Genomic DNA, 288358 nt, shown 5'->3' with positions numbered 1-288358 from the left:
ACAATTTTAACATTTGTGTGGGAGAAATTAAGACCCCAATAAGCCATTGGTGAGGGGGTAGCCCCTTGTTGACTACATTAAGTACTCTGCCCTTTTATCCTTCTCTTCCCTGTCTCCAGGACAAAATGGTGTCTTGTAATACCATCGAAATACATTGGGTTACTGAAGCACTTGGTGTAACCCTTCAGCTGTGTGAACTAGCAGTTTCTAAAGTCTGAGTGACAAACAGTTTCTAAAGTCTGAGTGACACAGTTTCAAGCCTGTGATCACATGGACTGAGTGGGGTGAAATTGTTCTTTTTCCTTTCTTTCCTCCCCATACCCTACCTCACCGCACCCCTCTGAACTGCATGCGTTAACATTGAGGCTGAATTCAGGGAACAAAATAAAATTGGGAACTTCCCGTGGCTCAAACTTGAAGATCGTCTTCCTCTTTCCACTTTTGCCTGTGAGATTACTTTCCCGACTTAGCTGAGAAAATAGAATGCCCAGAACAGTTCCCTCTCTTCCAAAAAAAAAACACTCGACAGAACCCAAAGTGCAATGAAATATCGCTTTCTATTTAAAAAAAATAGTTGGTAGTGCTTTAATGTCACCAGTTACTTTTCTGCACAGATGTGTTGTCCAAACATACAGCAATGAAGAATGTCCCCAGTCGCCAAGATGCTCAGAGAATATATAGCCATCAACTAAGCAGGAAAGCTGTAGTATCCCATGATGTACAGCATCCCTCATACCATCTCTGGGAGTGCTTTTCACCCTAGGCACCAGTGAAGCCATTGTTTTTCTCCACCCTGAGCATTGATGCCACATTAAGCTGCACAGTTCTGCTGGCATTTTGGTAACACTTTTTTTCATTTGTTTCCCCACTGCCAATTAATGCCCTGGCTCAGCTTAGGGAGTGAGAGAATCTATACCCAGACTGTCATCAACATTACAAATCATCAAGGGAGGTGCATTTTGGTGGTGTAGCATTGGGTGCTTCATTGCAAACCACGCCCCTTCAGTCGGTCTAATGTTCCATGGCCGTGACTCACCCTCTGGTACCAAGTGTCCAATATTCACATGAGCTTGGACAGGTAATGCTGCCAGGCTCTTTACAGAAAGTAAGTCCGTGCCAACAAGTTAGTAGCAGAAGTACATCGCAGTCCAGCTCTGCGCCCCCCCCCCCTCTCGCTCGACATTCTTCAATGCAGCAAGAATACAACAGATGTTCTGCTCCCTAACCCACCCATCACCGGCCTAAATGGAGATCAAAGCTGGGACATATCCCGTCTGTTTCCACTGGAAATTAGCAAAAGTAGATTTAAAATGTCCTTTCTCAAAGAGCGATGAAAGAAAAATGGTCAGGCTGATTTATCCAGGCAAAAATCTTGGATGCTGTGATGGGCGATTTGGGTAGAGGGACATGCTGGGAGGGATTAAATGGCCTTTTTCTTATCCTTCTACTCACAATTTCAACCTTGCACGTGTGGGTGGCCAGTTGGCCACAAGCCTGTGACAGTGACTCCCACTACAGCTGTGGCAGTATGGGGTTGAGACAAGACGCTGAATACTTCTCCACCAGGAGGATGGCAGGAAAGAGGGGGGGAAAAAATGGGGCCACAAAATCACCTTGGTCACTTGCACAACTCCGCCTGGGCAGCTACAGAGGGATATAAGCAACTCACCCAACCACTCCACGAGGCAATACGCACCAAAACCAAAAAAAAGCAGGGACTTGATAAAAGAATGTAAGAAATAGGAGCAGGAATAGGTCATACGGCCTCTTGAGCCTGCTCCATCATTCAATAAGCTCATGGCTGATGTAACTCGGCTCCACTTTCCAGCCCTGTCCCTTGATTCCGTTAGTGTCCAAAGAAGCATTGCTACTTTTCTCTCATCCTGAAGTCATGGACTCCTGCCTGGGATACAGTTCCCATGGCTGTACCTCATTCAAGCCAGGTGAGCTTGGACAGTATTTCCACGATACTGGACCGAGGGGAAAAGGGGGTGACAACCCAGCCAAGCCCAACCTGCCTCCCCCATCCAGTGTCCAGACACGGGCACTTTGCAGAAGAGGTGACGGGGCAGCCAGCAGGAGCAAGAAACTTCAGCTGATTTTTCCACTCCTTGTACGCACACCCGCAAATCCAGCCCCACTAGCTCAGCACAAACCCGTGATCCACCATGGGGCGGGCCTTCTTGGTCCATACAACTCAAATATCATTCAGGTTGGCGCCTTTACCAATCTCTTAAAAATACACGAACCATCAGTTTACAGATCTAATCGAATTTTCAAAAAAGCCACACAAGTCAATCTCGTGCACAAAGCATTAAGCACAGACTGTCTAAAAGGTATACTGCAGTTCGAAGTGCGAAATATTTAGGAAAATAAACAAATAACCTTTAGAAACTCAATGTAAGTGCTCTAAAAACACATTTTATACAACGCCCTCCCCCCACCCTACACTCCCTCCCTCCCCCAAACAATGCACAGATCGGAGCAGCGCTGCATGGACCAGATTTTAGCCATGGGCTCCTACAGTCCCAACGACCCGAGCTTGTTCTGCCACAGAATACATCGACGACAATTTCATTCTGCGGCTTGTAAAAGACAACTCAAATCGGCACCCAAAATAACGACGTCAGATTCTTTTAAAAATCATCCCATGAACATTTTTTTTAAAAAAGTGTATATGTAAAAAGGCATCATCACCACCAATAAAACCTTACATCACACCCTGTAGTGACTGCACTATGCATTCCATACACCATGCAGCAGTTAGTCAACCCAAGTAGCTGCTGGAAAAAAATATGGTCTGCAGGAAAGCAGGGTCTGTGCAAACTTCCCAAATCAGTTAATCGGCTGCAACCTTTGAAGTGATATTTGTAACAGCTTAATCTCAGACTGTCCCTTTCCAGTCCAGATATGGAGCATCCTAGAAGGTACTGAGTCACTCATGTGTTTCACCAATAACGAGATATTTTCCAAATGTTTTGTGTGAAGTGAATGGGTTTGAAATGCTGATCATTTCAGTGCTGGTCATCTTTATAACATCCCTCCCCCCCCACCCCTCAATTCAACTGGTCCATTAGAGGAAGCACGGTATACACCACCTAAGTGATGGTTAAGAGGTGCCGTTGGGAGTTCTCCCAATCACACAACTCTGTAAATGCGTTACTTGGTGTGGTGCCAAGCCATATAGGCCAGAAGGACCCAGTGCAAAGTTGCTCTGAGGTATCCGGTGTGCTGCTACAATGGGTCTCCTGGGATAGAGCGGGAATAAAATAAATCAGCCGGGGCTCCTTGCTCCCAATCGCTGTTCAGTAACCTTTGTTGGAAAGTGGACAAGGGCAGCATCAGACTCCGCACGATGCTCCCCACAGTCGAACAGCCCACCAACACTCATTATCAAGGCACATACATGATAACAGCTTCTCAGGGCAAGGGTATGGGGCGCACAGTTGGCACTAGGTGAACAGTGCCGCAGGATGAGGCATCGCTTTCAGGAAGTGGGGCAAAAAAAAAGTTGACAACCGCCTTTCACTAGATCATCATAGAAACAGACACCCCGACATTCTCAAGCTAGGTCTCGGAGTCGCACTGACCTTCTTTGCATGAAGTCGTTGTAAGACACATTTGCCCTCAATATTGCCTTGTTTTAAAATGAACTTATTTTGAATTGCGAAGCATCAGTGGGTTGTTTATCCACAAGTTGCTTTTTTTTTAAAAAAACTACATCTAAATGGCGATTAAAGTGTCACAGAATCGCGTGGTTACTAAATCAAGTTAAGCGAAAGATGTCAGATTTACCCCTGGGTGTTGGGAAGTTCTAAAAAAAATCAACCAATGCGCTGAGATTTGCCAATAGATCCACTGACGGTGGAAATCCAGGCCACGAAACATCTCGCGTGCAAATTTACAGCAAATCAGAACCAGCCGACAATAGTCAAGCCTCTCCACTTCACCCACACGGGGCTGCGACCAGAGTACCTTCGAGGCTGCTCTCACTTTGGAAGGACAGGAAGGGGTTAGTTTGGGAGGAATGCCACTCAAAAAAGTTCCCTTAATCTCAAACCCTATAGACTGGCCGCAAAGTCCGCCGTTCCCTCAGTGCACATCGACACGGCTCTGCAGTCTCATTCAGAGGATGCCGGTCCCAGGCACCAGCACCGAGGGAACGGGCTCCACCTCCACTTTGGGCCTCCTCAGCGCCGCCAGCATCTCCCTCCGATCAGCGTCTTGGCTTTCAGTCTCCGCCTCGCTGAAGGAGCTCTTGATGATCAGCGGCGAGGCAGTCAGCAGCCCGTGCCACTCCCTCTCTTCCTTGACGCCCTCCTGCATCCCCTCAAGGCTCAGGAAAGTTGCCGTCTGTTTCTCCACTCCCTCTGGGTCCTCTTTGATGCCTTGCTCCGTGGCTTCAATGTGCTGAATGGCCTTAAAGGAAAAGACATGTTCAGGTGACTGGGCCATGGCACACAAATAAATCACTTAAATATTGAGCGGATTCTTCCCCCACCCCCCCCCCTCCCCAAAATATGCTACATATGTCACCTTCAATAACCCCCTTTAAAACATGGGTCCAGTCCCATCGCCCACCCCCAAGGCTTGCTGAGTAAATGCAATGCCTGCTGTTGACAAGCAGGGCCCCTGGTCTGTGCTGATCTCAGTCGGGCAGTGCTGGGGCACCACAGCTGGCCTCTGTCCTAATGTTAGGAGAGAGGGAAAAATATATTACCCGCTTCCTGTACAAGAGTGGCCTGACGCCCTCTGACCCCCATACCTGTGTGTGACCTCCTGACCCCCATACCTGTGCGAGTGACCTCCTGACCCCCATACCTGTGCGAGTGACCTCCTGACCCCCATACCTGTGTATGACCCTCTGACTCCCCATGAACCCTGCCCCCCAGCCTCCATGACCCTCTGGCCACCTCCATAACCCTCTGGCTCCCGTACCTGTGTGAGTGACCTCCTGACCCCCGTACCCGTGTAGGCCTCCCACCCCCATGACCCTCTGACCTCCCATGACCCTCTGACCCCCCCAACCTGTGTGTGACCTCCTGACCCCCGTACCCGTATAGGCCCCCCACCCCCATGAGCCTCTGACCCTCTGACCCCCCCATACCTGTACAATGGTGTCCAAGTTCTGTTTCGACGTGGACACTGAGCTGATGACAGAGCTTGGTGCCATGGTTACCACGTTGACCTGTAGTGCGCTTGGAGGCAGTGGCGCTGGCACTATGACTGTCGGGTGGTGAGTTGGGGCTGGGGGACTGTGTGCGATGGAAAGCTAACAGGGAGGGAAACAAATTAAAAAATAAAATCAGAAGAAACATCACAGGCTATAAAAACACATTCAACTGTGCACAAATGGCAAGGGAGGGTGAGACAGGTGGACATTGAGGCAGAGAGAAGGAGAGAGATAAACAGAGACAGAGAGAGAGAGACAGAGAGAGAGAGGGGGAGAGAGGGGCAGAGAGGGGAGGGGTGGGGAGGGGGAAGAGGGAGAGAAGGAGAGAGGGAGGGCGGGCGAGGGAGGGCGGGCGAGGGAGGGAGGGCGGGCGAGGGAGGGCGGGTGAGGGAGGGCGGGCGAGGGAGGGAGGGCGAGACAGAGGGCGAGACAGAGGGCGAGACAGAGGGCAAGAGAGACAGAGAGAGAGACGGAGAGAGAGAGACATAGAGAGAGACCGAGATAGAGATAGAGACGGATATAGAGAGAGACGGAGAGAGAGAGAGAGAGAGAGACGGAGAGAGAGAGACGAAGAGAGAGAGAGAGAGACGGAGAGAGAGAGAGAGAGACGGAGAGAGAGACGGAGAGAGAGAGATAGAGACGGAGAGAGAGGGAGACGGAGAGAGAGACGGAGAGAGAGACGGAGAGAGAGACGGAGAGAGAGGGAGACGGAGAGAGAGAGAGAGACGGAGAGAGAGAGATAGAGACGGAGAGAGAGAGGGAGACGGAGAGAGAGAGAGACGGCGAGAGAGAGACGGAGAGAGAGACGGAGAGACGGAGAGAGAGATAGAGACAGAGAGAGAGAGAGAGACAGAGAGAGAGAGACGGAGAGAGAGAGAGACGGAGAGAGAGAGAGAGAGTTTCTGCTGCATTGGACTCAAATATAAGAGTTATTTTTAAACCGATCAGTGGTGGAGACGTGTGGAGGAAGCAGACAGGTGAGGGGTCACAGGCAGGGTGAGGGGTCACAGGCAGGGTGAGGGGTCACAGGCAGCCAAAACATTCGACACAACATGAATAAGTCAACAGGGGTCTAAAGGAGCCACAAGGATCTCAGTGGGGAAATGTACTGCCTAGTGTGAGACTGAGGATCACAGGAACAGGAGGAGGCCATACAGACCCTCGCGCCTGTTCCGCCATTCAATTAGATCACGGCTGATCTGTATCCTAACTCCATCTACACGCCTTGGCTCCGTAACCCTTAATATCCTCGCCTAACAAAAATCTAACAATTGCAAATGTGAAATTTACAATTGACCCCCGGCCTCAACAGCTTTGCGGGGGAGAGTTCCAGATTTCCACCACCCTGTGTGTGAAGAAGTGCTTCCTGACCTCACCCCTGAACGGCCTGGCGCCAATTTTAAGGTTCTGCCCCCTTGTTCTGGATTCCCCCCACCAGAGGAAATAGTTTTTCTTTATCTACCCGATCAAAATCAGGAAGCTCAGCTCAGAAACTGTGCTCAGATCGGGCAGCTGCAGCAGCAAGGCTGCCCGGCGACACGTCAGCGGGCCCGGCGGGAGCTACAGGTGCAAAACGAGCCGGCAGAGTTGGGGGAAGACAAGGTCAGAGCAGCAGCAGGAGGGGGCAGGAGAGCTCCAGGCCTGAGCGGAGGAAGGAGCCGGGCCACGAGGCTGGGCGGGCAGCAGATCACAGGACAAGGCAGCAGCTGGGACCACATTCAGTTACCAGAGAGAATCTAAAAGAATTACTCGAGTTACAGAGCAGAACGGGCAAGAGACCTCGGATCGGGTCACCAGCCTGTCCCTGCTGCTCGGCCGGGGGCGGGGGCTGGGGGGGGGGGGGGGAAACATCCCAGAACATAATTCTCCCAATACATTCGAGAAACGCTGCCTTATTACACACATGCTCAATTCCATAGGTGCTGGGGAGGCCTCGATGTCATCACTAGCTTTCTAACTGAAGGTTTTATTGTGACATTAACAGGCCTGGCTGCAGCCTGGCATAAACTCACTATGCTCCGTACCACACTGGGTCTCCCCTGCCTCTCCCACTCCGACCCCCGCCACTCGCCAACCCTCCCCCCACCTTGCAGGACCCCCCCCCCCCCCCTGTTAAATATTGAACTTTCAAATCAGTTTTAAATAGAATTTTACAACACAGAAACAGGCCATTCGGCCCCACTGGTCCGTGCCGGTGTTTATGCTCCACACGAGCCTCCTCCCACCCTAATTCATCTTACCCTATTCCTTTCTCCCTCATGTGTTCATCTAGCTTTCCCTTAAGGTATCGATGCTATTCACCTCAACCACTCCCTGTGGTAGCGAGTTCCACACTCTCACCACTCTCTGGGTAAAGAAGTTTCCCCTGAATTGCCTATTGGATTTATTAGTGACTATCTTATATTTATGGCCCCTAGTTCTGGTCTCCCCCACAAGTGGAAACATCTTCTCTACGTCGACCCTATCAAACCCTTCATAATCTTGAAGACCTCTATCAGGTCACCTCTCAGCCTTCTCTTTCCCGATAGGTACAGGAAACTTCGCGATATCTGGCACCGACGGGACCGAGCTGCTGCCGATCTATCAAAACGTCCGGATGGACCAGCGCTAATGTTGAAGGATACGGAGGTTTTCATCTCCGTATCTGACAACAAACACTGTTGCTTAGCAACAGCTTGTAAACACTCGGCCCGTACCTTGGAAGCGTCTCTGAAGCTGTTGCTAAGCTACAGAGACGCTTTCCAGAGCCTGACTGTTAAAAAAAAAAAAAATGCTAGAAGAAAAAAAAACTAACCAAAATGGCTGCTGATTTCTGCCGTTAGATCGAGGTTTCCGGACATGCAACCTCCGGATAAACCAAAGTTTCCTGTATAACCTCTCAGCTTTGGTATCATCCTTGTAAATCTTTTTTGCACCTTCTCCAGTGCTTCTATATCCTTTTTATAATATGGAGACTAGAACTGCGCACAGCACTCCAAGTGTGGTCCGATACAAGTTTAACACAACCTCTCTGCTTTTCAATTCTATCCCTCTAGAAATGAACCCCAGTGCTTTGTTTTTTTTCAATGGCTTTATTAGCCTGTGTCACTACTTTTAGTGACTGGTGGATCTGTATCCCCACCAGATCCCTCTACCCCATTTAGAAACTTATTTTCCAAGAAGTATCTGACCTCCTTATTCTTCCTATCAAAATGCACCAGCTCTATTTACCAATTGCTACTGATAAATTGCCAGAGTTTGTTCGGGTGGAGAATCGGTGGAAACCAATTTGTTCTTGAATTTGGAGGGGGGGAAAAAAACGATAATTGTCTTCTTCCGAAAATTAGAGGTGGACCTGTGCGTGGATTGTATCCATGACCTCAAGCGCACACACACACTGCAGGCTGTGTGGGCCTGGAGATCATTGATGCGATGCGCCTGGGTCTCTGGGCCTGATTTTCAGCAGGAAACGCAACGAAGGCTGTGCAATTTGCTGTAACCGCCGTGAGGACTGTAGCCTTTATAGTGCAGCAAACCTGCTTGGGAGCAAAAGCAGAAGTGCGCCGACAGAGTGAAGACTTGAGGGCATCAATCAAAGGCTGACCAAAGGTCACGCACCGAGGCACTGGTTGCTAAAAGCAAGATCGCAGCTGTTCCTCTGTGCAAGATCTCCAACAGTTTTTATGATTCCCACCTCCAGATAGCAGTGATAAATTGGCAAAAAGGAGCCAGAAGGGGAGATGAGGAGCTTTTTTTTTTTTTAAACGCAGCGAGTTGTTGTGATCTGGAATGCGCTGCCTGAAAGGGCGGTGGAAGCAGATTCAACAGTAACTTTCGAAAGGGGAATTGGATAAATGCTGGAAAAGGAAAAATTTGCAGGGTTATGGAGGTTAGGCCACAGCTGGAATACTGTGTGCAGTTCTGGTCGCCACACTATAGGAAGGATGTGATTGCATTGGAGAGGGTGCAGAGGAGATTCACCCGGATGTTGCCTGGGCTGGAGCGCTTCAGCTATGAAGAGAGACTGGGCAGGCTGGGGTTGTTTTCCTTGGAGCAGAGAAGGCTGAGGGGGGACCTGATTGAGGTGTACAAAATTATGAGGGGCATAGATAGGGTAGATAGAAAGGAACTTTTCCCCTTAGTAGAGGGGTCAATAACCAGGGGGCATAGTTTCAAGGTAAGGGGCAGGAGGTTTGGAGGGGATTTGAGGAAAAACTTTTTCACCCAGAGGGTGGTTGGAATCTGGAATTCACTGCCTGAAAGGGTGGCAGAGGCAGGAACCCTCACAACATTCAAGAAGCATTTAGATGAGCACTTGAAACGCCATAGCATACAAGGCTACGGACCAAGTGCTGGAAAATGGGATTAGAATAGACAGGGCTTGATGGCCGGCGCGGACACGATGGGCCGAAGGGCCTCTTTCTGTGCTGTATAACTCTATAACGCTAGGAAGAGCTGGGGGGAGTGGGACTAATTGGATCGCTCTTTCAAAGAGCCATCACAGGCACGATGGGCCGAATGGCCTCCTTCTGTGCTGTATGATTCTCTGATCATAGTGGCAGATAAGTGACAGGAGCCACAATAAACAGGAGTTCTTCAATTTTACTTTTAATTTTAATAAAACTATCTAGGGGTTAAGAGAGAGCCTGACCGTAAGCTCCAGAAAATGAACTGTGCATATAATGGTGGATTTCCATTCAGCTTGGCTGTATGTTTTTTTTTTTAAGTTTCCCCCACACCCCCCCCCACTTATTTTCTTGAATTTGTAAATGTACAACATAAATTTCAACTGATTTTTCTCTCTGAATTTACCCGGGTATTTTGGGGTCCAACTTATTCTCAACCCCCCAACCACATTTTCTCCTGTATTTTTAAAAAGAAAAAAGACTTGCATTTCTATAGCGCCTTTCACAACCACCGGGCGTCCCAAAGCGCTTTACAGCCAATGAAGTATTTTTTGAAGTGTAGTCACATAAGAAATAGGAGCAGGAGTCGGCCATTCGGCCCCTCGAGCCTGCTCCGCCATTCAATATGATCATGGCTGATCTGATCATCGACCTCAACTTCACTTTCCCACCCGCTCCCCATAACCCTCGACTCCCCTGCAGTTCAAATATCTGTTTATCTCCGCCGTGAATATATTCACTGACTCCGTCTCCACAGCTCTCTGGGGTAGAGAATTCCAAAGATTCACAACCCTCTGAGAGAAGAAATTCCTCCTCATCTCCGTTTTAAATGGGCGACCTCTTATTCTGAGACTATGCCCCCTAGTTCTAGATTCCCCCATGAGGGGAAACATCCTCTCAGCATCTACCCTGTCAAACCCCTTCAGAATCTTATATGTTTCAATGAGATCACCTCTCATTCTTCTAAACTCCAATGAGTATAGGCCCAACCTGCTCAACCTTTCCACATAAGACAACCCCTTCATCTCCGGAATCAAACATAGTGAATCGTCTCTGAACTGATTCCAATGCAAGTACTGTATATCCTTCCTTAAATAAGGAGACCAAAACCGTGCGCAGTACTCCAGGTGTGGTCTCACCAACGCCCTGTACAGTTGTAGCAAGACTTCCCTACTTTTATACTCCATCCCCCTTTGCAATAAAGGCCAACATTCCATTTGCCTTCCTAATTACTTGCTGTACCTGCATGCCAACTTTTTGTGTTTCATGTAGGAGGACCCCCAGATCCCTCTGTACCGCAGCATTCTCCATTTAAATAATAATTTGCTTTTCAATTCTCCCTACCAACGTGGATAACCTCACACTTTCCCACATTATACTCCATCTGCCAAATGTTTGCCCACTCACTTAACCTGTCTAGATCCCTTTGCAGGCTCTTTGTGTCCTCCTCACAGCTTACTGTCCCACCTAGCTTTGTATCATCAACAAATTTGGCAACAGTGCACTCGGTCCCTTCATCCAAGTCATTGTTGTAATGTAGGAAACGTGGCAGCCAATTTGCGCACAGCAAGCTCCCACAAATAGCACTGTGATGAGGACCAGATAATCTGCTTTTTAAGTGATGTTGATTGAGGGATAAATATTGGGCGGAACACCAGGGATAACTCCCCTGCTCTTCTTCGAAATAGTGCCGTGGGAGCTTTTCTGTCCACCTGAGAGAGCAGACGGGGCCTCGGTTTAACATCTCATCCGAAAGACGGCACCTCCGACAGTGCAGCACTCCCTCAGCACTGCACTGGAGTGTCAGACTAGCTTTTTGTGCTCAAGTCTCTGGAGTGGGACTCGAACCCACAACCTTCTGACTCAGTGGCGAGCGCGCTGCCCCCTGGGCCACGCTGGACACTAAAGCGAAAACCTGAAAAGCCCCCCCCCCCCCCCCCGGAAGCTTTAAATTAGCCTTAAAGCCTGACATCAAAGGTCACGGTGCATGACCTTTCTAAATAAGCCAATGAGGAGACGCTGGGTTGCCCCAGTGTCATCAAGCAAAAAGCAAACAAAAAATGGGCCCGCACAACTAATAAAAATAACAAAGAAAACTTATAAACTTATAAGTTAAATGGATACTGAGTCTTTGAGTATATTCAAGGCTGAGATCGATAGATTTTTGGACTCTAGGGGAATCGAGGGATATGGGGATCGGGCGGGACAGTGGAGTTGAGGTCGATGATCAGCCATGATCTTATTGAATGGCGGAACAGGCTCGAGGGGCCGTATGGCCGACTCCTGCTCCTAATTCTTATGTTCTAAGACACTGCATGCTCCCTCTCAGGGGCCATCCCGGCACAGACAAGACCGCAGAAGAGAGGCGGGTAGCCAGAGTGACCACCCTAGGGGCCGCGTCCAACCTGGACCTGTGGATGACCACCATAGCCAGGCCCAGGAGCTGACCCGGGGGGGGGGTCCTCCGAATTGCCCCTCCGCACCGGGTGGCCGCAGATCAGGAGCGCGGGGGCTGAAGTGGAGCCGGAAGTTGAGGAGCAGCCTCCTTCGGATAGCGGAAACGGGGCGTGTGCCCTCTCGCGGCGAACGGAAATGTTGAACGCGGCCTCGTCCAGGCTGCGGCCGTTGCAGGCGGCCTGGGGGGTGGTGCTGGAGCGCGAGGCTGTACCTGTGCTGTGTTGATGGTCCTCTGCTGCTCCTCTACCAGCTGCCTCCGGCGTTCCAGCACCTTATCGTGCTCCTGCTGGAGTTGGGCTTGGTGCAGGATCTCCTTCAGCTTCCCGGGCTGCAGCTGCGATTCCAGGGTTTTCACCTGAAAAAAGAACAAGCCAGGAGGGCGATTGGTCAGCATTCGACCCGAGGTCAGAGAACCATGCAGCACAGAAGGAGGCCATTCAGCCCATCATGCCTGTGCCGGCTCTCTGCAAGAGCGATCCGATTAATCCCATTCCCCCCTGCTCTTTCCCCTAGAGCCCTGCTAATGTTTCCCCTTCTAGTATGCACCAGAGTTTCAATGATTGCAAGATTTGAGTGACGAATGAGTTACATGGACAGACTGGAGAAGCTGGGGTCGTTCTCCTTCGAGCAGAGAAGGTTGAGAGGAGATTTGATAGAGGTGTTCAAAATCATGAGGGGTCTGGACAGAGTAGATAGAGAGAAACTGTTCCCATTGGCGGAAGGGTCGAGAACCAGAGGTCCCAGATTTAAGGTGTGTGGTAAACCACTGTTATAGTTATCACTGTATATTGTTCTCACTGTTCTCACTGTCACATCACTACACGAGGTCGCCTCTTGTCGCACTGTTATACCTGGGCTGACCACCTCCGACTCCGCCCATTACCTGCCCAGGTATAAAGGTAGCTGACTGGCTAGTATTCCTCCCTGTTGGATCGGATCACCCACGAGGGTGGGCTCTGTTATTTAGCCAATAAAAACCTTCAGTTACGTTCTTAACTCGTCGCCTTTTATTGGACTAATTGATAGGCATATCAAGGTGATCGGCAGAAGAACCAAAGGCGACATGAGAAAAACTTTTTTACGCAGCGCGTGGTTAGGATCTGGAATGCACTGCCTGAAAGGGTGGTGGAGGCAGATTCAATCGTGGCTTTCAAAAGGGAGTTGGATAAGTACCTGAAGGAAAAAAAATGTGCAGGACTACGGGGAAAGGGCGGGGGAGTGGGACTGGCTGAAGTGCTCTTGCAGCGAGCTGGCCCTCAACCCTGGAATCATTCTTGTAAATCTTTTCTGCATCCTCTCTAAGGCCTTCACATCCTTCTTAAAGTGCGGTGCCCAGAATTGGACACAATATTCCAGTTGAGGCCGAACCAATGTTTTATATAAAGGTTCATCATAACTTCCTTGCTTTTGTATTCTATGCCTCTATTTATGAAGCCCAGGATCCCGTATGCTTTTTTAACCGCTTTCTCAACCTGCCCTGCCACCTTCAACAATTTGTGCACATACACCCCCAGGTCTCTCTGTTCATGCACCCTCTTTAGGACTGTATCCTTTAGTTTATATTTCCTCTCCTCGTTTTTCCTACAAAAATGTATCACATCACACTTTTCTGCATTAAATTTCATCTGCCACGTGTCCGCCCATTCCACCAGCCTGTCTGTGTCTTCCTGAAGTCGCTCACTCTCCTCCTCACTGTTCACTATACTTCCAAGTTTTGTGTCATCTGCAGATTTTGAAATTGTGCCCTGTACACCCAAGTCCAAATCATTAATATATATCAAGAAAAGCAGTGGTCCTAGAACCGACCCCTGGAGGACCCCACTGTATACCTTCCCCCAGTCCAAAAAACAAACCATTCACCACTACTCTCTGTTTCCTGTCAGTTAGCCAGTTTTGTATCCATGCTGCCACTGTCCCTTTTATTCCATGGGCTTCAACTTTGCTGGCACTTCATCAAACGCCTTTTGGAAGTCCATGTACACCACATCCACCGCATTGCCCTCATCAACCCTCTCTGTTACCTCGTCAAAAAACTCAATCAAGTTGGTTTAACACGATTTGCCTTTAACAGGCCCGAGAGCAGAGCAGCCCAGCGCACGGGATCGTAAACCGCAGGCGGATTGTGGATGAACACACGGAAAAGACGGCCCTGGGGCCAAAGAGACGGACCTTTTCTTCCAGTGTGAGACGCATCAGACGCTCCTTCTCCAGATATTGCCTCAGCTCAGCCAGCTCCTCATCCGCAGAATCCGGAGAACCGATCCCTTCATCGGATTCATCGCCTCGCTTCCGCTTCGGGGAGGAGTCGGTGTATTCCTGGGGGAGAGAGGGGGAAACACAGGTGTCCATGGCTAACTTAGCAAGACCAATGATACAATACAGACACTGTAATACAGGCCGTGTCAAGTAGCAGGGCTCCAAGGGTTAAATCATGAGCATAGAGTACACAAATGGGGATGTTCGCTGATGACTGCACAGCGTTCAGTGCCATTCGCAACTCCTCAGATAATGAAGCAGTCCATGCCCGCATGCAACAAGACCTGGACGATGTTCAGGCTTGGGCTGATAAGTGGCACACAAGTGCCAGGCAATGACTATCTCCAACAAGTGAGAGTCTAACCACCTCCCCTTGACATTCAACTGCATTACCATCGCCGAATCCCCCACCATCAACATCCTGGGGGGATCACCATTGACCAGAAACTTAACTGGACCAGCCACATAAATACTGTGGCAACAAGAGCAGGTCAGAGGCTGGGTATTCTGCGGCGAGTATCTCGCCTTCTGACTCCCCGAAGCCTTTCCACCATCTACAAGGCACAAGTCAGGAGTGTGATGGAATACTCTCCACTTGCCTGGATGAGTGCAGCTCCAACAACACTCAAGAAGCTCGACACCATCCAGGATAAAGCAGCCCGCTTGATTGGCACCCCATCCACCACCTTAAACATTCACTCCCTCCACCACCGGCGCACCGTGGCTGCAGTGTGTACCATCTACAAGATGCACTGCAGCAGCTCGGCAAGGCTTCTTCGACAGCACCTCCCAAACCCATGACCTCTTCCACCTAGAAGGACAAGGGCAGCAGGCGCATGGGAACACCGCCACCTCCAAGCCCCCCTCCAAGTCACACACCATCCTGACTTGGAAATATATCGACCGTTCCTTCATCGTCGCTGGGTCAAAATCCTGGAACTCCCTCCCTAACACCACACGGACTGCAGCGGTTCAAGAAGGCAGCTCACCACCACCTTCTCGAGGGCAATTAGGGATAGGCAATAAATGCGGTCTTGCCAGCGACGCCCACATCCCATGAACTAAGAAGAAAAATCAGGCTTGTATTCCTTGTGATACAGAAAGTTAAGGGGAGATCTGACTGAGGTTTTTAGGATTTCGAAAGCAATTGATAGGGTCAATGGAGAGAAACTTTTTCCCGCTGGTGGGAGAGTCTAGGACAAGGGGGGAGAGTCTAGGACAAGGGGGGAGAGTCTAGGACAAGGGGGGAGAGTCTAGGACAAGGGGGGAGAGTCTAGGACAAGGGGGGAGAGAGTCTAGGACAAGGGGGGAGAGAGTCTAGGACAAGGGGGGAGAGTCTAGGACAAGGGGGGAGAGTCTAGGACAAGGGGGGAGAGTCTAGGACAAGGGGGGAGAGTCTAGGACAAGGGGGGAGAGTCTAGGACAAGGGGGCGTAACCTTAAAATTTGAGACAGGCCGTTCAGGAGAGAAGTTAGGAAACACTTCTTCACACACAGGGTGGTAGAAGTGTGGAACTCTCTCCCACTGCTGGGGATCAATTAAATAGTTTTAAATCCGAGATCAATAGATTTTTGCTCACCAGGAATGTTAAGGGATATAGATCCAAGGCGGGTGGATGGAGTTGGGATACAGATCAGCCATGATCTCATTGACCGGCGGAACAGGCTCGAGGGGCCGAACGGCCTCCCCCCATTCCTATATTCTACAGACTCTTTTTCTTTTTTTAAAAATCATCCACGGTGAGGAATGTAAGCATTGAGAGAATGAAGCTCGTCCCGTTTCACGCAGTCAGTGTCCACAGCAAGGAGTCCCTGGTCAGGTGTTGCAGGGGCCCGACGGGGAGTAAAGCTGCCTATACCCTGCCCCGACACCGTGCCCCGACCCCATTCAACCCACAAACCGGCAGGTGAGTGACTTAAACCGCACAAGCGGATTTAAAAGCAGGAGCGGTATGGCCGGTCAGAGTTAGCAGAGGTCCGCTCGCTCTTGCACCTCTTTCCAGAGGAGATCCGCGAACGCTGCAGTTGGGACATTGATTCACGTTCCCACACCAACCGCTCCTGCGACCTGTTGGAGCGCGATCGGCAGTTAGTCCAGAGTCCCCAAGGGGGGGGGGCGCCAACGGGGCGCAAAGCCCCTAGTGCCAGGACGCGGCGCCGCCAATGCCTCCCGCAAAATTTAGCGGCGGCAGTAGCCGGTAGTGCCCCGTGGCGCTGCGCCTCCAGCGACGACGTCATCGCCATGCGCAGCACCCCGCCCGCAGACTTCGTTCGTGCCCCCTGACCTACCACCGGACGCTATATCCGACAGGGTCAGGGGGCATTCTCGTGGCCGGGGCGGCGATAATTAAAGGGCAGGCGCCGGGCGGCCATATTTTTCCAGGCCCCCTGCCAGCACCTGCCTCCTCCTCCGGTACCGGCCGCGACCCGTAGCGCCGCGATATTCCATGGGAACGCCGCATGAGTTCGGGGGAGCGCTTCCAGTAGTGCCCCGCCTCCTGCTTGGGACGCTACCATTGAATTTCGGGCGCGGGGCGCCAACTTTTCCGGGGCGTGAGCCAATTTTCTCCCCCACACAGCGTTTATTCTATATAGAGCATTGAATCAGTGGGTTGGGCCTACTCACAGGCCAACCTTCAGACTTAACAGCTCAAGTATTCAGCTTCTGCCACCAAGGTGGTATAAGATTATGAAGGGGTTCGATAGGGTAGACGTAGAGAAGATGTTTCCACTTGTGGTGGAGACCAGAACTAGGGACCATAAATATAAGACAGTCACTAATAAATCCAATAGGGAATTCAGGAGAAACTTCTTTACCCGGAGAGCGGTGAGACTGTGGAACTCGCTACCACAGGGAGTGGTTGAGGTGAATAGCATCGACGCATTTAAAGAGAAGATAGATTAGTGCATGAGGGAGAAGGGAATAGAAGGATATGTTGATAGGGTGAGATGAAGCGGGGTGGGAGGAGGCTCATGTGGAGCATAAACACCGGCATAGACCAGTTGGGCTGAATGGCCTGATTCTGTAAAATTCTGTGTGAAACCTGTACAAGAGCGCAGCGGCTTTAAGGGAACAGGGCTTTAGGAGCACAGGACTTATTCACCTATCTGGGGGCTTCTGCTTAACAGCCTCCCTGTCAATTCTGCCCGCTTGTTGTTTGAACACTGGTCAGCAGTCCCCAGAGTGACAGCTGAGCAAACAGCTGGTGCAGCAGCTGCAACTCCTACCCCAGCGAGTCAGTCAGCGCACACAGACACACAGACAGAGACACGCACACGCACAGACACAGGCACAGACACGCTCAGACACACAGACAGAGACACACACAGACAGAGACAGAGACACACACAGACAGAGACAGAGACACACACAGACAGAGACAGAGACACACACAGACAGAGACAGAGACATACACAGACAGAGACAGAGACACACACAGACAGAGACAGAGACACACACACGCACAGACACAGGCACAGACACGCTCAGACACACACGCATGGACACAGACAGAGACATGCAGACACACAGGCACACACACAGTCACGCAGAGACACAGCATTTTTGGGTGACGGAGGATAATCTAATCGGTGCTTCTTTATGTAACTGCTTCCCCCCCCAATTCATCGGTTTGCTCAAGATTAGCATCTTCTCAGAAAAGGACAATGAAGAAAAAAAGCAGATGGCACCAATCCAGAGCCCCGCCCCTTACACAGAACAACAGATGGTGAGTGGGTCCTGTAAACCGCTGAGCTTCACACACACACACCGCTGACACACACACACACCGCTGACACACACACACACCGCTGACACACACACACACCGCTGACACACACACACACCGCTGACACACACACACACCGCTGACACACACACACACCGCTGACACACACACACACCGCTGACACACACACACACCGCTGACACACACACACACCGCTGACACACACACACACCGCTGACACACACACACACCGCTGACACACACACACACCGCTGACACACACACACACACACACCGCTGACACACACACACACTGATGCGCCATCAATTACTCAAAAGACTGAAGTTGAGCGAGTAACAATCAAGCTTTTATTAACTAAAGAATGAAGGTCTTGTCTCGAGTGGTCGACCCGTCCAGAATACTAAGGGACTGGGAGGTAGTCACTTATATACCTGGAATAGTGGGAGGAGTCAGCCGAGGCATGTCCAGACCTGTACCTAGTGGAATACACATACAGACACAGACAGGTATGACAGTGGTTTACCACATTCACCCCTTGTTTAAAAATGAGTCCGGCGGGGTGAAGTGTATTTAAAAGTTCGTGTATTGGAGTCTCTCCGGAGGTCTTGTCTGCCGCTGTGATCGACGTGGCGACGGCAGGGGTGGTGGAGCTTCCGGCGTCGCGTCCCGTGTAGGCTGGGGCCCTGGAGTGTAGTCCTCGTGGGTGACGGTCCAAGGCGAGCCGGCTGCTGGGGTTGGATATCGGGTCGTGGGGGGGGGTGGTAATGGGTAGTGGGTTACAGCGGTCCCCGAGGGTGCGAGGTCTCGTATGGAGACTGTGTCCTCCCGCCCGTCCGGGTACGCAATGTAAGCGTACTGGGGGTTGGCGTGGAGGAGGTCGACCCTCTCGACCAGGGGGTCCGTTTTATTGGCCCTCACGTGTCTTCTCAGTAGTACCGGCCCTGGGGACGTCAGCCATGGCGGTAACGATGTCCCCGATGTGGACTTCCTTGGGAAGACAAACATTTTCTCGTGAGGGGTGGCATTGGTGGCAGTGCAGAGAAGTGACCGAATCGAGTGGAGCGCATCGGGGAGCACCTCCTGCCAGCGGGAGGTCGGAAGGCCCCTAGACTTTAAGGCTAGTAGGGCAGCCTTCCAAACAGTTGCATTCTCTCTTTCCACCTGTCCGTTCCCCCGGGGGTTGTAACTGGTGGTCCTGCTTGTGGCTATACCCCTAGCGAGCAGGTACTGGCGGAGTTCGTCGCTCATAAACGATGAGCCCCGGTCGCTATGGATATAGCTGGGGAAACCGAACAGGGTGAAGAGGCTGTTCAGACATTTAATGACCGTGGCACTGGTCATGTCCGGGCAGGGGATAGCGAACGGGAACCGGGAGTACTCGTCAATGATGTTGAGGAAGTACACATTGCGGTCGGAGGAGGGGAGAGGCCCTTTAAAATCGACGCTCAGGCGTTCGAAAGGGCGAGTGGCTTTTATCAGGTGGGCTCTGTCTGGTCTATAAAAGTGCGGTTTGCACTCAGCGCAGACTTGGCAGTTCTTGGTCATGGTCCTGACCTCCTCAATGGAGTAAGGCAGGTTGCGGGCCTTGATGAAGTGGAAGAACCTGGTGACCCCCGGGTGGCAGAGGTCATTGTGGAGGGCCCTCAGCCTATCGATCTGCGCGCTGGCGCAGGTGCCACGCGATAGGGCATCTGGGGGTTCATTGAGCTTCCCAGGCCGGTACAAGATCTCGTAATTGTAGGTGGAAAGTTCGATTCTCCACCTCAAGATCTTGTCATTTTTGATTTTGCCCCTCTGCTTGTTGTTGAACATAAAAGCAACTGAACGCTGGTCAGTGAGCAGGGTAAATCGTTTTCCGGCCAGGTAGTGCCTCCAATGACGCACAGCCTCCACGATAGCCTGGGCCTCCTTCTCGACCGCGGAGTGTCTGGTCTCCGGGCCCTGGAGGGTTCGTGAGAAGAATGCCACAGGTCTCCCCGCCTGATTAAGGGTGGCGGCCAGAGCGAAGTCGGACGCATCGCTTTCCACCTGGAAGGGGATGGATTCGTCCACTGTGTGCATGGTGGCTTTGGCAATGTCTTCCTTGATACGGTGGAAGGCTAAGCGGGCCTCTGCCGTCACGGGAAAAGAGGTGGACTTGATCAGCGGACGGGCTTTGTCTGCATAGTAGGGGACCCACTGAGCGTAGTAGGAAAAAAACCCTAGGCACCTCTTCAGAGCTTTTAGGCAGTGGGGCAGTGGGAGTTCCATAAGGGGACGCATCCGGTCCGGGTCGGGACCGATGACCCCGTGTTCTACAACACAGCCAAGGATGGCGAGGCGGTCTGTGCGGAATATGCACTTCTCCTTGTTATATGTCAGGTTCAGGAGTTGGGCGGTGCGGAGGAATTTCTCGAGGTTTGCGTCATGGTCCTGCAAGTCATGGCCGCAGATGGTCACATTATCTAGGTAAGGGAAAGTGGCCTGCAGCTCGTTTTGATCGACCATCCGGTCCATCTCCCTTTGGAAGACGGAGACCCCGTTGGTAACGCCGAAGGGAACCCTAAGGAAGTGATAGAGGCGGCCGTTTGCCTCAAAAGCAGTATACTGGCGGTCTTCAGGGCTGATGGGGAGCTGGTGGTACGCTGATTTCAGGTCAATGGTCGAAAAGACGCGGTACTGCGCGATCTGGTTGACCATGTCAGCTATGCGGGGGAGTGGGTAGGCGTCCAGCAGGGTGTAGCGGTTTATTGTTTGGCTGTAGTCGATGACCAGGCGTTGTTTCTCGCCGGTCTTAACGACCACAACCTGGGCTCGCCAGGGGCTGGAGCTGCCCTCAATAATCCCCTCCTTCAGGAGCCGTTCCACTTCGGTTTTGATGAAAACCCTGTCCCCGGCACTGTATCGCCTGCTCTTTGTGGCGATGGGCTTACAGTCGGGGGTGAGGTTAGCAAACAGTGGGGGGGGTGGGACTCTGAGTGTGGAGAGGTTGCATCTAGTGCGCGGCGGGCAATTTGGAGGCTGCTGGCTGCGGACTGTGAGTGGGGGGAGGGGGCCACCGTACGCCATCGTAACGCTTTTGAGGTGGCACTGGAAATCCAACCCCAGTAGAACGGCAGCGCAGAGGTCGGGCAGGACCAGGAGTTTAAAATTATTGAACACAGTCCCATCTACTACTAGTGTCACCACGCAGTAGCCGCCAATGTCCGCTGACTGGGACTCGGAGGCCATAGAAATCCGCTGGTGCGCAGGCAGGACTGGGAGAGAGCAACGCCGCACCGTGTCGGGGTGGATGAAGCTCTCTGTGCTCCCGGAGTCAAAAAGGCAGTTTATTGCATGGCCGTTTACCTTAACGTCCATTTTGGACCGAGCTAGCTGGTGCGGTCTCGTTTGGTCCAGCGTCACAGAGGCCAGCGTAGGGGTCGGTGTGTCGCTGCGAGTATCAGATGGGGGGGGGTTGGCGGTCTGCTGCGTCCCGGCTGGTGTCCAAGATGGCGGCGCCCATGATTCCCATGTGGCTGGAGTCGTCCAAGATGGCTGCTGCTGCGGTGGTTCGCACATGGCTGGGGAGGCCCAAGATGGTGGCTCGCACAGCCCACACGCGGCGCTGCTGGCGTTCGGGGTGGCTTTGGCCTTGCAGACGCTGGCGTAGTGTCCCTTTTTCCCGCAGCCCGAGCAGGTTGCATTCTTCGCCGGGCAGCGCGCTCTGGGGTGTTTGGCCTGGCCACAGAAGTAGCATTTCTGGCCTTGGGATACTGCTGTCTGGCTTTGGGACACTGCTGCGGTAGTTGGGCCGTTGTTGGGCTGTGGCTGGGGTGGCACGGTGCTATGGGGCTGTCCTACCGTGTCCCAGGTTGTCGTTCCCCGCGGCGTCCACGGTGCAGAGGAGTAGGCATCCATGCCCCGGAAGGCTGCGTCCAGCGTTAGTGCGATGTCGGAGGCTTTGTCGAGGGTGAGGTCACTCTGCTCCAGCAGTCGCTGTCGGGTGTAGTTGGACCTGTGGCCCGCTACGAAGGCATCCCGGATCAGTTCCTCCGTGTACTTAGTGGGCGTTACCGCCTTACACCCACAGGCCCGGCCAAGCACGGACAGTGCTTGGAGGTATTCCTCAGTCGATTCCCCAGGTTGTTGCTTGCGACTCCCCAGAAGGTGCCTAGCGTATACTTCGTTCACAGGGCGCGTGTACTGGGTCTTGAGGAGCTGGAGGGCGGCTGTGTACGAGGTCGCGTCCCGGATGACTGAGTACACTCGGTGGTTCACCTTGGAGATCAGGACAGACAGTTTGTCCGCATCCGTTTCGACCGCAGTGGAGGCAGTCAGGAATGTCTCGAAGCACGTGAGCCAGTGAGCAAACTTGGTGGAAGCGTCCGCTTCCCGACTGTCCAGGTCCAGGCATGCTGGTGTGAGGATCTTCTCCATTATAAAAAATTTAGTTAATAAAATTGATGCGCCATCAATTACTCAAAAGACTGAAGTTGAGCGAGTAACAATCAGGCTTTTATTAACTAAAGAATGAAGGTCTTGTCTCGAGTGGTCGACCCGTCCAGAATACTAAGGGACTGGGAGGTAGTCACTTATATACCTGGAATAGTGGGAGGAGTCAGCCGAGGCATGTCCAGACCTGTACCTAGTGGAATACACATACAGACACAGACAGGTATGACAGTGGTTTACCACACACACCACTGACACACACACACCGCTGACACACACACACACACCGCTGACACACACACACACCACTGACACACACACACACACCGCTGACACACACACACACACACCGCTGACACACACACACACCACTGACACACACACACCGCTGACACACACACACACACCGCTGACACACACACACACCGCTGACACACACACACACCACTGACACACACACACACACCGCTGACACACACACACACCACTGACACACACACACACCGCTGACATACTCACACACACACACACACTGCTGACACACACTGCTGACACACACCGCTGACACACACGCACACCGCTGACACACACACACACTGCTGACACACACCGCTGACACACACCGCTGACACACACACACACCGCTGACACACACACACACCGCTGACACACACACACACTGCTGACACACACACACACTGCTGACACACACCGCTGACACACACACACACCGCTGACACACACACACACCGCTGACACACACACACCGCTGACACACACACACACACACACCGCTGACACACACACACACACACACCGCTGACACACACACACACACACCGCTGACACACACACACACACACACCGCTGACACACACACACACACACACCGCTGACACACACACACACACACCGCTGACACACACACACACCGCTGACACACACACACACCGCTGACACACACACACACCGCTGACACACACACACACACACCGCTGACACACACACACACCGCTGACACACACACACACACACACCGCTGACACACACACACACCGCTGACACACACACACACCGCTGACACACACACACACACACCGCTGACACACACACACACACACACACACACACACACACACACACACACCGCTGACACACACACACACACACACACACACACACCGCTCACACACACACACACACACCACACACACACCTGATACAGGCAATACTGTGAAATATCACCTGTGATGTATGACATACAGAAACAGGCCATTCAGCCCAGCTGGTCCGTGCCGGTGTTTATGCTCCACACCAGCCTCCTCCCGCTCTACTTCATCTCCCCCTATCAGCATAGCCTTCTATTCCTTTCTCCCTCATGTGCTTCCTTCAGGCCTGAGAGGTTCTAACTATCAGGAAAGACTGAACAGGCTGGGGCCCTTTTCTCTAGAAAAAAAAAGAGAAGGCTGAGGGGTGACCTGATCGAGGTCTTTACGATTACGAGGGGGTTTGATAGGGCAGACTTAGAGAAGATGGTTCCACTTGTGGGGGAGACCAGAACTAGGGGCCATCAATATAAGGTCGTCACTAATAAATCCAATATGGAATTCAGCAGAAACCTCTTTACCCAGAGAGTGATGAGAATGTGGAACTCGCTACCACAAGGAGTGGTGGAGGCGGATAGTATAGATACATTTAAGGGGAAGCTAGATTAGTGCACGAGGGAGAAAGGAATAGAAGGTTATGCTGATGGGCTGAGATGATGAGGGATGGGAGGAGGCTGGTGTGGAGCATGGACACCGGCACAGACCAGTTGGGCCGAATGGCCTGTTTCTGCGCTGTACACTCTAGGGGATTTAATGTTTTTATCTAGCTTCCCCTTAAATGCATCTATGGTAAAATGGTCAGATCTGCAGTCAGTCCTCACACTGAAAACTGCTTCCAGCTCGTGGCTGTACCTGCAGGTAGTAACATCGCAATTCACTGAAATCACCTGGAAAAACATGGGCACATGCAAGAGAGTGATCTGTGCAGCGTGATTTCAGTCACTTATCAAGTGGCTGGGGTCCAATTGTTCACCATACAGTGCCCCCCCCCCGCCCCCCCCACAGCCAAGGGACGACCGAGTTCGAGTTGTGAGTTCGAACAGTGAGGGGCACCTGTCTAATTGAACCTTGGGCAGGTCATTGGGGGGGGGGGCGCAGAAAATCACAGCCGACCCCAATCCCGTCTTCAACACTGTCCAGTTCACAGGAGCAGGAACCTTTTCCCAACACCACTGGACCCGTCAGCCAGAGGCCTGGACGAATAATCCAGGGAACGTGAGTTCTCATCAGTTTGTGAATTGGAATTCCGTTTAGAAAGCTGGCATCAGTAAAAGTGACCACGAAACTATCGGATTGTCGTTAAAAACCCAGCTGGTTCACTGATGTGCTTTAGGGTAGGAAATCTACCGTCCTCACCCGGTCTGGCCCACACCAATGTGGTTGACGCTTAATTGCCCTCGGAAGTGGCCCAGCAAGCCAGTCTGTTGGATCAAAACACTTGCCCCGCAGTGGATCTAGAAGGAGGCCCCGCCACCACTGTCACAGGGCAACTAGGGGATGGGCAATAAATGCCGGCCTTGCCAGCAACGCCCATATCCCGAGAATCCCGAGTGTGCTCAAAGCTGCGTTCCCATCGAGAGGGAGAGCGCACGCGGGACCGTGGAAATCCAGGGCGGGTTAGAGCAGTGGCATTTATCTTGAAGGTGAAACTGGGAGGTCCTACAGGTAAGTGAGCAAGAGAGCCCCCGACCTTTTGGGCAACCTTGGACAACTCAAATCAGAGATATGCGAGCTGGAAAGTTACGGCAGTGGAGAAGGAGCAGCTCAGAGGGATTTCTGGGCCTATATAATAATCAATCGATACAACAACAACAACTTGTGTTTATACGGCGCCTTTAACATAGGAAATCGTCCCACGGCGCTTCACAGGAGCGATTATCAAACACAATTTGAAACCGAGCCACGTAACGAGATATTAGGGCCGAAGCTAGGGAAGTCTTGCTACAACTGTACAGGGCGTTGGTGAGACCACACCTGGAGTACTGTGTACAGTTTTAGTCTCCTTATTTAAGGAGGGATATACTTGCATTGGAGGCAGTTCAGAGAAGGTTCACGAGGATGATTCCTGGGATGAAGGGGTTGTCTTATGAAGAAAGGTTGAGCAGGTTGGGCCTATACTCATTGGAGTTTAGAAGAATGAGAGATGATCTTATTGAAACATATAAGATTCTGAGGGGGCTCGACAGGGTAGAAGCTGAGAGGATGTTTCCCCTCGTGGGGGAATCTAGAACTAGGGGGCATAGTGTCAGAATAAAGGGTCGCCATTTAAGACGGAGATGAGGAGGAATTTCTTCTCTCAGAGGGTCGTGAGTCTGTGGAATTCTCTGCCCGAGAGAGCTGGGGAGACGGAGTCAGTAAATATATTCACGGCGGAGATAGACAGATATTTGAGCAACAGGGGAGTCGAGGGTTATGGGGAGAGAGCGGGAAAGTGGAGTTGAGGCCAAAATCGGATCAGCCACGATCTCATTAAATGGCGGAGCAGGCTCGAGGGGCCGAATGGCCGACTCCTGTTCCTATTTCTTATGTCCAAAAGCTTGGTCAAAGAGCGTCTTAAAGGAGGAGAGAGGTAGAGAGGGGTTTATGGAGGGAATTCCAGAGCTTAGGGCCTAGGCAGCTGAAGGCACGGCCGCCAATGGTGGAGCGATAAAAATCAGGAATGCTCAAGAGCCCAGAATTGGAGGAGCGCAGAGATCTCGGGGGGGGGGTTGTGGGGCTGGAGGAGGTTACAGATATAGGGAGGAGCGAGGCCATGGAGGGATTTGAAAACAAGGATGAGAATTTTGAAATCGAGGCGTTGCTTAACCGGTCAAGTGGAGGGATCAACCAAAGGCAGCAGGCTGGTGTCAGAGAGCAGGAAGTGACCACACCAGGGGGAAGAGGCCAAGGTGAAGGGAGTGGCACACCTACCTTGCACAGAATGTACAGCACAGAAACAGGCCAATCAGCCCACCAGGTCCATGCTCCACACGAGCCTCCTCCCACCCCTATTCATCTCACCCCATCAACATACCCTTCTATTGCGGGATCCTGGGCTTCACAAATAGGGGTATAGAGTATAAAGGTGTGGAAATTATGATGAACTTGTATAAAACACTGGTTCGGCCTCAACTGGAGTATGGTGTCTAATTCTGGGCACCGCACTTTAGGAAGGACGTGAAGGCCTTAGAGAGGGTGCAGAAAAGATTTATGAGAATAGTTCCAGGGATGAGAGACTTCAGTTACGTGGATAGATTAGAGAAGCTGGGGTCGTTCTCCTTCGAGCAGAGAAGGTTGAGAGGAGATTTGATAGAGGTGTTCAAAATCATGATGGGTCCAGGCTGTCCCATTGGCGGAAGGGTCGAGAACCAGAGGACACAGATTTAAGGTGATTGGAAAGAGAACCAAAGGCAACGTGAGGAAAAAAAAATTTATGTAGCGATTGGTTAGGATCTGGAATGCACTGCCTGAAAGGGTGGTGGAGGCAGATTCAGTCGTGGCTTTCAAAAGGGAGATGGATAAGTACCTGAAGGAAAATAATTTGTAGGGCTACGGGGAAAGGGCGGGGGAGTGGGACTGGCTGAAGTGCTCTTGCAGAGAGCCGGCACGGGCTCGACGGGCCCAATGGCCTCCTTCCGTGCTGTGACCATTCTATGATTCTATTCCTTTCTCCCTCGTGTGTTTATCTAGCTTCCTCTTAAATGCATCGATACTATTCGCCTCAACCACTCCCTGTGGTAGCGAGTTCCACATTCTCACCACTCTCTGGGTAAAGAAGTGTCTCCTGAATTCCCTACTGGATTTATTAGTGACTCTCTCATATTTACGGCCCCTAGTTTCGGTCTTCCCCTTGTAGATGCAGGTTATGGGAGCTGGAAGGGCCAAAACGTTAGTACAGGTACATGGAACAGTTACACCTCACCCATTTCAACTTAATACTCGGAGCAAATAGTCTGAGCACAGGAAGTGCATTCTATAAAGGTATATATGTTGCAGGCTCCATGTCAACCTGCTGCCCCGCTCACCTGCACCAGTCGCTTTAGATGTGCGTTCTGCTGCATCAGCCGGGTCTTGTCCTCCTCCAAAGCAAAGATGTACTCAGCTGTTTGTTGCAGGATCGCTGCCTGTCAGGAGAGAGGTTTAAAAATATTTCTATTCCTAACAGGTACCTTAGTGTACAACAACTTGCATTTATATAGCGCCTTTAACGTAGTAAAAACATCCCAAGGCGCTTCACAGGAGCGTTCGCTGACTGTATTTGACACCATGCCACGTACGGAGCTATTACGACAGGTCTTGGACACAGACCTGGGTTTTAAGGGGCGTCTTAAAGGAGGAGAGGGGCGGAGAGAGGTTCAGGGAGGGAATTCCAGAGCTCAGGGCCTCGGCAGCTGAAGGCATGGCCGCCAATGGTGGAGCGAAGGAAATCGGGGATGGGCAAGAGGCCAGAGTTGGAGGAGCGCACTGCCATGGAGAGGCATGGCAAATACAAGAACCACGTACCCCGCTCCTCGCACAGGACAGAGACGAGGAATAATTCTCCCGTGCCACTCCTCAGGATGACTTGTGAGCTGGTTTAGGAATGGGATCAATGAAGCCAACAGTGGGAGAGACTAAGACACTCTTTGCTGGGACACAGGCCTCTGAGGCTAGTCAGCATCAGCATGCCAATTGAGCTGGGTCTGCACCTGTCCCACTGTCCAGCTGGAGTCAGTGGACAGCAGGCAGGAGTAGGAACCCAATTCTTCCCCCACTCCCTCACACCGGGGCACCTCGATCAGTGATAAAAAGAAAGATTTACATTTCTATAGCGCCTTTCACGACCAATGAAGGACTTTTTGAAGTGTAGTCACTGTTGTGCTGTAGAAAACATGGCAGCCAATGTGTGCACGAACAACAATGTGATAATGACCGGATAATCTGTTTGTGATGTTGATTGAGGGATAAATGTTGGCCCAGGACACCGGGGAGAACTCCCCTGCTCTTCTTCGAAATAGTGCCGTGGGAACTTTTACGTCCACCTGAGGGCAGAAGGCACCTCGGTTTAACGTCTCATCCGAAAGACGGCACCTCCGACAGTGCAGCACTCCCTCAGCACCGCACTGGGAGCGTCAGCCGAGATTTTTGTGCTCAAGTCTCTGGAGTGGGACTTGAACCCACAACCTTCTGTGCACAGTTTTGGTCTCCTTATCTGAGAAAGGACATACTTGCCTTAGAGGCGGTGCAGCGAAGGTTCACTAGATTGATTCCTGGGATGAGAGGGTTGTCCTATGAAGAGAGATTGTGTAGAATGGGCCGATACTCTCTGGAGTTTAGAAGAATGAGAGGTGGTCTCATTGAAACACACAAGATTCTGAGGGGGATTGACAGGGTAGATGCTGAGAGGTTGTTTCCCCTGGCTGGAGAGTCTAGAACCAGGGGTCACAGTCTCAGGATAAGGGGTAGGCCATTTAAGACTGAGATGAGGAGGAATTTCTTCACTCGGAGGGTTGTGAATCTTTGGAATTCTCTACCCCAGAGGGCTGTGGAGGCTCAGTCATGGTTTATATTCAAGGCTGAGCGATAGATTTTTGGACTCTAGGGGGAACAAGGGATTTGGAGATCGGGCGGGAAAGTGGAGTTGAGGTTGAAGATCAGCCATGATCTTATTGAATGGTGGAGCAGGCTCGAAGGACCTGCTCCTGTTCCTAAGTCTTATTCTATGTTCTTATGTTCTGACTCAGGAGGCAAGGCTGTCACCCACTGAGCCACAGCCGACACCGTATTGCTCACCAGGCTGGGATTGGAGATCAGACCTGGGAGCTTTCTGGTCCGCATGGCTCCGCAGTACACCAGGACAGAGCCTTGCACCCACGGAGCCAGCCGGGGGGGGAGCGAGAAAATCACGAGCATGAAAAAAAAACACCCAAAAGTCTTAACTTCAACGAAACGACACACACTCGAAACAAGTTCTGGAAAAGTGGTCAAGAGTCTTAAAAAGGACCCTCCAATTTAAAACAGGAAAAAGCCTTTGTTTGGCGGGCGACAGGACACATGGCGAGTACAAAGGCTGGAAGGAAGGAAGGAAGCAGTCCAATCCTCAAGGTGCTAACAAACCTTGCTGAGCTTCTCGCCATCCGTGTGAGGCAGCAACACTTTCAGGGACTGAAAGCCGGCGTTGATGCTCTGCATGCGTCGGCGCTCGTTACTGTTGGCGATTTCCCGGCGGATCCGCCGGTCGTGATCCCGCTGGCTCTCCGGGGTCAACGGAATGTTGGAGAGGCTGTATTTTCAAAACAAACAACAACAAAAAAGAGACAACACACGCTTGTGACAGGAGGCTGGAGACGAGACGAGCCTTGCTCGTAATTTCATTTCAATCTTTCGCCCTCATCACAAAAACTTACCAGGGAAGCAGCAGAGGGAATTAATCCTTCCCGTGTTCCTTTCACCTCCACTACCCCACCCCGCCTCAATCTACAGGCTTTCAAAAGCAAATCGTGGCACCACCCAACGTCCATCCACCTCTATCTAAAATAACAACAGAAAACGCTGGAGAAACTCAGCAGGCCAGGCAACATCCGTGGAGAGAAAAACAGCCAACGTTTCAGGTCGAAACCCTTCCAGAATTCGACCTGAAATGTTAACTCTGTTTCTCTCTCCACGGATGTTGCCTGGCCTGCTGAGTTTCTCCAGCGTTTTCTGTTGTTATTTCGGATTTCCAGCATCCGCAGTATTTTGCTATCATCTCTCTATCTAGCTAGTCCTCTCTCCTACTTTTTCCAATCTCGGTGATGGCCCCACACCGTAGGCCCACGCATGGCCCCTCATCTGGGTTTCTCAATAAAGCCTCCATGAGAAGGGATTAATCTTCCATCCCGTTCTGTCCTTTTATCTAGGCACTCGGTAGCCAGTTCCCAGCCTGGCCAGATTAGCTCGTTAAATACAACATCCGCCTGCATTTACATAGCGCCTTTAATGCAGTACAATGTCCCCAGGTGCTTCACAGGAGCGATTATCAAACAAAACTTGACACCAAGCCACATAAGGAGATATTAGGGCAGGTGACCAAAGGCTTGGTCAAAGAGGTAGGTTTTAAAGAGCGTCTTAAAGGTGGAGAGAGGTAGAGAGGTTTAAGGAGGGAACATATTGAAAATGGAGGCAAGTGCAGCATTTGTATGAAGAAATTAATTTCTCTTGCACTGGTACAAGTCACGGCACCCTCTACATAGAAGGCTGGTTAACAAAATTGAGGCTCATCGAATAGTTGGGTCAGTGACAGCTTGGATAAGGAATTGGCTTAAGGACAGAAAACAGCAAGTTGTGGTAAATGGCTGTTTTTCAGACTGGAGGATGGTAGACAGTGGTGTTCCCCAAGGGTCAGTGCTGGGGCCACTGCTTTTTTTGATCATTATATATATATATATAAAATGGGGCAGAAATTCCTCCCCAAACGCGTGAGTACGGAAGGGGTACTCACACGTCTGGCCAGAGGAAATGCCGGTTTTCAGCATGCACAGCGCATGCGCTGAAAACCGGCATTTCCTCTCCTCCAGCCCAAGAGTTGAAGAGGCTAGCGCGTGCGCTGTAGGGGGCAGCGCGTGCGTCTTGGATTTCCTCTGTTTTGGGGGATTTGCGCATGTGTAAAGGCCTCCGGTCTTTACGCTTGTAAAAAGCACACGTAAGTATTTATTTTTACAGGTAAGTGGTGTTTTAGTGTAATTTAGAATTTTTTTTTCCACAGGTTTATTATTTTAAAGAATCTACAATAAGGGAAGTTTAGTTTTAGACCCTTTTTATTAAAAATTTATTTTTTTCAAAAAAAAAAATTGTTTAAATTATTTTTTTAAACTTATTTATACTTAATTTAATTAATGATTGGGATGTTTTTTTAATTTTTATTTAAAGTTTAAATAGTGTTTTGGGCCCCCGTAGTTTTCATGAGTTTGACAGTTCTTACTCTCAAACTCATGAATGAACCTTCCCCTCCCCTGATTGGTTGTACAGTGCTCACCTGATCCCAGCCGGCACATCGCACTAACTACGCCGCTGGGTCAGGTAAGCACTGCGCGCTGACATCTGAACCGGGCCTGTGACAGGAAATGCAAGCAGGCCCGGGCTTCGGATGTCAGCGCGCAGGGTGAGTGCAGATCGGGGGCTTGCACCCGCGGGAAGCCCCCGACCCGAGTTTTTGGCCCATTATATATATATATATATGGACCTGGATATTGTGGGGATGATACCAATCGACTTCAACAGTACATGGAAAGTCTAGCAGAATGGGCAGACAAGTGGCAGATAGAATTTAATACAGAGAAGTGTGAGGTGATGCATTTTGGCAGAAGGAACAGGGAGAGGCAATATACACTTAATGGCACAGTTTTAAAGAGTGTGCAGGGGCAGAGTTAATGTGCATAGGTCCCTGAAGGTGGCAGACATATTGAGAGAGTGGTTAGCAAAGCATATGGGATCTTGGGCTTCATAAATAGAGGTATTGAGGACAAAAGTAGAGAAGTTATGCTGAACCTTTATAAAGCGCTGGTTAGGCCACAACTGGAGTATTGCATCTAGTTCTGGCCACCACACTTTAGGAAGGATGTGAAGGCCCTTGAGAGGGTGCAGAGGAGATTTACCAGAATGGTTCCGGGGATGGTGGATCTTAGCTATAAGGACAGGTTGGAGAAGCTGGATTTGTTTTCGTTAGAGCAAAGGAGGTTGAGGGGTGATTTGATAGAGGTGTACAAGATTATGTCGAGTTTGGATAGGCTAGACGGGGAAAGGCTGTTCCCACTAGTTGATGGTACAAGGACTAGGGGACACAGATTTAAGGTTTTGGGCAAGAGATACAGGGGGGACGCGAGGAAAAACTTTTTTACGCAGCGAGTGGTGAGGACCTGGAACTCGCTGCCGACGGAAGTGGCGGAAGTGGAGACACTCAATGTTTTCAAGGGGAGACTGGATAGGCACTTGAGGGAAATAAACTTGCAGGGCTATGGGAATAGAGCGGGGGAATGGGGCTGACTGGATTGCTCTACAGAGAGCTGGCACGGACTCGATGGGCCGAATGGCCCCCTTCTGTGTCTCTATGAATGTGTTAATGACAGTAGCACCTACATGGATAAAAGAACGTCACATGTGACTGAACGTTCCAGAGCTTAGGGCCAAGGCAGCAATAGTATGTGAAACAGCAGAGGGATCAGATCACTGAATATGAAATCCCAAACAATTACCAACATTTTGAGTAATGATGTTCTTCCTAACATTGGTGTTAAATTTTACTTTCACCAGTTTAACTGTAGATAGATTTTTGGACTCTAGGGGAATCACGGGATATGGGGATCGGGTGGGGAAGTGGAGTTGAGGTCGAAGATCAGCCATGACCTTATTGAATGGCGGAGCAGGCTCGAAGGGCCTACTTGTGCTCCTATCCTGTGCTCCTCGGTCCCTGGCTTAATTTAAATTTTCATTTAGAGGTCAGCCCTGGCTCAGTGGGCAGCACTCTCGCCTCTGAGTCAGAAGGTTGTGGGTTCGAGTCCCTCTCCAGAGACTTGAGCATGAAAATCCAGGCTGACACTCCAGTGCAGAGCTGAGGGAGCGCTGCACTGTCGGAGGTGCCGTCTTTTGGATGAGACGTTAAACCAAGGCCTCGTCTGCTCTCTCAGGTGATGCAAAGGATCCTATGGCACTATTTTGAAGAAGAGCAGGGGAGTTCTCCCCAGTGTCCTGGGGCCAATATTTATCCCTCAACCAACATCACAAAAACAGATTATCTGGTCATTATCACCTTGCTGTTTGTGGGAGCTTGCTGTGCGCAAATTGGCACATGACTGCACTTCAAAAAGTGCTTCATTGCCTGTAAAGCGCTTTGGGATGTCCTGAGGTCGTGAAAGGTGCTATACAAATACAAGTCTTTCTTTCTTTCTTAAATGAATATTCGGAGTTTTCTACTTGATAAAGCTCGGTGATTATAGAGCTGGTCTCACTAACCTTTCATAGGGTCGTTGAGTCATAATGGCACAGAAGGAGGCCATTCGGCCCATCGAGTCCGTGCCGGCTCTCTGTAGAGCAATACAGTCAGTCCCATTCCCCCGCTCTATCCCCGTAGCCCTGCAAGTTTATTTTCCTCAAATATCTATCCAGCCTCCCCTTGAAAACATTGAGTGGCTCCGCTTCCACCACTTCCATCGGCAGCGAGTTCCAGGTCCTCACCACTTTCCTTATAGTTCATCCTCTCTGTACTTGGGATCAGTGTTGCTGCTCTCCTCTGCACCTTTACCAGTATGAGGTGGTGTGGTGACCGGAATGGACTATAGGGTTCGCAAGAACCTAAGAATTAGGAGCAGGAGTCGGCCATACGGCCCCTCGAGCCTGCTCCGCCATTCAATAAGGTCATGGCTGATCTTTGACCTCAACTCCACTTTCCCGCCCCATCTCCATATCCCTTGATTCCCCTGGAGTCCAAAAATCTATCAATCTCAGCCTTGAATATACTCAAAGACTCAGCATCCACAGCCCTCTGGGGTAGAGAATTCCAAAGATTCACAACCCTCTGAGTGAAGAAATTCCTCCTCATCTCGGTCTTAAATGGCCGACCCCTTATCCCAAGTTGTTTTGCTCAGCACTTTGTAAAGGGAGAAATAATTGGTCTTTCTTCACAAGGAACTGGAAAATAATTGCTGGGATAGAAAGGACTTCATACATGACAAGAGTTACAATAGTTCCTTCCTCCTGGAGTTCCCTCGACCCAGGGTCTACACTCTAGCTACCAATCCCCACCCCGCCCCGCCCCGCCCCACCACACTACACCACCAGTTAGACTGCACTTCTGGCAAATGAGCCACATCCTGCAGGATCTCAGTAAGGTATAATGGCTAATCTGTCTCAAATGCTTGTATCACTGTACTTACAATTACTTAGAAAATCAGATTCTATCTTGTGAGAGATGAAGAGAGGTGGGAGGAAGCTCGGGTGGAGCATAAACACCAGCATGGGCCGAATGGGGTGGTGGGGGTCTGGAACTCACTGCCTGAAAGGGTGGTAGAGGCAGAAACCCTCACCACATTTTAAAAGTACTTGGATATGCGCTTGAAGTGCCGAAACCTACAGGACTACGGACCAAGTGCTGGAAAGTGGGATTGGGCTGGAGAGCTCTTTGTCGGCCGGCACAGACACGATGGGCCGAATGGCCCCCTTCTGTGCCGCAAATTTCTACGATTCTATGGCCTGTTTCTGCGCTGTACATTCGATGTAATCTGGAGGGAGCACTTTGAGGTTTCGAACGCCAGGGTGAAGTATTGGTGGTTGCAGATCTGTCACTGTGGGTGGGAGCAACTTAAGAGGATGAATTAAGAGTAACACACTAGAAGCAGCTCACACATTATTAAAGTGTGCTGGTTTATGTCCGATTTTCGATCATGCTCTGGTACCAATATTTTTTTTTAAATAGGTCCAGTGACAACACTGCCTCTGAACGAGGCCCCCTCCCCTCTCTCACTGCACATCTGATGTAAAAACGAAACCAACATATGGACCAGTCCAAGTTGTTTATCAGCGAGCTCGGCTCACAGCGTCTCTCCCCCCCTCCCCGAGGCTGGCTCCGCGCCACAATTCATTTTGGAGACAGTCCAACATTCGGGGGAAAGCTGCCAAAGTCTCGAGCGGCTAACAGAACATCCGCCCCCAGGAGATCCCAGCAAACAAACCAACAGCTGTTAGCAGAGACTGGCCGGCTGGCCGGTGCCAGTAGTGGACTGCTCGCTGCAGCACGGCCAAAGGTAGAGGCCCCGAAATACACTTGCACAAATCCTTTCTTTCTGCGTTTGTCGAGCACAGCGACGAAATTTCAAACAGAATCAATGTGTAAAATTATGAGGGGGCCTAGATAGGGTGGATAGGAAGGACCTATTTCCCTTAGCAGAGAGGTCAATAACCAGGGGGCATGGATTTAAAGTAATTGGTAGAAGGATTAGAGGGGATTTGAGGAGAACTTTTTTCACCCAGAGGGTGGTGGGGGTCTGGAACTCACTGCCTGAAAGGGTGGTAGAGGCAGAAACCCTCATCACATTTAAACAGTACTTGGATATGCACTTGAAGTGCCGTAACCCACAGGGCTACGGACCAGGAGCTGGAAAGTGGGATTAGACTGGAAAGCTCTTTGTCAGCCAGCGCGGACACCAACAGCCAAATGGCCTCCTTCTGTGTCGTAAATTTCTATAATTCTATGAAATATTATTCACTCTTCTCTCGAGAGCACCGACCCACGTTGAGATTCGCTCCATAGACTCGGGCTGTCCGCTCGAACCTCACACAAGTGAATCGCAACATAGGAACCGGAGGAGGCCATTCAGCCCCTTGAGTCTGCTCCACCATTCTGTTAGATCATGGCTGATCTGCACCTCGCCTGCCTTGACTCCACAGCCCTCGATACCCTTACCCAACAAAAACATATATGGCTCTCGGTCTCGAAAGCTCCAATTGTCCCCCAGCATCTTCTGGGGCGGGGAGAGAATTCCAGATTTCCACTACCCTTTGTGTGAAAATGTGCTTCCTGATTTCACCTCTCTGACAAAAGGCCATCGACCTGAAACGTTAGCTCTGTTCCTCTCTCCGCAGATGCCGTCTGACCTGCTGAGTGTTTCCAGCATTTTCTGTTTTTATTTCAGATTTCCAGCATCCGCAGTATTTTGCTTCTGTACTTCCCGATTTCACTCCTGAATATCCTGGCTCTAATTTAAGATTATATCCCCTCGTCCTGGATTCCCCCACCAGAGGAACTGGTTGCTCTGTATCGACCCTATCGATTCCGTTTGTCATTTTAAACGCCTCAATCAGATCACCCCTCAATCTACTAAACTCAAGGGAATACAAGCCAAGTTTAGGCAACCGGTCCTAATTTAACACTTTAAGCCTCAGTGTCATTCTGTGAATCTGCCCTGCACCCCTTCAAGGCCAATATATCCTTCCTGAGGTGCGGGGCCCAGAACTGAAGGCAGTACTCCAGATGGGGTCTGAGCGAGGCTGTAAACAAGAAGTGTGGACGGGCTATTTGAATGCGCAGTCGTCACATTGCCAATATACTTCTGAGCCACAAAAAAGTAAGATTTCTATATCGCCTTTCATGACCTCAGGATGTCCCAAAGCGCTTTACAGCCAATGAAGTACTTTTTGAAGTGTAGTCACTGTAGTAATGTGGGAAACCCGCCAGCCAATATGCGCACAGCAAGCTCCCACAAACAGCAATGTGATAATGACCACATAATCTGTTTTAGTGATGTTGATTGAGGGATAAATATTGGCCAGGACACCAGGTTTAATTCTTCGAAATAAGATCCTTTACGTCCACCTGAGAGAACAGACATGGCCGTGGTTTAATATCTCATCCGAAAGACGGCACCTCCAACAGCGCAGCACTCCCTCAGCACTCCACTGGAGTGTCAGCCAAGATTTTTATGCTCAAGTCCCTGGAGTGGGACTATGAACCCACAACCTTCTGACTCAGGGGCGAGAGTGCTGCCCACTGAGCCACAGCTGACATAGATCAGAAGGGTTCCAGATTCAACCCACAGTCTATTGAGTTCTTTAGGCGACACTAGGGGAGTAACAATGGACCTCAATACCTCCTAATTGGCAGGGTTGGAATGGGAAACATCAGCCAAGGTGCCTGCTCTTGATGTTATGCGGCCACCACAGGGGAACATCACACTTGACTATGATAACCCCTATGGCTGAATACTCTGCTGACAATGTCTAGATTTATGTGTGGGAATAGTCTCTTAAACAGGAGTATTGTTAGAGCTACTAAGACCCACAGGACCACCCTCCAGAATGAGTCACCACCCTTGGGGGAGGGGGGGATTAAAATGGGGAAATTCCCTAAGGTGCAGCTACAGCATAATCCCTTTCAATTCTTTATAATGCGATTGCAACAACTTTTCCGTTTACATGTGGAAAATATCCAAATACGCAGATTTGGGGGCAGTTTAAGGTAATTGGTAAAAAGAACCAGAGAAGAAAATGAGGAAAATGCTTTTGGTTGTTGCGATCTGGAACGCGCTGCCCGAAAGGGCGGTGGGAGCAGATCCAATAGTAACTTTCATAAGGGAGTTGGATAAATACGTGAAGGGGAAAATTTGCAGGGCTACAGGGAAAGAGCTGGGGGAGTGGGACTAATTCGACAGCTCTTTCAGAGAGCCGGCACAGGCACGACTGGCCTCTTTCTGTGCTGTCTCGTTCTATGAAATTGGTGCAAGAACAAAAATACAATAAACTTTTAAAAAGTGGTGAAGGTGGCGAGCGTTATATTACGAGAATGTTGCCTGTCGGTGCTATCGACTCTTGCGGCAGACTATATACTGGGGGCCAGGGGGGTGGCCAGGGGGGTTCCAGTGTAAACTTGTGAAGCTAACGCACGCACACCACACAGGTTTGATAGATGTGTTTAAAATCATGATGGGTTCAGACAGGGTAAATGAAGAGAAACAGCACAAAATTGCAGGAATGTGGGAAAGAGTGAGGGAATGGGACTAACGGGGTCAGCCATGGTTGGTGGGTCGCACTCTCTCGCCTCGGAGTCAGAAGTTTGTGGGTTCAAGTCCCACTCCAGGGACTTGAGCACATAAAGCTAGGCTGACACTCCCAGTGAGGTGCTGAGGGAGTGCTGCACTGTCGGAGGAGCTGTCTTTCGGATGAGACATTAAACCGAGGCCCCGTCTGCTCTCTCAGGTGGACGCAAAAGATCCCATGGCACTATTTCAAAGCGAAGAGCAGGGGAGTTCTCCCCGGTGTCCTGGTCAACATTTATCCATCAATCAACATAACAAAAACAGATTATCCAGTCATTATCACATTGCTGTTTGTGGGAGCTTGCTGCGCGCAAATTGGCTGCTGCGTTTCCCACATTACAACAGTGACTACACTTCAAAAAGTACTTAAATAAAAACAGAAAATGCTGGAAATACTCAGCAGGTCAGGCAGCATCTGTAGAGAGAGAGAAACAGAGTTAACGTTTCAGGTCGATGAAGGGTCGACCTGGAGCGTTAACGCTGTCTCTCTCCCCACAGGCGCTGCCTGACCTGCGGAGTATTCCCAGCATTTTCTGTTTTCATTTCAGATTTCCAGCACCTGCGGTATTTTGCTTCAAAAGTACTTAATTGGCTGCAAAGCGCCTCGGGAAGTCCGGTGGTCGTGAAAGGCGCCATAGAAAGGCAAGTCTGCCTTTTTAACTGGATTGCTCTGTGAAAGGGCCAACACAGACTCGATGGGCCGAATGGCCTCCTCCTGTGCTGGCCTGCGCTATGGTTCTACCAGTGTAAACAGTACCAAGTGTTCCGAAGCGCACACACAGACACAGTTCACGCCCCCCTTGCATTGCTGCCCATCACAATCAGACTACAACTGGAACAGCCAATCGGATTCGCCAACAGTCTAGTCAATTTCAGCCCCATTCATAAATTTCACTCGGTGTCCCCCCTCCAAAACTTCTTCAATGAGTTCCTGTGCCTCGGAGACTGTTGGAAATATGATTGTATTCGATGAATTCCTGTTAACAGATTTTTTTTTGGAAAAAGAAAACCATTTTGCTTCTTTCGTCTCTAACATTCTTCCAATATTTTTCAAAAATTGCTACTCATAATAAATGCATTAAAAATCTTAGGGTCTAGTTTAAGTGCGATGGGAGGGATTTTTTGGGGGGGGGGAAAACACCATTTTATTGGACAAAGTAGTCAAGTTTCTAAAAATCCTCTCTAAGTATGTGCTGAAAAATAATAGTCTGGTAATTGTCTACAATGTTTCGCGTAAGAACTATTTGATTGTTATGATCTTAAAATGAAACGCTCAGTTGCATTTTAAAACTTCTTCCCTCTCAAAATTAAAATGCGAGTTCTGGGGGGGAAGTTTAATAAGAATTATGTTTAAGTTTAAAGGTGCCCGGACTGGGGGCGCTTTGGCTCCGCCCTGGCAAAGCCTTGGAGCGCCTCGGCGACTTAGAAACAGTGGCACGGAGATTCGGAATGGAAACATTGGGGGCGGTGGGAAGAGAAGCCAGAAATCCATTTTTTAAAAATAAAAGCGTATTCAACCCGAACTCCACCGTGCACAACACATTCCGCGCAGAGCAAGGACCCAGCAAAACACGAACACATCTTTTCCACCTCTCCCCGCGGGGGGGGGGGGGGGGGGGGTTGAACGGGAAGGTGAAAGAGAAATTGCAACAAGAAGGATATTTTAGACAAGATTTTTTTTTAAATGCCTCCTTGCATAGGCTTGCACGCAGTTCGCACTATCGGAGCAACAGTGGGGCTTTGCTTCCCCACATCAAACCCCTTACAAAAAGCAATTTTATTTTCCGAATTGCATAGGAAAAGGGGGGGGGGGGGTGAATGCAACTTTTGCTTCCTTTAGCAATCAGCACGCATTTGCAAAAAAAAAAGTGGGAGGGTCCATATTACAAAACAAATAAGACACACACACAGAGGGGCGGCCATGATCTGCTAGTCAAGAAGAGGAGGGGAAAGGGGGGGGGGGGGGGTGAAATGAATAGGATTTAAAAAGAAATCGCAAGCCGGGCAGGAGGGGGATTGCCCGATTGGAACGTTGCTACATTATTCAAGGTTCCAAACTTTGCAACAATCGCCGGGGAGATTCCAAAATGGAACGTTTGGTGATCCGAGCCCCACGTGGCCCGACTGTGTTTGCAATTTGCATCTGCTCCCTCCCATTGCTGCAAGGATCCCCTCTCCCAGCCTCTCTCTCTGTTGCCATAAAGGAGAGAGGGGGGGGAATCTTGTTGCATTTTCGCTTTAGAAAGCATTACCCCCCCCCCCCCCCCGATCTGCGACTATCTCTACCCAATTCCACGTGTGGATGGCGTTTAAATGCCCCCCTCTCTGTCTGTTTCTCCATTGATACATTGTCTCTGAAATAAACAAACTGATACACACCTACACAAGCCTCCAATCACTTCCTTCTCTGCTTTGCGGAATTCTTGCAGTGTTTTTTGCCCCGCGTAATAAGCCATCGATCCTTTTTTTGCTTTCGCCCCCAAGTTTTCAAAAGCTGTTGTTGGCAGACTCGTTTTTTATATATATATATCAATTTCTTTTTAAATCCAAGAGGGGGAGGGGGGGAGAGGTTTGGAGTTATAGTAAAAACATTCAGCAATGGCGGGAAACAGCTGGGACCTCGTGGTCAGCTGGAGCCGCAGCACCGCTTTCTGCCTCCGCACGGCTGGCGGCCGCTGGGTCCTAGCGCCCGCCGCACACTCCCGCCCACCCTCTGACTCCGCTCCCTGGCTGCTGCTTTCTACCGTCACTTGCAGGGGAACGCCGCGCTGCATTCATGCAAACACCCCTACCCCCCAAAATATTGGGGCTGCTGGAAATCTGATATACACACTCAACATCTCTGCACAGAGCAGAAACAGAGTTAAAGTCTTTCGTCAGAACGGGAAAATAGTTAGAGATGCAACAGGTTTTAAGCATTAAGCACAGAGGCAGGGAGAGGGGAGGATGAAAGGAACAAAAGGATTACATAGGATACACAGCACAGAAACAGGCCACTCGGCCCAACAAGTCCATGCCGGCGTTTATGCTCCACTCGAACTTCCTCCTGTCTTTCCTCATCTAAATCTATCAGCATAACCCTCTATTCTCTTCTCCCTCATATGCTTGTCCAGCCTCCCCTTAAATGCGCCTATACTACTCGCTTCAACCACTCCCTGTGGTAGCGAGTTCCACATTCTCACCACTCTTTTTGGGTAAAGAAGTTTCTTCTGAATTCCCTAGGGAAAGTCCGTGATAGGGTGAAAGGCAGGGGGGATCCCTCTGGTCTTCCTCTCCACCCCTGGAGGTGGGGTTTAGTTCCACAGGTTACGGTCGCCCTCCACTCCTGCACCCTTGTGCTGTTCGGGTGAGCCTGGATTAAGAGTGGCAGCGGCCTATTCAAGCTTGGAGGGTTTTGCAGCAAAGTTTCTCGCCCGGCCTCCTGATCCTTTGCTCATCTGACGGCCGCATGCAACATTCAGTGGGAGTCGCTGAACGGTGATCAGTAATGAGAACCCTGACTGATTTTCCCTCCCTAGCTCTGAGGTGTGGGGCCCAGTTGTAATGCTGTCCTTGCAGAGCTCAGCTACCGTGGCTCAGAGCAGGAGTCACCTTGGGACCTTCTAATCTGTATGGTTTAGCGCTGCACTGCACAATGCCTTTTGGGGACAATGGATGAGCCTGGCTTGGCTTTTAACTAAACAGGGCCATATCCTTCCCTCTTTCTGCAGATGAATAATAACTTTAATATCAATAATAACTTTCAAATGGGAATTTGATTAATGTGCATAGGTCCCTGAAGGTGGCGGGACATATTGAGAGAGTGGTTAACAAAGCATATGGGATCTTGGGTTTCATAAATAGAGGTATTGAGTACAAAAGTAGAGAAGTTATGCTGAACCTTTATAAAGTGCTGGTTAGGCCACAACTGGAGTATTGCATCCAGTTCTGGTCACCACACTTTAGGAAGGATGTGAAGGCCCTTGAGAGGGTGCAGAGGAGATTTACCAGAATGGTTCCGTGGATGGGGGATCTTAGCTACAAGGACAGGTTGGAGAAGCTGGATTTGTTTTCATTAGAGCAAAGGAGGTTGCGGGGTGATTTGATAGAGGTGTACAAGATTATGACGGGTTTGGATAGGCTAGACGGGGAAAGGCTGTTCCCACTAGTTGATGGTACAAGGACCAGGGGACACAGATTTAAGGTTTTGGGCGAGGAAAAACTTTTTTACACAGCGAGTGGTGAGGACCTGGAACTCGCTGCCGACGGAAGTGGTGGAAGCGGAGACTGGATAGGCACTTGAGGGAAATAAACTTGCAGGGTTACGGGGATAGAGCGGGGGAATGGGACTGACTGGATTGCTCTACAGAGAGCCGGCACGGACTCGATGGGCCAAATGGCCTGCTTCTGTGCTCCATCATTCTATGAAAAGGTATGATAATACAAGGCAAAAGGAGATGGTAATGGGACAAGTAAAGAACCAAAAGATGGGTCTAGACTGCGCTGTATTAATAACTGCTTTATTGATAAGGCAGTCTGCTGCGGCTCAAACAGATCATAAAGGTGGTGCACCAACATCAAGGAGTTATAGTTAATTCAGAAAGTGTCGCTCATTGGGAGAAACAATCACTCATTTTATTTGTGGGTTAAAATTGCAACCTGTTTTGAGTGATGTCCCTCTTGTTTAATATCACATTCCAGCCATCACCGGCATCCTTCTTCTTCTTCTTAGGCAGTCCCTCGGAACCGAGAATGAGTTGCTTCCACACTAGAAATGAGTTCTCAGGTGACTGATGAGTCCAGTGAGGGACCTACAGGCTGGATTTTCATTCAGGAGTCGGGTAGGAGGCGGGACTACAACTTTCGAGGTTGTAGACCCGCCTCCATCGAGATGTGGCCAATCCACACGATTTTAACTTGATTGACCTTGTTGAGTCCGCCCAGCGGGCTCAGCAGGCCAATTAAGGGCCACCCGGCAACAGGTGATGTCACAGACTGAAATTTCATCTGTCAAGAGGTTTTAACAGAAGAAATATCAACGTTTCACAGCTGTTTGAAGCTGTCAAAACACTGACAGTCTTACTTCTAACATGAGTCCTTCTCCACAGACTCAGTTAGAAATCTCTCCTGCACAGAAAGCTGAAGGCTGTCACTTTTGACAGTTTGCAGCCATTCTGCTTTCTGTGCCGGTGAGATGAGGGATTCCCGAGACCTAAAGGAAGGAAGGCTGTAAAGGTAAGTACAGGTAATTTAAACTTCTTTACACATTTTAGACACACCAAACACACTTACCTTTGCACGCATGCACCCATCACTCACCTGAACACTGACATCTCGACCCCTCCCAGCTCTTCAGCCTGACGGCCCACCTCGCAAACTTGGTGTGGTTTGGAGCCATCGGGAATCACACATTTCAAGATTCAAAATAGGGATTAGGCTAAAAACTGCCTGTTAACAGGTAGTTAATTGGCACTAATCCCCTGCCTGTCTCGGGTAGGCGGGTCCCAGTGCGGGGCGGGTACCCGCCTCCTTTGAAACTGGCATAGAAGCGGGTTGGGTGCGGGGTGGTGTCAGGACCCCCGAATTCGGGATTTTAAACCCCCGCACGCCTCCAATCCCGCCTCCACGGCCCAATGAAAATCCTGCCCACAGTCTCTGTCACAGGTGGGGCAGACGGTGGTTGAAGGGGCGGGTAAGTGGGGTGCTTTGGTTGACGTGCGCTGTTTGCGCTTGGCTTCCGCTTGCTCCCGGTTAAGAGACTCGAGCTGTTTGCCGCCTTCCCGGATGCTTCTCCTCCACTTCATCTCCCACCAGCATCCACCAGGTTGGCAGCGGTCTGGGAATCCGGACAAAGCCGTGTTTGTCTTGCACGAGCAGTTGTGCGCGGCCGAAACAGACGCTTCAGGTCCATGCAGCGGCCCTTCCAACTGCAGCTCCAGCGCACAGCGTGTTCCCGTCACTGAGCCGCTTCCACCTGTTGGCGTTCGGGAGCCAACAGAGCTTGCGCTATCGCAGCCTCTTCAGCCAAATTGTTGGTGATGTTAATGCACAGAATATCCACAAACTGGTGTCTGCAGGGTTTTAAAGAGGATCTAGCTGGGGAACTGGTGTAGTGGGTGAGACCCCAGGAAAAAAAAGAAAGACTTGCATTTCTATAGCGCCTTTCATGACCTCAGGATGTCCCAAAGTGCTTTACAACCAATGAAGTATTTTTGAAGTGTAGTCACTGTTGTAATGTAGGAAACACAGCAGCCAATTTGCGCACAGCAAGCTCCCACAAACAGCAATGTGATCATGACCAGATAATCTGTTTTATTGATGTTGATTGAGGGATAAATATTGGCCCCAGGACACCGGGGAGAAACTCCCCTGCTCTTCTTCAAAATAGTGCCGCAGGATCTTTTACGTCCACCTGAGCGAGCTAGCTGGGTTCAAATCCAGGCCTGACTACCAGGTTCCTCTGGCTGTGGGACTGCTGTGTGAGTTTAGACAGTCCCACTCCAGTTCCCAGTCAGCCTGAGCCTGCAGAACAAAACTCTCCCTAATTTGGCTCCAGTTGATAATCTCATTCAGAGGGGGCTCAGGATGGCTCGTGTGGAGAAAGGAGGTGGAATACCATATTGGTGCAGTAAGGAGGCTGAGGCTGGGGCTAAGGTATATTGTTGAGTAGAGGGAGCTTTACCTCTGTCTGTGCTACATCTGACCTAGGAGTGATTGCACTAGAGGGGGTGCAGAGGAGATTTACGAGGATGTTGCCAGGACTGGAGAATTTTAGCTATGAGGAAAGATTGGATAGACTGGGGTTGTTTTCTTTGGAACAGAGGAGGCTGAGGGGAGATTTAATTGAGGTGTATAAAATTATGAGGGGCCTAGATAGAGTGGAAAGGAAGGACCTATTTCCCTTAGCAGAGAGGTCAGTAACCAGGGGGCATAGATTTAAAATAATTGGTAGAAGGATTAGAGGGGAGTTGAGGGGAACTTTTTTCACCCAGAGGGTGGTGGGGGTCTGGAACTCACTGCCTGAAAGGGTGGTGGGGGCAGAAACCCTCATCACATTTAAACAGTACTTGGATGTGCACTTGAAGTGCCGAAACCTACAGGGCTACGGACCAAGAGCTGGAAAGTGGGATTAGGCTGGATAGCTCTTTGTCAGCCGGCACAGACAAGATGCCCCGAATAAACTCCTTCTGTGCCATAAGTTTATATAATTCTATGAAATCTTATTCACTCTTCTCTCGAGAGCACCGACCCACATTGGGATTCGTTTCATAGACTCAGGCTGTCCCCTTGAACCTCACACAAGTGAATCGCAACATAGGAGGAGGCCATTCAGCCCCTCGAGTCTGCTCCACCATTCTGTTAGATCATGGCTGATCTGCACCTCACCTGCCTTGGCTCCACATCCCTCGGATACCCTTACCCAACAAAAACATATATGGCTCTTGGTCTCAAAAGCTCCAATTGTCCCCCAGCATCTTCTGGGGGGAGAGAATTCCAGACTTCCACTACCCTTTGTGTGAAAATGTGCTTCCTGATTTCACCTCTGACAAAAGGCCATCGACCTGAAACGTTAACTCTGTTCCTCTCTCCACAGATGCTGTCTGACCTGCTGAGTGTTTCCAGCGTTTTCTGTTTTTATTTCAGATTTCCTGCATCTGCAGTATTTTGCTTTAGTGCTTCCTAATTTCACTCCTGAATGGGCCTCAGCCGCCTTGCTCCTCATACCTACGTAGTTTGCTTTGTTTAGATTTAAGATCCTAGATTCGGATTTAACTAAATCACTTTGAAACTCAATATAAAATTCCAACATATTATGATCACTCTTCCCTAAAGGCCCCTTTACTACAAGATTATTAATTAACCCTTTCTCATTGCACAATACTAGATCTACAATAGCCTGTTCCCTAGTTGGTTCCTCAACATACTGATCTAGAAAACTATCTTGCATACATTCCATGAATTCGTCCTCCACACTATTACTGCAAATTTGGTTTGCCCAGACTATATGTAGATTACTGTTTTACCCTTGTTACATGCGCCTCTAATTTCCTGATTTATACTCTGCCCTACATCACAACTACTGTTTGGGGGCCTGTAAACAACTCCCACCAATGTTTTCTGCCCCTTACTGTTTCTTAGCTCCAACCTAACTGATTCTACTTCTTGATTTTCTGAGCTAGGATCCTTTCTCTCCCATCCTTTATTATCAGGCTACCCCTCCTCCTTTTCCATTTGCCTATCTCTTCTAAAAGTTAAGTATCCTTGAATATTTAGTTCCCAACCTTGGTCACTTTGCAACCACGTCTCCATAATGGCTATTAGATCAAACCTATTAATTTCTATCTGCATTATTAATTAATCTATTTTGTTGCAAATGGCTTCGCGCATTCAGATATAGTGCCTTTAGCTTTTGTATTTTCTATTTTTCCCTGATGTCACCCTAGTCACTGATGCCCTATGACCTTTGTTACTCTTTCTGTCCCTTCCTGACCCACTCTGCTTATTTTTACCCAAAACTCTATTCTGCTCTAGAGCCTTGACATTTCTCTCGCTGCTTTTAAATTTACTCTTTCCTGAATCCTCCCACCCCCCTTCATTAGTTTAAAGCCCTGTCTACTGCCCTAGTTATTCAATTCATCAGGACACTGGTTCCAGCCTGGTTTAAGTGGAGCCCGTCCCAACGAAACAGCTCCCTCTTTCCCCGGTACTGGTGCCAGTGGCCCATGAAGCAAGTGATGGGTGAACGGGACTTGATGCGAGTTAGGACATGGGCAGCCGAGTTTTGGATGACCTCAAGGCGGCCAGCCAGGAGAGCTTTGGAATAGTCGAGTCTAGAGGTAACAAAGGTATGGATGAGGGTTTCAGCAGTGGATGAGCTGAGGCAGGGCGGAGACGGGCGATGTTATGGAGGTGGAAATAGGCGGTTTTAGTTATGCTGCGGCTATGTGGTCGGAAGCTCATTTCAGGGTCAAATATGACACCAAGGTTGCGAACAGTCTGGTTCAGCCTCAGACAGATGTTAGGGAGAGGGATGGAGTCGGTGGCTAGGGAACGGAGTTTGTGGCAGGGCTCGAAGACAATGGCTTCGGTCTTCCCAATATTTAATTGGAGAAAATTTCTGCTCATCCAGTGCTGGATGTTTGACAAGCAGTCTGACAATTTAGAGACCGTGGAGGGGTTGAGAGAAGTGGTGGTGAGGTCGAGCTGGGTGTCGTCAGCGTACAGGTGGAAACTGACACTGTGTTTTCGGATGATGTCGCCAATGGGCAGCATGTAGATGAGAAATAGGAGGAGGCCAAGGCTAGATCCTTGGGGGACACCTGAGGTAACGAGCGGGAAGAGAAGCCGTTGCAGGTGATTCTCTGGCTACGATTAGATAGCTAAGAATGGAACCAAGTGAGTGCAGTCCCACCCAGCTGGACGATGGTGGAGAGGTGTTGGAGAAGGATGGAGTGGTCAACCGTGTCAAAGGCTGCAGGCAAGTCAAGAAGGACGAGGAGGAATAGTTTACCTTTGTCACAGTCACAAAGGATGTCATTTGTGACTTTGATGAGAGCCGTTTCGGTACTGTGGCAGGGGCGGAAACCTGATTGGAGGGATTCAAACATGGAGTTGCGGGAAAGATGACCACGGATTTGGGAGGCGACAACACGTTCAAGGACTTTGGAGCGGAAAAGGAGGTTAGAGGTGGGGCGGTAGTTTGCAAGGACGGCGGGGTCAAGGGTTGTTTATTTTCAGCAGTGGGGTGATGACGGCAGATTTGAGGGAGAGGGGGACAGTCCCTGAGGAGGGAGAACCGTTAACAATATCAGCAACATGGGAGCCAGAAAAGGAAGTTGGGTGGTCAGCAGTTTGTTGGGAATAGGGTCGAGGGAGCAGGAAGTGGGTCTCATGGACAAGATGAGTGTGGAGAGGTCAAGATGGGAGGTCGGAGGTAAACTGGAGAAAGAAGTGAGTTCAGGGCTAGGGCAGGGGGGAGCCTGAGAGGAAGTTTGGCCCAGTGGGCTAGGGGAAGGAAGGAAAGTGGCAGAGGCAGCTGAACGGATGGTCTCAATCTTAGAGACAAAGAAGTCCATGAGCTCCTCACACATGTTGTTGGAGGCGAGTGTGGAGGAGACAGGGGAGAGGAGTTTAAGAAGACAGTTAGCAGTGGAAAATATTAGCTGGGGCTTATCTTTGCATTCCAGAATGATTCTGGAACAGTGAACAATTTTGGCAGACGAGAGCAGGGCCCGATAAAGCTTTATGTGGTCCAGCCAGATCTGGCGGTGAATGGCTAAACCAGTTGTCTGCCATATGAATAGGGAATTCAGAAGAAACTTCTTTACCCATGGAGTGGTGAGAATGTGAAACTCGCTATCACAGGGAGTGGTTGAGGTGAATAGTATGGATGCATTTAAGGGGAGGCTGGACAAACATATGAGGGAGAAGGAAATAGAGGGTTATGCTGATAGATTTAGATGAGGAAAGACGGGAGGAGGCTCGAGTGGAGCATAAACGCCGGCATGGACTGGTTGGGCCGAATGGCCTGTTTCTATGCCGTATATCCGATGTAATATGTAATCCATATCCATTCAAGTCAACTAGAAGAAGTAGTCTGTCTTTCTTTTCACACTTTCAGGTAGTGTGTTCCAGATCATAGCAACCCTCTGTGTGAAATAATTTCCTCTATGGTTCTTTTACCAATTATTTTAAATCTATGACCTCTGGTCACCGACCCACTTGCCAGAGGAAACAATTTCTCCCTACTTGCTCTATCGAAACCCCTCATGATTTTGAATACCTCTATTAGGTCTCCCCTTAACCATCTCTGCTCTAAGGAGAACAATGCCAGCTTCTCCAATCTCAACACATAACTGAAGTCTCTCATCCCTGGCATCATCCTGGTCAACCGCCTCTGAAGTCTCTCCAAGGCTTTTATATCCTTCCTAAAGTGTGGTGCCCAGAATTACTGGGCAATACTCCAGCTGAGGTCTAACCAGAGATTTGTAAAGGTTTAGCATGACTATTTTGTTTTTGTATTCAATGCCCCTATTTACAAAGCCAAGCACCCCACATACTTTCTTAACTGCCTTATCAACTTGCCCTGCCACCTTCAAAGATTTGTGAATAGGCACGCCAAGGTCCCTCTGCTCTTGCACCCGTCTGAAAATAGTACTTACAAGGCACAAGTCAGGAGTGTGATGGAATACTCTCCACTTGCCTGGATGAGTGCAGCTCCAACAACACTCAAGAAGCTCGACACCATCCAGGACAAAGCAGCCCGTTTGATTGGCACCCCATCCACCACCTTCAACATTCACTCCCTCCACCACCGGCGCACCGTGGCTGTAAACATAGAAACATAGAAGATAGGAGCAGGAGTAGGCCATTCGGCCCCTCGAGCCTGTTCCGCCGTAGTGTGTACCATCCACAACATGCACTGCAGCAACTCGTCAAGAACTAGGGGGCATAATCTTAAAATAAGGGGCTGCTCATTCAAAACTGAGATGAGGAGAAACTTCTTCACTCAGAGGGTGGTAGGTTTGTGGAATTTGCTGCCCCAGAAAGCTGTGGAAGCTACATCATTAAATAAATTTAAAACAGAAATAGATAGTTTCCTAGAAGTAAAGGGAATAAAGGGTTACGGGGAGCGGGCAGGAAATTGGACATGAGTCTGGGTTCGGAATGGTCATGGCCCTGTGGGTAGTGGAGCGGGCCCAGGGGCCGTGTAGCCTTGTTCTGCTCCTACTGTGTTCTAATTCTGTTAGATTTCAGGAGATGGTTTTATTCCTGTTCCTGGCTGGGGTGGAGATCGCCTTTACAGAAGGTAAGTACTGTAGAAAATATAGGGACAGAGTGATCTCCTGGAAGAATTTCGATCGCCTAGATGGGTCGGAGAGGAATTTCCCAGATTTTTTTCTCCCAAATTGGCCATTGGGTCTTTATCTGGTTTTTCGCCTCTCCCGGGAGATCACATGGGTTCGGGTGGATGCAGAGTGATAGAAGATTTGAGGTTAGGATCAGATCAGCCATGATCTTATTGAATGGTGGAGCAGGCTCGAGGGGCCGATTGGCCTACTCCTGCTCCTATTTCTTATGTTCTTATGTTCTTATGTTCTTTGGCAGCACCTCCCAAACCCGCGACCACTTCCACCTAGAAGGACAAGGGCAGCAGGCGCATGGGAACACCACCACCTCCAAGTTCCCCTCCAAGTCACACATCATCCTGACTTAGAAGTATATCGGCCGTTCCTTCATCGACGCTGGGTCAAAATCCTGGAACTCCCTCCCTAACAGCACTGCGGGAGCACCTTCACCACACGGACTGCAGCGGTTCAAGATGGCCGCTCACCACCACCTTCTTAAGGGTAACTAGGGATGGGCAATAAATGCTGGCCTTGCCAGCGACACCCACATCTCATAAGTGAACAAAAAAATTTTTAGATTATACTTCCTCCTGCAATAGTATCTTGTGCCTCTCCTGATAATTTCAGTTTCTCATCTCTGGTGAGTCTTTAGCTTTAGTGTCCCTTTTATGACAGAGCACCCAGAACTATACACAGTATTCTAACTGTGGTCTAAGCCTTGCCTTGTGCAAGGTCATCTTTAACTCTTTACTCTTGTTACTCTTTGGCCCCATTTATAAATCCCCAAATGCTCCTGGCCTTTTTTATGGCTTCCCCTATCTGTAATCTCACTTTCTATTTGGGCAGTTGGTTTCAATTCTTGATAACAAAAGAGGTAAAGCCACAGTATTCATAACCCCTGAGGCTGTTCGTGACCCATCACCTTTCACCTGTGGTTCTCGGTCAACAACAACAACAACTTGTATTTATATAGCGCCTTTAACGCAGTAAAACCTCCCGAGACGCTTCACGGGAGTATTATAAGACAAAATTTGACACCGACCCACATAAGAAGAAATTAGGGCAGGTGACCAAAAGCTTGGTCAAAGAGGTAGGTTTTAAGGAGCGTCTTAAAGGAGGAAAGAGAGGTAGAGAGGCGGAGAGGTTTAGGCAGGGAATTCCAGAGCTTAGGCAACAGAAGGCACGGCCACCAATGTTCCTTTTTTCTGGAGCAGACAGACTCAGTATAACTGGAGCAGACATAGAAGATAGGAGCAGGAGTAGGCCATTCGGCCCCTTGAGCCTGCTCCGCCATTCAATGAGATCATGGCTGATCATCCAATTCCTGTACCCTGTCCCTGCCTTATAATCAGGGAAGCTCAAGTGGGCAGAATTAGAGGAGCGCCAATATCTCGGGGGTTGTAGGGCTGGAGGAGGTTACAGAGATGGGGGTGGGGTGAGGCCATGGAGGGATTTGAAAACAAGGATGAGAATTTTGAAATTGAGGCGCTGCTTAACCGGGAGCCAATGTAGGTCAGCGAGCACAGGGAGAGATGGGCGAACGGGACTTGGTGCGAGTTAGGACACGGGCAGCCCAGTTTTGGATGACCTCAAGTTTACGTCGGGTGGAATGTAGGAGGCCACGTTCTTGTTGGAACTTGTTGTTCCAGATTCCCCGAGGGCCTTCAGCTGCGAATATTGATCAAACTTGGATTGGGTATTGTTTCCCCAACATTCTCTAAGGAAAGAAGGCGAGGGAATAACGATAATCGCATTTTTATACAATGCCATTCACATCAAAACGTCGCCAAAATGTGTTTTGCACAATTAATTACTTTTAAGGTGATGTTTCGCTGCCAAACACAGCAGCCATTCTGCACCTACCACCCCCTTTACCAGCCATTCTGCACCTACCACCCCATCACCAGCCATTCTGCACCTACCACCCCCTTTACCAGCCATTCTGCACCTACCACCCCCATCACCAGCCATTCTGCACCTACCACCCCATCACCAGCCATTCTGCACCTACCACCCCATCACCAGCCATTCTGCACCTACCATCCCATCACCAGCCATTCTGCACCTACCATCCCCATCACCAGCCATTCTGCACCTACCACCCCCATCACCAGCCATTCTGCACCTACCACCCCCTTTACCAGCCATTCTGCACCTACCATCCCCATCACCAGCCATTCTGCACCTACCACCCCATCAGCAGCCATTCTGCACCTACCATCCCCATCAGCAGCCATTCTGCACCTACCACCCCATCAGCAGCCATTCTGCACCTACCACCCCATCAGCAGCCATTCTGCACCTACCACCCCCATCACCAGCCATTCTGCACCTACCATCCCCATCACCAGCCATTCTGCACCTACCATCCCATCAGCAGCCATTCTGCACCTACCACCCCATCAGCAGCCATTCTGCACCTACCATCCCCATCACCAGCCATTCTGCACCTACCATCCCCATCACCAGCCATTCTGCACCTACCATCCCCATCACCAGCCATTCTGCACCTACCATCCCCATCACCAGCCATTCTGCACCTACCACCCCATCAGCAGCCATTCTGCACCTACCATCCCCATCACCAGCCATTCTGCACCTACCACCCCCATCACCAGCCATTCTGCACCTACCACCCCCTTTACCAGCCATTCTGCACCTACCACCCCATCACCAGCCATTCTGCACCTACCACCCCATCACCAGCCATTCTGCACCTACCATCCCCATCACCAGCCATTCTGCACCTACCACCCCCTTTACCAGCCATTCTGCACCTACCACCCCCATCACCAGCCATTCTGCACCTACCACCCCATCACCAGCCATTCTGCACCTACCACCCCATCAGCAGCCATTCTGCACCTACCACCCCCATCACCAGCCATTCTGCACCTACCACCCCCATCACCAGCCATTCTGCACCTACCACCCCCTTCAGCAGCCATGAGGTGCGTGAGCAGCGGTGTTGGTGGAGGGAGGGAGGGAGGGAGAGGGTGAATAGTGAAATGAAGGCCCACAGGACACTGGCTGAGCCTCTCCTCTCCGAACCACCTGTGGCTAGTTCTCAATTTCCATTGGACAACACTGGTTAAAGGAATAGGCCAATTGCCAGCAGTTATCTGGGTTATTCCGTATTTTCCTATTCACAGATACCCCACAGTGCAGATAGAGGCCATTTCGGCCCATCGAGCCTGCACCGACACATATCCCACCCTATCCCCGTAACCCCACGTATTTAATCCCCCCTAACACTAAGGGTCAATTTTTTTTTTATCAGAGCCAATCATCCTAACCCGCACATCTTTGGACTGTGGGAGGAAACCGGAGCACCCGGAGGAAACCCACGCAAACACGGGGAGAATGTGCAAACTCCACACAGACAGTCACCCGAGGCCGGATTCGAACCCGGGTCCCTGGCGCTGTGAGGCAACAGTGCTAACCACTATGCCACCGTGCTTCAGTTGCCTTGCTGTTCCGGTGTTCTGCCCCCGTTACTTTTGCCTCCCTGGTTATTTTAAAACAGACAGCATTTTCCCGTAGCACATTAGATGAGCAGGCAGCTGTGGTGTTCTACAGGACCCCAACCCTCGGCTGTCCTTCCCCTGGTCCAATCAGTGGCCTGCGCTGGTGTCAGACGACAAAGGCAGCAGAATGACCACGTCCCAGTGGAACGTCACAGCCGACTGCTCAACTGCGACGTGAAAAGCTGCTTCCAGAGGGAGGCGGTCGTGTCTCATACCACTTTGAGGAAGCTCAGCAAGACATGGAAATGTGAGCAAAGTCTGAAAACGGTGAGTTCTCCTGGTGTCCTGGCCAAATTCCTCCCTCAACCATTCCAACCAGACAACAGATTAACAGGCCGTGTATCTGTTTACGGGCTCTTGCTGTGTATAAAAATGGCTGACACGTTATTCCACAAAGCAGCAAACAATTCAAAGTATTGCATTGGATGTCCAGATGTTTCTGAGAGATGCTGTATAAATGAAAGTCTTATTTTAATTCACTTAAATGAGCTTTGCAATATAACACCATAAACGAGCTCTGAGAACTCTCACAAGAACATAAGACGTAGGAGCAGGAGTTGGCCATTCGACCCCTCGAGCCTGCTCCGCCATTCAATAAGATCATGGCTGATCCAATCTTGGCCTCAACTCCACTTTCCCGCTCCCCACACCCCTCGACTCCCCTGTAGTTCAAATATCTGTCTATCTTCGCCTTGAATATATTCACTGACTCCGTCTCCACAGCTCTCTGGGGTAGAGAATTCCAAAGATTCACGACCCTCTGAGAGAAGAAATTCCTCATCATCTCTGTGTTAAATAGGCGACCCCTTATCCTGAAACTGTGCCCCCTAGTTCTAGATACCCCCACGAGGGGAAACATCCTCTCTGCATCTACCCTGTCAAACCCCCTCAGAATCTTATATGTTTCAATAAGATCACCTCTCATTCTTCTAAACTCCAATGAGTATAGGCCCAACCTGCTCAACCTTTCCTTCATCTCAGGAATCAACCTTCTCTGCACTGCCTCCAATGCAAGTATATCCTTCCTTAAATATGCACTTCAATACCAGCAACAATAACAACTTGCATTTAACCTAGTAAAACGTCCTAAGGCGCTTCACAGGAGCGTTATCAAACAAATTTTGACACGGAAGGATGTTCTTGCCATGGAGGAAGTGCAGCGAAGATTCACCAGGCTGATACCTGGGATGGCAGGAATGACGTATGAGGGGAGATTGGGTCGATTGGGTTTATACTCGCTGGAGTTTAGAAGAATGAGAGGGGATCTCATTGAAACTTATAAAATTCTAACAGGACTAGACAGACTAGATGCAGGAAGGATGTTCCCGATGGTCGGGGAGTCCAGAACCAGGGGTCACAGTCTAAGGATAAGGGGTAAGCCATTTAGGACAGAAATGAGGAAGAATTTCTTCACCCAGAGAGTGGTGAACCTGTGGAATTCTCTACCACAGAAGGCAGTTGAGGCCAACTTATTAAATATATTCAAGAAGGAGTTAGATATATTTCTTAAGGCTAAAGGGATCAAGGGATATGGGGAGAAAGCAGGGACAGGGTGCTGAGTTTGGATGATCAGCCATGATCTCATTGAATGGCGGAGCAGGCTCAAGGGGCCGAATGGCCGACTCCTGCTCCTATCTTCTATGTTTCTATGTGCCACATAAGGAGATATTAGGACAGGTGACCAAAAGCTTGATCAAAGAGGTAGGTTGTAAGGAGCGCCTTAAAGGAGGAGAGAGAGGCGGAGAGGTTTAGGAAGGGAATTCCAGAGCTTAGGGCCCAGGCGGCTGAAGGCACGGCCGCCAACGGAGGAGCGATTAAAATCGGGGACGCACAAGAGGCCAGAATTGGAGGAGCGCAGAGATCATGGGCGGGTTGTGGGGCTGGAGGGGGTTACAGAGATAGGGAGGGGTGAGGCCATGGCGGGGTTTGAAATCAAGGATGAGAATTTTTAAATCGAGAATGACAGCATTTACTCAAAGGAATGGGAGGTGTGCTGAGGAGCCTGTGTATCACCAGCTCACCATGATCTGGGATTGGAGGGAGATCCGTGTGATGCTAATATTTGAAAAAGACAATAAATCAGAAATGGGGAGTTACAGGCCCGTTAGCCTGGCTTTGATTGGAGGCAGGTGTCTGACCAGCTCAACAGAGAAGGGGTTAATAGAGACTCTCAACACGACCTCTGGAAAAGATGGAATGTCTCACCACTTGGTTGATTTTACGAGGAAGTTAGTAGGTTGTAGGCAGCCTGGTTGACATTGAATATCTTTTGAGCAGGTGCCGCACAATAGGTCAGCCATGATCTCATTGAATGGTAGAACAGGCTCGAGGGGCTGAATGGCCTAACTCGTGTTCCGATGTTCCCAATGTGGGATTCAATTTTGAGTTGGATAGGGAATTAGCCGCCTTATCGTTAGCAGAAGTTTGTTATTAATGGTTCTGCGTGGAGACAGGTCAGTAGTGGAGTCCCACAGGGCTCGGTGATGGAGCCATTGCTTTCCACCGTCTGTATCAATGATCAATGGCTAAAGGCGCTGGGGGAACTGTCCGCTGGCTCAGAGATTTGTGCGTTCGGACAAAAATAGATTGCAATAAGATCTAGAGGCAATGGGGAAAGGGTCTGAGGCCATTCAGCCCATTGTGCCTGTGCCGGCTCATTGAAAAAGCTAGCAATTCGACCCACTCCCCCCCCTGCTCTTCCCCCAGAGCCCTGCAAATATTTCCTTTAAGGCTGTTGAGCGGGAGGAGGACCCACCGTCTCAACGTGTGTGAATCTCTGAAGGTCCACGGCCAGCGCTGAAAGGCTATAACAAAAGCAAATGGAGAACTAGAAGATATCGCCAGGGCAGATAAATACAAAACATAACAGGAGGTGCAGCGCTCCAAAAAAATAATTCACTGATTGAAGCATTTAGAGACGTTTCTGGCCTCTTGCGCATCCCCGATTTTCATCGCTCCACCATTGGTGGCCGTGCCTTCAGCTGCCGAGGCCCTAAGCTCTGGAATTCCCACCCTAAACCTCTCCGTCTCTCTCTCCTCCTTTAAAATGCTCCTTAAAACCTACCTCTTTGACCAAGCTTTTGGTCGTCTGCCCTAATCAATGTTCCCTCTAAATATTTTTTGTGCGCGGTACCTTTACATGCGCGGTATCTTACAGGGAGCAGCGTGTGAGCGACCAGCGCGCTATCTGTACACCCCCTCCCTGGCCCAAGACCGCACAAAGTGGAGGAGAAGCATCCGGGAAGGCACCGAAAACCTCGAGTCTCTTCGCCAGGAGCAAGCGGAAGCCAAGCGCAGGCAGCGCAAGGAGCACATGTCAACCCAAGCACCCCGCCCCTTCAACCACTGTCTGCCCCACCTGTGACAGAGACTGTAGGTCCCACATTGGACTCATCAGTCACCTGAGAACTCATTTTTCATGTGGAAGCAAGTCACCCTCGGTTCTGAGGGACTGCCGAAGAAGAAGAAGATCTTTACACGCAGGGGGAGCAACGTGTGAGCGACCAGCGCGGTATCTTCCCGACTGTTGTGCGGCCGCTCGCTCATGCAGCTTAAGAGGGAACTTTGTTCCTAATATCTCCTGATGCGGTTCGGTGTTAAATTTGTTCGATAAACGCTCCTGTGAAGCACCTCGGGACATTTTACTGGGTCAAAGGCGTAGGATAAATATAAGTTGTTTTTGTTTCGATAAAGGGATGAGGTGATCCGTAAAGTGTTCCTGTGGAAAGCACTTGTTATCTGGCAGCGCCACCTTGTGTAAGTTATTTTTCATGTGGAATATTTTCCTCTTGGAGTGGAGCAGTTTGTTCAGTCTGTGCAGCACTCATTACTACAACTGTTAAAGGGGGAAATGATCTTTCTGATGGCCGCAGAGTGCTCAGTGTTGATAAAGAGAGAGGGAGATATTTGTGCACTGGCTTATCAGTATCCGTCCGTCTCCCTCCCGCTCCACCCCTTCCTGCTTTCAGCTTTCAAACCCGCTGGTTAAGAGGCAGGCTCAGGTTCAGCAGCAGCAGACATTTTGTATCGAATCACTTCTTCGGTGTAATCATGGGAGATCCCTCCTCCCCCACTCGTGATGTCACTGAAGAGGGGATTCCACACAAAATGTCTGCTGTCAGCCTGCCTGTTAGAAAGCCCAGGGCAGAGAAACGGGCAACGGCTTAATGAGGCTGAAAACCCAGCCGATAGCCCAGGGGAATGAAAGAAAGAAAGACTTGCATTTCTATAGCACCTTTCACAACCTCAAGACGTCCCAAAGCGCTTTACAACCAATGAAGTACTTTTTTTTGAAGTGTAGCCACTGTTGTAATGTGGGAAACGCGGCAGCCAATTTGTGCACAGCAAGCTCCCACAAACAGCAATGTGATAATGACCAGATCATCTGTTTTTGTTATGTTGGGTTGAGGGATAAATGAGGAGCACTCCGGCCCCAGATTTAGGTCCCGGGGGTTTTGGTGCTGAAAACTTTAAAAAAAACATTTATATTCTGTTTCATACAAATAGATAAGCATTTGTATATTTTTTAAAAATGTGACTGATGAGAGGGTGTCACCCCGAAATGAGAGGGGGTTGGTGGGTCTGAACAAGAGAGGGGAAGAGACACCATGTCTACAGGTATCCGTCTTTATAAGGGGTGGGGCTATACAGCAGTTCACCAGAGTACACTTCCCTTTCAAGCTGACATGGCTCCATGTAATAATAGTGCTCAGAGGCCCACTTTCGGTCATTGTGGAACTCTGACAGGAGTCTGCCTTCTGTGCATCCCCCGATTTCCATCGCTCCACCATTGGCGGCCGTGCCTTTAGCTGCCCGGGCCCTAAACTCTGGAATTCCCTCCCTAAACCTCTCCGCCTCTCTACCTCTCTCCCCTCCTTTAAGTCGCTCCTTAAAACCTACCTCTTTGACCAATCCTCCTGTCCTACTATCCTCCTTATGTGACTCGCTGCCCAATTTGGTCTGCTAACGTTCCTGTGAAGCGCCTTGGAATGTTTTGCTATGTTAAAGGCGCTATATAAATGCAGGTTGTTGTTGAAGTGTGGTTAGAGGCTCGGGATAATTGCACCAGGGCTTATAGATGTGATTTAGTCCACATTTTAAACTCATACATTCATAGAATCATAGACGTTTACAGCACAGAAGGAGGCCATTCGGCCCATCTTGTCCTTGCCGGTCGACAAAGAGCTATCCTCCCTAATCCCACTTCCCAGCTCTTGGTCCGTAGCCCTGTAGGTTACGGCACTTCAAGTGCATATCCAAGTACTTTTTAAATGTGATGAGGGTTTCTGCCTCTACCACCCTTTCAGGCAGTGAGTTCCAGACCCCCACCGCCCTCAACTCCCCTCTAAATCTCCTACCGATTACTTTAAATCTATGCCCCCTGATTATTGACCTCTCTGCTAGGGGAAATAGGTCCTTCCTATCCACTCTATCTAGGCCCCTCATAATTTTATACACCTCAATCAAGTCTCCCCTCAACCTCCTCTGTTCCAAAGGAAACAACCCAGCCTATCCAATCTTTCCTCATAGCTAAAATTCCCCAGCCCAGGCAACATCCTTGTAAATCTCCTTTGTACCCTCTCCAGTGTAATCACATCCTTCCGTAATGTGGTGACCAGAACTGCATGCAGTATTCTAGTTGTGGCCTAACTAGTGTTTTATACTAGTTCAAGCATAACCTCCCTGCTCTTATATTCTATGCCTTGGCTAATAAAGGCAAGTATCTTGTATGCCTTCTTATCCACTTTATCTACCTGTCCTGCTACCTTCAGGGATCTGTGGACATGCACTCCAAGGTCCCTCTGATCTTCTGCACTTCTCAGTGTCCAACCATTTATAGCGTATTCAGTTCTTTTATATTTGTAATATAAATTCCGATGTTCATATCTATAATGGAAGATGCCTTTGTGAACTTGTGACACTATTATTACACCCTCCTGCCAGTGGTGGCACTGCAGTGCCTCAAGTGGGGGGAATGTGTAATTACAGTGTGACAAGTTTACATAGGAAGTTTCTATTATATATGCGGGCAGAGGAATTGTTAACAAAACAATTGACAGGTAGCGTGTGCAGATGTAAGAATTTTAATATATTACTAGATAATCTCCTGTGATATTCCACACAGGGTTAGAGAGTGGGGGCTAGTGGTGTGACTCATGGGGCTGGATTTTCATTGAGGAGGCGGGTAGGAGGCGGGTCTACAACTTTTGGGATTGTAGTCCCGCCTCCATCCAGTTCTAGCCAACCCACGCAATTTAGACTTGATTGACCTTGTTGAGCCCACCCAGCGGGCTCAGCAGGCCAAGTAAGGGCCACCCGGCAACAGGTGATGTCACAGATTGAAATTTCATCTGTTAAGACCTTTTGACAGATGAAATATCAGCGTTTCACAGCTGTTTGAAGCTGTCAAACACTGACAATCTGTACTCCAAGTTAATTCCTTCCTCTCAGGATGATTTAGAGATCTCCCCGGAACAGAAAGCTGAATGCTGCAGATTTTGACAGATTGTGGCCATTCTGCTTTCTGTGCCGGTGAGATGAGGGACTCCCGAGACCTGAAGGAAGGGAGGCTGTAAAGGCAAGTAAAGGTTAGTAGAACTTCTTTAAACAATTTACACAGACCAAACACACTTACCTCTGCACTCATGCACCCATCACTCACCTGAACACCGGACATCTCGACCCCTCCAAGCCCTGCATCCCGACGGTCTGCCTCCTCTAACTTGGCATGGTTTGGAGCTGTCGGGAATCCCACATTTCAACAATGAAAATAGGGATTAGGCTAAAAACTGCCTGTTAACTACCTGTTAACAGGCAGTTAATTGGCACTAATCCCCTTCCCGCCTCGGGGAGGCGGGTCCCAGTGCGGGGTGGGTACCCACTTCCTTTGAAACTGGCATGGAGGTGGGTTGGGGGCGGGATGGGGTCATGCCCCCCGATTTCAGGATTTTAACCCCCCACACGCCTCCAATCCCGACTCCATGGCCCAATGAAAATCCTGCCCATGGTGTCCCACACTGACTATTCACTTTATTTATTAACGACTTAGATGATGGGGTAGCGAGCCACATATCCAAGTTTGCCGCTGACTCAAAGATAGGCAGTGTAGATGGAAGCATAAAATTACAAAGAGATATTAATAGATTAAGCGAATGGGCAAAACTGCGGCAAATGGATTTCAATGTAAGCAAATGTGAGGCCATCCACTTTGGACCTAAAAAGGATCGAACAGGGTCCTTTCCAAATGGTGAAAAGCTAAAACCAGCAGAGGTCCAAAGAGACTTGGGGTCCATGTCGATAGATCATTAAAATGTCATGGACAGGTACAGAAAATAATCAAAAAGGCTAATGGAACACTGGCCTTTATATCTCGAGGACTAGAACACAAGGGGGTAGAAGTTATACTGCAGCTATACAAAACCCTGGTTAGACCACACCTGGAGCACTGTGAGCAGTTCTGGGCACCGCACCTTAGGAAGGATATATTGGCCTTGGAGGGAGTGCAGCGTAGGTTTACCAGAATGATACCCGGACTACAAAGTTTAAATTACGAGGAGAGATTACACAAACTAGGGTTGTATTCCCTAGAATTTAGGGGGTGATTTGATCGAAGTTTTTCAGCTGTTAAGGGGAACTGATAGGGTAGATAGAGAGAAACTATTTCCGCTGGTTGGGGAATCTAGGACTAGGGGGCATAGTCTAAAAATTAGAGCCAGACCTTTCAGGAGTGAAATTAGGAAACACTTCTACACTCCAAGGGTGGTAGAAGTTTGGAACTCTCTTCCGCAAATGGCAATTGATGCTAGATCAATTGTTAATTTTAAATCTGAGATTGATAGATTTTTGATAAGCAAAGGATGAGACCGGGAAATTAATGGTGGGAAATATGGAGATGGCAAAAACACTGAATGAGTATTTTGTATCAGTCTTTACAGTAGAGGACACTAAGAATATCCCAACACTGGACAAAAAGGGGGCTAAAGGGGGGGAGGAGCTAAACACGATCAAAATCACTAAGGAAGTGGTACTTGGTAAAATAATGGGACTCAAGGCGGATAAATCACCTGGACCTGATGGCTTACATCCTAGGGTCTTGAGGGAAGTGGCGGTAGGGATTGTGGATGCATTGGTAATAATTTTCCAAAACTCCCTGGACTCGGCAAAGGTCCCGGCAGACTGGAAAACTGCTAATGTAACACCCTTATTTAAAAAGGGCAGTAGACAGAAGGCTGGAAACTATAGACCGGTTAGCCTAACATCTGTGGTAGGTAAAATGTTGGAGTCCATTATTAAGGAGACAGTAACAGGACATTTGGATAATCATAATTTAATAGGACAAAGTCAGCATGGTTTTATGAAGGGGAAGTCATGTTTGACAAATTTGCTGGAGTTCTTTGAGGAAGTAACATATAGGGTGGATAAAGGGGAACCAGTGGACGTAGTGTATTTAGACTTCCAAAAGGCATTTGACAAGGTGCCACACAAAAGATTATTGCTTAAGATAAAAAATCACGGGATTGGGGGTAATATTCTGGCATGGATAGAGGATTGGCTATCTAACAGAAGGCAGAGAGTTGGGATAAATGGTTCATTCTCAGACTGGCAATCAGTAACTAGTGGTGTTCCGCAGGGGTCAGTGCTGGGTCCCCAACTCTTTACAATCTATATTAACGATTTGGAGGAGGGGACCGAGTGTAACATATCAAAGTTTGCAGATGATGCTAAGATGGGAGGGAAAGTAGTGAGTGAGGAGGACATAAAAAACCTGCAAGGGGACATAGACAGGCTAAGTAAGTGGGCAGAGATTTGGCAGATGGAATACAATACTGGAAAGTGTGAGGTTATGCACTTTGGCAGGAAAAATCGTAGAGCAAGTTATTATCTTAATGGCAAGAAACTGGAAAGTACTGAAGTACAAAGGGATCTGGGGGTCCTGGTGCACGAAACTCAAAAGGTTCGTATGCAGGTGCAGCAAGTGATTAAGAAGGCCAATGGAATGTTGGCTTTCATTGCTAGGGGGATAGAATATAAAAATAGGGAGGTATTGCTTCAGTTGTACAAGGTATTGGTGAGACCGCGCCTGGAATACTGTGTACAGTTTTGGTGTCCATACTTAAGAAAGGACATACTTGCTCTCGAGTCAGTACAAAGAAGGTTCACTCGGTTAATCCCGGGGATGAGGGGATGGACATATGAGGAGAGGTTGAGTAGATTGGGACTCTACTCATTGGAGTTCAGAAGAATGAGAGGCGATCTTATTGAAACATATAAGATTGTGAAGGGGTTGGATCGGGTGGATGCGGGGAGGATGTTCCCGATGATGGGTGAAACCAGAACTAGGGGGCATAGTCTTAGAATAAGGGGCTGCTCTTTCAAAACTGAGATGAGGAGGAACTACTTCACTCAGAGGGTGGTAGGTCCATGGAATATGCTGCCCCAAAAAGCTGTAGAAGCTACATCATTACATAAATTTAAAATAGAAATAGACAGTTTCCTAGAAGTAAAGGGAATTAAGGGTTACGGGGAGCGGGCAGGAATTTGGACATAAGTCTAGGTTCGGATCGGTCATGGCCCTGTGGGTAGCGGAGCGGGCCCAGGGACCGTGTAGCCTGATCCTGCTCCTATTTCTTGTGTCTAATTCTGTTAGATTCAGGAGATGGTTCTGTGATAGTGGATTGGTGGTTAGGATCAGATCAGCCATGATCTTATTGAATGGCGGAGCAGGCTCGAGGGGCCGATTGGCCTACTCCTGCTCCTATTTCTTATGTTCTTATGTTCTTATTAAGGGATATGGGGCAAAGGCGGGTATATGGAGTTAGGTCGCAGATCAGCCATGATCTCATTGAATGGCGGAGCAGGCTCGAGGGGCTGAATGGCCTCCTCCTGTTCCCATGTTCCTATAATTGGACCAGGGTAATTCAATTCCCAGTTTATTTTTATATTTCCGTTATAAATTTCTATGTCCACACTGCACCTGCACCCTCCCGCCAGTGGTGGTGCTGCAGCACCTCATCTGGGGCGAGGGCGTAATTACAGGGCGACAAGCATCTAATGGAAATTTCCATTTAAATGTGGTCATATGAAATTATAATGGAAAAAGTTGACAGGAAGTGAACACAGATGTAAGATTTTTAGTATAGAAGATAGGCACATATAGTTTCACAATTATTACGATTGTATATATTTATCAATATTTACACCGTGCTGCAATTGAGCTGTACATCCTGGGCTCAGGAGGCTCTCACTCCTGATCCCAATCACTGAAAAGTCCACGGAGGTAGACATTGGGTGAGACCAGGATTGGGCTCAACACTGCTGTTCTGCCTGGTGCTCTGTCTGCTTTATAAGGTGGACATGGCACTATTTCAAAGAAGAGCAGGGGGAGTTCTCCCCGGTGTCCTGGCCAATATTTATCCCTCAACCAACATCACTCTGGTTATTATCACATTGCTGTTTGCGGGAACTTGCTGTGCACAAATTGGCTGCAGAATTTTCCGACACTACAACAGTGACTACACTTCAAAAAGTACTTTATTGGCTGTAAAGCATTTTGGGACGTCCTGAGGTCGTGAAAGGCGCTAGAGAAATGCAAGTCTTTCTTTTTCACTCTGTCTGGCGTTCACTGTCTGGCACTTTGTCTGCCCTCACTGTCTGGCACTCTGTCTGACCTCACTGTCTGGCACTCTGTCTGACCTCACTGTCTGGTGCTCACTTTTAAAAAATTCATTTATGGGATGTGGGCGTCACTGGCAAGGCCAGCATTTATTGTCCATTCCTAATTGCCCTTGAGAAGGTGGTGGTGAGCCGCCGCCTTGAACCGCTGCAGTCCGCGTGGTGAAGGTGCTCCCACAGTGCTGTTAGGGAGGGAGTTCCAGGATTTTGATGCAGCCACGATGAAGGATCGGCTGATATACTTCTAAGTCAGGATGGTGTGTGACTTGGAGGGGAACTTGGAGGTGGTGGTGTTCCCATGCGCCTGCTGCCCTTGTCCTTCTAGGTGGAAGAGGTCGCGGGTTTGGGAAGTGCTGCCGAAGAAGCCTTGGCGAGTTGCTGCAGTGCATCTTGTAGATGGTACACACTGCAGCCACGGTACGCTGGTGGTGGAGAGAGTAAATGGTTAAGGTGGTGGATGGGGTGCCAATCAAGCGGGCTGCTTTGTCCTGGATGGTGTCGAGCTTCTTGAATGTTGTTGGAGCTGCACTCATCCAGGCAAGTGGAGAGTGTTCCATCACACTCCTGACTTGTGCCTTGTAGATGGTGGAAAGGCTTTGGGGAGTCAGGAGTTGAGACACTCGCCGCAGAATTCCCAGCCTCTGACCTGCTCTTGTTGCCACAGTATTTATGTGGCTGGTCCAGTTAAGTTTCGGGTCAATGGTGACCCCCAGGATGTTGATAGTGGGTGATTCGGCGATGGTAATGCCATTGAATGTCAAGGGGCGGTGGTTAGACTCTCGCTTGTTGGAGATAGTCATTGCCTGGCACTTGTGTGGCGCGAATGTCATTGTCTGGTGCTCACTGTCTGGTGCTCACTGTCTGGCACTCACTGTCTGGCACTCACTGTCTGGCACTCACTATCTGGTGCTCTGTCTGGAGCTCACTGTCTGGACCTCACCGTCTGTCTGGAGCTCACTGTCTGGCACTCTGTCTGGTGCTCACTGTCTGGTGCTCACTGTCTGGCACTCTGTCTGGCACTCTGTCTGGAGCTCACTGTCTGGACCTCACCGCCTGGTGCTGACTGTCTGGCACTCACTGTCTGGACCTCACTGCCTGGCACTCACTGTCTGGCACTCTGTCTGGTGCTCACTGTCTGGCGCTCACTGTCTGGCGCTCACCGTCTGGTGCTCACTGTCTGGTGCTCACTGTCTGGCGCTTTGTCTGGCACTCTGTCTGGCGCTCTGTCTGGAGCTCACTGTCTGGACCTCACCATCTGGCGCTCTGTCTGGCGCTCTGTCTAGAGCTCACTGTCTGGACCTCACCGCCTGGCGCTCACTGTCTGGCACTCTGTCTGGCGCTCACTGTCTGGAGCGCTGTCTGGCATTCTGTCTGGTGCTCTGTCTGGTGCTCTGTCTGGTGCTCACTGTCTGGTGCTCACTATCTGACGCTCACTGTCTGACGCTCACTGTCTGGAGCTCACTGTCTGGACCTCACCGCCTGGCGCTCACTGTCTGGGGCTCTGTCTGGCACTCTGTCTGTCATTCACCGTTTGACGCTCACCGTCTGGCACTGGCGGGCTTTTCACACCAGTGGAGTTTGTCCTGCAATGTGGGGAATGATACCTCGGAACACAGCCTGGGCTGAAGGAGATTTGCTTTTTTTTTTACAAATGAAATTTCTGGTGTGAGAGATGTGAAATATTCTTTCATCCCCTCCTCGTGGCCAATATTAGTTCAGCTGCAGACAGACAGGAGGCTTTGTGATTCCTGTACGTATGGTTCCCAGATTTTGTGTAAAGTGATTTGACATCCCATTCATGTGGCGAGCTTCCCTTTCATCCACCACTGCCTCCCACTGCGTTCGGAGCCATCTGTCCATTGTCTTGTGATCTCTCTCCCAGCTGCTCCATGTTACTCTCCAGGCAACCAGGCAGGCAGGCTGCATTCACTTTATGACAAAGAGTAATAACAGCCAGGGCTCGATGGGGAGGGGAAGAGAACAGATTGTGCATTTTGTTTTTAAGGGCCCCAGTCAGTAAAAACACTACCCAGTGTTGTATTGCGCCATACGGGACACATGGGTCGTAGGTGCGATGTGATGAGCAGGCTGATCTTAGCAAAGGTAGTGGGAGCAGCACCGCCATTAGTCTGAGTAGCCCTGAGCTAGGGACAGGAAAAAAAACTCCAGTCTGACGAAAGGTCATCGACCTGAAACGCTAGCTCTGTTTCGCTCTCCACAGATGCTGCCTGACCTGCTGAGTAGTTCCAGCATTTTCTGTTTTTATTTCGGGGTTCTTGTTGCTGATTGCTATCCAGTGACTCCGTTAGAAAGTACACATGACAAAGAAAGAACTTGGACTTATTTAGCGCCTTTCACGACCTCAGAACGTCCCAAAGCGCTTTAGTCAATGAGGTACTTTTTTGAAGTGTATTCACTGTTGTAATGTGGGAAACACAGCAGCCAATTTGCGCACAGCAAGCTCCCACAAACAGCAATGTGATAATGAGCAGATAATCTGTTTTAGTGATGTTGATTGAGGGATAAATATAGGCCCAGGACACCGGGGAGAACTCCCCTGCTCGTCTTCAAAATAGTGCCACAGGATCTTTTACGTCCGCCTGAGAGAGCAGACGGGGCCTCGGTTTAACGTCACATCCGAAAGACGGCACCTCCGACAGTGCAAATGTGGGGAGAGAACAGGATCCGGCTCATCCGTGATGACCTCCACGGTCAAATAGCCTGCTGACTGTCGCTCGTCTAGATCGAGGCGGGTGATTGGTGGGGGCACCGTTGGTCGATGTTCTTCCGGGGGTGATGAAAGGATAGTGGGTGGGTAAGAGTTGCTGTGATCGTTGTTGCTGTTGTTGTCGTGGTTGTTGTCGTTACCGGCTGGGGCGACGTCTTTTATGGACACAGTGTCCTCCCTTCCGTCGGCATGCCGGGCATACGCGTATTGGGGGTTGGCGTGGAGTAGGTGCACTGACTCCACGAGAGGGTCCGTCTTGTGGCCCCTCACATGCCTTTGTACAAATACCGGACCTGGGGTGGAGAGCCATGACGGCATGGATACGCCTGAGGTGGATTTCCGGGGAAAGACAAACATTCGTTCATGAGGCGTGGCATTAGTGGCAGTACACAATAGCGACCGTATCGAATGGAGCACATCTGGGAGGACTTCCTGCCAGCGGGAGATAAGGAGGCCCTTGGTCCTTAGAGCTAGAGTGACTGCTTTCCATACTGTCCCGTTCTCTCGCTCCACCTGGCCGTTACCCTGGGGGTTGTAGCTGGTGGTACGGCTCGTGGCGATCCCCCTGGACAACATGTACTGGCGTAGCTCTTCACTCATGAAGGACGCCCCCCTATCCGTATGGATGTAGCTCGGCATACCGAACAGGCAGAACAGGCTGTTGAGGTATTTAATGACCATGGCGCTGGTCATGTCTGGGCAGGGGAAGGCGAATGGGAAACGGGAGTATTCGTCCACAATGTTCAGGAAGTAAACATTGTGGTCGACTGACGGGAGGGGGCCCTTGAAATCTAAGCTGAGCTGCCCAAAGGGCCGTGTAGCTTTGATTAAGTGGGCTCTATCTGGGCGGTAGAACCGAGGCTTGCACTCAGCGCAAGTGCGGCAGTTCCTGGTCAGAGACCGAACTTCCTCAATCGAGTAGGGTAAGTTGCGGGACTTTATGAAGTGGAACAGCCGTGTGACCCCTGGGTGGCAGAGGTCGTTGTGGAGGGTCTGTAGCCGATCCCTGGTGGCGCTAGCACACACCCCTCGTGAGAGGGCGTCGGGGGATTCGTTAAGGGCCCCTGGCCGGTAAATGATGTCATACTTGAAGGTGGAGAGCTCGATCCGCCACCTGAGAATCTTATCATTTTTAACCTTCCCCTTCTGTTTATTATTAAACATAAACGCTACCGACCGCTGGTCGGTAAGTAGGGTGAAGCGTTTGCCGACTAGGTAGTGGCGCCAGTGGCGCACTGCCTCCACGATGGCTTGGGCCTCCTTTTCCATGGAGGAGTGTCTGATCTTGGGCCCTTGGAGGGTCCTCGAGAAGAAAGCTACGGGCCGCCCTGCCTGGTTGAGGGTGGCCGCCAAGGCAAAGTCAGACGCATCACTTTCCACTTGAAAGGGAGTGTTCTCGTCCACTGCCTGTAGCGTGGCCCGTTCAATATCCCGCTTAATGCTTTTGAAGGCGGCGCGGGCCTCAGCAGAGAGCGGAAAAGAGGATGCTTTCAAGAGGGGGCGGGCTTTGTCGGAGTAGTTGGGGACCCATTGGGCATAATAAGAAAATAACCCCAGGCACCTTTTCAGGGCTTTGGGTGTGTTGGGCAGGGGCAGCTCCCGTAGGGGGTGCAATCGGTCGGGGTCTGGTCCAATTTCCCCATTCTCCACCACGCTGCCTAGTATGCAGAGGCGCGTGGTGTTGAAAACGCACTTGTCCTCGTTGTAAGTGAGGTTGAGTTTTTGTGCGGTTTTCAGGAACCTCTCGAGGTTCGAGTCGTGATCCTGCTGGTTGTGACCGCAGATGGTGACGTTGTCGAGGTAGGGGAAGGTTGCCTGCAAGTGGTGGTCATCGACCATGCGGTCCATCTCCCTCTGGAAGACCGAGACCCCATTCGTCACCCCAAAGGGGACTCTGAGGAATTGGTAGAGGCGTCCGTTCGCCTCGAAGGCGGTGTACGGGCGGTCCTCTGGTCTGATAGGGAGCTGGTGGTACGCTGACTTGAGGTCGATGGTGGAGAACACCCGGTATTGGGCAATTTGGTTCACCATTTCTGATATGCGAGGTAGCGGGTAGGCGTCTAGTTGGGTGTACATGTTGATCGTTTGACTATAGTCGATCACCATCCGTTTCTTCTCGCTACCCCTCACCACCACCACTTGGGCGCGCCACGGGCTGTTGCTGCGTTCAATAACGCACTCCCTCAGCAGCCTGTCCACCTCGGTCGCGATAAACCGCCTGTCCTCCCAGCTGTACCTCCTGCTTTTGGTCGCTATTGGCCGGCAGTTGGGAGTAAGGTTCGCGAATAGCGAAGGCGGCTTTACCTTCAGGGTAGCCAGACCGCACACTGTGAGGGGCGGCTGGGACCCACTGTAATTGAGCGTGATGCTTTGGTGGTGGCACTGGAAATCCAGGCCCAAGATCACGCTCGCACATAGACTCTTCATGATTAGTAATTTAAAATTATCGTATACAGTTCCGTTAACGGACAATTGTACCGCACAGTAACCCATAATGGTCGATGTCTGGGTTTTATCAGCCATAGAGATGGTGCCCCGAGCAGGGACCACCGTTAGAGAGTGTTGTTGTGCTAGTTCAGGGTGGATAAAACTCTCCGTGCTTCCACTGTCAATTAAACATTTAACCCCGCACCCGTTTACCTCGATGTCCACCATTGATTTGGATAGCGGGTGCGGTCTGGTCTGGTCCACTGTGACCGATGCCACTGTAGGGCCCTGATCGAGACAAGATGGCGTCCACGCTGTCTGCTCACAAGATGGCGGACCCCACGCGGTCGGGCAAGATGGCGTCCAAGATGGCCGCTCCCACGGCGCACACGCGGCGGTGGCGGGTTTTCCAGCGGGGTTCCCTCTGCACACCTTCCCGAAGTGCCCCTTCTTACCGCACTTAAAGCAGGTGGTGCCTTTCGCCGGGCACAGATTTCTGGTGTGCTTCGGCTGCCCACAGAAGTAGCAGTTGGGGCCCCGACGCGTCGCGGCTGTCGTAGGGCTTCTGGGGGGAGAGCGGGGCCCCGACGGTGTCGGGCTGCCGGGCGGGGAAGATGCCTTCCAAGATGGCGGCGCCCTTGGTGCACACGTGGCGGCGTGGGCGGCGCGGGCTGAAGAGTAGGTGTCCGAGTTTCTCTGGGCCACATCCAGGGATCGCGCTGTGTCCACAGCCTGTTTCAGGTCCAATCCCGTTTTTTCCAGTAGTCCCTGCCGGATGTAAGTGGAGCTGAGGCCTGTGATAAAGGCATCACGAACAAGCTCGTCAGCATACACTGCGGCTTTTACATCTTGGCACTTGCAGTCTTTGCCAAGCGTTTTCAGGGTGACTAGGAACTCATCCAGCGATTCCCCAGGTCGCTGTGTGCGAGTAGCGAGCAGATGCCTAGCGTACACCTCGTTCGTAGGCTGCTGGTAATGCGCCTTTAGGATGTCGCAGGCGGCCGGGTACGTGTCGGCGTCTTGGATGAGGGGGTAAACCCGGTGGCTTACCCAATTCCGCAGGATTCCGAGTTTCATACTTTCAGCGTCCGTAGCGTCTGTGATGGCTGCGGAATTGTCCAGGAAGAATTCCATACACTTAAACCAGTGTCCGAATCGTGCCGATGCGTCCGAAGCATGCGGGTCCAAATCCAAACGTTCGGGTTTCAAGAGTTGATCCATTGCGTTGAAAATTGAGTTAATAAAATTGATGTGCCTCAATGAATCCGAGACTCAACGTTAACGGAGCAAAGCAAGGCTTTTATTAACTCAGAAAGTAATACACAGTGGAGAAGTGTCTCTCATCCAGAGATCTGCTGTACTGCCTGTGAGACACGCTGGGGCCTGCTTAAGTAGGGGCCAGGTATGGGCGGAGCCCTACACACAATACAATACAGGTAAGGAAATGAAACTGAAACTAAACTCCCCTGCTTGTCACAGTCACAGGCACAATCAAACACAGAGAATACAGAGTGCCTGATGAATGGCATATTTCATCACAGCGGGCCTCGTTGGGGAGGTATCGGAGGGAGGCTAGTGCCGGTGCAATCGAACCCGAGCACGAGTCTGATGTTTCTGGAGGTAATGGAAGACAAATTGAAAATAAATGGGCCCGCTGCTTACTGAAGCCTTTCATATCCGGTGGTGAAATACAGATGAAAATTGTTTGTTCTTGCGATGAAAATGATGCCCAGTTCTTCAGTTATTCCACAGCCCTGTCATCAAGAACATTTCTACAGCGCCTTTCACAACCTCAGGACGTCCCAAAGCGCTTTGCAGCCAATGACACCCTCAAAGCCTCCTTGAAAAAGTGCAACATCCCCACCAACACCTGGGAACACCTGGCCCAAGACCGCACAAAGTGGCGGAGAAGCATCCGGGAAGGCGCCAAACACCTCGAGTCTCTTCGCCGGGAGCAAGCGGAAGCCAAGCGCAAACAGCGGAAGGAGCGCACGTCAACCCAAGCACCCCACCCACCCGCCCCTTCAACCACCGTCTGCTCCACCTGTGACAGAGACTGTAGGTCCCGCATTGGACTCATCAGTCACCTGAGAACTGATTTTTAGTGTGGAAGCAAGTCATCCTCGGTTCCGAGGGACTGCCGAAGCAGGGGAAGAAGAGGACAGCCAATGAAGTACTTTTTGAAGTGTAGTCACTGTTGTAGGAAAAGAGAGTTAGCGGAATCTGAGCAGATCCTGAATAACTCAAAAAGCATGCCTGGATCAGGAATGTGGCGTACGAGCAGATCAGAACAGGAAATGCTGCAAATGCACCGTGAGATCCAGAAGTAACTGCAGCCTGTTCAGTAACTTGAGAGGGCGGGCTCGTGCTGCTGCAAGTTTACTGTTGGAGCTATTGTGGGAGTTGCTCTGTGTTGATAGAGTCAGCAAGATTTACTGTTTCTAGCAAGCTGTTTCCTGTCTAGCCCCAGTGGCCTAATGGATAAGGCACTGGCCTCCTAAGCCAGGGATTGTGGGTTCGAGTCCCATCTGGGGTGATGTCAATTTTAAATAACTTTACGGGGGGGGGCGAAATCTATAGATTAAATTTTAATTATATAAGTGACTGTAGCAAGGGTTTGACTGCAAATTAAAGTCTTACTTAGTACCACGATGGGGAGTGAGCAACACAAGGCCACCGTCGGAGACAGCAGGATTCTGTTTTTAGGCTGAGGAACTGTTCAATATTGTGAACTGTTCAAATAACAGGGGCCGCAAGTTAAAAGGGACAATAATCTAAAGTGTCAGCTGGAAGGTTGTGCCCCATACTAAGACTCTGAGCTCATAACCTGGTAATGAATACAACAGTGACAGTGAGGGAGGTGCTGTTAAACCTCAGGTAATGGTTAACCGGGGCTGTTTGCAGGTAATTAAATTGTGCGCCATCCCCCACCCCCCCAGACACAATCAGAAGAAAAAGTGTAGGGCGTTCTGCACATTCTTAACCCATTAACCTTTGTGGGATCTGAGAGAGAGAGCCTCTATTTCAACAGGCAGAATTAAAACAATCAGTTTGAAACCCCTTACTTGCTACAAGTGGGGAGAGAATGCGAGGAATTACCTGATATAAACTGCACTAAAATAACAGAAAGATACATCACATTAGAGACGGTGACACTCTGAGTGTTGGAATTATTTCATGGTAATTATGTGTGAAAGAAGACACCATGCGAAAGATGGCACCCGCTTTAGGAGGGCATCCTCATAGAATCATAGAAATTTACAGCACAGAAGGAGGCCATTCGGCCCATCGTGTCCGCTCTGGTCGACAAAGAGCTATCCAGCCTAATCCCACTTTCCAGCACTTGGTCCGTAGTCCTGTAGGTTACAGCACTTCAGGTGCACATCCAAGAACTTTTTAAATGTGATGAGGGTTTCTGCCTCTACCACCCTTTCAGGCAGTGAGTTCCAGACCCCCACCACCCTTTGGGTGAAAAATATTCTCCTCAACTCCCCTCTAACCCTTCTACCAATTACTTTAAATCTAAGCCCCCTGGTTATTGACCTCTCTGCTAAGGGAAATAGGTCCTTCCTTATCCACTCTATCTAGGCCCCCTCATAATTTTATACACCTCAATTAGGTCTCCCCTCAGCCTCCTCTGTTCCAAAGAAAACAACCCCAGCCTATCCAATCTTTCCTCATAGCTAAAATTCCCCAGCCCAGGCAACATCCTCGTAAATCTCACAGTTGGGATGGTTTTCTTAACCAATCAGAATTTCAGAAAGCATATGGCAACATCTACATGCTGCCCCTTGGCGACATCATCTGAAGACTTGACATCAGGCTCCACAGGTACGCTGACAACACCCAGCCCTACTTCAGCACCACCTCTCTCGACCCCTCCACTGCTTCTGTATTGTCAGACTGCTTGTCCGACATCCAGTCCTGCAACTTCTTCTTATTAAATATTGGGAAGAACAAAGCCATTGTCTTTGGCCCCACCACATACTCTGTTCCCAAGCCACTGATTACATCCCTCTCCCTGGCCATTGTCTCAGGCTGAACGCAACCTCGGCCTCCTATTTGACCCTAAGCTCAGCTTCTGACCCCATATCCTCTTCATCACTAAGACCGCCTACTCGGTAACATCGCCCATCTCCGCCCCTGCCTCAGCCCATCTGCTGCTGAAACCCTATTCCATGCTATTGTTCCCTCCAGACTTGGCTATTCCAATGTCCTCCTGGCTGGCCGCCCATCTTCCACCCTCCATAACCTTCAGCTCATCCGAAACTCTGCTGATGTAACTCATCCCGCACCAAGATCTGTTCATCCATCACCCCTGTGCTCGCTGTCCTACATTGGCTCCCAGTCCGGCAATGCCTCAGTTTTAAAATTCTCATCCTTACATTCAAATCCCTCCATGGCCTCTTTCCCTCCCTATCTCTGTAACCTCCTTCAGCCCCACAACCCCCCCCGAGAACTCTGCATTCCTCCAATTCTGGCCCTTTGTGCATCCCGAAATCCATTCGCTCCACCACTGGCGGCCGTGACTTCAGCTGCCTAGGCCCGAAGCTCTGGAATTCCCTCCCTAAACCTCTCCGCCTCTCTCTCCTCCTTTAAGATGCTACTTAAAAACCACCTCTTGGTCACCTGTCTTAATATCTCCTTCTTTGGCTTGATGTCAAATTCTGTCTGATTACACTGCTGCGCAGCACCTTGGAACATTATATGGTTTTAAAAGCGCTATATAAATGCAGGTTGTTGTTAAAGAAAAACTTGCATTTTTATAGCACCTTTCATGACCACCGGACATCCCAAAGCCAATGAAGTACTATTTAAAATGTAGTCAGTTTGTAATGTAGGAAACGCAGCAGCCAACTTGCGCACAGCAAGCTCCCATAAACAGCTATATGATAATGATCAGATAATCTTTTTTTTAAAGTGATGTTTGATGGAGGGATAAATATTGGCCAGGACATTCGGGGAGAACTCCCTTACTCTTCTTCAAAATAGTGCCATGGGATTTTTTTACATCTACCTGAGAGAGCAGACGGGGCCTCGGTTTAATGTCTCATCTGAAAGACGGCACCTATTGACAGTGTGGCACTCCATCAGTACTGCACTGAAGCGTCAGCCTAGATTTTTGTGTTCAAGTGAGACTTGAACCCACAACCTTCTGACTCAGAGAGGAAGTTACTACCAACTGAGCCGCAGTTGTTGTTCTCGATATAGCCTCTAACCAGCGTGGGTAAAGCTTGGGTGAGCCAGTGTTCCCAGTTCTGCACTGAACCAAATCACCAGGAATAACGAGCATGGAATTGTCACCAGATTCTTCATTTGTGAGATTCCAGTCAAACCTGCTGAGAACGTTAAAGACCTGCAGTCAGATCAGAAGGTCCCATTGTGGAGTCACCTGGAGTCACTGTGGCGGAGCAGGCTCGAAGGGCTGAGTGGCCGACTCCTGTTCCTATGGAGTGACATCTAACTGGAGCTGGTGCAGTTTCCACAGCCCCTCTCCTGAACGGAATGCTGCGTCACCTCGAGAGATCACCATAAATGAGCTTTTTTTTAAAATACAGCTTCACTACTGACACAGACAAAATGGCCAGCACTTGTGTTGCAGTCTGTCTTTATTGGCGTGCTGTGCATAACATCTTTAGTTCACAGAATGGGCCTGAGAGACCCCCGGACCAGTAACACATTGCTACATCACGGAGCTGGGAGAGAGGTGTCTGACAGGATGAATAACAGACTCGTTTTCAATATGGCCAATTCACGGTGGTACTGCATGTCAGAGTATTAACTACAGGGTTAAGTTACGAGGAGAGATTACGCAAACTAGGGATGTAGTCCCTGGAATTTAGAAGGTTAAGGGGAGATTTGATCGAAGTTTTCAAGATTAAGGGGAACAGATAGAGTAGATAGAGAGAAACTATTTCTGCTGGTTGGGGATTCTAGGACTAGGGGGCAGAGTCTAAAAATTAGAGACAGACCTTTCAGGAGTGAAATTAGGAAACACTTCTACACACAAAGGGTGGTAAAAGTTTGGAACTCTCTTCCGCAAACGGCAATTGATGCTAGATCAATTGTTAATTTTAAATCTGAGATTGATAGATTTTTGTTAACCAAAGGTATTAAGGGATATGGGGCAAAGGCGGCTATACGGAGTTAGGTCGCAGATCAGCCATGATCTCATTGAATGGCTCGAGGGGCTAAATGCCTCCTCCTGTTCCTATGTTCCAATATAAGTATTGCAGCACAGTGTCAAGGATCGAGAGGATCGGAAGAAATGACTTGCATTTCTAGAGCGCCTCCGGACGTCCCAAAGTGCTTCACAGCCACAGTACTTTCGAAGTGCAGTCACTAATGTAGTGAATTTACACACAGCAAGGTGCCACAAACAGCAATGGGATAAAGTGACTAGTTAATCTGTTTTAATAATGTTGGTTCAACCAGGGCTATTTCTACCCATGTACATGGGAACCAGGGTCAATTTTCCCTCTAATTTTTTTCATGCGCAGTCCCTTTAACTGACTGCGCGGCCCATTCAAATTTTCGTGCGTGCGCGGTTTCTTCCATGTAAAAGCAGGAGAGCAGCCTACGCGGGATCTCCAGACTGCTGTGTGGGAATGCTGACCGGGGTTTTCCCCGTGTACAGTAACAAGGGTACCAAAGTTGGGTCTGCATTTTCTCCAGTCCCTTATCTCATCAATATTAAGACCGTAACACATCATTTAAAAAAAAGTTCCTCGAAAATCCAGCCTGCTCATTAAAAAATGATCTACAAATAGTAATAAGAAATACACGGAAGAGAATTGTTGATGACAATCCCATGATCTCTGCCACCTAGAAGGACAAGGGCAGCAAGCGCATGGGCATATCACCACCTCCAAGTTCCCCTCCAAGTCACACACCATCCTGACTTGGAAATATATCGGCCGTTCCTTCATCGTTGCTGGATCAAGATCCTGGAACACCCTCCCTAACAGCGCTGTGGGAGTACCTTTGCTACACGGACTGCAGCGGCTCAAGAAGGCAGCTCACCACCACCTTCTCGAGGGCAATTAGGGATGGGCAATAAATGCTGGCCTTGCCAGCGATGCCCACATCTCATGAATGAATAATAAAAAAGGAATGGCAGAATTCAGTTGCTGCGCAGACCCTGCAGAGATGCTGGCCGTACAAGAGGGGTTAAGCGCCATGGGGAGCAGCCATTCGGCTCTCATGGTCCAGATGTAAAGGCATCCAATCTCGTTGTGGACTTTAGGGGTTGCTAACCCTCCCGGATTGGCCTGGAGTCTCCAGGAATTGAAGATTAATCTCCTGGTCACTCGCAGCCAGCAACACCCAGGGGGAAAAAAATCACAGGGGCCTTAAAACACATGTGTGTCTTTTTTCATTTTTTTTGTCCACCTTTGTTTATTGGTGTGATAAATCCATGTAGTGAGACAAGGAACTCGAAGAGGCGAGGTATGAGGATTAAGACGAGTACTTTATTGAACGACTGCGAGACAAACAGGCAGGCCTGCTTCCAGGCATTGCACCTTTGCTGACCTTAGCAGGAAGCTAACCCCTGACCTTAGCAGCAGCATTGGCTACAGCACCACCTGGTGGATAACCTTAATCATAACATCCCAGATTACTATATCCCTCCCCCCTTAAGATTTCAGTATGAATTTCTTAACAAACAACCATTCCTAAGGGTCACATAAGAAGTCTGCACGTTCCATACTTGACGAATCTAACAGGTCAGTATCAATCTCTCTGGTGGCTTGCGAGTCCTTTGTGAACGTCTGACAGTAAAGTCCCTGCTTGTTTGTGGTGAAGCCACCAGCTGCTCCTGAGCAGTGCTCGGAGTATCTAACTCTGCAACGATGGTTTCCTCTTGATGAATGGGTTCCTGTGGAATTGTCTCTGTCCCTGGTGGTGGCACCACAGATGCACTTGGATAACTGGGGGCAACCCTGTCCTCAGCCATTGCATCTGGAATCTTCATTTCAATTTCCCCTTGTCTGGTAAGTATCTGATCTACATGTCTGTGTACTACCCTACCATCACCCAACATGACCTTGTATGATACGGGACCGGTCATTGAGTCTATGAAGCCAGGAATCCACTTGGGTCCATAACTGAAATTCCTGGTAAGGACTGCATCTCCTTCTCCAAAACTTCGGCTCTTTGTTCTTTTGTCATGGTTCTCTTTTTGTTTGTTTTGTCTGTTTTCCATTTTCCTTTTTAGGTCTGGGTGGACAAGGTCAAGAGTGGAGCGTAGTCTACGACCTAATAACATCTCAGCAGGAGAGAGTCCTGTGGTGGATTGAGGTGTTATTCTGTAGCTGAACAGAACCCGTGACACTTTGGCTGCTAAACTCCCTTCTGCACTTTTTTTCATCATCTCTTTAAATGTTTGTACGGCTCTCTCCGCAAGTCCATTTGAGGATGGATGATATGGGGCCGAGGTCACCTGCACTATGCCATTTTTTCTCAAGAACTCTTTTGTCTCTGTACTCACAAAACAAGTGGCATTGTCACTTACCACAATCTCCGGTAGCCCTTGATTACTGAAGCTCCGACGCAGGCAGTCTATAGTAGTAGTGGCGGAAGCAGAATTTACAGGATAAACATCCATCCATTTGGAATGTGCATCAATGATTATGAGGAACATCTTCCCCATGAATGGACCCGCATAATCTAAGTGCAATCTTCTCCATGGTTTATCCGGCCACTCCCAGGGGTGGAGAGGAGCCACTGCTGGTGCCTTCCGGTGTTCCTGACAAGTGCTGCATGTCTTGACTAGATTTTCTATCTCCTCATCTAGCTTTGGCCACCACAAGTAACTCCTAGCCAAGGCTTTCATACACGAGACCCCAGGATGACACTGATGTAGTTGCTCTAGGATAGACTGTTGTGCTGGCTGTGGAATAATAACTCGTGCTCCCCACAACACGCAACCATCCTGCACACTCAGCTCTGTTTTCCTGACACTGTAGGGTGTGAAGTCAGCCCCTTCCGGATGCTGTGGCCACCCCCTCACCACATATTCTCGAACTCTAGACAGTACTGGATCTTTACCTGTCCATGTTCTTACTTGCTCTGCAGTCACAAGTGCTGTGTCAGTGTCCTCCAACATCAAAACTCCGTCCTCTGGAGCTGCACGGATAGATGTGCCTGACAGTGGAAGGCGGCTCAAAGCATCTGCGTTCCCATGGTACTTGCCCACCTTGTAGACGATGACATACTCATATGCCCTCAACGTCACGGCCCACCTCTGGATCCAGGGTGACACCATCTGTGGAACTGCTTTCATTTCATTGAAAAGAGAGATAAGAGGTTTATGATCGGTGCATATGGTGAACTTCCTGCCATATATGTACTTGTGGAACCTCTGTAACCCAAACATTACTGCTAACCCCTCTTTGTCTAACTGGGAATAGTTTTTTTCTGCTGGTGTTAGAGTTCGGGACATAAACCCTATTGGTCTTTCAGTTCCATCTTCCATGCAGTGTGAAAGAACTGCCCCCACCCCGTAAGGTGAAGCGTCACAAGAGAGAATGATGTCGATAGATCCTGTTCGGCTGATTTGGAATTCCTCATAGTAAGGTGCAGACCCTTCTACCTGCCTCGGGAATTCACGGCTGTTATCATCACTGCGGTCTACATCCCACCACACGCTAATGCCAAACTGGCACTGAAGGACCTCTACAGGGCCATCAGCGAACAACAAACTGCACACCCAGACGGAGCTTTTATCGTCGCGGGGGACTTCAATCACATAAACCTAAAATCTGTACTCCCGAAATTCCACCAGAATGTTTCCTGCCCCACAAGAGGGGAGAACACACTGGATCAAGTCTACACGAGCATTGTAGATGCTTATAAGGCCATTCCCTGCCCCCACCTTGGGAAGTCTGACCACCTCTCCCTGTTTCTAGCCCCGGCATACAAACCGCTCATCAAAAGAGTGAAATCATCAGTGAGATCAGTGAAAGTATGGCCAGAGGGGGCAGTCTCGGAGCTTCAGGATTGCTTCGAACGCACTGATTGGAGCATGTTTGCCCATAATGACATCGAGGAATACGCATCCACAGTGCTATTCTACATTAACAGTTGCGTCGCGGTCGTCACGACCCATAAAAATATCAGGACATACCCCAACCACAAACCCTGGATGAACGGGGAGGCCCGCTCGCTGTTGAAAGCACGCGACGCAGCATTTAAATCTGGCGACGCGGCGGCTTACAGTGCAGCTAGGACCAACCTAAAAAAGGGTATCAGGACTGCCAAAAGGAAACAGACACTGCGGATAGAGGATCATTTCCACAACAACTCGGACCCCCGGCGCATGTGGCAAGGTATCCAGTCAATCACTGACTACAAGAGTAAAAACACCAGCCCCCCGGTCAGTGATGCCTCCCTTCTGGAGGAGCTTAACAACTTCTACGCTCGCTTTGACAGGGACAACAGGGAGCCGGCTACCAAAGTCTTGCCACCCCCGGAAGACCAGGTGCTCACTCTGTCGACCTCCGACATAAGGGGTGTTCTACACGGAGTGAACACACGTAAGGCTGCTGGACCTGATAGCATCCCTGGACGGGTACTCAAGGAATGTGCTGATCAGCTGGCTGATGTCTTCACCGCCATCTTCAATCTGTCATTGGCCCAGGCAGTAGTCCCTACATGCTTCAAGACCGCTACCATTATTCCTGTGCCAAAGCAAACGGCTGTGACGTGTCTGAACGACTATCGACCTGTCGCACTCACACCCATCATAATGAAGTGTTTCGAGAGACTGGTCCTGGCTCACATCAAAGCCAGTGTTCCCGCCTCTCTTGACCAACACCAGTTTGCCTATCGTGCAAACAGATCAACGGAGGATGCAATCACAACTGCTCTACACTCTGCACTGAATCACTTAGACGGTAAAGAGACCTACATCAGAATGCTGTTCATAGACTACAGCTCAGCATTCAACACTATCATCCCCAACAAGCTGGCCACCAAACTCCACACTCTTGGCCTGAACACTTCCCTCTGCAACTGGACCCTGGACTTCCTAACAAACAGACCCCAGTCTGTCAAATTAGGTAACCACACCTCCCCCCCCGACCCTGAACACGGAGACCCCACAAGGATGTGTGCTGAGCCCCCTCCTCTACTCCCTCTTCACTCACGACTGTGTGGCTGTTCGTGGTTCCAACACCATCATCAAGTTTGCGGATGATACCACGGTGGTAGGCCAGATCACCAACAACGATGAGTCAGCCTACAGGGAGGAGGTCCAGCATCTCGTGAAGTGGTGCGCCGATAACAACCTGGCCCTCAACATCAAGAAAACCAAAGAAATCATTGTGGACTTCAGGAAGTCTAAAGGCGGAAGTCACACCCCCATCCACATCCATGGGGCTGTGGTGGAAAGGGTGGACAGCTTTAAGTTCCTCGGAGTCCACATCACGGAAGACCTCTCCTGGTCCCTCAATACCTCCTCTCTGGTGAAGAAGGCCCAGCAGCGCCTATATTTCCTAAGGAGGCTGAAGGGATGTAACCTGTCACCCCTGATCCTCTCTAACTTTTACCGCTGTACAATAGAGAGCATCCTGACGAACTGTATCACAGTATGGTATGGCAGCTGTAGCTACTATGACCGGAAAGCCCTGCAGCGGGTAGTCAAAACTGCCCAACGCATTACCGGCACCCGGCTACCGACCATAGAGCACATATACCAGAAACGCTGTTTACGGAGGTCACGGACCATCATCAAAGACCCTACCCACCCCAGCCACAGTCTATTCGCCCTCCTGCCATCTGGGAGACGCTACAGATGCATTCGCACCCGAACGACCAGATTTAGGAACAGCTTCTTTCCCAGGGCTGTCATCCTACTGAACTCCACAAATAAACTCTAAAGCCTGCACATCTGCCAATGCACTTTATTATGTTTATGTTAATGTATTACAAGCCAAATGAATGTTAAATGTTTAAATGTCTTAATCTAAATGTACACTCTCGGGAGCCGCAAGCCTACATTTCGTTGTACTGCACTTGTGCACTAACAATGACAATAAAAGTTGATTATTATTATTATTATTCTCTGCATTGTAGTGAACCAGCACATCTGACGACAGCGTCAGTTTCTTGGACTGTTCAAATGAAACCCCCTGCTCCTCTCCCCACTGCCACTGTGTCTCCTTGCGCAGTAGTTTGTGAAGAGGTGCTAACACAGTTGACAAGTTTGGTAAAAACCTGTTATAATAGTTCAGCAGTCCCAGGTAAGCTTTTAACTCAGCCACATTTGTAGGAGCAGGGGCGTCCTGCAGTGCTTGTACCTTCTCCTTGAGTGGATGGAGCCCGGTGGCGTCCACTCTGTGTCCCAGGAACACTGCCTCATTCCCCAGGAAAGTGCACTTACTCCTCTTGAGCCGGAACCCTGCCCTCTCCAATCTCTGTAGTACCTCTCTCAGAGTGCTCAGATGCTCCTGGTCGGTTCTTCCCGTCACCAGAATGTCATCCAGATAGATGGAAACATGTGGAATCCCTTGCAGTACACCTTCGATTGTCCTCTGGAAGATAGCTGGACTAGATGAGACACCAAACGGTAAGCGGTTATATGTAAACAAGCCCTTGTGTGTATTTATGGTGACATACTTCTTTGATTCGTCATCCAGTGTAATCTGCAAGTAGGCATGACTCATATCCAACTTTGTGAATTTCTTTCCTCCAGCCAGGTTTGCAAAGAGATCCTCTGTTTTGGGAATAGGATACTGCTCTAGTTTGGACACCCGATTGACTGTCAATTTATAGTCTCCACAGAGTCTTACCGAATTGTCCAGTTTTAAAACAGGTACTATGGGAGCTGCCCATTCGAACATTTCACTGGCTCCAGTATGTTCTCTCTCAATAGACGGTCAAGCTCAGCCTCTACCTTTGGCTTCATGGCATAAGGCACAGGTCGTTGTTTAAAAAACCTTGGCGGTGCCTCCTTGTCTACATAAATCTTAGCTGGGGGGCCATTAAATGTGCCAAGTTCCTCCTTGAACACATTCTCATGTTCACTCAACGCTTCTTGCAAAGTCAACTGTTTGCCTGCATCTATTTGATGTACTGCTCCCCAGTTTAATTTAAGTTCTTTTATCCAGCCCCGACCTAACAGGTTTGGTCCAGTACCCGATACTATAACTACAGGTAGCTGTTCCACTGTGTCCCTGTGTTGCACAGTTACCTTAGCTGTACCTAATGTCGCTACTCGTTCACCTGTATATGTTTTAAGATGCAGGGAGCAAGGCTTTAACTCTGGAACTTTTGCACGGTTCCACAATTTTGAGTACTCTGCCTTGTTCATTATGGTCACGCCGCACCCTGTATCCACTTCAAAGTTCACCTTAGAGTCATTTACTGTCAGTTGCAATGTGATAGGAGCCACTTTTGGAATGTTCTCTAACATGCCATACATTATGAACATGTCTTCTTCCTCAGCTTCCCCGCTGATGTGGTGTGCTCCATGTTTTTTCACTTCTCTCCCTTGGTTTTGCTGTCCTCCCCCTTTTGGTTTGGATTCCTCCACAGGTGATTTCGTCCTGCAAGCTCGTTTTATGTGTCCTTGTTTCCCACACTTGTAGCACTTTTCCTCCAGAAACCGGCATTCACTCGCCAGGTGATCGCCCTTGCATCTATAACATGCCTTCACATGCTCACGTTGTGGTTTCTGATGCATGTTCAACTTGTGCACAACAACCTGACCTGCAACTTGCGTAGCATTAGCCCTGTCTGAACCCTGTATTTCTTTTACATCTCGGTTCGCTGTCTCTATGGCTTGAGCAAGTTCCAATGCTTTTTCATAAGTAAGCCCAGTCTCGGATAATAATCTGCGCTGCATTCGGTCGTCCATTATTCCGCAAACTAGCCTATCTCTCAGCATTTCCTTCAGGTTGTTCCCATAATTGCAATCTTGTGCCAATTTACGCAACACCGCTACATAGTCCATTACACTCTCTTCCTCTTTCCTGGCCCTTGAATTAAACTTGAACCGCTGTACAATATCACTAGGCTTAGGGTTGAAATATTCTTTTAGCACAGCCACTAATTCAACAAATGATTTGTCTCCAGGCTTTTCAGGACTGAGCAGGTTCTTCATCAAACTGTAGGTTTGGCTTCCCACTGAACTAAGCAGAATGGCTTTCCTTTTTCCGGCATCATTTATTTCATTTGCTTCGAAAAAATAACCCAACACTTCACAGTATTCCTCCCAAGTTTGTGCTTGAATATCAAAAGCAGAGACCGTTCCTACCGTGGCAGTCATGCTCTCTTCCAACTGGTAGCTAACTGCAGCTTGTGATTTTGTTGTGTAAATGTCCTGGCAGACTTCTCTTATTCAGGGTCCTGTTTTACCTTGTCGCCAATGTGATAAATCCATGTAGTGAGACAAGGAACTCGAAGAGGCGAGGTATGAGGATTAAGACGAGTACTTTATTGAACGACTGCGAGACAACCAGGCAGGCCTGCTTCCAGGCATTGCACCTTTGCTGACCTTAGCAGGAAGCTAACCCCTGACCTTAACAGGAAGCAACCCCTGACCTTAGCAGCAGCATTGGCTACAGCACCACCTGGTGGATAACCTTAATCATAACATCCCAGATTACTATAATTAGTTATAAAAAATATTGGAGATGGGGGGGGGGGGGAGGGCTGATTGACCGAGTGGGGCTGGAGGCCATGTGATGAAACTCCAGGAATACGTCGAACTGTTGGCGACCTTAACTGTGACCTCACTGAAGTAAGGCGGAAAGATGTGGGAGGAGGGGAGTGAGGTGTGGTGAGGAGATGTACAGCTTTGAGGTGCGAGGTAATAGTGAGAGTAGGTGATTGTGCAATGAGGCCCAGTGTCCCTTTATCCCTCACCCAACATCACTAAAAGAGATGATCTGGTTATTATCACATTGCTGTTGGTGGGAGCTTGCTGTGCGCAAATTGGCTGCCGCGTTTCCTACATTACAACAGCGACTACAGTTTAAAAAGTGCTTCATTGGCTGTAAAGCGCTTTGGGACGTCCTGAGGTCGTGAAAGGCGCTATAGAAATGCAAGTCTTTCTTTTCTTTCAACACAGCAAGAATGGAGAGAGGACAGTTCCGAGGGGTCCTGACAGTAGCAGGACTCAGATAAGACAGATCACCGATCAGATAACAAGCTTCCTCTCCTGTTAGGAGGGTGCTGTCCATCATTTTTGCTTTCCACAGCAGCTCAGACACCTTTTCCTTTAACTGGACCTCCTTTATCCAGAATCATACTGTAAAACGGGATGGTTATTTATTTTACGTTGATATAATGTTCTTATACACAGAAGCAAAATCCCCTCTCCTCCTCAGAGTATCCTTGCGAAAATGCTGATAATTATACACGACCCTTTAAGCATTTCTGCCGGAAGGACGAATTGATTATCAGCTGACTGTTTTCCAATTTTCTTGTTGCCATAGCAACTAGCACCATCAGCTAGGTGCGATTGCAATGGCAATCCAGCTGACACGGACTCAGAAGACGATTGCATCCAATGCAAAAGGAAGATTGCCATCAAAGATTAATCTCTGTGTCTGTCCTGCTCAGTGAGGGGCTCCTGATACAATATGGAGGCTGCCCAAAACAGTTCAGGCCTGGTGGAATCAGCACGCCTCCTCATCAGAGGCCTGTCGACTGATTCAATGGAAGAGCCGTGGCACCTTGGTGGGTTTGTCATCATCCTGCTGTTTGGTGGCACCGTGATCTTCGTCACGCTGCTGACGGTGTGCTGCAGCTGGTTGCGGTGCTTGGAGGCCCCGGGTGCCAACTACATCCCGGCTCCGGTGAAAGAAGTGGAGGAAGTGAAAACAAAAGAAAGGAACGACTCGGACAAAGTGGGAATGAAGGAAAATATGTTAGTGCTGTAAATAATAGTACGACAAATTAAGATATCGTTGCAAATACCGAGCCCTCTCATGGTTATTGATCCCTTCCTGATGCACCTTCTCGCAATGGAGAAAAGAAAGACAAGGCTTTTTGAAGGCCACCATTTTATGCTTTGTGCCGTTGAATCTCAGTCTCACACTCAGACTGCGCCAACACATTACCACATTCCTCATGGTCCTCGATTGCACTTTCACGTCACAGTTTTGATTCTCATCACAATTATGTGCAGGATCAGCAATGGACTCGAGTGTCACCTTCTCACAGGTACGACATCACAGCAACAGTGTGACAACACAGCGACAGTGTGACATCACCGCGCCAACGTGACATCACAGTGACAGTATGGCATCGCAGTGACAGCGTGACATCACAAGGACAGCGTGACATCTCAGCAACAGCGTGAAATCACAGCGACAGCATGACATCACAGCGACAGTATGGCATCGCAGTGACAGCGTGACATCACAAGGACAGCGTGACATCACAAGGACAGCGTGACATCACAGCGACAGCGTGACATCGCAGCGACAGCATGACATCACAGCGACAGTGTGACATCACAGCGACAGCATAACATCGCAGTGACAGCGTGACATCACAAGGACAGCATGACATCACAGCAACAGCGTGACATCACAGCGACAGCATGACATCACAGCGACAGTATGGCATCGCAGTGACAGCGTGACATCACAAGGACAGCGTGACATCACAAGGACAGCGTGACATCACAGCGACAGCGTGACATCGCAGCGACAGCATGACATCACAGCGACAGCATAACATCGCAGTGACAGCGTGACATCACAAGGACAGCATGACATCACAGCAACAGCGTGACATCACAGCGACAGCATGACATCACAGCGACAGTATGGCATCGCAGTGACAGCGTGACATCACAAGGACAGCGTGACATCACAAGGACAGCGTGACATCACAAGGACAGCGTGACACCACAGCGACAGCATGACATCACAGCGACAGTATGGCATCGCAGTGACAGCGTGACATCACAAGGACAGCGTGACATCACAAGGACAGCGTGACATCACAAGGACAGCGTGACACCACAGCGACAGCATGGCATCACAGCGACAGTGTGACATCACAGCGACAGCATGACATCGCAGTGACAGCGTGACATCACAAGGACAGCGTGACATCACAGCAACAGCGTGACATCACAGCGACAGCATGACATCACAGCGACAGTGTGACATCAGAGTGACAGCACAGCAACAATGTGACATCACAGCGACAGCGTGACATCACAGCAACAGCATGACATCACAACAGCATGACATCACAGTGACAGCGTGACATCAGATTGACATCACAGCAACAGCATGACAACAGTGACATCACAGCGACAGCGTGACATCAATGACATCACAGCGACAGTGTGACATCACAGCAGCAGCGTGACATCACAGCGACAGCGTGACATCACAGCAACAGCATATTACCGCAACAGTGTGACATCACAGTGACATCACAGCGACAGCATGACATTACAGTGAGAGCGTGACATCACAAATAAGCTTCAAATGCATTTCTTGGGCAATAAAATCTACAAGAGGTGCCTATTAAAAACCATTTTTGTTGCAGCTGAAAATCTACTACAAGTATCACAGATAGATTATGTCAAGGACAGCTGTGTGATAAGAAAAATATCTCCACGCAGGAGTTACCCAGGAACCTGAGTTGCAGAGATTGTTTAGTTGCTCCACTGAAGTGCTGGGGTATTGTTACGTGGGCAGTTCCTGCCCTCTGCTATCTCAACCGAGTGGCAGTCATCATTTATGAGTTCAGGCTTTGACATACGTTTTGTTAGTTCCACAGGCAGCAGCCATCCTCTGGTATCTTGCCCAAGCATTTGTGCGAGCACAGAGAGTTATCAGTAGGCTATTTGACCCGGGGCTGCATCACAGCCACATCTGATCCTTTCTTCCATTGACATCTACAACTCTCTCACAGGAGTCATTGGATAATTCAGGAGTGTGAACCGCGGTTGTTTGTGTTCCTGTCCCTAGCTCAGGGTCACAAAGACCAATTGTTGCATCCTTCAGCTCAGCGAACTTCAGGATCAAACCTGGCACCTGGTCTGTGCAGCTCACTTCTACACTGGACAGCACCCGACACCTGAGCAATCAGGGCTCTCTACTTGTACAGACAGTTATCACAACACCTCGCTGGACCAGGACTTGTTCTCTGTGCGCTGGGCTGGTGATTTAACTACCAGGAATCTCACTGATATGTTTTGAAAGTAATATGGATTATGGTAAATAACACAAGCCTCTGCATTGGAGTGACCAAGTATAATTAATAAAAGTGTTTCTGAGGCAGCAGTGTGTTCTCTGAAGGTTTGCTTTAGTTCAGTGATTGTGAGGTACCCATTCTTTAAGGGTTCGTTATCTCAGGTGGTGTAGGAACACTCAACAATGATATGATTATGGGAGAATCTCACAGTCTGCTCCGGTCTGGATCGGAACTGTGCTTGAGTTAATGGCTGGAGGGGGGTGGGGTGCGGGGGAGGAGGAGGAAGAAACCAAACAAGTTGTTGTGGGAGCTTGCTGTGCGCAAATTGGCTTCTGTGTTTCCTACATTACTACAGTGACCACACTTCAAAAGCACGTCACTGGCTGTAAAGGTCTCTGGGACGCTCTGAGGTTGTGAAAGGCGCTACAGAAATGCTTTTTTAATTATTCTGCTGCTTTGTGAAGATCACGTAAGAACACATGCTTTAACCAGTAACTAAAATACAATAGTACGAGTTTTCAGTATAATTCCTGGACGTGCTACAAATTATTGAGCTATTGGGCTGGTAAAGGCACACTCTGGGTCGTAGGGAATGAAGGCTTGCCCATGGGAGTTGTCTGAGGTGTTGAATCCAAGCGAAATATCCAAAAATGTAACAGGCACATCTCATTAACTTTCCCCAGTCGCCCTTTAAGAGCTGCTCATCCATGCAGTTTCCCTTTCCTTCCCTTGTGCAAGTTCTCAGTGCGAGGCACAATAGGGGTAGGGAAGCTCATCGTGAGTATTTTAATTCAGGTCAATCCCAGGATATCCTGTCTGAACGACCCACCTTGGAATCAGTGAGCCACAGCTCCGTGACAGCCTCCATTTATTTAACCACGTGGGATATCTACCTGTACACAATCCCATATACCTGTACATGGCTCGACATACCTGTACACAGTCCGACATACCTATACACAGTCCGATATAACTGTACACAGTCCAATATACCTGTACACAGTCCAATATACCTGTACACGGCCCGATATACCTGTACACGGCCCGATATACCTGTACACAGCCCGACATAACTGTACACAGTCTGACATACCTGTACACGGCCCGACACAACTGTACACGGCCCGACATACCTGTACACGGCTCGACATGACTGTACACGGCCCGACATAACTGTACACGGCCCGACATACCTGTACACGGCCCGACATACCTGTACACGGCCCAACATACCTGTACATTGTCCGACATACCTGTACATTGCCCGACATGCCTGTACATTGTCTGACATGCCTGTACATTGTCCGACATACCTGTACATTGCCCGACATACCTGTACACTGTCCGACATGCTTGTACATGGCCCGACATACCTGTAAATTGTCCGACATACCTGTACACAGCCTGACATACCTGTACATGGCCTGGCATACCTGTACAGGGCCCGATATACCTGTACACGGCCCGACATACCTGTACACGGCCTGATATACCTATACACAGTCCGATATAACTGTACACGGTCTAATATACCTGTACACGGCCCGATATACCTCTACACAGCCCGACATACCTGTACACGGCCCGACATAACTGTACACGGCCTGACATAACTGTACACGGCCCGACATAACTTTACACGGTCTGACATACCTGTACACGGCCCGACATACCTGTACACGGCCCGATATACCTGTACACGGCCTGACATACCTGTACACGGCCCGACATACCTGTACACGGCCCGACATACCTGTACACTGTCCGACATACCTGTACACTGCCCGACATACCTGTACACTGCCCGACATACCTGTACACTGCCCGACATACCTGTACATTGTCCGACATACCTGTACACTGCCCGACATACCTGTACACTGCCTGACATACCTGTACATTGTCCGACATACCTGTACACTGCCCGACATACCTGTTCATTGCCCGACATACCTGTACATTGCCCGACATACCTGTACATTTTCCGACATACCTGTACACTGCCCGACATACCTGTACACTGCCCGACATACCTGTACATTGTCCGACATACCTGTACATTGTCCGACATACCTGTACACGGCCCGACATACCTGTACACAGCCCGACATACCTGTACACTGCCCGACATGCCTGTACACTGCCTGACATGCCTGTACATGGCCCGACATACCTGTACACGGTCCGACATACCTGTACACAGCCCGACATACCTGTACACAGCAATGTGGCACCCCTCACTCAGCTGTCTGTGAGGAGTGTCCAGGGATGAGGAAAATTGGGGGAAGAGAGCGTCCCTGGTCCACTCATTGCGCAGCTCCTCTAACCGAGCGCTGTGATTGGGCAGTGCTATTGTGAATGGGGAACGATGAATGGTGCGGAGAAACTTCATACCCAACATGAGGTGATGCTGCATCCCAGAAGAGCCGAATTATGGAACCTGGGACCACGTATAAAGTTTAGAACCACATTCCCATTAATTTGCATATCGCTCAAGTTTTGGTCACCTGTCCTAATATCTCCTTAGGTGGCTCGGTGTCAAAGGTTGTCTGATAATCGCTCCCGTGAAGCGTCTTGGGGCGTTTTACTACGTTAAAGGCGCCAGATAAAGGCAAGTTGTTGCTGTTGTTGACACTAATTAGCATTCTGATTCATCCACCAACGAGCCTACTGCGCTAACCCTTTCCAAACAACATTCAAACCAGCGAGTAAAGAATAAGCACCAATAGGATTGAGTTGCTTGAGCTTTGAGGGCCAGATTGCCAGGGCTTGGGGCTTGCAGGCTCCAAACCCCTCTCCCCAATAATAAGGTCACTGGCAAAAGAACCAGGGGCGACATGAGGAGAATGTTTTTTACGCAGCGGGTTGTTGCGATCTGGAATGCTCGGACTGAAAGCAGACGGAAGCAGATTTAACAGTAACTTGAATTTGATAAATACTTGTAAAGGAAAAAATTGCAAGCTATGGGGAAAGAGCATGGGAATGGGTCAAATTCGATAGTGCCTTCAAAGAGTTGGCACAGGCACGATGGGCTGAATGGCCTCCTTCTGTGCTGTGTCGTTCTATGATTCTATGATATTAAAGGAGGAACTCGCCACTATAAAGGTGCTGGGAACTGGTGAATAATTGATACAATGAACAGCCGTCACAGCACTGATTATATGGCTCTCCTGGGGTCCGTCGCTCCCAAAACCACAATCACATCCCTTTGAAAGCTTGGCTCGATGCAAAGCAAAGCTCCCTCTCGTCCATCCCACAAATATGCCTCAGTTCCCAACTTGAGAAGAGAGCACTGGTGTGAATGACTCCACTTCCCACACCAGCCAACCTGAGCCTTCAATCATTGAGAGGGCAACGACTGTGGAATTAGGGTCAGGTTTTACGGTATGGGCCGATGCGCCCCTCCCCCCCCCCCACCCCGAGGCACTGGTAGGAGACTGCCCACACTCACTCCACCAGCAGACAGGAGACTTAACCCCTTCTGCCCTGACTGGGCTGCAGGTCTTGGGGAACTCAGGCCAGTATCTAACTCACTGCAATACCCAAGTGACCCCTCAACTCTGTTTAAAAACCTCAGAGATGCTGTGTGACTCTTTAATCAGAGCTGGGATAATTTACATCTAAATGGTTAGTCCAGCTTTAAGGTAATATGATTCTTAGGTCTCCTGCGAGCTCTTGATCCACTCGACCAAACTGCATTTAGGTAGACGGATGTGTCGGACACTCTCACTGCTGAAAGTGTAGGGACCTTCGCAATCAGGCTCCTCTGCGCTTTCATCCATTGACCCTGGCTGTGACCAGAACTTGCAGGGGCTGCCTTCCTTGAGCATCTGCTCTTTAAATTCCAGACTCCCAGTCCGATAGAACAGTTTGCCAGCTCCCCTGTGTCCGTGTTGTTCCCTGTGGAGAGCAAAGTGCTGCCGTGGGTTTGTACTGTCTGTGTCTATGACGTCGCTTGTCCCCCAGTGATGGTGCGCGCCGCCCCGGGGACACATTGAGCCCAGCTGATCGGAGCTCAGGGCGCGGTTTGAATTGCAGTCTCTCTCCATTGGCCAGAAAACATCATCTTCATCCGGGATTTCTTTACAATCTGAAAGAAATTGAAGATGGAAAGAGTGACGCTTTCATAGAATCACACAGAATTTCCAGCACAGAAACAGGCCATTCGGCCCAACGGGTCCGTGCCGGTGTTTATTCTCCACACCAGCCTCCTCCCACCCCTCTTCATCTCACCCCATCAACACAACCTTCTATTCCTTTCTCCCTCGTGTGTTTATCCCGCTTCTCCTTAAATGCATCGATGCTTTTCTCCTCAACCACTCCCTGTGGTAGCGAGTTCCACATTCTCACCACTCTCTGGGTAAAGAGGTTTCCCCAGAATTCCCTATTGGATTTATTAGTGACTGTCTTATATTTATGGGCCCTAGTTTTGGACTCCCCACAAGTGGAAACATCTTCTCTACATCTACCCTATCGAACCCTTTCATAATCTTAAAGACCTCGATCAGGTCACCCCTCAGTCTTCTCTTTTCTAGAGAAAAGAACCCCAGCCTGTTCAGTCTTTCCTGATAGTTCTCAGTTCTGGTATTATTCTAATAATGGAAACATGTACAATAAAAGAATAAGACCCACCACTAAAAAAACTTCTTGCATAAATGCTGGCATGGACTGGTTGGGCCGAATGGCCAGATTGTGTGGAGGATTCATATATCCAACTGATACCATAGGATTCTGTGGGCTAAAAATTCAGTTGCGAAATTCAGCGGGAGGTTAGCAGCGGCAGTAACCGGTAGCACCCTGTGGCGCTGTGCTGCCGGCGATGATGTCATCGCTGTACGCAGCACCCCGCTCGCGCCCTGCTTGCGCCCCGGCCACAATCTTCGGGAGCGTCCCCTGACTTACCGCTGGACGCTATGTCCGATGGGGTCAGGGGGGCCTACCTGCAGCCAGGGCAGCGCTATTTAAAGATGAGGTATAAGGCGGCCATTTTTGTTGGCACTCCCGATCCCAGGGGGCCCAGCTGGGCCCTGGGTCACGCTGCGCAAGGCCCCTCCCCTTTAAGAAGGGGAGGAAGGCCTGCAATACTGTGGTGCGATGTGCCGCGATATTCCCTCGCAGCGTCCCAGTAGCACTCCGCTTCCCTCTTGGGGTGCTAGCACTCAATTTCCATTGCGGGGGCACTAATTTTTCTGGGGCGCGACTCAATTTTTCGCCCTGTGTGTCTGGCTGAGGGAGGTTAAAAAAATAAACAAGGGTTCTTGCTCCTGATCTCCATTCAGTGATCTTTGGAAGGTGCTTATGTGTGAACACTTAGCAAGGACCAGATTGGGCTGGGCTGTGGGACCCCTACAGTTAAGTAGCCCGCCAACCCTTTTGCTTTGGTTCATTGGACGTCTGACGCCACAGAAACCCAAAGCTTCATAAACAGAGTCAGAGGGCTCGAATTTCCCAGGGTCGTGGAGGTGGGATTGGAGGCGTGTGGGGTGTTAAAATTGCAGAATCGGGGGGCACAAACCCTTCCCGCCCCCAACCCACCTCCATGCCCGTTTCCCAGGAGGCGGGTACCCGACCTGTGCTGGGAGCCGCCTCCCCAAGGCAGGAAGGGGATTAGTGCCAATTATCTGCCTGTTAACAGGTAGTTAACAGGCAGTTTTTGGCCTAATCCCTATTTTTATTGCTGAAGCGTGGGATTCCCGACGGCTCCAAAACCACGCCAAGTTAGCAAGGTGGACCGTCGGGCTGAAGGGCTTGGATGGTTCAAGATGTCTGGTGTTCAGGTGAGTGATGGGTGCATGAGTGCAGAGGTAAGTGTGTTTGGTGTGTGTAAAGTGTTTAAATAAGTTTTACTTATCTTTACTTACTAATGCAGGCTTCCTTCCTTCAGGTCTCGGGAGTCCCTCATCTCACTGGCACAGAAAGCAGAATGGCCGCGAGCTGTCAAAAGTTGCAGCCTCTGCTTTCTGTTCTGGAGAGATTTCTAACTGAGTCTGTGGAGAAGGACTCAAGTTAGAAGTCAGATTGTCAGTGTTTGACAGCTTCACAGAGCTGTCAAATGCTGATATTTCAGCTGTCAAAAGCTCTTGACAGATGAAATGTCAATCCCTGACGTCACCTGTAACCGGGTGTCCCTTAATTGGCCTGCCAAGCCCGCTGGGCGGGCTCAACAAGGTCAATCAAGGGAAAATCGCGTGGGTTGGCCACAAATCAATGGAGGCGGGACTACAACCCAAAAAGTGGGAGTCCCGCCTCCATCACGTCCCCATTGACAAAATCCAGCCCATAGAGTACAAAGGCAAGGAAGTTGTGCTAAAAATCACTGGTTAGGCCTCAGCTGGAGTATTGTGTCCAATTCTGGGCGCCACACTTCATGAAGGACGTCAAGGCAGAGGAGATTTACTAGAATGGTACCAGGGATGGGGGACTTCAGTTATGTGGAGGGACTGGAGAAGCCGGAATTGTTGTCCTTAGAGCAGAGAAGGTTAAGGGGAGATTTAATAGAGGTTTTCAAAATTATGTTTTTTTTTGATAAAGTAGATAGAGAGAAACTGTTTCTACTGGCAGGAGGGTCGGTAACCAGAGGACACAGATTTAAAGTACTTGCCAAAAGATCTAGAGGGGAGATGAGGAGAAACCTTTTTACGCAGCGAGTTGTTGTGATCTGGAATGCACTACCTGATTCAATAGTAACTTTCAAAAGGGAATTGGATAAATACTTGAAAAGGAAAAATTTGCAGGGCTTTGGGAAAAGAGCGGGGAGTGAGACTAATTGGAGAGCTCTTTCAAAGAGCCAGCACAGGCACGATGGGCCGAATGGCCTCCTGCTATGCTGTACGATTCTATGGTTCTTATGATCACTAAGCTTAAGAGTCTCAAAACCAAACTACTGAGCACTCAAGCGAAGCAGAGCTGCTGATTGCCTAATATGGAGTGCCTCTTAGGAAGGACACACCCCTCTTCTCTAAGCAAGTCTTAGAAAGCCTTATGTGTGCACAATGATTCTGCTAGAGTTTAACCAGATTCAAAGTGTGGGGTACAGTAACATAGTGGTTATGTTGCTGGACTAGTGATCCAAACGACATGAGTTCAAATCCCACTATGGCAGCAGCTGCGGAATTTAAATTCAGTTATAACAAATCTCAAATGAAAAGCTAACATTAGTACTGGGTACCGTGAAACTATCCGATTGTTGTAAAAACCCATCTGGTTCACTAATGTCCTTTAGGAAAGGAAATCTGCTGGTCTGGCCTACTTGTGACTCGATACCCACAGCAATGTGGTTGACTTTTAACTGCCCTCTGAAATGGCCTAGCAAGCCACTTAGGGATGGGCAATAAATGTTGGCCATGCCAGCGACACTCACATCCCAGGAATGAAAAAGGAAAGAACGAACTTGTATTTAGACAGTGCTTTCCGCAACCTCAGAATGTCCCGAGGCACCACAGCTATCCAAGTACATTTTGAGGTGTTGTGACTGTTGTAATGTAGGAAATGCAGCAACCAATTTACGCACAGCAAGCTCCCACAAAGAGCAATGAGATAAATGACCAGTTAATCTGTTTTGGTGGTACTGGTTACATAGGAAATGCAGCACAGAAACAGGCCATTCGGCCCCATTCGTCTGTGCTGGTGTTTATTCTGCACGCAAGTCTCCTCCCATTCTATCCACCTCATTTCAGCCTTTCAGCATATCTTTCTATTCCCTTTTCTCTCATGTACTCATCTAGTGTTCCTTTTGCAAGCATCTAAGCTATTTCCTGTGGCAGCGAGTTCCACATTCTAACCAGGGATAAATGTTGGCCAGGACACCAGGAGAACTCCCCTGCTCTTCTTCAAGTGGTGTCATGGGGCGGTTTAGGTCCACCTAAGAGGACAGGCAGTGAGTGCCTTGGATTTACATCTCATCCAAAAGACGGAAACTCCGCCAGTGCAGCATTCCCGCATAGATTATGTGCTCCAGTTTCTGGGGTGGGACTTGAACCCACGACCTACTGGCTCAGAAGGTAAGAGTGCAACAACTGAGGTAAGGCTGATCCCTAAAACACACAGCTTACCAACACAGAGCACGAGAAAGCTTCCCCTCGCTTGTCCAACTGCACCAATTCTATCCATTAAGACACTGGTTTGTAGGGTTATCTGGAGTTGACTGGGAGGAACCCCAGCTCCAGTGATAGGTTTACCTCTATAGCTTCCATCAATGGGATAGGCTGGCTGGTCAATATTTATAAAAAAGAGCAGATGATCAGGTCATTACCACATTGCTGTTTGTGGGAGCTTGCTGTGCGCAAATTGGCTTCCTACATTACAACAGTGACTACACTTCAAGAAGTCCTTCATTGGCCGTAAAGCGCTTTGGGACGTCCTGAGGTCGTGAAAGGCGCGATAGAAATTCTTCAATGATCAACTACAGATTTGTCCACCAGCTCAGTCTGTCACAGAGGATTGACTTGGATCCAATCTCCTACCACCAGGCATGTCACCTTATAGTCAACTCAACTCCAAAGAGATTCTGCTCACCACCTGCAGAAGGAGGATACTCACGAGTTCTGACATTCACTGTCAAGGCTCGTACATGAAGAATGGGCACTTGGGCGAGATAGTGTAACGCCTGCAGAAATGCACTACCTCAGGAGAGGAGTGGAGAAAGCTAGTGAGGGGTGGAAATCATTATAAAATGCCACAAAAATAATAGCCTGGAAATGATGGGTGTAATTTTTACCGTTACTGTCTAGGCAGTAGCCGGGCAAAGCAGATTGGCTGCCCGTTGATGAAAATTGGGTACGTTCTATAACGGGTGAGTAGTCTACCCACCAGGTCACAGCTCAGGCAGCGAAGTTGACCCCCAATGTTTGTATCCAGTTAGTCGAGGACAAGGCTGTGTAGGGACCAATCCCAGAAAATTCATCTCAAAAGACAGAGGAGAGCGTAACCCCAGTACATGTGTTAACCCTGAAGCCAGGCCCCAGAGGTAAAGGAGAATTCACTGCACCAGCCAATTCCCAGGTGCTTTTTATATACATGCACCTGAATGTTTCTTCCTCCTGTCATAATCTGGAGAACCGATGGTGGAGTTCTGGTGGTCTGTGACTGACTTTGGTTTCTCCTTTATCTCAATAGTTGAGATCTCCAGGATCCAGGATAGAGGTGTTCCAGTGGGGGGCTGTCTATATCGGGCGTACTGCAGCACATCTGTGATCCAGCGCACTTCTCGCCAAATATCATCCAATTGCTAAATTGGAAACAAATCGAGTTTGTTACTAAATATAGTTTAAAATAGGGAGGGAGGGAGAGAGTGAGTGAGGGATAGAGGGGAGAGTGAGGGACGGAGATTGAGGGAGGGAGAGGGAGAGCTGGAGATTGAGGGAGGGAGGGGAGAGTGAGGGAGAGGGAGATGGAGGGAGGGAGGGGAGAGTGAGGGAGGGGAGAGTGAGGGAGAGGGAGGGAGGGTGCGGGAGAGAGGGAGGGAGGGGAGAGTGAGGGAGGGAGGGGAGAGTGAGGGAGAGGGAGGGAGGGAGGGCGAGGGAGAGAGGGGAGAGTGAGGGAGAGGGAGGGAGGGAGGGGAGAGTGAGGGAGAGGGAGGGAGGGAGGGCGAGGGAGAGAGGGAGGGAGGGAGAGAATGAATGAGGGATAGAGGGGAGAGTGAGGGAGAGGGAGGGTGGGAGGGTGAGGGAGAGAGGAGGAAGTAAGTGAGGGATAGAGGGGAGATTGAGGGAGAGTGAGGGAAGGAGGGAGGGAGAGTGAGGGAGAGAGGGAGGGAGGGAGAGGAAGAGAGGGAGGGAGAGAGAGGGAGGGTGGGAGAAAGGGAAGGAGCGATAGAGGGGAGAGTGAGGGAGAGAGAATGAGTGAGGAAGAGGGAGGGTGGAAGCAAGGGAGTGAGGGAGGATAGAGGGAGGAAGAGGGAGGGAGGGGGTGGGAGAGAGGGAGGGAGAGGGAGGAAGAGGGAGGGAGGGGGTGGGAGAGAGGGAGGGAGGAAGGGGGAGGGAGGGAGTGGGAGAGAGGGAGGGAGAGGGAGGAAGAGGGAGGGAGGGGTGGGAGAGAGGGAGGGAGGGGGTGGGAGAGAGGGAGGGAGAGGGAGGAAGAGGGAGGGAGGGGGTGGGAGAGAGGGAGGGAGGGGGTGGGAGAGAGGGAAGGAAGAGGAGGGAGAGGAAAGGTGGGAGAGAGGGAGAGGGAAGGAGAGTGAGGGAGAGGGGAGGGAGGGAGGGACGGTCTCGTTACTCTAAGGACAGTTTCAAGCTCCTCTGTTACGCACTACCTTCTCTAGTGATGGACCACGATGTTTAATGAACCGTTTACCTGAATGAGGTCTGTAACCTGACCGTGTTTCTCCTTTGCTTCTACCAGTTCGGTGTTATCTATGGCCTCCCTCAAAGCTTGCTGGGACAGCAGGGAGTCAAGTTCCAATAATATCGAGGTCTGGCAGTACCGTGCGAAGAGCTCCGGCTCGTAGGTGGAGAAATGCACTGCAATAACCAATTGTTGGCGGTTAATAGAATATATTTTTCTTATAAATATTTATGAACATGAAAGGAATCCTTATTTTGTGTGGTGGTGTTTGGAATTCTATAGAGTGGGTATGATCAGATGAGATAAAACACATTTCTGCGTTTAGATTGACCTGTGAGTTTAGCTACAGTTGAGTCTACTGGGGTGTGTTAGTTAAAAATGATAATTAAACAAATTAACAGTGTTTAATTCTGTTTTACATTTACAGTAACACAATAGTCTAAAACCAGGTAAAGGAACACTCCACACTCCACATTCAATAAGAAATAATTGGGATGGCACGGTGAATTCGATGTTAATGAACCAACATTGAGGCTCAATGTAGGACCAAGTTCTAGTTGTTCCTGAAGACTTTGAAACCTGTTGCTGTCTTGTAAAAATGGAGCTTGTAAGTTCTCATGTGAAAGCACCTTTAACATAGTAAAACGTCCCAAGGCGCTTCACAGGAGCGATTATCAAACAAAGTTTGACTCCACATAAGGAGATATTAGGACAGGTGACCAAAAGCTTGGTCACAGAGGTAGGTTTTAAGGAGCATCTTAAAGGAGGAGAGAGAGATCGAGAGGCGGAGAGGTTTAGGAGGGGATTTCCAGAGCTTAGGGCCTCAGCAGCTGAAGGCACGGCTGCCAATGGTGGAGCGAAGGAAATCGGAGATGCGCAAGAGGCTGGAATTGGAGCAGTGCTGAGATCTCGGAGGGTTGTAGGGCTGCAGAAGGTTACAGAGATAGGGTAAAAAAAAGAAAAAAAGACTTAAGAACATAAGAAATAGGAGCAGGAGTCGGCCATTCCGCCCCTCGAGCCTGCTCCGCCATTCAATAAGATCATGGCTGATCTGATCTTGGCCTCAACTCCACTTTCCCGCCCGCTCCCCATAACCCTCGACTCCCCTGTAGCTCAAATGTCTGTCTATCTCCGCCTTGAATATATTCAATGACTCCGCCTCCACAGCTCTCTGGGGAAGAGAATTCCAAAGATTCACGACTCTCTGAGAGAAGAAATTCCTCCTCATCTCCGTTTTAAATGGGCGACCCCTTATTTTGAAACTATGCCCCCTAGTTCTGGATTCCCCCATGAGGGGAAACATCCTCCCTGCATCTACCCTGTCAGCCCCTTCAGATTCATTTCTCCAGCGCCTTTCACGACCTCAGGACGTCCTAAAGTGCTTTACAGCCAATTAAGTACTTTTGAAGTGTACTCGCTGTTGTAATGTGGGAAATGCGGCAGCCAATTTGCACACGGCAAGGCCCCATGAACAGCAATGTGATAATGACCATTTTGATTGAGGGATAAATATTGGCCAGGACACCGAGGATTACGCCCCTGATTTTTTTCGAAATAGTGCCGCGGGATCTTTTACGTCCCCTGAGAGGGCAGACGGGACCTCGGTTTAATGTCTCATCTGAAAGACAGCTCCTCCGACAGTGTAGCACTCCCTCAGCACCGCACTGGGAGTGTCAGCCTAGATTTTTGTGCCCAAGTCCCTGGAGTGGGGCTTGAACCCATAACCTTCTGACTCAGAGGCGAGGGTGCTGCCCACTGAGGAGAATAGAATTCTGTACCTTCGCTGCTAAATTCCTAATCTGAGCTCTGGTGCTGCACTGAGCAGAGGTGTTCATGGTATTAAGACAGGCAGACAAAGAAATAGAATAAAATGCAAAAATAGGAAGAACTGACCAATGTATTTTATAAAATAAAACAGCATCCCTATAATTAACCCTAGAAAAATATGAACAGAGGAACAGGAGGAGGCCATTCAGCCCCTCGAGCCTGTTCCATCATTCAATTAGATTGTGGCTGATCTGTATCTTAACTCCATCTACCCGCCTTGGTTCCATAACCTTTAATATCCTTACCTAACAAAAATCTATCAATCTCAGTGTTGAAATTTTCAATTGACCCCCCGGCCTCAACAGCTTTTTGGGGGAGAGTGTTCCAGATTTCCACTACCCTTTGTGTGAAGAAGTGCTTCCTGACATCACCCCTGAACGGCCTGGCTCTAATTTTATGGTTATTCCCCCTTGTTCTGGACTCCCCGCCCCACCAGAGGAAATAGTTTCTCTCCATCTATCTATATATATAAACGAGTCGTTCTGTCTGTCTGTCTATCCTTCTGTCTGTCTGTCCTCGGGTGTGCGTCTGTCCGGCTATGCGCTCGAAAGTTATAGAGCCTACCTATGCGCGCGTTACCTCCAAAGAAAGCTTTCGGTTCCGGGACGGTCGTAAGCGTATTTACTTTTCGGTCGGACGAAAATTGTTCGCGCCTTATGCAAAAAACCTTCAAAATTAAACTCATTATCTGCTACTTAGCATTGATTGATTGACGTCAAGGTTCGACCAATCCTGTGCCGTCACGATTGACCAATCCTACAGTACGGTCCCCTGATGGTTGGCCAATCGGTGTGTGTGTGTGTGGGCGGGACTAATCGTTTTCATCTCAGGGATGTGGCAGCCATTGTTTCACTGCTTCCAGCTCAAACTACTTTGATCATCCAGCTTTGAAAAAGTTAGTATCTCTTTTAAAAATAACATAAGATTTTACCAAAAACGTTTTATAAGTACTTTCACTTTCATCTTTCAAGGTATTAAAAGGTAGAAATGTTGCCCGGCAGCAGATTGAGAGAGGGACACAGACAGGGCCCAAAAGCCTGGGACTCGATTTAAAATGTTGCCCGGCAGCAGATTCACAGAGGGACAGAGAGAGGCCCCAAAGCCTGGGACTCGATTTAAACCGCCCGGCCCAAAGCAGCCCTGGCAACGCCGGGCTCCCCCCAGCTAGTCTATATATATAAAAGGATATGTCTCTCTGTCTGGCTATACAATCAAAAGTTATAGAGCGTACCTACACATATGTTATATCAAAAGAAAGCTTATCATTAGGGGACTCTTGTAGGCATATTTACTTTTTGGTCGGACAAAAATTGTGCCGACGGTATCCAGAAAACGTTCAAAATTCCGCTCATTATCCGCTCATTTGCATTGAGTGGGGGCGGGTTCATTGTGTGTGCGGGCGGCCATCCTACAGTCGAGTGACAGGACCATTGACCAATCCTACACTTCAATGACCTGACGGTTGACCAATCGCTGTGTCACGGGGGCAGGTTCATTGCGTGTGCGGGCGGGCCATCCTACAGTCGAGTGACAGGACCATTGAGCAATCCTACACTTCAGTGACCTGACGGTTGACCAATCGGTGCATGTGTGGGCGGGCCTTATCATTCTGAACCGAGGTGAGTGTCAGCCATCTTGATTCCTAACTACTAACTATTGATTTATTTTTCCCACTTTCTGTGTGTGTGGAGGGGATTTTATCCAGCACAAATTTGGTACTTAGGAGCCCAACTAGCTCATTATATAATTTGCGTGTAATAAATTAGTCCAGTATGTGATTTATTTCTCGGGGCCATGTCAGTGCGGGGGCCCGGGGCCTAGGCTTCTCCAGCCGCCAGCAGCGCAACTCCAGTCCCAGGCTCCCGGCCTAGACAGGGACCAACACTGGCAGAGGGGAGGGGGTCTGCTGCCTCTGCTCCATTCCCGGGGTCGGTAGGTGGGGAGGCTTCATAAGCAACTGGGGTAGGTCGCAAGCCCCGAATAATTATCTGCCGTGTTAGCAGCTGAGGGGATTTCTTCTGCTGACAGCCCCAGGTTAACGGCAGCCATCTTTGTCAAGGAGGGTGAAAAGTTTCAGGGCGACGCCATTTTGATTCAGTGTGTAACAGAGTGCATGCGCGGCCATCTTAGTACAGGAACATAGAGTGGGTGGGGCTTCAGTGCTCCCAATCGGGTCCTGGAGAGACAATCGAGTGTGTGGGCGGGGCCTAATCTTTCCAACTGAACAGCAAGCGGCGGCCATTGTTGTTTCTGATACAACACACTGACAGGTGAGGACCCCCTTTTTTAATAAAAAGATTGGTGAGGTTGTAAAGTGTATGTTATAGAAAGATTTACCAAAAATGTTTTATAAGTACTTTAAGTTTCATGTTTCAAGGTATTAAAAGGTAGGCTGGGCCATGTCAGTGCAGGGGCCCGAGGCCTAGGCTTCTCCCCTCCCCCTCCCACCCCTTTCTCCCCTCCCCTCCCACCCCCTTTCTCCCCTCCCCTCCCACCCCCTTTCTCCCCTCCCCTCCCACCCCTTTCCCCCCCTCTCCCACCCCCTTTCCCCCCCCTCTCCCACCCCCTTTCCCCCCCTCTCCCACCCCCCTTTCGCCCCCCTCTCCCACCCCCTTTCCCCCACCCCCCTTTCGCCCCCCTCCCACCCCCCCTTTCCCCCACCCCCCCCTTTCCCCCTTCTCTCCTTCCCTCTCTCTCTGTCTCTCTCCCTCTCTCTTTGTCTCTCTCTCCCTCTCTATCTCACTCTCTCTCCCTCTCTCTCTCTCTTTCTCTCTCTCCCTCTCTCACACTCCCAGTCTCTCACACTCCCAGTCTCTCTCTCTCTCATCACTCCCAGTCTCTCTCACACTCCCACTCTCTCTCTCTCTCACACTCACACTCTCTCTCCCTCCCACTCTCACTCTCTCCCCCACTCTCTCTCTCTCCCCCACTCTCTCTCACCCCCTCTCTCTCTCTCCCTCTCTCCCCCACTCTCTCTCTCCCCACTCTCTCTCTCCCCCACTCTCTCTCTCCCCAATCTCTCTCTCTCCCCCACTCTCTCTCTCTCTCCCCCACTCTCTCTCTCTCTCCCCCACTCTCTCTCTCTCTCCCCCACTCTCTCTCTCTCTCCCCACTCTCCCTCTCTCCCCCACTCTCTCTCTCTCCCCCACTCTCTCTCTCTCCCCAATCTCTCTCTCTCCCCCACTCTCTCTCTCTCTCCCCCACTCTCTCTCTCTCTCCCCCACTCTCTCTCTCTCCCCCACTCTCCCTCTCTCCCCCACTCTCTCTCTCCCCCACTCTCTCTCTCTCCCCCAGTCTCTCTCTCTCTCCCCCAGTCTCTCTCTCTCTCCCCCAGTCTCTCTCTCTCTTTCCCCCAGTCTCTCTCTCTCTTTCCCCCAGTCTCTCTCTCTCTCTTTCCCTCAGTCAAATTCAAATTCAAATTCAAATCACTTTATTGGCATGATAAGGTACATCTTATGTTGCCAAAGCATCAAAATACATTTATGGTTGAACACATAAATGCAGTTCTATTCATACAGTGTATAAACAGGTATATCCCTGAGTGTATAAATATACATTCGCATTGTTTATATATACTCTTTTCTTAGTTTACTGGTTGTCCCTCTGTTCATGGCAAGCTATAACATAGTGTGCCGCCAGTGTTACACAGCTTCTCTCCTCCCCCAGTAGGAATGGGAGCTTTTGGTTGTCATTCAGATTTCTGAATTCAGGGCATATTTGTGAGAATTTTTGGTAGAAATTCTCCCTGATGCCCTGATATTTTCCACAGGCTGTGAGGAAGTGCATCTCTGTCTCCACTACTCCCTGACTGCAGTGAGAGCATATCCTGTCTTCTCTTGGCAGCCTGGTCTGCCTGTGTCTGCCTTTTTCGATCGCTAGGCTATGTTCGCTAAGTCTGTACCTTGTCAAGGTTCTTCTCAGTTTGTTATCCTTTACCATGGTCAGGTAATCAGCTATGTTGTATTGTCTGTTTAGGGCCAAGTAGCAATTGAGTTTGCTTTGGGTTTTTGTTGTTTCTGCCCCAATATGTCAGATATTTTTCCTTTTGCTTAGCGACGATTGTGTTGGGTCGAATTCTTTGTGTTACCCTGTCACTGTCCTGGGGCTGGTTATTGTTAGTATTGTTAGTAGTTACTTCACTGAGTCCCAGGACTAGTTGACTGAGGGTATTCTTCTTTATGGTCAGCTCTTGGCATTTCAGGGCGTCGTAGTGATAGCATTGGGGGTTGCTCATTTGTAGGTGATTCCAAAATTTGGTGGCTCTTTTTTGGATAGTGATTATTAATGGATATTGGCCTAGTTCCGCCCTGCATGCATTGTTTACTGTTTTCCTTTGAGTCCGGAGGATACTTTTACAGAATTCTGCATGTAGGATCTCAATTGGGTGTTTGTCCCATTTTGCAAATTCTTGTTGTGTTAGTGGTCCCCATACCTCACTGCCATAGAGCGCAATTGGTTCAATTACTGATTTGAAAATTTTGAGCCAAATGCTAATTGGGATTTCTATTTGGATTGATTTTTTGATGGCATAGAAAGCCCTTCTTGCTTTCTCTTTCAGTTCATTCACAGCCAGTTTGAAGTTTCCCGTAGAACTGATTTTTAAGCCCAAGTATGTGTAGTTAGTGGTTTGTTCAATTTTGGTTGTTCCTACTGTGAAATTTATTTTGGGTCCCTGATGTTTGGATCTTTGCTGGAACACAAGGACTTTGGTTTTTTGGGGATTTATTGTCAGGGCCCAAGTCTGGCAGTACGACTCCAGCAGGTCCAGGTTCTGCTGTAGACCCTCCTTAGTTGGTGACAGCAGAACCAGGTCGTCTGTCTCTCTCTCTTTTCTCCCAGTCGCTCTCTCTCTCTCTTCCAACAACAACATGCCCTCAAAAAAACCCTCGGCACCGCCAGGCACTTCAGCTAGTAGAATCATAAAATGATACAACACAGAAAGGCCATTCGGCCAAGGCGGGTAGATGGAGTTAGGATACAGATCGGCCATGATCTAATTGAATAGCGGAAGAGGTTCGAGGGGCTGAATGGCCTCCTCCTGTTCCTAAGTTCCTATTTTTCCAACTCCTTTGATCACCTCAATTAGATCACCCCTTAATCTTCTATATTCAAGGGATTACAAGCTTAGTTGATGCAATCGGTCATCATTATTTAACCATTATTATTCTGGTGAATCTGCGTTGCTCCCCCTCCAAGGCCAATATAGCCTACCTGAGGTGCGGTGCTCAGGATTGAACGCAGTGTCCTAAATGGGGTCTGCCCAGAGCTCTGTACAGCTGTAACATAACTTCCACCCCTTTGTATTCCAGCCCCTCTTGAGATAAAGAAATAAAGCAGTTCCCTATGGTAGCGTGGACATGATTCAGAGCCCAGGGCTGGAGTTGGTGGGTTGAAGGCATTGTCCAGGATATAGTCTGATTCCACAGGTGAAAGGTCACAATAGCGGTTCACTGCCAAATATAACCCCGCTGCGTAACAAATCCGTGTAAATATATTCCAAAATATACAGCTACCTTATTTAAGAAAATAAGAACATAAGAAATAGGAGCAGGAGTCGGCCACACGGCCCCCTCGAGCCTGCTCCGCCATTCAGTAAGATCATGGCTGATCTTTGACCTCAACTCCACCTTCCCACCCGATCCCCATATCCCTTGATTCCCCTAGAGTCCAAAAATCTATCGATCTCATCATCTGCGCATTCACTGCCCTTTGGGGTAGAGAACTCCAAAGATTCACAACCCTCTGAGTGAAGAAATTTCTCCTCATCTCAGTCTTATCCTGAGACTGTGACCCCTAGTTCTAGACTCTCCAGGATTTACATAAGGATGTTATATGGCAACAAATCTACAAACTAGTTTTGGTGTTTTTCTTCAATTTTTTTGTGAAGATGGTTAATGGTGCTGAATTGAATATTTTCACAATTTCAAGCACTCCAGACCAGATACAAGAAAGAAAGAATTGCATTTATATAGCGCCTTTTACGACCTCAAGACGTTCCAAAGCGCTTCACAGTCAATCACGTACTTTTGAAGTGTCGTCACTGTTGCACTACAACATGGTTAGGTGAAGGTTAAAGCTCCCTCTATTCTACCCTAACAAATATGCCTCACTCCCCAGCCCTGGGAAAGATTCCCTACTTAACGAGGGTGACATTTTACTACTTTTCCGCACCGGCCATCCAGAATTCCTGCACGGAACTTGCAAATTTTTTGCTACAGGCACTAAGAACTGCATTGAAACTGCCAGAAGTCACTTCATATAAAACCTTCACGGTTAGCCGAGAGAGCGAGCCTACAGGCGAGGAGGATCTTGTGTTTGATTTATTGGGTGTTGAGTTAGCTGATCTGAGCTGGGGGGGGGGCGGGGGGGATCTAAGAAATCCAACATTTTTTGGCTTCATGTTAGGCAAGGGTATTAAAGGTTACAGAACCAAGGCGGGTAGATGGAGTTAAGATACAGATCAGTCAATGTCTAATTGAATGGCCGAACAGGCTCGAGGAGCTGAATGGCCTCCTCCACTTCCTATGTTGCATGTGGCTGTGGATCAGTTCCCAATGGCCATACCCACCGAGCTCGAAGATCTGAAGCGGCAGGGTCAGGAACCCTGAGGGATGTCCATCCTGCCCTGGGGCTGAGCACACATCATCCGAGGGAGGTAGCAACAAGAGGAAGGAAACCTCTTCTCCAAACTCCAGCACTTCCTGCGTGTACAGTCGAAAGTCCACCGCCTAAAAACAGAGGGAAAAAAAGCTGCAATTTGTTTTTTGTTCTTTTCTATTTATTTTACGCTCCAGTAGTCTCCTCATCCATCTCGTGCATCGTCCTCCATCCAAGAATTCAGGCTACAATGCTGCTCCGAAGCCTCTGCCTATGTCACTCCAACCCAACCACAAGGGATTGAATGAGAGTGGCCCAGGATAATGTCCTCTTTGGTCAAGTAGCATAATTCGGCACCACTGACTGCAGTTGACCAGAAACTCAACTGGATCAACCACATAAATGCCGTGGCTGCTACAGCAGGTCAGAGGCTGGGTGTTCTGCGGCGAGCGTCTCACCTCCTGACTCCCCAAAGCCTTTCCACCACCTACAAGGCACAAGTCAGGAGTGTGATGGAATACTCTCCACTTACCTGGATGAGTGCAGCTCCAACAACACTCAAGAAGCTCGACACCATCCAGGACAAAGCCGCCCGCTTGCTCGTCACCTCATCAACTAACCTAAACATCCACTCCCTCTACCATCGGCGTACTATGACTGCGGTATGTACTATCCACAGGATTCACTGCAGCAACTTGCCAATGCATCTGCTGCAGTACTGGTCAAATCTGCGATCTGCAACAGCTAGAAGGACAAGGGCAGCAAGCGCATGAGAACATCATCACCTCCAAGTTCTCCTCCAAGTCACACACCATCCTGACTTGGACATATATCACCGATTCTTCATCGTTGCTGGCTCAAAATCCTGGAACTCCCTCCCTAACAGCGCTGCGGGAGCACCTTCACCACACGGACTGCAGCGGCTCAAGAAGGCGGCCCACCACCACCTTCTCAAGGGCAACTAGGGATGGGCAATAAATGCTGGCCTTGCCGGCATGAATGTTAAAAAAAAAAGCGCAGGTTCCCTCTAACCCAACAATAACGCTTTATCTAATTTCAGCAGAGTAAGCCCCTACTGTACCAGTGGGACATTTCCATTCTCCACACCTCGTGAGCACTCTGAATCCGATGGCCAATCTAGTGCTAGCTTGTATTACAATTGTCAGGTTGGGCTAGATTCAACCTCAGTTCTATAGCCACAAGGCGGCGAGGATAAAAAAAAAACTGCAAGTGTCAAAAATCTGATGACAGAAAATTCTGGAAATACGGAGCCGGTCCATTAGAATTTGAAAAGAACATGGGAGCGGGAGGAGGCCATTTAGCTCCTCGAGCCTGCTCCGCCATTCAATTAGATCATGGCTGAGCTGTATCTTAACTCCATCTACCCGCCTTGGTTCCGTAACCCTTAAAACCCTTGCCCAACAAAAATTGATCAAGTTTTGAAATTTTCAATTGACCCCCCCCAGCCTCAGCAGTATTTTTTGGGGGGTGGGGTGGGAAAGAGGGTTCCAGATTTCAAGAGAAAAGGTGGTTTGGATCATTTCGGGTGGAGTCCCTTTATTAGAATGGGATGTTTCGTGCCGGTTCTCAGGAGGAATCTCTACCTGGAAAAAGGTTAAAGGTGTCTTCCTCCTTTCAGACACTGACAGACCTGCTGTGTATTTCCAATAGGGCAGAAATTCGGGTCTCCACGGGTGAGTACGCACAGGGTACTCACCCATAAGGCCCAATGGAAGTGCCGGTTTCCTGCATGCACTGCGCATGCGCGGGAAACCGGCGCTTCCGTTCCCCTGAAAGAAGGGGTTAAGAGGTGGAACGCGTGCGCAGGAGAGGCTGCGCGTGCGCATCGAACTTACGTTTTTTTTGCAGGTTTTCCCGGGAGGGTAAGTCTCCAGAAGTTACACATTTAAAAAGCAGTCGTAAGGTCTGCTTTTTACAAGGTAAGTGGTGAATTAATTAAAATTAAAACATTTTTTCCACAGGTTTATTATTTTTAAATACTTTAAAGAAAGGTAAGTTTATTTTTAGCCCCGTTAGAAAATAAAATTATTTTTTTCAAAAATTTAAATTGTTTAAAATAGTTATTTCATGTAATTTATAGTTTATTTAAAAAATGTGATTAAAAAAAAATTATTTGAAGATGTAGTGATGTTTTGGGGCCGTAGTATTTCTAAGTTTTGACAGCTCTTCCTGTCAAGCTTATGAATGGAGCATTCCCTGCTCCGATTGGCTCCTCATGGCTCACGTGATCCTAGGGGACGCATTGAACTAACTGCGCCCCTGGGATACGCAAACACTGTGCGCCGGCAGCTGGAGCAGGCCCAGGATCGGAATTCCACGGGGGCCCACAGCTCAACGGCCGGCGCGCAAGGTAAGTGCAGGTCGGGGGCTTTCACCCGCGGGAAGCCCTCGACCCGAATTTCTGGGCCATTATGTTCTCGTTCAGAAGGACAGTGTTTGATCTAGCTATGCTACCCAATGCCCTTAGGTTGTCCGCATTGCTGAAGAAAGTTGCTGTTTCAATGTGTAAGTTGTACCCAGTCTGGGTTACCTGGCCGAGGGCCACGTCCAGTTGCTTGAGGAGGCTTTTCACAGCCGTGCGGAGGCCCTCCAGGAAACGACACTGCGAGCTCCCAGTGTTCCCCTCTGTGACCATGGAATCGGTCAGAGACGACACATTTCGTAACCACTCCCACTCCTCCCTGTAATTAGGCAAATGGTATGAGATTTATCACTGGACCCTGTACTGAGACAGACTGTTCATCTCCAGGCACCGTGAAGACAGGCTGGCTAATATAACGCAGCCAATTCGATCGGGTGAGGGAAGTCAGCGCTCTTGTACGGCACCTTTGCATGCCCAGGGATTGAAATTCCTGTGTGCGCTATATTTGGCACATCGCCTAACGCTGGTACATTTTAACGCAGTCATTGACCTGTTTCCTGTACACCTCTTACGGGCAGTGCAGTCCTGAGGGAGTGCGGCACTGCCGGCGGTGCCGTCTTTCAGAGGAGACGTTAAACTGAGGCCCCGTCTGCCCTCTCTGGTGGACATAAAAGATCCCATGGCACTATTTCGAAGAAGAGCAGGGGAGTTATCCCTGATGTCCTGGCCAATATTTATCCCTCAATCAACATCACTAAAAAAAAACAGATTATTTGGTCATTATCACATTGCTGTTTGTGGGAGCTTGCTGTGCGCAAATTGGCTGCTGCGTTTCCTACATTACAACAGTGACTACACTTCAAAAAAGTACTTCATTGGCTGTAAAGTGCTTTGGGATGTCCGGTGGTCGTGAAAGGCGCTGTTTAAATACAAGTCTTTCTTTGGATGAATGAACCAAGATGGGCAGATAAACCGTAATGATCTTGTAAACTGTTCTCAATGTTATCCTTGGATTACTTAAGGTTTGTTAAGGTCTTCTGTTAGCTCACGTATTAATACTTTGTGCAAGCACCTTTGTGCATTGTTTTAATGCTGTCATTAAGCAATTTATCTGCCTGACCCAGACAACCTGCCCCAGACAACCTGCCCCAGACAGCCTGTCCCAGACAACCTGCCCCAGACAGCCTGCCCCCAGACAACCTGCCCCCAGACAACCTGCCCCCAGACAACCTGCCCCAGACAACCTGTCCCAGACAGCCTGCCCCAGACAGCCTGTCCCAGACAGCCTGCCCCAGACAACCTGCCCCCAGTCTCATCTGCATTGCCATGAGGAGAGGTGAAGAGGTCAGTGACTTCCCCAGAGGGCAAAGGGGCAGTTTGTCTGGGCATGTTGTTTGGGGCACGTTGTCTGGTGCAGGTTGTCTGGGGGGCAGGTTGTCTGGGGGGCAGGTTGTCTGTAGGCAGGTTGTCTGGGGGGCAGGTTGTCTGTAGGCAGGTTGTCTGGGGGGCAGGTTGGCTGGGACAGGCTGTCTGGGACAGGCTGTCTGGGACAGGTTGTCTGGGACAGGTTATCTGGGGCAGGTTGTCTGGGGCAGGCTGTCTGGGACAGGCTGTCTGGGGACAGGTTGTCTGGGGCAGGTTGTCTGGGGGCAGGTTGTCTGGGGCAGGTTGTCTGGGGCAGGTTGTCTGGGGCAGGTTGTCTGGGGCAGGTTGTCTGGGGGCAGGTTGTCTGGGGCAGGTTGTCTGGGGCAGGTTGTCTGGGACAGGTTGTCTGGGGCAGGTTGTCTGGGGCAGGTTGTCTGGGGCAGGTTGTCTGGGGGCAGGTTGTCTGGGGCAGGTTGTCTGGGGGCAGGTTGTCTGGGGCAGGTTGTCTGGGGCAGGTTGTCTGGGGCAGGTTGTCTGGGGCAGGTTGTCTGGGGGCAGGTTGTCTGGGGCAGGTTGTCTGGGGCAGGTTGTCTGGGACAGGTTGTCTGGGGCAGGTTGTCTGGGGCAGGTTGTCTGGGGGCAGGTTGTCTGGGGCAGGTTGTCTGGGGCAGGCTGTCTGGGACAGGTTGTCTGGGGGCAGGTTGTCTGGGGGCAGGTTGTCTGGAGCAGGTTGTCTGGGGCAGGCTGTCTGGGACAGGTTGTCTGGAGCAGGTTGTCTGGGGGCAGGTTGTCTGGGGGCAGGTTGTCTGGGGCAGGTTGTCTGGGGCAGGCTGTCTGGGACAGGTTGTCTGGGGCAGGTTGTCTGGGGCAGGTTGTCTGGGACAGGCAGATAAATTGCTTAATGACAGCATTAAAACAATGCACAAAGGTGCTTGCACAAAGTATTAATACGTGAGCTAACAGAAGACCTTAACAAACCTTAAGTAATCCAAGGATAACATTGAGAACAGTTTACAAGATCATTACGGTCTATCTGCCCACCTTGGTTCATTCATCCAAAGAAAGACTTGTATTTAAACAGCGCCTTTCACGACCACCAGACATCCCAAAGCGCTTTACAGCCAATGAAGTACTTTTATGAAGTGTAGTCACTGTTGTAATGTAGGAAACGCAGCAGCCAATTTGTGCACAGCAAGCTCCCACAAACAGCAATGTGATAATGACCAAATAATCTGGTTTTTTTTAGTGATGTTGATTGAGGGATAAATATTGGCCAGGACACCGGGGATAACTCCCCTGCTCTTCTTTGAAATAGTGCCGTGGGATCTTTTATGTCCACCAGAGAGGGCAGACGGGACCTCGGTTTAACGTCTCCTCTGAAAGACGGCTCCTCCGACAGTGCAGCACTCCCTCAGCACTGCGCTGGAGTGTCAGCCTTGCTTTTTGTGCTCAGGTCTCTGGAGTGGGACCTGAGCCCACAACCTCCTGACTCAGAGGCGAGGGTGCTGCCCACTCAGCCACGGCTGACACTTAAAGTGACCCTAAAGTTCCCCCAGTGCAACATCCAATTCTTCCTTCAATGATTCCAGGGATTTTGCCTCCATCACTCTATCTGTGACTCTTCCACATGTTAATCAGTCTGTATGAAGATCTTGCTGATCGCAGCCCTACATTGTCCTTTCACTGGTTTGAAACTGCGGGCTCTTGTTGTGTTCTTGCTATTGAATGTAATAGTAGTCCTCCAGCGTCACCTTCTCCAATCTCTCAGGTGCCTACTTTCTATGCTGAAAAACCTGGGGGCAAAAATTGGGTCACGCCCCCTTTGGGGCGATAACTACTTTTAGCGCCCCGAAAAAGTTAGCACCCCAGCGTCCGAAATTGAATGGTAGCGCCCCAAGCAGGAGGCGGGGCGCTACTGGGTGCGCTCCCCCTCCCTCTTGGGGCGCTCCCATTGAATATCACGTGCAGTAGCGCCACACGCGTCGGCACGTAGCGCCGCGGTACTGTAGGCCTCCCTCCCCTGACGAAAGGGGAGGGGCCTAGCGCAGCGTGCACCGGGGCCCTGCTGGCTCACCAGGGAGCCGGGTGCCGGGAAAAGAGCCCGGAACTCAAGAGGAACGCCGGGCTGCCCGATCGCGGCCGGCATCCTGCAGGAGGAGGCCAGAGGGGGCAGGTGCTGGCAGGCGGGCCAAAAAAACATGGCCGCCCGGCACCTGCCCTTTAATTTGCGCTGCCCCGGCCGCAAACACGCCACCCTGACCCTGTCGGACATATCGTCCGGGGCGCTGCGCATGGCCATGACGTCATCGCCGGATGTGTAGCGCCGCGGGGTGTTACCGGCTACCACCGCCGCTGAATTTCACGGGAGTCATTAGCGGCACCGTGCCCGGGTGCTCGGTGCTTTGTGCCCCGTTAACGCCCTCTTAGGATGCTAAGAGTATTGTGTGCAGTTTTGGTCGCCTTATCTGAGGAAGGATGTTCTTGCCATGGAGGGAGTGCAGCGAAGATTCACCAGACTGATACCTGGGATGGCAGGAATGACGTAGGAGGAGAGATTGGGCCGATTGGGCTTGTATTCGCTGGAGTTTAGAAGAATGAGAGGGGATCTCATTGAAACTTATAAAATTCTAACAGGACTAGACAGACTAGATGCAGGAAGGATGTTCCCGATGGCCGGGGAGTCCAGAACCAGGGGTCACAGTCTAAGGATAAGGGGTAAGCCATTTAGGACAGAGATGAGGAGGAATTTCTTCACCCAGAGAGTGGTGAACCTGTGGAATTCTCTACCACAGAAGACAGTTGAGGCCAATTCATTAAATATATTCAAGAAAGAGTTGGATATATTTCTTAAGGCTAAAGGGATCAAGGGATATGGGGAGAAGGCAGGGACAGGGTACTGAATTTGGATGATCAGCCATAATCGCATTGAACGGCGGAGCAGGCTCGAGGGGCCGAATGGCCTACTCCTGCTCCTATCTTCTATGTTTCTATGTTTCTAACGGGAGGCACAAAGCAACCGAATTTTTCTCCGCTGAAGTTTCTCAACTCAGTGAACACCAGGAGCCGGGGTCTGGCCTCAGGGAGAGTCCCCGTCAGCCAGGAGGAGCCCAAGGTGCTGAGGTAGGGTCACCAACTCTGATTGGTCATATTCCTGGAGGTATTGTTACATGACCCTCCCGGCTCCAACCACCTTGCCCCCCCCACTCTCCCGCCATTGGTCGCCCAACATGTCCATCCGCACAACGCCATGCCTCTCCACACCAATCGGAAAGCAAACTGACTCTTCATTACCCAATTGGACGATTCTTGACTCCCAGTCAAACAGCTTTATTTTTCCCACCTCCCAATATTTTTATAACTAATAAAGTGTTCCAAGAAAATAAAACATTTTAATGCCCCAGTATTTTTTCTCCAGGGTTGCTGGAAGCAGTGTCCAGGAGATTCATCTTTAATTGCTGGAGACTCCAGGACAGCCCTAGGCTGAGGCCCTGGGTGGGAAACACTGTCCCGATAACAGGCACAACTGTCCGATGGGACGCAAGAATACAGGAAACAGGAGCAGGAGTCGGCCATACGGCCCCTCGCGCCTGCTCCGCCATTCAATAAGATCATGGCTGATCTTCGACCTCAACTCCACTTTCCCGCCCTAACCACATGTCCCTTGATTCCCTTAATATCCATAAATCTATCGATCTCAGCCTTGAATATACTCAACGACTGAGCATCCACAGCCCTCTGGGGCAGAGGATTCCAAAGATTCACAATCCTCTGAGTGAAGAAATTCCTCCTCATCTCAGTCTTGGCCGACCCCTTATCCTGAGACTATGACCCCTAGTTCTAGACTCTCCAGCCAGGGGGAAACAACCTCTCAGCATCTTCCCTGTCAAGCCTTCTCAGAACCTTATGGCCTAGAAATTCAGTTGCTTGCGCCACCAGTTTGCGCCCAAAGAGGCCACTCAGAGGCTTTAGCGTCACTGGCCACAACCACCGCGATATTTAGCGGGGCGCTAATGGCGGCGTTAGCCTGTAGCGCTGCGCCGCCACCGATGACGTCATCGGTGTGCGCAGCGCCCCGAGCGCCATATTAGGTCGCAGCCGCCTCTTCCGCGCTGGCCGCAAATAGCGACCGGTACACAGGGGCCTACCTGTGGCGGTAGTGGGGCGAGTTAAGGTGGAGGAGCGGCCGGCCGGTTTTTCGGCGGCCGCCTGCCCGCACCCCCCCCCGCGGCATTGCCGGCTGTTTCCCGAGAGCCCGGCACGTCTCCTTGGTGCCGGGCTCATTTGCCGGCACTCGCGAGCGGGGATCGCGCTGTTGCAGGCACCTCCCCCTTAACAGTGGGAGGAAGGCCTGCAGTACCGCAGCTTGCCGTGCCGCAGCGGGTGGCGCTGCGGCACTTTGCGCGCCGAAATTCAGTTTCAGCGCCCCAAGCGGGGCGCCTAAAGCCTTGTTTAGCGGCCGGCTTCCATTTGGGGCGCTGAAACTGAATATCCCGATGGCGCAAGTGGCTCCGCGCGCAGCGGTAATTCCGGCGCCCAGGCGAACTTGGCGCCCCAAACTGAATTTTTAGCCCTATATGTTTCAATGAGATCACCTCTCATTCTTCTAAACTTCAAAACGTATAGACTCAATCTATGCGATCTCTCCTCATAGGACAACCCTTTCATCCCAGGAATCAGTCTAGTGAACCTTTGTTACACCCTCCCTGAGGCAAGTATACCCTTCCTTAGGTACGGAGACCAATACAGTGCACAGTACTGCAGGAACGGGGGAGTAGCTATTAAAGTGAGAGCACGAGGAACTGACACACCCTGGGGCACCCAAAGGAGGTGGGATCAATACAGGAGGGAAACACAGTGGAATTAAAGAAAGAGAGGAGGGGATTGAAGAATGGGCGGCCGGAGATTATAGAGGGGGAAATCACGAACATTCCCAATACCTGGATACATTCTTGTTGTCCCGTATCTTGGTGTGACAGAGAACGTTGGGCAACCTGTAAGGGACGAGGACTTTAATCTGATCCACGGAGCTGCAGAGCTTTAGGTAGCCGAGGTAGAGGCCTGGCGGTAAGGCCTGGCTGATCCGTTTGTGATAGTCCAGCTTGTCCTGGAGGAGAAAACAAATAAAAAGGTCAAAGTGGGTCGTGTCTTGTTGTTGACAAAGAAATAAGAGACCCCGGGATGTCTTCTTCACATCATGCCCCTGCCCACCCCCCCCCCAACACTTCCTGTGCTTGAGAATATGCGGGGGCCATTTTACCTCGACTCGCCAGGCGGGTAACTCACGGGATTGGGTGGGGTGCCGGTTTTACTCCCCGTCCAATAGCAGTGAGGGGCGTAAAACCAAGGTCGCACCCGATCGCGTCAGTTTCCCGACAGGCGGTTAAGGGCACAATTGCCCCCTTGTATGTCAACTGCACAAACACGGTGTCAATGCACAGGAGGCACAGTTACATCAAGGACTCTGAAGCTGGGTTGACTCCAAACACTGGGGTCGATTTTAACATCAGGCAGCCATGCGGCGGAATGTGTCCCGGGGGACAGGAGTCTGTATCCCCGCCCATTCCCGGGGACAGGAGTCTGTATCCCCGCCCATTCCCCGGGGGACAGGAGTCCGTATCCCCGCCCGTTCCCGGGGGACAGGAGTCCGTATCCCCGCCCGTTCCCGGGGGACAGGAGTCCGTATCCCCGCCCATTCCCGGGGACAGGAGTCTGTATCCCCGCCCGTTCCCGGGGGACAGGAGTCCGTATCCCGCCCGTTCCCAGGGACAGGAGTCTGTATCCCCGCCCGTTCCCGGGGGACAGGAGTCCGTATCCCGCCCGTTCCCAGGGACAGGAGTCCGTATCCCGCCCGTTCCCGGGGGACAGGAGGCCGTATCCCCGCCCGTTCCCCGGGGGACAGGAGTCCGTATCCCCGCCCATTCCCGGGGACAGGAGTCCGTAACCCCGCCCATTCCCGGGGACAGGAGTCCGTAACCCCGCCCATTCCCAGGGACAGGAGTCCGTATCCCCGCCCGTTCCCGGGGCCAGGAGTCCGTATCCCGCCCGTTCCCGGGGACAGGAGTCCGTATCCCGCCCATTCCCGGGGACAGGAGTCTGTATCCCCGCCCGTTCCCGGTGACAGGAGTCCGTATCCCGCCCGTTCCCGGGGACAGGAGTCCGTATCCCGCCCGTTCCCGGGGGACAGGAGTCCGTATCCCGCCCGTTCCCGGGGGACAGGAGTCCGTATCCCGCCCATTCCCGGGGGACAGGAGTCCGTATCCCGCCCGTTCCCGGGGCACAGGAGTCCGTATCCCGCCCGTTCCCAGGGGGACAGGAGTCCGTATCCCCGCCCGTTCCCGGGGGACAGGAGTCCGTATCCCCGCCCGTTCCCGGGGGACAGGAGTCCGTATCCCCGCCCGTTCCCAGGGGACAGGAGTCCATATCCCGCCTGTTCCCCGGGGGACAGGAGTCCGTATCCCCGCCCGTTCCCAGGGACAGGAGTCTGTATCCCCGCCCGTTCCCAGGGACAGGAGTCTGTATCCCCGCCCGTTCCCGGGGGACAGGAGTCCGTATCCCCGCCCGTTCCCAGGGACAGGAGTCTGTATCCCCGCCCGTTCCCGGGGGACAGGAGTCTGTATCCCACCCGTTCCCGGGGGACAGGAGTCCGTATCCCGCCCGTTCCCGGGGGGACAGGAGTCCGTATCCCCGCCCGTTCCCAGGGACAGGAGTCTGTATCCCCGCCCGTTCCCGGGGGACAGGAGTCCGTATCCCGCCCGTTCCCGGGGGGACAGGAGTCCGTATCCCCGCCCGTTCCCAGGGACAGGAGTCCGTATCCTCGCCCGTTCCCAGGGACAGGAGTCCGTATCCCCGCCCGTTCCCGGGGGACAGGAGTCCGTATCCCGCCCGTTCCCGGGGGACAGGAGTCCGTATCCCGCCCATTCCCGGGGGACAGGAGTCTGTATCCCGCCCGTTCCCGGGGGGACAGGAGTCCGCATCCCCGTCCGTTCCCGGGGGACAGGAGTCCGTATCCCGCCCGTTCCCGGGGGGACAGGAGTCCGCATCCCCGTCCGTTCCCGGGGGACAGGAGTCCGTATCCCCGCCCGTTCCCGGGGGAGAGGAGTCCGTATCCCCGCCCGTTCCCGGGGGGACAGGAGTCCGTATCCCCGCCCGTTCCCCGGGGACAGGAGTCCGTATCCCCGCCCGTTCCCGGGGGACAGGAGTCAATATCCCGCCCGTTCCCAGGGGACAGGAATCCGTATCCCCGCCCGTCCCCGGGGGACAGGAGTCCGTATCCCCGCCCGTTCCCGGGGGACAGGAGTCCGTATCCCCGCCCGTTCCCGGGGGGACAGGAGTCCGTATCCCCGCCCGTTCCCCGGGGACAGGAGTCCGTATCCCCGCCCGTCCCCGGGGGACAGGAGTCCGTATCCCGCCCGTCCCCGGGGGGACAGGAGTCCGTATCCCCGCCCGTTCCCGGGGGACAGGAGTCCGTATCCCCGCCCGTCCCCGGGGGACAGGAGTCCGTATCCCCGCCCGTCCCCGGGGGACAGGAGTCCGTATCCCCGCCCGTCCCCGGGGGACAGGAGTCCGTATCCCCGCCCGTTCCCGGGGGACAGGAGTCCGTATCCCCGCCCGTCCCCGGGGGACAGGAGTCCGTATCCCCGCCCGTTCCCGGGGACAGGAGTCCGTATCCCCGCCCGTTCCCAGGGACAGGAGTCCGTATCCCCGCCCGTTCCCGGGGGACAGGAGTCCGTATCCCGCCCGTTCCCCGGGGTACAGGAGTCCGTATCCCCGCCCGTTCCCCGGGGGACAGGAGTCCGTATCCCCGCCCGTTCCCGGGGACAGGAGTCCGTATCCCCGCCCGTTCCCAGGGACAGGAGTCCGTATCCCCGCCCGTTCCCGGGGGACAGGAGTCCGTATCCCGCCCGTTCCCCGGGGTACAGGAGTCCGTATCCCCGCCCGTTCCCCGGGGGACAGGAGTCTGTATCCCCGCCCGTTCCCGGGGGACAGGAGTCCGTATCCCGCCCGTTCCCCGGGGTACAGGAGTCCGTATCCCCGCCCGTTCCCCGGGGGACAGGAGTCCGTATCCCCGCCCATTCCCGGGGACAGGAGTCTGTATCCCCGCCCGTTCCCCGGGGACAGGAGTCCGTATCCTGTCCGTCCCCGGGGACATGAGTCCGTATCCCGCCCGTTCCCCGGGGACAGGAGTCCGTATCCCGCCCGTTCCCAGGGGACAGGAGTCCGTATCCCGCCCGTTCCCGGGGGACAGGAGTCCGTATCCCGCCCGTTCCCCGGGGGACAGGAGTCCGTATCCCCGCCCGTTCCCCGGGGGACAGGAGTCCGTATCCCCGCCCGTTCCCCGGGGGACAGGAGTCCGTATCCCCGCCCGTTCCCCGGGGGATAGGAGTCCGTATCCCCGCCCGTTCCCCGGGGGACAGGAGTCCGTATCCCGCCCGTTCCCCGGGGGACAGGAGTCCGTATCCCCGCCCGTTCCCCGGGGGACAGGAATCCGTATCCCCGCCCGTCCCCGGGGGACAGGAGTTCGTATCCCGCCCGTTCCCCGGGGGACAGGAGTCCGTATCCCCGCCCGTTCCCGGGGGACAGGAGTCCGTATCCCGCCCGTCCCCGGGGGACAGGAGTCCGTATCCCGCCTGTTCCTGGGGGTGAAGAGGTCACCGACTCCATTGTGAGGCTGTTACCATTCCATTGATTTCGACAAGTTACAATGGACCTCACTCTGTCCAATTATCAGCAGTCAGTGTTGTATCAATCAACATTGTTACTACAATGTAGTTCAGGATGGACGGGGTGATGGGTGAACAGGACTTGGTGCGAGTTAGGACACGGGCAGCAAAGCTTTGGATGAGCTGAGGTTTATGGAGGGTGGAAGATGTGAGGGCGGCCAGGAGAACTTTGGAGTAGTCAAGTCTGGAGGTGACAAAGGCATGGATGAGGGTTTCAGTAGCAGACGGGCTGAGCCAGGGGTTGAAGTGGGCAATATTATGGAAGTGGAAGTAGGCAGTCTAGTACAGTGGCTGGGGAGGGGGATGGAATCAGTGGAAGGGGTACGGAGGTTGTGGCAGGGGCTGAAGTCAATGGCTTTAGCCTCCCAATGTTTAACTGGAGCAAGTTGCAGCTCTTCCAGGACTAGATGTCTAGGACTAGATCAGTGTCAGCTGTAGCTCAGTGGGTAGCACCCTCGCCTCTGAGTCAGAAGGTTGTGGGTTCATAGTCCCACTTGCTGGGACTTGAGCACATAAAGCTAGGCTGACACTCCAGTGCAGTACTGAGGGATTGCAGCACTGTCGGAGGTGCCATCTTTCGGATGAAACCGAGGCCCTGTCTGTTCTCTCAGGCGGATGTAAAAGATCCCATGGCACTATTTTGAAGAAGAGCAGGGGAGTTATCCCCGGTGTCCTGGGGCCAATATTTATCCCTCAAACAACATAACAAAAACAGATTATCTGGTCATTATCACATTGCTGTTTGTGGGACCTTGCTGTGCGCAAATTGGCTGCCGTGTTTCCCACATTACAACAGTGACTCTACTTCATTGGCTGGTAAAGCGCTTTGAGATGTCCAGTGGATGTGAAAGGTGCTATAGAAATGCAAGTCTTCTTCTTCTAGATGTTGGACTAGAAGTCTGATAATCCAGAGGCAGTGGAGGAGTCTGGAGAGGTAGAGCTGGGTATTGTCAGTGTACATGTGGAAGCTGTCTCATGTTTGTAGATGATGCCTCCAAGGTGCAGCCTGTAGATAAGGAAGAGGAGGAGGAGGAGGGGGGCCAAGGATAGATTCCTGGAAATTGGTGGAAGTAACAGTGTGGGGGCGGGATGAGAAGCCATTACTGGAGATGCTCGGTCTATGACTGGATCGGTAAGAGTGGAACCAGGCGAGGGCAGTCCGACCAAGCTGGAGAGGCGTTGGAGGAAAATGGTGTGGTCAGCTGTGTCATATTTATGCTAATATATATGTACAAATGTATGTTGAAATGTTTAAGTGTCCTAATCCAAATTGTACACTCTCGGGAGCCACAAGCCTACATTTCGTTGTACTGCACTTGTGCACTAACAATGACAATAAAAGTTGATTTGATTTGATTTGAGCGATAATGCACCACAGTTCCGGTCAAAACGCAGGTTATTCATGACTTTGATTAGGGTCATGTCAGGGGCAGAAACCTGAATGAAGAGACTCAAACATGGAGTTGTGTGAAAAATGAGCACGTTTACCAAGCAGCAACACTTTTCAAGAACTTTGGAATGGAAAAGGAGGTTGGAGATGGGTCAACAGTCTGTAAGGAGGGTCGAGGGTGACTTTTTGAGGGGGAAGCGATGGTGATGGTTTTGAAAGGGAGGGACCATGCCTGAGGGGAGGGAACCATTTACAATGGGCTAGCACGGGGGCACTGGAAGGGAAGTTGGGAGGGCAGCAGTTCAGTGAGAATGGCGTCAAGGGTGCCAGGACGTGGGTCTCATGGGGGAGAGAAGCTCGGAAACAGCACGAGGGGAGATGGGAGAGAATGTAGAGAGCGGGAGAGAGACACGGTTTCAGGGCTCGGGTAAGGGGAGCCTGGGAGATGTTTGGCTTGGTGGACCAGGGGAAGGGCAGAAAGCAGCAGAGGCAGCTTAATGGTAGCCTCAATCATAGTGACAAAGAAGTCCATGAGCTCCTCACACTTGTTGATGCTGAGGATGGAGGGGCAGTGGAGAGGGGTTTAAGGAGACAGCTGGTAGTGGAGAAAAGAAGCTGGGTTATTTTTGTAAGTTAAGATCTATGCATCTGCTGATGTAGCTTTGGGGAAGGCACAGGAAAATGTTGCAGGAGATTTTCTGAAGAAAGTCAATGGGTGAGGTGGAGTCTGGACGGAGTGAATTGCATCAGGTCTTTGGGAGAAACCAGCTTGAGAGGCTGAACAGTACTTTTCTCATTCTATGATCCAGCATTAGACTTGGAAGGTGGGAGGGGAGAAGGGCGGTTAAGAGATTTCTTCTGTGAGCTTTGTGTAACAAAACTGTAAACCCATTAATAAAGAGGGTTTGCAATTCAGTGACTTGCAGCTGAGAGGGGTTAATGTCCCCTGGTAGAATGATCACCACGTTCATGTAACATTCTATGCTGCACTATTTCGACCCATTTAAATTAAAAGGAGTTAATGATTGTTGTTGGTGCACAAGGAATATTAAACAAGCGTGTGAACCTTGGGGCATTAAACAGCAAAGGGTCGTTGTGGAGATAAATGTAGGCGCATTTTCCAAATTCAGGTCTGTGCTGAAACAAACAATATCGTTGAGATATAGGCAACGAGGGATATTGTGAGAAGATAGTGAGGGATATAGCGAGAAGGCAACGAGGGATATAGTGAGAAGATAGTGAGGGATATAGTGAGGAGGTAATGAGGGATATAGTGAGGAGGTAATGAGGGATATAGTGAGGAGGCAATGAGGGATATAGTGAGGAGGCAATGAGGGATATAGTGAGAAGGGATTGAGGGATATAGTGAGAAGGTAATGAGAGATATAGTGAGGAGGCAATGAGGGATATAGTGAGAAGGCAATGAAGGATATAGTGAGGAGGTAATGAGGGATATAGTGAGAAGGTAATGAGGGATATGGTGAGAAGATAGTGAGGGATATAGTGAGGAGGTAGTGAGGGATATAGTGAGAAGATAGTGAGGGATAAAGTGAGGAGGTAGTGAGGGATATAGTGAGGAGGTAATGAGAGATACAGTGAGGAGGTAATGAGGGATATAGTGAGAAGGTAATGAGGGATATAGTGAGAAGGCAATGAGGGATATAGTGAGGAGGCAATGAGGGATATAGTGAAGAGGTAATGAGGGATATAGTGAGGAGGCAATGAGGGATATAGTGAGAAGGCAATGAGGGATATAGTGAGAAGGCAATGAGGGATATAGTGAGAAGGCAATGAGGGATATAGTGAGGAGGCAATGAGGGATATAGTGAGAAGGTAATGAGGGATATAGTGAGGAGGTAGTGAGCGATATAGTGAGGAGGTAATGAGGGATATAGTGAGGAGGTAGTGAGCGATATAGTGAGGAGTCAATGAGGGATATAGTGAGAAGGTAATGAGGGATATAGTGTGAAGGCAATGAGGGATATAGTGAGAAGGCAATGAGTGATATAGTGAGGAGGTAATGAGGGATATAGTGAGTAGTCAATGAGGGATATAGTGAGAAGGCAATGAGGGATATAGTGAGGAGGCAATGAGGGATATAGTGAGGAGGCAATGAGGGATATAGTGAGGAGGTAATGAGGGATATAGTGAGGAGGCAATGAGCGATATAGTGAGGAGGCAATGAGGGATATAGTGAGAAGGTAGTGAGGGATGTAGTGAGGAGGTAATGAGGGCTATAGTGAGAAGGTAGTGAGGGATATAGTGAGGAGGTAATGAGGGATATAGTGAGGAGGTAATGAGGGATATAGTGAGGAGGTAATGAGGGATCTGGTGAGAAGGCAATGAGGGATATAGTGAGAAGGCAATGAGGGATATAGTGAGGAGGTAATGAGGGATATAGTGAGGAGGTAAGGAGCGATATAGTGAGGAGTAGGGTTGTGAAGGGGTGGAAAGTTTCTGGTAAATTTCTGGAAATTTTCCACGGGAAGTTTAGCTTGGGAATTTTGCCCCAAAAAGCACATGCTAGCATTAAAATTGTTTTTTTTTGTATTTCTTTCATTTTTTTTCCACAGGTCCTCTCTTAAAATTACTAAGAGATGGAATCTTAATTATTAAGGAATTTCTTAATCAATATATGTTTATCTTCTTACTTGGCTTGTTTTAATAATTACAAGTTTTGTGTGTGACTGTGAACAAATGTGTCCTGTTTGGTTGGATGAGTGGATGAGCGATTAGCTCCCTCTATTGGTGATGTAGCGTCGTGCGTGCACAGGTCATGCTTCCATCACATGGAGCATCAGGAAAAATTTACTCACCCTTTTGCAATTGTGCTGATCGACCGCAGTTCGACACAGAGACGAATGCTCTTTATTTCTCTGCATAGAACAATGCCACGTTTACCGTCGGATGTGTGGAAGCATTTTACCCCAAGATGGAAAGACTGTGTACATGTGCAAACACTGTACAAAGCCATATGTAAAGAATGACACAAAGATGCAGCAGCATTTATCCAAATGCAACAACTTCACTCAAAGCTCACAGCAGTCAGCCCAGAGTTACTCTGCTTCCATTCAAGAAGATGATGGTTCACATTCAGCATCAGGCTCCTTATCATCAGCAACTCCTGGCCCACTTGGAAGGTTCTTTGATACAATGGATAACCATAGCCAGAAGAATGCAGATGAGTGCCTTGCTCGAGCTGTATATGCGACAGGCTCACCCCTCATGCTCACAGCCAATGTGTACTGGAAGAGATTTTTCAATGTTATTCGCCCTGCATACTGTCCTCCCACCAGACATGCTTTGTCTACTTATTTGCTGGAGGCTGAGTATAACAGAGTCCAAGGAAAGCTCAAAGAAACAATAGAGATGGCAGACTGTGTTGCAGTTATCTCAGATGGGTGGTCAAATGTACGAGGGGAGGGCATCATAAACGACATTGTCTCCACTCCTCTCCCAGTGTTCTTCAAGAGCACAGAAACGAAGGACAACAGACACACAGGCACATACATTGCTGATGAGCTGAAAGCGGTCATCAACGATCTTGGATCACAAAAGGTCTTTGCAGTAGTTACTGACAGTGCTGCGAATATGAAGGCTGCTTGGGCATATTACGTCATATTACGTCTATTGGGTGCGCAGCTCATGGGCTCAACCTGCTCCTCAAGGACATCATGGGTTTGAGAACCATGGAAACACTGTACAAGAGAGCCAAGCAAGTTGTTAAGTATGTCAGGGGAAAACAGGTAGTTGCAGCAACCTACAACTCCAAGCAAATGACAAAGAACAAGAACACCACACTGAAGCTGCCCAGCAACACTAGATGGGGTGGCGTTGTCATAATGTACAACAGCCTTCTGGAGGGTAAGGAGTCACTGCAAGAAATGGCAATATCCCAGTCTGGGGATATGGAAACCACCATCAAGAAAATACTGCTGGATGATGTGTTTTGGGAGAGAGTCAAAATCAAAATCAATCAAAATCAAATCACTTTTATTGTCATTGTTAGTGCACAAGTGCAGTACAACGAAATGTAGGTTTGCGGCTCCTGAGAGTGTACATTTAGATTAAGACATTTAAACATTCAACATACATTTGGCTTGTAATACATTAGCATAAACATAACCATAATAAAGTGCATTGGCAGATGTGCAGTCTTTAGAGTTTATTTGTGGAGTTCAGTAGGATGACAGCCCTGGGAAAGAAGCTGTTCCTAAATCTGGTCGTACGGGTGCGAATGCATCTGTAGTGTCTCCCAGATGGCAGGAGGGCGAACAGACTGTGGCTGGGGTGGGTAGGGTCTTTGATGATGGACCGTGACCTCCGTAAACAGCGTTTCTGGTATATGTGCTCTATGGTCGGTAGCCGGGTGCCGGTAATGCGTTGGGCAGTTTTGACTACCCGCTGCAGGGCTTTCCGGTCATAGTAGCTACAGCTGCCATACCAGCTGGTTAGCAGCCTTAAACTACTCTCACCAGTAGCATCTGCAATTGCTCAGATTGAAGGAGATGAGGCTGTCTTGTCAGATGTTCTCAGGCTTTTTGCTGATTTAAAAGAACAAATCAGCATTGCCCTACCCACATCCCTGCTGCTCAAAGCAGAGGAAAAGGCGATTGTTCAATTCATACAGCCGCGCCAAGAATTTTGTGTCAAGCCGATTCATGCTGCAGCATACATGCTGGAGCCAAAGCATGTTGGGAGACCAATACTTTCTGGAGAACAGATCAACAGCGCTTACAGTGTGATTTCTACCCTCTCACACCACCTCAATCGGGACGTGGGCAAAGTTCTGGGAAGTCTGGCAAAGTTCTCTACCAAGCAAGGTCTTTGGAATGGGGACGGGATATGGGAATCATGCAAGCATATCAGTGCACATGCCTGGTGGAAGGGGCTTTGTGCATCTGAGGCCCTGTCACCAATTGCATCGGTGATACTCCAAATCCCACCTTCATCAGCGGCCTCTGAACGAAACTGGTCACTTTTTGGGAATACGCATACAAAGGTGCGCAACAGGCTGACTAACAAGAGAGTGGAGAAACTGGTGGCTATCTGGGCGAACCTACAACTTATTGAGCCAGATACAGAAGTGTCCACCACACAGCTAGACAGTGACACAGAGGAGGAAATGGACACATCAGAGTCAGAGAATCAGGAGGAGCAATGATGAGTAGAAGACTCAGAAGACTCATGAGTAGAAGACTCAAAGGGACAAAATAAGGACAAATTACAGGCTAAATAAGCTGATGCTCTTTTTATTTTATTTTAGATGGGTCTTTTTTGTGGGGGTTCAATAAAGTTCAAAATTATAAGCTAAATAAAGTTTTGAAAGCCTGTTTTTATTTGTATGGAACAGTATGTGAGGAGGCAATGAGCGATATAGTGAGGAGGTAATGAGGGATGTAGTGAGGAGGCAATGAGGGATATATAGTGAGGAGGTAATGAGGGATGTAGTGAGGAGGTAATGAGCGATATAGTGAGGAGGTAATGAGCGATATAGTGAGGAGGTAATGAGCGATATAGTGAGGAGGCAATGAGGGATATAGTGAGGAGGCAATGAGGGATGTAGTGAGGAGGCAATGAGCGATATAGTGAGGAGGTAATGAGGGGTATAGTGAGGAGGCAATGAGCGATATAGTGAGGAGGCAATGAGGGATGTAGTGAGGAGGCAATGAGTGATATAGTGAGGAGGCAATGAGGGATATAGTGAGGAGGTAATGAGGGATGTAGTGAGGAGGCAATGAGGGATATAGTGAAGAGGTAATGAGCGATATAGTGAGGAGGCAATGAGGGATATAGTGAGGAGGCAATGAGCGATATAGTGAGGAGGCAATGAGGGATATAGTGAGGAGGCAATGAGGGATATAGTGAGGAGGCAATGAGGGATGTAGTGAGGAGGCAATGAGCGATATAGTGAGGAGGTAATGAGGGATATAGTGAGGAGGTAATGAGTGATATAGTGAGGAGGCAATGAGCGATATAGTGAGGAGGCAATGAGGGATGTAGTGAGGAGGCAATGAGCGATATAGTGAGGAGGTAATGAGGGGTGTAGTGAGGAGGCAATGAGCGATATAGTGAGGAGGCAATGAGCGATGTAGTGAGGAGGCAATGAGCGATATAGTGAGGAGGTAATGAGGGATGTAGTGAGGAGGCAATGAGCGATATAGTGAGGAGGCAATGAGCGATGTAGTGAGAAGGCAGCCAGCATTTGCTAAGCCTAAGAGCCTTTTCCTACTTTGAACATTCCTGTAGATAAGATCAAACGTTACCTTCATGGTCCTGAAGAGCTGGTCCAGGGCAGTGAAGCACTCGAGAGCAGAGATCGATTTCCGATAGTTATGAAGCTTTGAAAGCGCGATCCATCGGACGCCCTCCAGCACCCGCGAGGGAAGCAGCTCCTTGATAGTTAGGATCAAAACATTGCCCAGCTTGTCCTTGATTGGCTCAAAGTGCACCTGGCCCAGGTCTTGCGTTCCCAGCGAGCCCTAAAGAACAGAATGACACAACTTAAACCCACCTCCACTAGTGTTGGGTATTTGGAGCACAGAAATTGGGCTGTTTTCTGTTTTCCTTTTTCTTTGGGAGTGGGAGCTTCGGCAGATTCTCCCAATTCTGGGATCTCCACCTGTAGCCGGGAGGGTGAATGGGCGGACGGAGTCTAGGGCTTGGCTTGGTGCTCTGAGCCTGACCTCTGAACTATGAACCAGCCCCCTCCCTATGTGGTAAAACCCCAGGCCTGTTGCCATGGCTGAGATTGGAAACTTTATGACTCATAGACGCAAACCACAAACCCATTGACGTAATAAAGACTCACTACGCACTTGGTTGTTCATAAAGCAAGGCTTTAATCGACTTGTAACAAAACATGGAGATCTAGTTAGTAGCCACTAGCTTCCTGTTTCCAGACTGTCTTTGGCCAAGCTGGGCCCACGCCTGAGTATTTATACTCCTCAGGCGGCGCCCTCAGCTGGCCGTTCAGTAGTACTTCCTTGTAGAAGTTGCGATTTATGACACCCATGTCCCTTCAGGGAATGCTGCCCAAATATGCAGAGGATACTAAAATAGGAGGCACAGTAATTAATGCTGAGGATCAAAGGAGGCTGCAAGGGGCTAGTGGTAAGGTGCGGAATGGGCAGAAAAGATGGCAAATTGAGTTCAATATCCAATATGAGGTGTTACATTTTGGTTAAAAATAGTAATGATTATACTTTGAATGAGGGGCGCCTGGTTGATGTGGAAGAGCAGAAGGATTTGGGGGGTTTCAGGTTACATAAGAAATAGGAGCAGGAGTAGGCCATTGGGCCCCTCAAGCCTGCTCCACCATTCTGGCTGATCTTCGACCTCAACTCCACTTTCCTGCACTATCCCCATATCCCTTGAGTCCCTTAATATTCAAAAATCTATCGATCTCTGTCTTCAATATACTCAACGACTGAGCCTCCACAGCCCTCTGGGGTAGAGAATTCCAAAGATTCACCGCCCTCTGAATGAAGAAATTTCTCCTCATCTCAGTCCTAAATGGCCAACCCTTTATTCTGAGACTGCGATCCCTGGTTCTAGACTCCCCAGCCAGGGGAAACATCCTCCCTGCATCTACCCTGTCAAGCCCTGTAAGAATTTTTTATGTTTCAATGAGATCACCTCTCATTCTTCTAAACTCTAGAGAATATAGGCCTAGTCTACTCAATCTCTCCTCATGGGACAATCCCCCCATTCCAGGAACCAGTCTGGTGAACCTTCGTTGTACTCCCTCTATGGCAAGTATATCCTTTCTTAGGTAAGGAGACCAAAACTGTACACAATACTCCAGGTGTGGTCTCACCAGGGCCCTATATAATTGCAGTAAGACGTCTTTACGCTTATACTCAAATCCTCTTGTAATAAAGGTCAACATACCATTTGCTTTCCTAATTGCTTGCTGTACCTGCATGTTAACTTTCAGTGATTCGCGTACAAGGACACCCAGGTCCCTCTGAACACCAACATTTCCCAATCTCTCCAGACATTAAAAACAGTGCCTCAAGTGGATAAGGCCATAAAAAAGCTAATGGAATACTGGGTTAAGGGGGTCTAGAATGAGGGGATACTGATATAAGATTAACAGGAGAAATGTATTTGCACAGAGGGTTGGTTGTGGAATGCATAACCAGCTTAGTGACATAAGTACATAAGAAATAGGAGCAGGAGTCGGCCATACGGCCCCTCGAGCCTGCTCCCCCATTCAATAAGATCATGACTGATCTTCGACCTCAACTCCACTTTCCTGCCTGATCCCCATATCCCTTGATTCCCCTAGAGTCCATAAATCTATCCAGCTCAGCTGTGAATATACCAGAGACCATGTCAATATTTAGAATAGATTAGATAGGTCATAGAGTCATAGTCATAGGGGGAAAAATTCAGTATCGCCCTGTTTGGGGCGCGATTATCGGCCGTGCGCAAAGTTTAGCGCCTGGCGCTGATTAGCGCCTCCAACTGCAAACTTGGCTTCTATTGCCCCCTGGAGTTGATTGGAGCGCTAAATCAGGTGCTTCACACCTCTCTTAAGGCGCAAAGGCCGAGGAGCAAAGCGTTACCTCAGAGCGCTGGCGAAGCTCATGTGATGTCAGTCAGCAATGGAACACAGACACACTGGCACCAACCAGTTCTTAAAGGCGAGGGTTGATCTTGCTCTCCATCCACACCCTGCTCATTGCAGCCTTGAATCTCGGCCTGGAGAGACCTGTACATCAAATCTGCCGGAAAGAACAATGGAGAGGCCCAGGGAAAGAGCTCAGAGTGCAGCCCCCACAGTCTCTTCTAAATCGATGCAAGGAAGGTCAAATCAAAATGAACCTGCAAAGTGCTGCTCAGTATCCAAAACTCCTTCACACAGCGTTGAATCTCTCCAGAAGTCTCTCTCTCTCTCAGAATGCGTGGTGCAAAAATGTCACCAACAAAAAAAGGCAGGAAGCGGTCACCTTTAAATAGCGCTCCCCCAGTCCCTTCCTGACTGCAAAACGCTCCCCTCAACCTGTCATTGCTAGCGGCAGGCGGTAAGGCAGGGGGCGACACTCAATATCCGGTCCGGGGCACTACCAGGGCGTTGCACACTCGACTGACGTCACGATCTGCCGGCGCAGGAGATTGTGGCGGTAGTGTGTAGCGCCGCCGCAAAATGTCTAGTTAATTTCGCGAGCAGCGCAAACATCGCCGCTCCTGGGCGCTAGTTGTTTTGCGCACCATTAGTGCCCTCTTAAGGCACTAACGGGAGGCGCAAACCAACTGAATTTTCCCCCCATAGAGTCATACGGCACAGAAGGAGGCCATTCAGCCCATCGAGTCCATGCCGGCTCTCTGTAGAGCGATCCAGTCAGTCCCATTCCCCCGCTCTATCCCCGTAGCCCTGCAAGATTATTTCCCTCAAGTGCCTATCCAGCCTCCCCTTGAAAACATTGAGTGTCTCCACTTCCGCCACTTCCGTCGGCAGCGAGTTCCAGGTCATCACCACTCGCTGCGTAAAAAAGTTTTTCCTCACATGCCCCCCGTATCTCTTGCCCAAAACCTTAAATCTGTGTCCCCTAGTCCTTGTACCATCAACTAGTGGGAACAGCCTTTCCCCGTCTAGCCTATCCAAACCCGTCATAATCTTGTACACCTCTATCAAATCACCCCTCAACCTCCTTTGCTCTAATGAAAACAAATCCAGCTTCTCCAACCTGTCCTTGTAGCTAAGATCCTCCATCCCCAGAACCATTCTGGTAAATCTCCTCTGCACCCTCTCAAGGGCCTTCACATCCTTCCTAAAGTGTGGTGACCAGAACTGGACGCAATGCTCCAGTTGTGTCCTAACCAGGGCTTTATAAAGGTTCAGCATAACTTCTCTGCTTTTGTACTCAATACCTCTATTTATAAAGCCCAAGATCCCATATGCTTTGCTAACCATATGGTTGAAGGGGAACTGAATAAAGGGATATGGGAATAGAATGGCGACTTGGGATTAGGATACTGCCCGTGGACTGGTAATTACCACTGGCTGACACCTGGTGGCAGTATATACCAGCAATTTGACCAAATGTCGAGCAGCAATGGTTGGAAAACTATAATATGCAGACATAGATGGTTAAAATAAATTGTTTATTCAATTTGAAACAGAATTATAGACGTTTGTGCTGGCTCTTTGTTAGAGTAATCCAAAACTACTCCAAAGCCTGGCTCTCTACTCATAGGCCTGTCGACTCCTGTGTTTCAAACATTTATTCAATTTTCCCTTTAACAGTTGCAGTGGCCTCTGCCTCAACTACTCCCGGTGGCTAATCGCTCCACGCCCCGACAACCCTCCGTCTATTGAAATGTCTCCGAACCTCTCTCCTCACTCTCTGCCATCGTATTAAATCGACTGGCCCTCTTCACTGACTCCCCAAACAGAGGAAATCGGATTCTCCCTTATTCACACTTACCAAAACGCTTCATAATTAAAAAAAAATCCTTTAATAAATCTCCTCTTGCCCTTCTCTGCTTCAGCGGTCCCGGTATCTCGAGTCTCTCCTCATAACTGTAATTTCCCATCCCTGCTCTGCTCCCAAGTCGACACTATACCCTCCCTGCGTTAATAGTACTCCGACTCTAACGGCGGCCTAAACAATGTTCTGTACAAAATTATTGGCTCGGAATTTGCGGTGGGTAATGATGGTGAGCTAACAGTATTCGCCGTCATTACCCCTTTGAAACTGACTGTAACCTCAGGACGTGGCGCATGCGCATCTAAACGCGGATTTTGGGATATTACAGGAATCAAGGGATATGGGGATCGGGCGGGTCATCATCATCAAGAAACTACTCGTGAAATAACGCTGGACGTCCAGCTGGTGGCGCCGTCCAAGGAGTATAAATACTCGGGCGTGGGCCCAGCTATCCAGGGACATTTTGTAAGACGAGGAACTAGTGAAGTACAACTAGACCTTCATGTTCTGAAACAAGTTGATTAAAGCCTTGCTTTATGCTCAAACCAAATGCGTAGTGAGTTTTATAACGTCACTCTGTCTGCCCATTGCACGCTCTGTCTGCTCATTGCACGCTCTGTCTGCCCATTGCACGAACCTGTCTGCCCACTGCACGAGCCTGTCTGCACACTGCACGCGCCTGTCTGCCCACTGCACGCGCCTGTCTGTCCACTGCACGCGCCTGTCTGTCCACTGCACGCGCCTGTCTGTCCACTGCACGCTCTGTCTGTCCACTGCACGCTCTGTCTGTCCACTGCACGCTCTGTCTGTCCACTGCACGCTCTGTCTGTCCACTGCACGCTCTGTCTGTCCACTGCACGCTCTGTCTGTCCACTGCACGCTCTGTCTGTCCACTGCACGCTCTGTCTGTCCACTGCACGCTCTGTCTGTCCACTGCACGCTCTGTCTGTCCACTGCACGCTCTGTCTGTCCACTGCACGCTCTGTCTGTCCACTGCACGCTCTGTCTGTCCACTGCACGCTCTGTCTGTCCACTGCACGCTCTGTCTGTCCATTGCACGCTCTGTCTGTCCATTGCACGCTCTGTCTGTCCATTGCACGCTCTGTCTGTCCACTGCACGCTCTGTCTGTCCATTGCACGCACCTGTCTATCCATTGCACGCTCTGTCTGTCCATTGCACGCTCTGTCTGTCCATTGCACGCTCTGTCTGTCCACTGCACGCTCTGTCTGTCCATTGCACGCACCTGTCTATCCATTGCACGCTCTGTCTATCCATTGCACGCTCTGTCTGTCCACTGCACGCTCTGTCTGTCCATTGCACGCACCTGTCTGCCCACTGCACAAGCCTGTCTGCCCATTGCATGAACCTGCCTTTGTCTTCCTCAATTCTATTACAGTCCTCCTCACTGGTTCCCAATGCTCCTATTTTTCTCATGGGTAAATTTTAAGATTGTGCTCCCTTTGTCCAAGTCCAAACCCTCGACAAATACTGAGAAGAAAAGTGGGTCCAGCACTGATCCCTGGGGTCCACCTCCTCCAACCCTTTTCCAATCCGATTTACCCTTGTCACCTGTCCATCAACCCACTCTCTATGATTTCCTTATACTATATGCCTGGATTTTTCTAACGAGCCTCTAGTAAGACACTTTATCCAACACCATCTGCACACAATGCATAGATTTTTGCTGGGCAAGGGTATTAAGGGTTATGGAACGAAGGCGGGTAAATGGGAGTTAAGATGCAGATCAGCCATGATCTAACTGAATGGTGGAACAGGCTCGAGGGGCTGAATGGCCTCCTCCTATTCCCTTCATTTATCCAATCTGTCACCTCTCCAAAAAACATGTTGTTAAATTTGTCAAAGACAACTTGCTCTTAACAAATTTATTCTTGCTGCACATGATTTGTTTTTTCGTTCCTGGGATGTGGGCGTCGCTGGCAAGGCCAGCATTTATTGCCCACCCCTACTTGCCCTTGAGAAGGTGGTGGTGAGCCGTCTGCTTGAACTGCTGCAGTCCTGGTCTGAAGCCGGTGCTAGATTGATGCCGGATGGTCCGTCCGGTTTTATTCTTATTATTGTTTTTTGTAGTGGTTTGTAATAACTGAGTGGCTTGCTCGGCCATTCCAGAGGGCAGCTAACAGGGTCTGGAGTCACAAGTAGACCAGACCAGGTAAGGACGGCAGATTTCCTTCCCTAAATGACATTAGTGAACCAGATGGGTTTTTACAACAATCTGACAGTTTCACTGTCACCATTACTGATGCTAGCTATTTTTTTTTTACTGCAGATGTATTTAATTACCAGTACAGGTAGACTACCCTTTATCCGGACTTCCGAAAACCGAAACCCTCTAAAAACCGAAGGTTTTTTCGGTCAGCGTAAGTCGTGCGCACGACATGACCAGAGTGGCGCACGACTTACAGGCCTAGCCGGATAAGGAATAGTGTAGCATTTTTCCGCACTTCTGAAAACCGAAAATCGCTCAGCGTAAGTGTACCAGCCTTTATCCGCACATCCGAAACCAGAAAACCTCTGAAAGCCGAAAGTGGCGCAAAGCATGACTTCTGAAAACCGAAATCGCTCAGTGTAAGTCGTGCGCATGACCCCGACCCCCGCCGACCCCCACCCCCGACCCCCCGGCTCCCGCCCCCCACCCTTGCCGACCCCCACCCCCGACCACGACCCCCCGCCGACCCCCACCCCCGACCCCGACCCCCCCCCTTTTGGATAAGGGATAGTGCATCCTTTATCCGCACTCCCGCAAACCGAATTACTCTGAAAACCGAAGTGTTTTCGCGCACCTTCCGAAATCCGAAATTTTCCTAAAACCGAAACACGGCTGGTCCCGAGGTTTTCGGGTAAAGGATAGTCTACCTGTATTTAAATTTCCCAGTTGCTGTGGTGGGATTTGCACTCACATCTACTGAGATCATTAGGCGAGGCCTGACTGGATTACTAGTCCAGTAACATAACCACGATGCTACCGCTCCCTTCATTAACCCAAACATTTCTAAACACTCATTAATATTATCTCAAATTGTGGCTTCTAATAGTCGGTAATCAACTGATGTTGTAAAAAATATATTTTAATTTAAGATGTATAAATACAATGGTCAGAAAATTAAAGACCAAAACTTATGTCTCCGATTAGATCCTGATGCTGAGGTGAAGATGTTCTCAGCCCAATAAGCAGCTTCATACCTGGAGCTGGGACACTGCTAATAACATCTTCTGCCTGGTCTGTAGCACTGACGAGGAGGAGGACAGCGCGGAATTCATTCCCTGCCGCAGCCATTGGATGTCCTTCCACATACAGGAGAGCTGGGGAGAGGTCACAACACAAATCCTCCAATTAAATATTGGGAAGAATGAAGCCATTGCCTCTGGTCCCCACCACAAACTGCGTTCCCTAACCGCCTACTCCATCCCTCTCCCTGGCCAATGCCTGAGGCTGAACCAGACTGTTCGCAACCTCGGCGTCCTATTTGACCCTGAGCTGAGCTTCCGATCCCATGCCCTCTCCATCAGCAACACCGCCTACTTCCATTTCATTTAACATCGCCCATCTCCACCCCGCTTCAACTCATCTGCTGCTGAAACCTTCATCCATGTCTTTGTTACCTCCAGACTCATCTATTTCAATTCTCTCCTGGCTGGCCTACCACCCTCTGTTAACTTGAGCTCATCCAAAACTCTGCTGCCCATATCCTAACTTGGCCAAAGTCCCGTTCACCCATCACCCCTGTGCTCGCTGACCTACATTAGCTCCCGGTCCAGCATCACCTCAATTTTAAAATTCTCACCTTTGTGTTCAAATCCATCCATGGCCTCGCCCCTCCCTATCTCTATAACCTCCTCCAGCCCTACAACCCTCCGACCCCTCAGCGCTCCTCCAATTCTGGCCTCTTGAGCATCCCCGATTTTCATCGCTCCACCATTGGTGGCCGTACCTTCAGCTGCCTGGACCCTAAGCTCTAGACTTCCCTCCTTAAACCTCTCTGCCTTTCTACCTCTCTCTCCTCCTTTAAGACACTCCTTACAACCTACCTCTTTGAACAAGCTGTTTCATTATTGGCTAGTTCTTGTTTTTTAGCAGAATGTATTTCTCCTGAACTCTATTGATCACTTTTTAAATATTTTCCACTGCTGTTCAATCTATTTGTCAATATTTTCTTGCAGTTTATCTTCCCTAGTTCCAATCTCACCCCCTCAAAATGAGCTTTTTTCCAATCTATTATTTTGATCTTAGTGTTACTTGTGTCTTTCTCAATCATTATCTTAAACCTTATTATGTTGTGATCGCTATTGCCTAGATGTTCCCATATGCTTACTTCTCTTATCTGCTCTGGTCATTTCCCATTTCTAGATCCAGCAGTGATTCCTCTCTTGTTGGGCTTCTTGCGTATTGGGTAAGAAAGGAGTCCTGTACACACTGTTTAAAAACTCTATTCCCTTTCCCCCCCTTTCCCTACCTATTCTTGCCTGTTTATTTGGGGATGGTTGATGATCATTATTCTCTGTCTTTTACTCATTTGATAGATTTGCCTACATAATTCTTCCTCCACTTCCCTTCCACTATTAGGTGGTCTGTAGTTTACCCCTAGTAGTGTGATCGATCCCTTCTTATCATTTATCTCAATCCATATGGATTCCGTTTCTACCTTAATGCTAGTTGTGTCCCTTTTTTTACTGCCATTATGTTATCGCTAATTAATACAGCTACCCCTTCTTCCTTCCCTATGCCTTCTAAATACATTATATCCTGCAATATTTAACTGCCAATCGTGTTCATTGTGTAGCCATGTTTCAGTTCAGTTATCCCTACTACATTGGGTTCCTTGCTACCAATTAGTGCCCATAGTTGCCCCATTCTGTATCGAATGCTGTGTACATTGCTGAATAGGCAATTTAATTTGTTTTTATTACTTGTTCTTCTCATTTTATTTTTAACATTCATTTTATACTTATGCTCTATAACTTTATCTGTTCCCTGACTGTTTATGATACCCTTATTCCTTTCCTTGGTCTGACCTTTACTCTCATCTCCTATTTCTTTTACCTTCAGGCTGCTGTTATTTTCACCAGATCCCTCCTCCCACCTCACTAGTTTAAAGTCCTATCCTCGGCCCAATTTATCCTTTTTGCCAGGACTCTGGTCCCATTCCGGTTCAGGTGGACCCTGTCCCAGTGATGCAGCTCCTTCCTGCCCAGGTACTGGTGCCAGTGTCCCATGAAATGGAACCTCTCCTTCCCACACCAGTCTTTCAGCCACGTGTTCACCTTCTTGTTCTGTCTCTCCCTATGCCAATTAGCACATGGCTCGGGTAGTAATCCCGAGATTACCACCCAAAAGGTCCTATTATTTAATTTAGTTCATAGCTTCTGATATTCCTTCAGCAGGGCCTCCTCCCCTTTCTTCCCTGTGTTGTTGGTCCCAACATAGACCATGACAACTGGATCTTCCTCCTCTCTTTCCAAGTTCCTCTCCTGTTGCTCCGAGAGATCCTTTACTCTGACACCAGTTCGACAATACACCATCCTGGACTCTTGGTTATGACTGTAGAGGACACTATCTATCCCCCTAATTATTGAATATGACTAGAACCTTTCTATTCTGCACCCCCTCCCCCCTTGCACTACCACCTGCTTCACGGTGCCATGGTTATCGTTCTGGCCATCCATCCTGTAGCCTTCCTTCTTATCCTCACAGGTATCAACTACCTCATACCTCTTGGATGGGACCAATGTCTGCGGGACCTCCTTCTCTGCCTCCCCTTGGTTCCCCTACCCTGCTGACAGTCACACACTCCCTTTCCTGCACCTGTGCTTTCTTACTCCTACTGCCTACTCCTGCTCCTATCCTCTATGTTTCTATGTTATGAGGTGTGGCTGTACTCTGGAGTAAACTATTCAAAAATTCCTACCCCTCCCTTATGTGTTGGCGTGCCTCTAACTTGCACTCCAGCTAAACGACATTGAACCAGAGTGACTCAGGACAGAGGCATTTCCTACAGATATGGTCATCTGGGGCAGTCTCGCTGTCAACAACTTCCCACATTCTGCAGTCCCGACACACTGCCTGTGCTGCCATTTCTAATCTTTATATATTTGTTAGCAGTAATTTATTTCTAGAACCAATAGAGTCACTTGAGGTCTAGATTATAATTAGTAAATGGATTTAGATTGATTTCATATTAATTAATAATTAATTTTAAGTCTGACTGGTTACTTATTTAAATTTGATAGATTGGCTTATAGTTGAAATTAGAGCATAGATAAAAAGAAAGACTTGCATTTATATAGCGTCTTTTATGACCACCGGACGTCCCAAAGTGCTTTACAGCCAATGAAGTACTTTTTGAAGTGTAGTCACTGTTGTAATGTAGGAAACACAGCAGCCAATTTGCACACAGCAAGCTCCCACAAACAGCAATGTGATAATGGCCAGATAATCTGTTTTAGTGATGTTGATTGAGGGATAAATATTGGCCCCAGGACATCGGGGAGAACTCCCTGGCTCTTCTTTGAAATAGTGCCATGGGAGCTTTTACATCCACCTGAGAGAGCAGACGGAGGCTCGGTTTAACGTCTCATCCAAAAGACGGCATCTCCGACAGCACTCCAGTGGAATGACAGCCTGAATGTTTGAGTTCAATTCTCTGGATGTGGGACTTGAACCTTAACCTTCTGGACTTAGAGGCAAGGGTGCTACCAACTGAGCCATAGCTGATACCCTAGCTAAGGCCTAACCAGTGATTTATAAATGTTTAATCCATTTCCAAGGGCCAGTCTGTGGTCTGGGACCCTCCCGGAGTCCTCCAGTGCATTGATGCACTGACACAGGGAGCTGATCCCGTCTTATGTTCTAAGTAAGTGAGAGACCAACTTTGTACCTTAGAGAACCAAAGGAATTCCTGCATGTCGGAAGAGCAGGAGCTGTCAATCTCAACAATCGGGAGTTGATCCTCGTTCGTAACCAGAATGTTTTCCTTGTAGAAGAAAATGGCAGCTAAGTACACCCCCCTAAAACAAATAAAGAAAAGGAGTTAAAAATTGGGTCTTTGTCAGTTCGCGATACAAGACCAGAGGCAGGGAACCGCATGGATTAAATTCAGGTGGGCTGCTGACCTGAGATGTTCCACCATTGACACATGACCTAGAAATTCTTCGCTGCCAGGCCTTCTTTACAGGCGTAAAACGGGTGCCTAAGCATCCAATATGGCGGGATGCTTGTGCGTGCACATTCCAGACTCACGATTGAAGCAGGTGTCAGGCCTGTTGCAGGCCCCCTTCCCAAAATTGGGCTGTGTTGAACAGCCTTAAAGGGACTGTCTGAGAGTCCCAGAAAAATCGTAATATGTACCTGAATGTGGAGCTGGGAGGAGTAGGAGAGCAGGAACACTCCTCCCAGCTTCACAGCAGTCCCGGCGCCCCTCGGCTCCCTCCTGATCGTCCCCCTCCCTCCCAATCTGCCCCCCTCCCTCCCAATCTGCCCCCCACCTCCCGATCTCTCCCCTCCCTCCCGTTCTCCCCCCTCCCTCCCGATCTCCCCCACCATCAACCCCTCTCTCTTGATCTCCCCCCTCCCCCTCCCGATCTCCTGGCTCCCTCCCGATCTCCCCCCAGCATCAACCCCTCCCTCTCGATCTCAACCCAGTTCTCACTGTGAGCAAAACCCACAGACTGAAATTAGTGATAATATTAGAAGCAAATGCTCTTTTTTTTTTTGCTTATTTATTACTTTATTTTAAGAATTGACTTCAGTCGGCAACTAAAAGCCCTGTCCCACCGCGCCCGTTCATCTGAAACCTCAACCCCCCCCACACCACTACTCACCCCACCTCCCCTGACTCCTCAGCCAGTTCCCGCCCCGTTTCCCGACTCCCGGTCATTCCCCTGATGGAAGCCCTTGAGAACAGTGCATCAGACAAGGCTCAGATGGGGGGCAGCGACCACACTCACCTCTGCAGGGTCTTGACAAACTTGCTCGTGTTTTGGAAGAGGTACTTGAGACTGCGCGAGACCGAGAGCTTCTTACTAGGCGTGTGCACCTTGGACGTTTCTGGAAAAGACCACACGACAGGTCAACCGGGGCTTTATCAACAGCACTTGTACAACACGGCCCACGGCAGCTAAACACCTTCAAGAAGGAGCTGGAAGAACATTTGGTTGGGAATAGGATTTAGGCTATAGGGATTAATGTAGACCGAGATCAGGGAATCATAGACCGTTACAGCACAGAAACAATCAGCCGCCTAGTTTAATCCCACTCACGTAGTGAATGATGGGCGATGTGCTGGGGGTGTAAGGGGTGCGGGGGCAGGTGGAAGTAAAATGTTGTCTGTAATGGTGAACACCACAGGGTACAATTCTTCCTTTTAAAGAGTTTATTTTGTTCCACGTCCCACCACCAAAAAATAAAGACTTGCATTTCTATAGCACCTTTCTCGACCACTCCCAAAGCACTTTACAGCCAATGAAGTACTTTTTGATGTGTAGTCGCTGTTGTAATGTAGGAAACGCAGCAGCCAATTTATACACAGCAAGCTCCCACAAACAGCAATGTGATAATGAGCAGATAATCTGCTTTTGTTATGTTGATTAAGGGATAAATATTGGCCAGGACACCAGGGAGAACTCCCCTGCTCTTCTTCGGAATAGGATTCCATGAGATCATTTACATCCACCCGAGAGAGCAGACAAGGCCTCGGTTTAATATCTCATCTCAAAGACGGCACCTCCGACAGTGCAGCACTCCCTCAGCACTGCACGGGAGTATCAGCCTGGATTTTTATGCTCAAGTCTCTGGAGTGGGACTTGAACCCAGAACCTTCAGACTCAGAGGTGTGGGTGCTGCCCACTGAGCCATGGCTGACACCTCAAGGGTGCTGTTTATTCTCCACATGAGCCCCCTCCCACCCATCTTCATCTAACCCCATCAACATATCCTTCTCTTCCTTTCTCCCTCGTGTTTATCTAGCTTTCCCTCAAATGCATCTATGTTATTCGTCTCAACCACTCCCTGTGGTAGCAGGTTCCACATTCTAACCACTCTCTGGGTGAAGAAGTTTCTCCTGAATTCCTTATTGGATTTATTAATGTCTATTTTATATTTATGGCCTTTAGTTTTGGACTCCCCACAAGTGGAAACATCTTCTCTACATCTACCCTATCGAACCCTATTATAATTTTAAAGGCCCCTCTATCAGGTCACCCCTCAGCCTTCTCTTTTCTACAGAAAAGAGCCCCAGCCTGTTCAATCTTTCCTGATAGTTATAACCTCTCAGTTTTGGTATTATCCTTGTAAATAGACAGCCCTCTATTAGTGTCCTCTTCTGAAAGGTCTTGTCTCAGACAGCGGACAGTTTCCCGAGTGCTGATTGGCCCTCCAGAACAGAACCCTAGTGCCATTCTTCACCGACAGGCTCGGGTGTCGCCAGGCCAGTCAGCTGTGTGGGCCAGCCCCGATCAACTCGATTATGTCCTCGCCTGACCCCAAGTTTGCTGCAGGGGACCAGCGGTAACATTCCAATTGCTGGGCCGGCTGAGACCAACTAATTCGGCAGAGGCTGGAGGTCAACCCTGGGACCTTCATAGTCAGTGCCGCGCGGGACAGCATACTTCCCAAATAGGCAGGAACTAACTGTCCAATGAAGTCCAACTGTACATAGAAAGTGACCTGCTGTTGTGTAAATGTTTTACTATGTACCAATATAACATCATTCAGCCGCCTTCCAGCCAGGCCTGGTAAATGGATTGGAATAAAGCATTGTGCCTGCACCCTGGAAGCCTGCCAGAAGAAGGCCTTTTGGCTGTAAAGACAAAGGGGGGACAATTCGGTTGCTTTGTGCCTCCCGTTAGCGCAGAACAGGGGGCGCTAACGGGGCGCAAAGCACCTGGTGCCCGGGCACGGCGCCGCTAACGCTTCCCGCGAAATTCAGCGGGAGGTTAGCGGCGGCGGTAGCTGGTAGCCCCCTCGCGCCCCCGCCGCAAACATGGCTCACGCCCCGACCTACCACCGGACGATATGTGCGACGGGGTCAGGGTGCCGTGTTTGCTGCCGGGGCGGCGCAAATTAAAGGGCAGGTGCTGGGCGGCCATTTTTCTTTGGGCTGCCTGCCAGCACCTGCCCCCTCTCGCCTCCACCTGCGGTCGCTCAGCTCCTCTTGAGTGCCGGGCTCTTTTGCCGGCACCCCACTCCCCGGTGGTCCAACAGGGCCCCGGTGCGTGCTGCGCTAGGCCCCTCCTTTAATCAGGGGACGGAGGCCTTCAGTACCGCGGCTAACTTTTTCGGGGTGCCAAAGGAGGCGCCATCCAACTCTTCCCCAAAAGGAGTTATTAAAATGCAGCTGCTTTTCACACAGAAAGCAGACAGAGAAAAGGAGGAGGACAGACGAGATAAGGGATGCTATGTGCGGGTTAGCCTTGGCCTTGGTTCAGTCCAGAGGCAGTGGAAGGTGACAGAAGGAATCCAATCAAGGGAGAAGAGGCAGATTCGAGTTCAGTAAGGGGGACAAGGAACATATAAAAACAGACATTTTGAGCTTAGAAAAGCTAGTGCCGTGAAAGAATAGTGAAATGCATGTCTACATTTCTGCACTCTTACCTGTTTAATCTACTTTGCCTGCAAAGTGCTTTGCATGCTGACTGAAGAAATAAAGGTATTGAACCTGAAGCAATGACTTTAAAAAAAAATTGTTTTTATGGGATGTGGGTGCCGCTGGCAAGGCCAGCATTTATTGCCCATCCCTAATTGCCCTCGAGAAGGTGGTGGTGAGCCACCTTCTTGAACCGCTGCAGTCCGTGTGGTGAAGGTGCTCCCACAGTGCTGTTAGGGAGGGAGTTCCAGAATTTTGACCCAGCGACGATGAAGGGTCGGCGATATATTTCTAAGTCAGGATGGTGTGTGACTTGGAGGGGAACTTGGAGGTGATGGTGTTCCCATGCGCCTGCTGCCCTTGTCCTTCTAGGTGGAAGAGATCGCGGGTTTGGGAGGTGCTGTCGAAGAAGCCTTGGTGAGTTGCTGCAGTGCATCTTGTAGATGGTGCACACTGCAGCCACGGTACGCCGGTGGTGGAGGGAGTGAATGTTTAAGGTGGTGGATGGAGTGCCAATCAAGCGGGCTGCTTGGTCCTGGATGGTGTCGAGCTTCTTGAGTGTTGCTGGAACTGCACTCATCCAGGCAAGTGGAGAGTATTCCATCACACTCCTGACTTGTGGCTTGTAAATGGTAAAAGGCTTTGGGGAGTCAGGAGGTGAGACACTCGCCGCAGAATACCCAGCCTCTGACCTGCTCTTGCTGCCACAGTATTTATGTGGCTGGTCCAGTTAAATTTCTGGTTAATGGTGACCCCCAGGATGTTGATAGTGGGGATTCGGCGATGGTAATGCCGTTGAATGTCAAGTAGCCATTTTCATTACTGCTCAAGAAAAGAGATAAATGTGGGTCTCTTTACCTACAGCAATCTGTCCCAACTGACTTGATGTAAGGGGGCTAGGCCACGGCTATGAATGAAGTTTAGATTCTCGTATGCACTGACCCAAGAAGAAACTCCGATGCCGTGGACCCTTGACCTGCTCCAGAAGCTGCTGCACCGCTTGGCCTTGGTCCTTCTGCCTCAGCTTAACTTCAGCGCACTCCTTCCAACCTGCACGGGGGGGGGGGGGACAGAGCACAGACACTGCGTTTAAACATTCATGAGTCTCCTAAGTAACAAAGATTCCTGTCCCGTTTTTAGAATAGATAATTTGGGGGTAATTATGACTTTGAGCGACCGTGTGAAACGGGCGATGGCGGATCAGCCGGCATTTACACAGCTCTCCCGATTTTCATCTCCAATGACCGATGTTTAACGGGCGGCTGATCTGATGTCACCCGTTCTTCACTATTGCCCAAAGTCAAAATGACAGCCTTTACCCCTTACGTCTTTGTAAATCAATAGATTTTTTTTGGGGCTTCTTAACAGAAGTCACAATAGAAAATGTTGTATCTTTTGGCACTAGTGTCAGCATCAAGCACTCCGACATCAGGGATAGTATGGGTAGATGCTCCTCCGCCTCAACAACCTACCTCCGGTGACCATTTCCAACACAAGACACGCCTGTCGACTGCATGGGACTGACAAAGAACTGTAACTGTGTTTTGTGTTATAGATTCACAGTCTCCAGGAACTGTCCCAAACTCATTTCACACATAGTCTACAGGGAGAGAATACTTCCACCCCCATCAGTCCATCCTGGAGCCAGGACCCAGAGTCTGACAGGATAGCGTGATAACCCAAGGCCCCGTCGTGTCCTTCAACGTAAACAGCTCATAACTGACAACATCCGTAGACATTACATAGAATGTACAGCACAGAAACAGGCCATTCGGCCCAGCTGGGCCGTGCCGGTGTTTATCCTCCACACGAGCCTCCTCCCACCCCTCTTCATCTCACCTGATTAGCATATCCTTTTATTCCTTTCTCCCTCATGTACTTATCTAGCTTCCCCTTAAACATTATCTCAGAGCTAGGTAATTCTTGGATTCTTTAACGATTGTAATTAATTTCCCTAGTTGGTACGCTAATTCTGCTGCTTCTTTAGCCTGGAAGTGGGGAATCAGAGGGAGGAAAGAAATTAACTTTTATAATAAGTGACATAATGAGATAGATCTTTGGGATCTGGTTCAAATACAGCTCAGGCTGATTTTTTTAATTCATTCACGAGGTGGTGGTGTTCCCATGCGTCTGCTGCCCTTGTCCTTCTAGGTGGAAGAGGTCGCGGGTTTAGGAGGTGCTGCCGAAGAAGCCTTGGCGAGTTGCTGCAGTGCATCTTGTAGATGGTACACACTGCAGCCACGGTGCGCCGGTGGTGGAGGGAGTGAATGTTTAAGGTGGTGGATGGGGTGCCAATCAAGCGGGCTGCTTTGACCTGGATGGTGTCGCGCATCTTGAGTGTTGTTGGAGCTGCACTCATCCAGGCAAGTTGGGAGTATTCCATCACACTCCTGACTTGTGCCTTGTAGATGGTGGAAAGACTTTGGGGAGTCAGGAGGTGAGACACTCACTACAGAATACCCAGCCTTTGACCTGCTCTTGTAGCCACTGTATTTATGTGGCTGGTCTAGTTAAGTTTCTGGTCAATGGTGACCCCCAGGATATTGATTGTGGGGGATTCGGCAATGGTAATGCTGTTGAATGTCATGGGACGGTGGTTAGACTCTCTCTTGTTGGAGATAGTCATTGCCTGGCACTTGTGTGGCGCAAATGTTACTTGCCACTTACCAACCCAAGCCTGAATGTTGTCCAGGTCTTGCTGTGTTTGGGCATGGACTGCTTCATTATCTGAGGAGTTGTGAATGGAACTGAACACTGTGCAATCAGCGAATTTCCCCGCTTCTGACCTTATGATGGAGGAAAGATCATTGATGAAGCAGCTGAAGATGGTTGGGCCTAGGATACTGCCCTGAGGAACTCCTGCAGTGATGTCCTGGGGCTGAGATGATTGACCTCCAACAACTACAACCATCTTCTTTTGTGCTTGGTATGACTCCAGCCAGTGGAGCGTTTTCCACCTGATTCCCATTGACTTTAATTTTACCAGGGATCCTTGATGCCACACTTGGTCAAATGCTGACTTGATGTCAAGGGCAGTCACTCTCACCTCACCTCTGGAATTCAGCTCTTTTGTCCATGTTTGGACCAAGGCTGTAATGAGGTCAGGAGCCGAGTGGTCCTGGCGGAACCCAAACTGAGCATCGGTGAGCAGGTTATTGGTGAGTAAGTGCCGCTTGATAGCACTGTCGATGACACCTTCCATCACTTTGCTGATGATTGAGAGTAGACTGATGGGGCAGTAATTGGCCGGATTGGATTTGTCCTGCTTTTTGTGGACAGGACATACCTGGGCAGTTTTCCACACTGTCGGGTCGATGCCAGTGTTGTAGCTGTACTGGAACAGCTTGGCTAGAGGCACGGCTAGGTCTGGAGTCCAATCATTTTCTGGCTCCGAGAGCCCTACGTGGCATGAGTTTGGGCAATCTCAGTCCAATTGCTGATGGGTGAGTCTACACCACAAATTGGTCTTCATTTGCCATTGAAAATTGGCAATCTCACCGAGGAGGTGGGACCACTACAATTTACCGCTGGGTAAGTCCCTGGGGCTTGGGAGAGGAAATATCTGCCAGGATTCCCACTCCTACCCTGAGCTGGAAAGTACAATTATATGGATCTTGGGTAAGATTGGCTCTACAGTTAAATAACCAAACTCACTGCCTCGGCTCCGACATGGACAATGGCCACTGAGTGAGATACCAGAGGGCTGCTGATGTTTATGGAACCTTGTCCTTGCCTGATTCGTCAGGAGAGGAGGGGAGATAAAAAGAGAAAAATAATCTCACCTCAAAGAAGAGACAGTGGGGTAGAAATTTGTCGCGGGCGGTATCGCTTCACGCCCTGCCCCCAAACCCCCCCCACCACCGATACTGAGTTCTATTGACTGGAGGCCGATCTGATACCAGTTGCTTTGGGCTACCGCCTGAGACAAATTTCTGCTCCCATTACTTTGACCACTAAAACGCCCTCTGTGTTCACAAGACTAATATCGAATGCCACTTGAGCAATGCTGAGCTGTGGCTCAGTGGGCAGCACCCTCGCCTCTGAGTCAGAAGGTCGTGGGTTCAAGCCCCACTCCAGAGACTGCAGCACAAAAATCCAGGCTGACACTCCAGTGCAGTGCTGAGGGAGCGCTGCACTGTCGGAGGTGCCGTCTTTCGGATGAGACGTTAAACCGAGGCCCCGTCTGCTCTCTCAGGTGGACATAAAAGATCCCGCGGCACTATTTCGAAGAAGAGCAGGGGAGTTCTCCCGGTGTTGTGGCAAATATTTATCCCTCAATCGGCATCACTAAAAACAGATTATCTGGTCATTATCACATTGCTGTTTGTGGGAGCTTGCTGTGCGCAATTTGGCTGCCGCGTTTCCCACTTTACAACAGTGACTACACTTCAAAAAGTATCTCATTGGCTGCAAAGCGCTTTGGGACGTCCTGAGGTTGTGAAAGGCGCTGTAGAAATGTAAGTCTGTCTTTCTTTCTGAGGTTATATCAACAATAATCGTCATCACTTACTGGATGGAGCAGCACAGGGAGGAGTCGATACCTGGGGTGGTCCCCAACCTTTCGCGTTGTAAGCTGAAACACGCACGTAGTAGGGAGCTCCCTGAGGGCAAGAGAGAAGTCAGGGTGAAAGTTATTCGACCGCCATTCAATGTTGTTTTAATGATTTCAGCTGGAGCTGCAATCCGGGCATGACCTCCGTGCCCATGGGGTAGGGAGGGAGAATCTAATCTGCCAGGGTTCCAGATTCAATTTGCTATTCAGTGAGTCTCGCTGGGAATTGTCTTGGGGGGTGGGCATAAAGTTAGCCGAGTAAGGGGAGGAAAACTGGAGGAGGAGGCTGGGGAGAAATATTAAATGTGATTATTGTGTTTACACTGTGATTATTTCCCCAGTTTTCTGGTCCCTCTGTGCATGCGCCCCCTGTTCGGTACTGCACATGTGCACGCGATCCGGTCACGCGTGCACAGTACCAGATGGTGCGGATAGTAAGAGGAGGGGTGAGGCTGATTAGGGACCAAAATGGAGACCTATGCTTGGAGGCAGCGGGCAAAGCTGAGGTACTAAATGAGTATTTTGCATCTGTCTTCACCAAGGAAGGAGATGCTGCTAAAGTCATAGTGAAAGAAGAGGTAGTTGAGATACTGGATGGGATAAAAATTGATAAAGAGGAGGTACTAGAAAGGCTGGCTGTACTTAAAGTAGATAAGTCACCAGGACCGGATGGGATGCATCCTAGGATGCTGAGGGAAGTAAAGGTGGAAATTACAGAGGCTCTGGTCATAATCTTCCAATCCTCCTTGGATACGGGGGTGGTGCCAGAGGACTGGAGAATTGCAAATGTTACACCCTTGTTCAAAAAAGGGTGTGAAGATAAACCCAGCAACTACAGGCCAGTCAGTTTAACCGTGGTAGTGGGGAAGCTTTTCAAAACAATAATCAGGGACAAAAATTAACAGTCACTTGGACAAGTGTGGATTAATTAAGGAAAGCCAGCATGGATTTGTTAAAGGCAAATCGTGTTTAACTAACTTGATTGAGTTTTTTGATGAGGTAACAGAGAGGGTTGATGAGGGTAATGCGGTTGACGTGGTGTACATGGATTTCCAAAAGGTGTTCGACAATGTGCCACATAATAGGCTTACCAGCAAAGTTGAAGCCCATGGAATAAAAGGGATAGTGGCAGAATGGATATGAAATTGGCTAAGTGACAGGAAACAGTGAGTAGTGGTGAATGGTTGTTTTTCGGACTGGAGGAAGGTGTTCCCCAGGGGTTGGTACTTGGACCACTGCTTTTCTTTTCTGCCTCAGCCACTAACTAAACAGCTCTCTGTGTAAAGTTGCTTCTCTTGCTGTCTGCCTCTCAGACCGCAAAGATCAGGAGGGGAGATAAAGGCCTTGATATTAACTCCTCCCCCCACTACGAGCAGGAAGGGGTGGTCGGGTTGGGTGTGGGAGAGTGGGGGGAGGTAAAATTTTTTTTAATGGGGAATGCGATCCAACCCGAGCCTGCCACCATTTTTACGCCGGGTCGCGTAGCGTGCAAGTGTCCCATCTTGGAGAAGCGGGGCACTTCATTATCACATTGAACTCAGGCTCACACAGTGCAGTTAGGGGCCTGCTTTAAATTGAACAGCTGCCGACCGGGTTTCCCGAGGCTCGGGAAACCCGGCAGCAAAATGGAGGCGGGAGCTGCAGGCTCTAGAAGGTAAGTGCCTTTTGCAGCCCACCTTGTGAGTCAGGAGGAGCAGGAGTGCCACGCCCCTCCCTCCCCACACCCAGACAGCTCAAGGAAGCCTGCAGGCTTCCTTCTGCCGATTGCGGCCGCTCCTCGCTAACTTGATCAGCATTCCCCTCCCCCCCACCAAGTCAAAACCATTCCCAAAGAATGGGGTCAGAGCATCATAGAGTCATAACGGCACGGAAGGAGGCCATTCAACCCATCGAGTCCGTGCCGGCTCTCTGTAGAGCGATCCAAGGCAGCTTTTTAATGCCCATTTTCCACCATGCTCTGTTCGCCTCTCCTGAAAGCCTTTGACCGCATACTTCAGGGTTTTATTTGCCCTTTGGCACTCACTTCTGCAGTCAGAAGCCGCAACGCTGACTGATTTCCCCCTCTTGGGCCCAAGGCCACTAAGGGCCAATTGTCGCGCCCCTGCACCAAAATTCCCCAAACCGCCCAGCTGAAGCTCATACTACATCTCAAAAAAAAAAGCCCAACACTCCGGGGTTATTTCAAGGTTGCTATCTTATCTCCGGGGACTGAGAACCATTATATCTTTGAGTGACATTATCTGGACTTCCAGATGCAGCTACAGCCTTGCAACTACTCCTCGGCCTGACAGCGCTCCGTATAACAGATGTACGTGGGTGTTTTGAAAGGGGCAGTGTCAGATGGCATCACAAACCACTCAAGGAAAGCTGGCATCTTTGAACAATGTCACCGAAAGCCAGAGATATGCCGCCGCCGTAAAATTGACCAAACCAAACCGTACGAGCGACACAAAGGAAAGTGCCACCGACGACCTGCTTTTGCCACATTTTACCTGTGTGGGCGTTAACTCAGGCCCACAGGTGGCACCTTGCCTCAATGGCCACTCTTCATTTATAAAGCTGGACCGCGATTATCAGTGGGATTACACGTTACATAGAATTACATATAGGGATTACAACATGGAACCAGGCCATGGGGCCCAACCATATCCATGCTGGGGTTTACTCTCCACATGAGCAGTTGTCCCAAATCCACGTGCCCATCTCGTTCCCATCTTATCTTTCCTTCAACCAGCTGTCTACCCGACTGTATAATGTTGGCCTGGTCTGCGGTTCAGTCACTGACTCCGGTTGTGCATTCCACATTCTCACAACCCTCTGCGTAAAAATGTTTTCTCCTGCTCTCTGTCCTAAATCTCTCACATTTTAATCTTATGTCCACGTTCCCCTCGTTCGAGCCCAGTCTTGGAAAGTACGTCAGCCACACATAGCTTTTGGTCTCCTTACCTAAGAAAGGATATACTTGCCATAGAGGGAGTGCAGCGAAGGTTCACCAGACTGATTCCTGGGATGGCAGGACTGTTGTATGAGGAGAGATTGGGTCGACTAGGCCTGTATTCACTAGAGTTTAGAAGAATGAGAGGGGATCTCATTGAAACGTATAAAATTCTGACAGGGCTAGACAGACTGGATGCAGGAAGGATGTTTCCCCTGGCTGGGGGGTCTAGAATGAGGTGTCACAGTCTCAGGATACGGGGTAGGACATTTAGGACTGAGATGAGGAGACATTTCTTCACTCAGAGGGTGGTGAACCTGTGGAATTCTCTACCACAGAAGGCTGTGGAGGCCAAGTCACTGAATATATTTAAGAAGGAGATAGATAGATTTCTAGACACAAAAGGCGTTAAGGGTTATGGGGAGAGAGCGGGAATATGGTATTGAGATAGAGGATAAGCCATGATCATATTGAATGGTGGAGCAGGCTCGAAGGGCCGAATGGCCTGCTCCTGCTTCGATTTTTCTATGTTTCTATGTTTCTAAAGGGAATCCCGAGGTGGTTAGTTGCATTTGTGACTTTCAAATAAAAAAATGAGTAACCGTCACTTTTGTTGGGCGTGTGATCTCAATGTTAATACTCGCGCGGCGTGTGTGCGTGTGAACTTTAACCTTTTGTGCGTTTTGTTGGTAAAATGGGAGGTGGAAAAGCCGAGTGTGTGAGGGTTTTTCGAGCGTTGTTTGTCTGCTCTCTTATTCTTTTCAATATTGGCGGTGACCTGAACTCAATAAAACTAAAACTGAGCCATCGGGAGAGCTTGCATTAAAAAAAAACTTATCTATTCATATTAAATATCACGCATATAGCACGCATTTCTTGAAAGTGTCACGCTTCAACTCTCACGCTTCAGATATCCTAGCTCAGTGTGTCCTCTGACCATGAGTGACGCACCATTGGATTTGTGAGTAAATTTATAAATATATGCACAAACAACGAGTTGTAGGTTACATGGGAAAGGTGAAGCTCTAACTGTTCGTTAACATGATGTGAATGGGAATATCGGCCAGACAACCAGATCCGGCATTGCTGTGAGGTGAGAGTTCCCGCGAATGGATATCAGAGAACGTTCATGTTGAACCTTCAGGTAGTGTGGGGTGTGAATCTCAATTTACAGTTTCAGTATCAACTTTGCTATAGATAAAAGATAAAGACCAAGCGCAAGTCCAGAGTGTACCCGGCTGCCACTGACCGTGTCGAGGCCTTCGATCGCACACTGCAGTGTCTTCACATCCTCGACAATAGCAGCTCCTACTCTGCTTTCAAAGCTTTCAGAGTAACTCCACTCCACTGAAAGAAATGGACACATGAACACTGTCAATCTAGGGGAACTCTCCTGCTGTCACCTCCCCACTGCAGCACTGCTCGATTGACTTCATCCTCTCTCCCACTCTTGTGGCGTCCTACATGTTAGCAAGGTGATTTTCTCATTTCTAAACTGTATACACATACACACACCACACACATACACACACGTGCACACATACACACACACACATACACACACACTCAGACACACACATGCACACATACACACAGACTCAGACACATACGCACACACACTCACATGTATACATACACACACTCAAACACATGCACGCACACTCACGCGCACACTCACACACACACACTCAAACTCACATACACGCACACACTCGCACGCATACACACATTCACAGTCACATGTACGCACACTCACACAGACTCACACACACTGACTCACACTCACACAAACACATTCACTCACTCACACACTCACTCACACAGACCCTCACACACACCCTCTCACACTCACACACACACATGCACATCAATGTTCTCTTTAATTTGTTTTGGTGCACGGCCTCTTTAAGGAGCTGAGCGGCCCATTCACAATACAGCGCATGCGCGGTTTTCCCCACTGAAAAGTCGGTGAGCCGGCTGCGCGGGAGGTCCAGAGCGCTGCGCGGCCGCGCAGCTTTAAGGGAACATTGATAACATATACACTCACACTCTCATAAGCACACACGCACACTTACGCATACACTCACACGCACACACCCCGTTGCACCTTTCCACTGTGTCATATCCCGCTCCCTTTAACCAAGGGTATTAATGTTAGAGTGAAAAATTAAGAGATTGATGCACAGCCTGAACCTTTATGATTCGATAAAAGTATTCTCACCATGGAATGTCTGTAGACACCTGGGTTAAACTAATGTTGGGTCCATCACTTGGCCGTACTCAATCTGTATTCTCCTTCTAAAGGAAAAGTTTGGCCACAATCAGCAGCAAAGAAGTACCACAGGGACCACCGGAGTAGCAACCATCAGACCCTCAAGCACCACAAGCAGTAAGTCCGTCAACTCCTCGACAGACACACCAGGGAGGCAGTGGGAGATGACGAGGTTGGAGGGGAGCTGCCAGGAGCGGTTTGGTAATAGAATGAAAGACTTGCATTTCTACAGCGCCTTTCACAACTTCAGGACATCAATAAGTGCTTTACAGCCAATGAAGTACTTTTGAAGTGTAGTCACTGTTGTAATGTAGGAAACATGGCAGCCAATTTGCACACAGCAAGCTCCCACAAACAGCAATGTGATAATGACCAAATCATGATTTAGTAATGTTGATTGAGGGATAAATATATATATATTCTTCAATATAGAGCCATTGGGTCTTTTATTTCTACCTGAGAGGGCAGACGGGGCCTCGGTTTATCTGAAAGACAGCACCTCTGACAGTGCAGCACTCCCTCAGTACTGCCCTGGCGTGTCAGTCTAGATTTTTGTGCTCATGTCTCTGGAGTGGGACTTGAACCCACAACCTTCTGACACAGAGTGCGACCCACTGGGCCAGGGCTGACACCGGAGTGGAGCACCTATAATACTGTCTGCAGATATTTTCCTTAATTGTAGGGCCTCCTATCACGGCTCAATCACTTTTTCTAAGTTACATGTGATGGGATGCTCTCCTAAAAGCATTCCCTTTGTGATCCTCCTAGATGCTGCACTCCTACAAGATGGCTGGTCTGAAGGGTTTCCTGTCTCCAGAGCAACAACTTATGCACCAGCTTCGTCGACACCATTATAGCACCTCATTAATTCAAGCTCCAGCCGCTTTGGAGAGATGTAAATAAGCAAGAGATAAGGTATCTCACGGGGTGACACACACAGAACACGAGTGAGAAGGAGGAGCTGAGAGCAGAAGAGGAACGAGAGGAGGCCATTCAGCCCCTCGAGCCTGTTCCACCATTCAATGAGATCACGGCTGATCTGCACCTCAACTCCATTTACCCGCCTTTGCTCCATATCCCTTGATACCCTTACCCAACAGAAATCTGTTGATCTCAGTCTTGAAAGCAGCAATTAACCCCCCAGCATCCACAGCCTTTCAGGGGCGAGAGTTCCAGATTTCCGCTACCCTTTGTGTGAAAATGTGCTCCCTGATTTCACTCCTAAATGGCCTAGATCTAATCTTAAGATGATGTCCACTCGTTCTTGAGTCCCCCAACAGAAGAAATAGTTTCTCTGTATCTACCACATCGAATCCTTCTAACATTTTAAACACCTCGATCAGATCACCCCTCAATCGTCTGTACTCTAGGGAATACAAGCCAAGTTTATGCCAGCTGTCCTCATAATGTAACCCTCTAAGCCCTGGTATCATTCTGGCATGCATCCACAAAGCAAATTGAATGACGGAACAGGTTCAAGGGGCTGAATGGCCTACTCCTGTTCCTGTTCATGTGTTGCTATATTTACAGTGATGTTCACTGCATGGGTGCAAACCAAGGAAAATAGCAGGATCAAGCAAAGCCCTCCTGCCCATTTCCGTTTACATATGGTGAGGTGGGAGGTCTCACTTCCTCGTGGCTTCCCCCGAGGAAAGTTACGATGGGTTCTTTTGGGGACAAAGTCTCAGTGGGACAACTCACCACCATATGTTCCCTCAATTACCGCCTCCACACTGACTGTTTGTGGTTGGGTTTAGCGAGGAAAGCCTAGACCATACTCTCTCTGTGTATTGAAGAGGAAGCAGTGTAGTCACCTCATAGTTTCTTGATGCTGCCGAATCTGTTGCTTTTCCCACAGCGCCCAAGCAACAGCCATTAGCTTACATAGAATGTACAGCACAGGAACAGGCCATTCGGCCCAACAGGTCCGTGCCGGTGTTTATGCTCCACACGAGCCTCCTCCCACCCCTCTTCATCTAATACCATCAACATATCCTTCAAGGCTGAGATCGACAGATTTTTGAGCAACAGGGGAGTCGAAGGTTATGGGGAGCGGGCAGGAAAATGGAGCTGAGGCCAAGATCAGATCAGCCATGATATCATTAAATGGCGGAGCAGGCTTGAGGGGCCGAATGGCTGAATGCTCCTATTTCTTATGTTCTTATGTTCTATTTCTTTCTCCCTCACATGTTTATCTAGCTTCCTCTTAAATGCATCTATGCTATTTGCCTCAACTACTCCCTGTGGTAGCGAGTTCCACATTCTCACCACTCTCTGGGTAAAGAAGTTTCTCCTGAATTCCCTACTGGATTTATTAGTGACTGTCTTATATTTATGGCCCCTAGTTTTAGACTCCCCCACAAGTGGAAACATCTCTACCTCTACCCAATCAAACCCTTTCATAATTTTAAAGACCTCTATTAGGTCACCTCTCAGCCTTCTCTTCTCTAGAGTAAAGAGCGCCAGGATAGATCCTATTCAGTCTTTCCTGATAGTTTTAATCTCTCAGCCATCTCTTTTGTAGAGAAAAAGAGAAGGAAGCTGAGGAAGGTCCGCACAGGTCAGTGATTGCGAAATCTTATCGCTAACCTCCATGGATGGGTTGAGCTGCTGCCCAGAAATGATGGCAGCCCATCGTGTCTGTGCCGGCTGACAAAGAGCTCTCCAGCCTAATCCCACTTTCCAGCTCTTGGTCCGTAGCCCTGTGGGTTACAGCACTTCAAGTGCATATCCAAGTACTGTTTAAATGTGATGAGGGTTTCTGCCTCTACCACCCTTTCAGGCAGTGAGTTCCAGACCCCCACCACCCTCTGGGTGAAAAATTTCTCAACTCCCCTCTAATCCTTCTACCTATTCCTTTAAATCTATACCCCCTGGTTACTGACCTCTCTGCTGGGGAAAATAGGTCCTTCCTATCCACTCTATCTAGGCCCCTCATAATTTTATACACCTCAATTAAATCGCCCCCTCAGCCTCCTCTGTTCCAAAGAAAACAACCAAGGCCACTTGGCTTGCACTGCTGAACTTTCTTCTAATCAAATATTTTTTCTTTCCAATTTTCTCCCCACCTCTTTTGAAGGTGGTGCACTCTCTTGCTCTGGTACAGTTTAAAAAAAAAATTCAATCACAAGATGTGGGGGTCACTGGGAAAGTTAGCATTTATTGCCCTCGAGAAGGTGGTGGTGAGCCGCCTTCTTGACAATGGAGGGGCTCGCTAGGCCATTTCAGAGGGCAGTTAAGAGTCAACCACATTGCTGTGGGCCTGGAGTCACACATAGGCCAGACCGGGTGAGGACAGCAGATTTCCTCCCCTAAAGGGCATTAGTGAACCAGATGGGTTTTTACAACAATCCAGTAGTTTCATGGTCTATTAGTAATACTAGTTTTTTATTCCAGATTTATTTAATTCATTGAATATAAATTCCCCAGCTGCTGTGGTGGGATTTGAACTCATGTCTCCAGATCATTAGTCCAGGTCTACTGGATTACTAGTCCAGTAACATAAACACGATGTTACCATTACGCAGTCAACCTCCAGTCCCTTGCCCAAGTCGCCATTATTATTGTGTGACCCGAGACAGGGAGTGCGAGCAGGCTTTTTGGCCATTGGAGGAGGGACCACCACTGAGCACAATCTTGTCCTCACTCAGTGTCACATACAGGCGCATCCAGCAGGGGCCACTAGATAGCGATTAGGAGCTGCAACCTTAGTCGGTTTCCCCCTCCCTAAACATGGGGCACTGAGGACTGGGGTTTAGTCTGTATTATTCAGCTACTCACTGCCTTAACCAGCGCTAGAGATGTCAAAGACAATTAGACAGTTGGAAGCCCTACAATGGACAAGTCACAGCAGTCACACCTAAAGCAATGCATCGATTGTTTAAAATTACCTTTATATCGGGTGATTATCAAGGTGCTGTTCCTTGCTGGTTCCTGGAATGTGACTCGAAGGGATGTACTGCCCGTTACCGACAAATACACATTCTCCGGAGAATCAGGGACATCTGTCAAGAAAAGAGGTTAACTCAGGTCATCCTATGTTAAACTGAACCTGACTGAGACTGGCGGCATGTCCAGGGAAATGACTGTCTCCCTGGGATGGGGGGTTCATAGCGGTTTCTTTTAGCTTGCACACAGCGCCACTGAAACAAACACTAATATTACAGTGATTACAGGGAATGGAATTAAGGGAAGGGTGGCAAATTGGATTAGAAGGGAGGAAAAAGAGAGTGGGAGTTAAGGGCCGTTTCTCGGAGTAGTTGGGAGTGGGTAGTGGTGTCCCACAGGGTTCTGTTCTGGGACCACTTCGCTGCACTGTGTACATCAAGGATTTGGATTTAGGGTTAATGGGATAGTGTCGAAATTTGCAGATAATACTAAAATAGGAGGCACAGTAAATAATTCGGAGAATCAAAGGAGGCCACAAGGGGATATTGATAAGATGGTGGAATGGGCAGAAGGAATTCAATATCAATATATAAGAACATGGGAATTGCTCGATGGAAAAAGACCGAGATCCATCTAGTTCACCATCTACTGTACAGGTAGTCCCATGATACAACGATAATGGAGTTGTTGACTATTCACAGCAACCAATCTCTATTGATTATTCTACAACAGACCCAGACACGAGGCGAGGAATACCCCCAGTGGTGGAGACCATTGGGAACCATAGGTCCAAAGTCACCTGTTCCTCCCGAGCACGCTGCACTCCCCACACGTCACGTCGCAAATTACTCAGACACTGGATCCCAAAATGTAACTTTCCGAAAAAAATCTATCTGATACCAGAAACGCGAGGGTATACCTGTCAGGAAAGGATGAACAGGCTGGGTCTCTTTTCTCTTGAAAAAAGACGGCTGAGGGGTGACCTAATAGAGGTCTTTAAAATCATGAGAGGTTTTGATAGAGTGGATACAGAGAAAATGTTTCCACTTGTGGGGAAGAGCCTAACTAGAGGCCATCAATATAAGATAGTCACCAAGAAATCCAATAGGGAATTCAGAAGAAACTCCTTTACCCAGCGAGTGGTGAGAATGTGGAACTCGCTACCACAGGGAGTGGTTGAAGCGAATAGTATAGATGCATTTAAGGGGAGGCTAGACAAGCATATGAGGGAATAGAGGGTTATGCTGATAGAGTTAGATGAGGAAAGACGGGAGGAGGCTCGACTGGAGCATAAACGCCAGCATGGGCTGAATGGCCTGTATCTGTGCCATATATCCTATGTAATCCTATGCATTTGAATGAATCAATACTAACTGCTTCCTGTTCCATTGCCCACTCGCTCACTGAAATGTTCTTTCCGCAGATTAAGTTTGAACTTAACCCCCTTCAAGTGGAGTCTGTGTCGATTCTTCTCTTAACCGTATGCCAGAACATTGTGAGGTGACTCAGTAGGATTATAACCTGGGGGAGGGAGAGAGAAACAGACCCACGCTGGAGCATAGCAGAGAGGGCAGAGTGTAGAATGATCAGCTCAGGAGGAAATACTACAGCGTCGGTAACTTGGGTAAGCATCTCTTAGCTACATCGGAACTGGAGGAGGCCATTCAGCCCCTCAAGCCTGTTTCACCATTCAATGAGATCATGGCTAATCTGTGACCTAACTCCATTTGCCCGCCGTTGCCCCATATCCCTTAATCCCTCCGGTTAACAGAAATCTATCGATCTCAGATGCAAGGAAGTTTAAACATAAGTAAAAATTGGGACTGCAGCAGGGTGATCCCAGGTAGAGGTGAAAAAACTGGGACTTCTGAACAAAGTACAGCATTTGAAAGCATGGAGACCATAAACAGACTAGTGCTTTCACAACACAATAGCAAAATACTGTGGCTGCTGGAAATCTGAAGTGCTTTCATAATGCTGCCTTCATCTGTGGCCCTCAGCAAAGACACTGCACCACGTGTTCTTGGGCCTCCATCCAAAGCCTGCTTGGATGTGAGTCAGCTGTATCAACCCTCCAGGATTGGCCTGAAGTCTCCAGGAATTGAAGATTAATCTCCGTGGTTGACATGGCCCTTGACCGTGTCCATTCCATTTCCCGCACTTCTGCTCTCACCCCTTCCCCTCCCTCCCGGAACCACGATAGGGTTCCCCTGGTCCTCACCTTCCACGCCACCAGCCTCCACATTCAATGGATCATCCTCCGCCATTTCCACCACCTCCAGCGTGATCCCACCACCAAACACATCTTCCCCTCACCTCCCCTTTCAGCAATCCAAAGGGACCGTTCCTTCCACGACACCCTGGTCCACTCCTCAATCACCCCCAACATCCCCTCCCCTCCCCACGGCACATGCAAGTGCAGGAGATGCAACACCTGCCCTTTTACCTCCTCCCTTCCCACTGTCCAGGGCCCCAAACACTCCTCCCAGGTGAAACAGCGATTTACTTGTACTTCTTGCAATTTAGTATACTGTATTTGCTGCTCATGATGCGTTCTCCTCTACGTTGGGGAGACCAAACGCACATTGGGTGGCCACTTAGTCTGTAAGCGTGACCCTGAGCTTCCGGTCGCTTGTCACTTTAATTCTCCGCTCCATTCCCACTCTGATCTCTCTGTCCTCGGCCTCTTACACTGTTCCAATGAAGCTCAACCTAAGCTCAAGGAACAGCACCTCATCTTTTGATTAGGCACTTTACAGCCTTCTGGACTCAACATCGAGTTCAACAATTTCAGACCATAACCTCGGCCCCTATTTTTTCAGAGGCCAGCTGTTGATGGGTCTGCCATTCCCATTTCCAGCATTTAATCTCTCCTGCCTTCCATCCTATCACAGACTTTCCCTTTTGTTCTTTCCTCCCCTCCCTCCTTTCCCTGCCCTGCACTTGCTTAAAATCCGTTACATCTCTAACTTTTTCCAGCTCTGACGAAGGGTCACAGACCTGAACCGTTAACTCTGTTTCTCTCTCTATGGATACTGCCTGACCTGCGGAGTATTTCCAGCATTTTCTGTTTTTATTATTAACCTCCAGGACGCTGCTGTGCGCAACACTCAGGAGAAAAACCTCATTTTCTTTGAGCACTTCCACCTATTAGTTTAAAAAATATTGGCGATGGGAAAAGTGGCTGTTTGACTGGCAGTCAAGCATCATTCAATCGAGTAACAAAGAGTCTGTCCACTTCACACTTGGTGTGGGAAGGCGGGGCGTGGCGAGGATGGACGTGCTGGGCGACCAATGGTGGGAGCGTGGGGGCGGGCGGCTGGAGGCGGGAGGTCATATGGTGAAACCCCCAGGAATACGTCCAACCCGAGTTGGCAACTCCTACTGTGAGATGTTGCCAGAGCTGAAATTTAATTTGGTTTCTTTTACTTTTCTTGCTATCCAGTGCGAGAAGCAAAGGGAAGTCTAGATAAGTACATATTTAAAATCTGGAACTCACCACAGAGAGAACTACAGACTACCCATGTCCCATCACTCCATAGCACAGCGTCGGAGCACTCCAGCATGTGGCCTTGGAGCAAGATCTTGTGAGGGATTGTGGCCCTCAATGAAAGATTAACAAGTAACACTCGCCTACTCTGATAACCATATATTGACCCGAAAGTATGGACTTTGCTGATGGCCATATATTGACCTGGAAGTCTTGACTTTGCTGATGGTCATAAGTTGACTTGGAAGTATGGACTTTGCTGATGGCCATATATTGAATAAGATTTTAGTGCAGCGACTCCTCAGTCTCTGCTGCAGTGTTGCTGACTCTAAATACTTACATGCATTCTCAAAAGTGGCTTTCATCTGCTTATAGAGCTTGTGTCGGAACCTCCAGCTCCGAAGTTCCCTGGTCTTATTGTGGAAATCAGCCTCCGACACTTCGGTCCGGTGTTCCATCAGTTCTGTAATTTTCTGTCCTGCTTTGCTCACTAATGCGGTCAGGTGCATATCCCAGTTGCCTTCATTGACTGGAAGGAGAGAACGTCAGCGCGGAGAATGTGGAGATTAAGAGAAAAAGAGAGAGAGAGAGGGAATAAAGAGAACAGGGATGAGAATGTTGGTAGAGATATTCACCTAGATTTCACGCCAGCCTCAAATGAATCTGGGGGGTGGAAAATTGCTCAGAGACGCCATCCTCCTGCTGCACCCCACCCCTATTTCCCACTCCCCAGGCCCAGCATTGTATAGTAGCACAATGAAGCAACATGCAAATGAGGGTAGCAAATAAAAAGACTTGAATTTCTATAACGCCTTTCACGGCCAATGGACGTCCCAAAATGCTTTACAGCCAATTATGTACTTTTTGAAGTGTAGTCACTGTTGTAATGTAGGAAACGCAGCAGCCAATTTGCACACAGCAAGCACCCACAAATAGCGATGTGATAATGACCAGATAATCTGTTTTAATGATGTTGATTGAGGGATAAATATTGGCCCCAGGACACCGGGGAGAACTCCCCTGCTGTTCTTCAAAATAGTGCCATGGGCTCTTTAACATCCAACCGAGAGGGCAGACGGGGCCTCGGTTTAACATCTCATCCGAAAGACGGCTCCTCCGACAGTGCAGCACTCCCTCAGCACGGCACTGGAGTGTCAGCCTAGAATTTTGTGCTCGAGTCTCCTGTAAAAGGACTTGAACCCTCAACCTTCTGACTCAGAGGCAAGGTGTGCTGCCCCCTGAGCCACAGATCCTTCGACATATGTCCTTCTATTTGTGTTGTTTGGACGCTGATCGCCTGGGTCACCTGTTAAGCCCAGGTGCCCAATGTTCTAAGGTCAATGGAGGGGGGCACAGACTGGTAGGGGCTGTGCGATCGCTCTCAGAGTGATGGGGTGCACCGGGCTGCCCGCACCCAGACACTGCTGTAGTCCCCAACACCTCTCGCGGATGAACTCTATCCCGTCTGAGTGGGACTGCCCAGCAGAGGCCAAGGAGTGGGGGAGGGGGCCCCGCCACCAATATTAAAATGATGCTGAGGTTGAAAGATTGGCCGAGGTCAGGGGTGCGACTTTGTGGTGGTTGGAAGACCCGCCTCACCGGAGAGGCACCGCAACTCCATAATAGTGGCCATCGTATTACCTATGACCCACATCCTATCAGGTTTTGTATGACTGGGAAGCACCACTGCTTTATGTACAAGTCCCACTCCAGAGACTTGAGCACAAAATCTAGGCTGACACTCCAGTGCAATGCTGAGGGAGTGCTGCACTGTCGGAGGTGCCGTTTTTTGGATGAGACATTAAACTGAGGCCCCGTCTGCTCTCTCAGGTGGACGTAAAAGATCTCGTGGCACTATTTCAAAGAAGAGCAGGGGAGTTCTCCCCGGTGTCCTGGAGCCAATACTTATCCCTCAACCAACATCACTAAAAACAGATTATCTGGTCATCATCACGTTGCTGTTTGTGGGAGCTTGCTGTGCACAGACTGGTTGCTGTGTTTCCCACATTACAACACTTCAAAAAGTACTTCATTGGCTGTAAAGCGCTTTGGGACATCCTGAGGTCATGAACGGCGCTATATAAATGTATGTCTTTGTTTTTTTTACTTTATTACCAGTTTTCTATCCCCTTCTCCTGAAGGTGCTGCTTCTTAAGGCGAGATCTAGGTCAGGAGGTGGTTCTTTTCCCAGAGAATAGTGGTCCTCTGGAACAGGCTGCCGGCTCGTGGGGTGGAGGCCGACTCGCTGAATTCCTTCAAGCGAGAGCTGGACCTGTTTCTGGCTGGGGCGGAGATCACCTCTTACAGAAGGGTGGGTACTGCAGGGAATTCAGGACCAGAGTGAGCTCCTGGACTAGTTTCGATCGCCTAGATGGATCGGAAAGGAATTTCCTAAATTCTTTCCCCTAAATTGATCTGGGTTTTTACCTGGTTTTTCGCCTCTCCCAGAAGATCACATGGTTTTGGGTGGGGTGGGGAGTGTCCATATTGTGATACACAAGGTATCGCAAATTGTTTGGGACAGGATGGATGAACCAGAGGGTCTTAACCTGTCCGTCATTGTTTGTATGCTCGTATGTTCTTGCTGGCTGCTCCTCACCCAAGTCGTCAGTTTTTGTGTGTCAGCTTAGACAGTGACTGTTGGCAGGCTGGTTGACCATGGAAGGTAACATAGCCACGCTCAAACCTGTCCACAGACACACACACGGGCTTTCTCGCAGGATTCATAGAAACATAGAAGATAGGAGCAGGAGTAGGCCATTCGGCCCTTCGAGCCTGCTCCGCCATTCAACGAGATCATGGCTGATCATCCAAACCCTAGTACCTGGTCCCTACACCGACAGCCATCCCACCCAAGCCCTATCCCAGTAACCCCGCGTATTTAATCCCCCTAACACTAAGGGCCAATTTTTATCATGGCCAATCAACCTAACCCGCACATCTTTGGACTGTGGGAGGAAACCGGAGCACCCGGAGGAAACCCACGCAAACACGGGGAGAATGTGCAAACTCCACACAGACAGTCACCCGAGGCCGGATTTGAACCCGGGTCCCTGGCGCTGTGAGGCAACAGTGCTAACCACTATGCCACCGTGCTGGATAACGATCGGAAGCGGGAATCCTGGCTGATTTCTCCCCTTCTTAACACAGGCTTATTGAAGAGGCCCGACCACTGTTCCAGAAGAGACCAGCTCACTCAGCACAGGCCAAGGATCGAAAGTGGTATCTTCCTGGTCCCTGCGGAGATGCCATGTTAATTTAATTTCTAGAAATGGGATCGATCTTTCCACCTTTACCTTGTGCCCCCTGCCCCAGATGGGTTGGTGTGCAGCAATGAAACCACCACCTTCTCAAGGGCAATAAGGGATGGGCAATAAATGCTGGCCTTGCCCACATCCTGTGAATTAATTAAAAGGGGGAAAAAGTGAGTCGTGCCCCCTTTGGGGTGCTAACTTTGCCGGGACGCTACGTTTAGTGCCTCGAAAAAATTAGCACCTCCACGGCCGATATTCCCAGGTAGTGCCCCGAGAGGGAGGAGGGGTGCTACTGGAAGCGCCCCATGTCCCTCTTAGGGCGCTGTGAGTCAATAGCACGGCGCCATGCGCTGCTGCACGTCGCGCCTTCGTAAAGGGGAGGGGCCTTGCACAGCGCGACCCGGGGCCCAGCTGGGCCACCAGGCATTGGAATGCTGGCAAAAGAGCCCGACACTCAAGAGAAGTGCCAGACACAGGGAGCGCTGCCGGCAATCCGTGGGGGGGCTTCTCGGAAGGCCAGGGACGGCAATGGGGGCAGGTGGTGGCAGGCGGCCAGCAACAAATTTGCCTTTAATTAGCGCCGTCCCGGCCGCAGGTAGGCCTCCCTGACCGCGTCGGACATAGCGTCCGGCGGTAAGTCAGGGGGCGCTACTGAAGATCGCGTCCGGGGCGTGAGTGGGGCGATGACGTTATCGCCGGCGGCGCAGCGCCAAGGGGCTTTAACGGTTACCGCCACCGCTAACCTCCTGCTGAATTTCGTGGGTGGCGCTGGCGCCGCAGTGCCCGGGCACTAGTTGCTTTGCGCCCCATTAGCGCCCTCTAACGGGAGACGCAAAGCAACCGAATTTTTCCCCCTTAATCCCTTAAAAAAAAATTAAATTAAAAAAAAAACGTAATTGGCATCACTCAGCCAACAGTTGGCGCACTGGTTGAGCCAATGAGAGTTTGCCAATTCTTGATCAGGTCACTAGGTAGCCCTTCAACATTGGCATGCTTGAGCTTTGGTAAGAAAAGCGGAAGTTACCCATTTAACCCTGTCCCAGTACAGTTAGTGTCGAGCCTCGCGGTTGGTGCAGTTTATGGGCTAGCTCCACCCCAGTCAAAGAAAAGCAAGAACCCGAGAGTCACAGTGAAGCCTCACGATTCACTACTCACAGTGCTGGTTATCCCTGGCTCCAGCATTCATTAAGAGGCTCGCCATCGATATGTTGTTAGTCAGGACAGCAATATCCAGAGGTACCAGGCCATTGCTGGTAACCTCATTCAGGTCATCCTGCGTGCCAGGCTGGTCAAGTATCTGCCGAACTGCATCAATGTCTTCATGTTCCACAGCATCAAAGACCGAATCATACTGAATGTTCTAGAAATTAAAAGATAAATATCTATTAAGATTCATGATTCAAGATTCAAGATTCAAGATTATTTTATTGCCATATGTAACCGGTACAATGGAATGCTTACTCCCCACTCACTCCCACAATATAAATATAAATATAAAAAGCAAAAGTAAAAACAAGTATAAATACAGAAACAATAAGCAAACAAGCAAACGACAGTCCAAGTTGCAGAATATGATGAATAGTGCAAAAAGCCTCCATTACCATTGGAAGCAATAGTAATGCAATATGATAAGTATATGATAGTATATGTGCACACAGTCCAGTGATCAAGAATGTTCTTGTGCGCTCACGGTTCATGTGATATACAGTTCCAGGGTGGGAGGGAGAATGTGACCACGGTATGTGGGGCAGTGCGGTTAGCAGTTTAGTAGGCGCACTGCCTGTGGGTAGAAACTGTTCTTGAACCTGCTGGTCCTGGTTCGGATGCTGCGGTACCAACGACCGGACCGCAGGAGGGAGAACAGTTCGTGCCCAGGGTGATTGGGGTCCTGGATGATGGAGCGGGCCTTGTTCCGACACCTGGTCTGAAAGATCTCCTCGATGGACGGAAGTGCACACCCGATGATCTTTTCTGCTGTCCTCACAACCCTCTGGATGGCTTTCCTGTCCTGTGCAGTGGTGTTACCATACCACACATTGACACCACCCATCAGGACGCTCTCTATGGTGCCGCGGTAAAAGTTCACAAGCCACTGTGTGCTTATGCCACATTTCCTCAGGCACCGTAGAGGGTAGAGGCGCTGGTGTGCCTTCTTCAGCATGGCCTCAGTGTTGTGATTCCAGGCCAGGTCATCGGAGATCTGCAGTCCCAGGAATCGGAAGCAACTGACAACTTCCACTGGTGTCCCGTCTATGCTGATGGGGCGGTGGTTCCCTCGGTGGCTTCTGAAGTCCACGATGAGCTCCTTAGTCTTACCAATGTTCAGGGCAAGGTTGTTGTCATTGCACCATCTCATCAGCTGGACTATCTCATCTCTGTACGCCGTCTCGTCGTCGTTGCTTATCAGGGCGATTACTGTAGTGTCGTCGGCAAACTTGATGATCCGGTTGTTGCTGTGTATGGCTGTACAGTCATGTGTAAACAGAGAGTACAGCCGAGGACTAAGGCCTTGTGGCGCTCCGGTGTTGAGGACCAGAGTGGATGAGGTGTTGTTCCCTATTTTCACCACTTGAGGCCTGCCAGTCAGGAAATCCAGAATCCAATTACAGATGGGGGTGCCCAGGCCTAGGTCCCTCAGTTTCAGGACCAGCTTGAAGGGAACAATAGTATTAAATGCAGAGCTGTAGTCAATGAACAACAGTCTGACGTAGGTGTCCCTCCTGTCTAGATGTTCCAGGGCAGTGTGTAGTGTTAGGGAGATGGCGTCGTCCACAGACCTGTTCGCCCTGTATGCGAACTGGAACGGGTCCGAGGAGTCGGGGATGATGCTGTTTATGTGTGTCATGACCAACTTTTCCAGGCACTTCATGGCTACGGGTGTTAGAGCCATGGGTCGATAGTCATTGAGGCCTGTTACCTTGGTCTTCTTAGGTAATGGCACAATGGTTGTCTCCTTGAAGCACACTGGTACAACAGACTGCTGCAGTGAGATGTTAAAAATGTCCGTGAACACAGGAGCCAACTGGTCTGCGCAGGTCTTGAAGACACGGGGTGGAACCCCGTCTGGGCCGGCTGCCTTCCGTGCTTTCACCCTCCTGAAGGTTCTCCGGACCTCGGACTCAGTCAGCTGTAATGTGTAATCCTCTGGATGGCTGGGGGTTTTGATGGCCAGCTCAGTGTTCTCCCTCTCAAAGCGAGCATAAAAAGTGTTCAGCTCGTCTGGTAGGGAGGGATCGGTGTTGGTGACTCCCGCTGAGCTCCCCTTGTAGTTGGTGATGGCCCTTAGTCCCTGCCACATGCGCCTGGCATCGGAGCCCCCGCCGTACTGGGACTCCAGTTTGTTCTTATAGTCTCTTTTTGCTGTTTTGATGGCCTTTCTGAGGTCATACTTGGCCTTCTTGTAGAGTTCGGTGTCCCCTGATTTGAAAGCGGTACACCGTTCTCTTAGTTTGTTGCGGATGTCTGAGTTCATCCATGGTTTGCGGTTGGGAAATAAACGGACAGTCTTGGTAGGAATGCATTCATCCACCAGTCTGTTGATGTATCCAGTGACGTGACCTGCATACACATCCAGGTCTGGGTTCTCGAAAACACTCCAGTCCGTTATTTCCAGCCCTCCCTGCAGTTGTAGTTCTGTGTCCGCTGTCCAGCTTCGCACCGTTTTCACTGTTGTGGGTGTGCTCTTTAACCTCTGTTTGTAAACAGGAAGTAGGAGCATGGAAGCGTGGTCTGACTTGCCGAAGCCCGGCCGAGCAATGGCACGGTAGGCGTGTTTTATTGTTGTGTAACAGTGATCTAGAGTTTTTCCGTTTCTCGTCGGACAGGAGATGTGTTGAAAGTATTTCGGCAATACTTTCTTTAGGTTGCAGTGGTTAAAGTCTCCCGCAATGATGGGAACTGCCTCGGGATACCGATTCTGAAGTTTGCTAACCTCACTGTAAAGTTCGCTCAGTGCAGTGTTAGCGTCGGCTCGTGGCTGGATGTAAACTGTTGCCATGAGAATAGCAGAGATTTCCCTCGGTAAATAAAAAGGGCGACACTTGATTGTTAGTAGTTCCAGATTAGGTGAACAGTGTTGTGAAAGTACCTGGACATCGGTACACCAGTTGTTGTTGATCAGGCAGCAGACACCCCCGCCTCTGTTCTTCCCTGTTGAATCAGCTGTTCTGTCAGCCCGAAACAAAAAGAATCCCTGGGGCTGCACCGCCTCGTCAGGTATCATGGAGGTTAGCCACGACTCTGTTAGGAACATGGCACAGCACTCCCTAATGGCCCGCTGTGAGGCGATACGGCAATTCAGCTCGTCAATCTTATTTGCCAGAGACTGAACATTGGCAAGGAGAATGCTGGGCAAGGCTGGTTTCTACCCCCGTCGGCGTGATCTAACTAGCAGGCCTGCCCGCGACCCCTGCCTGCGGGCTTGTTTGCACCTACTCCCCGGGGCCTGATGGTTCTGGTCGAGGGGTGGGCTCCCCTGCCCCCGCTGCTCTCCATTGTCCCTCAGTACCTCCACAGGTAAGTCCTTTGTTAAGTTTCTTGTTGTGATGTCTGTATTTCCATAAAAGTCCACTGAAATGTTCCGTAAGTCCAAGCGTGTTTGGCGACTATATATAATAACCACTTTCGCGCTCAGGACACACATAATAATAAATAAATAAAGAATACGTAAAATATACAAAAAAAGCAGTGGCGAGGCAAACAGGCCTCGGAGCGGCGGCAGCATCAGCGGACCCGCGGGAGACGAGGCGGCGGCTGTAAGGCAGGTAACCCTCACGCTGCTTTGAGAGATGTCATTTCGTACACTAGTTTGGAGCTTATAATTACACAGGATTACAGAGGATATACGGCACCAAAACAGGCCTCTAAGCCCAACCAGCCCATAGGAACATAAGAACATAAGAAATAGGAGCAGGAGTCGGCCATTCGGCCCCTTGAGCCTGCTCTGCCATTCAATGATAGATAGACAGATTTTTGCAAGATTAGGGAGTGAAGGGTTATGGGGAGCGGGCGGGGATGTGGCTTTGAGCCCAAGATCAGCCATGATCTTATTGAATGGCGGCGCAGGCTCGAGGGGCCAAGTGGCCTATTCCTGCTCCTATTTCTTATGTTCTTATATTCTGATAAGATCATGGCTGATCTTCTACCTCAACTCCACTTTCCCGCACTATCTCCATATCCCTCGATTCCCTTAACATCCAAAAATCTGTCTTGAATATACTCAACGACTGAGCCTCCACAGCCCTCTGGGGTAGAGAATTCCAAAGATTCACCACCCTCTGAGTGAAGAAATTTCTCCTCCTCTCAGTCCTAAATGGCCGACCCCTTATCCTGAGACAGTGACCCCTTGTTCTGGACTCCCCAGCCAGGGGAAACATCCTCCCTGCATCTACCCTGTCGAGCCCTGTAAGAATTTTTTATGTTTCAATGAGATCACCTCTCATTCTTCTAAACTCGAGAGAATATACGCCTCGTCTACTCAATCTCTCCTCAGAGGGCAATCCCCCCATCCAAGGAATCAGTCTGGTGAACCTTCGTTGCACTGATAGATACTGATCCACAGAGTTCCCTCTGTACCATCACTGGTAGATACAGACCCACAGAGATCCCTCTGTACCATCACTGGTAGATACTGACCCCGGAGAGCCCTCTGTACCATCACTGGTAGATACTGAACCACAGAGTTCCCTGTGTACCATCACTGATAGATACTGACCCCGGAGAGCCCTCTGTACGTGGCTAGAGGAATGGTGCCAGGAGAAGGGATTCAAATTCCTGGGACATTGGAACCGGTTCTGGGGGAGGTGGGACCAGTTCAAACCAGACGGTTTGCACCTGGGCAGGACTGGGACCGATGTCCTAGGGGGAGTATTTGCTAGTGCTCTGGAGGAGGCTTTAAACTAAAATGGCAGGGGGTTGGGAACCTGAGCAGGGGGACAGATGAAAGGGAAACAAGGATAAAAGCAAAAGATAGGAAGGAGAAAAACAAAAGTGGCAGTCAGGGAAATCAACGGTTTAAATCAAGCATGGCCACAGTAAATAATAATTCTAATAGATTTAAGAGCGCTAAAAAAACAAGCCTGAGGGCTTTGTGTCTTAATGCGAGGAGCATTCGTAATAAGGTGGATAAATTAGCTGTGCAAATAGAGGTAAACGAATATGATTTGATTGGGATTACAGAAACATGGCTCCAGGGTGGCCAAGACTGGGAACTCAACATCCAGGGGTATTCAATATTCAGGAAAGATAGGCAAAAAGGAAAGGGAGGTGGGGTAGCATTGCTGGTAAAAGAAGGGATTAACACAATTGTAATGAAGGATATTAGCTCTGATGATGTGGAATCTGTATGGGTAGAACTGAGAAATACCAAGGGGCAGAAAACGTTAGTGGGAGTGGTATATAGACCTCCAAACAGTAATGCGGAGGTTGGGGGTGGCATTAAAAGGGAAATTAGATAAGCATGCAATAAGGGCACAACAGTCATCATGGATGACTTTAATCTACATATAGATTGGGCTAACCAAATTAGTAACAATACTGTGGAGGAGGAATTCCTGGAGTGTTTACGGGATGGTTTCCTGGACCAATATGTCAAGCAACCAACCAGAGATCAGGCCATCTTAGACTGGGTATTATGTAACGAGAAAGGATTAATTAGCAATCTTGTTGTATGAGGCCCCTTGGGTTGGAGCGATCATAATATGATCGAATTCTTCATTAAGATGGAGAATGAAGTTGTGGACTCAGAGACTAGGGTCCTAAATTTAAATAAAGGAAACTTCGATCGTCTGAGGCGCGAGTTGGGTAGGATTGATTGGGGAATGTCACTCAAAGGGTTGACGGTGGATAGGCAATGGCAAACATTCAAAGACCGCATGGATGAACTACAGAATTTGTTCATCCCAGTTTGGCATAAAAATAAAACAAAAAAGGTGACTCAACCGTGGCTAACAAGGGAAATTAGGGATAGCATAAGATCCAAGGAGAGGACATATAAATTGGCCAGAAAAAGCAGTAAACCTGAGGATTGGGAGCAGTTTAGGATTCAACAAAGGAGGACAAAGGGATTAATTAAGAAGGGGAAAATAGAATATGAGAGTAAGCTTTCAGGGAACATTAAAACTGACTGTAAAATCTTTTATAGATAAGTGAAGAGAAAAAGATTGGTGAAGTCAAGCGTAAGTCCCTTGCAGTCAGAATCAGGGGAATTTATAATGGGGAACAAAGAAGTGGCAGACCAATTAAATACATATTTTGGTTCTGTCTTCACAAAGGAGGACACAAATAACCTCCCAGAGATGTCGGGGAACATAGGGTCTGATGAAAGGGAGGAACTGAAAGAAATCAGTATTTGTAGGGAAATGGTGTTAGGGAAATTGATGGGATTGAAGGCCGATAAATCCCCAGGGCCTGATAATCTACATCCTAGGGTACGTAAAGAAGTGGCCCTAGAAATAGTAGATGCATTGCTGATCATCTTCCAACATTCGATGGAATCTGAAACAGTACCCATGGATTGGAGGGTAGCTAATGTTACCCCACTATTCAAAAAAGGTGGTAGAGAGAAAACGGGGAATTACAGACCGGTAAGCCTGACATCGGTAGTGGGGAAAATGCTAGAGTCCATTATTATAAAAGATGTAATAGTACTTGGAAAAAAGTGACCGGATTGGACAAAGTCAACATGGATTTACAAACGGTAAATTGTGCTTGACTAATCTACTGGAATTTTTTGAGGATGTAACTAGTAAAATAGATAAGGGAGAACCAGTGGATGTGGTGTATTTGGACTTTCAGAAGGCTTTCGATAAGGTCCCCCATAAGAGATTAGCGTGTAAAGTTAAGGCACATGGGATTGGGGGCAAGGTATTGACTTGGATAGAGAACTGGTTGGCAGACAGAAAGCAAAGAGTTGGAATAAACGGGTCTTTTTCCCAGTGGCAGGCAGTGACTAGCGGGATACTGCAGGGATCGGTCCTAGGACCCCAGCTATTCACAATATATATTAATGATCTAGACAAGAGAACTAGATGTAATGGCCTAGAAATTCGGTATGGCCCCGCCAGGTCTTTTGCGCCCGAAATTTTGCGCTCGCCAGGATTCCCGTAGCGCCCGCCTAAAATTCAGTTGCGACGGGCCAAGACGGCGGCGGGCGCTATTGCAGGGTTTGGCCGCCTCGCTAGGGGCGATGAATGTCACTTTCAGGCGTCCAGCTGCCGCTGCGGCACCCGATGCGGTGCGGCAGGCTGGGGTACTGCAGGCCTCCTCCTTCTCTTAAGGAGGAGCTGCCTGCAGCCGTCAGATCGCCGGTGGATTCCCCCGGCAAATGAGCCCGGCACCACGGAGAAGTGCCGGGCTCGCGGGACTCAGACATCAATGCCACGGGGGGGTGGTGCAGGAGTCCGGGGAGGGAGGTGCGGGCAGGCGGCCGCCGGGAAAGCGGCCGGCCGCCGCTCCACCTTTATGCGCCGGCCTTTTGGAGCTGCAAGACCCCGTTTCACAAACGCTGTTTGCGGCTGCCACGGGCGAGGCGGCCGCAACTGAATTTGGCCATCGGGCCGGAATAGCATTGCAACCGGGGCGCTGCGCACACCGATGACGTCATTGGTGCCGGCGCGGCGCTACCGGCTAACGCCGATGTTAGGGTCCATCTGAAGTTCGGGCGATAAAAAACTTCAGGCGCAAACCACTTTATAGCCAATAAGTGGGCGCAAACGCAACTGAATTTCTAGGCCAATATCTCCAAATTTGCAGATGACACAAAGCTGGGTGGGCGTGTGTGCTGTGAGGAGGATGCCGAGAAACTCCAGGATGATTTGGACAGGTTGGGTGATTGGGCAGAAGCATAGCAGATGCAATATAACGTGGATAAATGCGAGGTTATCCACTTTGGTGGCAAAAACAGGAAGGCAGATTATTATCTGAATGGCAATAGATTGGGAGAAGGGGAAGTGCAACGAGACCTGGGCGTCCTTGTGCACCAGTCGTTGAAGGTAAGCATGCAGATGCAGCAGGCGGTTAAGAAGGCAAATGTTATGTTGGCCTTTGTAGCGAGAGGGTTTGAGTACAGGAACAAGGATGTCTTGCTGCAGTTGTACAGGGCCTTGGTGAGACCACATCTTGAGTATTGTGTGCAGTTTTGGTCGCCTTATCTGAGGAAGGATGTTCTTGCCATGGAAGGAGTTCAGCGAAGATTCACCAGGCTGATACCTGGGATGGCAGGAATGACGTATGAGGAGAGATTGGGTCGATTGGGCTTGTACTCGCTGGAGTTTCGAAGAATGAGAGGGGATCTCATTGAAACTTATAAAATTCTGACAGGACTGGACAGACTAGATGCAGGAAGGATGTTCCCGATGGCCGGGGAGTCCAGAACCAGGGGTCACAGTCCAAGGATAAGGGGTAGGCCATTTAGGACAGAAATGAGGAGGAATTTCTTCACCCAGAGAGTGGTGAACCTGTGGAATTCTCTACCACAGAAGGCAGTAAAGGCCAATACATTAAATATATTCAAGAAGGAGTTGGATATATTTCTTAAGGCTAAAGGGATCAAGGGGTATGCGGAGAAAGCAGGGACCGGGTACTGAATTTGGATGATCAGCCATGATCACATTGAATGGCGGAGCAGGCTCGAGGGGCCGAATGGCCTACTCCTGCTCCTATCTTCTATGTTTCTATGTTTCTATGTCACTGGTAGATACTGACACACAGAGCTCCCTCTGTACCATCACTGGTAGATACTGACCCACAGATTTCCCTCTGTACCATCACTGATAGATACTGACCCACAGAGCTCCCTCTGTACCATCACTGGTAGATACTGACCCACAGAGTTCCCTCTTTGTCCATCACTGATAGATACTGACCCACAGAGCTCTCTCTGTACCATCACTGGTAGATACTGACCCACAGAGTTCCCTCTGTACCATCACTGATAGATACTGACCCACAGAGTTCTCTCTGAACCATCACTGGTAGATACTGACCCACAGAGCTCCCTCTCTACCATCACTGGTAGATACTGACCCACAGAGTTCCCTCTGTACCATCACTGGTAGATACTGACCCACAGAGCTCCCTCTGTACCATCACTGGTACATACTGACCCACAGAGTTCTCTCTGTACCATCACTGATAGATACTGACCCACAGAGTTCTCTCTGAACCATCACTGGTAGATACTGACCCACAGAGTTCCCTCTTTGTCCATCACTGATAGATACTGACCCACAGAGTTCCCTCTTTGTCCATCACTGATAGATACTGACCCACAGAGTTCCCTCTGTACCATCACTGATAGATACTGACCCACAGAGATCCCTCTGTACCATCACTGATAGATACTGACCCACAGAGTTCCCTCTTTGTCCATCACTGATAGATACTGACCCACAGAGTTCCCTCTTCATCCATCACTGATAGATACTGACCCACAGAGTTCCGTCTTTGTCCATCACTGATAGATACTAACCCACAGAGCTCCCTCTGTACCATCACTGATAGATACTGACCCACAGTGCTCCCTCTGTACCATCACTGATAGATACTGACCCACAGAGTTCCCTCTTTGTCCATCACTGGTAGATAGTGACCCACAGTGCTCCCTCTGTACCATCACTGATAGATACTGACCCACAGAGTTCCCTCTGTACCATCACTTGTAGATACCGACCCACAGTGTTCTTGCCTCCCTTCAGTTAATATTGCTTTCAATTATTTTCATTTGCAGGGCTCCCCCATGTTGCCCTGTCAACATGCAATTGATATGGAGCTGACCCAAGGAAGGACAGCAGGAAAACCTGGCTGTGACAGGTCTCTATGGTAACAGCAATGACGGATCCCATTCTGTGGAGCAGTTCGTCTGACTGGCGATAGTGCAGATTCCTTCCACTTACTGAATGACTCAGACTGCGGGGAGATTTTACCATGTGACTCATAGTTCTCTGTTATTTTACCGCATCACTTCTAAGCTGCCCTTGTGCAACCTCAGTCTTACTGTGGTCTGATGGAGATGTAGTATACTGAACATTGCAGGGTAATTACTTACCCTGGGCTTATTACAATGCAGAGTCTTCCCCACCTCAGTATCTGGCCTACTGGTGGCGATTTTAACTCTACTCGCTCAGCAGAAACCTGGCGGGCATGCAGTTAAAATCGCCCTGGCTCTTTCCTGTCCGAATGCCACCATGATCGCAACATGTGCAATTTTAACCTGCTCTCCTCAGCGGGCAGCAAGGACAGGTGCCCGGAGCCAACAGGGTCCTTCTTTACATAGGCATGTTGTGGCCCGATGACATCATTGAGACCGGACTGTAATTTGAACTCAAGCCTGAGCGGGGATTCCATCTGGAGTTAAAATGGGGGCCAATGTACACCATTGACAAGGAACGGTGAAATTGAAATCTTGGGCTGTTACTTGCTCTGAGCAAAGACTCTGAAGGCACAGTGCAGGAGGGAAATGAGGTCAACATGGTCCAGTCTGTGTTTACGATAGCAAAATACTGCAGATGCTGGAAATCCGAAATAACAACAGGAAATGCTGGAAAAACTCAGCAGGCCAGGCAACATCCGTGGAGAGAAAATAGAGTCAACGTTTCGGGTGAAAACCCTAAACGTTGACTCTATTTTCTCTCCACGGATGTTGCCTGGCCTGCTGAGTTTTTCCAGCATTTCCTGTTGTTATTTCAGCCTGTGTTTAGTTCCTTAGTTCAGTGCCACGGTCATTTCATTGACTTGAGATTGTGTCAGGGCTGACAGTGGTAGAGACTTCACATCCCTGATCAGAAATACTGCAGGATATACCAGTGTATATGCTGGTGTGGAGCATAAACACCGGCATGGACCTGTTGGGCCAAATGGCCTGTTTCTGTTCTGTAAATACTTTGTAATACTTTGTAATCCATAGAGCTCTTTCCTAGGTTACACTGAGGAAACAGGACAAATGCTATGAATAATAGTGGTATGGAGGAAATGATTGGTAAGATCCTGTACTTACTCCCAGAATTACATCCCTTCTTAAACTAGATAAATGTTGATGGTCAGACACAAGTAGTGAACTCGTACCATGGATGAGGTTTTCTTGCTTCTTTCCTTCTCCATCTTTTTGATGAGGCAGCCGTCGTCTGAGCTGGAGCCGCCCTTTAACCTGAAGGACAGGTTGCGGTAGAGTCGCTTGGCAGCATTTGGAGACATGGGCCCCAGTGACTTCCTCCTCTGGACAGGCTCCCTGATTGGCTGCGTCATTTTACTCAGCATTCACCTGGGAAGAAAGACATTTCTAAATTTACTTTGTCAAAGATTGATGCAGGAAAATTTGACTCAAAAATAGAGAAATATTTTGTCTCCCCTCCTCTCGCCTCCCACTCCTTCTCCTCTGCATCTCCCTCCCCCTCTCCCCTCCTCCCCCTCCCTCCCCTTCTCCTCTGCATCTCTCTCCCCTCTCCCCTCTTTTCCCTCCCCTCCGCCCCTCCCTCCCCTTCTCCTCTGCATCTCCCTCCCCTCTCCCCTCTTCTCCCTCCCCTTCTTCCCTCCCCCGCTCCCTTCACCCTCCCTCCCCTCTTCCTCCCCCTCCCTCCCCTCCCCTACCTCCCGCTCCCCCCTCCATCTCCTTCCTCACTCCCCCTCCCTTTCCCTCCTCTCCCTCCCTCTTCTCCCTCCTCCTCCGCCCTCTTCTCCCTCCCTCCTCTCCCCTCCCCCTCTCCCCTCCTCCCCCTCCCACTCCTTCTCCTCTGCATCTCCCTCCCCCTCTCCCCTCCTCCCCCTCCCTCCCCTTCTCCTCTGCATCTCCCTCCCCTCTCCCCTCTTCTCCCTCCACTTCTTCCCTCCCCCTCTCCCTTCACCCTCCCTTCCCTCTTCCTCCCCCTCCCCTACCTCCCGCTCCCCCCTACATCTCCTTCCTCACTCCCCCTCCCTTTCCCTCCTCTCCCTCCCTCTTCTCCCTCCTCCTCCTCCCTCTTCTCCCTCCCTCCTCTCCCCTCCCCTGCTCCTTCCCCTCCCCCCATGCACTGCAGACTGAGGTAAAGCTCCATCAGTGGCAGCAGCAGGTTCCATCTCTAGCCAAGCAGGCAGGCTAATCCTGGACCTTCACCACGGCTGCTCAGATTCCAGCCACTGGGAAGTGTGGAACTGTGAGCCATAGTGACTATCCCTGTCTGACTGTTCCTCCATCCCTGTAAGTAAGGTCTAGCCACTGGTTTGCATCGCCCCACAGTGCTGTGGCTGAGATCTAGAACTCAACGAGTGGAGAATCTCAGGCACAGGCCAGCCCATGGACTGTTGTCGCTCCCATTGGAAGCCTCCTGTCACCAGAACAGCCTTGGGGTGAGGAGACCTGAGATGCAAGGTCTCTGCTTTGGAAAGGGAGATGGCCTGGGCCAGCCGGGTTCCTGCAGGCACGCCAACCTGCAAGCTTCAGAATAGCTGACAACTCAAAAAGGAATGTACAACTGAAAAATAGCCTCGACTGAAAGCCTATATAACCAAGACACTGCCTCAAGGTGACTGAATAAGTTACACTCCTCTTTTAACTGCATTTCAGGATTTTGCTTAGTGTTTCCGGATCACATTCTGCAATTCAGTTTGTTTTTTTGAAACCCAATGGTCTCACATGACGTATAAAAAGGAATCGTTACAATGAGACTGCAGTGAGACATGAATCAGTCATGAATTAAGCTGCAGTTGCACTTAATATTCCCATCAGTTGTATTATAAAAAGATCAGTGCTGGGGCCTCAACTTTTTACAATTTATAGAAATGACTTGGATGAAGGGACCGAAGGTACGGTTGATAAATTTGCTGATGACACAAAGATAGGTAGGAAAGTAAATTGTGAAGAGGACATAAGGAGGCTACAAAGGGATAGAGATAGGTTAAGTGAGTGGACAAAGATCTGGCAAATGGAGTATAATGTGGGAAAATGTGAAATTGTCCATTTGGCAGGAAGAATAAAGAAGAAGCATATTATCTAAATGGTGAGAGATTGCAGAGCTCTGAGATGCAGAGGGGTCTGGGTGTCCTGGTGCATGAATCGCAAAAGGTTAGTATGCAGATACAGCAAGTAATTAGGAAAGCTAATAGAATGTTATTGTTTATTGTGAGGGGAATTGAATACAAAAGTAGGGAGGTTATGCTTCAGTTATACAGGGCATTGGTGAGACCACATCTGGAGTACTGTGTACAGTATTGGTCTCCTTATTTAAGGAAGGATGTAAATGCGTTGGAAGCAGTTCAGAGAAGGTTTACTAGACTAATACCTGGAATGGGCGGCTTGTCTTATGAGGAAAGGTTGGACAGGCTAGGCTTGTATCCACTGGAGTTTAGAAGAGTAAGAGGTGACTTAATTGAAACATAATATCCTGAGGGGTCTTGACAGGGTGGATGTGGAGAGGATGTTTCCTCTTGTGGGAGAATCTAGAACTAGGAGTCACTGTTTAAAAATAAGGGGTCGCCCATTTAAGACAGAGATGAGGAGAAATTTTTTCTCACAGAGTCGTGAGTCTTTGGAACTCTCTTCCTCAGAGGGCGGTGGAAGCAGAGTCTTTGAATATTTTTACGGCAGAGGTAGATAGATTCTTGATAAGCAAGGGGGTGAAAAGTTATCAAGGGTAGGCGGGAATGTGGAGTAATCGGATCAGCCATGATCTTATTGAATGGCAGAGCAGGCTCGAGGGGCCGAGTAGCCGACTCCTGCTCCTAATTCGTATGTTCGTATATATGTATGTTCGTAAAACCTGAATTACACACATAAAAGTGTAATTTTTACTGGGGTGGATTCACGAATTTTGAAAAGTGAGCTCTGATTGTACAAAGTTCGTCTCTAGCGGAGGGAGATGTTCTTCCAGAACAGAAAGCAGCAACTCACCTTAGTCTGGCCAAACGCCCATCGATCAATTTAAACTGGCTCACACAAATGGAATCTTTTGCCGTTCAATAGCCCTGCTTGGACAACACTACTTCAGAGCAGATACTAGGAGGTCACGTTCCCACGCTTGACCCTGAAAAAAACAATCGTAAATTCACGAGTGATGTCCAGCACTTTTATTGACCTGGTGGTAATCTTCCTGCCTTCGCTACTGGAGGCACGGGCAGGGCAGACAGTTCAGTTCAGCATTAACCGGAGGTTCTGGTTTGCAATTGTTTGGAAAGGGGCGGCAGGGGGGGAAGAGTCACCAAGGTTCCAACTTCCAATCACAATTCCTCTGATAGAAGCAGCGTGTGAACACCAAGAGAGGGCAAGCCCAGGTGTAGCACTCCAGTAACTCACCCAGAATGGACATTCTTCTGTGTGTGAGTCCAGACAGCAAGCTGAGCAAACCAGTTGGCTGCTGAGGCCTCTCGACCGAGGCTGATCCTGAGCTCACCCAACCTCCAGCAGAGGTCACAGGGTAAGTGGCCAGCAACAGGAACCCTGGCTGATTCCTCTGTTTACGTTGGGGCACTGAGACCGATTGTAGTTGCCATACAGTGTCAGCCGTGGCTCAGTGGGTAGCACACTCTCTCACCGCTGAGTCAGAAGGTTGTGGGTTCAAGTCCCGCTCCAGGGACTTGAGCACAAAAATCTAGGCTGACGCTCCCAGTGCAGTGCTGAGGGAGTGCTGAACTGTCGGAGGTGCCGTCTTTCAGATGAGACGTTAAACCGAGGCCTCGTCTGCTCTCTCAGGTGGACGTAAAAGATCCCATGGCACTATTTCGATAGAAGAGCAGGGGTGTTCTCCCCGGTGTCCTGGGCCAATATTTATCCCTCAACCAACATAACAAAAACAGATTATCTGGTCATTATCACATTGCTGTTTGTGGGAGCTTGCTGTGTGCAATTTGGCTGCTGCGTTTCCTACATTACAACAGCGACTACACTTCAAAAAAAAGTATTTAATTGGCTGTAAAGTGCTTTGGGATGTCCTGAGGTCATGAAGGGTGCTATATAAATGCAAGTCTTGCTTAATAGTAATTTAGTATGCTGTAATTTAATGAGCATTTAACTTAGTTCAGGTACTCAGCACAGGTATTCCGTGGTGCCACCTTGTGAGAGAGTTGTATTTTATATATAAAAGAGAGAATGGCTCACACTTATACAGGGACTTGTCCCGTCCCTTGGGAATGTCTCAAGTGCTTCACATAGAATCATAGAATGGTTACAGCACACAAGGAGGCCATTCAGCCCGTCAAGCCCGTGCCAGCTCTCTGCAAGAGCACTTCAGCTAGTCCTACTCCCCCGCCCTTTCCCCGTAGCCCTGCAAATTTTTTTCTTTCAGGTACTTATCCAACTCCATTTTGAAAGCCATGATTGAGTCTGCCTCCATCACCCTTTCAGGCAGTGCATTCCAGATCCTAACCACTCGCTGCGTAAAAAAGTTTTTCCTCATGTCGACTTTGGTTCTTCTGCCAATCACCTTAAACCTGTGTCCTCTGGTTCTTGACCTTTCCGCCAATGGGAACAGTTTCTCTCTATTTACTCTGTCTCCCTCATGATTTTGAACACCTCTATCAGATCTCCTCTCAACCATCTCTGCTCTAAGGAGAACAACCCCAGCTTCTCTAATCTATCTATATAACTGAAGTCCCTCATCCCTGAAACCATTCCCTTAAATCTTTTCTGCACCCTCTCTAAGGCAATGATGTACTTTTCAAGTGCAATGACTGTTACATAAGAACATAAGAATTAGGAGCAGGAGTCGGCCATTCGGCCTCTCGAGCCTGCTCCTCCATTCAATAAGATCATGACTGATCATCGACCTCAACTCCACTTTCCCGCCCAATCTCAATATCCCTTGATTCCCCTGGAGTCCAAACATCTATCTATCTCGCCCTTGAATATACTCAACGACTGAGCATCCACAGCCCTTTGGGGTAGAGAATTCCAAAGATTCACCACCCTCTGAATGAAGAAATTCCTCCTCATCTCAGTCCTAAATTTCCGAACCCTTATCCTGAGACTATGTCCCCTAGTTCTAGACTCTCCAGCCAGGGGAAACAACCTCTTGGCATCTACCCTGTCAATCCCCCTCAAAATCTGATGTGTTTCAATGAGCTAAAGTTACGTCGGCGAATGTGACGCAACAAAATCCTACAAATAGCATTGAGATGAACAATGGGGTTAATCTTTATTTAAAGGTTTCTGCTGTACCGCAAGCGATGACCCTGTATTTAGAAAGTTTTGGTGAACCTGCTGTTTTTCCACGGCCAGACTATAAAACGGTCAATAAAAAAAGGAAAGAAGCACTTTAGGAAGCTTTGCTTATCAGCGGGACGTCATTGTGGGAGCTAACTGAAAGGCTGGAGCCAGGCCTGGCCTCTCAGTTTGGGCGCGCACCAAATCTGGGCCCGACTATGGGTCCAGACTAATTTCTACCCGCTGATGTCTATTCATGATACGATTGGGTTCCTCCATGATCAAATAGTCTGCAAGCACTTAATGGCCTGAATTTACTAATGATTTGGAGCGAATTTGGGATGTAAATCAACCATGATACCCGTTCTTTGGGGGATTCTGGGGTGGGCCCTTTTACTGTGAGGGTGCCGGTCAGTTCCTTCAGTCACCCCTAGATGGCACCTTTACTGGTTGGTTTCCCTTTGTTAATTGTTACTAGTTTCTCCTGTGTTTATTATTTAACTGCTTTTTATCTGGTTTATTGGTTTCACCTGTTTTTGTTTGTATTTAAGTTCGGTGGTTTCTTCCCTCTGGGCTCAGTCCTGACAAGGGAGTCAGTCTTGACAAGGTGCTCTGTCTTGACTAGGTGCTCAGTTTTGACAAGCCGGTTGCCAGTGGTAGCTTGTCTTGAGCTCAGTCTTGACAAGCCGGTTGCCCTGTGGTAGCTTGCCTTGACAAGCCAGTTGCCTAGGGGTAGCTTGTCTTGGGCTAAGTCTTGACAAGCCGTTTGCCTTAGTGGTTGCTTGTCTTGAGCTCCTATGTCTATAACTGTTTATCTGTGTTATGTTTTTGCTTGTATTTAAGTTCTGTGGTTCTTCCCTTTGTTCTCGGTCTTGACAAGGTACTGACAAGTTGCTCAGTCTTGACAAGGTGCTCAGTTTGGACAAGCTGGTTGCCCTGTGGTAGCTTGCCTTGAGCTCAGTCTTGACAAGCCGGTTGCCTCATGGTAGCTTGTCTTGAGTTCCTATCTTGACAAGCCGGTTGCCCTGTGGTAGCTTGTCTTGAGCTCCGTCTTGACAAGCCGGTTGCCTCATGGTAGCTTGTCTTGAGTTCCTATCTTGACTAGCCGTTTGCCTATGTGGTAGCTTGTCTTGAGCTCCTATGTTTTGCAACTATTTACCTGTGTGATTCTAGTAACGTATTGTTATTTAAGACTGCATACCTGCTTCTCGCCTCATCTGTCGGTACTTGGGTCCAGAACCAGCCTCGCCCTGACAGCACGGCCCCGCGACAGCAACCCTGACAGTAACCACAGGGCAACCGGCTTGTCCAAACTGAGCACCTTATCAAGACTAAGCACCTTGTCAAGACTGACTCCCTTGTCAGGACTGAGCCCAGAGGGAAGAAACCACAGAACTTAAATACAAACAAAAACAGGTGAAACCAATAAACCAGATAAAAAGCAGTTAAATAATAAACACAGGAGAAACTAGTAACAATTAACAAAGGGAAACCAACCAGTAAAGGTGCCATCTAGGGGTTACTGAAGGAACTGACCGGCACCCTCACATTTACATAGAGTTCCTGCCCGACTTTTCAGCTTTGTACCAGAACAGAATTCACCCTGCCTCTGGCAGCCTCAGGGATTGTGACTCAACTGGGAAATCCTCGCCCCAACACCAAGGAAGAGGTCCAGAGTAATGGATTCCCAATGGGCACCCCCTTGTTCACTCTGATGCAGTGGCTCGGACGAGGAGCAGATGCGCGGTTAAATGTGACTTTCCAAAAGTTGGTGTTCGAGTTTAGCTTCACAAAAATGGCACCTCGCCCTTACCCTCCCCAAGGAACCTGCAGTATTTGTACATTAACGTCACAGAAAGTTCAGTCTTGTCATTACAAGCATAAGTAGCCTTTTAACGATGTAATAATTGTTAATTACTGCCAATCAATCTCTCTGGCACCAAAAATTAACTATTACAAGCGTCGTGTCTCATTCCTTCAGGTATTGAATTTTTCGGGGACATTTTTAAATTGTCAAATTTCTTTTATTTCTCTTCCTTTCTGTCACTTTGCTCTCTCTTAATCCAATCTTTTTCCCTCTTTATTTCTCTTTCTATACCTGATTTGACTTTCAATTCACCCCCTTTAATTCACCCTCCTTCTCAGCCCTTCTGCAAGTGCGTCAAGAACACGGTGAGTACCACTTAGCCTCTAAATTAACCCCTGCTCGCCCCATTCTCAGTGGGTGCAGTGGGCTAAAATTAGGCACTGCAAGGCTCAAGTGAACAAGTGTCCTGTTTCCCAGTGCCAGCATCCCTAACTAACACCCCTAACCAACATCCCTAACCAACATCCCTAACTAACATCCCTAACTAACATCCCTAACCAACATCCCTAACTAACATCCCTAACTAACATCCCTAACCAACATCCCTAACATCCCTAACCAACATCCCTAACTAACATCCCTAACCAACTTCCCTAACTAACATCCCTAACTAACATCCCTAACTAACCTCCCTAATTAGCATCCCTAACCAACATCCCTAACTAACACCCCTAACCAACTTCCCTAACATCCCTAACTAACGCCCCTAATTAGCATCCTAACCAACATCCCTAACTAACATCCCTAACCAACATCCCTAACCAACATCCCTAACCAACATCCCTAACCAACATCCCTAACTAACATCCCTAACTAACATCCCTAACTAACATCCCTAACCAACTTCCCTAACTAACATCCCTAACTAACACCCCTAATTAGCATCCTAACCAACATCCCTAGCTAACATCCCTAACATCCCTAACCAACATCCCTAACCAACATCCCTAACTAACATCCCTAACCAACATCCCTAACTAACATCCCTAACTAACATCCCTAACTAACATCCCTAACCAACTTCCCTAACTAACATCCCTAACTAACGCCCCTAATTAGCATCCTAACCAACATCCCTAACTAACATCCCTAACCAACATCCCTAACTAACATCCCTAACCAACATCCCTAACTAACATCCCTAACTAACATCCCTAACTAACATCCCTAACCAACTTCCCTAACTAACATCCCTAACTAACGCCCCTAATTAGCATCCTAACCAACATCCCTAACTAACATCCCCAACCAACATCCCTAACCAACATCCCCAACTAACATCCCTAACCAACATCCCCAACTAACATCCCTAACCAACATCCCTAACCAACATCCCTAACCAACATCCCTAACCAACATCCCTAACCAACATCCCTAACCAACATCCCTCAACTAACATCCCTAACCAACATCCCTAACCAACATCCCTAACCAACATCCCTAACCAACATCCCTAACCAACATCCCTCAACTAACATCCCTAACCAACATCCCTAACCAACATCCCCAACTAACATCCCTAACCAACATCCCCAACTAACATCCCTAACCAACATCCCTAACCAACATCCCTAACCAACATCCCTAACCAACATCCCTAACCAACATCCCTCAACTAACATCCCTAACCAACATCCCTAACCAACATCCCTAACCAACATCCCTAACCAACATCCCTAACCAACATCCCTCAACTAACATCCCTAACCAACATCCCTAACCAACATCCCCAACTAACATCCCTAACCAACATCCCTCAACTAACATCCCTAACCAACATCCCTAACCAACATCCCTAACCAACATCCCTAACCAACATCCCTCAAATAACATCCCTAACCAACATCCCTAACCAACATCCCCAACTAACATCCCTAACCAACATCCCCAACTAACATCCCTAACCAACATCCCTAACCAACATCCCTAACCAACATCCCTAACCAACATCCCTAACCAACATCCCTCAACTAACATCCCTAACCAACATCCCTAACCAACATCCCTAACCAACATCCCTAACCAACATCTCTAACCAACATCCCTAACCAACATCCCTAACCAACATCCCTAACCAATATCCCTAACCAACATCCCTCAACTAACATCCCTAACCAACATCCCTAACCAACATCCCCAACTAACATCCCTAACCAACATCCCCAACCAACATCCCTAACCAACATCCCTAACCAACATCCCTCAACTAACATCCCTAACCAACATCCCTAACCAACATCCCTAACCAACATCCCTAACCAACATCCCTAACCAACATCCCTAACCAACATCCCTAACTAACATCCCTAACCAACATCCCTAACCAACATCCCTAACCAACATCCCTAACCAACATCCCTAACTAACATCCCTAACCAACATCCCTAACCAACATCCCTCAACTAACATCCCTAATCTTGATGAGTGCAAATGATTAAAGAAACAGGCAAGTTGAAGGGAAACTGTGCCTTGGGGAGGGGAACATACAGAGAAAGCATCTGCTATTTTCATATCAGAGCGTGCCCCTTTAAAGCAACCCTGAAGCAATGTTGTTTGTGTCTTGATATACAGCTACTAAGATTCTAGATTTAGGTAAAGCTGACTTAAACGGGATGAAGCAGAGACTGTAATGGGTAAAATGACAGGAGATCAGTGGGAGATGTTCAGAAAAGAATGGAATGTGATACAGAACCAGTTTATACCCCTGAGGGGCAAGAGCTCTACTTGCCAATATAACCAGCCATGGATGACTAGAGAGGTGAGGGACTGCATAAAACTAAAAGAAAAAACATACAAAAATGCAAAAAATAGCACAGATCCTGGCGAATGGGAAAGATACAAAGAACAGCAAAGGGTCACAAAACAGATAGTAAGAGCTACAAAAAGGGTGTATGAAAAGAAACTTGCAAGGAATGTCAAAATCAATACAAAGAATTTTTACAATTACATTAGGAAAAAGAGGGTAGTCAGGAGCAATGTTGGCCCCTTAAAAACTGAAAGTGGTGATCTTGTCAATGATAATAAGGAAATGGCAGACATACTGAATATTTACTTTGCATCAGTATTTACAGTAGAAGAGGATAGCATGCCAGAAATCACAAGATAACTAATATTGAATCGAGGACAGGGACTCAATAAAATTATCATAAGTAAAATAACAGTAATGAAGAAAATAATGGCACTAAAGAGTGACAAATCCCCAGGACCAGATGGTTTCCATCTCAGGATTTTAAAGAAAGTAGGTGAGTACATTGTAGATGCCCTAACTATAATCTTCCAAAGTTCTCTCGATTCAGGAACTGTTCCTGTAGATTGGAAAATTGCGTATGTCACTCCACTATTTAAGAATGGCGAAAGAGGGAAACCAGGGAATTATAGACCAGTTAGCCTAACATCTGTTGTCGGGAAATTGCTAGAGTTTATAATTAAGGATAGGGTGACTGAACACCTCAAAAATTTTCAGCTGATCAGAGAGCACCAGCACGGATTTGTGAAAGGTAGGTCATGCCTGACAAACCTGAACGAATTTTTTGAAGAGGTGACTAAAGTAGCGGACAGGGGAATGTCTATGGATGTTATTTATATGGACTTCCAGAAGGCATTTGATAATGTCCCATGTGAGACACTATTAACTAAGGTAGGAGCCCATGGAATTGAGGGCAAATGATTGACCTGGTTAGGAAATTGGCTGAGCGGCAGGAGACAGGCAGTAGGGATAATGGGTAGGTACTCAAATTGACAGGATGTGACTTAAGTACCTACCCATTACCCGCAGGGATCTGTGTTGGGGCCTCAACTATTCACAGTATTTATTAACAACTTAGATGATGGTACAGAAAGTCATATAATCCAAATTTGCTGATGACACAAAGATATTGTAGGCAGTGTAGATGAAAGCATAAAATTACAAAGGGATATTGATAGATTAAGTGAATAGGCAAAACTGTGGCAAATGGATTTCAATGTAAGCAAATGTGAAGTCAACCACTTTAAACCTAAAAAGGATAGATCAGGGTACTTTCTTAATGGTGAAAAGCTAAAAACAGTGGGGGTCCAAAGAGACTTGGGGGTCCATGTCGATAGATCATTAAGATGTCTTGAACAGGTACAGAAAATAATCAAAAAGGCTAATGGAATGCTGGCCTTTATATCTAGAGGACTAGAACACAAGGGGGTAGAAGTTATGCTGCAGCTGTACAAAACCCTGGTTAGACCACACCTGGAGCACTGTGAGCAGTTCTGGGCACCACACCTTAGGAAGGATATATTGGCCTTGGAGGGAGTGCAGCGTAGGTTTACCAGAATGATACCCGGACTACAAAGTTTAAATTACAAGGAGAGATTACACAAACTAGGGTTGTATTCCCTAGAATTTAGAAGGTTAAGGGGTGATCTGATTGAAGTTTTCAAGATATTAAGGGGAACAGATAGGGTAGATAGAGAGAAACTATTTCCGCTGGTTGGGGATTCGAGGACTGGGGGCATAGTCTAAAAATTAGAGACAGACCTTTCAGGAGTGAAATTAGGAAACACTTCTACACACAAAGGGTGGTAGAAGTTTGGAACTCTCTTCCGCAAACAGCAGTTGATGCCAGATCAATTGTTAATTTTAAATCTGAGATTGATAGATTTTTGTTAACCAAAGGTATTCAGGGATATGGGGCAAAGGTGGGTATATGGAGTTAGGTCACAGATCAGCCATGGTCTCATTGAATGGCGGAGCAGGCTCGAGGGGCTAAATGGCCCACTCCTGTTCCTATATAGGACTGCGGCTTGGAAAGAGTTAATCATTTGTGGCAGAAGTTGTTCAATCGTTTTTTTTGCAAAGTTACGATTTCCGATAATTGGTTTCAGAAGCTGATCTGCGGCGAGCCTGTGCTTGTGGGAGTTTCATTAACACCAGATACACAGAACATGCTTGGAATAATAAATAAAACCAGGTACCCAGCATTTCGTAACAGAAAAGACCAGGGAAGGTTTAGGGTTCTGATGAGCCACCCAGTTCTGACCAAGGACCTCCATCAGCAACATTGACCTGTTGGCCCAGAATCTGCTGGAGTGAGGCATCTCGCAGCAAGCGCCGTGAATTGGACTTCCCCCCTCACCCTTCAGGCCATATTATTTTTGCGCCAGCAAATTCACCACACACGGCGAGATGGTATTTTTTTTCAGTTTTCGCGGGGCTAACGGCGGAAATTGTCCAGCAATTGGTGCCAATTGGCAACTCATGGCCTATCTCTTCCTTGGCACAAATTGCTGTTTTTTTTTTAATGCACCAATAATGGCGCGCGGCGTTACATTTCCAGCAAATTCTGGGCCAATGTTTCGCCTCGCTGAGACACGGAAGGGCTTGCGATGTGTATCGTCATATCTGTTTTTATTTCAGAGGCGTTGACATTTGCAGCTTTCGTCCTTTTGAGTCTGCGCTTGTTCTCGGTGCTCGGTGCTGCTCCAAAACAGCACAGTGTGTCCTGCTCCAGACATGGACTCCTCGACTGCGCTGGGTCACATGTATAATTAGCCCAGATTACAGAGCTACTGACACAGTGGTTAACAGTAAGATGCACATCAGCAGAGCAGTAATAGACGGTGGGGGGGGGGGGGGGGGCGCTGAGTCGCTCTCGGTATGAACTGTGTCATCTCACCACAATTTTAGCATGAATATTAATCCCTTTTCTGTTGTCACGCAGTATCAGATCATTTCTGGAATATATTAACGTGCACAGGGAACCAAATGAAAACACATTTTGTCTGTGCAAAACTAGCAGATGGAAATGTAGAAGGAGTGCATTAATTGTTTGAAGGTGAACTGGACATCCTATCCTACATTGCTGCTGATGTGTTTTTGCACACTTTAGATGGTCACAAGGGTGATTTAACAAAAACAATCAATGACCGTTTTAATTTGTAATTATTAACCTGTGAGTGGAACAGTGAGAACGTGCGGTTACTGAGACTGTGATTTTATTCATGGGCAGTTCAGTACAGGAAAGAAAAAAACTTGCATTCCTACAGCAACTTTCACCGCCTCAGGACATCCCAAAGCGCTTTACAGCCAATGAAGTCCATTTGGTTTATTTTTTTTAATTCATTCATGGGATGTGGGCGTCGCTGGCAAGGCCAGCATTAATCGGCCATCCCTAATTGCCCTTGAGAAGGTGGTGGTGAGCCACCATCTTGAACCGCCTGCAGTCCGTGTGGTGAGAGTACTCCCACAGTGCTGTTAGGGAGGAAGTTCCAGGATTTTGACCCAGCGACGATGAAGGAACGGCCGATATATTTCTAAGTCAGGATGGTGTGTGACTTGGAGGTGGTGGTGTTCCCATGCGCCTGCTGCCCTTGTCCTTCTAGGTCGAAGAGGTCGCGGGTTTGGGAGGTGCTGCCGAAGAAGCCTTGGAGAGTTGCTGCTGTGCATCTTGTAGATGGTACGCACTGCATCCACGGTACGCCGGTGGTGGAGGGAGTGAATGTTTAAGGTGGTGGATGGGGTGCCAATCAAGTGGGCTGCTTTGTCCTGGATGGTGTCGAGCTTCTTGAGTGTTGTTGGAGCTGCACTCATCCAGGCAAATGGAGAGTATTCCATCACACTCCTTAAGTTTAAGTGTAGTCACTGTTGTAATGTAGGGAAACGCAGCTGCCAATTTACACGTAAGAAGGTCCCACAAACAGCAATGAGATAAATGACCCGATAATCTGGTTTTTAGTGATGTTGGTGGAGGAATAAATATCAGCCAGGACACTGGGGAGAACTCCCCTGTTCTTCTTCAGGTAGCCCCATAGAAGCTTTTACATCCACCTTCGAACAGTTTAAAAGATGACATCTCCAACAGTGTCGAACTTTCTCAGCACTGCACTGGAGTGTCAGCCCAGATTACACATTCAAGTCTCTGGAGTGGGACTTGAACCCACAACCTTCTGACTCAGAGGCGAGAGTGCCACCCACTGAGCTGACACCGTTGCGGCTGAGGGGAGTTTAAAATAACATCAATCTTTGTTATTTATTGTGTTTCATTTTGCACCACACTTAAAATGATGACTAACACCAGATAGAAGTAGCAGACTACTGTGCCTATTTCTCAACAGTACAATAGCCACTTACGAAAGCAAATGAGCAATTCCGTGCGCCAAGAATAGTGATTCTCCCCGGTTTGTAAAAAGAGAAGTTTCAACAGCTCCTTCACACTGTACTTAAAATGAGCAACATTTACTCATCACCATTCGACAGCACCTCCCAAACCCGTGACCCCTACCATCTAGAAGGGCAGCAGGCGCATGGGAACACCATCACCTCCAAGTTCCCCTCCAAGTCACGCACCATCCTGACTTGGAAGTATGTCGCCGATCCTTCATCGTCGCTGGGTCAAAATCCTGGAACTCCCTCCCGAACAGCACTGTGGGAGTACCTTCACCGCACGGGACTGCAGCGGTTCAAGAAGGCGGCTCACCAACCACCTTCTCAAGGGGCAATTAGGGATGGGCAATAAATGCCGGCCTTGCCAGCGACGCCCACATCCCAGGAACGAACAAAAAAAAATCACCAGCACAGTGTGTCCTGCTCTCAGATACAGGCTCCTCTCATGGGCAAATGTTGTACAACTCATACAGATTACATAAGAGTCAACATTGAAACACACGTCAGTATACAGCAGGGGTTCTCAACCTTTGTGCTTCTGAGACCCCTCTCCTATGTTATAAAAATTCAATGGACCCCCTGTAACACAACACAAGTATTTTTTCCTGTATAAAAATGACTTATACAATTAAACATATATATTTATAATATATTGAGGCTCACACCACTCCCCCGCCCCCGACCTGTACAGACTCACTCTTTGTCCTGAAGGGGTTTTCCTCAGAATGGAGCCCACCACACCCCTATCTGAGATCTGAATGCTGTTCATAGACTACAGCTCAGCATTCAACACTATCGTCCCCAACAAGCTGGCCACCAAACTCCACACTCTTGGCCTGAACACTTCCCTCTGCAACTGGACCCTGGACTTCCTAACAAACAGACCCCAGTCTGTCAAATTAGGTAACCACACCTCCCCCCCCCCCGACCCTGAACACGGGGGCCCCACAAGGATGTGTGCTGAGCCCCCTCCTCTACTCCCCCTTCACCCACGACTGTGTGGCTGTTCATGGTTCCAACACCATCATCAAGTTTGCAGATGATACCACAGTAGTAGGCCAGATCACCAACAATGATGAGTCAGCCTACAGGGAGGAGGTCCAGCATCTCGTGAAGTGGTGCGCCGATAACAACCTGGCCCTTAACATCAAGAAAACCAAAGAAATCATTGTGGACTTCAGGAAGTCTAAAGGCGGAAGTCACACCCCCATCCACGTCCATGGGGCTGTGGTGGAAAGGGTGGACAGCTTTAAGTTCCTCGGAGTCCACATCATGGAAGACCTCTCCTGGTCACTCAATACCTCCTCTCTGGTGAAGAAAGCCCAGCAGCGCCTATATTTCCTAAGGAGGCTGAAGGGATGTAACCTGTCACTCCTGATCCTCTCTAACTTTTACCGTTGCACAATAAAGAGCATCCTGACGAACTGTATCACAGTATGGCATGGCAGCTGTAGCTACTATGACCGGAAAGCCCTGCAGCGGGTAGTCAAAACTGCCCAACGCATTACCGGCACCCGGCTACCGACCATAGAGCACATATATCAGAAACGCTGTTTACGGAGGTCACGGACCATCATCAAAGACCCTACCCACCCCAGCCACAGTCTGTTCGCCCTCCTGCCATCTGGGAGACGCTACAGATGCATTCGCACCCGAACGACCAGATTTAGGAACAGCTTCTTTCCCAGGGCTGTCATCCTACTGAACTCCACAAATAAACTCTAAAGCCTGCACATCTGCCAATGCACTTTATTATGGTTATGTTTATGTTAATGTATTACAAGCCAACAGTATGTTGAATGTTTAAATGTCTTAATCTAAATGTACACTCTCGGGAGCCGCAAGCCTACATTTCGTTGTACTGCACTTGTGCACTAACAATGACAATAAAGTTGATTATGATTATGATTATGATTATGAAGAAAGATCTGACATTTATACAGAACCTCTCCCACCACCAGAAGGACCCAGAGAGTTTCACAGACAATAGATTGTTTCTGAAGTACCGACACTGTTGTGTAGGAAACGCGGCAGCCACTTTACACACAGCAAAGTGCCACAAAAAGCAAATGAGATTTGACAGGGCGGGGAGTTTCTGGTCGTGTGGGTTGAGAGAGTGATGTTGGTCCAAGACACCGGGAGAACTCCCAGCTCTTCAAATAATGCCACCAGATGTTTCTTGCCCCATGTACAGGTAGACAGGGTCTCCGTGTCATCCACAACATGACACCTCCAACAGTGCAGCACTCCCCCGGTGCTGGGCTGTATGTACCGGACTGGGGCATTAACCCACAACATGTTCACTCAACTCCCAACTGAGCCAAACTGACACCCAGCTACTGGCAACTGATCATTTCACCGCTTGCCTCCTCTACTTAGTCCGTGTTCTCACCTCCCGATCTCTATGAAGGCTGCAGAATTATTCTAATTTAGAAAAATATATATTTTAAAACCATTTTGATCACATTCCCTGCCCTCATGTTATGAAAAGTTGACTCCTGTCTGGGGATCGGTTCCACGGACAACTCCAGTATCGCTCCCAATTCACCATTCTTCGTCTGTGAGACTGGACAGTGAGTGTGGGGGGAAAGGGAGTGAAGGAGCTCTCGATCCTGTCCTCACACACTTTGCAGCAGCAGCAACCATGAGTTTCCAATCTGGAGTACCTGGGCCCTGAGGCCAGTTACAGAGTCTCCCAACCGGGTCAATGCTCCGGCTGGGATCCGCCCACTCAGCACCGGCCTGTAATCTGTGCTTTTATTGGCAGTCTGTTTGGATCAGCGCCGCTCAGGTAGCCACTTAACAATCGGGGGATTTGCCTCTGGAACTGGTTTCGATTAAATTCTTCGGTCTTTTTTTACAATCTCACAATCATCTTCATTCAACCAATCACAGGTTCAAACAGGGAATGCAACAGTTTAAAAATAAAACTGTCCAAACACTGGCTGCTGAGAGATCGGAGAAATTTACCAGTGAAAGCGCCAACGTACAGCCCTGGAGGAGCAGGGCTGGGCTGAGTCAGGACCAGGAATCAAAGAACCAAGAGCAGGACATTCACCACCTTCCGTGGAGTTCCTCAGAGTCAGCGGACCTCTTGAAACCTTCTCACCGACCCCTAGGGGGTCGGGGACTCCCGCTTGAGAGCCACTGGTATACAGTACTAGACAGGAGTGAGTTCCGTCTGTGTAATCTACACACTTTAATACACTTACCCATGATTTTAACTCACACAACAATAACAATAACTTGCATTTATATAGCACCTTTAACGTAGTAAATCGTCCAAAGATGCTTCACAGGAGCATTATCAAACAAAATTTGACACATAAGGAGATATTATGACAGGTGACCAAAAGCTTGGACAAAGAGGTAGGTTTCAAGGAGTGTCTTAAAGGAAGGGAGACAGATAGAGAGGCGGAGAGGTTTAGGGAGGGAATTCCAGAGCTTAGGGCCTAGGCAGCTGTAGGCACGGCCGCCAATGGTGGAGCGATGGAAATCGGTGATGCGCAAGCAGCCAGAATTGGAGGAGCGCAGCGATCTCGGGGGTTGTGGAGCTGGAGGAGATTACAGAGATATGGAGGGTCGGGAGGCCATGGAGGGATTTGAAAACAAGTATGAGAACATTAAGATCGAGGCGTTGCTGGACGGGGAGCCAATGTAGGTCACCGAGCACAGGGGTGATGGGTGAACGGGACTTGGTGCGAGTTAGGACACGGGGCAGAGTTTTGGATGAGCTCAAGTTTACGAAGGGTGGGAGGTAGGAGGTCAGCCAGGAGAGCCTTGGAATAGTCAAGCCTGGAGGTAACTAAGGCTAAGATTAAGCATTGAGAGTGTGGGGAATCACAGATGCAAGCGCAGTGTGTTGAAGGTTTGAAGCTTTGGGTACCCGGCCTGTTCTTTAACCGTAAGCCAATGTATCTCAATAACTGCAATATATGATAATGCACTGATAATTCTTCCCATTCTGTCCTCTCCCCCCCCCCTCAATACTTGGTGTTTGCACAAAGCCCTACACAACACGCATCACATTAAATCAGGTCACTTAGCAACTGGAAGAGAAATGACAGTTTAATGCTTTAGTTTGGAGTCTTGCTCGGAACTAGTGGCAGCTCACTACTGCTGCTCAAGAAGGAAGAACAGCTTTTAACTGTCTTTCATTTTTTAATTGACCAACTGTGAATTTCCAGCATTTTCTGTTTTTATTTCAGATTTCCAACAACTTAAGGTTGATGGTTTTATGTTGCCAAATCCATCATACCAGTCACTGACTCTCACAGCTACCTTCCTCCCACCCCGCTTCCTGTAAGGAAATCAAGCCTCTCCCTATCTCTGTAATCTCCACCATCCCCACAACCCTCCGTGATCTCTGCGCTCCTCCAATTCTGGCCACATGCGCATCACCAATTTTCATCGCTCCACTCTCCTAGTTTCCCCGTCTCCGTCGCATCTGCTCTGACGATGCCACCTTTCACACCAGTGCTTCCGACATGTCTTCCTTTTTCCTCAACTGAGGATTCCCCTCCACAATGGTTGACATGGCCCTCGACCCGTGTCTGTTCCATTTCATGCACTTCTGCTCTCACCCCTTCCCCTCCCTCCCAGAACCACGATAGGGTTCCCCTGGTCCTCACCTTCCAGCCCACCAGCCTCCACATTCAACGGATCATCCTCCGCCATTTCCGCCCCCTCCAGCTGAATCTCACCACCAAACTCATCTTCTCCTCCCCCCCTTTCAGCATTGTGAAGGGGCCGCTCCCTCTGTGACACCCTGATCCACTCCTCAATCACCCCCAACACCCACTCCCCTTCCCACCACGGCACCTTCCCATGCAAGCGCAGGAGATGCAACACCTGCCCTTTTACCTCCTCCCTTCCCACCGTCCAGGGCCCCAAACACTCCTTCCAGGTGAAACAGCAATTTACTTGTACTTCTTGCAATTTAGTATACTGTATTCACTGCTCACGATGCGGTCTCCTCTACATTGGGGAGACCAAATGCAGATTGGGTGACCGCTTTGCTGAACACCTCTGTTCAACAACAACAACAACAACTTGTATTTATATAGCACCTTTAACGTAGTAAAACGTTGCCAAGGTGCTTCACAGGAGCATTATCAAACAAAATTTGACACCGAGCCACAAAGAGAAATTAGGGCAGGTGACCAAAAGCCTGGTCAAAGAGGTAGGTTTTAAGGAGCGTCTTAAAGGAGGAAAGAGAAGTAGAGAGACGGAGCCTGAGCTTCCAGTCGCCTGTCACTTTAATTCTCCGTCCCACTCCCACTCTGACCTTTGCCTCCTACACTGTTTCAATGAAGCTCAGCGGAAGCGCGAGGAACAGCACCTCATCTGTCGATGAGGCACTTTACAGCCTCCACATTGAGTTCAACAATTTCAGATTATAACCACTGCTCGTAATTTTTCGGACAGCCCGTGCTGGTAATGGTTCTGCTGTTACCATTTACTAAACCCATCTTTTGTTTCTTTACTTGTCCCATTACCACCCCCTTTCGCCTTGCACCATCATCCCTTTTGTCATTTAATCTCTCCTGCCTTCCACCCTATCACAGACCTTCCCTTTTGTTCTTTCCTCCCCTCTCCCCTTTCCCCGCCCCTGCACTTGCTTAAAAACCTGTTCCATCTCCAACTTTTTCCAGTTCTGATGAAAGGTCATCGACCTGAAACGTTAACTCTTGTTTCTCTCTCCACAGATGTTGCCTGGCCTGCTGAGTGTTTCCAGCATTTTCTGTTCTTATTATATCTATAAACATCTGCAGAATGCCAAGGGGAGAATGGAAACTTTCCTGCACAGTATCTGTGCACCGCGGTAGTCCTGGATGACCTGGCTTGTGGCCTCACGCTTTATTCAGTGTTCTGGAGCCACTGACACCTGCTCGAGCTACAGAACCAGCGGGTGATCAGCAGCTGCCCACCTGAACAGTGCAGCTTCCTCCAGCTCAGAAATGATAACATGTCCTTGAGAGTGAACTGCTGATTGCGGAGCCAGCAGGGTCCCAAAGGAGTCTGAGCGTTAATAGAATCATAGAATGGTTACAGCATGGAAGGAGGCCATTAGGCCCGTCGAGCCCATGCTGGCTCTCTGCAAGAGCACTTCAGCTAGTCCTACTCCCCCTGCCCTTTCCCCGTAGCCCTGCAATTTTTTTTCCTTAAGGTTCTTATCCAACTCCCTTTTGAAAGCCACGATTGAGTCTCCCTCCACCACCCTCTCAGGCAGTGCATTCCAGATACTAACTATTCGCTGAGTAAAAAGGTTTTCCCTCATGTCGCCTTTGTTTCTACTGCCAATCATCTTAAATCTGTGCCCTCTGGTTCTCGACCCTTCCGCCAATGGGAACAGTTTCTCTCTATCTACTCTGTCCAGACCCCTCATGATTTTGAACACCTCTATCAAATCTCCTCTCAACCTTCTCTGCTCCAAGGAGAACAACCCCAGCTTCTTCAGTCTATCCACGTAACTGAAGTCCCTCATCCCTGGAACCATTCTCGTAAATCTTTTCTGCACCCTCTCTAAGGCCTTCACATCCTTCTGAGAGTGTGGTGCCCAGAATTGGACACAATACCCCAGTTGAGGCCGAACCAATTTTTAAAATAAAGGTTCATCATAATTTCCACGCTTTTGTACCCTATAACTCTTTTCATGAAGCCCAGGATCTCGTATGCTTTTTTAACTGCTTTCTCACCTATGTTACGTTTCTGCTCAGCTTAAAAGACCACATCCGTTTTTCCACTGGCAGGAGGGTCGTTAACCAGAGGACACAGATCATTGGCAAAAGAACCAGAGGTGAGATGAGAATTGTTTTTATGTAGCGAGTTGTTATGATCTGGAATGCACTGCCTGAAAGGGCGGTGGAGGCAGATTCAATAGTAACTTTCAAAAGGAAATTGGATAAATACTTGGAGGGGAAAATTTGCAGGGCAATGGGGAAAAGGCAGGGGAGTGGGACTAATTGGATAACTCTTTCAAAGAGCTGGCACAGGGGCCGAATGGCCTCCTTCTGTGCTGATTCATTCTATGATTATCGATCCCTCCCTCTCTGTGAACAGGAGCCTAACCTTACATGCACAGTATGTGGTACTGTAGCATTGCTCATGGGTTGAAAAGAAACTCTTGTTGCTGTAATAATAATAATTCAACTTTATTGTCCAATGCACAAGTACATGAACAACAAAATGTGATCTTGCAAGCTCCCATGAGTCCAGTACAAATAACATTAAATGTAAATAGCACCGTCCTGGGAGAAGCAAAGCTGCTGCGTCTGTGCGCACCGCCATTCCATTTCCACCATTCCTCCTGTCTGACAATCTTCAGCCCAACGCCTGGGCCTGCTCACCAGCCGCCCCTCCCGGGGCTCCTATCTGTGACCTTCTCACCAACCACCCCTCCTCAGGGCTCCTTCTGTACCTGGTCTTGCCCTGATAGTCACCCCTCCAGGTACTAACCAGGCCTGGCTCTAGCTTAGCTTCCAAGCCTTGCCAGTGACCCTGTCCCTAGTCCCAGGAACAGGACAGAAAGAAGGAAAGAAAGAAGGAACAAAAGACTTGCATTTCGATAGCGCCTTTCATGACCTCAGGATGTCCAAAATCACTTTACAGCCAATGAAGTATTTCTATGTGTAGTCACTGTTGTAATGTAGAAAATGCAGCAACTATTTTGCGCACATCAAGGTCCCACAGCCATGTGATAATGACCAGATAATCTGTTTTAGTGATGTTAGTTGATGGATAGTGGCCCAGCCACTGGATATGACATGAGACATCTCATGATCTCCTAGACTTCGGAAAGAGGCAGACTGAACACTCTATCAGACCATGACTTAGGGGGTAAACTACAGGACAGATATTTTCAAAATGAACGATGAACAGCAGCAATGGACAATAAAGCAGATTAGAGCAGTTTGCAGAACTTTGCCTATAATCGCCTCAACGCAAATAACAGAAAGCAATGCAACACTTTGCTAACTTTCCCAGTTAGAATGTGGAACTCGCTACCACATGGAGTAGTTGAGACGAATAGCATAGATGCATTTAATGGTAAGCTAGATAAACACGAGGGAGAAAGGAATAGAAGGCTATGCTGATAGGGTGAGATGAAGAGGGGCGGGAGGAGGCTCGTGTGGAGCATAAACACCGGCATGGAACAGTTGGGGCGAGTGGCCTGTTTCTGTGCTGTAGACTCGATACGATCGGGATCAGTATCGGTGTGGTTTTAGTAAACCATCGCTTCTGATGGAACAATTTGAAGCTTCAGCTCGGAATCTTCCTCAGATCCGGTGCTGTCGAGGAAGGGGCTTCTATCATGATTAACCACAGAAGGACTGATAAACTCCAGCAGCCCCAGCAACGAAGGAAGTCATAATTGCACACATCTGTCAAACAGCCACAGGATCTAACATACACAGACTTTAACATAATTTAACATAACATACTGGTTGCCCAAGGCTAGACCTGTTCACCCTTTGATGTTAAGATCTGGGCTATAGGAAAATAAGAAGGTGCCTCTTGGTCTAACGGCTCAGTTGCACAAGTGGAAACAGGTTTGTCAACACAATGCTTTCCTGAACTTGCTTCAGATGTCCGACAACCACCTGTTTGCCCATGTTAAAAAGCACTTGAATCTGATCGATTTCAGGACAAAGCCAGCAGTGAGTGCTTTCTGTTTGCTACATTTTGCATAAGAATAGTGTCTCTGAAGTGACTTGTTGCATCCCGCACCATTAGGGCCAAGGCAGTCCAAGTGTTTGCGCTGGCCTTTAAGGCCCATTTTGGGGAAGGAAATGGCGGCAGATCCTGCGGTGGCTGCCATTTTCGGTAGGTCGGCAGTGCTGCCGATGCCCGTGCTCGCCGAAAGTATCGTAATTAGTCGGAGCGTGACGTCAATCGGCCATGAGGACGCTTCAAGTGACAAATGTAAGACAGCCAGGACCATTATCTCCACGTGGCAGTGTTTATATTAATCACAAGCCTAGGTCTTGATAGCTAACCCCTGAGATTTGTAGGTAAAGTTGAATTTTTTTTTCGGTGCTTTGCTTATTTGAAACTGTCCTGCCTGAGATTGTAATACTGAATGTGCAACAAATGGGAAGATGCAGAATATTGCAAGTGATTACTTCTGAGTGACTAGAAGAGTAAGCTTGAGGTTTGGATTAGGAACCACCTATGGATGTTCTGTGTTTCGATCTCTGAAATCTGAAGTGTGAATTCGAATTCTTTAAGTTATCAGATTTGAGTACTCTGTCCTCACCATGGAGTAGTAGAAAGCCCGCAGTTGTCAGACCCTCCTAAACCAGTGACTAAAGTGACCTCAGCATATCAGTGAAATTATGACGACAGTAAAATGGTTTCAAAAACTACAAACGCTGGATTTGATTATTCCTGTCCAATATCTTTTTCTTCTTGCTTCATGAAAATTTAAACAAACATTTAAAACATTTGGCTTAGTCTCTAGTCCTTTAGAATGAGTAAATGGATATTGTGCATTGAGAAAGGGTTAATTAATAACCTCGTAGTAAAGGGGCCCTTAGGGAAGAGTGACCATAATATGATAGAATTTTATATTGAGTTTGAAAGTGATTTAGTTAAATCCGAAACAAGGGTCTTAAATGTCAGCTGTGGCTCAGTGGGTAGCGCACTCTTACAGGAGACAAATTAAACTTCAGGTTTGATGTTAAAATGTGGTGGCGGAATGGCTGTGCAGAGCAGCGGAATTGATTTGTATCATACAATGAAATGATCACGATGTTGTAAATGTTCTTAATGTTCAATAAAGTATATTAATTAAAAAAAAAGTGGGTAGCACACTCGCCTTTGAGTCAGAAGGTTGTGGGTTCAAGTCCCACTCCAGAGACTTGAGCTAGGCTGACACTCCAGTGCAGCGCTGAGGGAGTGCTGCACTGTCAGAGGTACTGCCTTTTGGATGAGACGTTAAACCCTCTGCTCTCTCAGGTGGACGTAAAAGATCTCATGGCACTGTTTCGAGGAAGAGCAGGGGAGTTATCCCTGGTGTCCTGGCCAACATAACAAAAACAGATTATCTGGTCATTATTGTTATGTATTATGTGATGAGGTCTACCACGGCAGAGAAAACAATTGAGAAACTTGGTGAGATGTTCAGCCGTTATGGCTCACCGGAACAACTCGTAAGTGACAACGGTCCACAATTTGTGTCACAGGAATTTGCAACCTTCCTGCAAGTGAATGGTGTCCAACACATCAGGTCTGCGCCCTACCATCCCTCTACTAACGGCCTGACAGAAAGGTTCGTGCAAACTTTGAAGCACGCCTTGAAGGCATCGCAAGGTCAGGGCTCAATCCACCAACGTCTGAACAGCTTCCTGTTGTCCTACAGGAACGAGCCGCATGCCACAACCACCATAAACATCTTCTCTTCAAAAGGACTGGCGAAGTCCACATGTACGCACTGCCACACTTCTTCAGGCCAATCCCAGGGGTGTAGGGTTGCCAGCTGTGGAACATTCCGGACCCTTTGACACGGGGAACATGTTTTGGCTTTCTCCTCAATAATTATCACATTCCTGTTTGTGGGAGCTTGCTGTGTGCAAATTGACTGCCATGTTTCCACATTACAACAGTGACTACACTCCAAAAAAGTACTTCATTGGCTGTAAAGTGCTTTGAGATGTCCGGTGATCGTGAAAGGCGCTATATAAATGTAAGTCTTTCTAAACAAAGCAAACTATGTAGGTATGAGGGGCAACTTGGCTAAGGTATATTGGGAAACTATTAAAATGTATGACAGTAGACAAGCAATGGCAAGCATTTAAAGAATTAATACATAATTTACAACAAATATACATTCCTTTAAGGCACAAAAACCCCACAGGAAAAGTAGTCCAACCGTGGTAACAAGAGAAGTTAAAGATAGTATTAGATCAAAGGAAGAGGTTTATAATGTTGCCAAAAAGAGTAGTAAGCCTGAGGATTGGGAGGATTTTAGAATTCAGCAAAGGAGGATCAAGAAATTGATAAAGAAAGGGAAAACAGAATATGAGAGAAAACGGGGAACTACAGACCAGTTAGCCTGACCTCAGTAGTAAATGCTAGAATCCGGGCACTTTGAAAATAATAATAGGATTGGGCAGAGTCAACATGCATTTATGAAAGAGAAATCATGTTTGACGAATCTGTTAGAGTTTTTTGAGGTTGTAACTAACAGAATAGATAAGGGGGAACCAGTGGATGTGGTGTATTTGGATTTTCAGAAGGTGTGGTGTATGTGCCTTTAAGAGCCCCTGTGTACTGTAATGCGGGTAGTGGCCACTCGGGCTATATAAGCCTGTATAGTGTCTTGTATCTTTTAGTTCACCTCCAGACTTTGTACAGTAAACACCCGTTAAACCAGCTCCTGCATTCCGTGTCTCCATTAACACACAGATACAACAGTGGCGACGAATTGGAAACGGACTTACCTGCAATTCGGCAGCACCTCAAGGAGATCGATTCCTCAGACGAACGTCGAAGAAAAAAAAAAGAAAAAACTCTGGTTTCACCAGCTAGCCGGGCTGGTGGCAGGTACTGCAATAATCCTTCCTGGGCGGCGGGCTGGGGCTCGATCGGCTGGCTCTGCAGCGGGGCTGAGCAGCGAAGGCGGAGGCAAACAGAGACGGAGGGTGGAGCACTCGGGAGACGGCCAGCGCTGCAAAGCAGGTCGGCATTTGGACCAAGCAGAGGGAGGGAAAAGTCCCAGAGAGTCCGGCGGAAACGAGTCTCCAACTATTAAAAATATCTGTATAAATAAAAACCGCAGAGAACAACGTTGTCAGCAGCGGCGGGAAAGCGCGGGAGGCGCCATTTTTTTTCAGGATGCCTAAGACTGGCAATATTACTGCTTTCGATAGTGATGTAGAGGATTGGACCACATATGTGGAAAGAGTGGAGGTATATTGCACAGCGAATGAAATAGAGGATGATAAAAAGGCATCGGTACTTCTAAATCTAATGGGCGCAAGGACATACGGGCTGTTACGAAACTTAATCACTCCAGCCAAACCGATGGACAAGAATTTTAAAGAGATTGTTGATACCCTACAGGAGCACTTAAACCCAACACCGCTGCTGATAGCGGAACGATTCAAATTCTTCAGGAGGAATCAGCACAAGAATGAAAGTAACGCTGATTACCTCACCGAATTAAGAAAGCTGTCAAAGCACTGCCAATTCGGGGCAGGACTGGCAGATTCTCTTCGAGACAAATTCGTCTGCGGTCTCCTAAGTGAAGGAACACAGAAAAGGCTACTTTCTGAAAAAGATTTAACACTGGACAAGGCTTTCAGTGTGGCTGTATCATACGAAGCAGCAGCAAGAGGAGCTGCAGAGATACAGCAAAAGCCACAGGACTTCGGCACCCATGAAATGACACAGGGTTTCGAGAGATGTTATTGCTGCAGCAGATCCACCCATGACCAGAGGGACTGCTGGTTCAAGGACAAAGCATGCAGGCAATGCGGAAAGATGGGACACATTGCACGTGTATGCCGATCTGGAAACAAAAAATCCACTGACAAAAAAAAAATCAATAAGGAAAAGTACAGAAAGGTACAAATGATGACGGACAGTAGCTCCGAAGACCAGAAGAGCGATAGCGACTCCGGAAACAAGAGACTAAGCTGTCTCAAATTACATAATGTAATTGCCAAAGAAGATTACCAGACCATTTGGGTTACCCTCACGATAGCGGGGTCCCCAGTTAAAATGGAGCTAGATACAGGATCAGCTCTGACCGTCATAAGTCAACGGGATTACGAGCGGCTATTTCCGCATATACCTTTGAAAGACACATCCATTATCTTGAAAACATATACGGGGCAGAAAGTATACCTGTTCTGGACTGATGGACATTCTGGACATTTTTACATGCAATAGCACCCTCTGGTGGCGGTTATTGTGTTAACAGTTTGTAAGCTGGAAAGGTCATCTGTTCCTTTCTTCCTGTGTGAGGTCATTTGACCTTTGTTCCTTTCTTCCTGTGAGAGTTCATTTAACCTTCCTACCTTTCTTCCTGTTGACCCCAGGAAGCAGTTTTACCAGGAAGAACCTGACTTGAGTAATGGAGAATTCCATGAGGGATTTTCAATCCAGTGTAATCTGACTTCATATGTTAGGCCGAACGCAATATCTGTGAGTATCTTTAGTTCTTAGCATAATAGCAATGTTGTCAGAGTAATATTTTGATAATACTATGTTTATAAAAGGTTAATACTTAATAGTTACAGAAGTTAGTTCAAATGTTAGTTAGTTATACATTTTCTCGTGAGGGGTGGCATTGGTGGCAGTGCAGAGCAGTGACCGAATCGAGTGGAGCGCATCGGGGAGCACCTCCTGCCAGCGGGAGGTCGGAAGGCCCCTAGACTTTAAGGCTAGTAGGGCGGCCTTCCAAACTGTTGCATTCTCTCTTTCCACCTGTCCGTTCCCCCGGGGGTTGTAACTGGTGGTCCTGCTTGTGGCTATACCCCTAGCGAGCAGGTACTGGCGGAGTTCGTCGCTCATAAACGATGAGCCCCGGTCGCTATGGATATAGCTGGGGAAACCGAACAGGTTGAAGAGGCTGTTCAGACATTTAATGACTGTGGCACTGGTCATGTCCGGGCAGGGGATAGTGAACGGGAAACGGGAGTACTCGTCAATGATGTTGAGGAAGTACACATTGCGGTCGGAGGAGGGGAGAGGCCCTTTAAAATCGACGCTCAGGCGTTCGAAAGGGCGAGTGGCTTGAATGTGTAGTACTCAGTTTATGTACAAAACATACTTTGTCTTTGTTTACAGTTTCACAAATTTGTTCAAGTAAAGGCTTCAAACAGCAAACAGCTTCACGACGAATTATTTTGAATAGAATGTTTAACTTGCTGGATAACTAGATAGGAGCACGTCTAGCGCGGCCAGTACAATACCCCAGAGGGAAAATAAGGGTGCCTGTTGTATACAACGGCAAGGAAATACAGAAGTTTTATTTAGACGTTCTGCAAGATGGTGGTCCACCGCTGTTGGGACGTGAATGGATCAGGAAGATACGCTTAGACTGGCACTCCATTCAGGCACTGACGGTGACCAGTAAGAAAAAAAATGATAATGACGTCATACCTGAACGATTAAAAGACATCTTGGCCAACGCCAAAGAAGTGTTTCAACAGGAACTAGGAACCTTGAAAGGCGTCACCGCCTCAATAAAAGTGGAAGCTGCGGCAATTCCCAACTTTTTTAAGGCAAGGCCGGTGCCATACGCAATTCGTCCAGCAGTTGAGGCAGAGCTGGAGAATTTGGAAAAGGCAGGCGTGTTATCCAAGATAGATTGGAGCGAGTGGGCAACACCCATCATCCCGGTCATGAAGAAAACGTTGAATAATGATAAAGCTGAAGAACAGAGAAAAATTCGCATCTGTGGGGACTTCAAGGTGACTGTAAACCCGGTCCTTCACACGGTACAGTATCCTCTTCTGAGGATAGAAGATATTTTCGCCTCACTATCCAGAGGGAAACGTTTCACCAAAATTGACTTGGCACAGGCATATCTACAGATGGAGGTTGAGGAGGCCTCTAAAAAGTATCTCACGATAAACACACACAAAGGCCTGTACCAGTACAATCGACTGGTTTTCGGAGTAGCATCAGCTCCAGCTATCTGGCAAATAGCTATGGAGCAAGTCCTGCAAGGGATTCCGGGGACTCAATGCTACCGAGATGACATCCTTGTAACAGGAGACAACGACAACGAGCACCTTGCCAATTTGGAACAGGTACTCACTAGGCTGAGAGAACGGGGCCTATGAGCAAATCGCCCCAAGTGCGAATTTTTCCAGAAACAAATATCATATTGTGGCCACATAATTAACGAAGAAGGGTTGCATAAGTCACCTGAAAAAATTGAAGCGGTCATAAAAGCCCCAGCACCTGAAAATGTCTCACAATTAAGGTCGTTCCTGGGATTGATAAATTACTATCATAAATTTTTACCGAACTTGTCAACTGTTCTACACCCTCTTAACGAACTGCTGCAAACGGGAGTAGTTTGGAAATGGAGCGAAGACTGTAAACGTGCCTTCCATAAATGCAAAGGCTTGATCACGTCCAAGGAAGTTTTGGCTCATTACAACCCATCACTGCCAATCAGACTGGCGTGCGATGCATCCCCTTACGGCGTAGGAGCGGTATTATCGCATAGATTCCCTGATGGCTCAGAGCGACCGATAGCTTTTGCGTCACGCTCATTGAACTCAGCTGAGCGTAACTATGCCCAGATCGACAGGGAAGCACTCAGCCTTGTATGGGGAGTGAAGAAATTCAACCATTACCTACACGGACAAAAATTTACCTTGTTGACTGACCATCAACCCCTCGTCTCCATATTCAACCCTAAAAAGGGCGTTCCCATTATGACAGCGCAAAGGCTACAGAGGTGGTCCCTTTTCCTAGGGGCACACCAATATGACATAGAATACAAAGGATCAAAACAGCATGGAAATGCTGATGGTTTATCGCGTCTACCGTTGCCAACGGTAGAAGAGGCACCTACAGTGGACCCAGTGGAGATATTCCACTCAACCATAGTGGAATGTCTACCAGTAACAAATTCTACCATTGAAAAGGAAACAAGAAATGACCCGACTCTCTCACGAGTCTACGATTTAACGGTGAAGGGATGGCCAGCACATGGCGAACCACTGTTGCCAGCATTCTCGCAAAGAAGAGAACAGCCGTCAGTGTGCCGAGGAACCTTGATGTGTGGATCCAGAGTGGTGATTTCACCCAAACTCCAGGATAAAGTGCTAAAGGAGCTTCACGAGGGGCATCTGGGTGGAGTGAAAATGAAGAACCTAGCCAGAGCGTTTGTGTGGTGGCCAGGTATCAATGGAGACATCGAAGAAATGACCAAGGGCTGTCTAGGATGCCAGAAGGTCCAAAACGCCCCACCACAAGCCCCTCTACATCCATGGGAGTGGCCCTCATCTCCATGGCAAAGGGTACACATCGACTTTGCTGGTCCATTTATGGACTCAATGTTCTTAATCGCGGTTGATGCACACTCCAAGTGGCCGGAGGTAATAAAGATGTCCTCCACCACCATGGAAAAAACCATCACAGTATTAAGGACCATATTTGCCAGGAATGGGCTGCCTGAACAGATCTGTTCTGATAATGGACCGCAATTTGTGTCCGAAGAATTCAGGAAGTTCTTAAAAAACAATGGGGTTAAGCACTACACGTCCGCCCCATACCATCCCGCCACCAATGGATTGGCTGAAAGGTTTGTCCAGACCTTCAAGAAGGCCATAAAGGCCATGGGTAATGAAGACATAAATCTACAGCATAAGGTAGATAACTTCTTGTTTGCATACAGGAATGCAACACATGTGGTTACAAACCAAACTCCCGCCATGATGTTTTTCAATAGAAGACTAAGATGCCGGCTGGATTTGATCAAGCCAAACATCAGAAGGGACGTAGAGAACCGGCAATTTCAAGGCATGAATGAAAGGCCAACTAGAACCTTCCAGATAGGTCAACAAGTTTTGGCCCGGGACTACCGTACCGAGAAATGGCAGCCTGGAACTATTTGCACACGACTAGGACCGCTGATGTATACCGTGGACATTGGAGAAAGCATAATAAGGCGCCATGCTGACCAGATCATAGAGTCATCCGAAAAGGGACAACCTACACCACAACTCTATACGCCTAATGATGAAGCAGAGATACCCATAGTATCTACCTCTGATCCGGTGATACTGGAACCAGATGAACCCGACACTGGCATTCAAGCCGAATCGACCTTGCCAAAAGAACCTACTACACCACCGAAAACTACTACACCACCGAGGCGTTATCCGGACCGAGTCAGGAAGCCTCCAGAGAGACTGACTTATAATTGATTAACTGCAGCAAATGTGTAGATTATTGTTCTTGTAAACATGTTAATTAATGATTACTTAAAATGTTATGTACTGGTTGTCTAAAAGGGGAGGAATTGTGGTGTATGTGCCTTGAAGAGCCCCTGTGTACTGTAATGCCGGTAGTGGCCACTCGGGCTATATAAGCCTCCAGACTTTGTTCAGTAAACACCTGTTAAACCAGCTCCTGCATTCCGTGTCTCCATTAACACACGGATACAACAGAAGGCATTCAATAAGGTGCCACACAAGAGGTTATTAAACAAAATTAGGGCTCATGAGATTGGGGGTAATATACTAGCATAGATTGAGGATTGGTTAACGGACAGAAAACAGAGTAGGAATAAACTGGTCATTTTCGGGTTGGCAGGCTGTAGCTAGTGGGGTACCACAAGGATCAGTGCTTGGGCCTCAGTTATTGACAATCTATATCAATGATTTGGATGAGGGGACGAAATGTAATATGTCCAAGTTTGCTGATGATACAAAGCTGGGTGGGAATGTAAGTTGTGAGGAGGATGCAAGGAGGCTTCAAGGGGATCGAGACAGACTAATTGAGTGGGCAAGAACATGGCAAATGGAATATAATGTGGAGAAATGTGAAGTTATCCACTTTGGTAGGAAAAATAGAAAATCAGAGTATTTTTTAAATGGCGGGAGATTGGGAAATGTTGGGGTTCAGAGTGACCTGGGTGCCCTTGTACACGAATCAATGAAAGTTAACATGTAGGTACAGCAAGCAATTACAAAAGCAAATGGTATGTTGGCCTTTATTACAAGAGGATTTGAATATAAGAGTAAAGATGTCTTACTGCAATTATATAGGGCCCTGGTGAGACCACACCTGGAGTATTGTGTACAGTTTTGGTCTCCTTACCTAAGGAAGGATATACTCGCCATAGAGGGAGTGCAACAAAGGTTCACCAGACTGATTCCTGGGATGGGGGGATTGTCCCACGAGGAGAGATTGAGTAGACTAGGCCTATATTCTCTAGAGTTTAGAAGAATGAGAGGTGATCTCATTGAAACATACAAAATTTTTACAGGGCTTGACAGGGTAGATGCAGGGAGGATGTTTCCCCTGGCTGGGGAGTCTAGAACCAGGGGTCACAGTCTCCGAATAAGGGGTCGGCCATTTAGGACTGAGATGAGGAGACATTTCTTCATTCAGAGGGTGGTGAATCTTTGGAATTCTCTGCCCCAGAGGGCTGTGGAGGCTCAGTCATTGAGTATATTCAAGACAGAGATCGATAGATTTTTGGAGATTAAGGGAATCAAGGGATATGGGGATAGTGCAGGAAAGTGGAATTGAGGTCGACGATCAGCCATGATCTTATTGAATGGCGGAGCAGGCTGGAGGAGCCGAATGGCCTTCTCCTGCTCCTATTTCTTATGTTCTTATGAGAGCCCTTGAAAGCATTAAATGGGCCATCTTGGCTCAATGTAAAAAAAAATGAACTGGATTCCCTTTGAACAGCACTGAATGCTGCATGCCTTCTCCAGCGCAATGAGAGGTACAGACTTCCGATAATTAATTTGCCCTGTTGCACACCCACAACCTCCCCCTTCTCCTCCGATCCCATAAAACCAAAAGTCCGATCAAACAACAGACTTCCCCCTGGTGCAGTCGAAGGACTCCCAACAAACACACAAACAATTTGCCAAACCCTTTTTCCATCTGTAGAAATTTCGCGCGAGCCGGAGGCTGAGCCGATTTAAAAGATGACGTCTGGAGATAAGTTCCGGAGCTTTGCTTGTGTTACTCTAATGCGCTTTAAACAAGAGGGAGCTCTCTCCACAAGAGCTGAATGCAACGCTGTGACACTCATTGGTGAGGTAAATTGTTGCAACAAATGCGGCAACTTTTCCGCACATGGCCTGGAGGTTCACTCGTTCCTTCCTCGTTCTCCTTAACTGCAAGCGGGACACAGACGCGACTCTCGGCCTCCTGCTCAGCTTAGCGCCGAAATGAGCGCGCTGCACCACAAATTCTCCGCAATGCTGGTGTTAATTAGCAGGTGGCACTAAAATGTTCTCTCGGCGGGTGGGCGGCCGTTGGCCTTGGCCGGTGCTGTTACCGGCAGGTTTCCAGCGTGCTTGAATTTGTAGGCCAATGTGTTTTATCTGCAGCCAATGGGTTTTCTCCGGGTGCTCCGGTTTCCTCCCACAGTCCAAAGATGTGCGGGGCAGGTTGATTGGCTATGATAAAAAAAAAAATTGTCCCTTAGTGTTAGGGGGGATTAAATACGTGGGGTTACGGGGATAGGGCTTGGGTGGGATGGCTGTCGGTGTAGGGACCGGGTGCTAGGGTTTGTATGATCAGCCATGATCTCGTTGAATGGCGGAGCAGGCTCAAAGGGCCGAATGGCCTACTCCTGCTCCTAGTTTCTATGTTTCTATGTTTACAAGCTAGCAGTACCAAAAATTAAAGAGGCCAGCCACATCTCAATGATAGATACTAAAAAATATATGTAGAATTACATAAAATATACAGCACAGAAACAGGCCATTCGGCCCAACTAGTCAGTGCTGGTGTTTATATTCCACATGAGTCTCCTCCCATTCCATCTACCTCATTTCAGCCTTTCAGCATATCTTTCTATTCCCTTTACTCTCATGTACTCGTCTAGTTTCCTTTTGACAGCATTTATGCTATTTGTCTCAACTACTTCCTGTGGTAGCGAGTTCCATGTTCTCACCACTCTCTAAGAAGAAAAAAATTCTCCTTATTTTTTTTAATTCGTATATGGGATGTGGGCGTCGCTGGCAAGGCCAGCATTTATTGCCCATCCCTAATTGCCCTTGAGAAGGTGGTGGTGAGCCGCTTTCTTGAACTGCTGCAGTCCGTGTGGTGAAGACACTCCCACACGGATTCCCTACTGGATTTATCAGTGATTACCTTGTATTTATAGCCCCTAGTTTTGAATTCTCTCACAAGTGGAGACATTCTCTCCACATCTACCCTATTGAACCCATTCATAATTTTTAAAGACCTCTATCAGGTCACCTCGAAGTCTTCTCTTTTCTAAAGAAAAATGCTCCAAACTGTTCAATAATTCCCAATAGCTGTAATCTCTCAGTTCTGGCATCATCTGACAGACTTGCTGTGCGACTTAGTGAGAATTTTCTGGATTTGATTCTAGTTTCCATCGTTCAGAATCCCCCCCACACCCCCTGGGTGGGTTGTATAACGAGCGGCCGATCCATTACCACCCGTTTTGTACCCCTGCCGAAGTAAAATTTCACCCCCGATTTCTCCCTCCAATGCCCGCCTTTCTAGCTTCCCATTCCCTGCCTGCTATAACTGCAATTTGCTCAACTCTCAGTCACCTGTGTGGTGTTCCGCACTACATCCTGCTCAGCCAACATCCAACCCTCATCCTCGTCACTCCCTCGATGAGCTCACCTCACCCCACCTTGTCTTGTCTTTGGAATCTCCTCCAGTCTTATATTCCTCCATGCCCTTTTGGTCCTCAGACTCTGTCCTTCTGTGTACTTTCTGCCCACTTCACCCCACCATTGGTGACTGAGCCTTCAGCCACCTCAGCACCACTCTCTGGAACCCCCTCCCTAAACCCGAGCCCTCCCCTCCTTTAAAAGCCTTCTTACGTAAACTTGAGGTCATCCAAAACTCGGCTGCCCGTGTCCTAATTCGCACCAAATCCCGTTCACCCATCACCCCTTGTGCTCGCAGACCTACATTGGCTCCCAATTAAGCAATGCCTCGATTTTAAAATTCTCATCCTTGTTTTCAAATCCCTCCATCCCTATCTCTGTAATCTCCTCCAGCCCCATAACTACCCGAGATCTCTGCGCTCCTCCAATTCTGGTCTCTTGAGCATCCCTGATTTTAATCGCTCCACCATTGGTGGCCGTGCCTTCAGCTGCCTAGGCCCTAAGCTCTGGAATTCCCTGCCTAAACCTCTCCGTCTCTCTACCTCTCTCTCCTCCTTTAAGACGCTCCTTAAAAACTACCTCTTTGACCAAGTTTTTGGTCATCTGCCCTCATTTCACATTCGGTATTAAATTTGTTTGATAGTTGCTCCTGTGAAGCGCCTTAGGACATTTTACTACTTTAAAGGTGCTGTATAAATACAAGTTGTTGTTGTTGTTAAAGCTCACCTCTTTGACCAAGCATCACATTTGCTAACTGAGTTGGTGCATGTTCGATTTGACTTTTTCCTCTGTTAAGTGCCTTGAGATGTTTTTCTGCATTGAAGGTGCTAAGTGTGTAAAGTTGCTGTTGCACACTGGACGTACAGGTGAAATGTGCAAGGTGTGAACTGAGCCACCTAGTTACCAAATCTCATGAAACCTCGCCGGTCATTGCAGTTCAAATCAATCATAGAGTCAGACAGCACAGGAGGAGTCCATTCGGCCCATTGTGTCTGTGCCGGCTCTTTGAAAGAGCGATCCAATTAGCCCCACTTCGTCGCTCTTTCCCCGTAGCTTTGCAAATTTTACCCCTTCAAGTATTTATCCAATTCCCTTTTGAAAGTTGTAGGGGTTCGCAAAAATCCCATAAATCCCTGAAGATCGGAAAATATTGGTCCACATCGTGGATGAAGAGTTGTGTGATTTGAATTGTCTCTGGGTTGGACAATGTTTTAAAAGCATACCCAGAACTCTTGGACAACATCAGGACTTTAAGATTAAAATGGTACCTCTGAGTTTCGAACTGTGTAAATTGCAGAGGGGTCTGAAAATGGCCGTCAGAAAAGCATGGCCAAAAAGGACAAGAGAAGCAGCTCGAAGTGTCTGTGTAAGTGGGAGGATCAAGCAGTGGCAGTCAGACCTGTCAATCAAACCAGGGAGTTTCCCTTCTCTACAGACAAGAAACTGCAGGAATTTGACATAAGGGATTAAACCACTTGAGACTGACCGCAGGACAAAGGGCTTCTGTTTACACAGAAATCCAACCTCATTCAACACCACTTACACATAATGGGACACATCGAAACTACGAATAGGACTTTGATAAGGAATGAATGGGTTTTTGAATCACCCATTAAACTCCGGATGTGGGTGGGAACATTTCAGCCCCAGAATGTAGACACATTCAAACCACTCCAAGCTTTATTTGAATCAGCCAATCACAGCCTTTCTCTTGTGTATTCGAACTTTGGGCGCGAATTTTGCACACAGACCCTTTCAGCACAAAACAGCAGGAGCTGGCAGGATATAAAGATAGCTCCCGAGAAGCTATCTCTCTCTTACTTCCTTGGACCACAGGTGAGCAGGTTTCTGACTCCTCAGCAAGGCAATCTAGTAAGGAGTTAAAGGGGGGGTGGTAATTTAAGGGAAATTGCTAAGATTGTTTAATTAACATTGTAGCCATTTATCCCTCATTTTTGCCGTCTGTCTTCCCCCATTTAAGCAATTGTACAGTGATTACTAAAATCGTGTGGTGTAGTTTTCTTTAGTGTAATAAAAGTTGATTTTCTCACATCCAGACCAGTTGTCCGTTTTTAATATATCATTAATTATAAGTCCTCCAGTCCGAACTGGAAGGTGGGGTTTAGCGATTCGAAACCGCTGTTTGGGATTGGTCAGAGGTGCAGTGGCAAAAAGCTGCTTGACCAGGTAAATTACCATAAACCAGGTAAAGGAAGGTAAATTACCGTAAACCCTGAAAAAGATGCCCCCCTACAAAGTCACTATTGAATCAGCTTCCTTTCAGGCAGTACATTCCAGATCACAATAGATAGTCAGATAGTTACAACAAACACAAAAGTATTGTACAGACAGAAAGAACAAACTTAGAATCATAGTCACAGAAGGAGGCCATTTGGCCCATTGTGCCTGTGCCGGCTCTTTCGAAGAGCAATCCAGTCAGTCCCACTCCCCCGTTCTTTGTTTAGTGCCTTTCATGTCCTCAGGAAGTTCTAAAGTGCCTTACAGTCAATTAATTAGTTTTGAAGTGTAGTCACTGTTGTTTGGTAGCTTTGGCGCTGACCCAGCGGTCACGAGTTCAAATTTCACCACGGCAAATTGTAAAACTGAATTCAAAAAAATCTAGTAAATTGTGAGCTAGCACCAGAAAATGACCACGAAGGTTGCCAAACCATAGTAAAGACCCAAATAATTCACCAATGTCTTTAACGGAGGGAAATATGCCACTCCTGCCTGGTCTGGCCTACATGTGACTCCAATCCCACACTATGTGGTTGATTCTTAATACCTCTGGGGCAACAAGGGATCAGCAAGATGTATCAGCGTGCCAGTGTTGCTCACATCCCAAGAATAAATTATATTAAAAAAAAGACGTAATTATTTACATTATTTCCTACTGATTCCTGGGATGAGAGGATTGTCCTATGATGAGAGATTGAGTAGATTGGGCCTATACTCTCTGGAGTTTAGAAGAATAAGAGGTGATCTCATTGAAAGATAAAGGATTCTGAGGGAGATTGACAGGGTAGATGCCGAGAGGTTGTTTCCCCTGGCTGGAGAGTCTAGAACCAGGGGGCATAGTCTCAGGGTAAGACTGAGATGAGGAGGAATTTCTTCACTCAGAGGGTTGTGAATCTTTGGAATTCTCTACATAGAAACATAGAAGATAGGAGCAGGAGTAGGCCATTCGGCCCCTCGAGCCTGTTCCGCCATTTAATGAGATCATGGCTGATCATCCAAATTCAGTACCCTGTCCCTGCTTTCTCCCCATATCCCTTGATCCCTTTAGCCTTAAGAAATGTATCTAACTCCTTCTTGAATATATTTAATGAATTGGCCTCAACTGCCTTGTGAGGTAGAGAATTCCACAGGTTCACCATTCTCGGGGTGAAGAAATTCCTCCTCATCTCAGTCCTAAATGGCTTACCTCTTATCCTTAGACTGTGACCCCTGGTTCTGGACTCCTCCGCCATCGGGAACATCCTTCCTACATCTAGTCTGTCTAGTCCTGTTAGAATTTTATAAGTTTCAATGAGATCCCCTCTCATTCTTCTAAACTCTAGCGAATATAAGCCTAACCGACCCAATCTCTCCTCATACATCATTCCTGCCATCCCAGGTATCAGTCTGGTGAATCTTCACTGCACTCTCTCCATGGCAAGAACATCCTTCCTCAGATAAAGTGACCAAAACTGAACAGAATACTCAAGGTGTGGATGCTGAGTTGTTGAGTATATTCAAGGCTGAGATAGATAGATTTTTGGATTGTCAGGGAATCAAGGGATATGGGGATAGTGCGGGAAAGTGGAGTTGAGGTCAAACGTCAGCCATGATCTTATTGAATTGTGGAGCAGGCTCGAGGGGCCGAATGGTTTAATCCTGTTCCTAATTCTTATGTACTTATATTCTAACAATCCACGGAAGAACAAATGTCAACTTTTGGGATTGTTGACCATTTTTCCATGAAAACTATCTTGGTATGAATAATACCACTTAGCTGGGCTAATTGTCAGCCCTTCTAGCTAATCACCAGAAAGAGAGAGGGTCAGAAGTCAGCCGCTAGTTTCCTGTCTGGGAGGAAACGAAAAAACAAAGACCCACATTTCCGGTCAAGTTGTTGTAAGATCTGGTCAGGAAGCCAAGGCGTGAACTGCTTTAGGAGCGAGCAGACTAAGCTTAGCGAGAGCTGGTCATATACAGCAATAAGACTGACCAGAAAAAGTTATGTGATCTTGCTACTAGGGATAGGAATATAGCAACAGGAAGAGGCCATTCAGCCCCTTGAGCCTGTCCCATCATTCAATGAGATCATGGCTGATCTGTATCTTAACTCTATCTACCCGCCTTGGTTCTGTAACCCTTAATACTCTTGCCTAACAAAAATCTATCAATCTCAGTTTTTAAATTTACAATTGACTCCCAGCCGCAACAGTTTTTTGGGGGAGAGAGTTCCAGATTTCCGCTACCTTTTGTGTGAAGAAGTGCTTCATGGCATCACCCCTGAACGGCCTGGCTCATATTTGAAGGTTATGCCTCCTTGTTCTGGACTCCCTGCTAAAATGAATTAGATCACCCCTTAAACTTCTATAGACAAGCCTAGTCTGTGCAACCTGACCTCATAATTTAACCCTTTTAGCCCCGGTATCATTCTGGTGAATCTGCGCTGCACCCGCTCCATACTGTGACATGGTTATTGTATTTGCTGCAAGGAGTGATACAGAATCAAGTCGTGTGGTAAGAGTTACTATAAATGTTTCTCTGTTCGTCCACCTAACAATTGTAAGATTGGAGAAAGGTGCGTGAGAGCATGTGTGGAAGGCATGATATCCAGTTCAGATCACAATATTGCCACGCCCTGGGATGCACTATCGTATAATTGGATTGTGAGCAGTATGGGCACGCTCCTGGACGTAAGCTGCAGGGACTACTTTCAGAAGTGACTGTATCCGAGGCAACATCTGAGGCAGACCCAACATTTTTAACAATCAGCTGAATGGCAAATTCTGCTCCTGGAAAAGAAAACTCTGCTGAAGACAGTCCAGGGCAAAAAAGCAATGACATAGGCCCAGTTATGTGTATAGTATTGTCGACATTGTTTTCAGCACAGTGCACCCAGACTGATTTGTACTATGGGACCTGGGTTGCCAACCAATAGCTTGCTGAAGTGGCTGTTCTTCACAGGTAAGCTTAGAAAGTGGAGAGCATTGCAACCAAACTCAGTGCGTGCATGCACACACACACACACACACACATGCATGCACACGTGCACACACACACATGCACACACACACATGTGCTCACACACACACATGTTTCAGTAAGGGTCAATCAGGTGTCTAGGCAGATTTTTCTACTCCCTGCCTCAAGGATACTGAAGCCAATTGTAGGGCTTGGTGGGGGAGTTTGAGGGGGTGCCCACCTGTGGCTTGGTGGGGGAGTTTAATAACAGGTTTGCGGAGCCTTCCTGATCTCCTTAAAGAAGGTTTTGGTGTTGAACCAATTTTCGGGCTGTTCTGTTTTGGTTCCAAACTCAAAGATGATCCTGTTTCTATCTCAGGTTTGTTTGAACCTGATACTTCAGTTTCTGAAGTCTGAACTGAGTCAAACTCATGTATGTGTTCATGATCAAGGGGTTCAATATCACATCTTGTTCATCTCTAGCAGAGATCATTTGATCTATATGAACGTTTCGGATGTTGTCACCAATTTCAACCAAATATCTCTTGCTTCCACCAATCTCTACTATAGTTCCTACATCCCACTTGTGTGAATTCGACTTTCCAGGGGGACTGAGAACTCAAACACACTAGTTTTGTTTGAAACTGCGTTCTTTCTGATTGCTGTCATAATAACGTTTCTGACTCAACTGTTTCTGTTCAACTCTTGAGGCCAAATTTAGTTGAACAAGACTCAATCGTGTTCTCAATCTCCTCTTCATCAAGAGTTCTGCTGGGGTTTATCCAGTTGTGGTGTGCGGAGTAGATCTGTGCTTCAGCAAGAAATTTGCCAAACGATGCTTCATGCTGAGTCCCGAACAACCCTGCAACACTTGCTTTTTGAGAGCTTCTTTTACTATTCTGACTGACCTTTCGGCTGCTCCGTTTGAAGCTGGATGATATGGTGGAACGAGAGTGTGCTTGACACCATTCCGTTTCATGAATTCTTGGAATAGAACGGAACGGAACTGTGGGCCATTGACAGAAACAAGCTCTTCAGGTAAGCCATGACATGCAAAGATAGACCTCAACTCATCTATGGTACGTTCAGTTGTAGTATTCGAACCATGTGTTTCACTTCAATCCACTTTGAGTGACTATCTACATGTACCAGGAAATAATCATTTGCTTTCTCACAGAAGTCTACATGTACTGAAAAGGTCTACTTGGCCATGACCAGGGTTGTAATGGAGTTTTGGGTGGTTTGTTTCTGCAATTTTGGCGAACGCTGCACTTGCTGACAAGTGATTCAAGATCACTGTCCAATCCAGGCCAGTAAACAAAGCTTCTTGCGATTGATTTCATACTGACGATCCCTGGATGTTCAGTATGAAGTTCAGTCAGAATTCTATCTCTCAACGAAGTAGGTCCCACCACTCTGTTTCCCCACTTGATACAACCTTGCTCACAAGACAATTCAGTACGACGGCTATGGAATGGTTTCAATTCTATGTCCAGACACTGATCAGTCCATCCATTCAAAGTGTTTTCAGACACTCTTTTCAGTACTGAGTCCTTTTGAGTCTCATCTGCAATCTCGGTTGCATTCACGGGAAAGTCTTTGTCAGCTGCACCTAGCGTTAAAATATCACCTTCACTCCCAACACGAGTCCTCATGTGGCAACCTGGACAAGGCATCTGCGACTGCGTTTTGCTTTGAAGTATGATATTCAATCGTATGGTCATATTGTGACAACAACACTGCCCAACATTGCATTCTTGATGCGGTCATTGCAGGGATGGCAGATTTGGGCCCCAATATTGCTAGGAGCGGTTTGTGATCGGTTATCAGGGTAAACTTTCTGCTGATCAGGAACTGTTGGAATTTCTTGATTTCAAACACTATGGCGAGTGCTTCCTTTTCAATTTGACATTGTGGGAATTCAACCTTTGAAGCACTAACTCTAACACTTCTAGATTTTCTTCTTCACTGCTTGTTACGATCAGCACATCATCTTGATTGCATAAGCAATTTGGAATTCCTTGAAAAATCTTATCCATTGTAGCCTGGAAGATTTTGGGGGAGGACTTAACACCATATGGCAGCTTGGTGTATGAGGACAGTCCCTTGTGTGTGTTGATGGGAGATACTGTTGACTCTCTTTGTCAACATTCAGCTGAGCGTAAGTGTGCGACAGGTCAAGCCTGGAGAAAATCTTTGACCCAGAGAGTGCTGCATACAAATCTTGTGATGTAGGTAACGGGTACTGCTCATCGTCAGCTGCTTGGTTGATAGTAACTTTGTAGTCACCACACAAGCGTACAGTTTTGTCTGCTTTGGGCACTACCACAATCAAGGTAGCCCATTCACTTTTGAACGTTTTTACTAGCACTCCGTTCTCTCTGAGTTTCTCTAGCTCTTCCGCCACCTGACTTTTCAACGCATAGGGGACCGGCCTTGCCTTACAATAGACAGGCTTCGCGTTGGACTTGATGCGGATATGCGCGTCATTCCCAGAGATGCCCTCATAACTGTCTGAGAACGTGCTTTTGTACTTCTTCAACATTGTGTCGAGTTGCTTCTTTGAAGACCTTTTTCAGTCTAGTTTTAACTTTCTAACTTTCTCAACCAGTCTTTGCCCATGAGGGTTGGCCTGTTGTTGTAGCTCGCTACAATAATAGGCAGCTTTACTGACTGGCCATTGTGTTGAACTGTACATTCCATTTGTCCACATGTCTCTAGGATTTCTCCAGAGTAGGTTTTTAACTCTGTGGTACTCTTTGTAAGTGTTACTTGATTAAATTTACTCTCATATGTGTCCTTTCTCATGATAGAGCAGTTTGCCGCTGTGTCGATATACATATCAATATATTGCTTGTTGATCAAAAGTTTTGTGTGGAAGTCTTTCTCACAACTGCTGGTGTTGCCGCTAGTGGTATAGACACTGTAGATGCCTAATTCTTCAACATCAGGTGTGTTCACTTCAATATTGTGAACTCCTCCCTTTTGTTGTCACTGCTTTGCATTGCCAATAGAATGGTTCTTACTTCCTGCCTTCGATCTAGCTCTGCAAGCTGTTGAAATATGGCCTTGCTTCTGACAGTGAAAACACTTCGCATTTCTGTATTGGCAGGTCTGTGGTGAGTGATTTCCATTGCAATGATAACAAGTCACTGAACTGCTCTCACTGACATGCTTTTGACTCGGTCTCAGAGCTTTAGGTTTGGCGGTGGCTTTGTGACTGTAGACCTCAGCTGCACTAGTCACTTGAGCTGAACAGAGCTCCCGAGCATTCTTAGACGCCGTCTCCATAGATAGGGCAATTTTGCATTCTATGTCAAATGTTAGGTTCAGAGTGTTCAGTAACTTGGACTGTGTGGGCTCATCCACCAGCCCACACACAAACTTGTCTTGCAACGCATGGTCCAAAAATGTGCCAAAGTTACAATGCAAAGACAGGTTCTTAAGGGCTACAATGTACTCACTGATGGTTTCACTTTGTCTTTGGTTTCTGGTACCAAACTTATAGCTCTCTGCTACTTCTAACAGGTTGGGTTGAAATGGTCCTCGAGTTTCTCGACAATGTCTTCAAACAACACATCCTTCGCTTTCCCTGGTGTGAGTAGGTTTGTCAGCGTTCCATAGACACTGGCCCGATCTCCGTTAGAAAAATTTGTTTCTTCCGTTCACAAATTACTTTATGTTGAGCTTCAACATTCTCATCTGCACCTTCGGTCTCAATAATGTTATTGTGCCTAAAAAAACATCTCCATCCGCTCAGTGTAAGAACTGAATGGTTTGCGAGCTCGGTCATACATGCCGAGGCTTCCGATGAATCCCGTAGGCGCGGTCATGATTGTCAGGATCCCGTAGAACAGTGACTCAGCACGCTACCTGCGTACCTGTGAGAATCAACGCCGCTGTTGCTGTGTATACAAACACACGAAGGCGAAGCACAGACGATTCTGCATCAGCATTAACAGTAAAACATCGCAAAAATTCAGTTTAGGTGTCACAAATTCACCTTAAACTTTTCCACTTGAATGTTGAACACTGTCCTTCCATGATCCCTAAAAATGGCTTTGGGATCCCATTCTCGTCACCAAAATGTAATATATGTGGGTAGAACAAATGAAGGACAGAGACAGGATGAGTTGCTGGTCAATGTGCTTGTTTACTAGGCCAGAGCGAACTGAGCATGCTCATACTAAACCATGTGATAAACCATGTGATGATACATTACAGTGCCTTTAAGGGGAAGCTGGATAAGCACATGAGGGAGAAAGGAATAGAAGGATGTGTTGATAGGGTGAGATGAAGAGGGGTGGGAGGAGGCTGGTGTGGAGCATAAACGCCAACCCTTCCCCTGACCTATGGCAAGCCCGAGACCCCAGCTAAAGAGCAGGTAGGTCACCTGCTCCCTGGCCTCTGTTTCTGCTCCTGCGGCAGCCTGTTCTCTGCTGCTGATCTTTAAAACAAATTAATACATTCATCAAAATATATTATTTTTGGTTAAAATAAAGCCGGGAGGTAGCAGCAGTCGCAGATGATGGAAATGTGTGTTCGTCACCTACACAAAGCCTTTCTGGGTCTGACTCAGAGTTCCCCAGTTGTAGCTCACAGACCACAATGCCATAAAAGGTGAGACCAGAATGGAAATTCTTCCTCTGAACAACACGAGAGTCACAAATGTCAGGTTAAGTTCAATGGGTCCACCACAGTGGTGAGCCGAGGGGTCAAATGTTTCCACCAATTCCAGTTTCTCTTTCCCCAACATAATCACTACTTCTTGATTTACCTTGTCTTCCTGCAGTCAGGTCCGTCACCTGCAGTCAGACCCATCATCTGTGCTTCTTCATAGCAAACAGTGAGTGTGTGCTAGTGTCACGGTGAGAGTGCGCTAGTGTAAAGGTGGGTGTGTGCCAGTGTAACAGTGGGAGTGCTCTCTAGGATGCTCCCACTGTCACACTAGCACATTCAAACCATCAGAATGTTGACGACCATCCAGAGGTGGATTGTTCACACTCGCAATGGTCAATTCCCAATTATCATTCGCAATGAATGGGAAATGGTTGCCTGGGGAGGTGCAGAGCCGAGATGTTCCTTTGAAATCCCACCCATTTTCGGGCAGTTTGGAGGAGTTACAGAGAGTAAAATGGGGCCGTGCAGCTTCCTGCCACAATCCCGCCCAGAAAATTGGCCACCAAGGTTTCATTGACTGGAAATGGTCAGTCCAGATAACTGGCTGCCCTGAATCCACCTAGTCACGTGTAAGTCGAGATGGGCGACTGTGGCCAAGTTGCCCCTGTCAATGTTTCAAAAGGCTGAACTTCCCCTGAATTTACCAGCTGCTGCCTGAAGACCTGCCGCCCACTTCAATGAGAAACACAACGTTATCTGTAGCCGTGCAAGTGACCACTGCCTTAAAATGTTTGCTACTGAATCAGGCAGAAGGATTGATAACCAGAGGACACAGATTTATGATAATTGGCAAAAGAACCAGGGGAGATGAGGAGAAATAATTTTACACAGTGAGTTGTTGTGATCTGGAATGCGCTGCCTGAAAGGGCAGTGGAAGCAGATTCAATAGTAACTTTCAAAAGGGTATTGGATAAATACTTGAAAAGGAAAAATTTGCAGGGCTATGGGGGAAGGGCAGGGGGAGTGGGACTAATCGGATCGCTCTTTCAGAGAGCCAGCGCAGGCATGATGGGCCGAATGGCCTCCTTCTGTGCTGTATGATTGAGCTGTGGCTCTGTGGGTAGCACACTTGCCTCTGAGTCAAACGATTGCAGGTTCAAGTCCCACTCCAGGGACTTCAGCAAAAAAATCCAGGCTGACACTCCCAGTGTAGTGCTGAGGGAATGCTGCACTGTCGGAGGTGCCGTCTTTCAGATGAGACGTTAAACTGAGGCCCCATCTGCTCTCTCAGGTGAATGTAAATTCTCCTCGGTATCCTGGCCAATATTTACTCCTCACCCAACATCACAAAAACAGATTATCTGGTCATTACCACATTGCTGTTGTTGGGAGCTTGCTGGGAGCAAATTGTCTGCTGTGTTTTCTACATTACAACAGTGACTACACTTCAAAATGGTACTTCATTGACTATAAAGCGCTTGGGGGGACGTCTGGTGGCCGTGAAAGGCGCTATAGAAATGCAAGTCTTTTTTTCTTTGCAGTAAGTGTCAGATGACCGTTGTCACATTAGTCAGGCAGCTCACCAATGTATAAAGAAGGTCACTGATGCTCTGCTCGGGCAGGCCTTGGAGTTCGTAACCTTTTTAGTGCAACCTGCAAATGAAAGAGAGGGAGCAGTCTAGTTCATCTATGCTATTCGCCTCAACTACTCTGTGGCAGCAAGTTCCACATTCTAACCACTCTCTGGGTAAAGAGGTTTCTCCTGAATTCCCTATTGGATCCGCACAGGCGCAGGGAACGATTGACAGAACGCACGTGGTCTTGAGAGCCCCAGACGACAAAGCCGCATAATTTCATCAGTAAGAAAGGGTTTCATCTCCATCAATGTCCGGCTAATGTGTGATGTCGGTAACGTTATCCTGCATGTTAACGCATGCTACCCAGCAACCTATCATGACACCTATATCTCACGACAATCCACCATGCCAGCCCTGATGATTCCAAGCTTTGCATCAGGATGGTTGATTGGCGATTAGGATTACCACCTGCAGTCATAGCTAATGACTCCAGTACAGCATCTGCAGACAGAGGAGACAGAACAGATAATGAGGCCCTTGGGTCCACAATGAAGACTTATAACGCAGGCCATTATCTTTCAGACGTCTTGTTTCATGTACCTGGACAAATCTGGCAGAGCCCTGCAGTCCAGCCCAGCAACTGTGTCTTCCTACTAATTATAGTAGCTTGCTTGGAGCTGCACACTGTTACTATGCAGAAAGGATTATCACTTCTTGAAGCTGAAGAGGGTGATGGTGCTGATGAAGAACAGGGAGAAAACTCTCCACACCCCCACCTCAGGAGGAGGGTGCACAGGACGAGGATGAGGTGGAGCAAGCGAGCCAACAGCATGCAGCCAGAGTAAACAGGCAGCTGCTTACTGCTGATTGCTTTCAATAAAAAAAAATGTTGTGAAGAGAAATAAAAATCTTTCTTTCATGGCTGTTCCCTGCTACACTTGCCTCATTAAGCCATTCACTCTCAAAGGCATCTGTCCTTGTCTCATTAATAGAAATCTCACATTCTCACGTTACATCAACTCACTGTCCAGTGTTGATGAAGGAACGGTGATATATGTCTGAGTCAGGATGGCGCGCTGTCCCCACAACATTGCTGCTCTTGTCCTTCTTGGTGGTAGATGTTGCAGGGGAAGGAGCTGCAAGAAGTAACTCTGGTGAATTGCTGCATTGCATCCTGTAGATTGTATATGCTGCAGCCACAGTGCACCAGCGATGGATTCGGTGGATATTAAGTCCAGTGAAAGGGGGCGCCAATCAAGCAAACTACTGTGTCTTGGATGACATCAAGCTGCTTGAGTGTTGTTGGAGCTGCATCAATCCAGGTGATTGATGAGCGTTCCATCAGACTCCTGACCTGAGCAGATGGGGAGAGACTTTAAAGGGTCAGGATGTGAGCCACTTGTTGCAGATTACCTGACCTTTGCCCTCCTTTTATAGACATGGTGTTGAGCTTATGGTCAGTGATGACCTCTAAGATGTTGATGGTGAAGGACTTGGCATTGATGGTGCTGTTGAAGATCAGGGCTTTCTCTTACTCGAGATTGTTATTATCTGGATGTTAACCACATCTTTAAGTAGGCTGGTTCATTATCAAATCAAATTGTGAATAGAGTTGTGCAAGTGTCAACATCCCACTCCTGACAAAGGGAAGGTCAGTGATGAAACCCCTGAAGATGGTAGGGCCAAGGAACTCTTGCAGTGATGTCCTGGGCCTCTGACAATCACAACCATCTTCTTTTGTGTCAGGTATGACTGCAACCATTGGAGGGTCTTCCCCTTGGCCCCATTGACCTCAGTTGTTCTAGGGCTGGCTTGGTGCCATACTTAAGGCTGCCTTGATGTCAAGGGAAGGTTTGCCATTGTGCTCTTGCATTCATCTCTGGATCAAAGCTGTGATGGTATCTAGAGCTGAGATGTTCTACCAGAGATCAAACTGAACATCGGTAAAAAGAAAGACTTGAAAGAACTTACCATTTACACAGCGCCTTTCACAACCTCAGGACGTCCCAAAGTGCTTTACAACCAATGAAGTACTTTTGAAATGTAGGAAATGGGGCAGCCAATTTAGCGCACAGAAAGGTCCCACAAACAGCAATGTGATACTGACCAGATAATTGGGATGTTGGGTGAGGATATTGGCCAGGACACTGGGGAGAACACGCCAATGGCAACACTGCCCCAAACCAATATCTAGGATTTTAAAAACATTAAAAGCTTCTTTATGTTAACAATTACATGTTGCTTTGAAGTTATCATGGCTGAATCAATGCCAATTGAAATACTTTCATATTCACATTTCCCCATCTGCTATAGTTCTCCTGTGTGCCGTCTAATGAGTTACAAAGCTTCCTCCTCATGTGCACTCAAACTTCAGAAAGTGGGTGCTCCTCCTCCTGTTGTGTCAGCTGTGGCTCAGTGGGTAGCACCCTCGTCCTCTGAGTCAGAAGGTCATGGGCTCAAGTCCCACTCCAGGGACCTGAGCACAAAAGTCTAGGCTGACACTCCAGTGCAGTGCTGAGGGAGTGCTGCACTGTCGGAGCTGCCACTTTTCGGATGAGACGTTAAACCGAGGCCCCGTCTGCTCTCTCAGGTGGACGTAAAAGATCCCATGGCACTATTTTGAAGAAGAGCAAGGGGAGTTCTCCCCGGTGTCCTGGCCAATATTTATCCCTCAACCAACATCACTAAAACAGATTATCTGGTCATTATCACATTTGGGATCTTGCTGTGTGCAGATTGTCTGCTGAGTTAGATGTAAGGTCACGTGCAGAAGTTCTACCCCACTGGCTAGAGGAAAACCCAGCCCCAGGCTTTTCCTCAATCCACACCCTCTAACAGACTAATTTGTCGCCAGGTATTGCCAGAGGTCTGAAATAAGTGTCTGCCTACCCACCTGTAGAGACCTGAAAAAAGCCAACTTCCTCAACTCTCAAAGTAAAGTGGATGGCCTTCACGTTTCAAACATTAGAACTGATGCTCTCAGCTGCACTCGAAGCTGTGGCACTAACTGTACAGCGCCGTGGCAACGAGTATTTAGCTGCACCAGACAGACAGCAGAAAGTGAAAGTACCAGCCGCAGCTTACTTAGTGTCACTTACACTGAAGTGTTTACACCAATTCATTACTTCACATACAACTTAGTTGAAACTGTTGCAGACACAGTGGCCCCGATTTTACAAGTGGGGGAGGGGCGGGTACGGTGCACATCCTCCATTCGTCATAAATCTTGAAAAGAGAGGCCGAGAGGTGAACTAACAGAGGTCTTTAAAATTATGAAAGGTTTTGATAGAGTGGATACAGATTTCCACTTGTGGGGAAGAGCAAAACTAGAGGCCATCAATATAAGATAGTCACCAAGAAATCCAATGGGGAATTCAGAAGAAACTTCTTTACCCAGAGAGTGGCGAGAATGTGGAACTCGCTACCGCAGGGAGCGGTTGAAGCGAATCGTATAGATGCATTTAAGGGGAAGCTAGATGAACACATGAGGGAGAAAGGAATAGAAAGATACGCTGATAGATTTAGATGAGGAAAGACGGGAGGAGGCTCGAGTGCAGCATAAACGCCGGCATGGACTGGTTGGGCCGAATGGTGTGCTGTACATCCTATGTAAAATGTTCCTGGATTCCTGCCCGAACCCGGTGGGAACGGTGTGAGCGATCCCTGATTAAGTGGCAGCTGAAGAAAGTGAATTAGGTGTTGTCTTTATACTGCAGGGTTAGCTCCAGTGGCAGGAATGCTGCAGCCGGTAACCTCCCTGTGCAGCATAGACAACCCGAGGCAAACCTGCAGCAATAATGGATTGACTCAAATTGCTGCGGGCACCAACTATAAACGGCACTATGTGCTGGCAGCGGGTCTGCCATTTTGAGGTGGGGTTGCCAACTTTGACTGGATGCATTCCTGGAGGTATCATCACATGACCTCCTGCCATCAACTGCCCCGCCCCCGCACTCCCGCCATTGATTGTCGAGCATGTCCATCCTGACGGCGCACCACCTTCCTAAACCAATTGGATTATTCTTGACTGTCAGTCAAACAGCCCTTTTTCCCCATCTTCAATATTTTTATAACTAATAAACGAAAGTGTTCGAAGTAAATTAAAAAAATAAAACCACTTTTTTAAAATGATTTTTTCTCCTGGGTGCTGCCCGCAGCGAGCGTCCTGGAGATGAATCTTTAATTCCTGGAGACTCCAGGGCCAATCCTGGAGGGTTGGCAACCCCTATTTCGGGGTCTGGTTCTTTCTGTGCAATAAGGGAGAGTCTACAGCTGCTCGAGTGAACGTTACAGTTTATTTCCCTCAAGTGCCTATCCAGTCTCCCCTTGAAATCATTGAGTGTCTCCGCTTCCACCACTTCTGTCGGCAGCGAGTTCCAGGTCCTCACCACTCGCTGCGTAAAACAGTTTTTCCTCACGTCCCCCCTGTATCTCTTGCCCAAAACCTTAAATCTGTGTCCCCTAGTCCTTGTACCATCAACTAGTGGGAACAGCCTTTCCCCGTCTAGCCTATCCAAACCCGTCATAATCTTGTACACCTCTATCAAGTCACCCCTCAACCTCCTTTGCTCTAATGAAAACAAATCCAGCTTCTCCAACCTGTCCTTGTAGCTAAGATCCCCCATCCCCGGAACCATTCTGGTAAATCTCCTCTGCACTCTCTCAAGGGCCTTCACGTCCTTCCTAAAGTGTGGTGACCAGAACTGGACACAATACTCCAGTTGTGGCCTAACCAGCACTTTATAAAGGTTCACTCAATGGCCTAGAAATTGGGTATAGCCCCGCTTGGGGCGTTAGAATTGGCGCAGCGCAAAGTTTATAGCCAGATGCAACTTATCGCCACCTGGCGCGATATTGGGTTGCATCGCCCCTAAAGGTGATTGAGGCGCGAATTCAGGCGTTACACGGGGCTCCTAAGGCGCTAAACTTCCGGCGCAACCCAATATCGGAGCGGACGGGCGCAGCGCAGGTGCTCTCAATTACCGATGACCACGAGACTTCCAGGCGCCGGCCAGCTCTTAAAGGGGTGGGTCAGTCAGCTTCAGCATCCACACTCTGCGCCTTGTAGGCCTCAGAATCGGCGCAGGCCCTTCTCTGGCGCTAAAAACTTGGACCAGATGGAGAAGGTGAGACAGAGAGCAGAGCGCTTCACCAATGAGGCTCTGGAGCAATTGGTGGCCGCAGTGGAGCGCCGGAGAGCTGTTCTCTACCCAGACAATGGCAGGAGGCCGAATCATAAGGACTACCGACGAGCTTGGAGGGATGTATGCCAGAGGGTCAACTCCAGCAGCATGGTGACCAGGAGCCCTGTCCAATGCAGAAAGAAATTCAACGACCTCACTCGGGTCGTGAGGGTGAGTGTTGTTTCTGCAAACTTCTGCATCCCTTCATTTGCACCTGACTTTATGGCTACAGGGTGGGCTGTGCCCCATTGGCCATCTGCCAGCAAGCACCCATGGCCCTTTCTGGGCACACACATGCACATTTGACTCAAGGCGTCATGTAAGGGCTCTTGCACCATGGGGGGCATGAGATGATCACTCAGGGCATCATGTAAGGGCTCTTGCACCATGGGGGGCATGAGATGATCACTCAGGGCATCATGTAAGGGCTCTTCCACCATGGGGGGCATGAGATGATCACTCAGGGCATCATGTAACATAACTTCCCCTCCTTTCCCCTGCAGTCCAAGCTGGCGAGGATTCGCAAAGACCAGCTTCACACCGGTGGAGGACCTCCACAAGTGGTCACGCTCACGGATCGCGAGGAGAGAGTCCACCAGATTCCTGGAGGACGTCTGAGTGGTCCTGTAACCACTGCAGCTGCCGACCCCATTGTCGACAGCGATGGTAAGGTTCTCACCTTTTACAACTGTCTCCTTCCACTTGTTCCCCCCGCCAGCATGCTTTCTCACTGTGGACCCATGTCATAGCCTTGCCGCAATCTGGCATCCCTTGCTGCCAAGCTGTCCTTTTGCTAAAGCCACTCTTCCACCTCCCTGCTTTCAGATGCTGCATCACCAGCTCGGGAGCCGGGCCCTCAAGCTGCCAGTGCCAGTGCCTCCGAAGGCTCAATGAGAAAATTACTGTCCAACAGAAGGTCAGCAACTCTCTCCAGCAACGATCAGAATGGCCAGCCCAAATGCCTGCAGCTTTTATACTAGTGCTGTCCCCTTTAAAGAGCGCCCCCCGAGTCCGAGAAGGGCCTGGGAACGCTCCATCCAACTGTCACTAATAGCGCCAGGCGGAAAGGTTGTGGGCGCCACCGAATATCCGGTCTGGGGCGCCAAAAAGGCGTTGCACACTGAAATGACGTCATGATCTGCCTGCGCCCGCGGGTGCGCGCAAAGTGTTAGCGCCGGCGCTAAAAGGATACTCAATATGGGAGGTGGCACTATATTCACTGCGCCCGCCCGAAAATTGGGTAATGCCCCAATTCTCGGGCTCTTTAGGCGCTAATCGCTGGCGCTACCAACCGAATTTCTAGGCCAATATCTCTATTTATGAAGCCCAAGATCCCATATGCTTTGCTAACCACTCTCTCAATATGTCTCGCCACCTTCAGGGACCTATGCGCATTACCTCCATATTACTGGACTGCTTCCAGCTCAGTGATCTAAAGGGAGTCTGAGTGGAGGCAGATTTGGTGTTTGGGCAGTAGATACCTGATGCGAAGTAATGCATTATGTAAAGTATTGCATCCTCTGGGGCTGATCCTAACTAACATTTGTGTCACAGCGGCCCTAACAGTAAACTATAGGGTCCCAAATAGAATTTCAATCTTGACAGTGGGGCAACAACGACAACAACAACTTGCATTTATACAGCGCCTTTAACATAGTAAAACGTCCCAAGGAGCATAATAAGAAAAAATTTGACACGAGGAGATATTAGGACAGATGTAAGAGGTAGGTTTTAAGGAGCACTTTAAAGGAGAGAGAGCTAGAGAGGCAGAAAGGTTTATGTAAAGTCTGTGGGTTGTGCAGTTAATAAATACACAGACTTCAGAAGTAACAAACAAACAGGTCTTTACTATTCGAAGGTCCGGGCGAATCTGCCCCAGCAATCCTGCTACAACACTTATATACTGGTGTGGTCACTATCGGTATTACAGTATACAGAAGCCAAACAAATAGTGCCACACCTAAAGTAGTTCCCTTAAAGGTGAACGGTTACATTCAATAGTTCCCTTAAAGATAGACGGGTACATACACTACAATCCTCCCTTTTTAGCTTATTACTTACAGAGTCCCCGTTAAACATACATATCTTCAACTTTCTATAAAACAAATTACAGATATAATCTCGGTGGAGTCAATGTCATATAAAACAATTTACAAATATAATCTCGGTGGAAACAGTTCACAGGTTCAGTCTCTGCGGAAACAGTTCATAGATTCAGTCTCTGATCTTGACTCGTTCCGAACAACATTTCTTTGATGTAGCCGGTTCACCTGGCTAGCGTGACTCCTCCATAGCCTTTTTCTTGACGTAACAGCTTGAACTTTCGTCCTGTTGAACCAGCAGTGCGGACTTTTACAACCAACTGGCTGTCTTGACATTTTCCAGTTTTTCAACTAATTTAGCTCCTTTCGTAATGTCCCGCCTGGAATGGTAGAAGTGCTAATATTTTAGATAGTTATTATCTTCTGCTTCTTCTTTTTCTTTTCTGCCTTTTTGAAACTCTCGGAGCTCCTTTCTCGGCTGCCAGCTGTAGCGCCACCAACTCTCTATGTTCCTTAGACCTTAAGTGCTTCATCCGAATTTCAGCACTTTGAGAGTTTTCATCACAAGCTGGGCAGACCACATCCTCGTAATATTCAGTGTCACTCAACAGGTCATGGTAATATTCAGGTTCGTTCTGAGTTAGGCCAGCGAGAGAGACTTCTTCTTCCTCCTCACCCGTCTGGACGTTATCTGACGGTGGTTCCTTCCCTAAACATCTTTCTTGAAAAGCCTTCTTCATGCATTCATATTCATCCCGCTCTTCCTGAGTTATCTGCCATTCCTTCACGACGGACCTCATTTGTGAGTTCAATACCTTCCTTTCCATCGGTAATTGCGTTATCAGGCTATTTAACCCTTCTACTGAAGTAACGGTTTCCACATTCTTCTGTTCACCTTGACATGATTCAACGTACTTTTGGCATCCTTGTAAAATTTGTGTTGCCACCTCAGCTATCTCCGTGACTTTTGAGAGCTCCGAACTCGTTCCCCCTGAAGATTGAAGCTCGTGTTCAGATTGTTCCCCTTGCAGAGTCTTGTCCTTCAGCATATGAAGGAGTTGGCCGACCGTTAACTCTTCCCTGGGAACACGGTGGATCAGAGTCTTCTCCATTTCATCCACCTCTTTCTCCAATACTTCCACCTTACGTTCCTCTTGAACTTTGGCTTTCAGCGCTCGGAAAAGTTGCGCCCTGATGCTCTCTAGTTCATGTTCAGGGACCATTCTTACAGTGTCCTGTTCTTCCACTGAAAGGATTCCCAGTTGAATCTGTTCTTCAAGTTGTTGAACCTCGGTCATTGCCGCCTCATATTTGTCTTGGGTGTCCTTCAATGTTTTTATAAGTTCTTGGACATCCTGTCTTTCATGCTCCGCCATGATTTTCACCTCTAATTGCTCATCTGTGGATGGAGCTTCTATCGATGAGTCTGTCTTGGCCTTGAGCTCATCAAGAATTTCCTGCAGCCTTTGGACTTCTTGCTCATGTTCAACCTTTAGTTGTTCATATGCTTCTACTGAAACTAGCTTTTCGGAGGCTGCCGAGTTAACCCCCTCCAGAATTGTAGCCTGGGCCTGTTCATACTGTTCTTTCAACTTCTCACACTCTGCTTGTAAGAAGTCGTAGAGAAGAACTGGAATAAAATCCTGGCTCCCTGAAGATTCCTCTTCCTTTGGTTCATTCTGTAAATATTCTAGTTCCTGAACAGCATCAGGGGAATGTGATTGGTATTTGACCATGATGGCTCTATGGTCGCTCTCTGCTTGAGCTAGCTGTCTCTGTAGTCTTTCCAGGTTCCCCCATTCGGTGTCCCAGAACTTTTCCATATTTTTCATCTCCTGTACGAGACGGTCACTCAACTGTTCTAATTGTTGTCGTACTTTGAAATAAGTTTGCGTCCGAGCTCGGTGTTCTTCCGTCATGGATGAATCCTTTGCTTGAACAGGCTCAGAATTCTCTGTCAACCTGGAGTTCTGCTCTGCAGCTTTATTCTTCTTGGTACCATAAGTCCTTCTGCATGTCTTCATTTTCTTTCCCATCGTCGGCAAGTCCCTTTTAGCCTTGTCTTCCATTTTCGACTTGGCCTTATCATCATCCATTTCAGAATCTGAGCTAATAGCTTGCACCGAGTCCTCCCTCATTATGGCTTTTAGGTAATGCCATTCCATGTCTATTTTCTTAATCCACTCCCGTCCTAGAAGTGGTGGTCCTCCCTCAGGTAATACGTACAAGCTCATTCTTGGGTGTTCTTTACCCCTATCTCTCACCTTGACTCTTATTTTCCCCACGGGGTATACGTTATGCCCCGTGTATGTCTGTAATACGAACTTGGTATTTCTTAAAGGTATGTGAGAGAATAGCCGGTGGTAGTCCCTTCGGTTGATGACTGATAGAGCTGATCCAGTGTCCAGCTCCATTCTTACTTGGACTCCAGCTATTTTTAGTATGACCCAGATGGCCTGTAGATCCGTTTCTTTACCCACATTGTGGATTCTCAGACTACCCAGCTCCTGGTTGTTTGGGTCTGAGTCTGAATTCTGTTCGTCTGAACTCTTCTCAGCCACCTTGTGTACCTTGTTGTACTTTTCTGGTGGTGGCTTCCTTTGATTATTGGTCTTTTTCCCGGACCGGCATACCTTCGCGATGTGACCCAGTTTGCCACATTTCCTACACTCTTGGTTCTTAAACCAGCATTGATTCTGGTCATGCGTTGTCTTCCCACAACGGTAGCATTTTGTTGTGCTTGAAGTAATTTGGTCCACCCCGAGTGCCGCCGCCTTTAGTTGCATTTCCGCCGTTCCTTTCGCTGCGGCTTCGTGCGATGCAGCTATAAGGACAGCCCTGTCCAGTGTGAGGTCGTTCTCTTCCAGTAGTCGCTTCTGCGTCCCTTCTTTGGACAATCCGCATACGAACTTGTCCCGCAGCGCTTCTGTCAGATTCCCTCCGAACTGGCAGTATTTCGCTAGCCTACGCAGTTCGACCAAGTATTCCGCATTGCTTTCGTCTTTCTTCTGCGTTCTTGCGTAGAATTTGAATCGTTCAGCCAGCATCAGCGGTGTGGGGTTCAAGTGGTCCTTCAGCACAGCCACAATCTCTTCGAAGGTCTGATCCGCTGGTTTATTTGGTGCTATTAGATGCTTCAAGAGCCCGTATGTTTTTGCCCCCATCGAGTTTAGCAATGTTATCGCCTTGTCGTCTTCCTCTATTTTGTTGGCTTCGCAATAGATCTCTATGCGTTCCACGTACGTGGCCCAGTCTTCTATTTCAGAATTAAAGTCATTAATATTCCCTCGCTTAGGCATCTTTCTTCCCTTGGGAGCAGCACCAGTATTTCTTTAAGTATTCTTATTTATTTGTTTGTTTCTAAGATGGCGCTTTTCCCGCGAAATCGGCGGTTTCCCGCTCTTTCCTTCTCTCCCCGCCCACTTCAATGGCGGTATGTCAATCAAGATGGCGGTTTTCCCGCGAAAATGGCGGTTTCCCGCTCTTCCTTTCTCGCCCCGCCCACTTCAATGGCGGTTTCCCGCTTCTGGCGTCTTCTCCGCCTAATGGCGGCTTCCCGCGTTTCTTCCCGGTGGAAGGGGTACGCTTCCCCCACAGCGGACAGGTTCAGCCGCTGGCTGGCTACCGCACAGCTCCCCTTACTCGGCTATGTCTTTTCCTCCCGCCCGCACGGCTCTACCGGCGCTGGGTACACCCCGTTAACGGAGGACAGTTCAGCCGCTGGACTGGCTCTCGCGCAGTCTCTCTCTCCGTACCCGGCTCTGTCGCTCTCTCACCCGCACGTTCGGTGCTACCGGCCCTGGGTACCCCGTTGGTGGAGAACAGCTCAGCCGCTGGACTGGCTCTCGCGCAGTCTCTCACCCCGTTTTCGGCTGTGTCTCTCACCCACTCCCGCACGTTCGGTTTTGCCAGCTCTGAGTACCCCGTTGGTGGAGAACAGCTCAGCCGCTGCACTGGCTCCTCGCAGTCTCTCTCTCCGCACCCGGCTCTCACCCGCACGGTTCCCGTTCGCCTCCCCAGCCCTCTCGCAGACCGGTGTTTCCCTCCCCGGCTGCGGCTGGGTTTCTCTTCCCGCGCCTACTCGCAGGCTCAGCGCTTCGTGGCTGCGGTCGCTGTCTGGATTATTTTTTTCCCGATCGCGGTCCGGCTGTCACCCGACGCCGTTGGACCCGACTTTTGGCCGGCACAGCTCCCCCTCGACCGAGGTCGAGTGCTCTGCCCTTATCCTCCGGATACTTCTACACCTTCCCCTACTCACAGTCTCTTCGGCCGCCTTGTTTCCTGCTGGTCGGCTCACTCCGCACCGTGGCAGAAGGGTAGTCAGTGCCTGTTGCTGATACAGCTTTTGTTGTTAGTCTTCTTGCTTTCTGTTGTTGCAGCCTCGTGTTTTCTTTTGGTAGCACGACGAGGGCGGCTGTCTCTCTTCGACGCTCTTCGTTGCTTTTGGTAATCTTGCCGCAGGGTACGATCGGACTCGTCGCCACTGTAAAGTCTGTGGGTTGTGCAGTTAATAAATACACAGACTTCAGAAGTAACAAACAAACAGGTCTTTACTATTCGAAGGTCCGGGCGAATCTGCCCCAGCAATCCTGCTACAACACTTATATACTGGTGTGGTCACTATCGGTATTACAGTATACAGAAGCCAAACAAATAGTGCCACACCTAAAGTAGTTCCCTTAAAGGTGAACGGTTACATTCAATAGTTCCCTTAAAGATAGACGGGTACATACACTACAGTTTAGGGAGGGAACTCCAGAGCTTAGGAACATAAGAAATAAGAGCAGGCGTCGGCCATACGGCCCCTCGAGCCTGCTCCGCCATTCAATAAGATCACGGCTGATCATCGACCTCAACACTTTCCCACCCGATCTCCATATCCCTTGATTCCCCTAGAATCCAAAAATCGATCTATCACAGATAGGGCCTCGGCAGCTGAAGGCACTGCCACCAATGGTGGAGCGATGAAAATTGGGGATGCGCAAGAGGCCAGAACTGGAGGAGCGCAGAGATCTCGGAGGGCTGTAGGCAACTTCCCCTATTGGCCGCGTGGCCGCACAGCTCTCTGCCGGTCCCGTGCAGCCCGGGACCGGCTTTTCCATTGTCCTTAAAGGGGCCGCGCAACCAAAAAACAATTAGGGGGAACATTGGTTGTGGGGCTAGAGGAGGTTACAGAGATAGGGAGGGGCGAGGCCATGGAGGGATTTGAAAACAAAGATGGGAATTTTAAAACTGACAACCTTACATTGGTTGCAGTGCTTAAGGGGCAGAGCACAGATAGTGTGGACCAATACATTCTTATATTAAAACAGCACCTATTTGGTGTTAAAATCCAATTGCTTTGATTTTTTTCTATTAAATCCTTTGCTTAGTATCAGGTTGGGGACTTTGTGGTGCTTCCTGTAGAAGCAGGTTTTTTTTCTAATTCCGTACCATATGTGTGAAGCATCTTGCACGCTCATGGTTCCAAACCTGCAGTTGCTGGCACATGCAGCTAATATAACTGGCAGCTTCTCAATCAACCTGCTCACAGGAATTCATTGCCAAGACATGGCACACTGTAACATAACAGTATATTATCAGAATATTACCTCACACTAAGCCAAAGGACATCAATTTAAGTGAGATCTTAGGGATAGTTTTTATATTTTGAGGATGAATATCGCGCCAGGCAAGGTATTAGGACCTTGAGTGTTATTAAAATGTATTTGGATGCTGTAATGGCTGAGTCAGGTTCTACGGGGATGGGCCAAATGGCCTCTTCGTGTCCTTGATGTTTCCTATTACAAGGGAAGGGGAAAATCAGCTGGGCTTCCTGCTTATTCCCGCTGGAAAGAGCATCTGTGTGAACACTGGGCGAGGACAGGCTCAGGCTGTGCGCTGATGCCTCCTCCCACCAGGCTTCGACAACCTGTTGACAATAGGGTCGCCAACTCTGATTGGGCGTATTCCCGGAGGTTTCATCACATGACCTCCTGCCTCTAACCGCCCCGCCCCCCCACTCCCGCCATTGGTCGCCCGACACGTCCATCCTGGTGACGCCCCGCCTTCCCACACCAATTGGAAAACAAACAGACTCTTTGTTGTCACTGTTGTAATGTAGGAAACGTGGCAGCCAATTTGCGCACAGCAAGATCCCACAAACAGCAATGTGATAATGACCAGATCAGCAGAAGCAGCGATGGAGGCCACGACGACCCGCTGTAGCACGGCGGCCGGCAGCTCCTCGGCGGGAGGCTCGGAGGTCAAACCGGTCGGAGGGGAGGCGGCCAGCGGGCCGAGGGCGGGAAAAGCAGGCCCTGGAAGGTCGGACACCGCAGGAGGCTCGGAGATCAGACCGGGTGGAAGGAGAGCCAAGGAGAAGCAGGCCCCGGGACGTCGGTACCACGGCAGCTGAAGATTGTCGGGCAGGAGTGCGGGAAAGGCGGAGCGAGGCGAGAGCGACCCTATTGTGATGGCGCCGATGAAGATGGCTGCCGTCCTTGCGGGCTCCGTGCGTACCAGCAGCTAAGTGTCCTTTGCTGCTTGGTGCGCTCGGCTCGTTAAGAAAAAAGCATTTCACTGACTGAATTTCACTTGTTGTATTTGGTTATGTGACAAATAAAATTGAAAATAAAATTGAAATTGAATTACCTGATTGGATGATTCTCGGTTGTCCGTCAAACAGGCTTTTTTTCCCCAACTCAGATATTTTTATTACTTGTAAACAAAAGTGTTCAAAGACAATTTAAAGCAAAACACCATTTTTTTAAGGCCCCTCTGATTTTCCCCTCAGGTGTTTGCTCCCAGCGAGTGCCCTGGAGATTAATCTTCAATTTCTGGAGACTCCAGGGCCAATCCTGGAGTGCTGGCGACCCGAGTTGGCACTCTTATCTATTCTCACACATGAAAATTAAAAACTTGGACAAAGCACCGGGGGTGTAAAAAAAAATGCTTGTAACTCTCTCCCGCAGAAACCAGACTCAAGCAGCAAAAATGTGACCAGAATTAGTTTTGTAACTTACGGTACACTGAAGCTTACATACCAATGTGGTACTGACCACAGGCAAACCAAAACTGCAGGTCCCTGTGGTTCTTACATCAGTAAGGGATCAGTAATGTATGTGATCTTGCAACTTCAGTGTTAACCAGCATCACTTCAGACTGCTCTCTCACTTACAGCCTCCAAACTGCAGCTCAGGGGCGGCACGTAGGCAAGGCAGCTGATGGAAACACGCTCTCGAAAGCTACAAGTCACCAGAAATTGGTTTCATTAAAGCGCCGACAGGAACCGTGCAAATGGTTTTACTTGCGTGAGCCACAACAACCTGCAAAAATAGGCTTGCTGTTACATTTGGTGCAGTCCTTCTGGCACTATCATGGAATGCCCATGGACCCTGTGCTCGCTGGCCTGCATTGGCTCCCGGTTCTGGCAACGCCTCGATTTTAAAATTCTCGTCCTTGTTTTCAAATTTGACCTCGCCCCCCCTCCCTGTCTGGCTTTGACTCTTCCTAACCCAGGGTACACTGAGGCAAATGGTAGGATTTTCATTGCTCATGGGCTGGAGTGCTTCAGCTATGAGGAGAGACTGGACAGGCTGGGGTTGTTTTCCTTGGAGCAGAGAAGGCTGAGGGGGGACCTGATTGAGGTGTACAAAATTGAGGGGCATAGATAGGGTAGATAGAAAGGAACTTTTCCCCTTAGTAGAGGGGTCAATAACCAGGGGGCATAGTTTCAAGGTAAGGGGCGGGAGGTTTAGAGGGGATTTGAGGAAAAACGTTTTCACCCAGAGGGTGGTTGGAATCTGGAACTCACTGCCTGAGGGGGTGGTAGAGGCAGGAACCCTCACAACATTCAAGAAGCATTTAGATGAGCACTTGAAACACCATAGCATACAAGGCTACGGACCAAGTGCTGGAAAATGGGATTAGAATAGACGGGGCTTGATGGCCGGCGCGGACACGATGGGCCGAAGGGCCTCTTTCTGTGCTGTATAACTCACTCTAACTCAACAGAGTGGGGAGTAGCGGCCTACTCCTGCTCCTATTTCTTATGAAATATTTTTTATAAATGATCTTTTAGGGTAGAAAGGACAAAAGCAGTACCAGCGGAAGAGTAGCACCAGAGGTTCCATAGAACCATTGGTAGGATTTGGCAGATTTAGCGTGGTCCTAAAACAGGCACAGTTACAGGGTGGGGGAGTGGCGGGGTTGTCGCGTGAGATCATGTCCACATTGTGGTTTTCCTACCCGACACGAATTTTGTGTCCCACATTGCTTGTATGAAAGAGCTTCTAAAACAGCAACTTGCAATCAAACGGGAACGGTAGCATAGCGATTATGCTACTTGATTAATAATCCAAAGGTCCAGACTGAATGATCTGACTAGACGTGGGTTCAAATTCCACCACGGTCGCTGGGGAATTTAAATTCAATTAAATTTATCTGGAATAAAAAGCTAGTATCAGTAATGATGACCATGAAACTGCCAGATTGTTGTAATAAACCCATCTGATTCACTAATGTCCTTTAGGGAAGGAAATCTGCCGTCCTTACCCGGTCTGGCCTATATGTGACTCCAAACCCACAGCAATATGGTTGACTCTTAACTACCCTAGAAATGGCCTAACAAGCCACTCAATTGTGTTCAAGAAGGCAATTCGGGATGGGCAATAAATGCCAGCCTTGCCCACATCCCATGAATGAATAAAAAACAAACAAGGTAACTAACCACACCTCAGCTATTTAAGTAGTAGTACCTGGGAACTGGGAGTGACTGACTGGAGTCAGAGGGCTAAAAATTCGGTGGCGCCGCGTTTGGGGCGCCAAGCTCGCCTGGGCGCCGGAATTTGCGCTCAGCCAGAGCCGCTTGCGCCCTCCCGATATTCAGTGGGAGCGCCCCAAGAGGAACTCGGGGCGCTGCTCGAGGCTCCCCGCGTCCCGCTTGGGGCGCTCAAACTGAATATCGCCGCGCTACGTGCCACAGCGCCACATGCTGTGGCACGGCTCGCTGCTGTACTGCAGGCCTTCCTCCCCTTCTTAAGGGGGAGGGGCCTGCACCAGCGCGATCACCGATCGCGAGTGCCAGCAAAAGAGCCCGACACCGAGGAGAAGTGCCGGGCTTTTGGGACACAGCCGGCACTGCCTGGGGGGTGGATCAGGAGGCCGGGGAGGGCGGCACGAGGAGGTGCTGGCAGGCGGCCACCGGAAAAAATGGCCGCCCCGCACCTCCACCTTAATTTGCGCCACTACCGCCACAGGTAGGCCCTGTGAACCGGTCGTGATTTGCGACCGGCGTTACAGAGGCGGGCGCGACCAAATATCGCGATCGGGGCGGGAGCGGGGCGCTGCGCACACCAATGGCGTCATCGGTGGCGGCGCAGCGCTACAAGCTAACGCCGCCATTAGCGCCCCGCTAAATATCACGGGAGGCGTGGCCAGTGGCGCTAAAGCCACTGAGTGCCCTCTTTGGGCGCTAACTGGTGGCGCAGCCCACCGAATTTCTAGGCCAGGCTGTCTGGAGTTGTTGAGGGCTCTTGGGCTATGAACAATGTTGGCAAGGCTGTACTTTTATTGCCCATCCCTAGTTGCCCTGAGAATCTGGTGGCGGCCCAATTCATCATAACAATTGTTTTTACAGCTGAGGGGCTTGTTAGGCCGGTTCAGAGAGCATTAAGAGTGAATGTGTCTGACTAGAGCCACGCGTAGGCCAGACTGGGTAGGGGTGGCAAGCTTCCTTCCCTGAAGGACATTAGTGAACCAGTTGGGTTTGTATGAGAACCCTGTGGCTCTCATGGTCATTCTTACCTGGTGCCAGCCAACAAATTACCAAATTTATTGAACTAACCATGGTGGGATTTGAACACACGACCTCTAGGTTGTTAGCCCAGTACCATAACCATTACATTTGGCTGCCTTCTCTATAAAAGCATTTGAAGAGTGAGCCTCTCCGGTATCAGCACATTTTCTCACTAAAATATAACAACATTGAGTACTGGTGACAAGTTTATTTTTATCCCTTAGTATAATGCAATCAGTGCCATCTGAGTAAATGATAAGATAACCAGTAGTTCACAAACCCAGTGACTGAATCAACTCACTAAAGGAAAAAGCAACGTCAGATTTCTGTCAGTATCGCAATTAGTAAATGAATAATCCCAAACACAAAGTGTTACTGTGATAGTTTCATATTCATTACACACTCCACTGTTATTGTAAGTACAAGGTGGAAAAACAGCAATTTACTTTCTCAGTCTGTGTGGTTAAGGACCAACCAAATAACTTACCAGCCAAATGTAAGTTCACAGTTTATACAGGGGCTAAGTGATAACATGCCTTCTGTTGCCTGGACCCTAAACTCTGGAATTCCCTGCCTAAACCTCTTCGCCTCTCTTTCCTCCTTTCAGACACTCCTTAAAACCTGCCTCTTTGACCAAGCTTTTGGTCACCTGCCCTAATTTATCCTTATGTGGATCGGTGTCAAATTCTTTGTCTTAAAATACTCCAGTGGGACGTTTTACTACATTAAAGGCACTATATAAATACAAGTTGTTGTTGTGCATATTAAATAAGTACATAAAAAAGATGCGATCACACAAGGATTATATAAAACCAAAATGGTTACATTGAAAGTGATCCCATACATACTGGGGTAGATTTGCCGCTTGTATTCCCTTGAATATAGAAGATTAAAGGGCGATCTAATTAAGGTGTTCAAGATGATTAAAGGATTTGATGTGGTAGATAGAACCAATTTTAAATCGATTTTAAAATTCTCATCCTTGTTTGCAAATCCGTCCATGGCCTCACCCCTCCCTAGCTCTGTAACCTCTTCCACCCCTACAACCCTCTGAGATCTCTGCGCTCCTCCAGTTCTGGCCCCTTGCGCATCCCTTGGATGTGAAGGCCTTAGAGAGGGTGCATAAAAGATTTACAAGAATGGTTCCAGGGATGAGGGACTTCAGTTACGTGGATAGACTGGAGAAGCTGGGGTTGTTGTCCTTAGAGCAGAGAAGATTGAGAGGAGATTTGATAGAGGTGTTCAAAATCATGAGGGGCCTGGACAGAGTAGATAGAGAGAAACTGTTCCCATTGGCGGAGGAGTCGAGAACCAGAGGACACAGATTTAAGGTGATTGGCAGAAGAACCAAAGGCGACATGAGGAAAAACTATTTTACTCAGCGTACGGTTAGGATCTGGAATGCACTGCCTGAAAGGGTGATGGAGGCAGATTCAATTGTGGCTTTCAAAAGGGAGTTGGATAAGTACCTGAAGGAAAAGAATTTGCAGGGCTACGGGGAAAGGGCGGGGGAGTGGGACTAGCTGAGGTGCTCTTGCAGAGAGCCGGCACGGGCTCGACGGGCCGAATGGCCTCCTTCTGTGCTGTAACCATTCTATGATAGAAACTATTTCCTCTGGTGGGGGGGGGAGTCCAGAACAAGGGGGCATAACCTTAAAATTAGAGCCAGGCCGTTCAGGGGTGATGTCAGGAAGCACTTCTTCACACAAAGGGTGGTGGAAATCTGGAACTCCCCCCCAAAAATCTGTCAAGGAAGTGGGGGGGGGGTCAATTGAAAATTTCATAACTGAGATTGATCGATTTTTGTTAGGCAAAAGTATTAAAGGTTATGGAGCAAAGGCGAGTAGATGGAGTTAAGATACATTATCAGCCATGATCTAATTGAATGGCGGAACAGGTTCGAGGGGCTGAATGGCCTCCTCCTGTTCCTATGTTCCTATGCTTGCTGCTTGGATGTAAATCTGGTGTTGCGGATTGACTGCCCGTTATAGGAACCTCTCGATTTCAATTCCAATAAGATTAACGGAAATAAAGATCGGCCGGTTCCAACAATGGGAGGTCGATCCGCAACGTCAGAGTTGCCCCCGGGCAGCAAGTTGAAAATCTACCCAATTATTCCTGGCCTCTAAGTGAGCGATTCCACTAATTGAAGGTCACACTGCTGCTGTGGGTTAGAAGTCCAGGGCCCTCAGTTCAGAAGTTAGTGGACTGGCAGCCTGTGGAGGCTCTTGCGTATCAGAATGACTGTTTTTTTAATTTGTACACGGGGTGTGGGCGTCACTGGCAAGGCCAGCATTTATTGCCCTTTCCTAATTGCCCTTGAGAAGGTGGCGGTGAGCCACCATGAACTGCTGCAGTCTGTGTGGTGATACTTCTTGGTACAACTGAGTGTCTTGCTGGGCCATTTCAGAGGCCAGTTAAGAATCAATCACATTGCTTGTGGGCCTGGAATCACATATAGGCCAGACCAGGCAAGGGCAGCAGATTTCCTTTCCTAAAAGGCATTAGTGAAGCAGATGAGTTTTTACAACAATCCGGTAATTTCATCGTCACCATTACTGGTACTAGCTTTTTATTCCAGATTTATTTAACTGAATTTAAATTCGCCAGCGATCGTGGTGGGATTTGAACTCTTATTGCCTGGATCATTAGTGCAGGCCTCTGGATTACTAGTTCAGTAACATAACCACTATGCTACCGTTCCTGTCCATCTACTCCAAATAACGTGGAATTACATTCATTATATAAAGCATTCTGATCACAAATAAGAAATTAGCCCACTAGCTCCTACCCTTTGAAGTGGTCAGAAGGTAATGATGTGGGTAGGATGAGGGATTCCATAAACTCATGGCGTTTATTTGTGTAGCTGTGAATGGCTGACAGTGACCTTCATCAGTCCAACAGGATACCCCTTCAGGCATAAACCACTGCTGCATCATTGAGCACACATGCAAGTGAAAGTGCGCGGGGAATCTGGCTCGTGACACTTGCAGCGTAAACGGCAACAGCTCTGAACTTTGTGGGAATCTTCAAACGAACACAGAGCAGAACTCACCGCTGGCTGAAAAGAGTTGCGCTCCATCGCGTAGAATGATACAGCACAGAAGGAGGCCATTCGGCCCAACGTGCCTGTGTTGGCTCTCTGAAAGAGCGATCCAGTTCCATTCCATTCCCCCGCTCTCTCCCCAGAGCCTTGCAATTTTTTTTCCCCTTTTCAAGTATCTACTGACATGAATCAGCCATTCATGTGGAAATGACATGAAATAATACTGGGCGGCCTGCTGGTGGTGCTGTCCAGGAAGAGTATAAATACTTGGGCATGGGCCCAGCTTGCTCAGGACATTCTTTTACAGGAACTAGCGAAGGACACAACTAGATCTCCATGTTGTAAAACAGTTGATTAAAGCTTTGTTTAATGCTTAGACCAAGTGCCTAGTAGTTTTCTTACATCATCTACCCTGTCCCCTTTTTGAAAGTTACTATTGAATCTGCTTCCACCGCCCTTTCAGGCAACTGCATTCCAGATCACAACAACATGTTTACATTCAAGGGCGTTTTGCCACATAAATGTACAATGTATCCATACGCTGCCTGAAGCGAGGAGTGGACAGGAAGTGGGCAACAAGAGGCAGACAGAGTGCAGGTGAGAATGGCATTTAGGACATGCATCATCGAGGCAAAAGGAGGAAGAAGAGGAGGAAGAGGAGGAGGAGGAAGAGGAGGGGGAAGAGGCAGCTCACGTTAGGAACATAAATAATACCAACACCCTTAGGTAATATTGTAGTGAAATAAATATCCTGGTTTTTTTCTCTTTAAGCTTCTGAAATAACTTCTCAATCTGACTGGATACTCTTCTCGTGGTGAGATTGTCACAGAGGAGATTTAGCCTCTCCCACCGCACAGAATGGCTCCCACCCCCTCAATTTGGAGGCAATTTATGTTTCTTTAATTCTTTGCCTGTACTCTTGGCCAGACTGTGTTTTTTTTTGCTGTCTGAGTCACAATGTTGCTTCACAATAGGATGCTAATTCCTGCGTATCGTGAGTGTCTCATCAAAATGAGGAGCGCTCGTGTTGGGGGATGGCTCGTTTTCCTACTTTTCTCACCCACTGTCGCTATCAAGCGCTTGCAGGTCAACCACAACATAGCTGGATGAACGTTACAGCTGTTCCAATAATGAGCCTTGTACCCAACCGTGGAAAAGCATCTTCTACCACCCCAGGGTCAGATTCCCACTCCTCGGACCATCCATCACTGTGACCTGTCTGGGGGAAACAGCAAACTAACTAAATACCAATGAGCAAATTCCGGGCAAATTCTTCTAGGAACACAGGAACCAGAGGCCATTCAGCCCCTCGAGCCTGTTCCGCCATTCACGGCTGATTTGTATCTTAACTCCATCTACCCGCCTTTACTCCATAACCCTTAATACCCTTGCCTAATGAAAATCTATCAATCTCTCTTTTGAACTTTTCAATTGACCTAGTCTCAGCAACTTTTGGGGGAAGAGAGTTCCAGATTTCCACTACCCTTTGTGTGAAGAAGTGCTTTCTGTTATCACCCCAGAATGACCATGCTCAATTTTAAGGTAATGGCCCCTTGTTCTGGACACTCCCACCAGAGGAAATAGTTTATCTCTATCTACCCTATCAACTCCTTTAATCATCTTAAACACCACGATTAGATCACCCCTTAATCTTCTATACTCAAGGGAATACAAGTCCAGTCTATGCACCCTGTCCTCATAATTTAACCCTTTTAGCCCCAGTATCATTCTGGTGAATCTGCGCTGCACTCCCTCCAATGCCTGCTGTGGATTCATCCCCATCTAGGACTGAGGTGAATCTCCTAATACTCGGGTGAGTTAGCATCCTTACCGCCTCAGAGAGGGAAAGCAAGAAAGTGAAAGTGACAGCGTTGTAGCCAAGACTCCCCGCCGATGGCTGGGATTTTCCTTTCTGGTGACAGGGCTGGACTTCCTCCTGCTGCTAATGTCGTTGATATGTTCCTGGGCTCAGCCTTGCTTAAGTTATTTGGCAGGATTCCTGCCTTAGCTGGGAGTTTGCTGATCATGGTTGCGGGGCGGAGGAAGTAGCTGCTGGAGTGGTCAAACCCCTGCAGCAGCTTCAAGGGGCAAGCAGTCTGGATAGTGTAAAAACTGTTGCTGCCTTGGAGAAACAAGCCATAATGTAATGATAGAAAGTCACGAGGAACAGCACCTCATCTTTCCATTAGGCACTTTACAGTCTTCTGGACTCAACATTGAGTTTGACAATTTCAGCTCAGAACCTCGGCCCCCATTTTTTCACATGGCAGCTGTGGATGATTCTGCCATTCCCATTTACACCTCCTCTCGCCCCCATCCTTTCTTTCTTTACTTGTCCCATTCCCATCTCCTTTCGCCTTGCACCATCATCCCTTTTGTCGTTTAATCTCTCCTGCCGTCCACCCTATCACAGACCTTCCCTTTTGTTCTTTCCTCCCCTCTCCCCCTTTCCCTGCCCCTGCACTTGCTTAAAATCTGTTACAACTTTTTCCAGGGTTGTTCTCCTTAGAGCAGAGAAGGTTTAGATCAGGGAGATTTAATAGAGGTGCTCAAAATTAGGAGGGGTTTTGATATAGATAGGGAGAAACTGTTTCCACTGGCAGGAGGGTCGGTAACCAGAAGACACAGATTTAAGGTCATTGGCAAAAGAACCAGGTGGGAGATGAGTCGAATTTTTTTTACGTAGTGAGTTGTTGTGGTTTGGAATGCGCTGACTGAAAGGGCGGTGGAAGCAGACTCAATAGTAACTTTCAAAAGGGAATTAGATAAATACTTGAAAAGGAAAAAAAAATACGGCTATGGGGCAAGAGCACGGGAGAGTGGGACTAATTGGAGAGCTCTTTCAAAGAGCCGGCACAGGCACAATGGGCCGAATGGCCTCTATGTATGATTCTATGATTCGAAAAGTACTGCAATTATAAACCGCCGAGTCCCTCATGGAATTATTTTACTGTGTGCCAACTCATTTCCATAAATTAATAAGAACATTTGCTCTCCCTCATTACCGTTCTCCTACTAAAAAGCCACCCTCCCTCAATATTTTCCACCAGCCACTTCTAGTACGCAACACACTGACTTTTGCAACTCCCCCAAACATCACTGTTTGACAATAGCCCCTCACGCTGATGAGTCGGTATCTAAATCACAATGGCATGCACTTAGTTTTATTTGATTAGCAGAGCGTGCAAAAGATTCCATATACACACATATATTAATCATGGTCTATCGGGTAGTTAGGTGCACGTATAGAAAATGTATAAACATGCCTCTGACTATAATACTCTGAAATACAGTAACCGCGGTGCAGCACTCAGTATATTGTTTCTTTTCAAATACAGATAAACCACTCTCTTCCTAGCACTCTGCACATTCACACACTCCGAACAGCTTACTGAGTCGACAGAACCGAGACCATTATTATTATGGTACATAAAGAAGGCTTCACATTTTGAATTTAGTATCGGGTGCCTGTTATTCAGCTATCGTGCCCACGATACTAAAGCCCGCATTAACTTTAAAAGGCAAAAACAGAAGAAAAGACACCATCCAGAGAGCGGAGGACCTACCGAATTCTGCCATTCAGAGTTACTTCCAGCAGAGCAGTTTGCAATGTGGATCCTGACAGGTGAGCAGCACAGTCCTGAGCAGAGGCAACAGCGTCACAGTAAAGTACAGTTTTCTGCTTTCAGTCAAGCAGAGGGGGTTGAGGCAGGAAGCCTGCAAGCTTATCGCAAAAAAGTGTAGAATTACGTGGGCGGCCACACACTAAACACTGACTAAATCAGTGAGCAGGCATGTTGTGTTTGAGAGGAAGTAGGGTTTCTAATAAACAATTACCCTTGTCTCTACAAGGCTAGTAACCACATAGGAGCATCCTATTTGTAACACATTTGCCAATGAATTAAACTACATTTTTCTTTTGGCAGCCAGCAGTGATAGATCTGGTGGCAAAGCGAAGCTAAAATGACCAGTTTACCATCAATGTGAAATCATGGGACTTTCTTTTTTGATAAGCTGGTAACCGCATTGAGCGTGATAGCAGTGTAGTGTTTGCATGTGTTTTACTGTCTTCTCTTGGTGTCAGTCACCCATGCTAGAACATAAGAGCATAAGAATTAGGAGCAGGAGTCGGCCACACGGCCCCTCGAGCCTGCTCCGCCATTCAATAAGATCATGGCTGATCATCCACCTCAACTCCACTTTCCCTCCCGATCTCCATATCCCTCGATTCCCCTAGAGTCCAAAAATCTATCGATCTCAGCCTTGAATATACTCAACGACTCAGCATTCACAGCCCTCTGGGGCAGAGAATTCCAAAGATTCACCACCCTCCGAGTGAAGAAATTCCTCCTCATCTCAGTCCTAAATGGCCGACCCCTTATCCTGAGACTGTGACCCCTGGTTCTAGACTCTTCAACAACAACAACTTGTATTTATATAGCACCTTTAACGTAGTAAAACGTCCCAAGGCGCTGCATAGGAGTATTATAAGACAAAAAAATTGACACCGAGCCACCTAAGGAGAAATTAGGGCAGGTGACCAAAAGCCTGGTCAAAGAGGAAACAAGCCAGGGGAAACAAGCACTCAGCATCGACTCTGTCAAGCTCCCTCAGAATCTTATAAATTTTAATATAAGATCACCTCTTATTCTTCTAAACTCCAGACAGTATAGGATATGGTCGCATGGACACTGCTCATGCTCTGCTACTTTGCCAAGAAAGCAGTTCTTCATGTGTGCCTAAGCAGAGAGTACCGGGAGGCATCAATTCTGTTCTCACCCGACAGCTGCATACATTCCATTATTACTGGATGCAGGAGCCCAGGCTGATCTGTCTCGTTCTCTTGCTAAGAACTCTGAGGCTAACTATAATACCCCAACTGCTGACTTGCTGAAATTAGCTAACCATGCCAGGACCAAGAACTGAATCTTCCTGGTCCATATGCCTCACTGTCACAGCCAGATGAGTCACTAGGGGAACTGTGGCACCTTTACAATACAAAGTAATATTGATAGTGTTGAAGGCGCATGCTGCAATGTCCAAATTCTCATGATGCCCATGGAACACATACATCCTGATCTTTCAGATATTCCTAATCCATAAAGTAGGAAACATAGAGGATATGCTGATAACTCAGGGAGGGAGCAATGACCACTGGAAAGTTATCAGCCAGAATTTTCTGTACCGGGGTGGTTTGGGTGCGGGCGGTCGGCGTGGCGGGTCGCGACCCCGTTGCTGCTTCCATCCTGCTGCAGAAAATGACATTGCGATAATGGGGCCTATTAAGCCCGCCCTGCGCATTACCCGTCCCAATTAAATGGTGCGGATCTGATGACGTCATCCACAACGTGTTTTCAGCCCGAATATTTAAAGGGGCCATGGCCACATTGCATTTGAAGGTTCATCTAGGAGCATGCAGGCAGCACACTGGAGGTTTCCATTGTTCCAAACAGTTGGCGAGATGGCTGCACAGAGGCAGAGGGCTGCACCCAGGTTCTCCGATGACTCCCTCCATATGCTTGTGAAGGAAGTCAGAGCACGCAGGGAGGTCCTCTTCCCTTCCAACAGGCGGAAGAGACCTCCCCAGGAGACCAAGACAGCTTGGCTCCAAATAGCAGAGGAGGTCAATAGCAGGGATGCAGTCAGGAGAACCTGGGTGCAGTGCTGGAAACATTTCAATTATCTCATTAGATCTGGAAAGGTGAGTGCAAAGCCACTCACAACTTCATCCTGCTGTGCCTCTCATCACATCCCCGTCACTCTGCCTTCCCAACCCTACTCCTGCACATCCTTACTCACACCAACATACCTTGCACATCCACCCATCCCTCTCTATCTACATTATCACATCTCTTCTGACTAACCACCCCTCACACTCAGCCTCATCCTAGTGCAATCATACCAACTAACAACACTCAAGGAGCCCACTTGGCATTGCCACCCCAATCCAGCATGGTCTCCCTCTAAAGATGCAAGCCATCCATTCCTTACACTCATTCCATCACTCTCACTCAACCTTCTCGTCTTTCCCTCCTTGCAAGTGAAGAGAGCCCACAATAAGAGGGAGAGGGAGAGAACCAGAGGGAGGCCTCCATCATTTGCGATCCTCACAACAGCAGAGGAGGCTGTGTTAGAAGTCTCGGGAGTGGCCGAGCAGCTGGAGGTGGGTGATGGTGAGAGGGGGTTATCTCAGCAACCTGGTGACAGAATTACATCTCATGCAGCTACATGGCATACATCAGCACGGTGGCATAGTGGTTAGCACTGTTGCCTCACAGCGCCAGGGACCCGGGTTCAAATCCGGCCTCGGGTGACTGTCTGTGTGGAGTTTGCACATTCTCCCCGTGTTTGCGTGGGTTTCCTCCGGGTGCTCCGGTTTCCTCCCACAGTCCAAAGATGTGCGGGTTAGGTTGATTGGCCATGATAAAAAATTGGCCCTTAGTGTTAGGGGGGATTAAATACGTGGGGTTACGGGGTTACGGGGATAGGGCTTGGGTGGGATGGCTGTCGGTGTAGGGACCGGGTGCTAGGGTTTGGATGATCAGCCATGATCTCGTTGAATGGCGGCGCAGGCTCGAAGGGCCGAATGGCCTACTGCTGCTCCTAGTTTCTATGTTTCTATATCAGTCACTCATATGGGGACTGATGCTATCAGTCACTGAATGGTCATTATGTGCATAATGGTATTTGTACCCATTCTTCATATGACATATCTAACACATCCCTTTACTCTCCCACAGGTTCATCAAGAGCCCCCCCCCCACCCCACTGTCCAGGAGGAAGAGGAAGGCGACTGCTCAGAGGAGCCTCCAGCCTCTGAGGACGCAGTGTCACCAGACATAAGCGCACCCAGCACCAGCACAGATACGCACACCTCAGTGGGTCCCACGCGAGATAGAGTAGTGTTGTCACCTGGTGTCTCACAAGTCACAAGTGAGCAAGAGCAGATGGTGGAGACAGGGACAGCAGTGCAGAGTCCTCGCCGGAGGGCGCAGGACTCTCCCAGCTCTGCTCAGCTGCATGCAGACGCAGAACTTCGGGGGCCATCCAAAAAGAGGTGCAGCAAGAAGTGCAGGAGGTTCTGACAGGTTTTGCAAGCGCGATGTTTGCAAATGTTCAGAGAATGGAGGAGTCTATCTTCAACATGAGCAGGCGATGGCGACTGTAGGCTCTCCCATGGATAGGATGGCCACCTGCATGGATCTGCTAATGCGGCACTCATAGGAGCACATGGTCTCTATGGAGAATAGATGGCCATCTATGGAGCATTGATGGCAGAGGCTCATAGACCTCCTGTCTAGGAGGGATGTCAGCATAGACGTGGGTCCTCATGGCCCCACTGATGTGCAGCAAGGTGCTCTCCAGCTCCATGCTAGCAGGGAAGTGCGTGTGGCCCATGAGAGGTATGATGGTGAGAGGGGAGAGGGAAGTGTGGGTTCCTCTCAAAGTGCTTACACTTCTCCCCTGTTGCCACCCTCTCAGTCAGAGCCCCACATGCTGCCTCGGATCCCGATGGCCGAGTCTGCCCCTGCACAGTTGCAGGAGGAGCAGTCTTTGGCAAGGCCCTCATAGGCTCCAAAACCCAGAGGATGTTCACCAAAAGTGTCTAAGCAGTCGTAGCAGGGAAGTGAACAGGCTGCCTCTATCTCTGCTGAAGCCACACGGGTAGTACCTCGTAGAAGCACGCGGAAGAGAATGATGACACACAAGTAGATTCACTTGGGTGTTTTTAGTCAATGTTAATAGCAAGTGTCTGTTATTTTCACCACTTTCCCATCTTGGACACATTTGTGTGCACTTTTGGAAGTGGCTTAGTGAGATGCAGTGAATGATGAGACATAACAGAACCTCCAGCAATGGTGGTCAATGTGAAAGGAATGGCTTGGTCATTGTAGGGGTGCTTTATGGTGTTGCTGTAGGGTGGTGTCAACCTGGCGCAGCATGTGGCAGCTATATGGGTGTACTGCGTAAAGTTAAGTAAATCTGGCCATGATGAGGCCATCCCTGGCAGCAATGTGCTCGAGTGCTGATGCCCTCTGTCCTGTGCAGCATCAGGTGGTTGCGGAGAAGGTTGGTGGTGTTGTTGTTGGTGCTGCTGGTGTTGGGGCTCATCGTGGTCAGATTCTGAGGACCGCAGTGAGACAGTTTAAATGGCATCCATGCTGCTGGAATAGATGGCAGGTCAAGTAGAGTTGACAGAAGCAATCTGTCAATGGTGAGAGAGGTTTTTCCAATGAGGTGACATTGGATGGAGACTTTGCTGGAAACACTTGCAGCCTGCAGAAAGTTAAATCTGTGCTGGCAATGCAGTCAGCAACAGCTTCTGCCTGAGGAAAGTGATCAGCTGTGAGGTAGGAGCTTTTATACTACATTTGATGCTGTCAACTAATCAGCTGGAGCAATGGTCACTCAACTCCTGGCTCAGGTTGACAGACATGGTTCCCAAGCTGCGTGAATCCCGTGGCCATGCAGGGAATTTTGAAATGTAGGGGGAAAAAGGCTCTTAAGTCTGACAACAAGCTTATAATGATCTGAATTAGGTCGCCCGCTTCTGCCGGTCTAGGGTTGCTGTCGCACCGGCAAACGCGTCCGAGGGAAAGGCGCGTGGGGGCGGGATGACTGCGGGTTCCCGACCCACTCCAACATCTTTCAATTTCCCATCCGACCCACCTCCGATTGCGCCTGCACGGACCCCAGAAAATTCCAACTATCCTTTGGACAACAGGAGTGCGTAGTCTTCTGGAGAACAGTTGCACAGCATCATCCACCTTGGTGATGGAGCTGGGTGACTTAATCAGAGGTAAGTATATTATTTAATTAAGATTTTAAGTGTGACAGACAAGCATGACAGAAATAGCACTATGGAAAAAAGTGTAATGGAAAAAGCACAAGAAGTAAGTTATACTTTTCAGAAGTGCATGCTGTAGGCAAGACTATGGGCTGGATTTTGTCAATGGGGAGCTTTTGGAGGCGGGTCTGCTGCTTGCCGGCTTTCAATCCCGCCTCCAGCTTCTGGCCAACCAGCGGGATTTTCCCCTGATTGACCTGGTTAAGCCCACCCAGCAGGCTCAGCAGGCCAATTAGGGGGAAGTCAGCGACAGAGCACGTCAGATTGCCATCTGTCAAGATTTTTTGAAAGAAGAAATGTCCGCATTTGACAGCTCTGTGAAGCCGTCAAAAGCTGACATTCTGTGTAGTTTGATGAATCCTTGTGTTCAGGACTCATCAAACCTTTCAACTTTGCATCAAGGATCCAACAGCCAGTCTGTGAAATCTACAATGCAGATGTCGGGGCACCGGCTCCACAGCGGCTGAAGGCTGTAGGCAGAAACAAAGGTAAGTGAACATTTTCTAACACTTTACATTCACCTTACATACTTACCACTCCACACTTGCACCCATCACTCACCTCTACATTGCACTTTCAGATCCCTCCGACCCCCGCAGACCTCCTACTCGTCTCCTACACCCTAGCAGGGTTCCCCGAGGTCGGGAAGCCTGCACTTCGGATGTAGAAATGGGGCTAATCCTATTTTCAACCTGTTAACCACCTGTTAACAGGCAGTTTATAGGATTTAATAATCCCTTTCCCGCCTCGAAGAGACGGGACCCAGGGCAGGATGGCTTCCCACCTCCTGGCAAGAGGGTACAGAGACGGGATGGGGGCGGGTTTTCCACCTGCCCCCAAATTCTGCAACTTTACCGGCAGTCCCGCCTCCATACCCGCCTCCTCGGGGCTGACAAAATCCAGCCCTATATTACTAATTGATCTCCTCTGTCACTACAGTGCCCCAAAGCCTTTCCACCGCCTACAATGCACAAGCCAGGAGTGTGATGGAATACTCTTCACTTGCCTGGATGAGTGCAGCTCCAACAACACTCAAGAAACTCGACACCATCCAGGACAAAGCAGCCCACTTGATTGGCACCCCATCCACCACCTTCAACATTCACTCCCTCCACCACCGGCGCACCGTGGCTGCAGTGTGCACCATCTACAAGATGCACTGCAGCAACTCGCCAAGGCTTCTTTGACAGCACCTCCCAAACCCGTGACCTCTACCGCCTAGAAGGACAGTGGATGCATGGGGACACCACCACCTCAAAGTTTCCCTCCAAATCGGGAGGATTCAGGAAAGGGTAAATTCAAAAGCAGTTAGAGAAATGTCAAGGCTGTAGAGCAGAGTAGTGATCTGGGTAAAGATAAGCGAGTGAGTCAGGAAAGGACAGAAAGATTAGTAAAGGCAAAGGCAATAGGGCATTAGCGAATAAAGTGACAGCAGGGAAAAATAGAAAAACGTTAAAGCTAAAGGTACTATGGCCTAGAAATTCACTATAGCCCCGTTTGGGGTGCCAGCCGCGCCAGGGCGCTAAAAGTAGCGCCCCGGAAGCATTCGCGGCCGCCCGCCGGAAATTCAGTTGAAGCGCCCCAGAGGGAAGCGCGGTGCTACTAGAGGCGCCCCGCATCCCTCTTGGGGCGCTGCAACTGAATATCGTAGCGCAACGTGCCGCAGCACCACACGCTGCGGCACATCGCGCTGCGGTACTGCAGGCCTTCCTCCCCTACTTAAAGGGGAGGGGCCTTGTTCTGCGCGAACTGGGGCCCAGCTGGGCCCCCGAGGATCGCGAGTGCTGGCAAAAGAGCCCGGCACCGAGGAGAAGTGCCGGGCTCTTGGAACGCAGCCGGCACTCCGCAGTGGGGGGGCGGGGGGGGGGGGGAATCAGGAGGCCGGGGACGGCAGTGCGGAGAGGTGCTGGCAGGCGGCCAGCAACAAAAATGGCCGCCCCGCCCTCTCCTTTAATTTGCGTCTCTACCGCCGCAGGAAGGCCCCCCTGAACCGGTCGCACATAGCGTCCGGCGTTAAATCAGGGGGCACTTCTTAATATCATGGCCGGGGCATCAGCGGGGTGCTGCGCACACCGATGACGCCATTGGTAGCGGCGCAGCGCTAACGGCTAGCGCCACCATTAGCGTCCCGCTGAATTTAGCGGGAGGCGTGGCCAGTAGCTTCCGACCCACTTAGCGCCCTCTTAAGGCGCTAATGGGTGGCGCAGCCCACTGAATTTCTAGGCCTATATCTGAATGCACAAAGCATTCACAACAAAATCGATGAATTTATAGTGCAGATAGAAATAAATAGATTTGATTTAATAGCCATTACAGAGACGTGGTTGCAGAGTGACCAAGGTTGGGAACTATCTTCCAGGATATAGAAACATAGAAGATAGGAGCAGGAGTAGGCCATTCGGCCCCTTGAGCCTCCTCCGCCATTCAATGAGATCATGGCTGATCATCCAAATTCAGTACCTTATCCCTGCTTTCTCCCCATATCTCTTAGAAGAGACAGACAGAATGGAAAAGGAGGAGGGGTAGCCCTGATAATAAAGGAAGGAATAAAGACTGAAGAGAGAAAGGATCTTGGCTTGGAAAAACAAAATGTAGAATCAGTTTGGGTGGCTCTAAGAAACAACAAGGGGCAGAAAACACTGTCTTTAGGCCCCCTAACAGTGGTTGTAGTGTCGGATAGAGTATAAATCAGGAAATTAGAGATGCATGTAACAAGGGTAATACAGTAATCATGGGGGACTTTAACTTTCATATAGACTGGGCAAACCAAATTTGCAGAAATAGTGCAGAGGAAGAGTTCATGGAATGCATTCAAAATAGTTTTCTAGTTTGCCACCCGCCCCTAAATTCTGCAACTTTACCGGCAGTCCTGTCTCCATACCCGCCTCCTCGGGGCTGACAAATACCGGCCCAATGTGTCTGTCTTCACGGAAGAAAACGCGAAAAACCTCCAGGAAATCGTGGAGAACCAAGGGTCTAGCAAGAATGAGGAACTGAAAGAAATTAGCGTTAGTAAAAAAAAGTACTGGAGAAATTAATGGGACTGAAAGCCAATAAATCCCCTGGACCTGATGGCCTACATCCTACGGTTTTAAAAGAGGTGGCTATAGAGATAGTGGATGCACTGCTTGTCATCTTCCAAAATTCCATAGATTCTGGAACGGTTCCCGCAGATTGGAAGGTGGCAAATGTAACCTCACTATTTCAGAAAGGAGGGAGAGAGAAAATGGGGAGCTGCAGACCAGGTAGCATGACATCAGTAGTAGGGAAAATGCTAGAATCTATTATTAAGGACATGGTAACAGAGCACTTAGAAAATATGTCAACATGGATTTATGAAAGGGAAATCATGTTTGACAAATCTGTTAGAGTTTTTTGAGGTTGTAACTAACAGAATAGATGAGGGGGATCCAGTGGATGTGGTGTATTTGGATTTTCAGAAGGCATTCAATAAGGTGTCACACAAGAGGTTATAAAACAAGATTAGGGCTCATGGGATTGGGGATAATATACTAGCATGGATTGAGGATTGGTTAACGGACAGAGAACAGAGAGTAGGAATAAACGGGTCATTTGGCAGGCTATAACTAGTGGGGTACTACTGCAAGAATCAGTGCTTGGGCCTCAGCTATTCACAATCTACCTCAATGATTTGGATGAGGGGACCAAATGTAATATATCCAAGTTTGCTGATGATACAAAGCTGGGTGGGATTGTGAGTTGTGAAGGGGATGCAAAGAGGCTTCAAGGGGATGTAGACAGGTTAAGTGAGTGGGCAAGAACATGGCAAATGGAATATAATGTGGAGAAATGTGAAGTTATCCACTTTGGTAGGGAAAATAGAAAAGCAGAGTATTTTTTAAATGGCGAGAGATTGGGAAATGTTGGTGTTCAGAGGGACCTGGGTGTCCTTGTACATGAATCACTGAAAGTTAACATGCAGGTACAGCAAGCAATTAGGAAAGCAAATGGTATGTTGGCCTTTATTACAAGAGGATTTGAGTATAAGAGTAAAGACGTCTTACTGCAATTATATAGGGCCCTGGTGAGACCACACCTGGGGTATTGTGTACAGTTTTGTTCTCCTTACCTTAGGAAGGATATACTTGCCATAGAGGGAGTGCAACGAAGGTTCACCAGACTGATTCATGGGATGGGGGGATTGACCTATGAGGAGAGATTGATTAGACTAGGCCTATATTCTCTAGCGTTTAGAAGAATGAGAAGTGATCTTATTTAAACATACAAAATTCTTACAGGGCTTGACAGGGTAGATGCAAGGAGGATGTTTCCCCTGGCTGGGAAGTTTAGAACCAGGGGTCACAGTCTCAGAATATGGGGTCGGCCATTTAGGACTGAGATGAGGAGAAATTTCTTCTCTCAGAGGGTGGCGAATCTTTGGAATTCTCTACCCCAGAGCACTGTGGAGGCTCAGTCATGGAGTATATTCAAGACAAAGATCGATAGATTTTTGGATGTTAAAGGAATCAAGGGATATGGGGATAGTGCAGGCAAGTGGAGTTGAGGTAGAAGATCAGCCATGATCTTAGTGAATGGCGGAGCAGGCTCGAGGGGTCGAACTGGCTACTCCTGCTCCTAATTCTTATGTTCTTAAGTCACACACCATCCTAACTTGGAAATATATTGCCGTTCCTTCATCCGTGGGAGCACCTTCACCACAAGGACTGCAGCGGTTCAAGAAGGAGGCTCACCACCACCTTCTCAACTGCAATTAGAACATAAGAACATAAGAAATAAGAGCAGGAGTAGGCCATACGGGATTAGGGATGGGCAATAACTGCTGGCCTTGCCAGCGACGCCCACATCCCATGAATGAATAAAAACATACAGTAAGTCATAGAATGTGGTTACTCTTTTACTGCTCTCTCCTGCCTTCGTGTTGCTTTCTCTCTCTTTCTCTTATCTTCGGCTTCTTTCCCCTTTCTTCACCTCTTCATTTTGCTTCTCTATCTTTGTCTTCTTTTCTTTTGGATAGGAAGTGGTAGGTAGGATGGCATGATATAGCGGAGAGAGGAGCTATCAATGGCTACAGGCTGCATTTGATATAGGGGATTGGGGATAATATGGCCCTCAGTGGCTCCCTCCCCAATCACTCGTTTCCCCCCCCACCCCTCATTCCCATCGCATTCTCTACCCCACCACCTTCCCACAACCCATTCTCCTTCCTGCCACACCCTCACTCCCGTCACGCCGATCTCTTCCCCTCTGACTGACCTGCTCAGTATCTGTATCCTCGCCCCTTGCTCCAGTGTCACACAGGTAGCTTTTAACTACGCCACTCCCACTTTCCCCTCCAAAGAGGGGATGGCGAGAAGGCAGGTGCCTCTCCCTACTTCTTTCCCACCTCCTTCCTATCTGTTTCCCTCAAAGAGGCTTTGTTTGCTTTCAAAATTCAAATTGCATTGAATAAAAACCCACTTATAATGAGGAAAGAAACTGCCAATATGCCTGTCTCTCTATCCACGACTCTTTCTCTCCCTCCATCTCAGGTGTGTAGGATAGTGTATAATATGATCGGAAAATAGCTTAACAATGCAGAAGTTTGTATTACGAGAATGTATTCTGTATGATAGAGGCTAACACATGGTTTAGATCTGGTCACTCGGATTCCGCAGTTGAATGCTAAGTAAGCAGGGTGGTGTCAGGTTAATGCAATTTGCAAAGCATCAAAGGGTTTGTGTATGAATTACAGCTAGTTTGGAGACAACTAGTCTAGATTTCAGCTGTTATTATTCTGGTGAGGTGTGATGCAAAATGGTGTTATCTTCTATATGAATGACAGCTACATTCCATTGTGACTAGAGTGCATGTGGTGCGACATTGCCAGCTTGGGCAGAGCCCATGTGGAGATTCTCTCCGCTGGAAGTCTCCCACTCCATGGGCTCAGTTGGAGCCCAGCGCTCCTGTGGCAGCTGGAACAGAAAATAGTACATAGAATTACATATAAATACCGTCTACAAGATGCACTGCAGCAACTTGCCAAGGCTTGTTCGGCAGCACCTCCCAAACCCGCGACCTCTTCCACCTAGAAGGACAAGGGCAGCAGGCGCACGGGAACACCACCGCCTCCAAGTTCCCCTCCAAGTCACACCCCATCCTGACTTGGAAGTATATCGGCCGATCCTTCATCGTCGCTGGGTCAAAATCCTGGAACTCCCTCCCTAACAGCACTGCGGGAGCACCTTCACCACACGGACTGCAGCGGTTCAAGAAGGCGGCTCGCCACCACCTTCTCGAGGGCAACTAGGGATGGGCAATAAATGTTGGAATTGCCAGCGACGCCCACATCCCATATACGAATACATACAAAAATATATAAATTACAGCACAGAAATAGGCCATTCAGCCCAACTGGTCTAAGCCGGTGTTTATGCTTCACACAAACCTCCTCCCACCCTACTTCATCTCACTCTATCAGAATATCCTTCTATTCCTTTCTTCCTCCCATATTTATCTAGCTCCCCCTTAAATGTATCTATGCTATTCACCTCAACTACTCCATGTGGTAGCGATTCTAACCACTCTCTGGGTAAAGAAGTTTCTTTTGAATTCCTTACTGGATTTTTTAGTGACTATCTTATATTTATGACCGCTAGTTTTGGATTCCCCCCCCCTCCACCCCACAAGTGGAAACATCTCTACGTCTTATCAAACCCTTTCATACTTTTAAAGACCTCTATTAGGTCACCAATCAGCCTTCTCTGTTCTAGAGAAAGGAGCCCCAGCCTGTTCAGAGCTAGAATATCTGCAGGCTCACAACTGACTTTCTTGCAGTAGAGGACCTGCCTCCAGTTTGAAGAGCAAGCAATCATTGAATAAACTCACCCAGTGTTTGCTCAACACAAATAGACCTTGTAGCCCTCAAGGAACACACACCAACACAATGGCAGCAGAATAATTGTTATACATGGTATGATATTCCTGTTCTTCGCTAATATCTGTCCATGAAATACTGTAAAATTTGTGTAGAAAATTTTGGCCAAGATTTTGCTCACCTCGGCGGGTCCAGTGCAGCCGGTGTCGGAGGCGGGTTGCGGCCCCGCTGCTGGCTCCATCCTGCTGCCTAAAATGAATTTACCTCAATGGGGCTTGTTAAAGAAAGACTTATATAACGCCTTTCATGTCCCAAAGCGCTTTACAGCCAATGAAGTACTTTTGGAGTGTAGTCACTGTGGTAATGTGGGAAACACGGCAGCCAATTTGCGCACAGCAAGCTCCCACAAACAGCAATGTGATAATGACCAGATAATCTGTTTTTATTATGTTGATTGAGGGATAAATATTGGCCTCAGGACACCGGGGATAACTCCCCTGCTATTCTTCGAAATAGTGGCCATGGGATCTTTTCCGTCCATCTGAGAAAGCAGTCGGGGCCTCGGTTTAACGTCTCATCCGAAAGATGGCACCTCCGACAGTGCAGCACTCCCTCAGTACTGTAGTGGGAGTGTCAGCCTAGATTTTTGTGCTCAAGTCTCTGGAGTGGGGGCTTGAACCCACAACTTTCCGACTCAGAGGCGAGAGTGCTACCCACTGAGCCACAGCTGACACGCAGCACGTTTCCCGGCCCAATTAGAGGAAGCGGGGCTGGTGACTTCATTCATGACATGCCGTGAGCCGGTTTCCTTAAAGGGACCATGGCCACCTTACTTTTGATGTTTGTGCTGTCAGTGTTCTACAGCATTGAGGTGCTGCAAACACTGACAATCACTGCACAGAGGTGCAGGGCTGCACCCAGGTTCTCCCATGACTCCCTCCATATGCTTATGGAGGGAGTCACAGCATGCAGGGAGGTCCTCTTCCCTTCCGATGGGCGGAAGAGACCTCCCCAGGAGACCAAGACAGTCTGGTAGCACATTGCAGAGGAGGGCACAAGCAGGGATGTGGTCAGGAGGACCTGGCTGCAGTGGCACAAACCTTTCAATGATCTCATTAGATCAGGAAATGTGAGTACAAAGACAAACTCAGCCTCATCCTGCTGTGCCGCTCATCACATCCCCATCACCCTGCCTTCCCTACCTTACTCCTGCACATCAGACGACACAAAGCTGGGTGGGAGGGTAAGCTGTGAGGAGGATGTCGTGAAACTCCAGTACGATTTGGACAGGTTGGGTGATTGGGCAGAAACACAGCAAATGCACTATAATGTGGATAAATGTGAGGTTATCCACTTTGGTGGCAAAAACAGGAAGGCAGATTATTATTTGAATGGCAATAGATTGGGAGAAGAGGAAGTGCAAAGAGACCTGGGTGTTATTGTGCACCAGTCACTGAAGGTAAGCATGCAGGTGCAGCAGGCGGTTAAGAAGGCAAATGGTATGTTGGCCTTCGTAGCAAGAGGGTTCGAGTACAAGAACAAGGATGTCTTGCTGCAGTTGTACAGGGCCTTGGTGAGACCGCACCTTGAGTATTGTGTGCAGTTTTGGTCACCTTACCTGAGGAAGGACGTTCTTGCCATGGAGGGAGTGCAGCGAAGATTCACCAGGCTGATACCTGGGATGGCAGGAATGACGTACGAGGAGAGATTGTGTCGTTTGGGCTTATACTCACTGGAGTTTAGAAGATTGAGAGGGGATCTCATCGAAACCTATAAAATTCTGTCAGGTCTGGACAGACTAGATGCAGAAAGGATGTTTCTGATGGCCGGGGAGTCCAGAACCAGGGGTCATAGTCTAAGGATAAGGGGTAAGCCATTTAGGACTGAAATGAGGAGGAATTTCTTCACCCAGAGAGTGGTGAACCTGTGGAATTCTCTGCCACAGAGGGTGGTGGAGGTCAGTTCATTAAATATATTCAAGAAAGAGTTGGATATATTTCTTAAGGCTAAAGGGATCAAGGGATATGGGGAGAAGGCAGGGACAGGGTACTGAATTTGGATGATCAGCCATGATCTCATTGAATGGCGGAGCAGGCTCGAAGGGCCGAATGGCCTACTCCTGCTCCTATCTTCTATGTTACTCACACCAACTTACCTTGCACCTCCACCCATCCCTCTCTATCCACATTATCACATCCCCATCTCACTAGCCACCCCTCACACTCACCCTCTGATGCACTATCAATTGCTACAAAAGACTGGAGATTGAGTAAGTAATAAACAGGCTTTTATTACCAAAGAACAGAGCATGCCTCTTGGGGTTGCCTGGTATCCAAAAGGGCCGGAGGCTTCTGAGCAGCGACCTTTATACCCAGCCATGAGGGTGGAGCCAGGGGCGGAGTCAGCTGAGGCATGCACAGACAAGTACAACAATACTAACAACAGTGGTTTACCACATTCACCCCTTGTTTAGAATTGAGTCCGGCGGGGTGAAGTGCACTAAAAATTCGTGTACTGAAGTCTATCAGGAGGCCTTGTAAGCCGTCCTGAGCGTCGCAGCAGCGGCGGTGATGGTGCAGCATCCAACGGTGAACCCGGTGTCTCGTTCAGAGGAGGAGTAGCAGGTGGCGGGCCCTGGGGCTGCTGCATGCCGTCTACAGGGGTCAGAGCATGGGTAATGGGAGGTAGCGATGGTGGTCTCTCAGAGGCACCCGAAGGTGCGAGGTCTCGTGCGGGGACTGTGTCCTGGGGGTAGGCAGGAGTAGCGGTGGGTGGCGAAGAGGGTGTTTCAGGAGCACCTGCAGGTGCGAGGTCTCGAATGGAGACTGTGTCCTCCCGCCCGTCCGGGTACACCACGTAAGCATACTGCGGGTTGGCGTGGAGGAGGCTCACCCTCTCGACCAGGGGGTCCGCCTTATGGGTCCTCACGTGCTTCCGCAGTAGGACGGGACCTGGAGAAGTCAGCCATGTTGGTAGCGAAATCCCCGACGTGGACTTCCTGGGGAAGGAGAACATTCTCTCGTGAGGAGTGGCATTGGTGGGTGTACAGAGCAGCGACCGAATGGAATGGAGCGCCGCAGGGAGGACCTCCTGCCAGCGGGAGGTCGGAAGACCCTTAGATTTTAAGTTTAAAAGGACTGCCTTCCAGACTGTCGCATTCTCCCTTTCCACCTGGCCGTTACCCCGGGGGTTGTAGCTGGTGGTCCTGCTTGTAGCAATGCCTCTCGCGAGCAGGTACTGCCGAAGTTCGTTGCTCATAAAAGATGAGCCCCTGTCGCTATGGATATAGCTAGGGAAACCGAACAAGGCAAAGAGGTCATTCAGACATTTAATGACCGTGGTACTGGTCATGTCCGAGCAAGGGATGGCAAACGGGAAACGGGAGTACTCATCAATTATATTGAGGAAGTACACATTGCGGTCAGAGGAGGGGAGGGGCCCTTTAAAATCGATGCTCAGCCGCTCGAAGGGGCGCGTGGCTTTGATCAGGCTCGCTCTGTCTGGCCTATAAAAATGCGGCTTGCACTCGGCACAGATCTGGCAGTTCCTGGTCATGGTCCTGACCTCCTCGATGGAGTAGGGCAGGTTACGGGATTTGATAAAATGGAAGAACCTGGTGACCCCCGGGTGGCAGAGGTCATTGTGGAGGGTCTGTAGCCTATCAACCTGCGCGTTGGCGCACGTACCACGTGATAGGGCATCTGGGGGCTCATTGAGTTTCCCGGGCCGGTACAAGATATCGTAATTGTAGGTGGAGAGTTCGATTCTCCACCTTAAGATCTTGTCATTCTTGATTTTGCCCCGCTGCTTATTATGAAACATAAAAGCCACTGAACGCTGGTCAGTGAGCAGGGTAAATCGTTTTCCGGCCAGGTAATGCCGCCAATGTCGCACGGCTTCCACAATGGCCTGGGCCTCCTTTTCGACAGAGGAGTGTCGAATCTCGGGGCCCTGGAGGGTCCTTGAGAAAAAGGCCACGGGTCTCCCCGCCTGGTTAAGGGTTGCAGCTAGGGCAAAGTCGGATGCGTCGCTCTCCACTTGAAAAGGAAGGGACTCATCCACAGCGTGCATTGTGGCCTTCGCAATGTCTCCTTTTATGAGAGTGAAGGCTGCACAGGCCTCTGCTGTCAGGGGGAAGGAGGCGGACTTGATGAGGGGTCGGGCTTTATCCGCATAGTTGGGCACCCACTGCGCATAGTAAGAGAAAAACCCCAGGCATCTCTTCAGTGCTTTCTGGCAGTGGGGGAGGGGGAGCTCCATAAGGGGGCGCATTCTATCGGGGTCTGGGCCGATGACTCCGTTCTCCACTACGCAGCCAAGAATAGCAAGGCGCGTAGTACGAAACATACATTTGTCTTTGTTGTATGTGAGATTCAGCCGCTGGGCCGTCCGGAGGAATTTCTCTAGATTAACGTCGTGGTCCTGCTGGTCGTGGCCGCAGATGGTGACGTTGTCTAGATATGGGAAAGTGGCCTGGAGCGCGTTCTGGTCAACCATCCGGTCCATCTCCCGTTGGAAGACAGAAACTCCGTTGGTGACGCCGAAGGGAACTCTGAGAAAGTGATAGAGCCGACCGTCAGCTTCAAAAGCTGTGTACTGGCGGTCCTCAGCCCTGATGGGGAGCTGGTGGTATGCCGACTTCAGATCAATCGTCGAGAACACCCGGTATTGTGCTATCTGATTGACCATGTCAGATATGCGGGGGAGTGGATATGCATCCAGCTGGGTGTAGCGGTTGATCGTCTGGCTGTAGTCAATAACTAGGCGCTGTTTGCCGCCAGCCTTCACCACCACCACTTGTGCTCGCCATGGGCTATTGCTGCTCTCGATAATCCCTTCCTTCAGGAGTCTCGCTACCTCGGATTTAATGAAACCCCTATCCCCGGCACTGTAACGCCTACTTTTGGTAGCGATGGGCTTACAGTCGCGGGTGAGGTTAGCGAACAAGGAGGGGGGGGAGACTTTAAGGGTGGAGAGGCTGCAAATGGCGCGCGGCGGGCGATTTAAAAACTGCTGGCTGCAGACTGTGAGAGGGGGGAGGGGTCCACCATACGCTAAAGTGACACTCTTAAGGTGGCACTGAAAATCCAACCCCAGTAGGACGGCAGCGCAGAGATGGGGCAGGACCAGAAGTTTAAAATTTTTGTATTCAGTACCCCGCACTGAAAGAGTCACCATACAGTAGCCACCGACGTCCGCTGACTGGGCTTTGGAAGCCATAGAGATGCGATGACGCGTCGGCAGGACCGGGAGAGAGTAACTGCGCACCGTGTCGGGGTGTATAAAACTCTCCGTGCTCCCGCTGTCAAAAAGGCAGGTAGTGGCGCAGCCGTTTACCGTAATGTCCATCATGGACCTGGACAGTTGATGCGGGAGAGATTGATCCAGCGTCACGGAAGCCAGCGTATGTTCAAGCGTGTCGATGCGGTCGTCCGATGAGGCGGTGGTGGAGTCCGGGTCCCCCGTAACCAAAGTCGGAGGCGTCCAAGATGGCGGACAAAATGGCGGCGCCCACGGTTCCCACGCGGCTGGGGGAGCCCAAGATGGCGGACAAGATGGCTGCGCCCACGGTTCGCACGCAGCGCTGCTGGCGTTAGCGGTCTTCCCTTTGCAGGCGCTAACGTAGTGACCTTTCTTCCCGCAGCCGGAGCAGGTAGCATTCTTCGCGGGGCAGCGTGCTCTAGGGTGTTTAGCTTGGCCACAAAAATAGCATTTTTGTGCCTTGGACATCGCTGCAGCAGTTGGAGGTGGCGGTCCCATGGCCCAAGATTGCGGCGTCCACGGCGCGGGGCGATGAGGGGAGAAAGCGTCCATATTTCTGTGGGCCGCGTCGAGCGAGAGCGCGAGGGACACTGCCTTTGTCAGGTCTATTTCACCCTTCTCCAGCAGCCTCTGCCGGGAGTAGTCGGACCTTAGACCCGCAACGAAAGCGTCTCGTATCAGTCCCTCCGCATGTGCCGCGGCCGATACTTCCTTGCAGTCGCAGCCGCGTCCGAGTACCCGCAGTGCCCGTAGGAAGGCTTCCACCGATTCCCCGGGCTGCTGTCTGCGAGATCTTAAAAGGTGCCTGGCATAGACCGTGTTAACCGGGCGTGCATACTGCCCTTTCAGTAGGTCGATAGCCGCCGCGTAGGTCGTCGCATCTTGGATTAAAGTATAGACTTGGTGGCTCACCTTCGAGGCCAGGATTTTCAGTTTATTTTCATCAAGAGTCACGGTCGAGGCTTCCAGATACGCCTCAAAGCAACGCAGCCATTGTGCGAATTTAGTCGACGAACCCGCTTCTTGGGGGTCTAGGTCCAGGCATGTTGGTCTGAGGGCTCGCAGCAGCGCCTGCTGCTCAGCGTTTTGCGCCATCGGTTGATCAGCATCCGCAGCCAACATTTAACTTTGGTAATAAAATTGATGCACTATCAATTGCTACAAAAGACTGGAGATTGAGTAAGTAATAAACAGGCTTTTATTACCAAAGAACAGAGCATGCCTCTTGGGGTTGCCTGGTATCCAAAAGGGCCGGAGGCTTCTGAGCAGCGACCTTTATACCCAGCCATGAGGGTGGAGCCAGGGGCGGAGTCAGCTGAGGCATGCACAGACAAGTACAACAATACTAACAACAGTGGTTTACCACACCCTCATCCTAGTGCAATTATACCAACTAACAACACACCAGGGTAGCCACTTGAGTGTTTTATCCAATGTTTATGTAAAGTTTCTGTTAATGTGCTGTCAAACATTGAAACCATTATTTTCATTCTTGGACAGATTTGTGTGCACCTTTGGAAGTGGCTTAGTGAGTTGCAGTGAATGGTGAGACATAACGGTACCCCCTGCAATGGTGATGAGTGTGAAAGGAATGGCTTGGTCATTGTAGGGATGCTTTACTGTGTTGGTGTGGGGTGGTGCCAACCTGGTGCATCATGTGGCAGCCAGGGTATACAGCATCAAGTGAAGTAAATCTGGCCATGGTGATGCCATCCCTGGCCTCCCGGGCAGCAAGGTGCTCGGGTGCTGATGCCCTCTGTCCTGTGCAGCATCAGGTGATTGCAGAGAAGGTTGGTGTTGTTGGTGCTGCTGGTGTGGGGGCTGATCGTGGTCAGATTTGGAGGACCAAGGAAGAAAGTATAAGCGGTACCCATGCTGATGGAATAAATGGCAGGTGGAGTTGAGATGACAGAAGCGATCTGTCAATGGTGACAGAGGTTGTTCCAATGAGGTGATACTGGATGGAGAGTTTGCTCCCAACACTTGCAACCTGCATAAAGCTCAATCTGTCTTCCAAATGGAGTAAGCAACATTTCAAGCTGTCAACTAATCAGCTGATTCAATGGCCATTCAACTCCCGCCTCAGGTTAACAGACGTGGTCCACGAGCAGCGTGGACCCCGTGGATGAGCAGTTAAAGTTAAAAGGTAAGGTTAAAACCATTATTAAGGGTCTGTCAACCAGCCAATAATTGCTTTAATTGGGTCGCCCTCCTCTGCCGGTCGGGTACGATCCGAGATCACAAGGGAAAGGTGGGATGACAGCGAGTTCCTGACCTATACAGCCAATGAAGTACTTTTGAAGTGTAGTCACTGTTGTAATGTAGGAAATGCAGCAGCCAATTTGCACACAGCAAGCTCCCACAAACAGCAATGTGATAATGACCAGATATTCTGTTTTAGTCATGTTGGTTGAGGGATAACTATTGCCAGGACACCGGGGATAACTCCCCTGCTCTTCTTCAAAATAGTGCCATGGGATCATTTACATTCACCTGAGAGAGCAGGCGGGACCTCGGTTTAACGTCTCGTCCGAAAGACGGCTCCTCCGACAGTGCAGCACTCCCTCAGCACTGCACTGAAGTGTCAGCCTAGCTTTATGCGCTCAAGTCCCTGGAGTGGGACTTTGAACCCACGACCTTCTGACTCAGAGGCGAGGGTGCTGCCCACTGAGCCACAGCTGACGATGTGGAAGAGAGCTTGTCAATGTAGTGGAATATTTGATCAAATCCAACAAACCAGATTATTGAAAGCTGTTAATACTTTGGTCGGGCATCTCGGGATAAAAAAAAGTTTAAAAAATAGCTGCAACATCCAGATCATAAACGGCCACATCCACTTACAGAAAGTGTTGAGAGAGAAGATGGCTCTTTATAAATTTTTATGACTGAGTCTGCCATTGAGTCATCGGCCGCGTCTCGGTTGTTGTGGGTGCGCCGATGGGAGAGCAGCCCCGATCATGGACTCACATCTACGGCCGCACATAACGCAATGTGAGCCAGGTGAGGCGGGCAGATGAGTCGCCTAGCGTGCCAGGCACTTGACTGCCAGGTCTCTCAACCTCGCAGCCTCAAACCGACCCGGCAGGTGTGAGGCCTTCGTGGTCTGTCGCTGGCTTTGTCTTCCAAGGTATCCAAATTTTAACACACGAGTTAAAAGAAAGATTGCATTTCTATCGCGCCTTTCACGACCACCGGACATCTCAAAGCGCTTTACAGCCAATGAGGTACTTTTGGAGTGTAGTCACTGTTGTAATGATCTATGGGAGGCCAAAGCTGAGAGCGTGGGACTGTCAGGACAGACCTGGATGGAAGAGTGGCAGTGGGCAGTCAGTTGCTGGAGCTGCTGGAACATGAAGCTCATGGCCCAGTGAAGGACGATTTACCACTGGATTAAACTGTTTTCCCACCATGACTACAGCCTGTCGAAGAGGGGGAACTGGGTGGGAGGCCATAATGCTAGCTCCCCGCGGCCACTTCCGGGCTAGCTTGGCAGAGGTCATGTCAGGCAGTCAATACGGCAGCCCAAACCCTGTCATTAACACCACAGCAATACTGGGTGTCAGGAAAGCCACTACTGTGTCTCTACAATACTACAGTGGGGGGAGAGGGATTCAAAATTCTCCTCCACCCAGTGGGGTGTTAATTCACTCCTGTAGCCTGGGATTGTCCAACATAAATATTGTTTGGTTGCACTGTCTGCAGCGGTGATTGTCCAACCACCCCCCCAGCCTGAGGCATGAACCTTGTTGGGAGCTCCTCAAAATTGTTTAAACAAGAATGATCCCACTAGGGTCATCCCACGACCAGACGGGAGGGCGCAAAGCACAACCCACTGCAGAAATGGCATGACACTGTCACATTTAAAATTCCACCCCTTGTATCTGTGCCGGATTCTGACCACTGATTGAGTAATAGATGCAACAGGGTGTGTAATAAAAAAAAATTAAATCATTTAGCACTTGCACTGACATGGCACCTCATCATGTGAGGGGGCACTGCTGCCTCTGGATGCACCAGGACACTTCCAGAGGTGGCACAAGCTTGCAACTTCTCTGGTTGGGGCTGGACTGAGGGCTCAGCCCGCCTGTAAAACTCAGTGATGCACCATGCATCTCACACATTGAATTCATGTGCAGCGCGTTCGTGGCTGAGATGGCATCTTGATACATTTGCGTGCACGTCTTCACACAAAGGGTAGTGGAAATCTGGAAATCTCTCCCCCAAAAAGCTCTTGAGGCTGGGGGGGTCAATTGAAAATTTCAAAACTGAGATTGATAAATTATTTATATATGATATACCTATCAATTCATCCAATGAAAAGCGACGAGTTAAGAAAGTAACTATAGGTTTTTATTGGCTAAATAACAGAGCCCACCCTCGTGGGTGATCGGATACAACAAGGAGGAATGCCAGCCAGTCGACTACCTTTATACCTGGGCAGGTAGGTGGAGTCATGGGCGGAGTCAGCAGTGGTCAGCCCAGGTATAACAGCGTGACAAGAGGCGACCTCGTATAGTGATACAACAGTGTGAACAGTGATAACCATAGAGTAACGATATAACAGTGATAACTATAGTGTAACGATAGTGAACGATAAAAGTGGTTTACCACATTCACCCCTTGTTTAGATTTGAGTCCGGCGGGGTGAAGTGTACTACCAGTTCTGGTATGTCAGTCTGTCCGGAGGCCTCGTAAGCCTTTCTGATCGTCGCAGCGGCGGTGTTGCATTATCCGGTGTTAATGCTGGTGTCTGCGTGGTCGGCGAAGGCTCGTGGGGTTCCGGCATGCCGTCTACCTTGGCTGGAATTGGGGGGGTGGTGGGGGGGGGGTGAAGGTGGTGTCTCCGGAGTGCCCGAGGGTGCGAGGTCTCGTAAGGAGACTGTGTCCTCCCGCCCGTCTGGGTATGCCACATAGGCGTACTGGGGGTTGGCGTGCAGGAGGTCCACCCTCTCGACCAGGGGGTCCGTTTTATGGGCCCTCACGTGCTTTCGCAGCAAGACGGGCCCCGGAGAGGTCAGCCAGGTTGGTAGCGTGGTTCCCGTAGTCGACTTCCTGGGGAAAACAAACATTCGTTCGTGGGGGGTGGCGTTGATGGCAGTGCAAAGTAGTGACCGGGTGGAATGCAGCGCTGCCGGGAGGACTTCCTGCCAGCGGGAGGTTGGGAGGCCCTTAGACTTTAAGGCTAAGAGGACGGCCTTCCATACCGTCGCGTTCTCTCTTTCCACCTGGCCGTTCCCTCGGGGGTTGTAGCTGGTGGTCCTGCTTGCAGCAATACCTCTCGCTAGTAGGAACTGACGGAGTTCCTCGCTCATGAAGGAGGAGCCCCGGTCACTATGTATATAGTTTGGGAACCCGAACAAGGCGAAGAGGTCGTTCAGGCATTTAATGACCGTGGTACTGGTCATGTCTGGGCAGGGGAAGGCAAAGGGGAAACGGGAGTACTCATCAAAAATGTTGAGGAAGTACACATTACGGTCAGAGGACGGGAGGGGCCCCTTAAAGTCGATGCTCAGGCGCTCGAAGGGGCGGGTGGCCTTGATCAGGCTTGCTCTGTCCGGCCTAAAGAAGTGCGGTTTGCACTCGGCACAGGTCTGGCAGTTCCTGGTCATGGTCCTGACCTCCTCGATGGAGTAGGGCAGGTTGCGGGCCTTAATGAAGTAGTAAAGTCTGGTGACCCCGGGGTGGCAGAGGTCGTTGTGGAGGGTCTGAAGTCTATCACTTTGCGCGCTGGCGCATGTAATTCGTGACAGAGCATCGGGGGGTTCGTTCAGCTTACCTGGCCGGTACAAGATATCATAATCATAGGTGGAGAGCTCGATTCTCCACCTCAAGATCTTGTCATTCTTGATTTTGCCCCTCAGCTTGTTATTAAACATAAAAGCGACCGAACGTTGGTCGGTGAGGAGGGTAAATCGTTTGCCTGCCAGGTAGTGCCTCCAGCGTCGTACCGCCTCCACAATCGCCTGGGCCTCCTTCTCGACCGACGAGTGTCGGATCTCAGGGCCCTGTAGGGTCCTTGAGAAGAAGGCCACCGGTCTCCCCTCCTGGTTAAGGGTGGCGGCTAGGGCGAAGTCGGATGCATCGCTCTCGACTTGGAAGGGGATGGACTCATCCACCGCGTGCATTGTGGCCTTAGCAATGTCTCCCTTAATGAGGGAGAAGGCTGCGCACGTTTCCTCCGTAAGGGGGAAGGATGTGGACTTCATGAGGGGTCTGGCTTTGTCCGCATAATTGGGCACCCATTGGGCATAGTAGGCGAAGAGCCCCAGGGTTCTCTTCAGTGCCTTTGGACAGTGGGGGAGGGGTAGCTCCATGAGGGGGCGCATTCTTTCGGGGTCGGGGCCGATGACTCCGTTCTCTACTACACAGCCGAGGATGGCAAGGCGCGAGGTGTTAAACACACATTTATCCTTATTGTAGGTGAGGTTCAGCCGTTGGGCCGTACGGAGGAATCTCTCCAGATTAACATCGTGGTCCTGCCGGTCGCGGCCGCAGATGGTGACGTTATCTAGATAGGGGAACGTGGCGTGCAGCCCGTTCTGGTCAACCATCCGGTCCATCTCCCTTTGGAAGACCGAAACCCCGTTGGTGATGCCGAAGGGAACCCTAAGGAAGTGGTAGAGGCGGCCGTTCGCCTCGAAGGCTGTATACTGGCGGTCCTCAGGGCGGATAGGGAGTTGGTGATAGGCCGACTTAAGGTCGATGGTGGAGAATACCCGGTACTGCGCAATCTGATTGACCATATCAGATATGCGGGGAAGGGGGTATGCGTCCAGCTGGGTGTACCTGTTTATGGTCTGGCTGTAGTCGATGACCAGGCGGTTTTTATTGCCGGTCTTAACGACCACGACCTGGGCACGCCAGGGGCTGGTGCTCCCCTTGATGATGCCCTCCTTCAGGAGACGCTGCACCTCAGAGCTAATGAAAGCTCTGTCCCCGGCGCTGTACCGCCTGCTCTTGGTAGCGACGGGTTTGCAGTCGGGGGTGAGGTTAGCGAACAGGGAAGGTGGCGGGACCTTGAGGGTGGATAGGCCGCAGGTGTTACGCGGTGGGCAGTTTAAAATCTGCTGGTTGTCGACTGTGAGTGGGGGGAGGGGTCCGCCGTATGCTAGCGTGACGCTTTGGAGGTGGGATTGGAAGTCTAGGCCTAGTAGGATGGCAGCGCATAGCTGGGGCAGGACGAGGAGTTTAAAATTTTTATACTCCGTACCCTTAACCGACAGGGTCACAACACAGTAGCCGCTGGTGTCTGTGGCGTGTGACCTCGATGCCATCGAGATCCGGTTGCGCGTTGGCAGGACAGGGAGGGAGTAGTGGCTCACCGTGTCTGGGTGGATGAAGCTCTCCGTGCTTCCGCTGTCGAACAGGCAGGTCGTGGCGTGGCCGTTTACTTTGATGTCCATCATCGACTTGGACAGGTGATGCGGGCGGGCCTGGTCCAGTGTGACGGAGGCTAGTGTATAGCTGAGCGAGTTGTTGTAGTCTGCGGTTGAGGCGGTAGTCGGGTCTAGAGGCACGGTGGCGGTCGGGCGTGGTGGGTAAAATGGCGTCTCCCACGAGGTTGGACAAAATGGCGGAGAAGATGGCTGCCCCCATAACTCACATGAGGCACTGCTGGTGTCGGTTGCCTGGATCAAAGATGGCCGCCCCCATGACTCACGTGTGGGGATGCTGGCCTCTGTGGCCTTGATGGAAGATGGCCGCCCCCACAGCTCGCATGAGGCACTGCTGGCCTCTGATGATCCACCTCTGCAGGCCTTGGCGAAGTGGCCTTTCTTCATGCAGTTTGAGCAGGTAGAGTTCCTGGCTGGGCAGCGCGCCCTCGGGTGTTTCGCCTGGCTGCAGAAGAAGCAGCCGGCGGCCCGATCGCGGGGGTCAGAGGTCGCAGCCGGTACCGGGGGTGGCGGTCCCGATCGGGTCCGGGACGCCGACGCTGAGGTAGGTCCCGAGGGGGGTGCTGCGGGGGGTATTGGGGTCGGTCCCGAGTCCCAGGGTCGCAGGTTACAGTACCTTGAGTATGCCTCGAGGTCCCGATGGGCCACTTCTAGGGAGCGAGCGAGGGCTGCAGCTTTGTCCAGGTCGAGGTCCTTTGCTTCCAGTAGTCTTTGCCGTGAGTAGTCGGACCGCAGGCCTTTCACGAAGGCATCGCGGACATTGTCTTCAGTATTTTCTGCCGCCGTTACCGCTTTAAAGTTACAGTCTCTGCCGAGTGCTTGCAGCACCTGTAAAAATTCATCCACGGTCTCTCCTGGCTGTTGCGGGCGGGATCTTAGGAGGTGTCTGGCATACATGGAATTTACCGGGCTCAGGTATTGTCTTTTCAGCCGGTTGATGGCGTCCTCGTATGTTTTAAGGTCCCGGATGAGTGCGAATACTTTAGGGCTCAGTTGGGCGGTCAGAACTCTTAGCTTGGATCTCTGAGGCACGCCGGATTCTCCCAGGTAGGACTCAAAACAGCTCAGCCAGTGTTCGAAGTCGAGGGCTGAGTTTGCTGCCTGTGGGTTTAGATCCAGGTACGGTGGTCTGAGGGCTCGCAGCCAAGCTGGCTGCTGTGGCTGTTGTAGCTCGGCGTCTGGCTGGTCGTTTTGCTGCTCGCTTTGCTGCTCAGGGAACGACATTTTAAAATTTAGCCAATAAAATTGATATACCTATCAATTCATCCAATGAAAGGCGACGAGTTAAGAAAGTAACTATAGGTTTTTATTGGCTAAATAACAGAGCCCACCCTCGTGGGTGATCGGATACAACAAGGAGGAATGCCAGCCAGTCGACTACCTTTATACCTGGGCAGGTAGGTGGAGTCATGGGCGGAGTCAGCAGTGGTCAGCCCAGGTATAACAGCGTGACAAGAGGCGACCTCGTATAGTGATACAACAGTGTGAACAGTGATAACCATAGAGTAACGATATAACAGTGATAACTGTAGTGTAACGATAGTGAACGATAAAAGTGGTTTACCACAATATATACCGTATTCGCTGCTCACGGTGCAGTCTCCTCTACATTGGGGAGACCAAATGCAGATTGGGCGACCGCTTTGCGGAGCACCTCCGTTCAGTCCGTAAGGGTGACCCAGAGCTTCCGGTCGCCTGTCACTTTAATTCTCCGCTCCACTCCCACTCTGATCTCTCTGTCCTCAGCCTATTACATTGTTCCAATGAAGCTCAACGTAAGCTCGAGGAACAGCACCTCATCTTTCGATTGGGCACTTTACAGCCTGCCGGGCTCAACATTGAGTTCAACAATTTCAGATAATTATCCCTGCCCCCATTTTTCATGCTGTATGATTTTTGCCACTCCCATTTGCAACATTTTATCTTTCCTGCCTCTTACAAAAGTACAGGATGTTCTTTCAATTCCTTCCTCCCCTCCTAAACCGCCCCCCCACCCCACTGTCTCTGCACCTGCTTAATATCTGTTACATCTCCAGCTTTTTCCAGTTCTGATGAAAGGTCCCAGACCTGAAACGTTAACTCTGTTTCTCTCTCCACGGATGCTGCCTGGCCTGCTGAATATTTCCAGCATTTTCTGTTGTTATTTCAGATTTCCAGTATCCGCAGTATTTTGTTATCATATTGATAAATTATTGTTAGGCAAGGGTATTAAGGATTACAGAACCAAGGCAGGTAGATGGAGTTAGGATACAGATCAGCCATGATCTAATTGAATGGCGGAACAGGCTCGAGGGGCTGAATGGCCTCCTCCTGTTACTATGTTCTTACGAAGGATTTGGTGGACCTCAAAGCACTTGGTCCATAAGGTCGTGACACACACTCTATCCTAAACGACATCGCATGGTATTTTTAGATTGCAGAACCTGTAGCTCTATAATGTCTGTGCTCTTGATACTGAAGAATCAGCGCCTTTTCTATTGAAGGGCAGATCCCACAGCACTGGAGCAGCAGTCAGACAACTGCATGTGCACAGGTATTTGGAGGTGTTGGTTAGTGCCTTTGGGTGGTAGTGTAAAATGGGTGATAGCGATTCAGTCAGTTGTTATACATCTCTCTCGATTTTCATGATGGCTGAATAATGGCACCTGAATCAATATCTACACTATTACCCAAAGTCAGAAATACCCCCTGTAAGGATATCAGCATGTCTGCCTGATTGATTACTTATGCCTGACCAGCAGAGGGCATGTGAGAGACAAGGAGTTTTTAGTTTGGTTTCAGTTTCGTTCTAGATGCATCACTAGCATGATGTCTCCTGTAAATGCTGTATAAAGAGTTGAACAGACTTTAGATTAAAAGACATTCTCTTTCATAAATGTCTCGTCATTGAACCCACAAAGAAATCAATACATGGTGCCAGAAGTGATTGAAAGAGATGAAGAGAAAAAATCTGAAGTTAAATCAGCTCTCCACAAATTAGCAAGCCAAAAGAGAACATCGTTGCTTACCATTAGAGAATAGCTAACGAAGTGAAAAAATGGAAGGTTTACACCCACCAGCGACGCTTCAGTTGACAGGTAATGTGGCTGAAAATTGGAGGAGATTCAAACAACGTGTGGGGTTGTATTTAGCGGCAATTGGAGCTGACGAGAAAAGTAATAAAAGGAAATTGTCACCGTTCTCACATGTCGTGGGTGATGAAGCGCTGGAGGTGTATAATAACTTCACATTCGCTGCTGATGGAGACAAAATGAAGCTAGATAAAATAATGGAACAGTTTGAGGCCTACTGCATACCTAAACGTAACGTGACGTTTGAGAGGCACAGATTTTTCACATGTGTTCAGAAAACGGGTGAGACTATTGATCAGTATGTGACTGAACTGAGAAACAAAAGCAAATCGTGTGAATTTGGGGGACTGACAGACTCGCTGATAAAAGACAGACTGGTGTGTGGTATTCCGAATAATGGTCTAAGGGAAAGACTGCCAAGAGAGCAAGATCTAGACCTGGGAAAAGCCATAGCACTGTGTAGGGCTACAGAGACTGTGAAGTTGCAGACAAAGGAGCTGTTCAGTGACAATAGCTGCAATGTGGATGCAGTGAGAATGAACGGACATAAACCGTTTAACAAAAAGAGCGCCAATGTGAAAAAAGAGGCGTGGCCAGCGAACGAAAATGAAAGGGACAATCGAAAGTCATGTAGTCGATGCGGTACACAGCATACACCAAGAAAGTGTCCAGCATATGGTAAAAAATGCAATAGTTGCAACAAAAACAACCGTTATGCCCGTTGCTGTAAGAACCAAGCACAACAAAGCAAGGTCCATGCAGTAGATGAAAGCGGGATAGAGGAGTTCAATGTGGATGTTGTGTCTGAAAACAAAAAAGAAGAAAGAGACTGGATGTTGACACTAAAAGTGAATGACATACACATTCCATTTAAATTGGATACTGGAGCACAAGTTAATGTGATATCAGAGACTGATTTTAAGAAAATTAGACCCAGACCAAAGATACATGGAATAAAAGTGAAAGTGACAGGATACTCAGGTACTGAAATACCAGTGAAAGGAAGATGCATTGTCAAAGTGACACACAAGGACAGAGAGCACACGCTAGCATTAATCGTGGCGCCAAAGGATGTGCAAGCCATACTAGGTTTAAAAGCCTGTGAGAGACTGAACCTGGTAAAGAGAGTCCTTGTTGTGGAAAGCGAAGGAGAGACAGTCTATGATGAACTGAATGTTGCGTACACACCGGGTAAGCTGATGTATACAGTAGACACGTTGTCCAGAGCTGTTGACCCAGGAGAGCCCGCAAACACAGTGAAAAGACTGAAGTACAAGGCAAAAGACAGTGGAACTGACTTCTACCAAAGCATGCTTGTATACCGCACAACGCCGCTCGAGTGTGGTAAGTCACCAGCCCAACTCCTGATGGGACGTCGGCTAAGGTCAAACCTACCCATCCCGGAGAACCTCCTGAAAACAAAAGAGGGGGAGAAAGTGAGGAAGTTCAAAGAACAACAAAAAGAAAAGCAAAAGTACTACTATGACAGAAGAACACAAAACCTACCTGAACTTCACACTGGTGACCAAGTAAGGTTCAAAGACAAAACAAACATATGGACTCAGAAGGGAACTGTCCTGAGTGAAGTTCAACCAAGATCATACACCATTCAGGCAGATGAGGGTGCTGTTCTGAGAAGAAATCGTCGGGATCTTCTCATGGGACCAGCCACAGCAAGTCAAAAGACTGATACTGTTGAACAACCTGATCACACAGCTGAGAAACCATTATCTGAGGCAACAACTCAGATTCAAGGACAATCAATCAGAAAATCCTCAAGACACGTGAAGCCTCCTGAGAGACTCATTGAGCAAATTTAAGGACTCTTGTTATAGAAGGAAGTAATGTTATCTTATTCTTTCTTCAAGTTTTAGTGTATTTACATATTTCATGTGAACACACAAAACAAGGTTAAAAAACCTTGATCATGATAATGATAATGTAAGTTCATTAAGTGTTACAGTTAAAATGCAGATTAATACAAAGAAAACATGTTGTTAGTTAAAAGTAAAATACTTTTGTTTTAAGAAAGGGAGATGTAAGGATATCAGCATGTTTGCCTGATTGATTACTTATGTCTGACCAGCAGAGGGCATGTGAGAGACAAGGGCCTAGAAATTGAGTTTGCGCTGCGCCAGGGCTTTAGCGCCGGAAGTTAGCGCCGGCGCTAAGTCCCTTTGCGCGCGCCAAAAATTCAGTAGCGCCGCGCCCAAACGGCTGCCGGCGCTACTGAAGGGTTTTAGCGCCTGAAAACTGGCGCAACGCGCCGCATTGCGGCGCTATTCCGGCGCTGCGGCGCCCGCTGCGGTGCGGCAGGCTCGGGAAGTGCAGGCCTCCTCCTTCCGTTAAGGAGGAGCTGCCTGCACCCGGCCGCGGCCCGCGCAAATCTCCTCAAAAATGAGCCCGGCACCTCGGACAAGTGCCGGGCTTGCATCTGTTCCGGGGGGGGGGAGGGGGAGAAGTCCGGGGAGGGAGCTGCGGGCATGCGGCCGGCGGGAAAGCGGCCGGCCGCCGCGCCTCCTTAAAGCGCCGGCGCAGACTCCGGCAGCACTCGTTTGCCGGAGTCTTAGTTGCGGCTGCCACTGGCGAGGCGGCCGCAACTGAATTTCGGCTTGGGGCCGGGTTACCACGGCAACCGGGACGCTGCGCACACCGATGACGTCATCGGTGCCGGCGCAGCGCTACCGGTCTACCGCCGCGGAAGGGCCCCAGGCAATTTAGGAACCGGCGCCAATTGCAGCGCTAGGCCCTCTAGCGCCGCAAAATCGGTGCTAAGGGCACTGAATTTCTAGGCCAAGGAGTTTTTAGTTTGGTTTCAGTTTCGCTCTAGATGCATCACTAGCATGATGTCTCCTGTAAATGCTGTATAAAGAGTTGAACAGACTTTAGATTAAAAGACATTCTCTTTCATAAATATCTTGTCATTGAACCCACAAAGAAATCAATACACCCCCTTCATTTCTGACTGTCTGACCTCCCCTGATTGCTGGGGAACTTCTGTCCAGTCCGATAGTGGGAATTTACAGTGCAGATTTGAGCAGGAGGGCTGAATGCTCAGTCCCCCCACAGCCTGTGCTGCCCGGTGCCACCTCTACAGCTCCATCTTAGGCACCCCTGGAGATGGCACCACTGCTTCCTGTACCAAGCAGCTGCAGTCACTGTGGCAGTCACTGGCAGCAATGTTGGGCGATAACTGGAGCTTCGCACCACAATTGCTGTGAACTCCCTCAAGTGTCACTCAAGGAGGTTGCTGATACAAGTGTGCTGTTTCCTGCGCGGGGTGGGGGGGGGAAGGGAAGCACTCAGCTCTGTGGCAGGTATAGGGTGTGAGCTGGTTTAATGAGCCACACCTACTCCAATTACCATCAGTTCACACAACAACACACATAATGAAAATTCCCCGAGCTTTCAGTCGAAGCTCACTTTTGTGACAAGACATCCTCACATAATTTCCATTGGACACTTTGGTGAGGGAAGATATTTTCACTAAAGTACATGCCATGGGATCTAAAGATCTCACAGGCCCCTGCTTAAATTATTTTCTGATGCAATGACTGAAACTCAGTGTGGTCTGTTATTATCATTTGTATATTTACCACCCTGCAGAAAGAGCATCCCTCTGGCTGTTAAATCTGTGATGCACTGGAGTGTCAAGTCCTGTGGTGGGGCTAGAACTCACAACCTTCTGAAGTAAGGAAAGTAGGAGTTAAATGTTTCAGGTTGATGACCTTCTGTTAGAACCACTTCCGACGAAGGGCAGTGACCTGAAACATTAACCCTACCTTCCTCTCTCCACAGGCAGCACCTCCCAAACCCGCGACCTCTATCACCTAGAAGGACAGGGGCAGCAGGCGCATGGGAACACCACCACCTCCAAGTTCCCCTCCAAGTCACACACCATCCTGACTTGGAAATATATCGCCGTTCCTTCATTGTCGCTGGGTCAAAATCCTGGAACTCCCTCCCTAACAGCACTGTGGAAGTACCTTCACCACATGGACTGCAGCGGTTCAAGAAGGCGGCTCACCACCACCTTCTCAAGGGCAATTAGGGATGGGCAATAAATGCTGGCCTTGCCAGCGACGCCCACATCCCAGGAACGAATAAAAAAAGATGCTACCTGACCTGCTGGGTGTTTCCAGCATTTTCAGTTTTTATTTCCAGCATCTGCAGTATTTTGCTTTTTTAACTTTCCCCATTATATGCACTTTCTACATGTCATTTTGATAAATTCCGTCTGATCAGAACATGTTACCCACCATAGTATAACATGACATTGATCACACATTATGTGATAACATCAAAGCAGGAATAACCTCTCACTGCCTCTGTAAAGCTGTCATATTCAGGTGCTTTATGGTGCTACTACCAAAATTAGCACCCACGGTATTGAAATGAAGTGGCTGAAAATTTGACACGAGCTGTTTGTCTTAGAGTCCTGGCTGGAAGAAATGGTTCCGCTGGTGTAAACCTGTCGAGCAGGGGCTGGAAATGTTGAAGTTGCTGTCTCTGCACTTGAATACTGCCCTGTGCAAAATCACGGATCTGCTTGTCCACCAGCGTTCTTTGCTGCCAGAACTTCTGGCCATTGTATTCGCTGAGAGCAGACATTCAAGGCCAGCCACGTTCTGGTCTTGATGGATGGGATTTCTTGAAATTGGACTGCCCCGAATATTTTTGCTGAAATTCACTTGAACGTTATGGGGTTTGAATTTGGTGCTCCCCTCTTTGACACAAAGAAGACCAACAAAGGGATGTTAGGGAAATCAGACAGCACCAGAGGTGGACTGTCCACACCCACTGATACCCAAGTACTTGTCTCTGAAGGCCCAATTACCATTGTAGAATCCGTTCCTCCCCCACAACGGTAAAAATTGGACTGTGAAATATAAAAACTCAGAACTGCACAGCCCGCAAAAAGAGATGGGCAATAAAGGGTTAATTCAAACATTGCAGCCGAAGAACCATCAAGAGACTGGATCACAATCTAAAATATGAATGCTTCTGAACAAGAACATTCACACATTCATTTACCTTAAGGGGTTACATTGTAAAAGAAGCCATGGTGTGGAGATGCTGGTGTTGGACTGGGGTGGAAAATGTAAGAAATCACACAACACCAGGTTATAGTCCAACAGCTTTATTTGAAATCACAAGCTTTCGGAGCGCTGCTCCTTCGTCAGGTGAAGTGGAGAGATGCATAAAGACACAGCTTATATAGTCAGAGAATAATGTCAGATGTTTACAGGTAATCTTTCTAACTGCCATTTATCACACCTCGGCAGAGAGATAATCACAGCAATCAAAGGTGTAAATGGTGTCCAAACAGGTCAGTCAGGAAAACATTACATCAAAGAACAATGAGGTCAAATGTTGCAGATGCTGGGGTCTGTATGAAAAACAAAAAAACAGACAAAAAACATTTTTTTTTTTTGCTGGAAATCACAGCAGGTCCGGCCGCATCTATGTGGAGAGAACAAGCCAACTACGACTCGAGTCTGGATGACCCTATGTCAGGTGGGGTTACATGTAGCGTGACATGAACCCAAGATCCCGGTTGAGGCCGTCCTCATGGGAGCGGAACTTGGCTATCAGTTTCTGCTCGACGATTTTGCGTTGTCATGTGTCTCGAAGGCCGCCTTGGAGAATGCTTACCCGAAGATCGGAGGCTGAATGTCCTTGACTGCTGAAGTGTTCCCCGACTGGGAGAGAACACTCCTGCCTGGCGATTGTTGCGCGGTGTCCGTTCATCCGTTGTCGCAGTGTCTACATGGTCTCGCCGATGTACCATGCTCCGGGGCATCCTTTCCTGCAACGTATGTGTTGTGTCTGTGTGTTGATAGAGACACTGAAGACAGGAGTTGGTTTCATAGGTGTTTACTAAACAAAGTCTGGAGGGGAACTAACTGATACAACACAATATACAGGCTTATATAGCTTGAGTGGCCATTACCGGCATTACAGTACACATGGGGCTCTTAAAGGCACATACACTACAATTCCTCCCCTTTTAGCCAACCAGTACATAATATTTTAAGTAATTATTAATTACACGTTACAAGAAAAATAATCTACACATTGCTGCAGTTAATTAATTATAAGTCAGTCTCTCAGGAGGCTTCCTGACTCGGTCCGGATAATGCCTCGGTGGTGTAGTAGTTTCTGGTGGTGTAGTAGGTTCTTTTGGCAAGGCTGATTCGGCTTGAATGCCAGTGTCAGGTTCATTGGGTTCCAGTATCACCGGATCGGAGGTAGATATGGGTATCTTTACTTCATCGTTAGGCGTATAGAGTTGTGGTGTAGGTTGTCCCTTTTCGGATGACTCTATGATTTGGTCAGCATGGCGCCTTATTATGCTTTCTCCGATGTCCACGGTATACATCAGCGGTCCTAGTCGTGTGCAGATAGTTCCAGGCTGCCATTTCTCGGTACGGTAGTCCCGGGCCAAAAATTGTTGACCTATCTGGAAGGTTCTAGTTGGCCTTTCTGATGTGCTATCAATAACTCAAAAGACTGAGATTAAGCGAGTAATTAACAGGCTTTTATTAACAAGAGAATGAAGGTGTGCCTCGAGTGGTCGACCGGTCCAGAATACAAAGGGGCTGTGGAGCAGTCACCTTTATACCTGGATTCGTGGGAGGAGTCAGCCGAGGCATGTACAGGCATGTACACAGTGGAATACAAACAGTGGTTTACCACATTCACCCCTTGTTTAAAATTGAGTCCGGCGGGGTGAAGTGTATTAAAGGTTAGTGTATTGGAGTCTCTCCGGAGGTCTTGTCTGCCGCTGTGATCGACGTGGCGACGGCAGGGGTAGTGAAGCTTCCGGCGTCGAGTCCCGCGTAGGCTGGGGCACTGGTGTGTAGTCCTCGTAGATGTCGAGCGGGTCGCGGGGCCCAGGCCTGCCGTCTGCTGGGGCTGGATATCGGATCGTGGGGGGGGGTGGTAGTGGGTAGTGGGTTACTGCGGCCCCCGAGGGTGCGAGGTCTCTTATGGAGACTGTGTCCTCCCGCCCGTCCGGGTACGCAATGTCAGCATACTGGGGGTTGGCATGGAGGAGGTCGACCCTCTCGACCAGGGGGTCCGTTTTATGGGTCCTCACGTGTCTTCTCAGTAGGACCGGCCCTGGAGACGTCAGCCATGGCGGTAGCGATGTCCCCGATGTGGACTTCCTTGGGAAGACAAACATTTTCTCATGAGGGGGTGGCGTTAGTGGCAGTGCAGAGCAGTGACCGAATAGAGTGGAGCGCATCGGGGAGCACATCCTGCCAGCGGGAGGTCGGAAGGCCCCTAGACTTTAAGGCTAGCAGGGCGGCCTTCCAAACTGTCGCATTCTCTCTTTCCACCTGTCCGTTCCCCCGGGGGTTGTAACTGGTGGTCCTGCTTGTGGCAATACCCCTAGCTAGCAGGTACTGACGGAGTTCGTCGCTCATAAACGATGAGCCCCGGTCGCTATGGATATAGCTGGGGAAACCGAACAGGGTGAAGAGGTCGTTCAGACATTTAATGACCGTGGCACTGGTCATGTCCGGGCAGGGGATGGCGAACGGGAAACGGGAGTACTCATCAATAATATTGAGGAAGTACACATTGCGGTCGGAGGAGGGGAGAGGCCCTTTAAAATCAACGCTCAGGCGCTCGAAGGGGCGAGTGGCTTTTATCAGGTGAGCCCTGTCTGGTCTATAAAAGTGCGGTTTGCACTCAGCGCAGACTTGGCAGTTCCTGGTCATGGTCCTGACCTCCTCAATGGAGTAAGGCAGGTTGCGGGCCTTGATGAAGTGGAAGAACCTGGTGACCCCCGGGTGGCAGAGGTCATTGTGGAGGGCCCGCAGTCTATCGATCTGCGCGCTGGCGCAGGTGCCACGCGATAGAGCATCCGGGGGTTCATTGAGCTTCCCGGGCCGGTACAAGATCTCGTAATTGTAGGTGGAAAGTTCGATTCTCCACCTCAAGATCTTGTCGTTTTTGATTTTGCCCCTCTGCTTGTTGTTAAACATGAAAGCAACTGAACGCTGGTCAGTGAGCAGGGTAAATCGTTTTCCGGCCAGGTAGTGCCTCCAATGACGCACAGCCTCCACAATAGCCTGGGCCTCCTTCTCAACAGCGGAGTGTCTGGTCTCCGGGCCCTGGAGGGTTCGTGAAAAGAAGGCCACGGGTCTCCCCGCCTGATTGAGGGTAGCGGCCAGGGCAAAGTCGGACGCGTCGCTTTCCACCTGGAAGGGGATGGATTCATCCACTGCGTGCATGGTGGCTTTGGCAATGTCTTCCTTGATACGGTGGAAGGCTAAACGGGCCTCTGCCGTCACGGGAAAAGAGGTGGACTTGATCAGCGGACGGGCCTTGTCCGCATAGTAGGGGACCCACTGGGCGTAATAAGAGAAAAACCCTAGGCACCTCTTCAGGGCCTTGAGGCAGTGGGGCAGTGGGAGTTCCATAAGGGGACGCATCCGGTCGGGGTCGGGGCCGATGACTCCGTGTTCCACAACACAGCCAAGGATGGCGAGGCGGGTTGTGCGGAATATGCACTTCTCCTTGTTATACGTCAGGTTGAGGAGTTTGGCGGTGCAGAGGAATTTTTCGAGGTTTGTGTCATGGTCCTGCAAGTCATGGCCGCAGATGGTCACATTGTCCAGATATGGGAAAGTGGCCTGCAACGCATTTTGATCGACCATCCGGTCCATCTCCCTTTGGAAGACGGAGACCCCGTTGGTGACGCCAAAGGGAACCCTAAGGAAGTGATAGAGGCGGCCGTTTGCCTCAAAGGCAGTATACTGGCGGTCCTCAGGGTGGATAGGGAGCTGGTGGTACGCTGATTTCAGGTCAATGGTCGAGAAGACGCGGTACTGCGCGATCTGGTTGACCATATCAGCTATGCGGGGGAGTGGGTAAGCGTCCAGCAGGGTGTAGCGATTTATTGTCTGGCTGCAGTCGATGACCAGGCGCTGCTTCTCGCCGGTCTTAACGACCACAACCTGGGCTCGCCAGGGGCTGGTGCTGCCCTCAATAATCCCTTCCTTCAGGAGCCGCTCCACTTCGGTTTTAATGAAAACCCTGTCCCCGGCACTGTATCGCCTGCTCTTTGTGGCGATGGGCTTACAGTCGGGGGTGAGGTTAGCAAACAGTGGGGGGGGGGGGTGACTCTGAGTGTGGAGAGGTTGCACCTGGTGCGCGGCGGGCAATTTGGAAGCTGCTGGCTGCGGACTGTGAGTGGGGGGAGGGGTCCACCGTACGCCATCGTAACACTTTTAAGGTGGCACTGAAAATCTAACCCCAGTAGAACGGCAGCGCAGAGGTCGGGCAGGACCAGAAGTTTAAAATGATCGTACACAGTCCCGTCTACTGCGAGTGTCACCACGCAATAGCCGCCAATGTCCGCCGACTGGGACTCGGAGGCCATAGAAATCCGCTGGTGCGCAGGCAGGACTGGGAGAGAGCAGCGCCGCACCGTGTCGGGGTGGATGAAGCTCTCCGTGCTCCCAGAGTCAAAAAGGCAGATTGTTTCGTGACCATTTACCTTAATGTCCATTGTGGAACTGGCCAGCTGGTGCGGTCTCGCTTGGTCCAGTGTAACGGAGGCCAGCGTAGGGGTCGGTGTGTCGCTGCGGGTATCAGATGAGGCAGTGTTGGGGGCCTGCTGCGTCCCGGCTGTCGTCCAAGATGGCGGCGTCCATGATCCCCATGTGGCTGGAGGCGTCCAAAATGGCTGCTGTTCCGGTGGTTCGCACATGGCTGGGGAGGCCCAAGATGACGGCCCGCACGGCCCACACGCGGCGCTGCTGGGGGTCGGGCTGGCTTTGGCCCTGCAGACGCTGGCGTAGTGTCCCTTCTTCCCGCAGCCCGAGCAGATTGCATTTTTCGCCGGGCAGCGCGCTCTGGGGTGTTTGGCCTGGCCACAGAAGTAGCATTTCTGGCCTTGGGGCACTGCTGTCTGGCCTTGGGACACTGCTGCGGTAGTTGGGCCGTTGCTGGGATGTGGCTGGGGTGGCACGGTGCTATGAGACGGTCCTACCGTGTCCCAGGCTGTCGTTCCCCGCGGCGTCCACGGTGCAGAGGAGTAGGCATCCATGCCCCGGTAGGCTGTGTCCAATGATAGTGCGAGTTCAGAGGCCTTGTTGAGGTCGAGGTCACTCTGCTCCAATAGTTGCTGTCGGGTGTAATTGGACCTGTGGCCCGCTACAAAAGCATCCTGGATAAGTTCCTCTGTGTACACGGCGGCCTTTACATCCTTACAACCACAGGCCCGGCCAAGCACAGACAGTGCCTGAAGGTATTCCTCGGTCGATTCCCCAGGTTGTTGTTTACGACTCCCCAGAAGGTGCCTGGCGTACACTTCGTTCACTGGGCGCGTGTACTGGCCCTTGAGGAGCTTGATAGCATCCGCGTACGAGGTCGCGTCTTGGATGACCGAGTACACTCGGTGGTTCACTTCGGAGGTCAGGACATCCAGTTTGTCCTCGTCCGATTTGACCGTTTCTGTAGTGTATGTAACTGTTCTACCTTTAAGAGAACTATTGTATGTAACCGTCCACCTTTAAGAGAACTATTTTAGGTGTGGCACTACTTTATCTTGGCTGCTGTATACTGTAATACCGACGGTGACCACACCGGTATATAAGTGCTGTGTCAGGATTTATTGGGCAGATTCGCCCTGACCTTCGAATAGTAAAGTCCTGTTAAAGTTACTCTTGTAGTCTGTGTATTAATTCGCCATAATACCTACAGACTTTACAGTGGCGACGAGTTCGATCTTACCCTGCGGCAACAATACTTCCGAAGCAGTTAACGAGCGTCGAGAAGAGGCACCGCCCTCGTCGTTCTGCTGAGAGAAAACTCAAGTCTGCAGAGCAAGGAAGAAGGAAGAATTCAGACACGAAGCCTTCCATCAGCAACAGGCAGTGATTGTCCCTTCTGCCACGGTGGTGAGTGAGCCGATCAGCACGAGTAGCAAGTCGGCCACGGTGACTGTGAGTAAAGGGAAAATAAAAAAAAAATAAACGGAGGATAAGGGCGGTGAACTCGACCACGGTCGGGGGAAAGGAGCCGGGCAGAAGTCGGGCCCAGAGGCGCTGAGACTGGGGCAGCGTGGAGCACGGAAGCCGCGGTACAAGCGGGCTGGGAGACGCAACGGCATTGTGAGACAGCTAGACCGCGACCGGTGAAAAAGGCCGGGCAGCTACCGAGGCCACGAGGCGCTGCGACCGGGATCGGAAGGCGCGGGAAGATATAAAAATAAATAAACCGCGGTGAACTCAGCCGCAGCCGGGGAGGAAAGCACCGGACTGCGAGAGGGCTGGGAGGCGCGATTGGAAGCCGCTGAGGGAGAGACAGAGCCCGAGCGAGCGGGAGAGACAGAGCCCGAGCGAGGGAGACTGAGCGAGATCCAGCCCAGCGGCTGAAACTGTTCGCCGTCAACGGGTTGTACCCAGCGCCGGTTGCCCTGCCGAGAAAAGGGAACAAGGAACGCACTGAAGCCGACGCGCAGGCTGCGAACCCCGAAAGCCAGCGGTCGTCGCCCGAGGGAAAAGCTTACCCCTCCCGCCAGGGGAAGAAACGCGGGAAGCCGCCAGTAGGCGGGGAAGAAGACAGAAGCGGGAAACCGCCATTTTGAAAGTGGGCGGGGAAAGAAGACAAGCGCGGGAAACCGCCATTTTGAAAAAAAAAAAGTTAAATAAATATTTCGTTGTTGTTTCTCAGGAAGAGTGTGAAGATGCCTAAGCGTAGTAACATCAACGGTTTCGATTCCGATGTGGAAGATTGGGCCACGTATGTAGAACGCATCGAGATATATTGTAAGGTCAATAAGATAGCAAATTATGACAAAGCTCTAACCTTACTAAACTCAATGGATGCGAAGACATACGGGTTATTGAAGCATCTTCTATCACCAGCTAAACCGGCGGATCAGTCTTTCGCTAATATTGTTGCTGTCCTGAAGGATCATTTTAACCCCGCACCGCTGATGTTAGCGGAACGATCAAAATTTTACGTGAGAACGTAACGAAAATAGGAAAGCAACGCGGAGTACCTGGTTGAACAGCGTAGGCTAGCAAAATACTGTCAGTTTGGGGTAAATCTGACAGAGGCACTGAGAGACAAGTTCGTGTGCGGGATGTCGAAGGAAGGAACACAAAAACGACTGCTCGAAGAGAACGATCTTACACTTGATAAGGCTGTCCTTATTGCAGCATCGCACGAAGCCGCAGCGAGAGGCACGGCGGAAATGCAGCGGAAGACAGCGGTACTCAGTGTGGATCAAATGACTTCGGGTACAACGAAATGTTATCGTTGTGGGAAGACAACACACGACCAGAACCAATGCTGGTTTAAAAACCAGGAATGTAGAAAATGTGGCAAGCTTGGTCACATAGCTAAGGTATGCCGGTCAGGAAAGAAGACCAGCAATAATAAATCACCGCAGAAGAAGTACAGAAAGGTACATAAGGTGACTGGGAAGAGTCCAGATGAACAGAATTCGGACTCAGACTCCAACAGCAAGGAACTGGGTAGTCTGAGGATTCACAATGTGAGTAAAGAAGCTGACCGACAAACTATCTGGGTCACACTGCAGATTGCAAAAGTCCAAGTGAAGATGGAAGTGGACACCGGATCGGCGTTGACAGTCATGAATAAGCAAGATTACAAAAAGTTATTCAAACATATTCCCCTACGGGATACGGAGATAGTATTGCAGACATACACGGGGCACAAAGTATACCCCATCGGAAAGATAAAAGTCAAGGTGAGATACAAGGACAAAGATCACCAAGGGATGGACATGTATGTGCTGCCCAAGGGAGGTCCACCACTTCTGGGACGGGAGTGGATCAGGAAAATAAAGATAGACTGGCATTCACTAAACACAATGACGGTAGATTCCGGAAAGGAAGATGTCAAACCTGAACGGTTGTCCAGAATATTGGACGAAGCTAAAGAGGTATTCCAGCAAGGACTGGGAACACTGAGAGGAATTAAGGCAAAAATCAAGATTGCAGAACATGCAAGCCTAAAATTTTTCAAAGCCAGATCGGTACCTTACGCGATACAACCTGCTGTGGAGGCAGAACTGGAAGAGCTTGAACGTTCAGGGGTACTGTCTAAGGTGGACTGGAGTGAGTGGGCCACGCCCATTGTTCCCGTCATGAAGTCTTCATCAAGTAACAAGCCAGGGGGACCGGGGAAGGTCCGCATCTGCGGAGACTTCAAGATCACAGTTAATCCGGTGCTTCACACGGTACAATACCCGCTCCCGCGGATTGAGGATATCTTTGCTTCATTGTCTGGCGGGAAACACTTCACCAAGATAGACCTGGCACAAGCATACTTACAAATGGAAGTCGAGGAAGAGTCGCGCCAGTATCTCACAATCAACACGCACAGAGGCTTGTATCGTTATAATAGACTGGTTTTTGGAGTAGCTTCGGCTCCAGCAATTTGGCAGAGGGCCATGGAGCAGGTCTTACAGGGTATTCCAAGCACGCAGTGTTACTTGGACGATATCCTGATTACGGGAGAAGACGAGGAGGAACACCTCACAAATTTGAAACTGGTGCTCACCAGGTTGAAGGAATATGGCCTTCGAGTTAATCGCCAGAAATGCGAGTTCTTCCAGAAACGGATCTCGTACTGCGGTCATGTCATTGACCAAGAGGGGCTGCACAAGTCACCTGACAAGATAGAAGCTGTCGTGAAGGCCCCCGCTCCGGAAAATGTATCACAGTTGAGATCGTTTCTGGGGTTGATTACTTATTACCACAAGTTTCTGCCAAATCTATCCACGGTGCTGCATCCGCTGAATGCTCTGTTGCGGAAAGAAGTACCATGGAAGTGGAGCGAGGACTGTAAGAAGGCCTTTCGCAGAAGCAAGGCGTTGATTACCTCTGAGGAAGTGTTGGCTCATTTCAACCCAACGTTACCTCTTCGTCTAGCTTGTGATGCTTCCCCTTATGGAATTGGAGCAGTACTTTCACACAAGTTACCAAATGGCTCGGAAAGGCCAGTCGCATTTGCGTCCCGATCATTGACCTCCGCTGAGCGAAATTATACTCAGATAGATAGGGAGGCCCTCAGCCTTGTGTGGGGAGTAAAGAAATTCAATCATTACCTGCAGGGCAAGAAGTTCACATTACTGACAGACCACCAGCCGTTGGTGTCCATATTCAACCCTAACAAGGCCGTTTCCACTATGACAGCGCAAAGGCTGCAGAGGTGGTCCATGTTACTTGGGGCACACCAATATGACATCGAATACAAAAGGTCCAAACAGCATGGAAATGCTGATGGGTTATCGCGCCTACCGTTGCCAGTAGTAGAAGAGGCGGCTACAGTGGACCCGGTAGAGATGTTCCACTCATCCATAGTGGAATGTCTACCAGTAACAAATTCGATGATCGAAAATGAAACAAGAAATGACCCGACTCTCTCACGAGTCTACGATTTAACAGTGGAGGGATGGCCAGCACATGGCGAACCAACGCTGCCCGCATTTTCGCAAAGAAAAGAACAGCTGTCAGTGTGCCGAGGAACCTTGATGTGTGGATCTAGAGTGGTGATTCCACCCAAACTTCAGCATAAGGTGCTAAAGGAGCTTCACGAGGGGCATCTGGGTGGAGTGAAAATGAAGAACCTAGCAAGAGCGTTTGTGTGGTGGCCAGGTATTGATGGAGACATCGAAGAAATAACCAAGAGCTGTCTAGGATGCCAGAAGGTCCAAAACGCGCCACCACAAGCTCCTCTGCATCCATGGGAGTGGCCCTCATCTCCTTGGCAAAGGGTACACGTCGACTTTGCTGGTCCATTTATGGACTCAATGTTTCTAATCGCGGTGGATGCACACTCCAAGTGGCCGGAGGTAATAAAGATGTCCTCCACCACCACGGAAAAAACCATCACAGTATTAAGGACCATATTTGCCAGGAATGGGCTGCCGGAACAGATCTGTTCTGATAATGGACCGCAATTTGTGTCCGAAGAATTCAGGAAGTTCTTAAAAAGGAATGGGGTCAAGCTCTACACGTCAGCCCCATACCATCCCGCCACCAATGGATTAGCTGAAAGGTTTGTCCAGACCTTCAAGAAGGCCATAAAGGCCATGGGTAATGAAGACATCAACCTACAACATAAGGTAGATAACTTCTTGTTGGCGTACAGGAATGCAACACATGCGGTCACAAACCAAACTCCCGCCATGATGTTTTTCAATAGAAGACTAAGATGCCGGCTGGATTTGATTAAGCCAAACATCAGAAGGGACGTAGAGAACCGGCAATTTCAGGGCATGAATGAAAGGCCAACTAGGTCCTTTCAGATAGGTCAACAAGTTTTGGCCCGGGACTACCGTACCGAGAAATGGCAGCCTGGAACTATTGGGAAAAGGCTAGGGCCGCTGATGTATACCGTGGACATTGGTGACAGCATAATAAGGCGCCATGTTGACCAGATCATAGGGTCATCCACAAAGGACCAACCTACTCCACAACCTTACACGGCTAATGTTGAAGCAGAGATACCCAGAGCACCTACCTCCGATCTGGTAATACTGGAATCAGATGAACCTGACACTGTCCTTCAAGCCGAATCGACCTTGCCAGAAGTACCTACTACCCCGCCGAAAACTATTACACCACCGAGGCGTTATCCGGACAGAGCCAGGAAGCCTCCAGAGAGACTGAATCTGTGAACTGTTTTGAATAATTTGTATATATGTTATGATGTTATGTTAATGGGGAATAAGTATGTTGTAAGCTAAAAAGGGAGGATTGTAGTGTATGTAACTGTTCTACCTTTAAGAGAACTATTGTATGTAACCGTCCACCTTTAAGAGAACTATTTTAGGTGTGGCACTACTTTATCTTGGCTGCTGTATACTGTAATACCGACGGTGACCACACCGGTATATAAGTGCTGTGTCAGGATTTATTGGGCAGATTCGCCCTGACCTTCGAATAGTAAAGTCTTGTTAAAGTTACTCTTGTAGTCTGTGTATTAATTCGCCATAATACCTACAGACTTTACAGTTTCAGCGGAGGCGATCAGGAATTTTTCAAAGCACCTCAGCCAGTGAGTAAACTTGGTGGATGCGTCCGCCTCCCGATGGTCTAAGTCTAGGCATGCTGGTGTGAGGATCTTCTCCATTATAAAATCTTGTTAATAAAATTGATGCGCTATCAATAACTCAAAAGACTGAGATTAAGCGAGTAATTAACAGGCTTTTATTAACAAGAGAATGAAGGTGTGCCTCGAGTGGTCGACCGGTCCAGAATACAAAGGGGCTGTGGAGCAGTCACCTTTATACCTGGATTCGTGGGAGGAGTCAGCCGAGGCATGTACAGGCATGTACACAGTGGAATACAAACAGTGGTTTACCACACTTTCATTCATGCCTTGAAATTGCCGGTTCTCCACGTCCCTTCTGATGTTGGGCTTGATCAAATCCAGCCGGCATCTTAGGCTTCTATTGAAGGACATCATGGCGGGAGTTTGGTTTGTAACCATATGTGTTGCATTCCTGTATGCGAACAAGAAGTTATCCACCTTGTGCTGAAGTTTTATGTCTTCATTACCCATGGCCTTTATGGCCTTCTTGAAGGTCTGGACAAACCTTTCAGCCAATCCATTGGTGGCGGGATGGTATGGGGCGGACGTGTAGTGCTTAACCCCATTGTTTTTTAAGAACTTCCTGAATTCTTCGGACACAAATTGCGGTCCATTATTAGGACAGATCTGTTCCGGCAGCCCATTCCTGGCAAATATGGCCCTTAATACTGTGATGGTTTTTTCCATGGTGGTGGAGGACATCTTTATTACCTCCGGCCACTTGGAGTGTGCATCAACCGCGATTAAGAACATTGAGTCCATAAATGGACCAGCAAAGTCGATGTGTACCCTTTGCCAGGGAGATGAGGGCCACTCCCATGGATGTAGAGGAGCTTGGGGTGGAGCGTTTTGGACCTTCTGGCATCCTAGGCAGCTCTTGGTCATTTCTTCGATGTCTGCATCGATACCTGGCCACCATACAAACGCCCTGGCTAGGTTCTTCATTTTCACTCCACTCAGATGCCCCTCGTGAAGCTCCTTTAGAACTTTATCCTGGAGTTTGGGTGGAATCACCACTCTGGATCCACACATCAAGGTTCCTCGGCACACTGACAGCTGTTCTCTTCTTTGCGAGGATGCTGGCAACAGTGGTTCGCCATGTGCTGGCCATCCCTTCACTGTTAAATCGTAGACCCGTGAGAGAGTCGGGTCACTTCTAGTTTCCCTTTCAATGGCAGAATTTGTTACTGGTAGACATTCGACTATGGTAGAGTGGAAAATCTCCACTGGGTCTATGGTAGGTGCTTCTTCTACCGTTGGCAACGGTAGGCGCGATAACCCGTCAGCATTCCCATGCTGTTTTGATCCTTTGTATTCTATGTTGTATTGGTGTGCCCCTAGAAAAAGGGACCACATCTGTAGCCTTTGCGCTGTCATAATGGGAACACCCTTTTTAGGGTTGAATATGGAGATGAGGGGCTGATGGTCAGTCAACAAGGTAAATTTTTGTCCGTGTAGGTAATGGTTGAATTTCTTCACTCCCCATACCAGGCTGAGTGCTTCCCTGTCGATTTGGGCATAGTTATGCTCAGCTGAGTTCAATGAGCGTGACGCAAAAGCTATCGGCCGTTCCGAGCCATCAGGGAATTTATGCGATAATACTGCTCCTATGCCGTAA

General features: G+C 49.1%; 3 protein-coding genes and 1 non-coding gene across 5 annotated transcripts in view; 2 read left to right on the top strand and 2 right to left on the bottom strand.

The window, feature by feature from the left end:
* st13 (ST13 Hsp70 interacting protein) overlaps nt 1-419 on the top strand; it is a 65428-nt gene extending 65009 nt beyond the window's left edge. For both annotated transcript variants that reach the window (XM_085969515.1, XM_085969514.1), the window contains exon 12: nt 1-419. This exon is cut by the window's left edge and continues 1727 nt beyond it. The gene's annotated coding sequence lies outside the window, so the exon portion shown is untranslated.
* On the bottom strand, nt 78-40701 carry LOC147098995 (transcription factor AP-4-like). The gene is made up of 7 exons (XM_085969516.1): nt 40438-40701; nt 29615-29780; nt 27544-27642; nt 14185-14331; nt 12227-12370; nt 5108-5272; nt 78-4419 (listed from the first exon to the last, which is right to left on the bottom strand). The coding sequence occupies exons 1-7, from the start codon at nt 40512-40514 to the stop codon at nt 4126-4128; spliced, it is 1092 nt and encodes a 363-aa protein (XP_085825642.1). The 5' UTR covers nt 40515-40701; the 3' UTR covers nt 78-4125.
* Nucleotides 40702-71702: 31001 nt separating this feature from the next.
* Nucleotides 71703-71775, top strand: trnar-ccu (transfer RNA arginine (anticodon CCU)). The gene has a single exon. It is a non-coding gene; the product is annotated as a tRNA-Arg (tRNA).
* Nucleotides 71776-90842: 19067 nt separating this feature from the next.
* Nucleotides 90843-242890, bottom strand: LOC147098993 (ankyrin repeat and fibronectin type-III domain-containing protein 1-like). Its single transcript, XM_085969508.1, has 19 exons — nt 242805-242890; nt 176260-176392; nt 173463-173658; nt 162558-162762; nt 158489-158677; nt 154661-154774; nt 149748-149845; nt 145522-145612; nt 141954-142061; nt 138376-138475; nt 137307-137436; nt 133615-133734; nt 126240-126455; nt 114801-114967; nt 108667-108817; nt 106087-106246; nt 97701-97867; nt 96432-96636; nt 90843-91500 (listed from the first exon to the last, which is right to left on the bottom strand). The coding sequence occupies exons 3-19, from the start codon at nt 173652-173654 to the stop codon at nt 91067-91069; spliced, it is 2847 nt and encodes a 948-aa protein (XP_085825634.1). The 5' UTR covers nt 173655-173658; nt 176260-176392; nt 242805-242890; the 3' UTR covers nt 90843-91066.
* Between the last annotated feature and the right edge of the window lie 45468 nt (nt 242891-288358).

Source organism: Somniosus microcephalus, chromosome 28 (assembly GCF_052327205.1).
Source record: "Somniosus microcephalus isolate GS21.2 chromosome 28, FLI_Smic_1.0, whole genome shotgun sequence".
NCBI lineage: Eukaryota > Metazoa > Chordata > Chondrichthyes > Squaliformes > Somniosidae > Somniosus > Somniosus microcephalus.
This window is presented reverse-complemented; position numbering and strand designations above follow the sequence as displayed.

What these genes read in the sequence shown, in the direction of transcription:
- LOC147098995 (XM_085969516.1), bottom strand. Translation starts at nt 40,514, where the DNA reads ATGGCTTATTACGCGGGGCAAAAAACACTGCAAGAATTCCGCAAAGCA. An exon ending in ATGGCGAGAAGCTCAGCAAG is followed by an intron (nt 27,643 to 29,614) that starts GTTTGTTAGCAC and finishes CTCTCCTGACAG; the next exon opens with GCAGCGATCCTGCAACAAAC. An exon ending in GGACCATCAACACAGCACAG is followed by an intron (nt 5,273 to 12,226) that starts GTACAGCCTCGC and finishes CCTCCCTGTTAG; the next exon opens with CTTTCCATCGCACACAGTCC.
- LOC147098993 (XM_085969508.1), bottom strand. Translation starts at nt 173,654, where the DNA reads ATGCTGAGTAAAATGACGCAGCCAATCAGGGAGCCTGTCCAGAGGAGG. An exon ending in GATAATCACCCGATATAAAG is followed by an intron (nt 149,846 to 154,660) that starts GTAATTTTAAAC and finishes CATTTCTTTCAG; the next exon opens with TGGAGTGGAGTTACTCTGAA. An exon ending in AGGTTACAGACCTCATTCAG is followed by an intron (nt 96,637 to 97,700) that starts GTAAACGGTTCA and finishes TTTCCAATTTAG; the next exon opens with CAATTGGATGATATTTGGCG.